Source organism: Delphinapterus leucas, chromosome 8, assembly GCF_059928025.1.
Source record: "Delphinapterus leucas isolate spDelLeu-1000000601 "Yukka" chromosome 8, BTC_Dleu_Yukka2, whole genome shotgun sequence".
NCBI lineage: Eukaryota > Metazoa > Chordata > Mammalia > Artiodactyla > Monodontidae > Delphinapterus > Delphinapterus leucas.
In genome coordinates this window covers 61459471-61727655 of record NC_143136.1, presented here as the reverse complement: position 1 = coordinate 61727655, position 268185 = coordinate 61459471, and the positions used below count along the sequence as shown (strand labels likewise).

Below are 268185 nucleotides of genomic sequence, written 5' to 3'. Positions count from 1 at the left end.
GGGCCGGTGCGAGGCTGGTGGTGGGGTAAAGTCAGCTGCTTTTTTTACTCTTTCAGCCTCATTTCTACTCCCTAGCTACTGTATTTTCCCATCTAGGGTCAGGTCTAGGGGGAGAAGGGGTCAAAGTAGCAAAGACACAATTTTAGGTAACTGTTAAATTGGCATCTGGCATCCGCGCCCCTGGTCTGAGATTTTCTTCTCATGGGATAATATTTTGAGGGGAATGGTTTATTTTTTTATTAAGATATAATTAAGGTACAGTAAGAGTCACTCTTTATAGTGTACTGTGTATAGTGTTCTGTGAGTCTTGACCAACCCATTCAGTCATGTACCCACCACAATACTTGGAAGAGTTCCATCACACCAATAAATCCCCCGTATCCTTTGTGTGTAGCACCTTCCCCAAGCCCCCGTTCTTGGCAACCTCTGATTTGTCTGTTTCTAGAGTTTTGCTTTTCCCATTTTGGTAATAGAATCATATAATATGTAACCTTTCGAGTCTATCTTCTTTCACTTAACACAGGGCATTTGGAATTTATCCATGTTGTCTGTATCATTTGTTTGTTCCTTTTATTACTGTGTAGTATTCCATTTGTATGAATGTACCAGTTTGTTTATCCATTCCCTCATAGAAGGAAATTTGGGTTGTTTGCAGTTTGGGGCAATTAAAATGAAGCCACTATGAACATTAGTGAACAGATTTTTGTGTGAATATAGGTTATCATTTAACTTGGGTAATTAACTAGGTATAAGATTGCTTGATCATATTGTAAGAGTATGTTTAACTTTATAAGAAACTAACTAGTTCTGAAGTGGCTGTACCATTTTGCATTCTCACTAGCAATGTACAAATCTTCCAGTTGCTCTGTATTTTTGCTGACATTTGGTATTGTCAATTTTTAAAAATTTTAGCCATTCTTTTTGTTGTTACAGCTTTATTGAAATATAATTCACTTGCCATGTAATTCATCCATTTGAAGTGTACAATTCCCTGGCTTGTAGACTATTCATATAGCTCTACAGCCATCACCACAATCAGTTTTAGAACATTTTAATCATCCCACAAAGAAACCTCATACCCATCAGCAAACACTTCTCATTCCCACACACACATCCTCTCCAGCCTTTGGAAGCCACTACTCTGCTTTCTGTCTATAGATTTGCCTATTCTAGACATGTCATATAAATGAAATCACACAATATGTGGTCTTTTGTAACCACATGTGACTTAGGATGTTTTCAAGGTTCATCCATGATATAGCATTTATCAGTACTTCATTCCTTTTATTGCTGAATAATATTCTATTGTATGGATATACGTTTTACTTATCCATTCATCAGTTAATGGACATTGGGGTTGTTTCCACTTTTTGACTATTATAAATAACACTACCTACTATGAATATTTGTATACAAGTTTTTGTATTGACATTTTGTTTTGTATTGTTTTTACTCTAATAGTGGTATCTTGCTGTGGTTTTAATTTGCTTTTTCATGGAGCACTTTTGAAGGATCCCATTGGAGCCCTCCCACCTCATCGCACATGAGACATCAAAGTCTCTCCTCCTGTGACCACTTAGGACTCAGACTGTCAGCTCTGGGCCCCTAGCAATATACCCTGTCCAGCCCTTATGTTGATACCCCTTCTCCAGGCAGTACTCCTGGGTGGAATCTCTTTTATTTAAAATCAATTATGCGGATTACATAAGGAGGGCTTTTAAAATATACGTGTACAGGATAAAGAATGATGATAACAGAATACTTGACTACCCACTGCTAAGCCAAAGAAATAGAGCATCATCAGTACCTTAAGAGCTCTCCACCCCCATCAGGAACTCTTCCGTAATTGGTTGCTCTCCTTTCCCCAAGAAATGATCACTATTCTGAATTCTGTGTTAAACACTCTCTTGTTTTTCTATATAGTTTTAACACACGTATATGAATCATTATGGTTTAGTTTTATTTGGTTTTGCACTCTGTATACATGGAATATTACAGAATATATACACTTCTGACTTTCAACATTATGATTTTGTAGGGCCAGAGCTAACCCATAAAGAGCCTTTGGACAGTTAAAAAAATTTTTAAAGGCACCGCTTCCTTCAGGGATAGGCATCCCTGTGCCAGTGTGTTCAGCTTGGCATGTGGAGCATGTAGTAGATTCTAGCACCTACTGAGCCCACTCCCACTTGCAGGCACAGCCTTATGTGACAGCCTCATGTTTTTGAGATTCATCTTTGATTATGCTGTAATGCATTCATTTTTATGGCTTTGATGCTATTCATTGGTATGAATATACTTAAGTTGGTTTATTCCTTCTATGAAGGTGGATATATAATTTTTTTCCCCAGTTTTTGCCTTTAGGGACAATGTTGCTATGAGCATTCTTCTTTCTTTTTTCTTTTGATTTTTTAGGTTTTTTAAAAAATTTATTGAAGTATAGTTGATTTACAATGTGTTAATTTCTACTGTATCGCAAAGTGATTCAGTTATACATATATATACATACTTTTTCTTATTTTTCATTATGGTTTATCACAGGATATTGAATATAGTTCCCTGTGCTAGACAGAAGGACCTTGTTATTTACCCATTCTATATGTAATAGTTTGCATCTGCTAACCCCAAACTCCCACTCCATCCCTCCCTCAACCCCCTTCCCCTTGGCAACCACAAGTCTGTTCTCTACGTCTGTGAGTCTGTTTCTGTTTCGGAGATAAGTTCATTTGTGTCATTCATATTTGAAGTTCATTCATATTTTAGATCCCACATATAAGTGATATCATATGGTGTTTGTCTGACTTTCTTTGCTTACTATGATAATCTCTAGGTCCATCCATGTTGCTGCAAATGGCATTATTTCATTCCTTTTTGTGGCTGAGTAGCATTCCATTGTATATATATACCACATCTTTATCCATTCATCTATCAGTGGACATTTAGGTTGTTTCCATGTCTTGGCTATTGTGAATAGTGCTGCTATGAACATTGGGGTGCATGTATCTTTTTGAATTATAGTTTCCTCCATATATATGCCCAGGAGTGGGATTGCAAGATCATATGGCAACTCTATTTTTAGTTTTTTGAGGACCCTCCATACTGTTTTCCACTATGAGCATTCTTTGCACTTGTTTCCTGGTGCTCATGTGCAAAATTTTTTCTAAGGTTTAATACTTAGAAGTGAAATTGCTGGGTCTTAGAGTACTTGTTGAACTGGACTGAGTAAAGCAGAGTGGTCAAACCAAGTTGCACATCAACCAGCAATGCACGTTTTCCATAACCTCACCATCACTTGGCCCCAAATTTTTGCCACTCTGGTGGGTACAAAAGAGTATCTCCTTGTGGTTTTAATTTGTCTTTCCCTGATTACAAATGAGATTGAGTATCTTTTCACATTTTACGAACCATTTGTTTTCTTTCTTCTTTGAAACGCCTAATTCATACCCTTTGTCCAATTTTAAACTTAGTTGTTTGCCTTTTTATAGTTTTTAGAAGTTCTCTGTATTTTCCAAGTACAAATTCCTTTTGAGTGTATGTTTGATAAATATCTTCTCCTAATTTGGGGCTTGACTTTACATTTAACTAATGGTCTTTTTTTGAAAATATAATTTCTTAAACTTAATGTAATAGAATTTATCAACATATTTCTTTACAGTTTTTGGTTTTTTGTGTGCCTTCTTTAAGAAATTCTTCCCTATCACAAAGTCATAAAGATATTCTCATATTCATATTGGCTTCTAAGTTTTATGGTTTTATACCTTTCACATGTAAGTCCTTAATCCACCTGGAACTGATGTTTGTGTTTGGTCCTTCTTCAAGAATGAAAGGGCTATTATTAGCCCTTTAGTCTTCCATATAAGTTTTAGAATTAACTCATCAAGTTCCACCAAAAGATCCTGTTGGAATTTTTATTGGAGTTTCACTGAATCTGTGAATCAATCTGAAGAATATTAACATTTTCAATATTGAATATCATAACCTTAAACAAGGTTTATATCTCCACTTAACTGGGTCATCTTTAACGTCTTTCAGTAAAGTTCCATAATGGACATGCACAGCTTTTGATAGACTTATTCCTATGTGCTTTATATTGTTGTTATTTTAAATGACATCTTTTTTAAATTAAATTTTCTAACTGATGGTTGCTGATAAATAGAAATGTAACTGCCTTCCTTCAGTAATGATTCTGTATCCTGAAAACTTGCTAAAACTCAAATAATTTCGGTTCTTCAGTGTTTTCCAAATAGAGAAATATACCGTCTATGGATAATGACAGCTTTGTTTATTCCTTTCTGATCCTTATACCTTTGTGTGTGTGTGTGTGTTTTGTTTTCTGTTTTCCTCTTTATTTTTATTATTTTTATTTATTTATTTATTTGATTTATTTATTTATTTTTGGCTGCGTTGGGTCTTCGTTGCTGCACGCGGGCGTTCTCTAGTTGAGGCAAGCAGGGGCTACTCTTCGTTACAGTGCAGGCTTCTCATTGCGGTGGCTTCTTTTGTTGTGGAGCACGGGCTCTAGGCCCACAGTCTTCAGTAGTTGTGGCACACGGGCTCAGTAGTTGTGGCGCACGGGCTTAGTTGCTCCGTGCTCCTTATACCTTTTTTTCCCCTTTTCCTTGATATACTGCACTGGCCAGGATAACCAGTATGATGAGGAAATGAAGTGTTGGTAGTAGGCATCTTGCCTTATTTCTGGTGTTAGAGGGAATGTTTTCACCAGACACCATGAAATTTTATGTTTCCTTTAGGGTTTGTTTTTTTTTTGTAGATACACTTTATTGAGTTAAAGAAGTTTCCTTTTATTCCTAGTTTGCTAAGAGTGTCTCTAATATATGAATGTTTAATTAATGTTGTATTATACATAAACAATTTAAGTTTTCCATGTCTTCTTGAGTCTGTTTTTGCAAGTTGCATTTTTCCAGGAATGTATACATATTTTGAAGTTTTCAGGTTATTATGAAGTTGTCCACAATGTCTTCTTTTTTTTTAATCTGTTGCATCTGTACTTATATTCTCCATTTTTCCCCTAATAGAGGTAATTTGTGTCTTCTTTCTTTTTTTATTGATTAACCTTAGCAGAAGTTTTTCAGTTTCATTAAGCTGTTCAGAAAATATTTGTCTTGGTCAATAGTCTCAATCATATGATTGCTTTTTACCTAATTAATTTCTGCTTCTATGTTTATTATTTCCTTCTAATTTTTTGAGGCTTATCTGCTATTCCTTTTTCTAACTTCTCAAGTTCTGTGCTTAGGTCATTAATTTTGAACGTATCTTCTTTTCTAATGGAAGCATCTAAGGATATATATTTCCCTACAAGCATTCCTTTAGCTGTATATTACAAGTTTTGACACACAATAATTTATTATCATTCAATTCTAAATATGATGTTTGTCTATTTTTCCTTGTAGTTTAATTTTTGCTCTTTATTGGGTATAAACAAGCTTATAATTGTCATATTTTTCTGGTGATCTAAAACTTTTATCATTATGTGGTGACCCACTTTTTTTTGCCTTCTTGTCTATTTTGTCTGACAGGCAAATATAATTTGCCTAATATATATTTTCTCTTCCTTGAACTATAATGTTTCTGTATCCTTATGCTTTAGGTGTGTCACATATAAATAACTGGATTTTATCATCTTTTCCATCTGACCATCTTTGTATTTTAACTGAAGAATTTCGTTTATTGTGATTACTGATATATTTGGATTTAATTCTACCATCTTATTTTGTGCTATCCATTTGTTCCACCTTTTCTGTTCTTTTTTTCCTTTTTTCTTGTAAAAGATCTGGATTAATTGAGGTTTGTTTTTTGTTTCTCTTGCTTTTCAGTTTCAGCTTATGAGGGTATAATTGCTGATAAATGATACTCTTTGTGTCTACCCTAAAGATATTAGCGTGAATACTTTACCATTTCAAAAGTTAATTTTACTCTCCTCATGAATCACAAAAGAACCTTAGAATTCTTTTGCTTTGATCATCCTCCTCCCAATATATACGCCGTTGTTATCCAGTATTTCAGGTATCTTTTTTAACCCTATAATTTATACATTATTAGTAGTTTTATTCAATTGATTATTGCTTAGATATACCCACATATTTACCACTCCCTTGTGCATGATTCCTTTTTACATCTCAGACCTTCCATTTGGGTCATTTTCTTTTTCCTTGATCTGCATGTGTTTGAACTTTTCTCTATTGAAGCTTATTAATAACCCCTCTCTGAGAATGGGCTCTCTAACATTGCTTCCTGGGCATCATTTGTGAGGCTGGTTTGAAAGCATAGTGATTCAGGCAATTTGCTGCCTTGAAGCTGGAAAAGGTAACTCTTAGATAAGGCAGACTTTGTTAAAGAGAAAATGTTCCAGTCACATCAAGGGGCCCTGCTTCTAAGCTTTATGAGGATCCTGTTATCTCTTACAGATAAAAGAAACTAGATACATGCATCAGATTTACCTGCAAGAATCTTAAAATCCTTTAATCGGACCAAATGATGTAAAGCAGTTTAATAAAGGGAATCTCACTTTATTTGGGGTTGAAGAATGGAATTTTTCATAATACAGGGTTGCTTTAATATTCCAGTAAAACCACTTCGAAACTCCATCTCCTGATTCCCTCAGTCTCCATAGTGGACATCTGTGTTTTATGCCTGCCCGACATCTATTCTCTTTTTTTCTGATCGTAACACTCTAATTTTCCTTTGAGAGGATATCCTTTCTTCATTCTTGCTCCATGTAATTGGAGGAATGAGCCCACCCTCTGATTCCAGAGCTGGTCATCTGACTCAAGTGTGGCCAATCAGGGTTTGCCATCCCCTGGGCTGCAGGGATGGACTCTTGACCCTGGACAGGCTGACAGGCGAGGTGATGAAGCCCTAGTCAATAAGGACTTAATGAGCAAAGCAACATGTGAGAAGCCTTAGCAATCTTGGCCTTGACACAACAGATGGAACAGAGGCCCCATCTTGAAAGCCTAGACTAGGTTTATCCAAGATTCTTTAATAATGGCTGAACTTGTCTGGAGGGCGGTATTAGTTTCCTATTGGTACTGTAACTAATTAACACAAATTTAGTGACTTAAAAAACAACATAAATTAATTTTTTTTACAGTTCTGAAGGTAGAGCTGCATTCTTTCTGGGGGCTCTAGGGGAAAAGCTGTTCCCTTGCCTTTTCTAGTTTCTAGAGGCTGTCTGAGTTCCTCGGCTCATGGCTCTACTTCACATCTCCATCTTTGACTCACCTGCCTCCCTCCTTCCATGATAAGGACCCTTGTGAATATATTGGGACCACTTAAAAAATCCAAGGGAATCTCCCTATTGCAAGATCCATAACTTAATCACACCTGTAAACTCCCTTTTACCGTGTAACACATTCATAGATTCCAGGGATAAGGATGTGAAGATTTTGGGGGGGGCCTATGGGTAAGATCCACCATGAGTTAAATGTGCACTGGGGCCAAGGTACCTCCTGACAAAATCCTCATCTGAGGAAAAGAGACAGCTAATGGTCCAAGGACAATAAGTTGGTGTGACGAGGAATCTGTTAAGTTCATCAGGGAATGTCTTACTGAGATTAGTTTTTCGGAGAGGGAGACCTTGCGTTATTCCTAAGAACTGATACCAGAAATCTGTGAAGAGGAGGTGGTAAGAAAAGAATTCATTTCACTACAAACTGAGAAATTTAGAACACAAGCTGGCATAGCTTTGGAGCCACATAGCAGAGTGGAACCCCCATGGGGGTGTTTGGGGACTAGAGTCCAGTGGCTCTGTGGGAAGGGCTATGCCTTCTGCCTGGACCTCAAGTTACTGGGTGAAGTTTGGCTAGAGCAAAGACTCCCATGACATGGCTTCAGAGTGGTTAACTTTTGAGGGTACTTTCCCCACTCATACGTACATTTCATAGGCCTCCGAGAAAAGGCTGAAAAAGGACAAAGGTATCCTGCTGCCAGGGCTCTGGATGCTTCTGCTCCGACACCAGGACAACCTGGCCATCATTGCGCTACTCAGGCCACTCCAGCGGGCGTGAACAAATGGCAGGAGGATGTGGCTTGGTGAGCTGTGTCAGAGTCCGCCTGTGTTGCTGGTCCTCGTAGCATGTGGAAGGGGGAGGGAAGCGGGTGTGAAGGATGGTTCTGTACTTTGTGGCAGGTTAACAGGTGGGATTTTTCTCTTTGCCCCAAAATTGGTACTTAGGATCCAACTGGAGAGATAAAAAGCCGTAAGTACTTCACATGCTAAACCACCGCCAGGTCGCTCACCTTGCCCAGAGCTTACTGGGAGGTAGTAGAACTGGCCCTTCTAACAGCAGCCGTAGCTGCTGACCAGCCCTCCAAGCCCACCACTTTTCCAGACAGGAGAGAAGGGATTTGTCAGGGTTGTGAGCTGAGACCCAACACCCCAGAGCAGCTGGAGCCTGGAGGTTGAAGGGCGGGTGGCCTCCCAGAGGAGATACAAGCCCTTCCCTGATGAGGTGAGGGCAGAAGGAAGAAGGACCAGCAGTTCGCGGCCCTGCCCCTCCCACTCAGGTCGGTGAGCCGCCAGCCTGTACGGATGGGGGAGTGGACAGCTTTGAAAAGCTGGACTGTCTTTTAATAATCAAGAGTGAAAAGTAAGTTATGGAATCTAAGCTATTGCCAAGGGATCCCCTACACAGTGAGAAAGAAAGTTTCAACATCTGGGGCTACAGATTGGAAGACGAATAGAACAGGTTCATATTTTACCCCCCCCAGAGTTAGGGTTATTAGAAATCTTTACAACCAATTTACAGTAATGGCAGAATAAGCACCAAGAATCTTATTTTCTCCTGATAGTAGGCAAGCTGCCCTCCCCTTTCCTAGAAGGAAAAATACAAAACACCTGGAGAGAAGGGACGAGAAGAAAGAGGAGTGAAAGGGGAGGTGGGGAGGGGAGCGGAGCGGAGAGGAGAGAAGAGAGAAAAGAAAAATAACACCTGTGGCTAAACTTAGTTGTGGGCCTTGGAGAAAATCAGGTGAAAGGAAGGAATGGAATGGGGTGAGGGTTACACGTTCTCAGCGGGCTCCAATTACAACCTAACAGCACACGAAACTCACTGGGCCGTCGTTTCGGACTTGATGAAAAGAACAGCCTTCTTGCCTTAACTTTAGTCTGGGCAGTCAGAGAAGCTGGAATCCTCCCGGGAGGGAGAAGTAGAAAGGTGCCTTGTTTTCATGTTATTTTTAGGGTTGGAGGTGGTGGCGGTGGCGATGGTGGTGGGTGGAAAAAAATAGAAAAGAAAAAGAAAAGCAGCAGAACACTTCCTTTGTGCTGTTTTAACAGAGAAGCTCTCCTTCTCTCCTCAGGCTCAATAGACGTCACCTAGTGGGCAAACGGCGGACTCACACCCAGCCGGCTTCCGTGGCCAGCCCAGGTTTGATTTCCTGTTTCCTTGCAGGCGCAGGGGTGTAAACGGTGTTTCAGCCTCTCAAAAGCTGCCCCTCACGTTGGGGTGGAGGCAGCAGATGATTCGGGCTGGCAGAGAGTGGCCCAGGAGAGCCAGAGAGCCCCGAGAGCTGGGGTAAACAAAGGGGACTCCGCGGCTGCCGGACTCAGGGCAGGAGCTGGGAACCAGAGAAGCTGCGGGCTGACGGGGGCCTTACACGTAGCTGTGGTCAGCGACAAGCTGAGGGTCTGGAATCTGGGGTGCCTGATGAGGCAGGTTGGAACTCATTGGTCCTCAAGACAGAGATCTGACATTTAGAAGGTCATTAGTATTCAAGGCAGTGGCACCGGCCAGCAGAAATACAGTATATTCATTCTAGCCAGGGACCATCAGTCCTCTGACCCATTCTGTATTTTATACCACTGCATGCACATTCTGGGCCTGGCCAAAACTTCTGGGGCCCATAGGAGTGTGGGTGTAAGGAATGTTTCAGCCGGTGTGAATTGAGGTGTTTTTTTCCTGAGGTATAGTTGACATATTAGTTTCAGGTGTACAACGTAATGATGCCGTATTTGGATATATTGTGAAATGATCACTGCAATAAGTTTAGTTAACATGCATCACCATATGTAGTTACAAAAAAAAGTTTTTTCTTGTGATGAGGACTTTTAAGACCTACTCTCTTAGCAACTTGCCAATAGGCAATACAGTAGTATTAACTATAGTTGCCATGTTGTACATTACATCCACATGACTTATTTATTTTAGAACTAGAAGTTTGTACATTTGACCCCCTTTCCCCATTTTTCCCACTCCCCAACCCCCAGCTCTGGCAACCCCCAATCTGTCCTCTGCATCTATGAGCTTAGGGATTTTTTTGTTTTTGTTTTTTAGACTCCACATATAAGTGAGATAATGTGGCATTTGTCTTTCTCTGACTTATCTCTGGCTGATTTCACTTAGCATAATGCCCTCATGTTGCATAATGTCCATCCTTGTTGCAAATGTAAAGATTTCCTTCCTTTTTATTGCTAAATAATAGTCATATATATATCACGTTTTCTTTATCCATTCATCCATCAATGGACGTGTAAGTTGCTTCCATGTCTTGACTGTTGTAATGCTGCAGTGAACATGGGGGAGTATTTATCTTTCTGAGTTAGTTTTCTTTTCTTCAGATAAGTACCCAGAAGTGGAATTGCTGGATCATATGGTAGTTGTATTTTTAAATTTTTGAGGAACCTCCATACTGCTCTCCACAGTGGCTGCACCTACTTACATTCGCACCAACAGTGCACAAATGTTCCCTTTTTGCCATATCCTCACCAACACTTGTTACTTCTTATCTTTTTGATGAAAGCTGTTCTCACAGGTATGAGGTGATATCTCATTGTGGTTTTGATTTGCATTTCCCTGACGAAGAGTGTTGTTGAGCGTCTTTTCATGTGTCTATTGGTCATCTGTGTATCTTCTTTGGAAAAATGTCTATTCAGATCTTCTGTCCATTTTTTAATCAAATTGCTTGCTTTTCTGCTGTTGAGTTGTACGCCTTCTTTATACTTCTTTGGATATTAATTCCCTATCAGATACACGATTTGCAAATATTTTCTCCCACTCAGTAGGGTGCTTTTTCATTTTGTTGATGGTTTCCTTTGCTGTGCAGAAGCTTTTTAGTTTGATATAGTCCCATTTGTTTATGTTTGCTTTTGTTGCCTTTGCTTTTGGTGTCAGATACGAAAAATCCTCATCAAGACCAATGTCAGAGAGCTTACCACCCATATTTTCATCCAGGAGTTTTATGGTTTCTTACATTATTTAATGTATTAGTATTTAATCCATTTTGAGTTAATTTTTGTGTATGGTGTAAGATAGTGGTCCAGTTTCATTTGAATTGAATTTATGACACTCACAATCAAAAAAATTCTGACTAATACACCTGCTCAGTCCTATTGCAGAAGATTTTGGAGAGTGCCAGTGGTCAGAAATAAAGTGGCAGTAAGGCAGTAAACATGACCTATACTTACCTGCCCACATCCCCTTCTTTGGGACTGTCCTGCCTAGACAATCTTGATGAAGGTATGGGCCTAAGCATGTTATTCCAACCCAGCACTTGGCCAGGGGCAGGTGCTTGACGCCAGGACAGTCTAGATAGTTTAGGTTATGCTACCTTAAGAAACAACACCCACGTTATTAGTGGCTTAAAAGAACATGGGACGGGAGAAGAATATAGGCTTATTTCCGGATCATACTCCCTGCCCATAACATGTCAGGTGGGGGTTCCTCTCCAGATTGTCCTCAATCCAGGAGAGGTTGAAGGGACAACCACCTACTGGAGCATTGCTGGTCACTACAAAACAAAAACCAAAAAAACAAAAACAAGAAAATGGCTGAGATAATACAAGGGGTTGAATTGTCAGACCAAACATGCAGGGATTATAGATCCTACCTGATACTAAAATGTATTAATAATTCAAAAGATATAGGGGTTCAAGATGGCAGAGTAGAAGGACATGCCCTCACTCCCTCTTGCGAGAGCACTGGAATTACAACTAACTGCTGAACAGTCATCAATAGGAAGACACTGGAACTCAACAAAAAAGATACCCCACGTCCAAAGACAAAGGAGAAGCCACAGTGAGATGGTAGGAGGGGCGCAATCACAATAAAATCAAATCCTGTAACTGCTGGGTGGGTGATTCACAATCTGGAGAACACTTATACCACAGAAGTCCACCCACTGGAGTGAAGGTTCTGAGCCCCACATCAGGCTTCCCAACCTGGGGGTCTGGCAAAGGGAGGAGGAATTCTTAGAGAATCAGACTTTGAAGGCTAGCGAGATTTGACTGTAGGACTTTGACAGGACTGGGGGAAACAGAGACTCCACTCTTGGAGGGCACACACAAAGTAGTGTGCACATTGGGACCCAGGGGGAAGGAGCAGTGACCCCATAGGAGACTGAACCAGGCCTACCTGCTAGTGTTGGAGGGTCTCCTGCAGAGGCAGTGGGTGGCTGTGACTCACCGTGGGGGCAAGGACACTGGCAGCAGAAGTTCTGGGAAGTACTCCCTGGCGTGAGCCTTCCCAGAGTCCGCTATTAGCCCCACCAAAGAGCTGGGTAGGATCCAGTGCTCTGTCGCCTCAGGCGAAACAATCAACAGGGAGGGAACCCAGCCCCACCCATCAGCAGACAAGCGGATTAAAGTCTTACTGAGCTCTGCCCATCAGAGCAACACCCAGCTCTACCCACCACCAGTCCCTCCCATCAGGAAGCTTACACAAGCCTCTTAGATAGCCTCATCCAGAGGGTAGACAACAGAAGCAAGAAGAACTACAATCCGGCAACCTGTGGAACAAAAATCACATTCACGGAAAGACAAGGTGAAAAGGCAGAGGGCAATGTACCAGATGAAGGAACAAGATAAAATGAAGTGGAGATAGGCAACCTTCCAGAAAAAGAATTCAGAATAATGATAGTGAAGATGATCCAGGACCTCGGAAAAGGAATGGAGGCAAAGATGGAGAAGATGCAAGAAATGTTATCAATGACCTAGAAGAATTAAAGAATGAACAACTAGAAGAATTAAAGAACAAACAAACAGATGAACAATACAATAACTGAAATGAAAAATACAGTAGAAGGAATCAATAGCAGAATAACTGAGGCAGAAGACCGGATAAGTGACCTGGAAGACAGAATGGTGGAATTCACCGCCACAGAACAGAATAAAGAAAAAAGAATGAAAAGAAATGAAGACAGCCTGAGAGACCTCTGGGGCAACATTAAACGCAACAGCATTTGTATTATAGGGCTCCCAGAAGGAGAAGAGGGAGAGAAAGGACCCAAGAAAATATTTGAAGAGATTATAGTTGAAAACTTCCCTAACATGGGAAAGGAAATAGCCACCAGGAAACGCAGAGAGTCCCAGGCAGGATAAACCCAAGGAGAAACACGCTGAGACACATGGTAATCAAATTGACAAAGTTAAAGACAAAGAAAAATTACTGAAAGCAACAAGGGAAAAATAACAAATAACATACAAGGGAACTCCCATAACATTAACAGCTGATTTCTCAGCAGAAACTCTACAAGCCAGAAGGGAGTGGCATGATATATTTAAAGTGATGAAAGGGAAGAACCTGCAACCAAGATGACTGTGGCTGGTAGGGATCTCATTCATATTCGATGGAGAAATCAAAAGCTTTACAGACAAGCAAAAGCTAAGAGAATTCAGCACCACCAAACCAGCTCTACAACAAATGCTAAAGGAACTTCTCTAAGTGGGAAACACAAGAAAAGAAAAGGACCTACAAAAACAAACCCAAAACAATTAAGAAAATGGTAATAGGAACATACATATCGATAATTACCTTAAATGTCAATGGATTAAATGCTCCAGCCAAAAGATACAGGATCACTGAATGGAAACAAAAACAAGACCCATATATATGCTGTCTACAAGAAACCCCCTTCAGACCTAGGGACACATACAGACTGAAAGGGAGGGGATGGAAAGAGATATTCCATGCAAATGGAAATCAAAAGAAAGCTGGAGTAGCAATACTCATATCAGATAAAATAGACTTTAAAGTAAAGAATGTTACAAGAGACAAGGAAGGGCACTACATAATGATCAAGGGATCAATCCAAGTAGAAGATATAATAATTATAAATATATATGCAGCCAACATAGGAGCACCTCAATCCATAAGGCAACTGCTAACAGCTATAAAACAGGAAATTGACAGTAACACAATAATAGTGGGGGACTTTAACACCTCACTTACACCAATGGACAGATCATCCAGACAGAAAATTAATATGGAAACACTAGCTTTAAATGACACAATAGACCAGATAGATTTAATTGATATTTATAGGACATTCCATCCAAAAACAGCAGATTATACTTTCTTCTCAAGTGCACACGGAACATTCTCCAGGATAGATCACATCAAATCAAGCCTCAGTAAATTTAAGAAAATTGAAATCATATCAAGCATCTTTTCCGACCACAGTGCTATGAGATTAGAAATCAATTACAGGGAAAAAACCGTAAAAAACACAAACACATGGAGGCTAAACAGTACGTTACTAAATAACCAAGAGATCACTGAAGAAATCAAAGAGGAAATCAAAAAATACCTAGAGACAAATGACAACGAAAACACAATGATCCAAAACCTATGGGATGTAGCAAAAGCAGTTCTAAGAGGGAAGTTTATAGCAATCCAGTCCTACCTCAAGAAACAAGAAAAATCTCAAATAAACAATCTAACCTTACACTTAAAGAAACTAGAGAAAGAACAAACAAAACCCAAAGTTAGTAGAAGAAAAGAAATCGTAAGATCAGAACAGAAATAAGTGAAAAAGAAATGAAGGAAACAAAAGCAAAGATCAATAAAACTAAAAGCTAGTTCTTTGAGAACATAAACAAAATTGATAAATCTTTAGCCAGACTCATCAAGAAAAAGAGGGAGAGGAATCAAATCAGTAAAATTAGAAATGAAAAAGGAGAAGTTACAACAGACACCACAGAAATACAAAGCATCCTAAGAGACTACTACAGGCAACTCCATGCCAATAAAATGGACAGCCTGGAAGAAATGGACAAATTCTTAGAAAGGTATAACCTTCCAAGACTGAACCAGGAAGAAACAGAAAATATGAACAGACCAATCACAAGTAATGAAATAGAAACTGTGATTAAAAGTCTTCCAACAGGGCTTCCCTGGTGGCACATTGGTTGAGAGTCCGCCTGCCGATGCAGGGAACATGGGTTTGTGCCCCGGTCCGGGAAGATCCCACATGCCACGGAGCGACTAGGCCCGTGAGACATGGCCACTGAGCCTGTGCGTCTGGAGCCTGTGCTCCGCGACGCGAGAGGCCACAGCAGTGAGAGGCCCGTGTACCGCAAACCATAATTCAAAAAGACACATGCACCCCAATGTTCATTGCAGCACTGTTTACAATAGCCAGGTCATGGGAGCAACCTAAATGCCCATCGACAGATGAATGGATAAAGAAGATGTGGTATATATATACAATGGAATATTACTCAGCCATAAATAGGAATGAAATTGGGTCATTTGTAGAGACGTGGATGGATCTAGAGACTGTCATACAGAGTGAAGTAAGTCAGAAAGAGAAAAACAAATATCGTATATTAACACATATGTGTGGAACCTAGAAAACTGGTACAGATGAACCAGTTTGCAGGGTAGAAATTGAGACACAGATGTAGAGAACAAACGTATGGACACCAAAGGGGGAAAGTGGCGGGGGGTGTGGTGGTGTGATGAACTGGGAGATTGGGATTGACATATACACACTAATATGTATAAAATAGGTAACTAATAAGAAGCTGCTGTATAAAAAATAAATAAAATAAAATTCTAAAATTCAAAAAGAAATAGATATAGGCAATTCCAAGATACAAGTGAACATGGAGAAATTTGGGACTGTCACTGCATTTCTCCCTTTCTTTCTGGATTAGAAAATATTCTTGTTTAGATTTAAAATCTAAATCTAGGTTTTAAGAAGGGCATCACTTGGAAAAAGGGAGGCTTTCAGCTAGGAAATATCTCCAGTTTATACTCTAGTCATGTCATAGCTGACTGAGAGTTTCCCAGTGGGCCATGCCCCGTGAATGCATAAATTCCAGATTTGTTGACCGTAAGCAACCAAGCAGACCAAGTCCCTCCTGCTAATAACATTCTATAGGTGAAGACTCTCCATTATCTGCCATCAGGAGGTGTGCTTAGCACATTTACAAGGAATAGTTTCTGTCTTTGAATCCCCCCCTACTACCTGTTGGTATCCCCAGGAGAAAGAGAATGGGTTGCAGGCCAGCTGCTAATCTTTTCCTTTCTGGTGATGAATCATGCTTTGACTCTTAAAAAGGTTTCCATCTGGATATTAAGCATATCAGTTCTATTCACATTTCATTGACCAAAGCAGGTCACATGGCCAAGCCTGGAATCAAGAGGGTGGGAAGTATAATCCTTCCTTAGGGAAGGAAACCAGGTATTGCTAAACAGTGATATAGTCTACCACAGGCAGCCAATCCATAGTCAGGAAGGGGGACCCTGATGTACAGATTTGCACTGTGGTAGGGTAACGCTAACTGCTGTAACAGATAAACCTCTCAATTTCACTTGCTTAACCCAAAGAATGCTTATTTCTCTTCCTTTTTCTTTTTAAATTTTATTGTTGATTACAATTTTGTGTTAATTATTTCTCTTACATATTACAATTCTATGTGATATTTGGCAGGCAGCTTTCTACATGGTAACTCAGGATACCAGTCTCCTCCCATTTAATTACCCTCTCCGGTGGCCTGAGTTCTCTTCTGTCTGGTTCACAAGGGAAGAAAGGATGCAGAAGTGAGAACAGGTGCTTCCTAAGAGCTTTGGTTCATAAGTGACACACACAGCTTCACTTACATGCAAGGTAGACTAGGAAACGTAGTCCAGACTGTACAGCTCCTTCCCAACCACAACTCTACACAGTGGAAAGGGAACAAAATCTCTGGTGGAAGCCAGTCACCTCTGCTGAAAGCATTAAAAGAGGGGACTAGACAGATCTATCTTTCTCTAAGAAATTCCAACTGGCGAACACTAAATAATTTCCTAATTTGTGATAGAGCTGTAGCTAAAGGAATGTATCAGTTGGGATTGGGTTGAGTTGTGAATGGCGGGGAGGGGGGTGGGTAAATAGCAACTTAAAAAAAAAAGTTTTTTTCTCATATGTAAAAGTCCCCAAATGAGCAGTCCAGGCTCTGCTCCATAAAGTCCTCGGGGATCCAGGCTCCTTCGATCTTGTTTTAGAAGGCATGGCCTCCATTCCCAAGGAATGGTTTCCTCCTGGTCCTCAATGACAATTTCCATGTCCAGCCAAAGTCTATAATCTAACTAATAAGAAGGAAGACAGGACAAAGAAGAGGGGAGAGGGCTCATACCTCCTGTCATTTTCCTTGCAAAGTTCCTGGAAGCTACCAGAGGACACTTCTGTTTATATTCCACTGGGCAGAGCATAGTTATATGGCCAAATCTAGGTGCAAAGAGAAGTCTTTATTCTGGTAGGCCAGAAGTTGACTGGTAGGAAGAGAACTACTCTTTTGTTTTACAAAAACAGCCTGATGGATGGAATTAGTTATGAACAAGTAGGCTCCTTGCAGATTAACCTAGATGGGAAAGAGTTAGTTAAAGAGAATTCAGTTGCTTTTCACAGTAAAATCAGAGAAAATTAGAATCTTCCTCTGTTGTGCAAAACAGCAAGATTGCAGGAATATAGGAGAGAAAGAGAACAGTCTTGGTAGAGGGTGGATCTGGGTACCATGGTGTATTGGTTTCCTAGGGCTGCCTTAACAAAGTACCATAAACTGAGTGGCTTAAACAACAGAAATTTATTGTCTCACAGCTCTAGAGGCTTGAAGTCCAAAATCAAGGCACTGGCAGTGTTGGTCCCTCCTGAGGGCTCTGAGGGAAGGATCCATTCCAGGCTTATCTCCTTAGCTTGTAGATGGTCATCTTCTGCCTGTGTCTCTTCTTATCATCTTCTCTCTATGTGCATCTGTCTCTGTGTCCAAATGTCCCCTTCTTATAAGCACCCAGACATATTGGATTAGGACCCACCCCAATGACCTCAACTTGATTTATTCTGTAAAGACATTATCTCCAAGTAAGGTTACATTCTGAGGTACTGGGGATTAGGACACCAACATGTCTTTTTTGGGGGGGGGACACAATTCAACATATAACAAATGGTAAGGAAAAGGATGGCTGGTGAGAAATTCTCTGGGGACGGATGACAAGGACCTTTAAGAATAGCAGTATTTAATATTCACTGTAATGTTCTGTGTATTTAGAATAAATATGTTCATTTAGATATAAATCCCCTCTGTTACCCCAAAATGTTAGTAAAAAGTCTGCTGCCTATGAACAGCATTCAGTTTAGGGGTGCTTTGGAGAATGGGATCCTCTGTCTGAGGAAGCGATCTCGCCAGCTTGTCCTCTTCTACACAAGGCAAGCCTGGAGAGTTAATGCCCTGGAAGCACCCCTTAGACACTTCCAGATAAGGTGTTAGTGAATAAATACCCCAACTTCCTTGCCCCCTGTTTGGGACAACTTTGAGCTTCCTTCCTTGTCATCTCCAGATGCCTCGGCGGCACCAACCCCCAATTGCCCACTTCCTTGCCCTCCTGACCTCATGCCCCTCACTGGTGTTTCCTGGAGTTGCCTCATAAGAAAACTACTTGTGATTGAACCTCAGTCTCGAGTTTGCTCAGATGATTCTAAAGCTAAACAATGACCGAAAATCTGAAAACTTAAACTGGAATTCAAGAGCTTTCTTACTTAGTAAGCTTAGGAAAAAGTCCTGATATTCTTTTTTTTCTAATTTTTTTTATTGAAGTATAGTTGATTTATAATATTGTGTTAATTTCTGCTGTACAGCAAAGTGATTCAGTTATACATATATATATTCTTTTTTATATTATTGATATTTTCCATTATGGTTTATCATTGGATACTGAATACACTTCTCTGTGCTATACAGTAGGACCTTGTTGTTTATCCATTCCATGTATAATCATTTGCATCTGCTAACCCCAACTTCTCACTCCACACCTTCCCCGACCCCCTCCCCGACCCCCTCCCCCTTGGCAACCACCAGTGTGTTCTCTATGTCTGTAAGGCTGTTTCTGTTTCAGAGATAAGTTCATTTGTGTCATATTTTAGATTCCACATATGAGTGATATCATATGGTATTTGTCTTTCTCCTTCTGACTTCACTTAGTATGATAATCTCTAGTTGCATCCACATTGCTGCAAATGGCATTATTTTGTTCTTTTTTATGGTTGAGTAGTATTCCATTGCATACAGGTACCACATCTTCTTTATGCATTCATCTGTCGATGGGCATTTAGGTTTTTTCCATGTCTTGGCTATTGTGAATAGTGCTGCTGTGAACATAGGGGTGCATGTATCTTTTTGAATTATGTTTTGTCTGGGTATATGCCCAGGAGTAGAATTGCTGGATCATATGGTAATTCTATTTTTAGTTTTCTGAGGAACCTCCACACTGTTTTCCATAGTGGCTGCACCAGCTTACATTCCCACCAACAGTGTAGGAGGGTTGCCTTTTCTCCACACCCTCTCCAGCATTTGTTCTTTGTTGACTTTTTAATGATGGCCATTCTGACCAGTGTGAGGTGGTATCTTATCATAGTCATTTCTCTAATAATTAGTGATGTTGAGCATCTTTTCATGTGCCTACTGGCCATCTATATGTCTTCTTTGGAGAAATGTCTATTAAGGCCTTCTGCCCATTTTTCGATTGGGTTGTTTGCTTTTTTGTTGTCCTAATATTCTTAATGAATGCCTATTGATGTCTTTGATAATCCCCTGCCCTGGAAAGTGATGCTGGATCAACATCTCTTGTTTCATTCATGAGCTTTCAGCATTAGATTTGAGAAGGTGGGAAACAACAAATAATTGTATTTTTATTTTGCTCTGTGCTAGTACCTTGAAACAGATGGTATCCATTCAAATGAAAATGAAGCTTAAAAGTGATTTTTATTAAAATTAACATTCGGTTTAAGCTTTGCTTTATTCATACCACAAATAACTATGTGAGTTCCCTGTAAATAGGTTGTATATATCACATAATTCATAATCATTTGTGCTCTACCAGTTACATTGAAATTATGACTGAAGTTACCACAGAACCTCAATAGTCATTACTATGTAATTTGCAGTTTTCCAGATTTGGGAGCTTTTTGGAAGCTGCAAGTAGCTAGCCAATTGTTTTTAGAGAGCACAGTAGTGAGTGTTATTACTGAGGAGTTGAATGAAGCTCCTTTTTATGCCCTGAAGATTACTTGATAATTATACTTGATGCTATCATTTTTTAAAAAAAGTAACCAACACATAAATAGACAGCAAACTAACTGTAATAATAGTCCACTAATGTGGGCCAATATTGTTGGCTGTGAAAATTAACACACTCTTCCATTGTTTTTTATTTCTCTAATGGCAACACCTGCCTATACAAGTACATTTACCTTTAGATGGATTGCCTTGACTCGTGAATGGCATTAGATGAACAATCAGTGGAATTAAAGGGAAGAGTTCTGAGATTGTGTTTATCGTGCGAAAGCACAAGAGGCCACAAAGATGACTCAAACTAAGTCAGCTCCCCTTACCTTACCCAAAACAAACCTGGCCCTGTCCTCCCTTCAAAGTTCCTTGACTATGGTGCCCACACCTACCACCACCGTTTCGTTTCAGCTATCTGACCCCAGACTAGAATGTATTACTACGGCCCACATCTCAGAAAATATTTTCTATAGATGAGGCCCATTAAAAGAGTTCTAACTTTTAAGTACTCAAAAACAATATTTCTTCTCTACTTTTTTCCCTTTTAAACTAGGCCGTAGTAGACTCTCCCCAGATATTTTTTATTTGCATATGTTTTTATTATGTATATATTTTTCCATTTTTTATTGAAGTATAGTTGATTTACAATGTTTCAGGTATACAGCAAAGTGATTCAGTTATACATATACACATATATATTCTTTTTCAGATTCTTTTCCATTATAGGTTATTACAAGATATTGAATATAATTCCCTGTGCTATACAGTAGGTTCCTGTTGTTTACCTGTTTTATCCCCAGACATTTTTTTATGCAAGGAAACACTTCTCATTCAAAACTGACCCCAGGCCAAAGTGTTAGGAATTTAAAGTTTGCTTTCAGTCCCATTAAACTCCTTTTCTGCCTTCTCCTCCTCTCAACTTTATACGTTCAATGCACATCTGAGCAAGGCTTGCTTTTATGGTAGTCTCCGGTGCCAGGCCCCGTGCTGCCTTTATTCGTGGTAATTGCTCTGTACATTTACCTCTAGGGAGTGAATAAAAGATTCTTTCCCCATCTAAAAGTACTTCAACCAGGGGGAGGTCACATGAAATTCTGAAATCTGATGTCAAGTTACCTTCCTGCAACTATTAATATGTGTGTAGCCTGTGAAACTGCCCACCATCCTAACTTCCCTGCTGAAAGAATAGAAGTCCCTGCCTGAAAACAGCCCAGTGACGACGTTGAGATTGAGTCTTTGGTGCCCTCATTTTCTGCAGCAGCTATTCCAAAATAAAAGCTCTTGCCTTTCACTGGTAGGTTGCCCTGGGAACCACTTTAATATGTCTATTAAGATCTTTGTTCATGTGCTGTCTGGCTGCTGGTATTGGCTCCCATTTCTAATTTTAATAAGACTTACACTAGCTAACTCACTGAAACAGTCCCCTTATATTTTTATTCAACTGATTAACTCCAACTGTTTTATGACTAAACCATTTTATTTAACAGTCTCCAAAAGTACCCCATAAAATGCTCATGAGTCCTTTCTAGGGGCCTTTTAAACGAGCAGGACCTACTACACTTTCAAAATTCTTGTGATCAAACTCATCTACTTCTAGAAGGCTCCAACTGATGGAACTACCGCCTGTAGAAAATCCGCTGGCTGTGTGGGATGAAATGACAGACTGACAAGATGGATAGAAAGGCTGCGGTTAGACACTGCTGGGATGCCGCCCACCTCTCCCTCTCTCAGGAATCCCCTTCCACAGAGCTGGGCACTGGCAGCCATGTTTATACTACAAGTCCCCACTGCCTGGTCACAGCTGCTTGGACCTGAGGGAAACTTTTAACCAAAGTCGGGCTAATCCAGTTCTCTGGCCCAGGAATTTGGAATTCAGACTGAGAACTTAGTTGGTCTGTGTATGTTTTGCAATCTCAGGAGCAGGGGCTGGGGGTGGGAGGTGCATGTTACATGCCACCCTGTGGACAGGGGAAGCAAGAAAGCCAATCTGAAGAGAAAGGAGAATGAAGTGAACAGGAGAGAACTAGAGATAAAGGTGCAGTGTTTTGAGAGCGTTCCAGCCCCTGGGCTCAGCCCTGGCTGACGCTCAGCTTCATTTCTGCCTTCCCTAGGGTTCCATGAGCTCCCCCTGCAGCCTTATAGCAAAGCCCTAAGTTCTGCTTCATCTGGTCTCTTATCATGGCCTAGGTGATGCTTTTAAAATACATCCACAAATTCTTTGACATTCATCCGTTCCCATGGTGAAGGATAAACTCTCTCCCCTGAAATGTGGGCTGCATTTAGTGACTCACTTCCAACAAAGAGAATGGGGTAGAATGGACAGTGTGTGACCTTCAAAACCAGGTTGTAAAGGGCATTGCCACCCACCTTGCTCTCTTGCGTCTTGCCCACTCTGGAAGACTCCAGTAGCTGTGTCTTGAGGGCACTCAAGCAGCCTATGGAGAGACTCAAGTTGAAAGGCACTGAGGCCCCCCAACCATCAACCAGCTCTTCTTGCCCGCGATGTAAGTGAGCCACTTTGGAAGCAGATCTTCTAGCCCCAGTCAAGCCTTGGCCAACACTTTGACTAAAAACTCATTAAATTCCTAGCCAGAGCCATCCAGCTAAGCTTCTCCCAAATCCTTCACCCATAGAAACCATAAGGGTAACAAGTGTTTATTGTTTTAAGCCACTAAGTTTGGGTAACTTGTATGCGGCAGACTTCAAGGTCCCACACTGTCTGGGCTCCCTTTCAAACCTCATTTCTGACCCCTGCTCTCCTTGCTTTTTATGCTGTAACTACATATTTTCCTCCTTGCAGCCTTCACCCTAATATTTCCATTACCTGAAGTCCTCTTCCCACAAATAGCACTTTCTCATCTTTTAGGTCTTAGCTTAAAAGACAGTGCTTCCCAGAGACCTTACCAAGACTTTACCCAAACTATCCTTCTACCCCATTCTCTCACAGTTTTCTGTTTTTTGTCTCCATAGATTTTTACTGTAACTTATATATTTATTTGATTTGGGGTTTTCTTATTGATATTTGTCTTCCCACTGTAAGTCCAGGGCCAAGCACACAGTAGACTGTCAGTAGTATTTGCGGAATAAATATTGTAAATGAAGTGGGTCCCATTAGCTATGACTAAGAAGTCCTCACTAATAGCCCAACAGATGAACACTGGGCCAGGGGACCCAGATTCTATTTCCTTGTTTTCAATAAACCAAATGCCCTTTTCAGGGTGTTTTTAGCTCTTCCAAGGTATCTGTAGGACAGGTCGATACTCACCTAATGAAGAGGGCCCCCAAGCCTAGGGGGTTAGCTGTAAGAGGCCAAACCGTTAAAAAGCCTTGGATGAGCTGGCTGGCCACTGACTGAGAATCAGCGCCAGCTCTGACAGCCCTCTGTCCTCCCACTGCTTCAGCGTACCTGGCTTTCCAGCCATTTTCAGAGCGGCAGGTCTGACCCTAATCCCAGAGTGCTGGAAAGATTTCATTGTCACTGCACCTGGTGTGGGGTTCCTGATGTCCTTTCTCTCTCCTCCCCCCTGGCCCTCAGCGCTAGAAGCTTTTCCCTCTCCTGCTGTCCTCCCTGGGTCCACAGGAGTGCGCTCTTCCCTCGTCCCTCTCATTCCAGCCTCCCCCTGCCGGGTCACACAGTGCCTCCCCAAAGGGCCTCACCCTCCACCGTGCTCTCAGACTCAGTGGTGCCAGTAGAACTGCCCCAGTAACTCCCATCTCAAGTCTCTAATTTACCTCTTAGAATATTTATAGCTTCAGTGACCCCCATCCCGAGGATCACCCACAGGTAAGGTGATTTTTCCTCACAACGAGCCAGGATACAAAGCAGGGCCTAAACCTGAGGAGGACACAGGTGACCTCCTGAAGAGTAGCCATTTCTTGGGCAAAACCCATGGCTTATGTGGCTGAATAGGTAGCCACAGCTATCCCTCATCTTCTCTCTGTCTGTACCCCTGCTCCCCTTTCCCAAGACCACTGGTCTTATCCTCCCTCTCTCACTCTTTCTCTCTGTGCATCTACTCTTCCTTTCTTTTTAGTCTCAACCAACTTCCTCTGTTGATTTATACAAAGCCCGCCCTGTACTTCGTTCCTACTTCATCCCACAGGTCACTGTAGATGAAGTGTACATCTGTATCCTCTGTATCCCTCTGTATCCTTCAGCTCTAATTTTCAAGACAGCTTGTGAGAATTCATATCATCTTTTCAGGCCAAGCTATGCCTATCCGAGGGCAGTGGCTAACCTCTGCACGGAGGCGTCAGAGGCCATCAGGGGCTGGCAGAAGGGTCCTCGGCAGACTGTGGGCAGGTACTCTCCCAGAAGGGTGCAGTGTGGGCAGGCCTCCTTAAATGCCACTGCTCCACCAAGACCTGCCTCTTAGGAGGGAAAGTGTGATTTGAGGGTCACCCAACAGCCTAAATACCTAGTCTATCAACCTTTGGAATTCAAGGAATTTTCTCCAGAAAAAATACTGATACTGGAGGATGTTACACAAGCACAGCTTACGGTCTTACAAAATGGGACTTTAGAGACCAGGAATAGCAAACTTACCTCGTGCCAACTCAGCAGCATTGTATTACAAAGAATTGTGCCCACATCATTCTGTGATGTTTAGGTGTGAGGATTTGCTGATATCTGCCTGAATGTATTGAGTCACTCAGCATCATTTCTTCGAGGAAACCACCCCTTGCCCAGTGTGCTGGACTGGAATGTCCCTTATGGTGCCCTGTCCCTTCCATCCTCAGTGGTGAGCACATGATCCAGGCTGAATCTGTTCTAACCTGGCCTCAGTGATTGGTACGGAGGTGGATATGGGACCCCCATAGGACCATTTAGTCTTTTCTCTGATAGATGTGTTTTGGTAAACTAACAAGCCCTGAGGCTGCCAGGTGCCCTCTTCCCCATGACGTGAGAAAGCCTGCAGGCAGGCTGAAGACAAGGAAAGTCCTGTAGAACACAGAGATGGAGAGAGAGAGAGGGAGGCAGAACCTTAATAATACAATTTGACCTACTGGATCCAACTGTGCCCAAAGAAGCCAATTCATTCCTTTTTTTCCCCCTTAAACTACAGTAGTCCCCCCTTATCTGCGGTTTTGCTTTCTGTGGTTTCAGTTACCTGTGGTCAACCTCGGTCTGAAAATATTAAATGGAAAATTCAGGAAATAATTCATAAGTTTTCAGTTGTGTGCCTTTCTGAGTAGCATGATGAAATCTTACACTGCCCTGCTCCGTCCTGCCTGGGGTGTGAATCCTCCCTTTGTCTAGTATATCCTGCCCTTTACTCACTTAGCCATCTCCCTTACCACTATGCTTGTATTCAAGTCACCCTTATTTTACTTGAGTAGTGATGCTAACATTTCGGATCTGCCAAAGAGATGCTACAAAGTGCTTCCTTTAAGTGAAAAGGTGCAAGTTCTCCACTTAATAAGAAAAATTACATGCTAAGGTTACTAAGATCTTAGGTAAAAATGAACCTTTATGAAATCATGAAGGAGAAAAAAAATTGTGAAGTTTTGCTGTCACACCTCAGATTGCAAAAGTTACGGCCACAGTGTGTGTGATAAGTGTTAAGATGAAAAAGCATTAAATTTATACAATAAGATATTTAGAGAGAGACCACATTCACATAACCTTTATTACAGTATGTTATAATTGTTCTATTTTTATATAGTTATTCATTTCTGTGCCTAATTTATAAATTAAACTTTATCATAGGTATGTGTATATAGGGAAAACTATAGTATATATAGGATTCAGTACTATCTGTGGTTTCAGGCATCCATTGGGGTTCTTGGAATGTGTCCCTCACAGATAAGCGGGGGGAGGGGGGGAACTACTGTAGTTTGAGCTGGATTTTCTGTCACATGCAACTAACAGAATTCGAACTAATAATCCCATTGATTTTACAGAGGAGACTGGGAGTCCAAGAGAGTAACTGATTTGCCTAAGACCACTCATCTAGTTAGTTATATGGCCAATCAGAAAGCAGGTTCTAAAAGACTGTGACATGAGCCATCTATCCTTCTGGGTCAGAGAAAAAAACCCTGTTGAAAGCTACCTGGATGCTGATTCTGTCACTAGCTCTCTCCTCCATTCCATGTCATTGGAAAATTTGATAAGCATCCTATAAATGTCTAAGCTACTATTAATATTCTTAAACAACACTAGATCCTAACCACAGAAACCTCCCCCCACTATGACAGTGACCCACTGACCAATCTTTTTTTTTTTTTCCTTTTTCGGTGTTAGAGCTCTTTCTTGATTCTTCTAGCAAACCTGACACCTACATAGTAATCCAGACACAAGATTTTCCACTGTATTTCTAACCTTTGGGTTTACAAACACTGAATTAAGTTTGTTTTGTTCTTTTCTGCTCCCTTAAAAAATGACATTTTTCCCACTTTTTAATGAAATTCTTTTATCCTATTTTTTTAACATCTTTATTGGAGTATAATTGCTTTACAATGGTGTGTTAGTTTCTGCTGTACAACAAAATGAATCAGCTATACATATACATATATCCCCATATCTCCTCCCTCTTGCGTCTCCCTCCCACCCTCCCTATCCCACCCCTCTAGGTGGTCACAAATCACCGAGCTGATCTCCCTGTGCTATGCGGCTGCTTCCCACTAGCTATCTACTTTACGTTTGGTAGTGTATATATGTCCGTGCCACTCTCTCACTTCATCCCAGCTTACCCTTCCCCCTCCGCATGTCCTCAACTCCATTCTGTACGTCTGCATCTTTATTCCTGTCCTGCCCCTACGTTCTTCATAACCATTTTTTTTTTAGATTCCATATATATGTGTTAGCATACAGTATTTGTTTTTCCCTTTCTGACTTACTTCACTCTGTATGACAGACCCTAGGTCCATCCACCTCACTACAAATAACTCAAATTTTGTTTCTTTTTATGGCTGAGTAATATTCCATTGTATATATGTGCCACATCTTCTTTATCCATTCATCTGTCAATGGACACTTAGATTGTTTCCATGTCCTGGCTATTGTAAATAGAGCTGCAGTGAACATTGTGGTACATGACTCTTTTTGAATTATGGTTTTCTCAGGGTATATGCCCAGGAGTGGGATTGCTGGGTCATATGGTGGTTCTATTTTTAGTTTTTTAAGGAACCTCCATACTGTTCTCCATAGTGGCTGTATCAATTTACATTCCCACCAACAGTGCAAGAGGGTTCCCTTTTCTCCACACCCTCTCCAACCAATCTTTTGATACAGCTGTTTAATTGCTTACTAACCTACGAATTGTACTATTGTACAGTCTACACCCTTGCTATTCAAAGTGTGGAGTCTGGACTTGGGCAACAACCTGGAGCCTGTGAAAATGCAGACTCTCAGGCCCTACTCCAGACCTTCAGAATCTGCATTTTAACAAGATCCTCAGGGGATTCACTGCACAATAAAGCTTGAGAAGCATGGATCTTCCTTACCTAAGGATCCTTACCTTAACACAAACACACATACACACTTTTGCCGTATGTCTTCTGAAATATAATGAACTTATACACACACACCGTTTATCTAAAAATCAGGCAACTCTGTTGCAATAAGGAATATAGTTAGTTTGGTGCATCTTTTTCTTGCTGAACCTGTACAAGTACATATGGGTCCCTGCTGTTAAACCATAATGTTAATAAAAAGAAATATTGCTGAGGCTTAATGCCAAAATGCCAGAACTACAGATTAGAGCACCTTCTTTTTTTTGACTTTTTGAAAATTGGGATCGTATTTGCCCATCTCAAGGCTTTCCAAAACCACTCCTACTATTCTTCCAACACATTCTTCACAGTTCCTTAAAGATGATCAATGGAGTTCAGTGATTTCATTAGCAAGTGTTTTCAATATTCTGGAACTCCTCTGAGTCAGGTCATTCAAGCTAATTTAGAGCATCGAGGTCAGTGGATTTCAACCCTGGCTGCACATAAGTGTCACCTGAGATAGCTTTAAAACGACCAGCACTTGGACCTCTCAACAGGCCAATTGAATCAGCATCGCAGGGTGGAGCCCCAGCAGGGCATTGCTTTTTTAAGCACCCCCAGGTAATTCTAATGTGCCACCAGGGTTAAAAGCAATTGAACAGAGTGGTTTCTTTTAATCTAGCGCCCAGGGCCCATGGAATCAGAATCTCTGTGGCTGAGGCACAGGCATCCATAGTTTTAAGCCCCCCAGGTAGCGCTCAGATACAGCCAGGACGGAGAACCACTGATGAGAAACTGTTGTCAATTTAAGCCAGGTATGCGTATTCTTCTGTAAATGCAGCCTAACCTAACCCAAACTAATGCAAGTAGGGCTCACCATTTGGATAAGTTCCCCAGACATCCTTGAGCCCTCCTAGCCCAAGGTCCCCTGGAAAGCAAGGAGAAACGATCAATTCAAGGAAAAAGTACAAAAGACCAGTTCAGGAAAAATATATAGCTGCCAGATCAACTCAGTAACTGAAGGTTTTATCGTTATTGAGCTGAAAATATTCCTCTAACCAGCGCAAAGATGTTAAGATGGCTCTTTGCCTGACCAGAGGACGATGATTTTAAATCTTACTGGATTTTTGGTCCAAGTCCCTGGAGGAAGCCTAAGGGGGCTGGGAGTAACAGGAAGGGGGAGGCTGGGTGGAGGGATGAGGGGAGGGTGCCCTGCCTAAGAGCCCCACCACATGTAGGCTAATTGCCCCCTATATAGGTGTAAAGATGCAGGGATCAATTCAAAGTGTCACCCAGATCCCAAAGCTGAATCAGTGAGGCCTCTCGATGTCACCTCAAGAACTAACCTTATGGCAGGGGCGGCACACATCAGTAAGAATCTCTACTTACTTTTTTCTTTTATTGATCTTAGCTGATCTGTTCATGTGATCCAACCTGCACTGAATGGAGGCTGGTCCATTTAGTCTCCTGGCTGAGGGGCTTGCTTAATTATTCTTGCCATCCACTTTATCACCTTTGAGCCTTCCTTATGAAAGATGTCATTGACACCTCAGAGAAAGGAGTTCTTTATAATATAGCATTTTTCGGGAGAGGATTTCATCTGCCAAGTGGGAAAATACAGCTTGTCAGGCAGACTGGCGGAGCATTTTTCATGCTCTGAGAGTTTTCTTTCAGCTGTTCAGCAGCCTGTGGTCTGGGTCATTTTCAAGATCTACTGAGAGCCAGTGAGTGGCTGTGCCTACAGACACACAAGCCCTCCTGGCAACACACGTGTGCTCGGGCCCCCTTCAGAGATACCATGTCGCTTTAGAAAGAGCAATGAGCTGCCACTGGGTTTAGATTCTGACTCTGCCCCTGTGTGGTTGTGATGTGTAGTAGAAATATGTATTGGTCTCTGCCCTGCCTCCCCCACCCCCACCCCCACCCCCACCCCGCAATGAGGCAGCTCTGGGTGGGCTCCTGGATGAGGGCTGGTTACCAGAAAGACCAAGCCCATGATTAGAAGCTTGGCATTATCAGCCCCACCTCCATTCTCTTGAGAAGAGAAAAGGGCTGAAAATGGAGTTAATGATTGATCATGCCTATGGGATGAGGCCACCATAAAATCCCCAAAGTATGGAGTTCGAAGGGCTTCCAAGTTGGCGAACACAACCACACAAGGAGGGTGACGTACTCCAACACCATGGGGATGGAAGCTCCTGTGTTCAGGACGCCCCCCCCCCCAGACTTTACCCTTATGTATCTCTTCATCTGGCTGTTCTACTGTATCCTTTATCATCTCCTTTAATAAGCTGGTAAATGTGTTTCCCTGAGTTCTATGAGCACCTCTAGCAAATTAATCGAACCTGAGGAGAGGGTTGTGAGAACCTCTGTTTTGTAGCCAAATTGGACAGAAGTTGTGAATGATCTGGGGACCTACTACTTGCAATTGATATCTGAAGTGGGGTGGGAGCAGGCTTGGGGGACCGCGCCCTTAACCTGTGGGATCTGATGCTAGTGTCAGAATTTAGTTAAGTTGTAGGATACCCAGCTGGTGTCACAGAGAATTGCCTGGTGTGGAGAAAAACTTCCACATATTTGGTGACCAGAAGTAAGGTATTCTGGGTGAGAGTAAAGAAGGACACAAGAGTAGAGGAGAGACATATTTTTTTGAGGCAGGAACCCTCTTTGTCTCCCTTTGCCTGGCAAAGTAATAAAGCTATCCTTTTCTACTTAAAAAAAAAAAAAAGTAGGGGAGAACTGGATTTTTCCCAGTTCCTAAGAGGGGAAAATTTGGTGGGTTTTTCCTTTTCAGCCTCTCACTCTGACTTGGCCTCTAGGTGACACTTTTGGGCAAGTCAGTTAATTTCCCAGGGCCTCGGTCCACTTATTTGTAAAATAAGAAAAAGTATTCTTTAAGAAAGCTTTCAGCTTTAAAATACTATAATTTTGTGGGTTTTCTTATTAGAAATAGAAAAATGAAAACATCTATATTTTTCACTACACATGAGCAGTTATTTTTTCTTACTCAAATAGCACACATATTTTGCCAGAAAGTAGAAATACATATTAGCAGAAAGATTAAACTGTAAATCTTCCATACTCTCACCACCCTTAATATTTTGTATATATCCTTCCAGACTTTTACCTAACCAAAACATGCTAGAAATCTTTCTGCAAAAATATGATTCCATCCAACCAACTGTTCTGTGGTCTGCTTTTTCACTGAGTACAATATATAAAACATCTTTCCATGTCAAAAAAATATATGTATTTATATGCTAAGGATTACATAGTATTCTAAGAATGTAGCAAAATTTATTTAACCAAATTCCCATTTTTGCTATTATAAATATTGTTGTATTGAACATCCATGGATATACACTTCATCTCACTTCTTTTTCCTTAGGAAAATTCCTAGAAGTGAAATTCCTGAATTTAACAGTAAACTTCTTTTAGGGATATTATACATAAAATTGTCCTTCAGTAAGTTGTATAAATTTACATTCCTCAAACATGATTTTGCATTTTCCCCATCCTCTCCCTCAATTGTTTTACTTTTTGTCTTTTTTTTTTTTTTTTTGCATTCTTTGATAACCAGTGGAATCTGTTCCCTCTGTTTATTTTTCTTGGAGATTTGTGTATTTTCCCCTAGAAAACTGTCTGTGTCCTATGTCCATTTTTCCATTGGGGCTGTCTCTGGACGCTCTTGTATAGGCATAGCTGCTGCCACCTTAAAAGTGACAGATGGATGAGACGTGACAGGTGAAGGGGTGAAGAGGGAGGGAGTCACCATGGAAGGTTTCTAGGGTACCTGGGGCTAATGGATAGGCCCATGTGCCCCCCACAGCCCCACCCTGTACCCCTAGCACCTGGGTGACCCACAGCAGAACAGAGGAGGAGATGCAGAGCTTAGGCTCCTGACGATGTGGGGGGAACTGAAGCAGCTCTCCAGGTGACTAATGGAACCTTGGCTGTCGTAGCAGGATCAGGGCACAGAAGGATCCAGAGCAGTCCAGGAGGCATCATTGAGAAAAAGTCACCAGAAGACAATGAGTGATGCCTTGGGCTTGCGGCATCTCCAAAATATGTAGCTGCATCGCTGATATCCACCACACATTTCTGCTTTGGTTATTTGATAAATATTTATTGAGTATTTACTATGAGCCAGGGACTGCACTTGCCAAAATAAATAAATACACAACAGAAATATTGTTATGTATATAACTATTTGGTTTTTGTTTCTTCAAAAAGATTTGATTTTCAGCATTCAGGAGACTAGGGCTATTTCATTTGAAATAGTTAGAAAACATAATCAGAACACTAAAGGGAATAGGATCTGAATGGATGGAAATGGACTCGTCTGATTGATACATTGTTTTTATAGAACCATGTGATTAGACAGGACCTGGAGATGACATGCCTTAAATGGTTTCCTTGGAGCGGGAAGAAGTGATATTACCTTATTCCCAGCCAACTCACCAGAGGGGAATATGCTTTCACAAAAGGCAAACTTATCAAGAGTTTGTGCTGGGTAGTGATGGAAATAGTACTAACAGTGGTAATGGAACATCTATCTGTTTTTACAGTGATGTATGTTACAACTTTTTAATGTGAAAATCTCCAGACTGCTGACATGAGAGAAATGGAAACTTCCGGATGTTCCCTGTGGCAGCTGTCTAGTAATTCACTACGACTGACTCAGATTTCAAAATCAGTAGAGTTCAGCCCCTCTTCCTTGCCTGCCCCCAAATATCTGGCACAATACAAAATCAATAATTCAGTTATGTGGATTATCTCCAAGGTATGAAGTAGTACAATAAGTAAGTCCCTCATTTTGTGTGTCTCTGTATTTGTAAGGCAAGTTTCACGTTTCACCCCAGGCATATCACTTGCCTGACCAGATTTTCCTTTCTGTGTGTTTTGTTCCATAGGACCAGCGGCTAAATACCACAGCTTGCAGGAGGTGGGAGGAGGTGGGTGGAGGTGGGAAGCAGATTTTGCAGTATCTGTAGCAATCTTCCAAATAAATAATAGCTATTCAGGAGCATAGACCTTTGTTTCATCAGTTCAGGAGAATTCATTCTCAGTAGGGAAAACTCATTTGCTGGTGGCAGTGATTCAAGCTGCTAACTTCACAGAGAATATTGCAGGAGCCAAATTCTTTCTCAGTTATGGAGGTCAGAGGTGAGGCAACCGTGCTTACAGGGCAAAGCTCTTTTATGGATTCCCTTAAAAGAGGCTTTCTGCTTTCTTCTTTACAGCTGATTAACACCCAATGGCCATTTCTTTAAAAAAGAAAAATTCAATTCCTCAGTTTAATTAACTTTCCTAATGCAGTATTCACCACAGCCTGCCAGAATTCAGATGATAACTTGAGAGACTTCATAATACTTGATTTCAGTTCAAGGTATATGGTTGCTGTAGTTCGCTAAATTCCAAATATTGTCTCAAGGCTGTGTGGTCAAGATTAGGCCTGGACTTAACTTGTGGCTGGCCCATGTGAGGACTCCTGAGTAGTGCATCCATTGTAGGTGATTTCTGGAGAGCCTGAAACTTTTTGTCTTGGTTTGACATTTTACCTTGACTTCATGGTCAAAGCTTTTTTTTTTTTAAATATTTATTTATTTGTTTGTTTGTATGGTGGGTCTTAGTTTTAGCACGTGGGATCTTCATTGCCATGTGCGGGATCTTTAGTTGCGGCATGTGGGGCCTTAGTTGCGGCATGCGGGATCTAGTTCCCTGACCAGAGATTGAACCCAGGCCCCCTGCATTGGGAGCTTGGAGCCTTAACCACTGGAAACCAGGGAAGTCCCCAAAGCTTTAAGATCAGTCTTCCAACCCTCTCCAACGCATTCGCTGCCAGCGTGGGTTTTGTTATTGTTCATTTTAAAACACTGTGGGGTACTTTTTTCTACCTCATTCTTTGAACTATCAATAAACAAATGTTTATTGAGAATCCAGGGAGCATGGTTTACTTTGTACATTTACTGAGTAGCTGTGTATTTAGACAATCATATGCATTTTTATTCTTTTAGTATAGCTCTTCAGTATTATATGGTAGAGGCAATAAAGTATAATGGTTAGGTGCATGAATGCAAAGTCGAATTGCCTGCGTTCAAATGTAGCTCTGACATTTCAAAGGTGTGTGATCCTGGGCAAGTTAATTGACGGCTCTGTGCCTCAGTTTCCTCATATGTAAAATAGGGATAATAACAGGATCTACCTTGGGGTTGTGAAGTAGTAAATTAGTTGATAAATGTAAAGCAGTTAGAACAGTGCTCTGGCTTATAGTATGTCTTCATAATGCTCACTCATAGTGGACATTTATTAAAGAATATCACTACTGAAAGATCATTATTTCATTGAGAAGGGAAATTGTAAATTGTCTACAACTAATTGTCCTGTCAACTATCATTCATCTATTACCTGTTTTGTGCAAGGTATGAAGCCGGAGGTGAATCCTACATAAATTCTACCCTCAAGTTGGCTGGGAATCTTGCATGTACATCACAATTGTGTAATGAGTTGCTGTGTGAAGAAGTCGCTCCCTCGCACCAGCTGGGCTATGACTGAGTCAGGACCCTGTACATCACACGATAATATGAAGTGTCACAGGGCTCTGATATCTAACTCATTATTTCCTTTAAGGCTGTCTAAATTACCTTACCTTTGTTGGTGATCTCTGCTCTTGGGGAAAAAAAGCCTGGGGCACAAGAAAAGAAACAATTCCTAGTGACCTTTTAAAAGGTGTTATTGTATGTCACTGATTCCAAGGCACACATTTTTTTCACCTTTTTCACCTCTGAAATTAGATGCAGCTAGAAAGCTTCGCCATTGCCTTCTCATGAGCAACCGTGATCAAAGGAGCTCGGCTGTCACTTCAGTTCAGTTAGGTACGTTGTCAGTACCATAAGACTTGAAATTGATCATTGTTAAGATGTCTTCAAAAAGATTACACTATGATTTAGATCAAAAGTTACTGTACAGGGACTTCCCTGGTGGTCTAGTGGTTAAGAATCTGTCTTCCAATGCAGCAGATGCGGGTTCGATCCCTGATCAGGGAACTAAGATGCCACGGGGCTACTAAGCCCACGCTCGGCAACTACTGAGCCTGCGCTCTAGAACCCACACGCCATAACTAGAGAGCCTGCGTGCCACAACAAAGATGTGACGGAGCCAAGTAAATAAATATATATATTTTTAAAGTTACTATACAAACGGGAAGGCACAGAAACAGAGTACTGCAGTATATGATAAAAAAAAAGAATTGTACCTAGTGAGAATAAAAGAGAGCTTTCACTGAATACAAAACAAAATTCTAAGTGCTAAGAAAGAATGGGCCATAGTTTAGTTAGCAGCATTCTCTGTTTCTTCATGATATATTATATAACGGTTCATTGTACAATTAAAAGCTTCTTAGATTTGATGAAATGTAGTACATTTCAAAGCCCTGGAAATAATTAGAAGCTCCTAAAATAGTTACCTTGAAAATTTCCCCAACATTCCAAATTTTCAATTTGGGACAGAACCGAAATTCCACCTATATTACTATTTAATTTTTAAACTCATCTCATTTTTTAAACCTGAATACATTATTTTGAAAAAAAATATTATTCTTATAAATATGAAGTGAAGGTTTTGATGTGCTAGTCAAATGGTTTAAATATGAATTACAATAAATCCATAAACATGAAAATGAAAAAGACACATTTGACTTTTTACCACCTAAAATCATCTTAAAATAGAATGCAGGATCCCTTGGGGGAAACCCCACATTTAGATGAGATTCCACCTGCTCAGATTCGTCACTTCCTCCCAGCCACTGAGCCATTGCCAGACTTCATTTGCATTTGTTTCCAAGAACTCCACACTGAAAAATCATGCCCAGTCTGAACTCACAGAGAGCGGCTGCCAATTTAGTGTTTGACTCCTCAGTACCCATAATTCCCATGTTTATTTTTGTTACCAAGGGACGGAAAGTCGATGCCCTACTTTGGGCCGTCAACTGTAATGACCGACTCTCTAAGGTTGCCTGAGACTTTGCCATGAATTGTTACCAACGTTTTGACACATTAATTTTGCTACTTTGGGGGAGGAGTCTGATTTTAGCCTAGGGATATCATTTTCAAGGTTGGTACTTGTTCTTCAACTAAGCCCAGTCATACATCTTCTTTGACTCAATAGAGCATCTCTTTCACATATGGGCAGAATTCTTGTATCTACAAGATGAGGAAATTCTATTTATCAGCAAGTGACACTTTCCCCACTTTGCACTTCCTACTAATTATGACTGTTAAGTTTTCAGCATCCTATCACAAAGAGCAGCTCATTAACTTTAATTATTTTTGAAATCCGTTGGCTCCAGTACAGTGAAGCTAGCAGGTGCCAGAGGGTTAGAGTTGCACAAATTAATTAACAAAGAATGAAAGATCTTATTAGCTGATGTTTTTTGCTATCTTCCTTTTTCTCATTTAACCAGTTTAGAGTGGATCTAAGACCCTTCAATCTGGAGTTAGATAAAAGTTAAGAACTGAATGTTCAAGACCCAAGAAACCCAAGTCTCAGGCCTCGGCCAGGAACAGAGTAGAGTACTTGGCTTGTCTTTTCACCATTTTCCAACTAGTGTATCACTATCTAGTCTGGATTTAGAAAATACACAGGTCAGTTGGGTTCAAATCACCTCTAGCTGGTGTTAATGTTTAGTTGATTCCAGATAGAAGTTAACCCTTGAAAGCATGACTGGAATCCCTCTGCATGGCAGCCTGTTAAAACTAGATTTCAGTGGCCCATGGAAGTCCTCTTCTCTGTGAAGATGTGGTACTTTGCTGTTATTCTTTAAACAGCAAACTAGTTAGAATCGATTGTGGTAGATTTCACTATTAAGTTCATGTCTGTTCTAATTTCTCTTTTTAAAAGTAATTTCCTGATGTGGCAAAGTAGTACTCTCCAACACTGCTAAAGGCAGTGTAAATTGGTACAATCTTCCTTTCTTTCTTTTTGTACAATCTTTCTTGAACGCAAGATAGCCAAAGGCATAAGATGCCATCAAATGCACATGCAACTTGACCAAGATTCCGACAAGTACTTTGTCCAAGGAAATAATAAGAAATGTGAGCAAAGACTTATCAACAAGGAAGTTCATCGCAGCATTAATTATAGAGTGAAATATATAAAGTGAAAGAACTATGTCACAGAACTATATAGTGTTGTTCTAACTTTTAAGATTTGTATACATTTGTAGCACTTATGAGGGGTAGAATTACCATATATTTAAATTTTCGTCTCCATATGTTTCTATATTTTTCAAACTTTCTACATTGAACAACTACCACTCTTGTAATCAGAAAAGAAACATTAAAGGCTTTAAAAAAGAAAGCAAACAACTCCTCGAGGCAGAGCACAATTATTGTAATTCAAAGCTTATCAAAGTCAAGTCCTTATTCTTCCTGAAAGTTCAGGAGGGAGGAAACTATGATTGGCCATGTTCTTGGCACTGTGCTAGGACATTTTGCATATTATCCCACTTAATCATCACGATAGTCTTGAAAGGTAGACACTGTTATCTTTATCCTTATGGGTGAGGATGCAAAGTCTGAGAGAACTTAAGTAGCTTAACTTAACTCAGTTGGCTCTCAGTTGGTTGAGAGCCAATAGCACAAGGGCACCATATTGTTTACATTTTAAAAACTTTGTATAGATAGTGTCATCCTATACATTTCCTTGCTTTTTTGTTTAACTTTATACTTTTGAGATCTAACTGACAGTCAGAATTCAGAGTCAGGTCTCATTCATATTCATTCATTGATGTATTCATATATATGTGTGTGTATATATATATGTATATATATATACACACACATATATATAAACACACATATGTAATTATGAGGATGGCTAAAATAGTTCTGGCATATGAAAAAATAGATAATCATATAACAAACATAGAGAATAATTTAAAATATCCATATATTCACTTCCCAGCTTAAGAAGTTAAATATTTTAGATACAGAAGATGATACCTATGTACTTATCCCTAATTCCATTCTGTTCTTTTCTATCCAGAGGGAACCATTATCCTGAACATGGACTTTATCATTCCCTTGCAAGTTATTGTTCCTTTGCTACATATGTGTATATCCATAAACTATACTGAATCAGTCACTGTCCAGTCAGGAAAACAGAAACTATGTAGTAGACACAAGGGAGGTTTAATACTGAGAATTGGTTATAGAAGTATAGAAAGGGCTGGAGATGTAAACGGAATGAGGAGGCTATGATCAGTTTCATCCACTTGCCCCTCCAGGTCAATTCCACACCTTTCTTTGAACTCAGAAAGCTGAGCTGTACAGACTGCCCCACTGGACTCTTAACCGGATTTCCAGTCAGTTTTGGACAGTGGAAAGTGCTGGCCAGAAGTAGAGGTAAAGAGGAAAATGAGATCAGAGTATCTACTTACCTGCCTTCTTCCCTGTTGGGGTGCTACAGGTTGGCACTGCCACTGCTAAAATAGCCACCGATACTACTGAAATGCTCATTTTCTGTCACCCCCTGCTATTGCTGCTGCCACGTGTGCTGGAAGCACTGCCAGGAATGGAAAGGAAAATGGCATCTCCCTTTCTTTGGTTTTGCCTGGCACTGGCAAAACCTAACTAGAAGCCAGGTGACAAGGGAACCTGCAACACGGAGTTCACAGGTTTCCAGCCCTTTGCAATACAGAAGGGTGCACAGAAAGGGCTGGAGTGGGGTTGAGAGCCAACAGCGCAAGTGCACAATATTGTTTACATTTTAAAAACTTTATGTAGAGAGTGTTATGCTATTCATATACTTGCTTTTTTTTTTTTTTTGGTACGAGGGCCTTTCACTGTTGTGGCTTCTCCCGTTGCGGAGCACAGGCTCTGGACGCGCAGGGTCAGCGGCTATGGCTCACGGGCCCAGCCGCTCCGCGGCATGTGGGATCTTCCCAGACCGGGACACGAACCCGTGACCCCTGCATCGGCAGGCGGACTCTCAACCACTGCGCCACCAGGGCAGCCCCCATATACTTGCTTTTTTGTTTAACCTTATACTTTTGAGATCTATCCATGTTGATATATGTGGCTCTAGTTTATTCATTTCAACTGCAATATTGCATTCAATAATGGTATTTCTGCAAGGGAACAAGTGAAGATAGAAACACGGCATTGTCCAAAACTCCTAATTTATCTCCCCCACTGTAATTTATTTCCCCTTTGGTAACCATAAATTTCTTTTCTATGTCTGTGAGTCTATTTCTGTTTTGTAAATAAGTTCATTTGTATCATTTTTTAGATTCCACATAGAAGTGATAACATATGATGTTTGTTTGATTTACTTCACTTAGTAAGATAATCTCTAGGTCCATCCATGTCGCTGCAAATGGCATTATTTTATTCTTTTTTATGGCTGAGTAGTATTCCATTGCATGTATATATACGACATCTTTTTTTTTAAGTTCTTTTTTCTTTTACATGTTTATTGGAGTATAATTGCTTTACAATGGTGTGCTAGTTTCTGCTTCATAACAAAGTGAATCAGTCACACACACACATATGTTCCCATATCCCTTCCCCCTCGCGTCTCCCTCCCTCCCACCCTCCCTATCCCACCCCTCTAGATGGTCACAAAGCACCAAGCTGATCTCCCTGTGCTATGCGGCTGCTTCCCACTAGCTATCTATTTTACGTTTGGTAGTGTATATATGTCCATGCCACTCTCTCACTGTGTCACAGCTTACCCTTCCCCCTCCCCATATCCTCAAGTCCATTCTCTAGTAGGTCTGTGTCTTCATTCCCGTCTTACCCCTAGGTTCTTCATGACATTTTTTTTCTTAGATTCCATATATATGTGTTAGCATATGGTATTTGTCTTTCTCTTTCTGACTTACTTCACTCTGTATGACAGATTCTAGGTCCATCCACCTCACTACAAATAACTCAATTTCATTTCTTTTTATGGCTGAGTAATATTCCATTGTATATATGTGCCACATCTTCTTTATCCATTCATCTGTTGATGGCCATTTAGGTTGCTTCCATGTTTTGGCTGTTGTAAATAGTGCTGCTGTGAACATTGGGGTGCATAGATCTTTTCAAATTAGAGTTTTCTCCAGATATATGCCCAGAAGTGTGATTGCTGGATCATATGGCAACTCTATTTTTAGTTTTTTAAGGAACATCCGTACTGTTCTCTATAGTGGCTGTACCAACTTACATTCCCACAAACAGTGTAGGAAGGTCCCCTTTTCTCCATACCCTCTCTAGCATTTATTATTTGTAGACTTTTTAATGATGGCCATTCTGACCGGTGTGAGGTGATACCTCATTGTAGTTTTGATTTGCATTTCTGTAATAATTAGTGATATTGAGCATCTTTTCATGAGCCTATTGGCCATCTGTATGTCTTCTTTGGAGAAATGTCTACTTAGGTCTTCTGCCTATTTTTTTGACTGGGTTGTTTGTTTTTTTGTTATTGAGTTGTATGAGCTGTTTGTATATTTTGGAAATTAAGCCCTTGTTGGTCACATCGTTTGCAAATATTTTCTCCCAGTCCATAGGTTGTCTTTTCATTTTGTTTATGGTTTCCTTTGCTGTGCAAAAGCTTTTAAGTTTAATTAGGTTTCATATGTTTGTTTTTGTTTTTATTTCCATTATTCTAGGAGACAGATCCAAAAAACATGTTGCTGTGATTTATGTCAAAGAGTGTTCTGCCTATGTTTTCCTCTAGGAGTTTTATAGAAAATAAAAATTATACATTGTCACAAACATCTAATTGGGAACTATGATATTGCTATTAAAATAGAAGTATGTTCATCACATATTAAATGAAAGGAAGAGGGAAAGCAAAATGCAAAATCTGGTGTATAATGTAACCCTTTTGTGTGTGAGAGAGAAGAAAAGAACAATGCATGTGTATGTACATAGGTTTGTATGAGTTTGTATTTGTCTAGAGAAAGAAATGGTACTGTACATACCCAAATCTTAACACTGGTTATCTCAGAGGGGTAGAGTTAGAGTATGAGAGTTAGTGAACTTTTTATTACTTTAATTATACACCTTTGTAGTATTTTTAAATGAGCATGTATCACTTTTATCATCTGGTAAAGTAAACAAAACGTTTCATCAGGTGGGAGGTAGTCAAGGGAGGCTTCCTATAGCGAGGCTGGAGCTCAGTTTAAAAGATGAGCAGTAGTTCACTGAAGATAGAAATAGTAAGAAGGGCTTTCTCAGCAGGAAACAGCAAAAGCAAAGGCAAGGAATATATTAGCATGAGAACTCATTGATTTTCTCTACCTGGACTGAACTTTCTCATTGAAAGAAATTTTCCTCCAGGATAGGGCTGGAGAAGCACTTTCTGGCTGACCAGCAGAGGCATACCCACAAAGAGAGAGTCTAGGCCAATGGTGGGGGTGGCCTAAGGAACATGGCATCCTTGGCTCATGCTGGAGGGGGTTGACTGAGGACATAAGCTCTCTGGGGGCATGGACCCTCCTGTCCCTGCTTGGACAACTCCATCCCTCAGAGTCTGCTTAATGGCTGTGTAAGGTGGCACTCAAAGTCAGAGGGAGACCCTTTGGGGTCCTCTGCCCTGAGGGTCCTTAACTCTTCCCCCTCCACCCATGCAAATGTCCACCATGCTAGTGCCACTCTCTTCTCTCCTCCTGGTCCCCACCCCTCCCCAATATTCTAATCCTTTGCCTATATTACACAGAGCAGTTCACCTTTCCCAAGCCCTTCCCCCAGTCTGCACATCCAAACCCATCCTGATTTGGGTTATCATTGAGACTTTTTCTTTCTTCTTTTTCTTTTTTTTTTTTTGCGGTACGCGGGCCTCTCACTGCGGTGGCCTCTCCCGTTGCGGAGCACAGGCTCCGGACGCGCAGGCTCAGCGGCCATGGCTCACGGGCCCAGCCGCTCCGTGGCATGTGGGATCTTCCTGGACCAGGGCACGAACCTGTGTCCCCTGCATTGGCAGGCGGACCCTCAACCACTGCGCCACCAGGGAAGCCCTGAGACTTTTTCTTTAGCATAAGCCAACCTCTTACAAAGACTCATTTGAAATTATATGTAGCAAAACATTTAGTTTGTTTTGAATCACAACTCTGGTTATTTTCTCTATGAAGAGTTTTCTGATTTTTTTCTATACACATTCCATCTTTTCACTCACTGTTGGCCTCTCAATATTTTTTAAAAATCATATATTTCATGGAAGAATTCTAATTTTCTAACAAAACAATGTCTCACTCAAGAAGTCCAACTGATATCTTATACAATACCCTCCTATGCAGTTAGATTCATATGAGATGGAGAAAAGTATGCCTGTAGCCAAGCCAACACTTTAATCAGGAATTGTAATCAATTTTCTTCCCTTATCCCCACTCCCTGGCAAGGACAAATCTGTTTTCTGACCCTGTAAAATCATCTTATCCAGAATGACATATAAATAGAATCTACAGCTTGTAGCCTTTTACATCTGGCTTCTTTCACTTAATGCTTTTGAGATTCAACCAGGTTGTATCAGTAGTTTGTTCCTTTTTATTTCTGAGTAATATTCCACTGTTTGGATGCACCACAATTTGTTTATCCATTCACCAGTTAATGAACATTGGGTTGCTTCCAGTCTTGATGATTATAAACAAAGCTTTTGTAAACATTTATATATAGGTTATTTTATACCCATTTTGTCTAGACATTTATCTTCTGTAATTATCTAGGACTGAGATCACTGTATCATAAGGTGTTTGTTTAACTTCAAACGAAACTGTCAAACTGTTCTCCAATGTGGCTGTACCACTTTACATTTCCACCAGCAATGTTTGAGCATTGCAGTTACTCCACATCCTTGCTAGTGCTTGGTATTGTTAGCTCTTTTTATTTTAGCTACTCTGATAAGTATGTAGTGGTATCTCATTGTGGTTTTAGTTTTCATTTCCATAAAGCTAATGATGTTAAGCATCTTCTCATATTCTCATTTGTCATCTGTACATTTGTGTGTGTGTGTGTGTGTGTGTGTGTAATATCTGTTCAAGCCTTTTGGTCTTTTAAAAAATTGGGTTGTTTTCTTATTACTGAGTTACTACAGTCCTTTATATATTGTGTGTATATTTATTAGGTATGTGTTTTGCAATATTTTCTTCCATTATGTGGCTTATCTTTTCTTTTTCTTATTAAGTGTCTTTGAAAAGCCAAAATTTTAAACTTCGATGAAGTGTTATGTACCATTTTTTTAACGGTTTACATTTTTTGTGTCCTATGTAAAAAATCTTTACTTATGTTTTCTTCTAGAAGTTTGAATTTTTAAAGTTTTGCACTTAGGTATATTATCTATTTTGAGTTAAGTTTGGCACATAATGTAAAGTATAGGTTGAGATTCTTTTTTCTTTCTTTTTTGGATGTCCAATATGGAAGTGCAATTGTTCCAGTACCATTTTGTGAAAAGACTATCCTTCCTCCATTGAATTTCCTGAGTACCTTTATCAAAAGTCAATTAACCTTATATGTAGGTCTCTCTATTCTATACCACTGATATGTGTGTCTATACTGAAGCCAACATCACTGTGACTTGATTGCCAAAGCTTTATAGTAAGTGCTTCATGGGCCCTTCCCTAGTCCCAAGGGTAAGTACCAATTTGTCTAAATCAAGTCTGGTATTTCTATTCTCTTTGTCAGAGTCTGGTTCAGGCGTGATACAACCTTGGCTGATAAAACATGTGTTCTGGATGGCTTCTAAGAAAGTGTTCCTTGGTCTTAAAAAAGATACAAAGCCAAAATATGTTCTCTTCTCATATGCTGTCACATGACAATGTAAGGTGTGGAGCTGCCACCACCGTCTTGTTTTCACGTGTGAAAAACTAAGAGAAGCAGAGAGAAGCTCACCTTCCCTGTGCCCTGACATCACTGAGACCATGTGTTAACCAACTCTGGAATTTCTCTGTCTCCAAACTTCTTATTATATGAAATAAAATTTCCTCAACTTATAAGCCACTTTTAGTTGGCTTATGTTACTTGCAACTGAAAGCATTCCAACACAGCCCACACTGAGGGCAACACAAAGGAGAAATACTTTACTGGAAACATTGTAAGAAACATGAGGACAGGATTAAGAAAAGCAAGAAAAATGAAACAGAGATGAACAATGATAAAGAGGATTCAAGAGAAAATTATAGATATAGAAAATAGCCAAGGAATATCTAAACACGTAGACATTTAATGTTCTAATAATGAGAACTAAAATATTAAATCTGAATGTATATTTGAATAGATAGGAAAAATTAAATATTACTGAAGGATACCAAATGAGCATTAACCAAATAGTCATTTCCACTCTATGATAGAAAGACTCAACATCATAAAGGTATAGATTAATTCTCTCTAATTGATCTACATATTTAACAAGATCCCAGTAAAAATACTAAGATTTTTTTTAACTAGGCAAATGAGTTTGTCTGCTTCAGGGGCCAGCAAACTATAGCCTATGGGCCAAGTCTAATGCATCCTGGTTTTGTAAATAAAGTTTTGTTGGAACACAGGCACATCCACTGACTTACTTATTGCTGATTGCTGCTTTCACTATACAATGGCAGAGATGACTAATCGCTATAGAGATGTAGTGGCTGCAAAGCCTAAAATATTTGCTCTCTGGCCTTCTATGGAAAAAGTTTGCCACTCCTTGATCTGGTTCATATGGAAAAATAAACAAGCAAGGATAGAAGGAAAATTCTGAAAAGAAAGAATAATAAAGTGACCACTCTACCAGCTATTGAAATATATTGGAAAACTATAGTAATTTATGCAATGTGACACTGGTTCATGAAAAGACAATGGGACAAAATAGAAAGATTATATACAAAATAGAATGAAATATATATTGGGAATTTAGTATTTGGTAAAGGTTGTATTTCAAGTTATATTTCTTCTGGGAAAATGTGAATAATGCACTAAATAGTTTTAAAACAACTGAGTAACTATGTGGGGAAAAATTAGGTTGGATCTGTTACTACTTTCATCAAAATAAATTACATCGAGTGATTCCAACAGGATACACATTGGTTGCCTCCAGGGAAAGGAACTTCCTGGGTGACTTGGCCACAGTTGTCAAAGGGAGACTTAGTTTTCACTGTTCATTCTTTTTATCTGTTGAATCTTGTTACAAATGAGCGTATTACCTATTCAAAAATTAATAAGTAAAAGTTATTTTTTTAAGTAATAAGATCTAAAAATATCACAAATGACACAGGGAAGTTGGAAAGCCCAAAGCCCTCACAATTTTGTATTTCTAAAAGAATAATTATTAATCTACCTAAAAAATTTACAATAATTCTTTTTTTTTTTTTTTTTTTTTTATGCGGGCCTCTCACTGTTGTGGCCTCTCCCGTTGCGGAGCACAGGCTCCGGATGCGCAGGCTCAGCGGCCATGGCTCACAGGCCCAGCCGCTCCGCGGCATGTGGGATCTTCGCGGACCGGGGCACGAACCCATGTCCCCTGCATCGGCAGGCGGACTCCCAACCACTACACCACCAGGGAAGCCCGACAATAATTCTTTAATATTATCAAATATCTAGTCAGTGTTCAAATTTCCCAGGTTGTCTTATAAATGCCTTTCCAGTTAGTTTGTTCAAATAAGGAGCCAAACAAGAGCCACGCATTGTGTTTTGTTTATATACCTCTTAAGTCTTTTTTTTTTTTTAATCTATAGGTTTTCCCTCCCCTATCTTTTTTTTTTTCCTTGCATTTTATTTGCTGAAGAAACTAGGTTGTTGTCCTGTAGTTGCCCACAGTCTGGAGTTTGCTTGCTTAACATGTTCCTCAGTGTGCTGTATTTACTGAAAATGTGTGGTTAGTTTTCAGAAGCTTGATCAGAGTGGAGGGTTTTTTTCTCACAATATCTTAGAAACATCAATGTAGCAATATTGCCAGTAACATGTTCTGACCAAAACCTAAATGTAGTCTCTGAACTTTTCTAAAATGTATTCTATGGGAATTCCCTGGCTGTCCAGTGGTTAGGACTCCATGCTTTCACTGACGAGGGCCCGGGTTCAATCCCTGGTCAGGGAACTAAGATCCCCACTAGCCACGTGGCCAAAAAAATAAAATAAAATGTATTCTTCAATAACAGGGCTTCTCCAGCTAGCTCTGAGGTTTTGAAAATGTTAATAGTGAGGTCCCTAGTTTAACTTCCCTATCCTGCTGCACACAGGACTATGAAACAGGACAAACCCTGCAGCTACCTTCAGTGTTCTCCTATGTAGCCCTGGGCTGAATTCTCCCTCCTCCAGCTTGGAAAGAGGGGTAAGCATGTAAACTCAGCTACAACCCTTTAGTTCCACTTCCATTCCAGGAAGAGGCAGCATGGTGTAGCTAAAGGGCATGAACTTTGAAATCGATAGGTCTGGATTTGAACTCTGATTTACCATTTACTAGCTGTGGAATCTTGGGCAAATCACTTAACTTCTCTGCATCCCAGTTTCTAAAAAAATGAAGTTACCACCTTTCATTAACAAAGTTATTTTGATGATTAAAGATAATGCTTATAAACTGTTAAGGGTGTAAGATATATACGGCTGTCATTCAATAAATGAGGGCTACTATTAGTGCTCTAATTGTTAGTGCTCTAATTATTAGTGCAATGGAAGGATTTCTGAACATATGGTCAAAGACTTTGGTACCACATCTGGTTCTGACACACCAGCTGCTTCAATTTAGGCAAGTTACTTAGCCTCTCTCTTCCTCCACCTGTATCCAGCCCAACTCATTCCCTCCATAAACAAATGAGTTTGTGGCCCCTGGTTACATCAGTAATATGTTACTGTTCCTAAAGTATCAATATTTGCAAATGACATTTTATATGTACTAAAGTAAGATCAAAGTTTTCCTGGAATAATATTACTCCCAGCCACTTAGATTTCAATACACTTTTTAAAAAAAGGACTTGAGAGGTGTGGCCAAGATGGAAGAGTAGGAAGACCCTGGGCTCACCTCCTCCCACAGGCACACCAAGATTACAACTGTTTACAGAGTGGCGATCTATGAGAATCACTTGAAGACCAGCAGGAAAGATTTTCTACCACTAAAGATATAAAGGAGAAACCATAATGAGACAGATAGGAGGGGCAGAGACACAGTATAGGTGAGACCCACACCCCCAGGTAGGCAACCCACAAACGGGAGGATAATCACAATTGCTGAGTTTCTCCCCAAAGAGTGAGGGGTCCAAGCCCCACATCAGACTACCCAGCCTGGGGGTCCTGCATTGGGAAGAGAAGCCCCCAGAATGTCTTGCTTTGGAGACCAGTGGGGCTTGAGTATGGGAGAGCCAGAGGCCTGTAGGAAACAGAGACTCCACTCTTAAAGGGCACATGAAAAACCTCACACACTCCAACTCCTAGCACAGAGGTGTTAATTTGAAAGGTGCCTGGGTCAGAACCATCTACTGATCTTGGAGGACCTCCAGAGAGGTAGGGGGCAACTGAGGCTCCCCTAGGAACAGAGATACTGGTGGCAGCCATTTGGGGAACTCATTCTACCATGAGGACACTGGTGCTGCAAGGCTATCATTCAGATTTGAGGAGAGATAAAGAGCTTTACAGACAAGCAAAAGCTGAAAGAGTTCAGCACTACTAAACCAGATTTACAAGAAATGTTAAAGGGACCTCTATAAGTGGAAAAGAAAAGGGTACTACTAGAAATATCAACATTACAAAAGCAAAAGTCTCATTGGTAAAGGCAAACATACAGTAAAGGCAGTAGATCAACCAACTATAAAGCAAGTAGGAAGGTTAAAGGCAAAAGAAGTAAATCATCTATATCCACAATAAGTAGTTAAAGAATACACAAAACAAAAAGATGTAAAATGTGATCTCAAAAACATTAAACATGGGGGGGAGGTGTAAAAACACACACCTATTAGAATATATACAGATAACATTTTATCCAAAAGCAGCAGAATACACATTCCTTTCAAGTCAACATGTAACATTCTGCTCGGTAGATCATGTGCTAGGCCACAAAACAAGGCTCAATAAATTTAAGGAGAATAAAGTTATATGAAGCATTTTTTCCAACCACAATGTTAGGGGACTAGAAATCAACTACAAGAGAAAAACAGCAAAAGACACAAACACCTGGAGGCTAGACAATATGCTACTAAACAACCAATGGGTCACTGAAGAAATCAGAGACAAATGAAAATGGAAACACAACAATCCAAAATCTATGGGACTCAGCAAAAACAGTTCTAAGAGGGAAGCTTATAGGGATAAAAGACTGTCTCAAGAAACAAGAAAAATCTCAAAACAACAATCCAACCTTACACCTAAGGGAACTAGAGAAAGAAGAACAAACAAACTCAAAGTTTGTAAAAGGAAAGAAATAATGAAGATCAGAGCAGAAATAAATGAAATAGAGACTAAAAAACAATAGGAAAGATCAGTGAAACTAAGAGTTGGTTCTCTGAAAAGATAAATAAAATTGATAAACCAGACTCATAAAAAAAAAGACCCAAATAAATAAAATAAAAAATGAAAGAGGAGAAGTTACAACCAACCCCACAGAAATAAAAAGACTCATAAAAGATTACTGTGAATAATTATATGCCAATAAAATAGACTACCTAAAAGAAATGAATAAATTCTTAGAAACATATAAGCCCCCAAGACTGAATCAGGAAGAAATAGAAAATATGAACAGGCCAATTACCACTTATGAAATTGAATTGGTAATTTTAAAAACTCCCAAAAAACAAAAGTCAAGGATCAGATGGCTTCACGGGTGAATTCTACAAAATATTTAAAGAAGAGTTAACATCTATCCTTCTCAAACTATTACAAAAAATTAAAAAGGAAGAAATGCTTTCAAACTCATTCTGTGAGGCCAGCACCAGCCTGATACCAAAATGAGACAAAGACACCACAAAAAAAGAAAATCAAAGGCCAGTATCACTGATAAACATAGATGAAAAAATTCTCAACAAAATATTAGCAAACCGAATTTAACAGTAAATTAAAAGGCTCCTATACCATAATCAAGTGGGATTTATCCCAGGGATGCAAGAATGGTTCAATATCCACAAATTAATGAACATGATAACAGCACATTAACAAATTCAAGAATAAATATCGTATGATCATCTCAATAGATGCAGAAAAAGCTTTTGATAAAATTCAACATCCGTTTATGATAAAAACTCTCCAGAAAGTGGGTTTGGAGGGAACATACTTCAACATAATAAAGGCCATATATGACAGACCTACAGCCAATATACCCAGCAGTGAAAAGCTGAAAGCATTTCCTCTAAGGTCAGGAACAAGACCAGGATGCCCATTCTTGCCACTTTTATTCACATAGTATTGGAAGTCCTAGCCACAGCAATCAGACAAAAAAATAAAAGGAATCTGAATTGGAAAGGAAGTAAAATTGTCACTGTTTGCAGACGACATGACACTATATATAGAAAATCCTAAAGACACCACCAAAAAAGTATTAGAACTAATAAGTGAAATCAGTAAAATTGCATGATACAAAATTAAACACAGAAATCTGTTGCATTTCTACACACCAACAATAAACTATCAGAAAGAGAAATTAAGAAACCAACCCCATTTACAATTGAATCAAAAAAAAAAAAAAAACCTAGGGTCTAACCAAGGTGAAAGACCTGTACTTGGAAAACTGTAAGACATTGATGAAAGAAACTGAAGATGACACAAACAAATGGAAAAAGATACTGTGCTTATGGATTGGAAAAATTAATATTGTTAAAACAAGCATACTACCCTAAGCAATCTGCAGATTTAATGCAATCCCTATCAAAATACCAAAGGCATTTTTCACAGGATTGGAACAAATAATTCAAAAATTTGTATAGAAACACAAAAGGCCCTGCATAGCCAAAAGAATCTGGAGGATTAATGAAACCCAGAATAGACACACAAAATTGCGTATCAGATGCTTCTTCTTCCAGAAAAATTTCATCTCATTTGACTTTTTTAAGTCTGTAGATACTTGCTTTTGCTGGGCTTCATTTTTCTGCTGCCTGTGATATTTCAAAATACCAACTTGCCTGCAGCAGATTCCAACTTCAGCTGAGACTGACTTGGACAATAATTTCCCATGTGTTCCCCTCCATCATGTTATATTAATTTATATTAGCTTTGGCAACATCGTTGGTTGTTCTTTTATTTATTCTATTCTCTTCCCTCTGAGCATATTTCCCAAGTAAAAGAGGAAAATGAGTGGCACCAGGAAAAACAGGAGCAATGGTTATCACATAGTCTCAATCCCAAATCAGGTGAGCCTTGCACCTCACCCCCCTACCAATTGCTGATAAAGAAGTAACACAGGTTTTGATGAGGCACAAATAGGAACAGCAGAGGTAACTTATTAACTGATCCTGAAAAAGAAAAGGTTTGGAAACTCTTCAATCACACACATTCAATTCAAATCAACAAACAATACTACCATGTTCCCAACTCTCAACGAGAAACTGGGAATATAAAGGTGGAAAATATGTTCCCCACCCGGAACGAATGGACTATAAATGGTGGAAGACAGGCCTGTGATGATGATGATGCTACCAGAAATGAAAGAATTAACTATTCCAGGAACTCAGAGTAAGGAGAGAGTCGTTCTGAATTTAAGGATAAATAAGTAACATTTGAGATAGGCCTTAAGGGATTAGTTAGAATTTTCTGAAGTAGAAAATGCAGGAAAGAGCATCCCAAGATGTATGGATGAGCTTGAATAAAATCAAGAAGGTAAGAAAGCAAATGGCTGAGACACATTATAGCTCTAAGGAAGGGCTGGAGTTGCTCATGGGCTACTTCAGGTCCACAGCCAGGGTTCTGCAAACCATGGCTCGTGTTAGACGTCTGGGAAACAAAAATTTTGACCACTCAACATAGCAACAGCTTATGACCCCACCATGAAGAGGATTATAATTGCCAAGCAGAACAAGAATATTATCATCAAACCTAGCTCTTACACGTATTCCTTTGTGTCAAATTCATTAATTTCCATCAAATTCATTAAATTAGCTGGCAGGCAGTCTGCTGGGTATTAGAAACACAGAGCTGACTCCACTGCATTCTCTGTCCTTGACGAGCCTAATAACTGGAGAATTCATTTATGTATGTACTAGGTCTCCTAAAAACCTTGTATTGGTTTATTGACAGCAAAAAAAGAAAAATGATTTTTTATTTTTAAATACTCTTTTATTGTTACAAAAGCAGTCCATGAGCATTTTAGAATGTAGAACCAGCAGAAACAAAACACCTCTGTCACCACCCAGGGATCACCACTGTAACCCTAACCACATCTTCATATACATACTATGTATTAACACATTTTATTTACAAAAACGTTTTCATATTGTTTACAGACATATCCTGTCTTATAACCTTTTTTTTTTAGCCAATACTTTCCACTTTTCCATGACAGTAAATGCTTTTCTTCAAACGCTCAGTATTCATATTTTCCCAATTGAGCTCAGAATGTCCTTTACAGCTAATATCTCCAAATCAGCCCCCAACTCAAGACCTTTCATTTCATCTCCTGGTTATGTCCTTCATATCTCTTTTAATCCAGTACAGACCCTTTTTTTTTTTTTTTTTTTCTGCGGTACGCGGGCCTCTCACTGTTGTGGCCTCTCCCGTTGCGGAGCACAGGCTCCGGACGCGCATGCTCAGCGGCCATGGCTCACTGGCCCAGCAGCTCCGCGGCATGTGGGATCTTCCCAGACCGGGGCACGAACCCGTGTCCCCTGCATCAGCAGGCGGACTCTCAACCACTGCACCACCAGGGAAGCCCAGACCCTTTCTTATTATTCTTACTTGATGAAAAGAACTGGCCAGCTGTTCTAAAGAACAGCCCATTTCTTTTATTTTTGTCTGGTTGTTTCCTTATGAAGTCATTTTACTTGTTCTTCACTCCTTTGTATTCCTGTAAACTGGAAGATCTAAATAAAGGTGTGAGAAGAGCAAGTTAAACATTTTGGTCTGGCATACTTCATGGGTGATAATAGTTACTTCACGTTGCTTCACATCAGAATACACATGTTCTGATATCTGGTTGATCCACCGTTAGTGATGGCCAAATTGACCCCTGGGCAATAACTGGGAATTTTGGAGGGAAGGGACCAAAGGAGCAACCGAGTAGGAAAAGTGTGAATACAACTTGGCTACCTAAAGGAAGTGGAATGGGGAACCCAGCAGCAGGCGGTGCAACGCCAAGGTCATCCAACTGTGTTTCCCACTAGGGCATCGCTCAGGTTGTGATAGACTGATCTTGTTCTCACAATTAGGGAAACAAAAAGAGAACTTTGGCGGGTCCTCCATAACTCTTTAGGATATTTTCCTTTATAAAACTGAGCTAAGCGGAGCGGACACGGTACTCCGCCCACGGAGAGCCACTACCACGATCCTCTGCGCAACCTGGGGACAAGACCTAGAGGTTCAGAAACCCAGAGATTAGGGAGCTCGCTGTGTTTGCATCCGCCCCTATTCTTTTCAGCAGGAGCCCCTTCCCGGCCTCTGGCCACCAGGGGGAGCTACAGTCAAGCGACCGTTCTTTCGGTAGAGCGGGAACGCGTCTAAATGAATCTTGTCAAGCCCAGGGACCCGTAGTAAGGTGTAGAGACTGGATGAACCGTATTTCAGCTCTCTCGCGAGCACGAATAGGCCTCTCCCCACCCTCCACTCCAGCCCTGCCTCCCGGGCTCAGACCCCTCCCGGTGGCTCGCGGCAGGTGGCGCTGTCTGCGGCGTCGCAGCGGCCCTGGCTGCCGCGGCGACGATCTCCCAGCGGGCAGTGCGGCCCGGCTCTCCTGAGGCTGCGAGTGCCACGTCCCAAGTGCTACGCGGAGGAGCGGAGAGGGCGGTGCGCGGGGGGGGCGGGGAGAAGCGCGGAGCCCGGCCTGGCCGCCCTGATCGCCCGCCGCCATGGGCTCCTCGCAGAGCGTCGAGATCCCAGGCGGGGGCACGGAAGGCTACCACGTCCTGCGGGTAAGGGCTTCGACGGCGGCCCGGGGGCGGTGGGCTGGAGGCGGGGCCCGGCCGCGGGGAGGCGGAGGCCCCGACGGGCTTCTTCCCGGGGCAGCCAGGCCTCTCCCGAAGGAGAGGCGACGGCGGGCGCTGCTTTGGCCGAGGCCGGCTCAGGAGGCCGCTCACAACCCGCCTCCCCGGAGCGCCCCGGGCCCGGGTGCGCCGCTCCGGGAGGACGGGCTGGGACCAGAAGAGGCAGCCGGCGACTTGGCCAGGAGCGGCCCAGGCGAGAGGGCAACCTTGACTCCTTTCCTCTTCACGGCCTTCTCTGCCCCCACCCCTTCATTCTTAGCTCCCAAAGTTAGGGAAGGCTCAGGCGCAGTCTGCAAAAGAGGTGATGGTGAAGGTAGCATTTGAGTTTTCCGAGAAAAGGAAGCCTGGAACCCGCAGACTAGAGGCGGTGGATGCGACGGCAGGTGTTGATTCTCCTCCGCGCTGTCCGGGTGTCCGAAAAGGCCAATTAAGCAAACAAAACGAAATGGCCTAGAAGTAGGTTTGACGGACTTAAATCTACTTGATTTTGACTGTGGTTTTCTCTCTCCTGTGTCGCTCCTGACCTTCCCAACCCTCCTCTTCCACATTTCCTGGCGGTGGGAACTTCCGTTCTCTTTTTTCTAAGGCTGCTCAGGGTGTGGTGGAGATTAAGGTTTAGATCCACAGTGTAAAAGAGGTAATGGAGAGGAACGTTTTTTTTTTAAAAAAAAAAAAATCCAGGTAAATAAAGGAAAGCAACTTCGGTCACCAGGATGCAGAGAAACATAGTATCTCGAAAGGTTTTAGCTAAGCCCCAGTTATGAACAGCCTGGGTTTTACGGAGCGTGTGGTCCTTTCCTCAAGGAACTGGGAGTCTTTAAAAGAGGCAGTGTTGGTTGTGTGTTGTGACACCTGCGTTGAGTGATAACATGATGGACTGTCAACAGAGTGGCCCCAATCTGTAGCACCATTTCAGGACATAATATAGTGTAAATAGATAGCTCCTCACAGGCAAGAGCATTTTCACTGAAAGTGGGAAAGTGCACTTCCTGGTGCTAGTCATCTTCTTCCTTAGGTCCCATGTTTTAGGTGAGACAGCATTCTTAGGGCCGTTATCAATCACCTTTCTGATCTTCAGGATGATCACGTCTAATTGTCTCTCCACTCTGCTAAAAATCCCTCTTGAAGCCATACACTTGGTGGGAAAGGATGATTTTCCCAGAAAATAAAGGGAATCTATAAATAAACCATAATACCTTCCTGTTCTCTTTAGCTAAACCAACCCCCAAGTGCCACACTGATAGGGGAAATGGAAGGAGAATTGTCAGATCCCAGATGTGAAGTTAAAGTTAGTGGCGGTACTTTCTCTATTCTCTGGTTAGATTCTGAGTGCTTTGCAGTATGTTATCCAGTATTACTAGCTGATCCTCACAGTTGCTGATTGTGGCCATGAATCCTTGGGGATTCGTGATATTTTTATAATTACGCGCTAGGTAAAGCACAGTATTAATGAGTGTTAAAAGTCTGTAAGAAAGGTGTACATATCAAAAGGATTCCAGTTCAGTGACTTCTGTTGACTTTTGTTAATGACTACGTTCGTCGTTAAACAAGTTGAAGTGTATTTCTGTACATAGGTGCACCTCCGAAAATCAGCACTCATACATATTCAGTAGTACAGATGCTGTTATTCTATAAATATGATTTTTAGAAGCACTAGGGGCAACCTTAGTTTCCAGTCTGCATCTGGAGCATAAATGTTGCAAAAGATGAAATAATTCTTTTTTCATTTGAATTTTATTAGAGGGAGCTTTAAAATAGTAATGATCATCTAGTTTAGGAGAATTTTTTAAAATGTTTCTGAGTTCCTAACCCACTCTGCCCTGATTCTGTAATTGGTTTCTTTATCTTTGTTTTTAGAGGGGAAAAGTACTCTGTTAAATCTCAACATACAAAAATTTTCTTTTCATTTGTTATTGCCTAAATTATGGTTGTATATTTCATCTCTGGATTACTGAGCTTGTAAACCTGAGTAAATATGGCAGGATAATCATGGAATAAAATCACCCATGTTTAACAAGTTTTAGAATGATTTAATTAGAAGTTAGTTTTCTTTAACAATTCCCTGGCCATTTCCTTGCTAGTGATAAAAACTTGTATGATTGTTTTGAAATACCAATTTATAGTGACACCCATATACACTGCTATTTTATTACTGTTATTTTTAAATTGTATTCCTACAATTCAGAGATTGACCTTTATGTTTCCTCTGTTATTTTTTCGTATCCATTGTTAGATTCTGCTTTAAAAAATATTTAGGGGACAACCTTGAAATGTTTCCAGATTTTATGCTATGAACAGTGTACTTACCTTTTTATCTATTATGTATTAATGCACATTTTCATTTTGTGATCATATTATATACCCAACTCCCCATACTCACCCTAGAAGTAACCAACATAGTTTATGTATCATAGTTTATGTATCCTTTCAAAAATGTTTTATGAGTGTAAAAGAATCCACCACCACCCCCAACCTTTCACTGTTTCTTTTTGTTTCCTTTTGTAACTGTTAGAATAACATGCTACATATGGTTAAACACCCTGGTCGTCTTTTTTGGCAGTGTCTTGTCTGTCTTTCCATAGCAGCGCACAGAGATTTGCCTCTTGCCTTCACCTAGCTCCATAGTAAGTCTTTTATACCATAGTTTGGTTAAGTACCACCTCCTGGTGTTAGACATTTAGTTTTTCTAGTCTTTTGCTGTTACAAATACATATCTACAACCTTAAATCCTACCTTTCGTTTTCACTTAAAATGTATTTTCCCATATTATTGAATTGTAATGTCTTTGGTCTTCATTTTAGTAAATTACTACATTGTTTTCTGATTATTGGCACGTGTTCATTAGAGAGCATTTGGATAAGTTCAGAAAGTATAACAAAAAACCTAAATTACCTGTAATCCTGCCATCTAAAGGTAAATACTGTTGAAGTATTTTTCCTCGTCTTTTTTTTCCCTGTGCCTACCATTGCCCTTTAGCCATGTTTCACAAAGATTTTGAGTAATATGATATAATCAAGTACAATATGGCCAAAAGTTATCATAGGATGTTGGCTTTACAACCTAAATATCCAACAAATGAGGAATTGTTAAATAAATCAAGGCCTAACTACAGATTGGAATTCTGTGCATTCAGTGAAAATTATGTTTCAAAACACTCTGTGGTCACAGGTATGCTTCTGTGTGTGTGCATGTACATTTGAGTGCCTAGGGAAATAAAATGGAAAGGTAATAAGCCAGGATATTAAAATGATTTTTGGTGGATGGTGACATTTTTATTCCTTTTAAATTTTAATATATTACCCCAAATTTTCACAGTGACTATGAAATATTTGTATATTTACAAAAAATATAGTTATAAAAATTATTTTTTGAAAGTGGACTCCTAGTGAAAGATTTTAAAATTTGTTCAGAAGCTTTCTTTTGCAAATAACATTATAGGGAATTCCCTGGCCGTCCAGTGGTTGGGATTCCTTGCTTCCTCTGCAGGGGGCACAGGTTGGATCCATGGTTGGGGAACTAGGATTCCACAAGCCGCAGGGCATGGCCAAAAAAAAAAAAGAAAAGAAAAGAAAAAGAACGTTGTATTTCTGATTCCCTTATGCATTGGGTCGGGTTCCGCATTCACCATGCATACCACTTTTATTCCCATTCTCTAATCCTAACATAAGGCAGGAGAAATGTTAGCCAGGACTTCTCAGTTTTGTTAGAAGTTACTACAGTTGCAGTATGTTGAATACAGAATTCTTGTCTCGATTTTCTATTAATTATCAAGTAAACCCAACAAGACCATTTTCAAAATTACGTTTTTGGAGTTGCCTCATGGATGCCCATTATAAGATGTTTCTAAATTAAAATATTCAAATTAATTCCACTCTACACTTAATATTCTTTGAAATGGAGGGTATCTGAGGACATTCTGGAACCAATGTTCACACCAGTATGGGGATATGGAAAATGTCATGTTCACTGTTCCTTATAATTTCCTCTGAGAGAGATTTTGAGATGATGGATGTTTTGAAGGAAAGGCCATTGAGATGAATTGTGTCTCCAGTGTAATAACAGGCTTTTATCTTCTGAGCCATTTGCTGCAGACTGGGCAGCATTAGGTACTCTCCTTAGAGGAGAAAGTGAGAGTAAGTGGAATTATTTCTGTAGAAAACAGAATACCTAGACCGTATCTACTATTATATAGATGTGCTCTTTTTCTTTTTTTTTAAGAGTTGCCTATACTTTTTAAAAAAATTAATTGATTAATTAGTTAATTTTATTTTTGGCTGTGTTTGGGTCTTTGCTGCTGCGCACAGGCTTTCTCTAGTTGCGGTGAGTGGGGACTACTGTTTGTTGCGGTGTGCGGGCTTCTCATTGCGGTGCTTCTCTTGTTGTGGAGCACAGGCTCTAAGCGTGTGGGCTTCAGTAGTTGTGGCACGTGGGCTCAGTAGTTGTGGCTCACGGGCTCTAGAGCACAGACTCAGTAGTTGTGGTGCACGGGCTTAGTTGCTCTGCGGCATGTGGGATCTTCCCAGACTAGGGCTCGAACCCATGTCCCCTGCATTGGCAGGTGGATTCTTAACCACTGTGCCACCAGGGAAGTCCCTAGATGTGCTCTTTTTTTAATGGAACCTAAGTAATCTACATGAAATCCTGCAAGATTTCAACTTGGTACTTGTTCTGAGAAAGTGAAATCCCATTATTTGATAGTCATAATTTTTTTTATTCTAACCCAGTGTTTCTCTAACTTTTTAAACTCATGCCCCCATTTGAAAAACATAAAAATCTCACTATTATCCCTTATCTTCTCGCTCATTCTGAAACAGTGGGTATAAAAAGAAAACAGTTGGGTTATTTGATGTTTTCCAAATATAAAGTTATAATTGAAAAAGCTTTATAAACACCATTTGAAGATTCTAACCTGCTCCCAAAATTGATCTCTTCTAATAAAAGGCTGTGAAATTGTTTAATACACATTCTTTGATATTGCTTTCAAATGTAGGAATCAGAATACTTCATTTTATTATGAATGAATGTTTTATTAATGCCATGAAATACAATGTTTGTGAACCTTAGGACACTTTTAGGAATTGTCAGTATAATTAGACATAAACTTTAACTGATATTAATAAGCCTCGAACAAATTAATAGTGTCATGTTGTTTGTATACCCTTATATATTTTTGTGATGAAGTGTGCTTTAATGTATGGATCTTCAGGATCCTCATTTGGGGAGACCTGCTCTTGGTGGGTAATTATGGTTTCTGTCTCTGGTCAGTAAGTAGTAGAGCGCACAGAACTGGCTTCAGTGCCTTTCTGGGTCAGATACTGACAGGGCTTTTTAATAATTCCCCTGAAATTTTCAGAAGAATTGAACTTAGAATAACCACTAATATCAGTACATTCATTTAATATTCTACCAAAAGGATTATATTGATTGATTTACTAATAAAAAAGCAGTTAACAATCTAAACTAGAAAATATCCATAAAGATTTGTTATGTGCTTTAGGATCTGACTGTAGATTGCCTTGGGAGTTGTGATTATCAAGTAAGATGACTTTTTTCCAAACAACATATGCAAAAACAGAGTAGTTACTTTGAGAGACTGTATAGGTCCTCTTGGCATCGCATATCAATTTACTACAGCATGAAGAGAATAATGCTGGGGTTTTTTGGGTTTTGCTTGTGTGTTTGTTTTTTAAGCATCATGTAAGCACATTATCCGTAGTAAGGAACCTTGTCATCTTGTGGACATGGATACATTGAGAGACTATCATAGTAGACCACTGGAGACCACCCTTGTGAATCACTAGATTCTAGTGTCACTCCATCACTTCATTGTCTTCCCTTGGGCAAACCTTTGAACTTCTTTGAGCTTCATTCTTTTTATCTGAAAAGTGGGGATAAGAGTAGTGCCTCCTCCACCTTTTGTTTTTGATTTTGTTTTTTTACTAAAAACCACATTAGATAGTATACATGAAAATATTTTGAAAAAAAATTGAGCACATTAAATTTCTTTATTAAAAAAATGCTGTCTACTTCATTGGTTATCCTGAGGATTAAATGGCATATTCCATGTAAAGCACTTAACATAGCATCTGGAATATGATAAAAACTCAATAAATGTTAGCTGTTACCTTTATTATTAGCATTTATGTTATTGTGTCACCTGTTGAGAACAACTATTATAGTGCCAATACTGCTTAAAATATACTTGTTGTAAACATTTTAATTAATATTTCCATTTAATTAGTCATTCAGCAGCTACTTTTTGTCCATGTACCTAACCCTGTACGTCACTGCTGTTTAAGTTTTGGATCAAATCTGACCCATTAATTTTATAAATGTCCCTGTTAATTTTTAAAAATCCTCATTTTTGAGGAAATTTTACATCTGTATTTTAAAAGATAAGTGAGTGCCAGTGTCCTTTTCATTGCTTTGCCACAGTGTTACTAAACACCTGAACTAAAATGACCTACAGTCTGTATAATTAAAAATGATCTTGTTGGGTTTGATCTACACTGTAAAATCTATAGATAGCTTAACAACAGACTTCTTTCATGGTGAGTCATTCAATCTTAGAGACTATCTAGTCAGCCTCCTCACTTTACAGCTAAGGAAAAGGAGCACAGAAAGATTATTGCCTGAGATCACACAGCAAGTTTTCTTTCCCTAAGAAACAAATACCCGAGTTGGTATTTGAAGAGTATAAAATGAGATGGCATGTTGTCAGAGTTTTAGTTTCTTTTGAAGCAGACCAGTTTCTTTCAGCATCATTTTTCTAACATGCAGATCTTTTCTAGGAAGCTATGATGTAGTGATGGGTTTTTATTTCATTTAATTAGCATTAGAATTTTATTTCAAATTTCTTCATATGTCACAAGTTACAGCATTGGGTCAGAATCAGGAGAACATGCTCTTTGATTTATTTTGATAAAACATGTGAAGAGAATGTTTTAACAGGTGAGCCTTGAACTCCTCCAGTCTAGCTTGGGGCTGTTACAGATAGTGCTGCTGTGAATGTTACATTGTGTATGCCTTTGGAGAACATATGTATTCCCATTCCTACTGGGTATACTAAATAGTGGAATATTTGCAATGATGTGTGTATTTTAGTATAGATATTGCCAAATAGCTTACTAACGTACATTCCCACTAGCAGCAATTAAGGTTTCTGATTGTTCCATATCCTCATAACACTTAGTATTTTCCCTTTTTCATCTTGGCCATTCTGATAGGTGTGTAGTGGTATCCCATTGTGGTTTTAATTTGCATTTCCTGATGACTGTTGAAGTCGACCACATTTTCATATTTATTGACCACTTCAGCATCCTCTTTTGTTTAGTGTCTGCTACAATCTTTTCTCCATTTCGTTGTCTGTCTTCTTTTTTAAACAGCTTTATTGAAATGTAATTTACATACCATTAAATTCAGTCTTTTAAAGTTTACAGTTCATTGGTTGTTTAGTATATTCACCGAGTTGTGCAGCCATCATCAGTATCTAATTCCAGGACCTTTTTATCACCCTAGAAATAAACTCCCTACCCATTAGCAGTTGCTCCCTTTTCCTCCTTCTCCCAGCCCCTGGTCACCACTAATCTACTTTCTATGGATTTGCCTATTCTGGACATTTCATATAAATGGAATCATACAATATATGGTCTTTGTGACTGGCTTCTTTCACTTAACGTAATGTTTTCAAGGTTCACTCATGTTGTAGCATATATCAATACTTAATTCCTTTTTATTGCCAAATAATATTCCATTCTATAAGTGTACCACATTTTGTTTATCCATTCATCAGTTGAAGGACATTTCCACTTTCCAGCAGCTATGAAATTTGTGTATAAGTTTTTACATGGACATGTTTTCATTTCTTCTGGTTATATACCTAGGAGTGGAATTGCTAGGTCATACAATAACTCTCTGTTTGACATTTTGAGGATCTGCAAAACTGTTTTCCACAGAGGCTGCACCATTTTAGTATGAGGGTTCCAGTTTCTCCACATCCTTGCCAATCCTTGTTGTTGTCTTTTTTACTTTAGCAGGTTTTGTGAATGTGAAGTGGTATCTCATTGTGGTTTCACTCTCCTTAATGATTTGCAGTAATTCTGAATTTGTTCTGAATACAGTTCCTTTGTTGGATATTATGTTGTATCATTTCACTCTCTTAATCGTGTCTTTTGATGAGCAGAAGTTCATAGTTTTAGTAAAGTTTATCAGTTTTTAAAAAATTTATGGTTAGCTTTTTGTGTTCAGTTTAAGAAGTCTTGGGACTTCCTGGCGGTCCAGTGGTTAAGGCTCTTCCAGTGCAGGAGGCACGGATTTGATCCCTGGTCAGGGAACTAAGATCCCATCCCGCATGCCATGCAGCGTGGCCAAAAAAAAGAAAAGTGTTCATACTTGATGATCTCAAAGATATTCTATGTTTTTCTCTAAAAGCTTTATTGTTTTACATTTGACCTTTAGATCTGACGTCCATATAGAATTGATTTTTGAGAGACAACATTTTTTAAAATGATTTATCTCCTCTTCCTAGCTGACTGACGTTCTGTGTCTTTTTCTCTTTTTTTGTTTAAGAGGTGAGAGATAATTAATACATGGTTAGAAAAATAATGTAGTGTCCAGGAATTAATTGGTTATAAAGTTTTGCCCTCAGGTGGTGATTGTGGAGTTAGGAAGAGGAGTTTAAGATTTGTAGGACTCCTATCATATGTCAGAGATTTCACTAGGCATTTTATGAACTTAAATTCATTCAGTCTCTACAATATTCTCGTAAAGTAGCTGGCATTTTCTCTTCCTTGCAGATGAGAAGACTGAGGCCCAGGAAGATAAACTTTCCCAAGCTCAAAAAGCTAATAAGTAGGCAAACCATGACTCAAAATCAAGTCAGTTTGGCTCTAAAATTCTATTATCTTTTCACTGTACATTTTTTTTTTTTTTGCGGTACACGGGCCTCTCACTGTTGTGGCCTCTCCCGTTGCGGAGCACAGGCTCCGGACGCGCAGGCTCAACGGCCATGGCTCACGGGCCCAGCCGCTCCGCGGCATGTGGGATCTTCCCAGACCGGGGCACGAACTTGTGTCCCCTGCATGGGCAGGGGGACTCTCAACCACTGCGCCACCAGGGAAGCCCCATGTAAAATCTTAATTATTAAACTTTCAAAGTTAATCTATTCATCTTAAATTGCTGTGATATTTGGCCCAATAATAAATTAAATAGCCCATGGAGCCGGGTATATATGTTTTTTCTTTTTTTAAATTAAGATGGTTTGAAGGAAACAGACGAATCAACAATCATGAGACCTCATAGGGAACAAAGTATTGAAGTGGTAATCTGATGCTTGAGAGATTAGGTGCCTAAGAGATTCTTGTCAGTGGGTAATACTGCCAGAGGAACTTACCTTTGTGGATGTTTAATTTGTGGTGTAGTAGAATTTATTTTCCATGCTATGAAATACAGGAAATTTTCTTTAAATGAATTAGGGTCAAAGAGAGCATTTTCTAGGGCTCCCTCTGCTGGCTTCCTAGTAGTAATTAAGATACCTAGATGCCAGAATTGTGCTGGTACTAATGATGTAAATAAATTTAGGAAAGAAATTAATTTCAGGGTCCATTAGAAACAGAGATATCGATGTTTCTAGCAAATGAAAGTAGAAAATAGAGAAAGGATTATTTACATTTATTTATTTATTTTAGAATCCAAATTTAGCTATTAAATCTTTTTAGAGTTATGGGGAAGAACAATTCTAATGGTATTGGAAACTTTCCATTTCAAACAAATAGTGGTAAAACTTGATACTTGGAGGGTGGCATGATAAGAATCAGTGTGTGGGATCACCTTCCTTGGTTGGTGGTGATATTACAAAAGTATTGCCTTTAGCCCTTTTTAACTAAAAGGTGAAGTGTTGGCAGCCTCAATGGAGAAGTCTGAAATTGATCAATGGACTAGTTGGTTTCTAGATAAAATGGTCATTTGGAAACATTTCCAGTCAGAGAATTAGATGATTAGATGTGGACCCCGTTAAATGAGAAGTTCCCTTCTGAGGGGGCTCCTAGGGTCTGTGCTAATTATTCTCTTTTCACACCTCAGGCATTTCGAACCTAATTGATAGGAACCTAATAGGCAGGCATCTTACACCTAGAGTATTATGACTTTTCTTGCCAGCTAGCTGTGACTTGACGTCTCTTTTCTTCTCATAATAGCTCCAGGCAGCCACCATTTTCCTTTCAGAGTTGCCATTTGAGGAGAAATCTATCTGCCATTTTGGAATATAAAATAGCCCCCATTTAAGAAAACTGAGTATAAAGAAAATAAACAGTATATACTGATTATTTTTATTAGCGAGCCAACACCTTTAAATAATAAGTCCCTTTGATATTTAACTCGTTTAATTTACAAAAATGATTTAATCCCACATTTGCAGGAAATTTTACATAAAACAAGGTCAAACAGTTTTAGCAAGTTAAACATTGAGCCATCTTTGTAATGGACAACTAACTATTCCTTACTGTGACAAATGAAGAAAATCTAGTGTTACTTCTTCAGAGGCAATGATAGTATAATTTGGCTTTAAATGAATAAAAGGTAACATTAATCCAAATAGTAATGAATGTATCATTAATCCAAGATCAAGTCTCATTAATCCAAGAAGTCTGGTATAAGAGGGACATATTCTGGGAACAATTTGGGTTCCATTTTGAAAGCATTAAAATGATTTGTTACTGTGTGAATAGCTACAGATTGATGTATGGATGGATGTGGATCTGTTACTTGCATTAGCCTCAGAATTGACTATTAGAACTGTTTAGACTATTATATAAGTTCAGCCTACAAATATCAGTGCAAACTCTTTTCATGGGATAGTTTCGACAGTATTTAGTAACATCAAGCAGAATAAAAATTCCTTAAAACGTTATGAAAATATTTTAGAGGAAATGCAAAATGTTCTGTATTAACTTTTTGCTCTTTTGTCATATTACTACCATAACTAGCTACCAATATTTATATTACTGCAAATTTAGGAAATTTAATAGTTTATTTTAATCCATTTCAAATTGGGGATGCTAAACATTTGAGTTGTTGAGAAACTAGGTAATCTTAATCTTCCGTGTAAAATCCTCTGTAAGTCTCGCTCCATTCTTTCCTTCCAGCCTTCTTACTGGACTAATAGTTATATACTTTTGAGTTTCACCTCTACCACTACCCAGCTGTAAGACCATAGGCAAGTTATAAGATGGTTTCTTCACCTGTAAAATAAAAGAATTCCACAAAATCCATGGTTTTAACACTTTATTTGGGTTGAGGAGAAACCCTTTGAGAATCTGAGGAAAGCCATGGATCTTTACACCCTGAAAACTGCTGATTCATACAAAATGTTGCATATAATTCATTTCTATCCCATACCACCCCGTTGGCTCTAGGTATACTATATTATGATCCTCATTTTTCAGGCTCCCCCTGGGTTTTTACTCATATTATGTCTTTAACTTTCAAATGTTTTTTCTCATCCCCTTATCCATCTGCACCTTTGAAAGTTCTACCCCCTTTTAAAGCACAATTCAAATGTCATTTTTTTTTTCTGTGAGACTTCTTCAGTCAGATTTAATCTTCCCCTTAGAACTTTGTACCTCCATTATAACCATTAACATCTTTGGGCTTGTATTACAGCTATTAGAGGTCTGTGTCCTCCATCTCTCCTTCTTCTTGCCTGTTCCTCAACAGATTATAAATGTCTTGATAACAGTGGCTATGTTCCTACATTAGTTTTGTAATTGAATAGTGCCTTGCTAGTAGTAGTCATGTAATAAGTAGAATAAATTAATTTGAATTTGCCACTCAGATTAACTGTCTGCTATGCCATGCGCTAAATGCTGGGAGGATTGTCCCCCACCCCCCAAAAAGCAGAAAGTGGTGTGAAATAGAACCATAGAGGAAAAACCTCATGTACGAGATAAATTTAAAGAATGAGTAGAATTTAGGGAGCTGCAGGGACATTATCTGGGAGATAAAGAGAAATAAGAGAACTAGTGGGTACCTGTATCAATGAAATTAATCTATTTTTACTGAAAAGTGATGGGTATTAAAATTTAGCTTTTGATACATAATTAAGCTTTGCATTTTTCATTTTTGGCATTTTTGTTTTTACAGGTACAAGAAAATTCCCCAGGACATAGAGCTGGACTGGAGCCATTCTTTGACTTTATTGTTTCTATTAATGGTTCGAGATTAGTAAGTTCAGCTTTTTATAGTTACGCCTATGGTATTTTGTAATCTTTTGAAAATGGAATTTTTCAGATTATCTGGGATGGATATTTATTCATTGGTTACAAACATTATTTAGAGTATGATACCAATAAAATAACCCTGTGTTAGTAAACATGAGAATGTCAAATACAGAATACTATACCTCACACTCCAGTGATAATCTTAGGAGAAGAAAATCACTGGAGACTTTTACTTTATATGTTAAATATTTAATTTTTTTAAGCAGAAAGATGTGGTTTTGTTGCTCTTTTGCTTTTTCAAAGATCTCAGACTTTTGTAGGTTATTGGCAAATGGATTAGTAAAGACTCATTCTCAAGTAACTTGTCAGTTTTCTTGTTGCTCAATTCCCTGATATATCAATAGAAATAATGTTACAAAACTATACAGAGATGTGTTCCAGAAGTGCACAATTAAGACCACTTTCTATGGGCTTCCCTGGTGGCGCAGTGGTTGAGAGTCTGCCTGCCGATGCAGGGGACACAGGTTCGTGCCCTGGTCTGGGAAGATCCCACATGCCGCGGAGCGGCTAGGCCTGTGAGCCATGGCCGCTGAGCCTGCGCGTCTGGAGCCTGTGCTCCACAGTGGGAGAGACCACAACAGTGAGAGGCCCGCGTACCGCAAAAACAACAACAACAACAAAAACCCACTTTTTATAAGTTGCTTTCAGTTTACATGTAGTAAAGTCCAATAGGAAGGAAACTATAATTTCAGTAAAGGAAATTCTTATGACAATGGCTGCTTCGTTGGTTTATTTTTTCACAACAGTCTTAAGTTTTTGTTCATTACTACCAACATCACCTACGTAATGGCCTTTATTCATTTATGTAATGAAATATTTAACATACTGTTTCCGTTTTCTTTTCCTGCCAGTTTGTAGTAAATAAAGTGTATATGTAGGAGTAGAGTCTAAAGTTAAACTTCAACTCTAGCAGATGTTTTAGATTTTTAAAATCAAAGTCATACCAACTCTGTTAGTAATATGTCTTCTTGTGGAGTATTTTGGTTTTTTATCATTGAAGCCCTGGATCATTTCAAATAATGTTGGCTTGCAAATTCTGTAATTCCATAGTCAGCTATGGAGTTGTTCCTAATGTTATTTGAACGCAAGTTCATGTGCCTGACGCACAGTGGGGCCAGACAGTACCGAAATGTCAGAGTCTGGAGCAGAGAAAGGTTTATTGCAGGGCCAAGCAAGGAGAATGAGTGGCTCATGTTCAGAAAAACCTGAACTCCCCGAAGGGTTTCAACAAAGCATTTTTAAAGGCAAGGGGAGGGGAGGGGTGTCCCACGGTATGTGATCAGCTCATGCACAATTCTCTGGTTAATGGTGATCAATCCTTAGCCACCAGTAGGTCTGGAGGCTACCTGCTCATGATCTTCAGGTAGTTAATTTCTTCCTTTTGGTGGTGGTTTTTAGTATTTGAAAAACTCAGGAAATATGCATGAGATACTATTATGTGGGTACTTCAGAGAGGCACTACAGCAGAGGATAGGGGGAAAGGCCTGTCCCAGGAAGGCCCCATAGGGTCCTGCTCTGTTACACTAACATAAGTTCTTAATTTCTTGACATTCTTTTACTTTGAGGAGTATTTGAATGTTAATGAAACCTCCACCTATTGAATGTTTTATTTATGTTAATAATATTATTCCAGTAGGGCCATGGGATGCTTAAGGTAAGATAATTAACATTAGATTCTTACTGTTAAGTAAATGTTTTTTATTAAGAAAAATTTCTATGTGTTTACAGAATAAAGACAATGATACTCTTAAGGATCTACTGAAAGCAAATGTTGAAAAGCCTGTAAAAATGCTTATCTACAGTAGTAAAACACTGGAGCTGCGAGAGACCTCAGTCACACCAAGTAACATGTGGGGTGGCCAGGGCTTGTTGGGAGTGAGCATTCGTTTCTGCAGCTTTGATGGGGCAAATGAAAACGTTTGGCATGTGTTGGTAGGTATCAACTGTGAATTGTTACTTGCAGTTTAAGAAACAGTATAGAAAGGTGTTTTAATAGTGGTTTTCTCCAATTTGGTGAGATTGTAGGGGTATTATTAGGCTATATTTAGTTTCTGAAAATCAGAATTGGTTGCTTTTAAAATATGGATTAGTGAAAAAGAAAAACAACTTGAGGAAGAGAAGCAAATATGATGCCTAAGAACTATTTTTCTTTTTTTCTTTTTTTTTTTTTTGCGGTACGCGGGCCTCTCACCTCTCCCGTTGTGGAACAGAGGCTCCAGATGCACAGGCTCAGCGGCCATGGCTCACGGGCCCAGCCGCTCCGCGGCATGTGGGATCTTCCCAGACCGGGGCATGAACCCGTGTCCCCTGCATCGGCAGGCAGACTCTCAACCACTGCGCCACCAGGGAAGCCCAAGAACTATTTTTTAATGATTTATCCATTAGGAGAAGGTATTTTAAAGCAAATAGCTACAGGAACTTCCCTGGTGGTCCAGTGGTTAAGACTCCGCATTCCCAATGCAGGGGGCCCGGGTTCGATCCCTGGTCAGGGAGCTAGATCCCACGTGCCGCAACTAAAGATCCCGCATGCCGCAACGAAAATCCCAATTGCTGCAACTAAGACCTGGCGCAGCCAAATAAATAAATAAATATTAAAAAATAAAATAAAGCAAATAGCTACAGAAATGTTTTAAATATTTGTTAAATATTGTGGGTTGTTTAATGCTTGGGAGATTAAATATATATATATCCTATAGTTTCTGATCTGACATCTCTAACAAGAAAAATATAGGGGGGGTTAAATTACTATAATTAAGGACTGAACTATACAATTTGGAAGATTATTTTATATGCAATAATTTGATGGGGGGGTTGTTTTTGTGTCATCCTAGGAAGTGGAATCAAATTCTCCTGCAGCACTGGCAGGCCTTAGACCTCATAGTGATTATATCATTGGAGCAGATATGGTCATGAATGAGGTAATTCGTTTGTTTATTAATACTAACAGTTATTTAACATTTTCTCATTAATGGTTAAATTCAGAAGTATATTTGCACACTTCACGTTTAAAGTTGAAATTTAGGTCTTTGCTGATCAAGATAGCTTACGCTCCAGGGTGTTAAACAGAAATCTGGGAGGTGTCTTACTAGGTACAGCTGTGAGGAAAAACATACACTGTGGCAATTGCACAGATTTTGTGTATGGTATATATTAGAAATCTCTTGTACCTTAAGATTAAATCGAATCCTCGTCTTGATTATTGATTTCGTTTTCTCTTCTCCTTTCTAAGGTAACAAAATTGGCTTAGCTGTATTAGCTGGATCCTTTTCCTTGTCTGTTAGCTAGTGGAAGTATATATTGCTAAATCACAAATGAGAGAAAAAATAAGGTGCCCAGAGAACCAGGTCTTAATAATGGATAGTAAGCAGAATATGTAGAATTTGGGTATAGAAGACTTTTACTAAAATTGCTGACTAGGTCTTACAGAACTGGACATGAGGCCTTGCATTGTGTAGATAGGTAATATATTGAATTAAACCTCGTTTGGAGTATTGGTTTTAAGAAATGATTTTTATGTCCAGCAGCAGGGCCCAGAATCTGGTTTTTGTGTATGTCGTTTTTTTCATTCTTGTTGTTTTAGGTGTGTTTTTTGTTTGTTTGTTTTAGGTTTTTGTTGTTTTAGATATTAGTCAGGTTCGAGACCTACTATTCTAAAGTTCAGTAACAAAAACATTTTTCTACTGTAATGCTTTTGCAGTCTGAAGATCTGTTCAGCCTTATTGAAACACATGAAGCAAAACCATTGAAACTTTATGTGTATAATACAGACACTGATAACTGTCGAGAAGTGATTATTACACCAAATTCTGCATGGGGTGGAGAAGGCAGGTAAGGTCATTTTTTAGACTAAGTTATGACTACTTAAATTTACCAGTCAGATGTGTTGTAAACATTGTTTTTATTTTGAAACAAGTTATTGGTTTATTGTAAGACTTCTCTTGAGAAAAGGAAAGAGCTGACCTAGAATATTGAATCCAATAATTCATATTTTTAAAGCACATATTTATTGAGCATGGTACACATACCCAGTCCTTTTCTTTCTGATCTAACAAACTTTTTTGTTTTGTTATTTTATTAAAATAGTTTTCAGTTTTATTTTATTTTCCCAAAATTCCCTCCTCAGCAGTGGGACAATACAGTATAACTTTCTGTAGCTGCTGGGGAAATTTCTTAGCACTTTGTGGAAACTGTTACCTTTTAGAAATGGACAGGCTGATTTTAACCAAAAGTTAGACAAAATTGCAACAACAATAAAAAGCAATTTAGAAAGAGGATCAAGCCAAGCAGAAAAGCAAACTTTATAAAATCAGTTTTCTGGGACTGTTCATCAAGTCAGTTCCCTAATTTCAAAAGGCCAGACCAAAGCAAAGCATGCTGACTTAACATGGTATCTTTAGGTCTTCTATCTACTGTTTAAATTGAAATTTTTCATTGTTTTGAAAGTTCTAAGAACCTTTTTTAATTTGAGGAATTGTTGAGTGTAAACCAGAATTATAGGAAAGCCTAGAGTTTGGAAACTTCTACCAGTGTTTTATAAAAGTTCCAGCACTTGCTGGGAAAAGGATGACTTAGCTGATGCAGACGGAGAAAGCCTGTTTGCTCACAGTACCTTTACCCACACTACCTGAGGTTCTACAGCTAAATGTATATTGCCACCAGAATGCTAACTTGTTGCAATTTGAGAAAATGAGATAGAAAATGTGGCCTGTCTGGGGGCCATACTTGACCAAGTTATCGTTGTCCTTTGTCCAGGTTTGTAAACACACAGAAAGATGATCTTCTTAAGGTATTCAAAGTTGATTTCATTTCAGAGGGACTGCCTCATATAAACTAAATTTGCAAAGAAGCTTCTGTCATCATTAGAGAGGCAAATTTTCAGTTTACAATAGAAAAATAACCCCTCTCCAGTTAGAATAATACTTAGATCCTATTACTACCACAAGATTGCTTGGTGAGCATGAAATCAAAGTCTTACGGAAGAGATTCTAGATGGTGAAGTTCAGCAGCAAATTACTAGTTCATTAATTTTTAATTATGCTGACTAAATACTGCTACATCCTTGTTCTTAGAGCCCTTCTTTTCTAGACTTTAGCAGTTATCCCTTTTCTATGGAAGACATTTTTCCTATTGACGTGGCTTAGTACCACTGATCAGCCGTTGCTTTAGACAGGCCCATACAGACCACTTTCCTGAGTCTGCCCCCATTTGGCATATGTGTGCCTCTGGTTTTCATTCCTTCCTCAGAGGCTGGCCACATTACTTTCATTACAGCACATTTTTCTTAGCTTCATTCTTGGGCTGTCTTTAAATTTATGGAGGTCTCCCTCTTGCCTCAAGTGCCTCCTCTACCACCACTTAGTTCTTTTGATTAATAAGCACCTTGTTTTTAAATGTAGCTACCTCTGAAAGGCTTGTATTTGATCAGTATAAATTATTTAATCTTTCTTTCTTCCTCTAAATCTATCTGAGATCCAGTTCAGCAAAATTTGCAGCTTGATGGTATAGGGAGGAAAAGTGAGAGAAGAGGGAACAAGTAATTTTTTAATATGAAGCATTGTTATGAAATCACATTTGGATAAGGAAGAGCCGAAGTTGGCCACTGCCTGCTCTCCCCGCTTTTGGTGGTAGTAGTACCCATGGAAATAACAGATGCCCTGGCAGGAGAGAGGCACAGTGATACCTGTGCACGTCCTACTCAGAAAGTGCAAGTAGTTTGGAAAATAAAGGCAATTGTGACGGAAACATAAGTTGGAACCTGATTGTGAAAAGCCTTAAATACCGTGGTCAGGAATTTGGATATACTTCGGGCAGTGTTAGTTCTATAATATTGTAACAGTGAGGGTTCTTTGGTTCCAAATAGTAGAAACCAGCCGCAGCAGACATGAATTTATAGCTACGGAGTCACTCATATAATCAAAGACTCAGAATGGGAAAGGACGGGACTCAGACACCCTTAGGGATTTAGAAAGGAAGAACTAATTGGCAATTTCGTCACTTTCTACTGAAGGGATAAAGCCATTTTGGTTTTTTCTGTCGCTTCCGAGATTTGCAGCCCTGGGCAAGAGAGGTAAATTGGCCTGGCTCTGGTCATGAGCCACTCCTTGTTTTGGGCAGGACAGGCCCCCTGATTGACAGTCCCACCCGTGCTGCACAGAACGGCAGAGGAGTAGTTCTCCAAAGGGAAGAAGGAAAAGGGAATGTTGGGAAGACAACAGACTCTGGAAAGAAGACAACAGACTATGGGAAGATCACTCTGGAAAGTGATTGTATCTTATTAGAATAATACCTCTGGTGTCATTGGGAGGATGAATTAGAAGGAATCTGGATTAATTTGGATTGATAATGTGTCAGGTTCTGAAATAGACCTATAGGTTGTGTAAATGACATCAACATGCAAAAGTGCTTGGAGCTCTTCAGTGGAAAGGCTATATGTCATTCATTGAGCAAATAATTATTTAGTGTCTGCCATATGCCAGGAACTGTTAAGGCAGTAAACATAACAAGGTCTCTGCCTTCAAGGACCTTACCATTTTATTGTGGGAGACAAAATAAACAAATAAATAGGCATTGTGTTGGATGGTGATAAATACTTGAAGAAAAATAAAGGAGAGTACGGTTAGTGTCTGTGGTGGAAAGAAGGGTGCTATTTAATAAAGGGTTGTCAGAAGAGACTTCTGATAAGATGACAGTATTTAAAAGAATGGAGATTTGTTTTTCTGTTTCAAAACCTCAAAAATGCAAGCTGTGATTGATAACAATAACTTTAAGAAAAAAATATCTTCATAGCCTAGGATGTGGCATTGGATATGGTTATTTGCATCGAATACCTACACGCCCATTTGAAGAAGGGAAGAAAATTTCTCTTCCAGGACAGATGACTGGTACACCTATTACTCCTCTTAAAGATGGATTTATGGAGGTAAGGTAACTTCCCACCCAGATGAGTAGATGTGTGGGGCGGTAGCACTTATTTGAGACTGGGCAGATGATGGGTTAAATATTGACATGTTGGATTTGAAGTTCCTATAGGATATCCAAATGAACATTTTCTGGTTCTAGGTTTCAGGAAAGAGGGCAAGGCTAGAGATACAGATTTGGGAATCAGCAGAGAGAGGGTAATTTAATCCAATGATCAAAATGAATAAAAATCATCAAGGGACTGGGCCTGGGTGGGTCAGAGGACCGAGGCCAGAATCTTGAACATCCCTAGTGTTTAAATGGATGGGCACAGAAAGGGCATTCAGCAAAGGAAGCTCAGGAGAAGGCCAAAGGGAGAGAACAGAGCTTCAGGAAAGGGGGCATAGGCAGCTATGTGAGGTAGAGAAGTCAGGTGAGAGAAGGAGTGAAAAAACATGTCCTGGGCTAGAGCAACTTAAGGCTTGATGGGATGCAGATACCAACTTACAGGAGATAAAGGGTGAGTGGTGAGTGATAAGGTGATGATAGCTGCTGCTTCCTATTTCAAGAAACTTGACTGGGAAAGCAAAGAGAGCTAGGGGTGTGGGAAGTATTACAGGATCAAAGTGAGGCTTTTTAAGGAATAAGAGGTATTTGTGCAGGCTTATAGGCTTTTAAAATGTTTCCTGTGCAGGCCTTACAGGACAGTTAACTCTTATGCATGACTAAATAAAAACCAAACATTCAAAAAGAAAATGCTACAGTTGTAAAGAAAGGGCTGCTGCCACTGTCATTTTATGGTGCATGGTTGGGCCATCCCCAATTCTAGAGGAAGTGAAGGGGAGCTATGGGGAAGTGTAACCTCTCCTCACCCCCATCCACCATTGGCTCATAACCAGAACCAGTGTTGTTGTATGTTCAGACTCCTGCTATCATATCTGCTGCCTCAATCAGTGCTCTCTGCCCCAGATGAGGCGCTATGGGCAGTCTGAGAAGACCAGAGGGTGAAATGGCAGCTAGGGAGAAGGGCCAGAATACAAGTTATGTTGGAATGTGCCAGAGGGCACTGGAGCTGGCATAAGTTGGAGGATTCAGAGGTGAAATCACCCATCCACCCATCTGTAAAGTCCATATAGATTCATTCCCACCCCCACCCCATGCTCCCAGAAGGTAGAGATCTGGCTGCTACATTCATTCATTGATGAGAAAAGGTAAGGAGGACTCATGAGGTTAGACATCTTAAGAAATTTTTAAGGAATCTATCATGGTATTAAGACTTCAGCTGACTTCTTCCATGAGCAGTGAAAATTAAAAACACAAAACTGGCTGAGAATTCAAAGAAGAAGAAAGCAGTGGTGCTTTAAGGGTTGAGTATAATCTTTTTTGGCTGGCTAGGAAGGAGGAGAGAGAATCTCCTCCTGGTGTCGAAGTGGCTATAACAGTGTGTATGATGGGCTAGATGCCATGGGTTAAAAGACTGGAAGTGACAGGAGGGGGAGATGTTTACAGTGCGTGGTCCTTGGCACGTATGAAAATTAGGAAGGAGTGTCTGAAAGCCAAAGTGCCAGGTGAAAACTTTTGACAGTTAATACATGATCGAAAAAGGTATCTGTAGGACCGGTGAGAGCCAATATTTATATTTTCTTTTAAGTAAATTTGAGTAATTTTCCTTTTTTCTTTCTTTTTTTTTGGAAGGTCCAGCTGTCCTCAGTTAATCCCCCGTCTTTGTCGTCACCAGGAACTACAGAAATTGAACAGAGTCTGTCTGGACTTTCTATTAGCTCAACTCCACCAGCTGTCAGTAATGTTCTCAGTACAGGTGTGCAGAAAAATAGATTCTGTTTTCAGTCTACTTTGTTTTACACGATACTGTTTTCTGTCCCAAGCTGTAGAATTTTAAAAGTTGATGCCAGTGTACTTTGAAAACTGTAAATGTGCTCTGCATTGACAGGCCCTGTCTGAAAGCTGGTACTGAATCATCACAGGCATTTGAACCTCTTTTCAGACAATTTTACATCTTGGGCTTATCTTGTTGTAGAGTCAGGATTCTACCTTTAATTTCTGTTTAATAGCCCTATTTACTCAACAAATGTTTGCATATCCCCTAAGTAGTAGACACTGGGGATACAAAAGTGAGCAGTTTACCATTCCTTTCCTAGGGACTCAGTCTTGCTCAGGGGACATACGCCTATCTCCTCTTTTTCTGTACTCCTTGTTCTACCTAATATACTCTTTTTTTGTTTGTTTTGGTTTTTTTCAACAGCTTTCTGGAGATGTAATTCACATAGCATTCAATTTACCCATTTAAAATATACAATTTAGTGGGTTTTGCAACCATCACCTCAATCACTTTAGAACATTTCATTACCCGCCAAAAACACCCTGTACCCCGTCACTCCCTGTTTTCCCCCAATCCCACAGGCCTAGGCAATTACTAATCTACTTTCTCTTTCTAATCTAGACATTTCATATAATATGTGTGGTCTTCTGTGACCTTCCTCTCTGGCTTCTTTCCCTTAGAATAGTGTTATCCAGGTTCATTCATGTCATAGTATATATTAATATTTCATCTTTTTTATGGCTAAATAATGTTCCATTGCATGGATATGCCACATTTTGTTTATCCATTCATCAGTTGAGGGACATTTGGATTGTTTCTACTTTTTGGCTATTATGAATAATGCTGCTGTGAACATTTGTGTACAAGTTTTTGCATGGACATATGTTTTCATTTTTCTTGGTTATATACCCAGAAATTAGAATTGCTTGGTCACATGATACAGTTCTAAACTTCGTATGTTGATAGAGTTTATTTTTCCCTTTCCTTTCCTTTATTTATTTATTTATTTATTTATTTTTAACATCTTTATTAGAGTATAATTGCTTTACAAGTGGTGTGTTAGTTTCTGTTTTATAACAAAGTGAATCAGCTATACATATACATACATCCCCGTATCTCCCCCGTCTTGCGTCTCCCTCCCACCCTCCCTATCCCACCCCTCTAGGTGGTCACAAAGCACCGAGCTGATCTCCCTGTGCTATGCGGCTGCTTCCCACTAGCTGTCTGTTTTACATTTGGTAGTGTATATATGTCCATGCCACTCTCTCACTTTGCCCCGTGTCCTCAAGTCCATTCTCTACATCTGCATCTTTATTCCTGTCCTGCCCCCAGGTTCTTCAGAACCATTTTTTTTTTTATTCCATCTATATGTGTTAGCATACAGTATTTGTTTTTCTCTTTCTGACTTATTTCACTCTGTATGACAGATTCTAGGTCCATCCACCTCACTACAGATAACTCAATTTCGTTTCTTTTTATGGCTGAGTAATATTCCATTGTATATATGTGCCACATCTTCTTTATCCATTCATCTGTCAGTGGACACTTAGGTTGCTTCCATGTCCTGGCTATTGTAAATAGTGCTGCAATGCACATTGTGGTACATGACTCTTTCTGAATTATCCTTTCCTTTTTTTAAATCTCCTGTTTCCTGGTTTTCTTTCTTTATACCAAGAGTATATTATATACTCAACTAATGTTGAATAAGTGGATGAAATACTGTGACATGGTTTAGTTTTATTTCATTAATAGCCTTTTATTCTTGAGCTCTTTTTTAAATATTTATATCCCAAATTTGATCATATTCCACTTTGTTCTCGAATGGATTTAAAACAGCCCATCAAGATGCAGTTAAGGTCAACAGTATGATCCCTGGAGCTTGTCCCCTAGGTTCAAATCTCAGATCTTTTCAGAGCCTTTGTTTTATTTCCCAAAGATATGTATGAAATTTAAATTTTTTACAATTAAAAACTTGAAACATATTCAAAATTAGCTGACTATTAATAAAGATTCATTTGCGTAACAAGTAGAACAACCAGCCCCCACCGCCCAGCATCGCCAGTTATCAGTATGATAACGTAGCTCCCTACCCCCTGCTCTTTGCTGGGTTTTTTTCCCAGCTTTATTGAGGTATAATTTGCATACCATAAAATTAACTCACTGCAAGTATAGAATTCATGATTTTTAGTAAATTTATGGAGTTGTGCAATCATCACCACAGTCCAGTTTTAGAGTATTTCTTGGATGACATTAAATATTAATGTCATCAGTATCAAGTCATGGATACATTTGGAAGAGATTTTAAAGTTTATTTCATTCAAGCAGTGTTTGAGTTCTTTTTATGATATTAAGATTTTTTTCTTACATCCCATCAGATGTAAGAAATGGTTTTTTAGTTTATTCCTGGATAGACTTCCCAAGACAGCAATCCAATCTGTGTCTGATAACTGTCACCTGGCTTTACAGTGAGTGTTCCAGTGCAAAGTGTTCTGGCTTTAGGAGATAGCTGACATCTCTCTTCAAGTTCCAGTTTCTTTTGAGAGGCATTTTAAATCTTCCCTAATTACATTACAGTTATACTTATATTGTCATATATGCACATGCACTGAGATCCCTGGTCTTATTACACTGTAGAGAAATGGTTTCTTGAGTATTAAAAGACAGAGACATAAATAAAGCAGAAATTGCTCAAAGGAGACTGAAAGAAATCAGTATTTTCACTTAGAGTAAATAAATTTAAAAACACTCAGATGTTCTAGCATTATAACATGTGAGAACCCACTTTTTGTTAGGCATTTATTTTTCTGTCTTTGCTTTAATTATATTGCTGCAAAGTAGCCCAAACAGTAACTGTAGAAACATTAAAGTATGTGCTTTAAAAAAACACCTCTGTGGATTTGAAAATTTTGGATTAAGAAATTTTCAGAAAATGAATATATCATTTTGAAATGACATTAATCGATGTGATCCTCTCACACTTCCTGTCTCCCTTTCTTTTTCTGCCCCTTATCAGAATGTAAATTTCCAGAAGGTAGTGATTTCTATTTTCTTTATGCAAAGTTCCTCAGTGCCTAGAACAATGTCTGACATATAGTAGGTGCCCCCCCCACCCAAACTTTAAAGACTGAACACACCAACCAACCGTCCAGCCCCTTTGAGAATCTGATAAAACAAAGAACCCTCTCCTATTTTTTCATGGCTCCAATTTCTGCAAAAAAGTAAACACATGACTAACTAAATTTTAAAAGCTATCTGAAAATGGTTGCTTCATACTTTCAGGCACAATTCATTCTTGCTACCATATTTAAGCAGATCTCTGTAAGACAAAATCTAGAATCCATGTGCAGTATTACTATTGTTTGGACATCAGCGAAACCTCCCACATGAGTAGGTGGTAAACATTAATAGGTAACCTTCATTAGGTGGTATCGTAAGAGTTACTTGAATGTAAAGAACATGACCACTTCAAGCTAACAGCAGTAAAAGTGGGAATGTACTAGACTTCAAAGGAGTGTCACAGAACCTAAGGTCAAAAGGAAATGAAGATTCAGGAAGCCAGGTCATTCTCCCCATCTCTGGAGGTCCACATGCTCTTCTGTCTCTTTCAGGCCATCTACATCATTCTCTTTCACAGACCAGAATTCACTGTTTCATGGGGCATATAGCCCCCCAGCAGCCCCAGGTGTACGTGGCCTTTTAGGTCAGGAGCCCAATAGAGACTGATTAGGATCCTTGTATCCCATTTCCAAATTTCCAAAACAGTTTTCTAATCCAGCCCCGCTTAGGTCAGGAGTAAAACTCTTACCCGGTTTTACTTAGCTGCAGAGGGCTTGCAGAGCCCCCCGCCCTCTTGGCTCACGGTCTGCTAACAGCCATTGCGAAGGGCCGAGGGCAGAGCAGGTGGCTGAGCTGTGGCAGTGATGCAGCTAGAGACCAACTGACTAAAGTCACACTGAGTGAAGACCTGACCATGGCAGGAGGGAAGGGACGGAAGACTGTCTGAGATAGTCTGCTCACTCCTTATCAACTGAAATTTTTTAAAGGTTGTGCATTTATTTTAGGTGTACCAACAGTACCATTATTGCCACCACAAGTAAACCAGTCCCTCACTTCTGTGCCGCCAATGAACCCAGCTACTACATTACCAGGTAAGTAGCAGGAGACATATATGTAATAACAATAGCTTTACTGATATTTTGCATCTTAGAAAACAATGAAAAAAATTTCTACCTATGCGGTGACTATTTATGTCTTTTACTCTCATTCTGTCTCTGCTGTAACTTTGTGTTAGGTGAGACCAAGTGGCAATGAACTGCTGTCACCAGCTAGTCAGCTGCTGAGCCTTGGGCTCCTTAACCCCAGCCAACCATCCTCCCTGCCCCCAGTGCAGCCTGAGGCAGGAATAAGGAGTATATAGACTGTCCGTCCTTCAGCACAGGGCTTCTGGTTGTTGTTTAGTGAATAAGACACTGTGTCCTGGAGGAGAGCACTCCTTACTTGAGTCTTCAGTAGCTCTAATGTTAGGTTAGATTTTTGTTTATTTCACTTACTGTTCCCAGTGAAGACCAAGTCCCTTTATCCAGCAGATAACGATCAGATATTATTTCAGTGATCAAATATACTTGCATTGTGAGAGCCTTTAATTGTATGGCTAAAGATGTCATTACACAGACATATTAAGCCATTAACCAAATGTGTGCACACAGCAAGTTTGGTAAAATGTTAACATTTGAGAAGTTAGAGTGAAAGATATACATGGGGATTCTTCATATAAATTAGCAACTGTAAGTCTGAAATTAAAAAGGAAAAAAAAAAGCCTGAGAGACTGTAAACCTCAACCATCAAAGAAAATCAGTTCCATATTTGCTGAGATAAATCAGCCCCTTCTCCAAGACATAGGGCAGCATCATTCTTGCTTTTGGGTTCAGAAGTGTGTGTTTGTTTTAACCCTTACCCACTTAGCCTTCTAATCACTTAGGTATAGAAGGATGCCTCACTTGGGAGAGATTTTGTTATTGTTACTGTTGTTATGATATAAAACTGCCACACGGTAAGTGGACTTCTGGTATTCTCACTTTGAAGTGGGTAGTATTTTTTTCAATATGCAAGGATTGGATGGTTTATCTTTTGTTCTCTGCCTTCTTTTCAGGTCTGATGCCTTTACCAGCAGGACTACCAAACCTCCCTGCCCTCCCCAATCTCAACCTCCCTGCCCCGCACGTCGTGCCAGGTGTCAGCTTACCGGAACTCATGAACCCGGGTATGTTGCCCATCTTGCCTTCCTAGGACTCTGTCTAATAAAAAGCTTTATCCAGGAAAGGCAGTCCTCTATTTCAGTCTTTTCCTGGCAAGGGCAGATCAGTTTAACAAATTGCAGCTGCTTCAAATAAAAATCAATCTTTTTTATTTAAAAAGCTTGAAAAAGAAGAGGAGGAGGAATGTCTTTGTGCTGCTCCCCTGCCTGGCTGCCTCTCCTCCCCCTTTCTCCTCTCCTGCACCTGACAGCTCAAGCACCACAAAGGCCAGCTGTAGAAATAAAGAGCAGTGGCGTGGCCTTGCTGGGCTGAGTTGGATGGGAGGTGTGCGCAGTTCACTCAGTGGGGGCAGATGAACTCCCTGTGATTCTCCTCATGTTTTGGGCAGCTGCCACCTGGGGAGTAGTGACACCTGTTTTGTGTGGCTGAGGCTAGCTGGGCTTGCTACTTGATAAATATTCTTCGTTATTAACAAACTTTTTATAACAAAAACTGTGAGAGATTTTAGCTACAAATAGTTAAGTTCACAGATACTCAGAGCGTTTACACTCATATTCTGTGCACTGATGAAAATGAAGCAGCAGAATGTCCCCACAGGTCTGCTCCTCTGGTTAATGATTGCCCGGATTATCTTTAGCTTTGAGATGGCCACAAGTCAGGTCTGACTTTTAATTGCTAATCTCGGGAATTGGGCCCATCAGTGATGTCAACGAGTGATCTTATTACACCGTGGCATTGTCACATTTCTGACGGCCCCTGTGGTCACGCTCATCATCTACATGTATTCGTTACCCGTCCTCGTTAACCCATTTGCTTTGTGGTGCAATGGGTTAGAAACAAATGAAGTCAGTAAGTTCAAACTAATGTTTACTGTCTCAGTGCTCCCTTTGTCTTTTCTTTTGTGCCCTGTATTCTTGGCTTCTGGCTCTGCCCTTTCCCCAGATTGACAGACTCTAAGAGTATTAAGGGTTTCACCAGTCCCCAGGTTTCCCCAAACCTGTTTTACAACCTGCTTTTCCTTTGTTTCTTAAAGAATTAATACTCTTTCCCTTCATCTGCATTTTAAAATCATTACAGTAAACCCGCCAAGTGTACTATAAATAGTTATACTATAAATATAGTTATAAAGGCTGAGTACTTCTGGTGAGGCTAATGCCAGGGACTACACAGCAGGCCCTTCCCTTGCGAAACCTTCACAGGAGGCCTGGCCCCTGTGTCTCCTCTTCCTCCTGTCTGTCCAGAGGGCAGCTTAAAGCCACCTGCAGCTTGCCCCCGAGAGTGGAGTCCTCCTGCTGGGCACTCGGTGTAGCTGCATCGCAGGCTGGGTGGGCTCCTGTCCATCCTGGCTGGGAGAATCATTTCCTCCTTGAGCGCTGGGCTGAGTCACGTGAGGGAACCTTTCCTCCTGGCCAGCTGGTCCTGCAGTGAATATTTAACTCTGTCCTGGCCTCCAACTGAGGATAATCAGAAGTTGTGATTTGTATTGTCTCTCCTCAGCTTCTGTTTCCTTAACGAATGCAAATTAATAGCCGTGTGATGCTGACTGCTGCTCTTCTAGTGCTGGGAGGATGTGTGATCTATGCCATTTTTGTCCTAGGTTTGCCACCTCTTCCTTCCCTGCCTCCCCAAAACTTACCTGGCATTGCACCTCTCCCCATGCCATCCGAGTTCCTCCCGTCATTTCCTTTGGTTCCAGAGGTCTCTTCCACGGCAGGCTCCACAGAGCTGCTGTCCTCTCTCCCACCCACCGGCAGCCCACCCTCCGACCCTGTCCCGACCACTGCAAGGGCAGATGCTGCGTCCACACTCACCGTGGGTGTGACGCCCCCCACTCCCAAGGCCCCGGCCACTGTTGAGGACAGAGTCGGCGAATCCATCCCAGCCAGCAAGAAGCCTGTCTCTGCGGTTACGGATGCAAATGCCTCTGAGTCACCTTAGCTTTGGACCGGCCTTCGGAATTGGCGTGGTGTGCTTATTTCACCACAGGAGTGTGTCTGGAAATGCAAACTATCGTTAATTTCATACTAGTTTGTACCGTATCTGTAAGCATCTTGTAAATAATTCTGAGGGGAAAACTAAGCAAGAGGACGTGGGTTTGTATCCTGCCAAGTGGGGGTGGGGCTCATGGGCCGGGGAGGGAAATGTCAGGAAGTGCTTGTATTTTAAAACAACCAAAAAGAATTGTAAGGGTGGCTTGCTGCCAGGTTTCCACTGCCATTCTTGAGGGCGTGCGTCCTTGGGAAAGGTGGCGACAGGGTGGTCCTCCTGCTGCCCCTTCTGTAAGAAAATGAAATACTTCACGCCTAATACCCACATGCGGCATTTCTTGTATTTTGTAAATCATTTGCGAGAATGCAGAGCACCTCAGTAAACCGTGAAAGGAAAGGATATTTTACTTTTTGGTCTCTGTGAGTCACATCTCTATTAAGGTTTACATGAAAATTCCAATGAAAGATGTTGTTAAAGTTACACTATGTGCACTATTAATTGAACATCTTTTTATTCAGCCTATACACAGGTCTTTGTTTTGAGCTCTCAAAAGTACTCAGACAACATTTTGTAACTGCTGCCGTTGTTATACGTCCACCAAAAAATGGCATTTAAAAAGAAATAAAGATGATGTTCCACAGTTTTAAACCAGAAGGTGGCACTTTGTAGCTACTTATAATATTATAGCTATACTGGGAAGCATAGATACAGCAATAAATTACGGTAGTTTTGCTTTTCTTCTTGTGGTACATTTAAATTACAACTCCTGATTGCCATGGTGCATTCGTTCCTCTCCAGTGCATCACACTGCGTTCATGTAATTTTTCATGTCTGATGTTTGCTGTCTCCTGAATTTTCTAAGAGATGGTAAGTTATGTGGAATTGATTTATTGAATGAAATTAAATGCATATTATATCTCTTTTTTAAATAAGATGAAAGATTGATCGGTTATTGACTTGGCACTAGCGTGAATGTTGCCAGGGGAGCAGCGTGTGGAACTGGTCTGTGATCACTAGCTGGGAACTAGAGTTATCAGCGCCCACCCAGTGCCAGCCAGTTTTCAGGATAAGTCCATTTCTGGAGCCAGGTTCATACTTAAAGCTAAATGATAAAAGAAGGCTCCACCTCTAATCATAGCTCCTTCTGTTTGCATTATAAATATTTCTAGAATATTTCTCGCAGTTAACAATCCTGTTTTTTGAAATGGAGCTTATAACAGGTAAGGAAAATATTCACAAGCATACTTAAATGTTACAACTTTTTACTTTCCAGGATAGGAAAAGTTGAGCAAGTTGTTATTACTTTCTAAAAGATGTTCGTATTTTTTTAAAGTGTTAAGGAGGTACTTCATGGAAAGCAAGTAAGTAATTTTTAAGCTTTAAAGACAGTTTCTTTAACAGTAGTTTTTCCAGCGCAGTGATTCTTAACTCTTGTGAGGTCACAGTTCGCATCTGAGGATGACAGCAGCCCTGATATCTTCCCAGTAAAATGTCTATAAGCATATAAAAAATACTAAGCTCTGGGGAGAGAGAGGGATTCTTAGTACTCACTTGGAAGATGGGCACAGACTTGGCCTAGACTGGCTCATTGGATCTTGCTGAGGTGGAAAACACTTTAGATATTCTCTGCTTCCTTCAGAAAAACCAGTTTCGGTGTTTATAGAGAGTAGCATATCCTGTACCAGGGGCCAGAAACACGGATGTAAAAGATAGTGTCCCTACCAGTGGACCACTCACTGTGGCCTTGTAGAGGGACAGCTCGGGTGGTCAGTGCTCAGGGCACTCGAGGATAGCGCTCTAACCATGGAGATGTGCCCCGCAGTGAGGATGGCAGTCAGAATTAGCTTCGAACCCCTGGGTCACTCAGTGTGCCTACGTTCATGTGAGAGGCATGAGGCAGTGACAGGGAGGGCGCTGGTCTGAATAGGCCCAGTTATCAGAACAATTCTCAAAATAACAGTGGTTTAAACAAGCAAGTTTATTTTCTCTCCCGTGTTCAGAGTTGGAGGTGGTCTGGCTGAGGCAGGACCAGCCCTTGGCAATGTCAGAGACCACAGCTCCTGCCTTGTAGTTCTGCCTGGTGTGGTTTCCATTGCCAAGGCCGTCACATGGGCCCAGATGGCAGCCAGAGGCCCTGCCATGCCCTCCTCGTTCCAGCCAGAAGAGAAGGGCCAGCCCCCCTCTTTGGGGGACATTTCAGGGAAGTTTCACGCAGCACCTTGGCTTACATTCTTCTGGCCAGTGTGAAGTTATATGGCCACTTCTAGCTGAACGGGAGGCTGAGGAATGAAGCCTACGCTGTCATGTACTGAGGAGGAAGAAGAGTGACTAGTGAGGCACCGTGAGCAGCCCCCACCGAGCCCTCACGTGGCCCCCGCACAGCACCTCCGTTTGCCCAAGATTCGATGGAGCCAGAGGAGGCAGCTTGGCCAGGGTGCTGGGGTGGGAGCAGGGAGATTTCTGAGAGATGACATTTGACATGAAGAATTATTTAGGCAAAGGAGGGGCAGAGACCATTCGAGGGTAGAGGAATGGTGAGGAGTAGAGCGCACAGGGCCAGATCTTGAGTGCCGGGCTGGGGAGTTGGGACTTTGTCTTAAAAACAGGAGCCACTGGAGGATATCCGTGCGGACAAGCTCATCTGCATTTGAGGAAGTCTGTCTAGCAGTGGAAGCTGGAGGGGCAGTCAGCCCTGAAAAGAGCGGAAAGGAGGGAGGAGCTTCAGAGCAGACGGAGGAGACTCGGGAGGCAGCTGTCACCTGAAGGCCACTTTGCTAGCTGATAGTCTGTGAGGATGATTTTGTCTTTACACTTTGTGTTCCTGTTTTATGCTTAGTCCCATACTAAACGCGCTTACCTTAGAACAGCTGGCTTTAGCTCAATTCCTGAAAATTGAAAAAGAAAGTGAATTGAAAAAGACCTTCCCCGTTTGTGAGGCAGCAACTAATGTTCAGGAATGGCTCGGCCGGGGCCTGTGGGTGACGGCCTCCCCTTTAATTATCTGACCACCCAGCAAGGGGGGTCAAATTAGAACCACTTCTATGAGAATATGGATTCCTGGGTTCCTGAGTTCTGGAAAGCTTTTCAGAGAATGAGAGACACTAAACACATTTGTCTCCTTCATTATACCTGCCCCTCCCCAGGTCCAGTTAGTAGAGGCCCTGCACCGCCTCCTGGGTGATAATTGAGACAGGCTGGTCTATAACTTGAAGTAATAAGGCAACAGAAAGTCCATTGTCTGTGGACACTTTCACCACTTAGCAAAGTGCACACGTTAGAGAAGGGATCCTTTTATCAGTGATACTGTTTGTAGTAGATCTAGGAAGAACAGTTTCCGGTCTTGCTAACCAACACGTTCCTTTGTCAGCTTCTTACATGTGAGCCAATTTGATTAACTACAAGAATGGGGAAATAACACCAGAACCACAGGCCAGCGGAAGGGCAGGTGAAACCACTCCCAGGCTGGCATCACTTTGGGAGCTGGAGAGGGACAGAGACAGAGAGAATGCACTGTTCACAGGGATGCGGCCAGTGGCAGAGGCACCCACAAGCTCCAGGGCTGGGGACAGAGTTCACTGTCTGTTAAAGAGCAGCTGAGGACTGACCAGTGCAGGGAAAGCAGCCTCTCCAGGGGGTTACACGAGCACCGTGCCCTCTGGTCACTCTTCGCCAGTTCAAACAAAATGGGGAAACACACTCCATCTGCTGGTAGACGTGGGCTCAGGGACTTTGTGTTATTAGAGTTAAGGTTGCACCATATTTCCTGGCACTAGATAGAAACAGGCCTCGACTCGTGGGGTAGATACTGAAGGGAGGAGCTGAGCCAGCCCTGTGCAAAGCCCTTTGTAGGACAGTCTACCCAGTGAACAAGAGGTAGCTTCCTCCAGACTGGTTCCTTTGAGCCACGCTGTATATTTTTAAATGTGAATTAATTGCCAACATTTTAAAATCAGAAAATTTCACATAAATCCAGATTTCTGGTTTCTCTTACCCCACATCTGGCAACACTAGTTCCTCAGCCCCACAAGGAAATAAACGCCCCCTTGAGCCTACACCCGCCAGTTTGCCACCTGGCCCACTGGTTTCTTCCACCTGCCCGGTCCACAGGCGTCTGAAGTTTTATCCTGGTAGGGATGAGTGGGAAGCCTGGGCTTCAAAAAGTTGGAGAGTCCAGAGCCTAGGGGATCCAGGATCAGAAAACAAGATCTTTCATGGACATTATTTTGGATCCATGAATCATGGTGAAATGGGTGCTAAGGTTGACAAAATTGGAAGCAGTCAAACTATAAACCTGGGGGAGAAATGGGTGTCTGGACAATGACAGGGACAGTGACAGGAATTTGGGTCTCCCCAGCCTCTTCTGGAAGCCAAGTCTGGGACCAAAAACCCATTAGTTATTTACCTTAACAACCAAATCTCTTGAAATATATCATCAGTTCTCTTTTTTTTTTTTTTTTTTTTTTGCGGTACGCGGGCCTCTCACTGCTGTGGCCCCTCCCGTTGCGGAGCACAGGCTCCGGACGCGCAGGCTCAGCGGCCATGGCTCACGGGCACAGCCGCTCCGCGGCATGTGGGATCTTCCCGGACCGGGGCACGAACCCGTGTCCCCGGCATCGGCAGGCGGACTCTCAACCACTGCGCCACCAGGGAAGCCCCATCAGTTCTCTTTTTTAGGGATCAAGGAGTAGGTAATGAGAGGTCCTGCCTGAATTCCCGAGTGGCTTCCTTGCCCTGTGCTCTATGGCCTCGAATCCTGGTGAGAGGCAAGCCGCTTACAATTGCCCAGCTCTGGCCAGGCTGGCCCAGTTTGAGACTGGAACTAGTAAGTCGGCCTGAGGTTGGGAGGGGGGGCGGTGAGGAAAACATCGCCGAGGAACACTCTCATTAGGGTGCCTGGGGTGGGGTTATGGGAACTTCTCATACACTTGTACATGAACATAATTTTTAAAGACATATTTGAATTACTCTTCAGTCAACAAAAACAATAGGGTTATTTTCACGTAGGAGAGAAATGGGAGACTTACAGAGCCAGGACTGCCTAGCCTGGAGGGGAGGTGCTGGCCTTCGGCAGCAGCATTTAAAAGCTCGCCACTAAGAAATCCCTAGCACTGGCCCTAGATTAGAATTATCAGACATCTGCCTTAATAGACCTGCACTGTAATGATCTGTGACATTGTGTTTGTAAATCAGTTTGGCCAGAAATGTCCCTGTGTGGTTCAGATAGCTCTGCTGAGCACAGAGACATGATGGCAAGAGTTCACATTGTTTCTAGGAATTGTTCTGGCGTTTAGATCTCCGGAAATGATGCCAGCTGTCAGGTATATGAAGTATTCGCAGTTCTAACACTGTTTCATTTGAGAGCAGCAGCTGAAAAACCTGTGTGCTTTGGGGCGATGGGGAACATAAATGTGAGAGCAAACGCCATCTGTCTTGTTAGGGAGCTGAATAAAAGCAAGAAGAAGCAGGCTCCTATTGCCTGAGTCGGGGGGCTCAGAGCTCATTGTGATTTTAATAAAGCATTTACCCTCCTTCGTCTCTCCCAAGTTTTTGTTTTTCTTTTTCTGGTATGACCAGAAATAAAAAGGGTATGAAACGTCAGAGACAGTGAAATCTATTTTTCCAAATTCAGATCTCTACTAGGCAAATGCTATCACGTGAGATGAGAACCCCACCCACTGGGGACTTGCAGGAGGGGACAGGTGAGGGGTGACTATGGCCATGGAAGGAGGCAGGAGAGAGAGAGAAAGAAGAGGGGCCCCTGGGCAGGCACAGGTTCTAGACTTGATCCCATGGACTGGTGTTGCCCGTTGTCCATGGAGGAAATTTTTGTTTTCTAATTTTATTACCTATATATTTATTTTAACATATATTGGAAAAATAGATCTGCTTCATAAGATGAGGCTAAAAGTAGCCTCCTTTATAAATAAACTTTAGTGAAAAAGGAATCAATTTAAAGAGAAGCACTGAGTTGACAACAGGTTCCAAGCGGCGAGTTGGGCACGTTTTTCTACTAATTCTCCCCGGCATCCCAGCAGGTGGTACTGCTCTCTCCATTTACCAGAGAAGAAACCTCCAGTTCACACAGCGGGAAACTTTGGGGTAGGAGCTGACTCCTGGTAGGTCTGTCTGCTCCCAAGCCTCAGTTCTGTCCCCACACGCCGGGTTGGTCGCAGAGCCCAACACTGACTTCTGCCCAGGGACTTCTGTTGTCTCCAAGGCCACGTGGAACGGGAGCCCGGCCCGCAGTGTGCGCCTCGGCCACCAGGTGGCGCCGCAAGCCCGGAAAAGCCGCGCCCCGTCCGAGGCCGCGGGGTCTCCGGGCCGGCCTCGCAGGGCCCCTGGGCGGGGCTGGGGCGTCGCGGGAGCGGCCCCAAGGGTGTAGGCACTTTTTTGTTCTTTGGAAAAGGGCTCGGGGACTTAGTCCCGTACTTCCCTTCCACCGCAGACGAGTTCAGCTGCGTGGCGTTGCAGAAAAGCACGGGTGCACTCACCAAAAGGAGTCCTCTTTCAACATAATTTTAGAGTAAATAGATCAACCTGAGGAAAGTTAAGATAAAAATGAAAAGCCCTACGGGTGTCTGTGAACCCCTCAGATACTTCAAGAAAAACGTCAGAAGTCTGAGGGCCCGGTGGGGGAGGCGCGGGGTCTTGCTCCCCACCATTCCCAGCCCCCAACCTCCCTCACCCTCGGCCCCCAGCCCCAGGCTCCCCACTGAGGTTACGGCCTGTCTGTGATGGGTGCACCTCTCACAGCCCACCAACCCTCCGAAGGCAGAAGGGCTCGAGGCCCCGCTCATCCTCCGCGCGTCTCCGCGGGGCACACACTCCCGACTCACAGGCCCGGGCGCACCTACTGGGGCAGCTGGATTTGGGCCCAGGTGATCTGAATCCACAGGCTTCCCCCCCCCCCCCCCCCACGCTGCTGTTAATGAGCAATTTAGTATCCACTGTGATAAGTGTAAGGCACGAGGAGCCCGGGAGCGGGATGATTTCCACGGGAGGAGGTCTGAGGACGCTTCCGGGGGAGGAGACGTCAGGGCTTTGCAGGACGGAGAGAGGCTTTCAGGCAAAGTAGAACCGCATGGTCTGCGGAGGCAACAGCGTCCGCAGTGACACGAAGGTACGTGGCACACAGTGTGTTCTGGAACCGCACATTGCTCTGGGGGGCTGGAAAGCGAAGGGCGACCTCTGGAGTAGCAGCAGTTGCAGCTGGGGGTTGGAGGGGAGCCTTGGGTGCCAGGGAGCTCAGACTGTACCTTAATGGGGAGTTGATAGAAGCTTTTTTGTTTTGTTTTTGCAAGGGAGTAAAGAGTTTGCCCTTTACAAAGATCAGAGGTTTGAAAATCTTCCCTTTTAGCAAGCCTTTTTTTTTTTCGGTACCCGGGCCTCTCACCGTTGTGGCCTCTCCCGTTGCGGAGCACAGGCTCCGGATGCGCAGGCTTAGCAGCCATGGCTCACGGGCCTAGCCGCTCCGCAGCATGTGGGATCTTTCCAGACTGGGACACGAACCCGTATCCCCTGCATTGGCAGGCGGACTCTCAACCACTGCGCCACCAGGGAAGCCCTTAACAAGCTTTTTTTAAATGAAGTAGGTGGAACATAGACTTAAAAACCAAAAATTAAGGTGGAACTGCTGGCAGCTTCCCTCTAAGCAGGAGGGGAAAGCGTGGGAGGCATCCCTGAGGAACTGGCCTCAGTCAGACCAGAGCTGCCCTGCGGGGGGAAGAACTCATTCCCATCCCCAGCGCCCTGCTCTCGGTGTGGCTGGGGAGCCCCTTCACTTTCTCCTGGTCTGTAGAGGTCTGGGAAGAGCCAGAAACCCAGTGGGGTGAGGCCTCTTGCTCTTCTGCAGCCCCTCTCCAGGCAAGGCAACCCTTTACACCTGGGTGCAGAAAAGAAACCGACGAACCCGTGCTTTCTCAGCCCTGCGGGATTAAAAACATTACCGATGTACATGGCTCAGGGAGAGAGCTTGGGAGGCCTTGGAGATCTTCTCCCTCAATTTCTCATGTTACAGATGAAGAGAGTGAAATCCAGAGAGGTAAAATGACTCTCCTTTGGGCTCACAACTATAGGGCTGGTCGAGCTGGGGCTGGTACCCAGGTGGAAATAGGAACCATTCATTTGTTCTTTCAGCCTGACTGCAACCTGTGCGGTTGGGGGGATGGGATGGGTGGGTAGCTCCCAGCCTCGTGGGAAACACACAGATACGGAGGCAGCTGGAGAGCTAGGGTAGAGGTAAGCTCGAGGTCCTGTGCCGGCGCCTAGGGGATGGTCTTAGCGCACGCCAGAGCTAACAGTACCCTCATTTTTATCAGAATTTAAAATGCCAGTGATTTTGTCAACAGTGAGACAGTGCAGTCATCAGGATTCTTAGCTGAGATAAGAACCCCATTTGAAGCAGCCTAGTCAGTCGGTGGCCATTTAACCGCGGGCTCCTGGAGGAGCTTCAGCAGCTGGAGGGGAGCCACGCGTCTGGGCTGCAGCTCTCTCTGGGCACTGGCGTCTTTCTGCCCCTGCAGACTGGTGGACAAGTGCATGCGGAGGGGATGACTCAGGTTGGAAAGTGCTGCAATGTGACATTTGAGGAGGGGAGGCCGCCCCTAGGGTTGCACCTTCTGTTGTCGTGCGTTGGTGGCAGGGACAGTGTCCAGTTTAACCGTCTCTGCAACACCTAGCACCTCGCTGGCTCACAGCAGGCACCTGACTTCTGCTGAATGAGCGGCCATCAGGATGTGTCCTCATCTAACTTGGAGTCTAGCCATGGGACCCAGATGAGGGTGAGTCCGTGCGGTGAAGGTTAGAGTAGGACCGGCAGAGAGGGCGCCCACCCCACCTGAACTTCCCCAGGCCTGGGACCCTCAACAGGGATGTGAGGGCGGAGAGGCATGCCTTCCTGGAGGAAGTACAGAATGCGGCGGGAGGGAGACCACAATCGTCCTTCCGCCAAGGGGCGACAGTTGTCAGTGGGGACGAGAGGGGGATCTGGTGGTGTGCTGTACATGTGACCTAGGGTGACAAGAGGGTGAGGGCTGCACACAACTGCTCTAACACCCAGGTCACAGACTCTGTATTCTCTCATTCCCCATCTAATTGGGGTGGGGGAGGGGCGTGGGTTGGTTTGTTTTTGTTTTAGGACTGGGGGCTTAGCTCTTTGCTGAAGAGGAAACAGGAAGTTGTGGGAAGGAATTGAATCTAAAGAGAGTCTGATGGGATTCTCGCTCTCAAAAGATGATATTCAGAGATTTATTCTTATAATAGGTTGGGAGAATTCATAGAACTTTATTTATTTATGGCTGCATTGGGTCTTCGTTGCTGCGCGCTGGCTTCCTCTAGTTGCGGCGAGCGGGGGCTACTCCTGGTTGCAGTGTGCGGGCTTCTCATTGCGGTGGCTTCTCGTTGCAGAGCATGGGCTCTAGGCACACGGGCTTCAATAGTTGTGGCACACGGGCTCAGTCGTTGCGGCTCACGGGCACTAGAGCGCAGGCTCAGTAGTTGTGGCCCACGGGCTTAGTTGGCCCGCGCCATGTGGGATCTTCCCGGACCAGGGCTCGAACCCATGTCGCCTGCATTGACAGGCGGATTCTTAACCCCTGCGCCACCAGGGAAGTCCCCATAAAACTTCTTAACTGAGAAAAAATTAAAACCTCGAAATATCTGAACATGTGAGATACTAGCAGCTCTTTGTTATCTTAAGAGAATGGAGTGGTGTCTGGAGAGAACTGCATTATATAAAATATTGGCAAAAGTATCAATAACATAATCTTGGGGGGATTTAAGTTCATACATGTAATAAAAATGACTCAAATTATTAGAGTACCTTTTTGGAGAATTACCAAGGAAAGATTTTTAGCTTAAGTGATTTCCAGTTTTTCACAGCTAACATTTGTCCAAAAGTTTCTCTTTTGAAGAGTCAAGGGGAATGGATAGCGTTAAAATATATCTATGAGCTGCTTCAGATTAGAATTCCCTAAATATCCGGAGTATTGCCAGCTATTATTGCCAGTATTCTCAGTTTTCAGCCCAGGGTATGCTTTGGCACTTTTGATAGTTTGGGGGGTGTGACTATGTCATGTTATTTCATTTCTGAAGTGAGGAGTTGTTACAGTGAAATGATCTTAGTTATTTTATGCTAGAGTACCACAGACGTTCGACTTTTCTATGTACCTCTTTTTATTTTTTTCAGTAGCACTTATCACATTATTGTCTTACCGCAATATAATTTCACTTTTTTGTGTGTGATTCTCTAACTGTTGTCTGTTTCCTCTATTGGATTCTATGTTCCAGAAGGACACTTTTCTGCTTTCTTCTGTATCATCAGACTCCAGAGTGTCTGACATAGAATACATGCTCTGTAAATTCTTGTTGGATGAATTGGAAGGATCTTTGAGGAATGTTAGATTAGGCTAGATAAGAACCCATTTTACAGCATCCCTGAGTGCATTATTTTCTAAATGCTCAAAGAGCATTTGTAAAGGATGGGATTCTCACTTAGCAGTTTATATCATTTAAAAGATATAAGCTGCTAAATCCCTCCCATTTTGAAAATCCTTCCTTGATTTACTTGAATTTATTCATAACTGAAACCACTTAGATATGTTGACTTGTCTGATTTTCCAAGCAACTTTTTTTCCTTGAAGAAAATAATATATGACACTTTACCTTTATTTGAAGATGAAGAGATTGGGGTGAAGTAATATTTCTTGAGATATAATTGACATATAACAATATATTAGTTACAAATGTACAATATAATGATTCCATATTTGTACATATTGCAAAGTGATCACCACTATGTCTTGTTAACATCTGACAACATACAGCATTAGAAATTTTTTTTCTTGTGATGAGAACTTTTAAGATGTACTCTCAGCAACTTTCAAATATACAATAGTATTAAGTATAGTCATCATGCTGTATGTCACATTCCCTTGACTTATTTATTTTATAACTGGAATATGTACCTTTTGACCCCCTTCACACATTTCATTCACCCCTTACCCATCAACCACCAGTCCTCTATCTATGAACATTTTTTTTTGTTCATTTGTTTAGATTCCACACATAAACGAAGTCATATGGTATTTGTCTTTCCCTGTCCGACTTATTTCACTTCCCATAATTCCCTCAAGGTCCATCCACTTTGTTGCAAATGGCAAGATTTTATTCTTTTTAATGGCTGCATAATATTCCATTATATGTATATTTATCCCATTTTCTTTATCGTTTCATTCTATCAGTGGACACTTAGGTTGCTTCCATGTCTTGGGTATTGTAAATAATGCTGCAATAAACATGGAGGTGCAAATCTCTTCAAGTTAGTGCTTTCATTTTCTTCAGATAAATATCCAGAAGCAGAATTGCTGGATCATAATGGTAGAATAATTTTTAAAATGTTTATCTATTTCTTTATTTATTTGGCTGCGTCAGGTCTTCATTGCAGCATGCAGGATCTTTTTTTTTTTTTTTTTTTTCTAGGTGTTTTATTCTTTTTTTTTTTAACATCTTTATTGGGGTATATTTGCTTTACAGTGGTGAGTTAGTTTCTGCTTTATAACAAAGTGAATCAGTTATACATATACATATGTTCCCATATGTCTTCCCTCTTGCGTCTCCCTCCCTCCAACCCTCCCTATCCCACCCCTCCAGGCTGTCACAAAGCACCGAGCCAATATCCCTGTGCCATGCGGCTGCTTCCCACTAGCTGCACACAGGATCTTTAGTTGCAGCATTTGAACTCTTAGTTGTGGCATGAATGTGGGATCTAGTTACAAAACCAGGGATGGAACCTGGGGCCCCTGCATTGGGAACATGGAGTCTTAGCCACTGGACCACCAGGGAAGTCCTAGAATAATTTTTAACTTTTGGAGGAACCTCCATACTGTTTTCCATAATGGCTGCACCAATTTACAATCCCACCAACAGTGCATGAGGGTTCCCTTTTCTCTGCATCTCAGCAACACATTTATTGTCTTTTTGATAATAGCCACTCTACAGGTATGAGGTGATCTTACAGTTTTGATTTGCATTTCCCTGATGATTAGTGATGTTGATCACCTTTTCATGTACCTGTTGGCCATCTGAATGTCTTCCTTGGAGAAAAGTCTACTCAGATCTTTTGTCCATTTTTTTAAACTGGATTGTTTAGTTTTTTGCTATTGAGTTTTATGAGTTCTTTATATATTTTGGATATTAACCCCTTATCATACATATGACATTTGCAAATATTTTTCCCACTTGGTAGGTTTTTTCATTTTGTTCATGGTTTCCTTTGCTGTGCAGAAGCTTTTTTTTTTTTTTTGCGGTATGCGGGCCTCTCACTGTTGTGGCCTCTCCCGTTGCGGAGCACAGGCTCAGCAGCCACGGCTCATGGGCCTAGCCACTCCGCAGCATGTGGGATCTTCCCAGACCAGGGCACGAACCCGTGTCCCCTGCATCGGCAGGCAGACTCTCAACCACTGCACCACCAGGGAAGCCCCAGAAGCTTTTTTATTTGATGTAGTCCCACTTGTTTACTTTCGCTTTTGTTGCCTTTGCTTTTGTTGTCAAATACAAAAATGTCCTCACCAAGACCTATGTCAAGGAGCTTACCACCTGTTCTTCTAGGAGTTTTATGATTTTAAGCCTTAAGTTCAAGACTGTCATCCATTTTGAGTTACTTTTTGTGTATGAGATAAGATAGTGGTCCAGTTTCATTCTCGTGTATGTGGCTGTCTAGTTTTTGCAACACCGCTTATTGAAGAGACCGCCCTTTCCCCATTGTATATTCTTGGCTCCTTGTCATAAATTAATTGACCATATATGCATGGGTTTATTTCTGAGCTCTCTATTCTGTTCCATTGATCTATATTTGTGTTTGTTTTGATTACTATAGCTTTGAAATATAGTTTGAAGTCACAGAGTATGAGGACTTAAACTTTGTTCTTCTTTCTCAAGGTGGCTTTTGCTATTTGGGTCTTTTGTGTTTCCATATGAATTTTAGGATTTTTTGCTCTATTTTTGTGAAAAAAATGCCATCGGAATTTTGATAGGGATTGCATTGAATCTGTAGCTTGTTTTGACTAGTATGGACATTTTAGCACTATTCTTCCAATCCATGAACATGGAATATCTTTCCATTTATTTGTGCCTTCTTCAGTTTCTTTCATCAGTGTCTTATAGTTTTCAGTGTACATGTCTTTCATCTCTCTGCTTAAAGTTATTCCTAGGTATTTTATTCTTTCTGATGCAATTGTAAATTGGATTGTTTTCTTAATTTCTCTTTGTGATAGTTATTACTGAATAGAAACACAGTAGATTTTTGTGTATTGTTTCAGAATCCTGAAAGTTTATTTAATTGGTGATTAGTTTTAAGAGTTTTGTGTGTGTGTGGAGACTTTGGGGTTTCTATATATCATGTCATCTGCAAATAGTGGCATTTTTACTTCTTCCTTGTGAATTTAGATGCCTTTTATTTATTTTTCTTGCCTAAATGCTCTGGCTAGGCTTTCCAACATTATATTGAATAAAAGTTGTGAGAGTGGGCATCCTTCTCTTGTTCCTGATTTTGGAGGAAGAGCTTTCAGGTTTTCACTGTTGAGTATGATGTTAGCTGTGAGCTTGTCATATATGGCCTTTATTACGTTGACATATGTTCCTTCAAGGCCACTTTGTTGAGATTTTTTGGATCATAAATGGAAATTAAATTTTTGTCAAATGTTTTTTCTCTATCTATTGAGATCATAAGATTTTTAAATTTAATTTTTATTTTATATTATAGTTGATTTGAAATAGTGTGTTAGTTTCAGGTGTATGGCAAAGTAATTCAGTTATATATATCCATTCTTTTTCAGATTCTTTTCCCATATAGATTATTACAGAATATTGAGTAGAGTTCCTTATGCTATACAGTAGGTCCTTATTGATTATCTATTTTATATAGAGTAGTGTGTATATGTTAATCCCAAACTCCTGATTTACCCCTCCCCTTCCTTTCCCCTTTGGTAACCATAAGTTTGTTTTTGAAGTCTGTGAGTCTGTTTCTGTTTTGTAACTAAGTTCGTTTGTATCTTTTTTTAGATTACACATATAAGTGATATCATATATTTGTCTTTCTCTGACTTACTTCACTTAGTATGATAACCTCAAGGTACATCCACGTTGCTGCAAATGATGTTATTTCATCATTTTTAATGGATGAGTAATATTCCATTGTATATATGCACCACATCTTTCTTATCCATTCTGCTGTCAAGGGACATTTAGGTTGCTTCCACGTCTTGGCTATTGTAAATAATGCTGCAATGAACATTGGGGTGCATGTATCTTTTTGAATTATGGTTTTCTCCAAATATATGCTCAGGAGTGGGATTGCTGGATCATATGGTAGTTCTGTATTTAGTTTTTTTGTTTTGTTTGTTTGTTTTGCAGTACACGGACCTCTCACTCTTGTGGGCTCTCCCGTTGCGGAGCACAGGCTAGAGATGCACAGGCTCAGGGGCCATGGCTCATGGGCCCAGCCGCTCCACGGCATGTGGGATCTTCCCAGACCGGGGCACGAACCCGTGTCCCCTGCATCGGCAGGCGGACTCTCAACCACTGTGCCACCAGGGAAGCCCTGCAAAAGCTTTTAAGTTTAATTATGTCCCATTTGTGTGTTTTTGTTTTTATTTTCATTACTCTAGGAGGTGGACCCAAAAAGATATTTGCGATTTATGTCAAAGAGTGTTCTGCCTGTGTTTTCCTCTAAGAGTTTTATAGTACCCAGTCTTATATTTAGGTCTTTAATGCATTTTGAGTTTATTTTGGGGTATGGTGTTAGAGAATGTTCTAGTTTCATTCTTGTACATGTAGCTGTCCAGTTTTCCGAGCACCACTTATTGAAGAGACTGTCTTTTCTCCGCTGTATATTCTTGCCTCCTTTGTTGTAGATTAACTGACCATAGGTGTGTGGGTTTATTTCTGGTCTTTCTATCCTGTTCCATTGATCTATATTTCTGTTTTTGTGCCAGTATCATACTGTTTTGACTACTGTAGAGTTGTAGCATAGTCTGAAGTCAGGGAGCCTGATTCCTCCAGCTCCGTTTTTCTTTCTCAAGATTGCTTTGGCTATTTGGGGTCTTTTGTGTTTCCATACAAATTTAAAATTTGTTGTTCTACTTCTGTGAAAAATGCCATTGGTAGTTTAATAGAGATTGCATTGGGTAATATAGTCATTTTGACAATATTGATTCTTTCAATCTAAGAACATGGTATATCTTTCCATCTGTTTGTGTCATCTTCAAATTCTTTCATCAGTGTCTTATAGTTTTCATAGTACAAGTCTTTTGCCTCCTTAGATAGGTTTATTCCTAGGTATTTTATTCTTTTTGATTCAATGGTAAATGGATTGTTTGCCTAATTTCTCTTTCTGATCTTTCATTGTTAGTGTATAGAAAGGCAACTGATTTTGATGTATTAATTTTATATCCTGCAACCTCATCAAATTCATGATGAGCTCTAGTAGTTTTCTGGTAGCATCTTTAGGATTTTCTATATATAGTATCATGTCATCTGCAAATAGTGACAGTTTTACTTCTTTTCCAGTTTGGATTCCTTTTATTTCTTTTTCTTTGACTGCTGTGGCTAGGACTTCCAAGACTATGTTGAATAAAAGTGATGAGAGTGGACATCCTTGTCTTGTTCCTGATCTTGGAGGAAATGCTTTCAGCTTTTCATCATTGAGTGTGATGTTAGCTATGGCTTTGTCATATATGGCCTTTATTATGTTGAGGTAGGTTCTCTCTATTCCCACTTTCTGGAGAGTTTTTATCATAAATTGGTGTTAAATCTCGTCAAAAGCTTTTTCTACATCTACTGAGATGATCATATAGTTTTTATTCTTCAATTTGTTTTGTTTTTGTTTTTGGCCATGCCACCACACAGCTTACAGGATTTTAGTTCCCTATCCAGGGATTGAACCCAGCTCATGGCAGTGAAAGCCCAGAATCCTGACCACTAGGCCACCAGGGAACTCCCCTCTTCAATTTGTTAATGTGGCCTATCACACTGATTGACTTGTAGATATTGAAACATCCTTGCATCCCTGGCATAAACCCCACTTGATCATGGTGTATGATCCTTTTAATGTGCTGTTGGATTCAGTTTGCTAGTATTTTGTCGAGGATTTTTGCGTCTTTGTTCATCAGTGATATTGGCCTGTAATTTTCCTTTTTTGTGATATTTTTGCCTGGTTTTGGTATCAGGGTGATGGTGGACTCGTAGAATGAGTTTGGGAGTGTTCCATCCTCTGCAATTTTTTTTGGAAGAGTTTGAGAAAGATAGGTGTTATTTCTTCTCTAAATGTTTGCTAGAATTCAGCTGTGAAGCTATCTGGTCCTGGACTTCTTTTGTTGGAAGATTTTTAATCAGTTTCAATGTCATTGCTTGTGATTGGTCTGTTCATATTTTCTATTTCTTCCTGGTTCAGTCTTGGAAGGTTGTACTTTTCTAAGAATTTGTCCATTTCTTCCAGGTTGTCCATTTTAGTGGCATAGAGTTGCTTGTAGTAGTCGCTCATGATCCTCTGTATTTCTGTGATGTCAGTTGTTACTTCTCCTTTTTCATTTCTAATTTTATTGATTTGAGTCCTCTCCCTCTTTTTCTTGATGAGTCTGGCTAAAGGTTTATCAATTTTGTTTATCTTCTCAAAGAACCAGCTTTTAGTTTTATTGGTCTTTGCTACTGTTTTCTTTGTTTCATTTATTTCTGCTCTGATCTTTATGATTTCTTTCCTTCTACTAACTTGGGGGTTCTTTTTTTTGTTCTTTCTCTGGTAAGGTTAGATTGTTTATTTGAGATTTTTCTTATTTCTTGAGGTAGGATTGTATTGCTATAAACTTCCCTTTTAGAATTGCTTTTGCTGCATCCTATAGGTTTTGGGTCATCTTGTTTTCATTATATTTGTGTCTAGGTATTTTTTGATTTCCTCTTTGATTTCTTCAGTGATCTCTTGGTTATTTAGTAGCCTATTGTTTAGCTTCCATGTGTTTGTATTTTTTACAGTTTTTTTTTTCCTGTAATTGATTTCTAATCTCATAGCATTGTGGTCGGAAAAGATGCTTGATATGATTTTAATTTTCTTAAATTTACCAAGGCTTTATTTGTGACCCAAGATGTGATCTGTCCTGGAGAATGTTTTGTGAGCATTTGAGAAGAAACTGTATTCTGCCACTTTCGTGAGGAGTGTCCTATAAATATTAATTAAATCTATTTGGTCTGTTGTGCCATTTAAAGCTTGTGTTTCCTTATTTATTTTTTGTCTGGATAATCTGTCCATTGGTGTAAGTGGGGTGTTAAAGTCCCCCACTATTTTTTTTTTAATATTAAGACATAGCTTCATCTCTCCACTTCATTATTCATTTATTTTTGGCTGCGTTGGGTCTTCATTGCTGCACGTGGGCTTTCTCTAGTTGCGGCTAGCGGGAGCCACTCCTCATTGCAGTGTGTGGGCTTCTCACTGTGGTGGCTTCTCGTGTAGTGGAACACAGGCTCTAGGCGCACGGGCTTCAGCAGTTGTGGCACGTGGGCTCAGTAGTTGTGGTTTGTGGGCTCTAGAGTTCAGGCTCAGCAGCTGTAGTGCATGGGCTTAGTTGCTCCGTGGCGTGTAGGATCCTCCCAGACCAGGGCTTGAAACTGTGTCCCCTGCATTGGCAGGCGGACCTCCAACCACTGTGCCACCAGGGAACTCCCCCCACTATTATTGTGCTACTGTCTGTTTCCCCTTTTATGTTAGCATTTGCCTTATGTATTAAGGTTCTCCTGTGTCGGATTCATAAGTATTTACGATTGTTATATCTTCTTCTTGGATTGATCCCTTGATCATTATGTAATGTCCTTCCTTGTCTCTTATAATAGTCTTTATTTTAAAGTCTATCTTGTCTGATATGACTGTTGCTACTCCAGCTTTCTTCTGATTTTCATTTGCATGGAATATCTTTTTCCATCCCCTCACTTTCAGTCTGTATGTGTCCCTAGATCTGAAGTGGTCTCTTGTAGACAATATATATATAGGTCTTGTTTTTGTATCCATTCAGCCAGTCTATGTCTTTTGGTTGAAGCATTTAATCCATTTACATTTAAGGTAATTATATATGTTCTTATTGCCTTTTTGTTAATTGTTTTGGATTTGTTTTTGTAGGTCTTTTTTCTTCCCTTCCTCTTTTGTTCTCTTGTGATTTGATGACTACATTTAGTGTTGTGTTTGGATTGCTTTTTCTTTTTTGCATGTCTATCTATTGTAGATTTTTGGTTTGTGGTTACTATGAGGTTTTGATATAGCAGTCTGTATATATACAAGTTTGTTTTAAGTTGCTGGTCTCTTAATTTCAAATGCATTTCCAGTATCCTGCCTTTGTACTCTCCTCTTCTCACGATTGCTTGTTTTAATATCATATTTGTTTGTGGAAGAGTCCTACCTTTACTGTATGTTTGCCTTTACTGGTGAGCTTTCCCATTCATAATTTTCTTGTTTCTAGTTGTGTCTGTTTCTTTTCCATCTAGAGAAGTTCCTATAGCATTTGTTGTGAAACTGGTTTGGTGGTGCTGAATTCTTTTAGCTTTTGCTTGTCTGTAAAGCTTTTTATTTCTCCATTGAATCTGAATGAGAGCCTTGGTGGTAGAGTGTTCTTGGTTGTCGGTTTTTGCCTTTCATCACTTTACATATATCATGCCACTCCCTTCTAGCCTGCAGTGTTTCTGCTGAAAAATCAGCAGATAACCTTATGCGGATTCCCTTGTATGTTATTTGTTGCTTTTCCCTTGTTGCTTTTAATATTTTCTCTTTGTCTTTAATTTTTGTCAGCTTGATTATTATGTGTCTCAGTGTGTTCCTTCTTGGGTTTATCCTGCATGGGACTTTCTGCACTTCCTGGACTCAAGTGAGTGTTTCCTTTCTCATGTTAGGGATGTTTTGGGCTATTATCTCTTCAAATAATTTCTCAGGCCTTTTCTCTTCTCCTTCTGGGACTCCTATAATATGAATGTTGGTGCATTTAATGTTGTCCCAGAGGTCTCTTAGACTGTCCTCATTTCTTTTCATCCTTTTTTCTTTATTCTGTTCCCTGGCAGTGATTTCCACCAGTCTTTCTTCCAGCTCACTTATTCGTTCTGTCTCATTTATTCTGCTATTGATTCATTCTAGTGTATTTTTCATTTCAGTTATTGTATTGTTTATTTCTGTTTGTTCCTTAAAACTTCTAGCTCTTTATTAAACATTTCTTGGATTCTCTAGGTCTGTGCCTCCATTCTTTTTTGACGATCTTGGATCATCTTTACTGTCGTTACTCTGAATTCTTTTTCAGGTAGATTGCCTGTCTCCGCTTCACTTAGTTGTGCTTCTGGGGTTTTATCTTGTTCCTTCATCTGGAACATATATCATTCTGTTTAACTTTCTGTGTTTGTGGTCTCCATTCCTCAGCCTGCAGGATAGTAATTCTTCTTGGTTCTGGTGTCTGCCCCCAGGTGTGTGAGGTTGGTCTAGGGGCTTGTGTAGGCCTCCTGGTGGAAGGGACTGGTGCCTGCCCACTGGTGGCTAAAGCTGGGTCTTATCCCTCTGGTGGGCAGGGCCATGTCAAGGAGTGTGTTTATAGGTGGATTTTGGCTCAGGGTGACTTTAGGCAGCCTGTCTGCTGATGGGCATTGGCTGTGTTCCCACCCTGGGATGCTGAGGCATCCCAGCACTGGAGCCTGCAGGCTGTTGGGTAGGGTCGGGTGTTGGTGCCAAAATGGCAACCCCCGGGAGAGCTTATGCTGATGGGTATTCCCTGGGGTGTCTGCTAGTGTCCTTGTCCCTACAGTGAGCCACAGCCAGCCCCTGCCTCCCCGGGAGACCCTCCACACCTCTCAGGGAGGTGTGGCCCCAGCTCCTATGGAGTGACTGCTTTGCCCTGGGTCCCAGTGCACATAAAAACTTGTGTGCACTCTCCAGGAGTGGAGTATCTGTTTCCCCCAGCCTTGTGGAGCTCTGGCACTCAAGCCCCACTGGCCTTCAAAACCAGCTCTGGGGGCTCCTCCTCCCAATGCCAGACCCGCCAGGCTGGGGAGCCTGCTATGGGGCTTAGAACTCTCATTCCTATGGGAGATCCTCTGCAATATAATTACTTTCCAGTTTGTGGGTTGCCCACCTGGCAGGTGTGGAATTGGATTAGATCATGACAGCACCCCTCCTATCACCTTGTTGTGGCTTCTTCTTTGTCTTTGGGTGTAGAATGTCTTTTTTTTTTTTTTTGGTAGATTCAAGTCTTTTTTTGTTGATGGTTCTTCAGCAGTTAGTTGTGATTCTGGTGTTTTTGTGAGAGGAGGTGAGCTCAAGTACTTCTACTCTGCCATCTTGTCTCCAGCTCCTGAATCACTGCAGAAATATTCTGGAAATGAAGCATGCTAATCTCCTAAGCCCATTTAGAAATACCTTTGATCATAAGATTTTTATTCACTTTGTTAATGCAGCGTATTATATTGAATTGCAGATGATTTACTCCTTCCATTCCTGGAGTAAATCCCACTTATTCAGTCACGGTGCATGGTTTTTTTTAATGCATTGTTGAATTAGGTAGGCTAATATTTTGTTGAGGATTTTCACATTTATGTACATTAGGGATATTTCCTTGTAATTATCTTTTCTGGTGTCATCCTTGTCTGGTTTTGGTGTCGGGGTCATGTTAGCCTTGTAAAATGAGTTTGGAAGTGTTCTCTCCTTTTCTGTCTATTTTTTTGGATGAGCTTAAGAAGAATTGGTGTGTATTGTTTAATGTTTGGTAGAATTCAGCAGTAAAGCCATCTGTTCCTGGACTTTTGTTTGTTGGGAGGGTTTTTTTGTTTGTTTGTTTTGTTTTTTTGGCGGTACGCTGGCCTCTCACTGCTGTGGCCTCTCCCGCTGCAGAGCACAGGCTCTGGATGCACAGGCTCAGCGGCCATGGCTCACAGGCCCAGCCGCTCTGCGGCATGTGGGATCCTCCCGGACCGGGGCACGAACACGTGTCCCCTGAATCGGCAGGCGGACTCTCAACCACTGCGCCACCAGGGAAGCCCACGTTGGGAGGTTTTTGATTACCGATTCAATCTCCTTATTAGTAATTGGTGTGTTCAGATTTTCTGTTTCTTCACAAATCAGTCTTGGTAGGTTGTATGTTACTAGGAATTTATCCTTTAGGTTGTCAAATTTGTTGATGTATAATTATTCATAGCAGTCTCTATGATCCTTTGTATTTCTTTGGTATCAGTTGTAACATCTTTTTCATTTCTGATTTTGAGTCCTCTTTTTTGTTGGTTAGTCTAGCTAAAGTTTTGTCAATTTTTGTTTATCTTTTCAAAGAACCAGCTTAGTTTCATGTTTTCTATTGTTTTTTTAAGCCCCTGTTTTATTTCTGCTGATTTCATAATTTCCTTTCTTCTAACTTTGGGTTTTGTTTGTTCTTCTTTTGCTTGAAGTGTAAAGTAAGATTGTGATTTGAAATTTTTCTTGTTTCTTAAGATAGGCATTTATCACTATGAACCTCTCTTAGAACAGCTTTTGATGCATCTCTTAAGTTTTGCTATGTTGCATTTCCATTTTCGTTTGTCTCAAGGTATTTTAAAATTTATTTTGAGTTATTCTTTGACTCATTGGTTGTTCAGTAGTATGTTGTTTAATCTCCACATACTTGTGAATTTTCCAGTTTTCTTCTTGTAATTGGTTTCTAGTTTCAAGCCATTGTGGATGGAAAAGATTCTTGATATGATTTCAATCTGACATTTATTAAGACTTGTTTTGTGGCCTAACATATGATCTATCCTGGAGAATGTTGCATGTGCAACTTGAGAAGAATGTGTATTTAGCTGCTTTTGGATAGAATGTTCTATATACAGTTGACTCTTGAACAACATGGGTTTGAGTTGTGTGGGGGCACTTATACATAGATTTTTTTTCAATAAATATATGAAAATATATGTGTAGAACATTGTGCACAAGACTTGTATTGAAGTGGATAGTCTATCCTTACATAGACATAAGGTGAGTGATATTTAATATGAAACTAATAATGTGTTAGTTTTCTTACTGTTTTATAACTTTGCTTTCAAAGAATTATATTACCATACAGTATGCCTCTCTCTCGTAATTAGAGAAAACTGAGTATCAATCTATCTTCACAGATACATTTTTTTTTAAATGTGTAACAGTGTTTCCAATACTATATTATGAGTACGACTGATACTTTGTGCCATAAAATTTTCAGTGATTCATTCATTAGTGTGTAGGCTAGGATACTGTGATGTATTCCTATGGATTACACAAGACTACCATAAAACAATCATATTACTGCTTCTTCATTATCAATGCATGAATTGTTATACCTGTAAATAAATATGAATTTTTTCATTTTTGATGTCTAGTGTTAATAATACATATATCTGCAGTGTTTTGTATAAGACAATATTTTACTGACAGATGATTCATCTTGTAAACAATGTAAACTTACGGTATCAACAAGTACAGTACTGTAAATGTATTTTCTCTTCCTTATCATTTTCTTAACATTTCTTTTCTCTAGCTTTATTTTAGGAATACAGTATATAATACATATAGCATACAAAATGTGTTGATCGATTGTGTTATCAGCAAGGTTTCTGGCCAATACTAGGCTATTAGTTTTGGAGGAGTCAAAAGTTATACATGAATTTGACTGCATGGGGGGTTGCTGCCCCAACCCATGTTGTTCAAGTCTGTTAAGTCCATCTGGCCCACTGTGTCATTTAAGGCTGATGTTTCCTTATTTTCTGTCTGGATGATGTATCCATTCACGAAGGTGAATATTAAAGTCCCCCACTGTTATTGTATTACTATTTCTCCCTTTACATCTGTTAATATTTGCTTTATATACTTATATGCTTCTGTTAGGTGTAGAAATATTTGCAAATGTTATATCCTGTTTATGAATTGATCCCTTTATCATTATATAATGCCCTTCTTTATCTCTTATGACTTTCTTTGTCTCAAAGTCTATTTTGTCTGATACAAGTATAGCTACTCCAGCTTTTGGTTTCCATTTGCATGAATATCTATTTTCATCCCTTCACTTTCAGTCTGTGTGTGTCCTTACATCTGCATGGGTCTTGCCTTTTTACCTATTCAGCCACTCTTATCTTTTGATTGGAGAATTTAGTCCATATACATTTAAAGTAAGTATTGATAGGTATGTACTTATTGCCATTTTGTTAATTGTTTCCTGTTTTGTAGTTCCTTTGTTCCTTTCTTCTTGTTCTCTTCATTTATGCTTTTTCTGTAGTGGTGTGCTTAAATTCTTTCATCTTTTGTGTATCTACTGTAGATTTTTGCTTTGTGGTTACTATCAGGGAAAAAGTTTTTTACTAATAACTATGTGTGGATATATTCCATACCTCTGGGAAGGAAGCTCACAGGAATAAAATTCTAAAACATTCCTACTGATGAAGTCTAACTTGTCAAAAAGAAACATTAATTTTTTTTCATCAGTCCAGCAACCACCATGATGATATTTAATACTCATGGTGGCTTGAACAGAAACAATCTTGAGATCCAAATAGCATTTCTAAAGTGAAGAAAAAATAGTTCTGGAAACAGAGACCAGTTAGGTCTCCAACCCAAAATAGTCATGTGCCTTGGATGTGCACGTCATTAGTTGTGTAAACTTCCGAAATAGCTGCATGTGCTGGAGTGAAGGGAGTCATTTATGGAGTCTACCTTACGTCACTGATGACAGGCAGGGCTCATACTAAGCAATTATGCAGATATGAGTTAAAATACAGAAACATCTCCACATTGATTGATAAATGGCTGCTGCTTGGAGTCTCCCGAGTTCCTACCCCAACTGGTCCCATCCCTTCCTCAGAGTGTCCCACAATTACTCTTGACCCTCTCTTCTGCACTATGGCCAGCATTTGTTCTGACTGGTCAGAGCTCATGCCATATTAGTTGGAGGAACTTCTGAACCCACTTTTAGTGCTAGGTGCCTGAAAGGCAGATACTATTTTTTTTTTTCAGTCAATAGTCTTTATTAACATGCAAGTATCATGTGCCACAAGAAATACAGTTTTTCCTAATCTTTCAGTTCTATTTCAATATTTTGAACTTCAGGTAACTTCTGGACCTAACATATAAAGTAACCTACTAAAATGGATCAAAGTTAAACTGTATTCTAGCTATCACCTTGACCTTTAAGATCACCACTTAGGTTTATAATCGGCATTATTTGTCACCAAGTAGCAGAATTTTTTTTTTTTTCGGTACGCGGGCCTCTCACTGTTGTGGCCTCTCCCGTTGCGGAGCTCAAGCTCCAGACGCGCAGGCTCACTGGCCATGGCTCACGGGCCTAGCCTTTCCGTGGCATGTGGGATCCTCCCGGACCAGGACACGAACCTGTGTCCCCTGCATCGGCAGGCAGACTCTCAACCACTGCGCCACCAGGGAAGCCCTGAATTTTTTTAAAATTTTGTTTATTTATTTATTATTTATGGCTGTGTTGGGTCTTCGTTTCTGTGCGAGGGCTTTCTCTAGTTGCGGCAAGCGGGGGCCACTCTTCCATCACAGTGCGCGGGCCTCTCACTATCGCGGCCTCTCTTGTTGCGGAGCACAGGTTCCAGACGCGCAGGCTCAGTAATTGTGGCTCACGGGCCCAGTTGCTCTGCGGCATGTGGGATCTTCCCAGACCAGGGCTCGAACCCATGTCCCCTGCATTGGCAGGCAGATTCTCAACGACTGCGCCACCAGGGAAGTCCCCAGAATATAAATCTTGTACTTGATAATTCTATACTAAAATATGTAACAGTATGTCTTAAGATGTTACTAAAATATATGCAATTAACATTTATATTTAATTGCTTTCAATAACAATGTTAGGTCTTCTAAGAGGAAAAATTACTTTTATCTATCTTGGTTGTTTATGGATTTTGCAGGTTCCAGAAAAACTGGTCCATACTGAACCAGTCTTAGAGAAGTAAGCTGAAGACTTAAATTTATAGACCCTATAATAACAGCTTTGTTTTACTACTAAGATAGAGACAATAATAACCCCAACTCTAGTGCTTCTTTTTCCACGACTAGGCAGAGACGCTCTATTATAGTTCTTCAAAATTTTTTTTGTCTTAGCGTAAAAGCTGAATGACCTGTTTTATAAGTTTGAGTTCAGAAGACCCACATTATGGATACCATGTCTAGTGGGACATACGTTAATAGAAGATAATTAATATACTATATCAAAGTGCATTACTAGATTTGTACTGCATCGCTCCACGTTTTTCATATTTTATAACATTTCAGTTGATTGGAGGAAGACTGGAATTGTCAGAAGTCTTGCTCTTAGGATCTAGATGAAGTTCACAGTGAGTCTTTTAAAACATATTTAAATAATGAGAAGTGTAATCACAAGGGACTGTGTAAGAATGAATATTGCAAAGGAGACATTATAGTCAATGGATTGGCCAAAATGCAAAATGCACATGAAACTAAAGTCATGTAGTTTACTTGTTGACCATGTGGCTACAGTTAAAAAAGTCTCTGCTCCAAAAGCTGTACCTAGTAATCTTCCAAAATTGATTTTAAATAAAGTTCTTAAATTGTAGCAATAAACAAAAAGACAAGATACACTTAAACAATACTGCAGTTTATCAAAAGACACATAAGAAATTTCAACTCTCTTGTCTTTGACAGTTATAAAAATCAATATTTTGGCTAAGTTATAAATTTGTTTATAATGCAATTATATGCAGTTGCATAAGTCTAGTAATGCTAATGACAGCTATTAAGATCAGGATAGGTTTTTAAAACAACACTAAAAACACGTAGCCCCATTATTTACCTGTAGAACGTGTTGAATTTATGCCTAAATTTCAGCATTTACTATATCACCACTGTTCTAATTTAAAAAATCACATCCAAAGGATAAGGCAAAAACACCTATGAACTGGCATATTTATTTCTCAGTTTGTAAAAATGTCCTTAATTTGTTGATGTAGCAAACAAATTTCAACTCTGATTGCTATGCAAAAGAACAGAAGGTAATCTGCTTTGCAACGAACTTTAAAGTTCAATTGCACACAGGCAACATGCTATATACGAAAAAACTACTAACTACAGGTATTAAATACTGAAAAAAGTTAACAGTTTATTATAATTTATTTTATTTAACAAATCTAGGAAGTTTGCAGCCATCAGCCGTTCCAGTGCAATTTCAGGTGCAATTGGAAATTCAGGAATCTCCATGGAGCTGTTAGTGTAGCGAACCTTGTAGGTAAAATACATGCATACTTTTGATAGCACATGTGAAGGGATCTCGCTAAAATTGACTTCATTAGTTTCGTTCTCAGCAAACTGACCTGGGCCACTCAACATGCCTTTTTTGTCCTGATGTTAGCGCATGTTCTCTTTCTATAATAAATTCATGACCATCCGAAGATATCAATTTGACATACATGGCATCAGAGCAGAGCCCTCACAGCCACCATAGGTTTTCACTTCTCCATCCATTATGTTCTTACGAAATTCTACTTTGCGTCCACAGGAACTTTAGTAGCTTCTCTGCAGCCCTGCAGCCACTGTACCGCGTCCCCGCGCACTGCCACAGTCCCTACACCAGCACCCCCCCACACACACCCACCCAGCTGCCTGCCCGCAAGTACTATTAATATATACACTTTACAGATGTGGAAGGTAAGCCGAGAGAGGTTAGTCAGTGACTTCTCTAAGGTCATCCAATTATTAAATAGCAAAGCCAGGTGCAAAGTCAAGTCAGACTTCAAAACCCAGACTTTCCCCACTTTTCACTCTTCTGAATACCTCCTTAAAAGGAAGTTATGAATTTGGTCATTAGCAGACATAAAGAGGTGAAATAGGATTGATATGAATGACATAAACCAGCCATACTCATTCTTTAGATCAGGTAATTTTAGTAAGTTTGTCCCATCCTAGAAAAAAATCCTCATCCTCTGACCATATCAATGGTATTTAAACCAAATATACCATATACTCCACCAAGAACAGTGGGGTGCTGGTCAAGCACGTATACTGCTTAGCTTAGGTGTTTGGTTACGGGAACAGCCTAAGCTCTTCAGATGAAAATGGAACACATATTTATAGAAAAATTTAATTACAAACAGACTTTTAAAAATCAAAGTGAGAGTCACTTGATAAAGTCAGGATTACTCATTTGTGATCTTGGCACTGGAGCACCACACATGGGTAATTCCATTAGATTTATAAGACTTTCTCAAGTTTTTGACTTAATAGAGTCAGTTTTCCAGATTTATTAGAGACCAACCAGTACCATTGCAGGGAGAGTAAGAATATACCTTCTATGCTCATGAAAGTGGGCTGAGGAGGAGAAAGGTGAACTAACTGATCCCTGCAAGTTAAGCAGAACCTAATCTGATCGTTGACTTAAATTAAAAATGCAATGAAAAACAAGTGTGAGAACAGGCAAGGTCTGTGACCCACTCTCTGCCTTGCCTAGAATGAATCTGGACAGAAGCCCTTCTCTGACATCACAGCCAGCCATCAAGGCACAGCTCAGATGGCACTCCTGATCTAACAGTTGAAGAATTCTTTATATTTGCTCTTTTATGGTGACAGTTACGTTTCTGTTCATTTTTGTCATTTTGAAGAATCATGATAATTTAACACGGTAAACAAGTTTTATAATAAAGAGGCAAGCGAAATGTTAGCATGGTTAAGAACCTGGCTCTAGGACTCCAAAAGCCAGGCTTTAGTTCTGATGTCATTTATTAGTTATGTGGTCTTACCAAGTTATTTTTCTCCAACTGTTTCCCCCTCTGTGAAAAAACTGGGATAATACCACCTATCCTACATCAAATGGTTGCTACTATCAAGGAAAACCCTAGGATGTACGGTAGAATTTCCTCTGATGAAGTAGCCTACATGGTTAGGGTATGATCCTTTGGGTAATTACAGTTGAGACAGAGTTACTTTTTCTTGTTGCTGCACCCCACCACCTTCCCTTTTCAGGTAATCTAATCATCATTTGAAATGAATAAAGTATTGTAAAACTTTCTTAAAGGAAAATTTATCACAGGAAGCAAAGTAGACTGCATCTTATATGTAGGATAAAAGCAATAGAACAATTTTTGAGTCTTAAAAAAGAATAGGGCTTCCCTGGTGGCGCAGTGGTTGGGAGTCCGCCTGCCGATGCAGGGGACACGGGTTCGTGCTCCGGTCCGGGAGGATCCCACGTGCCGCGGAGCGGCTGGGCCCGTGAGCCATGGCCGCTGAGCCTGCGCGTCCGGAGCCTGTGCTCCGCAACGGGAGAGGCCACAACAATGAGAGGCCCCTGTACCGCAAAAAAAAAAAAAAAAAAAAAAATAGCAGCTTTATATACGTGGTATTACAATGTGCTGGGTTTTATGTATGTGAGCTCATTTACTCCTTGCAACCACTCTGTATGGTCGCACTGTTATCTTCATTTTCAGATGAGGAACCTGAAACACAGGTAGGAAATGGCAGTCAACATTTAAGCCCAAAGAATCTGGTTCGAAGATATGAATTCTTAACCAGTATTATTATTACTGCCTTTTTAAAAACAGTCATAGGTATGTAGGTAACCTACATCTCTAGTATTTTAAATGAGTGAGGATTTCCAGGTGAAAACTATGCGTTTTGATCCTAATGAAAGATGACTCTTCTAAGTTCTCCTCTGGCTCTATGCAATCGTTTTGAATTTAGTTTATATACATTTACTCAAATCTTTCCCATTCAAAAATCCAAGAATTCCCAGGGAGAAAAATCCTCAAAAACAGAAAAAAAAGGAGGGAAATGAAAGCAGGGGAAGGTAAATGGAGATGTGTATGTTGTAATTCAGATCACCAGATAAGTTATAGAAATTCTAAAACTGTTACAGAATTCCTGAAATCCAAGAACTAGAATTCTAACAATTTTATTTAAAAACTAGGTGCTAAAACACTTTTTGAAACAGATTAAGCTTGGGAGGAAAATGATCAGATAACATGTCAAAATTTAAAGTGGGATTAGAGTAAGACGTGCCAATGTGATTTTAAAGGACTAAGAGTAAGGCTGTCTTTTTCACACAAATCAAACGGTAATGTAAATTCTAAGAGTAAACTCACAATCTAATAGGACTGGACCGTCTGCACTACCACTGCAAAACACAGCTAATAACGTCTGATGGTAATCAGCATTATTGCATTTAATAAGCAACGATCAACAGCAAAACACAATATACTCTTTAAATTTGTTTCACTGAAATTCTACCATTTTGGTTTCATGTAATGAGGTATTTGTAGAAGTATCTGTTCACATTTTATGTACTATTTAAATTGAAAATTATTTTTAAGGAGCAGGGGATGGCAGCAAGTAAAAAATAGACTTGAAACTTTATTTCTGAAAAACAACCAGATATCTACCCAACTCCAGACTTAATAAATTAGGGTGGTTTCTACACTTACTTCCTCTCAACATGCATGCACTAAAGCTAATTCATACCAAACAAAGATTTCAAATTCTATGCAAAAAACTGTACATTTACCTTGCAGTGCTTAAAGGGAGAAGACCTTGGCTACTGTCTTAGGCATATAGGAAATACTTTAATTCTGAGGACAGAATTCAGGAGACCAAAAAATAATGTAAGCTTCAAGATGTTAGAGCCAAAGATTACCAGAGTGACTGAAACTACTTAGTGACAAATCCCAGTTTCCCAGGTGAAGGTAGCAGTACTCACTCTGGCTCAATTAGAGCTATCTTGTACTTGCTGAGATATGGGCATACTACCCCAAATCTGTATCATTTCTTTGGAAAAACTTGAGGAGGAATAGATGGTCTCTAAACTCATTTACTGCCTATACATCTTGGACTCTAGACAGATGATTACCTAAGCCCAGGGAAGCACTTTTATTTTATGGCTTGTTTTCCTCCTTTTCCGCATTTTGACAATAGCAGTCACTTTCATTCATTTGAGAAGAGTGTGGTCAAGACCAGTGATCTAGGTCTGTACCACGTCTTCAATCTCATGTTAGATGTACACACCCACTTAAATATCTCACCAAAATTTTAAACAAACTGATTATTTTCTTTTAATTCAGGACTTCAAATAACTGTTACTATATGAACATAGTGTTTTAGGATTCAGAAAGATGAAAACTCACTCAAACGAAATTGAAAAATTGGCCGACAGTACCTAAAGCACTCAATTGATGCTACATTCCATTACCACATCAATATTTTTTTTAATAGGATTTCTATCTTCATCTACAGAGGAACAGGTATAGCCCTTAAACCATTCCCGATATGGCTAAGTGTTACTTACCCAGGATTAGCTTTGATAATGGTTATTAGGTATACTTTAACAGCTTGAAACGCTTCATACTTATCCTGAAGTATACTTCAAGAATTTATTCAGTTAATTCTTAAGGAGCCAAGTCAGTCAATGTCCTAAATCTTGAAAGCTCCCTTCAAATGTAACTTCATAGTCTTTAAATTTTAACTGTCATTGTTTATTACTGTTTTGGCTACATTCTCTACAATTTCAGCAGCATCTTAAAGAGACAATGTGTCTATGTACAATGAAAGAACAAAGAGCCATGGTTTAACTGTACAATATTAAGGGGAATCTGTGGTAAGCATAGCCTCCTTTTTCGGCAACATGGACAATTCACATGTAAGTATCAGCATTATGAATGTGATGATAAGGAAGTTTCTTAGAGGAGTGACATACAGCATCCTGAAAAATAATGGTTTCTACCATACAAGGCAGTTAGAAAATGTTCACATTTTAACAAATCTGTACAAACCACAAGAAACTCGTTTAAGGGACCATCATCCCACCTTGCTGATAAGAACTTTCTAGAAATGTAGGATTACCATGAACAATTTATAAATCTAGTATATATGTGCTCCACAGCCCTAGAAACCAAGAAACTGATTTCGAGAGCTCTTTATGTCCAACACGGATCATTTTTACATGCCTTGATTGTTAATAAATGCCTGCTTTTAATAATCTCTCTATAATGTACAGTCAACTTGCACCTTTAAGGAGGTCATTTGATTTTTTTAGCAAAGAAGCAACATCATTTAGCAGCAATTAAAGCGCCTTCAAGAAGACTTAAAAAAAATACAATATCCAATTAGAAAAGGCATTTTTTAAACATTTGTACAAGAATAAGCTGCTGAAACTCGGTAATTGAAATACGACATCTGTACACAATTTACAATAGAGCTAGAAGGGAATTTATCATTATCCTGCATAGAACTGGTCTGCATTTGGTTACGTATTGTCACTTGTTTGAATGAACAAGGCCTGGTAACAAAAGAAAAACACCTGTTAACAATTCTAACATGTTGAGAACACTGGAGATACTATAATTTAGGGACTTCAGCTGATTTCAAAACAAGCAGCTCACTTTGTCAAAGGTGTAATGTATCTAGGAATAGTTCTCCCTTTAACATGACCAGTGAAAAAAGCGGACATGTGATTTCGAGGTACAACTTGGTAAAAGCCAGAATAGGCAAATGACAAAAGTCTAATAACTTTGTCCAAAGAGTCTAACTCTCACATTCTATTACTATAAAACACAACTGTCACTGTCATTCAGTTCTTACTTTGGTTGCAGCAGATAAACTGCTGAATGCTGAAGAATGTATCCAGGCACTAGATAGTTCCTGTGTTAGAAATATGTCTCATATTTTTTTCCATGTGTTTTTAAATAATGAAAAACCACCCTTCATATTAGAACTCTCTAGTAACAACCAAATGTATTTAAGTATTATAAACGTTATTTACAGTGTTCCCCTTCTTTTATCTTAACATGGTATTCCTGTTTCTGTGCAACAGGCAGTCACCCTTCACTGCTCAAGATTACAGTCAGAAGTGTACATTTATTCACTGCCCATGATCCACTCTCATACAAACGATGCTATGAAGAACTTCTGTTCACAAACAGTTCTCAACCATATCCTGTGTAAAAAAGAAAACAACAAAAACACTCAAAAGCTCTCAAACTCAAGTATGCATCTGGAAGCAATTCAAAGACATCATGCCAATTTTGGAGGAAAGTCAGTAAGTAATTATGCTTGAAGAAGGGGGTGTAGGGGATGCTGTCAGTCCAACCATGTGTAAGTTTCCTGAAGAATTGGATCTTCTCATGTGTGGGAGAAGATAGGGGTCATTTGCCAGTTGGTGCACATCAAACCTATCTTCTTTTCGGTATGCCAAACAGCGTCTTATAAAGGCCTTAAAAAAAAAAAAGTCATCAATTAAAATCTTTTCCTCTTCTAAATATCAATCAACTAAATACTACAGATGATGGACACATTTAAGACAATAAATAGATTTTACTTCACTGGGGATTCAAATTTTTTAAGAAATTGTAGCAATAGGGCTTCCCTGGCGGTGCAGTGGTTAAGAATCTGCCTGCCAATGCAGGGGACACGGGTTCGAGCCCTGGTCCGGGAAGATCCCACATTCCGCGGAGCAACTAAGCCCATGCGCCACAACTGCTGAGCCTGTACTCTAGAGCCTGAGAGCCACAACTACTGAGCCTGCGCTCTAGAGCCTGTGCTCCACAATGAAGAGTAGCCCCCATTTGCCACCACTAGAGAAAGCCCACGTGCAGCGACAAAGACCCAACGCAGCCAAAAATAAATAAGTAAAATAAATTTAAAAACAATTGTAGCAGTAAAATTATCACTCCAAATTCAACTGTCAACTCACAGCCTCCTAGTAGTTCACTTTACAATCTAAATACTATTACTACCATTTAAACTTATTGCTGGAAAGCTGCATTTTTTTTCCTTAATTTTTATTGAGATTAAAATATACATAACATAAAAATTAGCATTTTAACCCTTGAGTGTACAATTCAGGGACATTAAGTGCATTCACATTGCTATACAACATCACCACTATACATCCGCAGAGCTTTTTCATCATCTAAAACTGAAATTCTGCACCCATTGAACAGTATCTCCCCATTGCTCCTTCCTCCAGCCCTTGGTAACCACTTGTGTTCCTTTATGATCTGGCTATTCTAGGTACCTTGTATGAGTGGAATCATACAATATTTATTTGTCCTTTTGTGTCTTTCACTTAGCATGATGTTTGAGTCATTCATGTTGTAGCATGCATCAGAATTTCATTTTTTTTTTTTTGCAGTATGTGGGCCTCTCACAGTTGTGGCCTCTCCCGTTGCGGAGCACAGGCTCCGGACGGGCAGGCTCAGCGGCCATGGCTCACGGGCCTCATTCCTTTTTAAGGCTGAATAATATTCCACTGCATGTACATACTACATTTTGTTTACCCATTTATCTCTTGGTTGACATTTGGATTGTTTCTACCTTTTAACTACTGTGAGTACTGCTGCTATGAATGTTGGTATACAAATATCTGAGTCCTTGCTTCCACTTTTTTTGGTATCTACCTAGAAGTAGAAATGCTGGATCATATGGTAATTAAAAAAAAAAACTGACATATTAGTTTCAGATATACAACATAATGATTCAACATTTGTATTGTGAAAAGATCACCACAATTGTCTAGTTAACATCTGTTACCATACGTAGTTACAAAATTGTTTTTCTTGTGATGAGAACTTTTAAGATCTACTCTTAGCGACTTTCAAATATGCAATATAGTATTATTAACTATAATCCCCAGGCTGTACACTACATCCCCATGACTTATATAACTGGAAGTTTGTACCTTTTGGCCCCCTTCACCCATTTCGCCCACCCCTCACCCACCCACCTCTCTTCTCTGTATCTGTGAGCTTGGTTTTTTTTCTGTTTGTTGTTTTTTAAGATTCTACATATAATGGCATATGTAGAATCTTATATATGACATATAATGACAAGACATGACATATAATGGCAAGATTTCCTTTTGTTTAATGTCTGAACAGTATTCCATTTTATATATGTATATATACACACACACACCACATTTTCTTTATCCATTCATCCCACGATGGACACCTAAGGTTGCTTCCATGTCTTGGGCATTGTAAATAATGCTGCAATGATCATGGGGATGCACATATCATTTTGAGTTCATGTTTTTGTTTTCTTCAAATACGCAAAAGTAGAACTGCTGGATCATATGGTAGTTCTATTTTTAATTTTCCAAAGAACCTCCACATTGTTTTCCATATTGGCTGCACCAATCCACAATCCCACCAATAGTGCACACGGGTTCCCTTGTCTCCACATCCTTGCCAACATTCATTTCTTGTCTTTTTGATAATAGCTATTCTACAGGTATGAGGTGATATCTCACTGTGGTTTTGACTTGGATTTCCCTGATTATGAGTGATGTTGAGCATCTTTTCATGCACCTGTTGGCCATATGTAGGTCCTCCTTGGGAAAAAACCTATACAGATCCTCTGTTTTTAATCGGACTGTTTGATTTCTTTATATATTTTGGATATTAATCCCTTATCAGGTATGATTTCCAAATACTTTTCCCATTTGGTAAGCATTTTGTTCATGGTTTCCTTTGCTGTGCAGATTTTTCATTTGATGCAGTCCCACTTGTTTACTTTTACTTCGTTGCCTTTGCTTTTGTTGTCAAATACAAAAATTCCTCACCAAGACCTATGTCAAGGAGCTTACCACCTATGTTTTCTTTTAGGAGTTTTATGATCTTAAGTTCAAGACTGTCATCCATTTTGAGTTACTTTTTGTGTATGGCATAAGATAGTGGTCCAGTTTCATCCTTGTTTATGTGGCTGTCCAGTTTTCCCAACACCATTTATTGAAGAGACCACCCTTTCCCCATTGTATATTCTTGGCTTCTTTGTCATAAATTGACCATACATGTGTGGGTTTATTCAGGGCTCTCAATTATGTTCCATTGATCTGTGTATTTTTATGCCAATACCGTATGGTTGTTTTTTTTTTTTAAAGAATCAATTTTATTTATTTATTTATTTTTGGTTGTGTTGGGTCTTTGTTGCTGCATGCGGGCTTTCTCTAGTTGTGGCGAGCAGGGGCTACTCTTCATTGTGGTGTGCGGTCTTCTCATTGTGGTGGCTTCTCTTGTTGTGGAGCACAGGCTCTAGGCATGCAGGCTTCACTAGTTATGGCTCGTGGGCTCTAGAGCACAGGCTCAGTAGTTGTGGCACACAGGCTTAGTTGTTCCACAGCATACCGTACTGTTTGTTTTGAATACTATAGCTTTGAAATGTAGTTTGAAATCATGGAGCATGAGGCCTTCAGCTTTGTTCTCAAGATGGCTTTGACTATTTGGGTCTTTCGTGTTTCTATATGAATTTTAGGACTGTTTGCTCTATTTCTGTGAAAAATACTGTTGGAATTTTGATAGGGATTGCACTGAACCTGTAGATTGCTTTTAGTAGTATGGACATTTTAACATTAATTCTTCCAATCCATGAACATGGAATATGTTTCCATTTACTTGTGCCGCCTTCAATTTCTTTCATCAACGTCTTACAGTTTTATTCTTTCTGATGCGACTGTAAATGGGATTGTTTTGTTTTCTCTTTGGCTGCACCCCAACCAGGGATCGAACCTGGGCCCCAGCAGTGAAAGCGCCAAGTCCTAACCACTGGACTACCAGGGAAGTCCCTGGGATTGTGTTAATTTCTCTTTCTGCTCTTTTATTATTAGTATATAGAAACACATAAAAATTTGTTGCATTGATTTCATATCCCACAACTTTACTGAATTTGTTGATTAGTTCTTTTTTGGTGGTGTCTTAAGGGTTTTTATATATAAAATGATGTTATCTGCAAATAGTGACAGTTTTACTTCTTCCTTTCTGATTTGTATGCCTTTTGCTTCTTTTTCTTGCCTAACTGTTCTGGCTAGGACTTCCAACACAGGCTCACCTTGTTCTACTGTACTTTGCAAATACTGCGTTTTTTTTTTTTTTTACAAATTGAATGTTTGTGGCAACCCCACATTGAGCAAATCTATCAGCACCATTTTTCCAACAGCTCACTTTGTGTCTCTGTGTCACATCTGGTAATTCTAGCAATATTTCAAACTTTCCATTATATTTGTTATGTCACTATTATATTTGTTATGGTGATCAGTGATTTCTGCTACTATTGTAACTGTTTGGGGGAGGTCATGAACTGCACCCATGTAAGACTGCAAACTTAATTGCTGAAATGACAACAAAGGATTTAGAATATTACATAAAGTTAGTTCATAAAGCAGTGGCAGGGTTTAAGAGGACTGACTCCAATTTTGAAAGCTTTTTACCCACAGTAGAACTTTCAAACAGCACTGCATGCTACAGAGAAATGGTTCATGAAAGGAAGAGACCAAGAAATTGCCTCAGCAGCCAACCACCCTGCTCAGTCAGCAACCGTCAACAGCAAGGCAAGACCCTCCACAAGCAAAAAGACTACTGGCTGAAGGCTCAGAGGATGGTTAACAGTTTTTAGCAAGCAAGTATTTTTAATTAAGGTATGTACATTATTTTTTTAAGACATAATGCTACTGCACACTTAACAGACTACATTATAATGTAAACATAACTTTTATATGCACCGGGAAACCAAAAACTATGTGTGACTTCTTTATTGCAATATTCGCCTTATTTGCAGTGGTACAGAACCGAACCCACAATATCTCTGAGGTATGCCTGTAACTGTGTTGAATGTGGAATACTGCATTTCTCCCTACAAAATTCTGGAGTCTTCTTTTTCTGGAATTTCTCTTCTGTAAAACACTCCTTTCACCCTCATTCCACTTTACTGTCAATTTAGTTTGGCCAAAGGGTATGATGCCATTTTTGCCCTAGTGTTTTCTTCCTATTGAGCATAGAGTGTACAGCACAAAGTGAATATATCTATGTAACTGGCAAACAGATCAAGAAAAAGAACTTTATCAGAACTCCTAAGACTCTTCATGCCCCCAATCCATTGGGGTAACAGCTATCCTGACTTTTAAACACCATAATTGAGTTCTGCTTGTTTTAAACTTTATGTAAATGTAATCGCAGATTATGTTCTCCTTTGCCTGGCTTCTTAAAAGAATCACAGACCATATTTGGGTCCTTAAAAACTATCACAACCAAAGGCCTAAAGCAACTCTTCTCCAGAGCAAATCACCAGCCCCTACTGGACAGCTTTTCCTGTGGCTGCAATCTTTACTTCACAAAGCTTATTTTCATAAACTTAGTACCTTTGCTTCACTGCTTACAACCGGTTTTACAGGGAACTGGACATCTGTGGCTTTTAATATTGTATTTTCTTGAAGAATGTCTTGTTGAGATTGATTGTGACCAAATGGCTTTAAAAAAAAAAAAATACAATGTTGAGAAATTTATCTCACAAAATATTTAAACAAACAGATATTATCAGAGAATCCCCAAGATACAAATGATTTAAAATCTTACTCTCAGTTACTTGCAAGCTGGGATGCATTCTCATAGAAACAAGGTTATAACTGATAGCAGGCTGAGGAAGAGCATCTGATCAATCCTTAGCATAGCCAAAACATTGTGCATAAGCAACAGAAAATAATACCATTGCCATATAAGTAATTAAGATAAAAATAAAAACAAAAAAATTTTTAATTTTATTCTGAATGTTTAAAATTTAAGTTTAATTAGAGAAGAGATGGAGAAGTAGTGGAATAATTAGAGAAGAGATGGAGAAGTAGTGGAAACATCCGTGAAAAGTCCAAAGAGTGAAATACCTTGAGTATGACACACTAACTTAAATGAATCAGCTCTGGGTTTGGTCCTAACATGCAGTGAGTTCCCAGACAAGTCCCTGAATCTCTCTTTTCACACTGATGGAGGGACTGAATGGGATAAGGATACCTATGGTAGCTTACAGTTCTGACTTCAATGTAAAGAGAGGTTTGGGAAAAATTAGTACTAAGTTTGATGGAGTTTCCCTGAGGAAGCACAGGAGGAAACATGCTCAGGCCAAGCTGTGTGTGTGGAGTGGGAATGGGGTAGAGGAGGTGAGGAAGTGGAGAGAATGGAGGATCATGAACAGTTTTGACTCCTTTATTCCTAGCAATAGAAAAACGTTAGCACTGTTAACAGATTAGTTACTTCTTCTTCTTAAAAGAAAAAAAGGCAAAGAGCAGGCCAAAGAAGCTGTTGTGACATTAAAATAATTCTGATCCACGGAAATTTTAGGAAGTGATAATATATTTAAGATCATGTAAAAAATCAAATGGAGTAACTATGGTTCAGGCATCCAAAATGGAGCTGGGTGGCCATTGTGGATGTGGTTTCAGACCCATTCCTGCATCAGAGAAAACCTGAACTCTCTGAACTGTATCAAACTAAAGGAAACCACTAGATGTTTTCAAAACCGTATCTATCTGCTAGCAATCGCCAGCTGCAACCTTGTACTTTCAAAGTTCCCCCCCCCAACTATGTCATCATTTCAAACCCCAATCTTTGCTTAACAAGCACCCTTACTTCTCGCCAGCTCCAATCCTAATTCTTGACAATTTGTGTAAGCTTGCAGTTTTTTGCCTATAAGCACCCTCCTCCGCTTTTGTAGTCCAGCGGAACACAATTCAAGTGCTTTCATGTATTTCTGCTTCCCAGTCTGCTCCTAACCCCAAATAAACGGTTATTTTGGGTTTTTTTGTTGTTGCCTCAACCAGGTCTGCATTCTTGGAATTCTTGACTAAATTGACTTCAAGTTAATGAAACTTTAAAAGGGGAAAATTCAACTTATCTCCATATAGCTGAATCTGTTATACTTCAACTTACTTTTCTACCATAAAGACACTGAAAGAAGATGACTCCGACTGACCACACATCAACCTTGTTGGAAATCTTCGGTGGTTCCTTTCCAACTACAAAACACTCAGGAGGTAAATACCTAGGTTTTGGGGGGAGGAAAAAAGGAAAGGATATTAACAATTTATAATTTAAAACCTTCTAAATGTAAAATCTTACACTCATTTTATCCATACAAAAACCTTAGGTGATTTTCACTGATTAAAGTCCTAACTTTTAAGGCATTTGTATCCCTGTATCATTTGACTTTAGAGCCAAAACAAACGACTTTGTGGTTAAAGTGTGTAATATACAGTTGACCCTTTTCCAACACGGGTTCAAACTGCACGGGTCCACTTATATGAGGATTTTTTTCGATAGTAAATACTGCAGCACTACACAATCCCTGACTGGTTGAATTTCGGGCATGTGGAGGAACCACGTATATGAAGGGCAACTGCAAGCTATACTCAGATTTTTGACTGTGCAGAGGATCGGTGCCCCTGCACTGTTCAAGGGTCAACTTATATACATTTCTGTAGTGTATGATCTACAGAAATGATAAATTATCATTAGAAATTACAATGTTCTAAGTATCTACTAATAGAAGAAATCCTCTCCTATCCCCCCTTCACCAATCTTCAAACTATAGGAAGTCCTCTTCCTAAAATACACATCTGATCAGCCAGTTCTTTTGTTTAAAGAACCTCAACCTCACTCACTGCCCAGGCAAGACCTTGTATCTCTTGCTTGTAACACGAGACCTGTCCTAATCTAGCAGCAACTTAAATTTCCAAAATCTCTTCTCCTGACCCCCAGCCCCTCAAACTGGTTAGGCAAAGCCGATTCACTTGGTTCCCTACACTGTGCTTCCCCGCAATGGTTCTGAATATGACCACCTCTTATGCCTTCCTTAACTACTCCAGTTCACACAGTGACCACCCTTTCTTCTTCAAGACCCGCCCAACTTTCACAAGCCTTCTCTGCTTCCCTCCAGGCAGATGTTACCTCCATTACAGCGTTGATTCATTGTACAGTTTCAAACAGTAGCAGCATCAGAAATATATGGAGCATTCAAAAATACTCTTTTTATTTATAAATTTATAATTTTAGATAAAGAAAAGGTAAAAATAGATTGTAAAATTTATTTAAAAGGTAAAAATACATATAAGTAAAAATAAATTTTTACTTTTAACCTTAGGTTATAAGTATTGATAAAAAGCTCCATCAGGATGCAAGCATCTCACACTTCAAAAATTTAGATAAACTACAAAGTCCTGAAAAGGAATAATACAGCTAAATGGGAAGCTACTCTTTTTAGTTTTATACTCACTATGCTAAAATCGTTTAAATTTCAGCAGAACATTCACAGATGACCAATAACTTATTTGTGATGTAAATCCTTTCCTACCCTCCAAATCAAGTAAAAAGCCAGATTTGTTTTATGAATAAAAGCGTATATTTTCTGTAGGTTTATGTGTGTGTAACTGAAACAAGAATGACTCTTAAACACTGTGCTATATACCGTCTCTCAAGGTAAAAGGGTATATAAGCAAGGAGAGGAAGTGTAGGAATAGATACCAAAGCTACTCGGGGAAAACGACAGCAGGATTTAGTGGATGCTTGCATTTGAAACCCAAGAGGAAGGGAGAAACAAAACTCGTTTTCTTCTAAGCGATACTGACAAATAATTTAAGCTTCTGGGGATGATGTGTAAAAGCACTACATACCTATATTCTAAAAGTTTGTATATGAATAAAAAACTAACCATTTTGGGGAAAGCTGTTTCTACAAGAAGTATATAATTCCAGGTTCCTAACATGGAAATGCCATGCCTGTATCTTCTTCCTGCACAGCACCCTAAAACATAAGCTTCCCTGTCTCATGCCCATCTGTCAGGGGGAAATTTCCTTGCCCTGCCCTGCACTAGGGAAGCCAGAGTGAGAGGGAAACAGTATGGTGGGAGTCTCTGCAGAGGAAGGATGATTACTTAGAACATGGTTTTCAAGCTGTCTGCCACAGAACACAGGGTTCTACCAAGAAGCCTTATTTTTGTTGGTTTTATTAGGATTCTAAGATTTTCTGGTGAAAAAAGGAGCCTTGTTGCTAAAAGAAAGAAGTCTAAAGACTACTGACTGAGGGTACTGACTTTTAAGGAGTTACTAGTTTGAATGATAGACTTTTAAAGAATATATATTGAAAGAAAATTATGATACATTATCTTATATTCCTAAAAAATGCCACAAGCATAATTTGAAACTCTAAACTGGCTTTAAATGAATACATGGAACATGACTAATCCTTACTCTGAAAAGTAAAGTCCATACCAACCTGTGGCATTTTATAGAATTGGTTATTATTGCCCAGGCTATGTGAAGATTGTTCTGAAGACTCCAAAGTCACATTTATGTTTGTAGTCACCATCCTGCTCAGTGAAGCTGGGTACTTAGCTCCCTTCCATTTAAGATTTCACTCTTTTTGCTAAACTAATTTATTCTGAAAACTAAATTAGTTTTGAAATTTTATAGTCTATGTTCTCCACTTTGGCAAATTTGATACTAAGTTTGAAAATTCACACTGAAGTAAGTTTTGTCAACACATAGGTAACTCTGAAGGGAATGACATTCATTTAGACCCGTGTCAGTGAATCTATGGTTCTATCTAGATTTATATCTGTATGTATGAAGTTATTAAAAAGATTTTTGAGCGTTAAGGCCAAAGACCAAGATTGCACCAAATTTCTCTTTCATTCATTATCAACAAAACATCCATCTTAAACAAAAACTGTAACCACAAAACCTCTACAGAGAGGGCTTAATGCTTATTAGTTATTGCTTTTAATAGCTAAGATATTATATTAAGTATCATTACTCATGATAAACATCACTCCAACATTATAGAACAAGATTCACAAATTCTCCATGTTAGGACTTTCTGGCTGGTAGGGAACTAGCTGGTAGTCACTTGCTGATGCCAAGTTTTTCTTCCTCCGGTTTGCTGACAGTTACAGTTAAGACCAGGTGAGAAAACAGGACTGGTGATAGTAGTCTCTCAACTCAGAGACTTCGTATCAGTGCTCTCATCACACCACAGTAATCTCAAAGGTATGCGAGAATAAACTCTCATTAAAAAGACTGGGCACTAATCTAGGTAATTTTGGTGTTTTTAATAATACACTTACCAGTAAGTGCCTGCCCCTTGGGAAGTTAGATCCATTCCATCTACACCATAGCTGTCATCATCCATAATCTTGGACAGACCAAAATCAGTAATTTTAATTTCTCCGCATGCTGTTCCATCTACCAGAAGGATGTTTCCTAAGAACAAAGTATAAAGTTCTTTTAATGAAACATAAATGAAAAACATTATCTTTACTACTAAAGCTGGACTTTTGGGAAATAATACACTTAACATACATATGTAAAATTTTTACTCAATTAAGATATACATTTAAAATATAGTTTTAAAATGCAGTGATATAAATTTTAAAAACACTTCAGCTACTACCACTAGTATTCCACTGACTTTTAAAAACTAAACCAAAAAGCATATTTTCGGATAACCTAGCAAGTATGACTTGTAAAAATTACACTCTTTAAAACTTATTTAGACAAAAATTTTATTAATTACCTGGTTTAAGATCATAATGTATAATAGGGGGTTTGATTTCATTGAGATATCTTAGTGCATTTACAATCTGCATTACAATAGACCTAGCTTCTTTCTCTGACATTAATTTATGTTGCTTCAGATAGAAATCCAAGTCATTGCCTTCACAGTATTCTAACACTGTACAAAACCTACAATGGAGAAGAGAAAAAGAATCAGACATAAAATATTATCCAATAACTCAGAATCACAATGGACAATGAAGAGTATTTCTATTATCACTATGGAATAGGGGAAGCAAAAGCCAACATGTCTTCTTTTCTTAAAAAATAAATGCTTTTATATTCACTTACGTATCTGTATCCAAGGAGAAATAATCATAGAGTTTAACTATTCTGGGGTGATCCAGCTCTTTGTGTATTCTATACTCTCTGCAGGCATGTCTATGAGAAAGAGAATATATTAATTCCCCATGACAATTAAATATATTTTCAAAATTGATAAAAATCGTAAGGAATTAATACTTACTTGTGGTAGTTTTCCTTCTTCTCATCCCTCCAGCTTTTATTAAGCTGATGGATCTTCACAGCAGCATATCTTTGTTCATAAAGGTCAAAAGCCTAGGATTCAAGGAATAGAAGAGTTTGGACCAAAGACCAACTGAACAGTGAAGAGATTTTTTTTTTTTGAGTGATAATTTTTGCAATAATATGGAATGAGAATACACATTACGATTTTTGGTAGTCATCTCTGCTAAGGTTATATATAGTTCAGTGGCACATTTATTATCAGAAACAAGATACAAATTCCATGGTGCTAAATCAGAGAAAACCTTAATGTGAATTTTCACGGTCAAGTTTTATAAGTGCCAATATATTGAATCAAGATAAAACAATAAAGCCCTCTGGGTTTTGTTTTGTTTTGTTTTTGGCTGCGTTGGGTCTTTGTTGCTGTGCATGGCCTTTCTCTAGTTGCGGCAAGTGGGGTCTACTCTTTGTTGCGGTGCGCGGGCTTCTCTTGTTGCAGAGCACGGGCTCTAGATGCGAGGACTTCAGTAGTTGTAGCACACGGGCTCAGAAGTTGTGGCACACGGGCTTCAGTAGTTGTGGTGCACGGGCTTCAGTAGTTGTGGTGCATGGGCTTAGTAGTTGTGGTGCATGGGCTTAGTTGCTCCGCGGCACGTGGTATCTTCCCGGACCAGGGATCAAACACGTGTCCCTTGCACTGGCAGGTGTATTCTTAACCACTGCACCACCAGGGAAGTCCCAAGCTATCTGTTTTTAATATAGACGTTCTTCTCTATACTGGTAGTAGCAGTAAGTGGCCAGGAAAACAGGCGGCTGTAATACTTTTTTGGTGGGTTCCTGTATCCTTTCCTAGCAACTCCACCTTTTCTTCCCCCCCTTATTTGAAAATTAACAAGTTCCTAACAATTTCCCAACTGTTTTAAAAAAATTCTGAACTTTTATTATGAAACTGTTTAAACATAACCATAACCATTAACCATATGTAATTATCATACCTAACTCTATCAGTAATATTTCCTTAATCTGGGCTCAAAAAAGGTTATATACTTGTTTGTTCAAATGACCAGACTATTTCTTAAATAAAGAATGATCAATATTTTAAGGCTTCAGGTTACTTATAAATGTTTTTTAAAAACAATGAATATCATTAAAGAGGAATTTAATAATTTAGGTTCAACTGTGACTTTTACACAAAAGCGCTCCCTTAAAACACTAAAAGCTTACATATTTATTAGGAAGAAGGTTCCTAGTTCCCACTGCCTCTATCAATTTAACCTTAAAATAAGCAGTAGGGGTAAACTGCTTGTCACGAAATTATAAAAGCATGAGATCAGAAATAATATAGGATGCAGTAATTAAGAATATTCACTTTGGAGCCAGATGAACTTATTAGCTGCATGACTTTGTGCTTAATACCCTCTCTAATAGCCTCAGTCTCATGAAGTTTGGGTTGTTGACTCAATGGGGTGAAACATATAAAGTGTTCAGAATAATATATGATTCATAATAAATATCCAATAAACATTAGCTCATTATACTATTAAAAGTTAAGTTTTAAGAAATATAATAGAAAAGAATAAAAGAAGTTCATGTGAGAGAAAGCAAAAAAGCTTTTATAAAACTCAAAGGCAATCATAGTAAAAGAAAATAGGAGAAAATAAAATTCTAAGTACTAATAAAGTTATCATCCATGTATAATGATTATAATAACTGTATATGACACATCTTTCTCCCAAGATTAGGAGAGTAAAGTATACCTTCCCATAAAGCTAAGATGGTAATCACTGAGCAACTGATTCAATGCCTTCCACCTTGGTATAGAGAAGAGTCAATTTTTTGACTTACAGTCAGCTACTTTGTTTACCAAGCGACCTGGCAACAATGAAAGGACCTGAAGGGGTCGGAGGGGCTGTCATTAGTATTTAAATCAGTAATGAGGGTTCAAGTCATTAGGGACCCACAATCTGCATTTTCTAATTTCTACAGAAGCCTTTTCTTCCAAAAGAAAAGTCCCTTTTAGACCCTATCTATGGGGCTAAAAACAATGGAAATAATATTGGGCAGTGGCAGAAGACTGTCATGAAAGCTATCAGTAGGCTCAGAAGCCGGGCAACTTCTAGGTGGAGCTAGTGCTAGCTAACTATACTTTTGGTGATTTTTAGATCCACAATGAGCAACATTATGACCTTCTTTTCTACCTTGTGGCCTGACTAAGACTACTCAACCATTAAGTGCCTGAGGATGAACTACCATTAGAATCAGAGAAACAGGAATTGGAAGAGAGCTCACAGATCACTCTTGATGGGTGACACTTAATGCTCATCCAAGTTAACAAAACAAAAAATAGTTCATGGTTGAACCAAGATCAGAAATGAAGTTCTCTGAATCCAAATCCCATAATTTGCCCCAGAGTCAGAACTGGATACAGGTTGTCTCGTTGAACAGAGAGGATTTCTAATAACAATCTAATGAGCTTACATTTTCTCAGCAACAAAGTTCTTTGTGATTTTTCTGTGATAGTTCGTTTAATCACTATAATGATCCTATGATGTAGGTACTGTAAGCATTCCCAGGTGAAGACAGGCAGAGGATGGTAAGCAATAAGCCCAAGTTTATACAGCAGTCAGAATTAGCCAGGATTCAAACCCAGCCTGTCTGGCTTCAGAACCCAAGGTCTTAATCGCTGACTATACCAATACATAATGAAGCACCAAGTGTTACAAGGAGCTAATCAAAGGCAGACTAACAGGGAAGCCTTCTATAGGAATTGAAGTTTAAGGTGAAGCTATGACCTTCATATGACTTTATGCTAAGAGCAAATGGGAAGCCACTGGGGCTTATAAGCAGGGGAGTGAGATGATCAGACTGCATTTTATAACAAGGCCACTCTAGCTGCAGCATACACAAATGAACTGGAGAAACTCAGTGCCCAGAAAAAAGGTGATCAGCTAGGCAATGCAACAAGAGACAATGAGGCCCTGCGCTAAGAGAGAGGGAGAAGGGTCACTGCTGGATTTAGGAGAGCTTAATGACATTAATAATGACAGATACCAGGGACTGGTTATGTTGGGGGAAGGGAGTTAAGGGCAAGGTGAATTGAAGGATGGCTTTTATGTTTTTCACTTGAGGGACTGGGCAGATAAATGGCAGTGCTGTGTATTAAAGTAGGGAGCAGTGTTAAAAAGGGGGGGGCGCGTTGGGAGAAGAGATAACTTCTATTTCAGATGTGAGTTTGCAGTGCTTATGAAGCATCCACATGAGGTGAACAGATTAAGTCATATAAACCAGCAGGTACAGGGCTCAGAAGGAAAGTGTGGGGTAGATAGCTATGTATCTATACATCTGTATCTGAAATCAAATAGGTGATAACTTAGTGAATGGGAGGGGGATATATTTGAAAGGAGAACAAGAATGATGAGACCTTAGGAACTTCAATATTTAAAGGTTGGGCAGAAAGATAACATAAAGTGGGAAAAAAGTAAGGTATAAAGCATTAAACATATGAGTAAATATTTCTACATTTATAAATACACATTTGAGAAACACTGGCCTTAAAATAGGTAGAAATTAGGGTAAATTCAGGACATGTAAGACTTGTGACACATGTTTAAATTAAGGGATACAACCTTTCCATAAATGTACTATATTAAATGGCTACCTGCCTATCTTGATTCTAATGGTTGTTATTACTTGTATCAGACTGGCTAGTGATAACCAGGTACCAAATATCAGAGGGACTGCAAAGGCACAAGGATAGTTTTTAGACTCTTGAGATAAGACAGTGTAAGCCACCACAGACTCTTTTTTGTAATGAGAGGACATAAAAACAGTCAAAAAATCATAAAATCAATAAAAAGACATGTACTTCTTAACCACATATTCCTATATCTTTGTCGTATTAGTATGAAGAACAGGAAAAAAATGTACATTACCTTATACACTTCACTAAAGCCACCTCTACCAAGCAGATGGAGTAATAAATATCTTTCATTTAACGTTGGGTGATCTTTGAACCTTAAGGGTGGGGAAAAAAACACTCAGGCACATGAAAACACCCACAAAAAGGTTTCGTCCACAACAAAGTTAGCTCTTATTCTACTCCCAGCTACTTCTTTTTCAGCTACTCTTCTGCTAATTTTGAATTCCATTCCATACTTCTTTTCCTTCTCTAACTGCATGACTATCACCCATCTTAACGCTCTGGTGTTCACAAAGCTTAACATTTATAGCCAAATATTCAGGTTCAATGACCAGTTATGGCACTGTGATAAAGACCTACCGACTACGGTATTACTAAGAGCTTTATGAAATCCCGTATCTATTCAGCAGGAATTACTTCCCTTGGAAAAATATACTTTTATTTTGGGAGTTACGGTTAATCAAGTTTTATAATATTGACATATGATTAAAAATAATTATATTTATAAACTGGCTTTCATCCATGGTGAAATTGTACAGCCTTTGCCTTTTATAAATAAAAATTTAATTCCCAATCAAAAAAGAAATCCTTTAAAAAAAACCACCACAGACAATACTGCTATTACTATTTAAAGCTTATTGCACCTGCTATACATTAAGCACTCACCTGTATTATCTCATTTGGTTCTTAACCAACCCTTTGAAGTAGGCCCTGCTACTACCTCTATTTTACAGATGAGGGCACTACTGCACAGAAAGGTTAAGTAACTTGTCCAAGGTCAACAGCTAATACATGGCAGGGGTTAGCAGAAAAATGTGGTTCCAAAATGTACACTCTTGATATTTAAGGAAAAAAAAAAAAAATCAACGATAGCTTTATAATTCCAGATGCAAACACATGATATTTTATTCAATAGCAACACAGCTTTGATAATTTAAGCTTTTCCTGAGAACTTATAAATAAAAGAGATTTCTGTTAGTTTTAAAGCAAAATGTAGGGAATTCCCTGGTGGTCCAGTGGTTAGGACTTGGCGCTTTCACTGCCATGACCCAGGTTCAATCCCTGGCCGGGGAACTAAAATGCCGCAAGCCACACAGCCAAAAGAAGAAAAAAAGAAAGAAAAGAAAAATGTAAAGCTGTAACAATTTATTTAATTTCCAACAAGTGGATTAAGTAATATCCACAAACAAGTTTGGACATAATTTTCAGAAGAGCCAATTTTAAATTAGTTTTGTCTTATCTGCGTTATCAGAATTTTCATCTGGTACAATTAAGGATATTACATAACTATATTATTTCATTGACATTATACATTGGAATGACTGTGTTCATACAGAGATGATCATAAATAGGCCTTCTTTTAAGCAAGATATTTGTATTTCACGGCAGAAATAGGCCACTTCCAATTCTGACACTTGTATTAGGTCATGAAGATTTAAATTACATAAGTCTTAAAGTGTAAAAAGACATCCTTCCTGTCCTCTACATTGACTAAATCCAATTAATTCCTTGCTTAATTTCTATCTTCTTCATAAAGTTCCCACCAGTCCACATATATTTTCTATTCTTTGAATTCCTTTAGCGTTTAATGTCATTTTGATAATTAGGGATTAAGGACAGAGACTATAACTTAAACTACTTTTCTATTTCTTCTCCAGTTTTTACATAATGCTGGATACATGGCTTACTGAAATCCTTTGGTTGAAATAATTTTTTCCTCACTACAATAATATTAACTTTGGTATTTAGTTAACAAGTATTTATTCTGTGCCTACCATATGCCAGGCACTGATCTAGGTTCTGGGGATATAGCAAGAACAAAACTAAGTCCCTGCTCTCATGTAGCTTACATTCGAGTGAAAGGAAACAGATAAAATAACTGAAAAAAAAAAAATTTGTAATTCCAAATAGTGATAAATGCTAAGAACAAATAAAGTAAGGCAAGGATACTGAGATAGGGGATGGAGTGAGCCAAGGACTGCTATTTTAGACAGGGTGGCTTCTCTAATGACCACGGGGAGTGAAATAAGGAGTAAGCCACTCAGATATTTAGAGGAGGAACATTTCAGGAAGAGGAAATGGTGAGCACAAGAGCCTTGAGGGAACAAGTCAGACATGTTTGAGGGGGCCAGTGTGTCTACGACATGTAAGTGAGGGGACGATGAGAGAGATGGGGTGGTGAGGTGGCCAGAGACCAGATCAAACGAGGCCTTCTGAGCCATGGGAAGGACTTGAGGTCTATGGTGAGAAGCCCCCCAACAAGGAAATACTCTGTTTATTATCTCCAAGGGGAGAAAAAACTTTTATTATGTAAAACTGTGAAATACAAATAATGACTTACTGTGAATTATCTTCATTATTTATTCTTTTGAGCTCTCGAATGTGAAGATTTCTGACTCTTTCCAAACGTTCAAGTTCTGCCTGAATTTCTGCCTCTTCCTGAAAATGAAGAGAGGGGACTATAACAAGCTCAATTTATTTGTGATATAAAAAAGATATTTTTACTCATGCACCAATTTTTTACAGTGATGGGAAGAATAGTGTATTATAAAGTTCCACTGAGTTAAAAGACCAAAGTGCTCTTTTCAATGCCTGAAAGATAGAAAGAGATAAGGCAAAAGCCTATTTCAAGAAACCATCCTCCACATGAAAATCTTTATACCTAACGAGATGCTGACTTTTATTCTGTACCACAAGAAATCTATTTTTATAATGTCTAAACTGAAAATGACTGCAAGGTAGTCTGAAACTGACTTATAACACAAAATGAGCTGAAAGTTTTATTTCTGGTACATCCAAATTTTAATTTACGAGGGAATAATTTACTAGTACAAAACAAATGAAAAGAAAATATTTCACAACAGTTAAAAGAGGAAGAAAGGTAGGAGACAGAACTACTGATTATTCTGAGACCTTACAACATTTGGAATACACACACACACACACACACACACACACAGTCTGACCACTCACTTTGGATAAATCCCACTACAATTTTAAAGAGAAATCCCACTACAATTTTAAAGAGACTCTTAAAACAAAAATTTTACGAATAGCTGTGGCAGATCCTTAGTTATCAGAGCAGACCTAGGCAAATCCTAAAGAAATTTAACATTCATTTAATCTAAACATTTTGATAAATATTTTTCATGTCTCAAAATATATAATTTTTAGAACATTTAAAAAAATTAGACACCAAAACAAATAAAATCACCCATTACACACATACCTCTTGATTTGTCAATATAAATTTAAGTACTACTTAACAAACAAGAACATACCAAATTTCAGTGAAAAGTTCTATGAATGCCCAATTTTATAATATTTTTGAATAACTATTTATTAAGTAAACAAATCCAGATTGCCTTGGCCTAAATGTGTACCACTACCGTTATAAATCTATACCACATGGAACAGAGGTTATTTAAATATTTGTTTTTCATTAGCACTGTCTCTTAATGATTTATCTTCTGATATATTTTTTTAAATCCTTTTTCTCAAAAAATTAATAGTTCTGAAATTTACTTTGAAAATATAAATATTATTTCATCGTAAAGCAGATAATAGAGATATAAAGTCTATTACACCTGTATCTAAGGCTTAAAGTGAAAGGAATATTCTAAGTATCATAAAGAAAAACAAAAAACAAACGTTCACAGATTAAAAAACTAAATCTAAGTATGTTGTTCATATTCCACCTGACCTTAAGATTATTTCAGTTATTTTAAAATGAAACAACCACTACTTGTTGCAGAGATATTTAATGTAAATTAGGCATTAGATGATACATAGAAACCTTCAAAATAAAATTTAAGTAAAAAAAGAAAGAATAATAAATAAATTTAAGTGAAGATGAACTTTTCTAAAATTTTGGGGAGAGTTTTCTAAAATAGATACACTAAATTCTCTGAAATGTCCTCATTTAATGTAGCTTCAGTTACAAATATTTCTAATTTTAATGAAAAAAGGTAAGATAATGTCCCAGGGGATTAAATAACTGAAGATTCATTATAAGGAGAGGAAACAGATTAAAAAGCTTTGAAACAATAAAGTCAAACCACAGTTCAGTTGTCTCCATTTAGTTATATAAAGTAGATAAGAAACTGGCCATATAGCTGTGCCCATGAGTATGAAAAAATTCAAATTCATTTATGCCACAGAACACAGAAAGTGGTAACTTTCTTTCTTCAGATTACTAATGTTTGCTGCCTTAAAACCTGCCATTAATTTCTTATACATGTAGGAAGCTACTAAACACTTAGTAAGTTGGTATAATTTTAAATAATCTGATAAAACAGTGAAATGCCTATTAGAATACCAGCAAAAATACTTGTTTCAGCTTTCATTTGAAAAATGTGGTATGGGGATACTATTTTAAAAATGAATTTACAGATATTAAATTTTATTAACTCATAAATACATAATTATGAGATTCAACTAGATTGTTGACACATAATTACATTTGTTTTATAATTTTTGGTAATCTTCAGATGTTTATACAATGGCAGTAATCAATATCATAATATACTTACTAAAGAAAATAAAATGTATGTCTGTGCCAGCTAAGCAAGCTTTTTACCCTCTATAAAACATGTCAAGTATGCCCCATAAGATCTTACAATACAAAAGCACAGGCAAGCTTCATTCAGTTTGAATTGTAAAGTTTACAGGAAGAAACAAAATGTCAGGAGCACTAGTTTAAAAGAAAAGCTGGATCCTAGGTATTTAAGAGGCATGTCAAGGGAAGGAACTATAACAAAGTCATATGCAAATAGACATAAATATCCTCCATAGTCCTCAGTGAAATATATCTACATCTTCCATATTGTAATTTAATATTTATTCCACAATATCCTGGACCTTAAAGTGACACAACTCTAGAGGAAAGATAATTCAATAACTCTAAGTAACTTCTCTCAAATCCCACTGAGAAAAAGTATACATGCTATTATGGATTGAAGGTTTGTGTTCCTCCCAAATTTTGTATGTCTAAGCCCTAAACCCCAATGTGATAGTATCTGGAGAAGGGGACTCTGTGAGGTAATTAGAGCTAGCTTAGGTCCCGAGAGTGGAGCCCTCAGAATGGGATTAGTGGCTTTTTGAGGAGGAAGAGAAAGAGATCTCTCCTTCCAACCCCACCATCTCTTTGTGGGAGCACAGAGAAAAAAATCATGTGAAGGCTTGAGAAGACGGCCATCTACAGACCAGGAAGAGAGCCCCATCAGAAACTAAACCCTGCTGGACCTTGATCTTAGACTTCCAGCCTCTAAAACTGTGAGAAATAAGTTTCTCTTGTTTAAGCTGTCCAGTCTATGGTATTTTGTTATGGCAGCCTGAACAGATTAATACACACACTTTGAGGCAAACACTAGGCAATACTGCTTAGTATCCTCTCCTTACAGAAAGGGGCAAGGCCCAGTTTTGGTCTAGCCCCAAGGTACAACAGTCTAGAATATGGTAGTCTTAGCAACTAAACTTATCTTTACTGCAGATCATTTCCAAAGATCTATATACTGTAGGCCACGCTCTCTCGCTTGAGACTGACATTAGCCTCTGGGCCATCCTCAGAATGAATTGTTTTCAGAGGGTTCGGGAGAAGCAAGGCAGACCTGGGCTCAAAACTGATCTGAAATCATTATGGAATGGAATCCTGTAACGCATGGCAAAGGTAGTCCAAATTATTAAAATAAAAAAGAGAGGCAATCCAGACAGCTAGATCATGCTTAGTAAGAACACCAAGTTTCAATTCTCAAGTCATCCACCAGCTAAGCAATTAACGCAGAGAAGGTCTAAGAAGAAACAAACAGCATCTCTGGAAGGGAACTGGTCTCTGTAGACAATTATGGTGTTGAAGGGACATGAGTAAGAAAAGATCCCATTAAAGAGAGAGGTAGGTTTGGTAATCACATACAATAAAAGGACATGGCTCTTTTGCATTTAAACAAAAAGATATAGCAATGGACCTTAACAGTACACACTACAGCTATTTTAACAGTGTTTTAAAATAAGATCTAATATTCTGAATTACTTAAATATATTAAAATACCCAGGTTAGACAAGTATACAACAGATCTCAATATTGCCTCATCATTTAAGTAACCTGCAAAACATACCACCTTCTAAAATTTTTAACTTTTAAAAATTTATATGGAAGGTAAAACCAGTTTGTCCCTCACCAGATATTTAGCATAGAAATGCTTTCTATTTGTAATCAAAGTCCTTTCTGGCAACTTAGTATCCTCTTGGCTTAACATTCTAAGCTAAAATTACGTTACAGAAACAGTAGAATCTCTGTAAAATGTCAGATTAAAACTGCTAGGCAGATTTGGGGTATTTTTGAGCATTTCCTTTAATGGCAATTTTGTTTTTTAAGTGGGGGTGTGTAGGCATTAAACTATAAAGCTTAAAGAGTTATAAAATGCATTTTCACATGTAAAACTAATGGATTTCCTGAAAAAATTAAACATCCTAGTTTAAACTTCTTTAGCAAATCTTTAATGTATGTTACATGTCAGCCCCACAAAAAAACCCTCAATTTCGAAGAGCAGCCTTTCTATAAAGCCAAGATAAGACAGAAAGTATTTTCTGATATATCGTTCTCAGCTTGCCTATAATCCATGAGGGTTGGCAGAAGAATTCTGTGTGGTATATTATGAAGATGGTGAAAGCAGAGAAAAGCTTATCACTTACAATAATATATTCAACAGCACCATAACAGCATTAGTCCATCTGGGAAAACTAGTTCAGGATGAGGTTTCAACAAGTTTAACACCAAATTCATTTAGTAGTATGAACAATACGAATCCCTCAAAAGTTAGTATCTCCAGGTCCTCAAATTAAGTTTTAATTTCATTAAATATTTATAATGTCATTCTAAAAGTTTATCACCAGGAGAGTGAAATGTGAAATGAACAAAAGGCACTATTAAAGGCTAACAGAAAGAGCAGTGCAGAAAAAAAGAATTAAGAAAATTTTTACCGATTTACTTCAAATTTATCCTTATTAAATGTCCTCAAATTTTTCTCCATTATATTCTTTAATATATCTTAAATATGGATATGAGAGACATGAGCCATTGGAAATATGAACAAAAAAAACACGTTCAATGTATAGAGATGGGTTTTGAAACTACTGCCCATAATCCTATTTATGCTTGAGTATGGTTGTATAGATTGAGGACTAGGGTAGGAGGAGGAGAAGGGACAAATATTATGAAATTCCTAGGGAGGTTTTCTTTCCTAACTATATATATATGCTCCCTCCATGCCCATCCTCAATCACTGAGCTGGATATTACTGAGGGGAGCATACTGCATCAAACATACCTCAGGTGTGTTTAACTGACTTAATTACTTTAGAACCTTAATGTTTTCCTCTCTCTGCACTTCATTTCCTTCTTTGGGGGGTGGGGGGTCGTTAATCTCTCTTCAAATGCATAAATATATACATCAAAACCCTTAAATGGGAGTAAGTGTTAAAATGGACCGGTTTTAATTCTGTCAGTTCCCCCATTCTGTTTAAACAAACCCAACCCTACCTTCTCAGCAGCAAATATATGTAACAGTTCAACTCTCTGGCAAACTTTAAATATTTAGTACACTTCCTGAAAAAGAAATCACAGGTACTGTATTCGGGGGATGAAATTCCTTGATGTTAAAAACACTAGCCAAGGTGCTGACACCAAGCCTTAGCACATACAGGTACAATGCCTTACTACTATACTTTCCTCCAGCTTTCTGCCTCCTTTTAACCTTTTTTCAGGACTTTGGTGGATTCCATATTTTTTTTAAGTATGAAAAGATTTAACTTTCTACACAATAATGAGAAGAACCTAACCTTCTAGACTCTCTCTGTACATATGCATAAAAACGGCATGGAGTTACAGTTCTTGGCCAGTGGCCAAGCAATTGTTCTCTCTTTTTTGTGAAACAGTGATCTCTACACTGAACTTACAAACCTGAATAAATTAAACCCTGCTCTAACCAATGGTTAACTTGACTTCTAAGATCCTTTCCAAAATTAAAAAAATTCCATTGCCTATATAACAACTGGATTAATATCAAACACTACAGAAGTAAAACACATTTTACTGCTAAATTTTCACTTTGGTAAGTGAACAATCATCTACTACCAAGTAAAGATGTATAATTATAAATGGTGGGGAAAAAGCCAGGAATATGTTTGTAGGTTTACAATGAGAGTAGGAAGTAGAGTATACACTGGGAGCTTTCCTATCTACAGCTAGTTCCATGTTCTCTCAGCACAGGCAGCTTTCATAGATGGTACTCATTTTTAAATGGAAGCAGTACTAAGCACAAAATGTCAAGTTTAGAATTCCAACACTCTTCTTGGCACTTTTCTTGCCCACACATGCCAAGAAGTCAGGAACCTCATAATATTCTTCATGGGCTTAATGGTGACTTTTTCTAGTATAATGCATTTTCACTAGATTTCCACTGAAAACTACTTCCTACACAAGTAGCATCTTGTGTTATGCTCTAGAGAAACATAATGTACAATGTGGTTGGCTCTGAGAGAAAAATTTCTTGAATATAAAGGTGCACACACAGTTTTAGAGATTAAGCCCTCTAGCATTAATTATTTTCATACTTTTATTCGAAACTAAAGTGACGAGATGCCACATATGCAAACTTATTCTTTGTGGTCATACTAAGGATTTGAAAAATCAGATGACAGTGGTATTCTAGAAAGAAAGACCAAAGGAGATATCAAACTTCAAGAATATTTGGGGGTTAATTCACCTAAAACCAATGCCCTGTATCCTCCACTGTTCAAAAGGCTTGCAGACAATCCACTGTCTTCCATTTCAACTAGTTGCATGGTCCACTGTGAAGGAGTGAGAAAAGAGCTGTGTGCTTGTTCTTGACCTGTAAAGATTTCATCATGGAAGATTAATACTGATGCTGCGGCTGCCTGTTACTGGTTGTTTCTCTTTGCAGGTGCCAAAATCGGTCAGAGAACAGGATTTCAGTGGCAGAGTTGTTGCTATACTGTTATCTCTTCAGAACGGAGGCACAAGGAGAGATGAATGCCACATCGCAAGGAGCAAAGGAGAGAGAGAGAAAGAAATGGTGTCAGGTGGCATGTTGGATGCGATTTTTGTTTTAGTAGAGATTGAGATGACTGTAATTGTTTAGCTGATTCCTTCGGTCTGCAAAGATACACTTGTGTTGGTGCTGATGGTTCTTGACTAATCCTGTTTCAATTACAAGTTGGTTATGTTTTTCCAATAAAAATTTCTGACACTTATATTCAGGGCTTCTCTCTCTCTCTCTCTCTCTCACACACACACACCCCAAAACACGTACATTAAAGCCAATCCCTACAATACTATCTAATATTCCATATTGAGATGTCAAATCTTCTATATGCATTCTCTCCAACTAATCAAATATTTAAAATCCAGAAGACAAAAAAATTCGAAGACTAGAAAATAAGGAGCAACACCTCCACATGTTGTTCACATCACAAACTTGAATAATAGCGGTGGCATGACATAGTTATTGGTCCCAATAACTTTCAAAATTCTTACTTCCTCTTTATTTTGGCATATTATGATTGGTAACTTGTATCTTTTAAATGATAATATGACTACGGAGATAATCTATTACAAGGAAAATGGTTTTTCAGGGATTTTTTAAGAAGTTGTTTGTGTTAGTTTAGTAACAATTCTTGGAAAGCACACCCACGTAGTTTTCTTCAATTCCAGAATAAAGATCTGAACTATACAAACAACAACCTAGCAGAACTCCTCAAATCACAAAGATAAATGACTTTCCCATAACTAGAATGTATCAAAGACTGGTATCAAAACAGGATCAACCATAAAAGCTAACTGGTATGTGGTTTATTAGTTTCCTTAAATCCAGAGACTCCACATGTGGCACAGGCGCAATGGGATTTTAAATGGGATTTAGTTGCTCTGCCTCAAAGGCACAGCTTTTTGAAGACAGGAAATTATTCCCATTGCAACTACAAGCTTTTAATGAGTGATAATTAAGGAAGTTTGTGCATAATTACTAGTAGCAAAAAAGTTATTTTTTAATAAGTTTTAGGAATAATTTGTACAGTCTCCATATACTTTAATATATAGTTCTTTTCTGTTCTATTCAATTAAATCTTTAGCTCTATAAAAGGTAAAATTATACTAGAGTGTATTCACACATTTTAACCAAGAAAAAGTGCTTTCCCTGTTGACCTTTAAAAATAAACTTAGAATGAAAAACAATGAAGCAGCTAATAATAAAGAAATATTCTAGTTGATAGAACAGTCACTAACAGGATACCCAAGGAAAGTAATATATAAGAGAAAGAAAGAAGTATGTGTGTGTGGAAAACTTAACTGCTCTCCTTTATCTGCAATGAAAATGAAACAGCATGTTTCTGGGGAGAAAAAAAAAGAGCAAACATTCACACTACTCTAAGAAACATGCAGAGAAAGCTACAAGTGAATTAATTCTTCTGAATACAAAAGGATCAACTTGCTATTTATCTACAACTAGAGGACTGTAGGAATAAAGCGTAAGGGTACTGCCACTGAAATAGGAGAAAAAAAGAAAGAAATAGCAGTGAGAAAAGGTTCAAGTTTCACTTTGCCAGTTACTAGCTGTATTAATTTAGACAAAACAAACAGAGAAGATCCTGGCATTCAAATTTAACATTAATGTTCACTTTAGAATGGTTAAAACTTCAAAGTGAATAAAATGTAATATTATGTAATTCTCCTGAAATGGGAATTTGAATCATGCCTGATTTAGGCAGTGTGGAAATAAAGTGAATTTTGGTGAATGAGTGAGCAATAATTTCACAAACTGATTAATAACTAAAACAATAAATATTAAATAATCCTTGCTATATTAAAAAAAGATGATGCTGCATAATAACTTTCCTAATTTCAAAAGAAAATAAGCTCTTAAGTAAGTTTACATTTACTATTTGGTGGTTACCAGAAATATGTATTTATTTTAGCCATGGACTTACTGCTCAACTCTCATTTGTTACTCTATCACACTAACAGATTCATTGGATTTGGATTTATTATGTTTCTAACCCTACAGAATAGTATAGAATATGAACTGAATTTTATGATTTATTCAATGGTAAATATACTTTCTCATATTTCAGCTTCTCTATTCAATTATTATGATTATCTTTATGAAACACAATGCACATCATAAATTATTTATCTCAAGAAAAAGTAGATAGGCCTTCTAGTCTCCTATGTCCAAATGGTATGGGTTTTGTCAATGATGGACATTTTTTCCTTTGGTGTCAACAAATTTAATCTAATAATTCCATTTAACTTCAAGAGTTTTTATTAAAGGGAGACTAAGAGTCACCTTTGCTAATGCAGGAGTATGCTGGGCTTCATATCTAAACCCTAAGCTGATGTAGGTCACATGATTAATTCCTATGCAGGTTACATGAACACCAAATACAGATCAGATCCAGCCTATGGCAGAAGCTATATAGTTACATGTCAGGGCATAGTTCATGTTGGCTTAAGATAGAGGTGATAACATCTTTTCTTTTAACTCAAGCTTGCTCTCTATGTGTTAAAAGTGTCCAATCTACCTGTGTTTTAGAAAACAAAATGACCTATTTTTAATGCCCTACTTTCCAACTGTGCTTTAGAATGCCAAATAACTTATTTTTAACACATGTAACTGAATGATTAATATTTTTAAATTGTATGACTCAAAAATTAATACCCAGTGGTAAGCAGACAACTGCTATTTATTTGTGCTCTAAGGTGACACTACTTACTCAATTTTGTTCTCTGCGTGTACTACTAGCCACTTTCTTCATAATGCATTCATTCTCCTCACCCAAAATAGTCTTTTAGAAGAAAATGTGAGAATTCAAGACATGATAGTATATTTCAGCATTATTTCATCCACTCTCCCAAAATATTCCATGACGGAGATCAAAGAAAAGTAATGTTGTAAATTGGTTAAGAAGAAAAAGTTAGAAATCTAAAACTGCTCAGTAAATTTGATAAAAGCTGAAAAAAAAAAATAGGAAAAAGATTATGGAGGGGACAATTATTAGAAAGAATGAGTAAATACAAAAAATGGAGAAGTCAAACACTGGGAAAGAAGATAATATGGAGGTTAGAAGAAAAGGTGTAGTAATCTACAACAGCTTACAACTGTTTATGTAATATCTAGACATTTAAGTATATGTACCTCACTTACAAAATAGAAGTGTTTCAGAGAAATGAAATATTTTCAATGTACCAGGAAAGCTTTAAAATCAACCAACCATCCACCAACCAAAAATAAAAACAAACCCTCCTCTGAATCCTTTTAAGTGTTTTTGTAATACAAATAGCTGATTCCTAATTTAACTGCTTTACAATTTCAGATTTTATAATAAGTTTTCATAAAATAAAACATGTAAAATCTCATCATTAGAAAGAGTAACTTGAAATTTACTATTATATGTGAAAACAATAACCCTCCAGTTAATTATATTCTTTAGTATCCCATTATCATGACAGGCTGGTTAGAAAATAATTGATAAATCTTTATATGGGACATCAAACACAGGTCTCTATGAATTTATTATCAAAATAGCTTAAGTGGGCAGACAAATACTTGTACTAATTATGAACTACAAAATCCTCTCTTCCCTTCCGTAGTCCCATTACAACTCCATCGGATACAAAACAGACTGAAGTTGCCTACTTACACCAAAGAGCAAGAGAAATGTCAATAATTACAATAGAATACAAAAACAAAACAGAGCAGAATAAATCATTTTAGAATTTACTGTTCAAGTAGTTTAGGTTGAAACTTTTCTGAGCAGGGGAATAGACAGCTATGACATAGTAAAGAACACTAACACAAATTACACACATATATATATGTGTATATACATATACACACATAACATATGTACACAAAATATAATTTTTTTCTTTTCCCTGTAGTTAAATGGCAGGGATCTAAAGCATGGTGATAACATTCCAAAAACAAAAACATCTATAGTGAGATGGTAGCTGCTGCAAGAATGGGCTTCTCTGACCTACCTTACCCTACCCCAGGGAGATGACTTCATAGACACTATCTTCAATTAGTTCACTAACTCAGGTTTACCTATTATTCAGCCTATTAAAGAAACGTAAGTAATGTGACAAGCAGAAAGCAGAATTAAAAAATTGGATCAAAGGCAAAGAATTTTATATCTGTCGGTAACTTCATTTTGAGGGGGAAAATCTACTCTATTATTTCTTTAAGTGGTTTGAACTAAAAAACAATGAACTGATTACAATTTCAGAGTTTACAAATAAGTACAAAGCTACACATTATAAAAATTTACTAATAACATATAACAATGTTTTTCTAAATTATATCACTTCATATTATTACTGATGATCAGGTTCTTCTAAATTTGCCAATGTACATATTTTAATTGAAACATTTAATTGAGCATTCAATACCTTCAAAGTTAAGCCAAAGAAACATGTTTGTTATTAATTTATACTTATTTCAATTTATTATGAAATGGACACAAACAATATGGAATCTTACATTTCATCTTAAATATGAAGCATTTTTTAACAAAAAGATAACATCTAACAGAGTAATTGTAAGAACCTGGAGGTCTGGCCAGGAATCATTCCTCCATTACAGGGACATAGTATCATCAGCATCTCAAATGTCTGTAAGTTGCCACAAGGTAAAGGAATGTTATTTTAATATATTCAACATAAAAATGCAACTTTAATGCCCCTCTTTTTTGGTCCAAAGTTTTTAATTTAAGTGCTTTCTCTCTTAAGTTTTGACTTCTTCAATACGAAACTTATAACACAACTTTCCACAACCTCTGGTAAACTAAAAATCCAACATATGCTTCACATACCTTTTTGAGATGTCCTAGTCTAAGTTTGAAAATTTCTTCCTGTTCATGATATTCTGCCAAAGTCAACCTGTCAAAACGGAATTGTAATTCTAGATATTAAGATTAACACTTATTATTTCTTATTAACAACCAACAAAAAATAAGATAAAACTAATCAAATGGAAATACTAAAATGTTGACAACTTTCAGCCCAAAATACATAAGCCAAAAAGCATTCCTCAGAATACATCTTATTGAAGGTATTCTTCAGAATACATCTAATACTTACAGATGGAACAATTGACTGATTCATAAATTCAACAACTATTTAATGAGTGCCACGAATCAAGTGATATTCTAGAATTTAGATCTTAAGGATACAATGAAAAGGACAGTTTCTCCTTACACTCTGGTTTGAACTTACACTCCATAGTGGGGGTAAGAAAGCAGAAGAGAAACAATTTAGTCCAGAAACAAAATAATCCCAAATAACAGTAAGTGTTATGAAGAAAATTAGAAAGGGTGGTGTGATAATGACTGTATTACACTAACTTGCACTGAGTTTTAGGGAGGTAATCTTGATCTAAATATCAAAAAGGACCTAGGGGAGTATGTTCTAGACATAGGCTAAAGCAAGTACAAAGACACTAAGATGGAAACAGGTTGATATATGAGGAGAGGAAAAAATGCAAGTATCAGAACATAGTCAAAGATGCTGTCAGCAAAAGACGTAAAGCAGGGGGGCAGCTTCTGTATGGGCTTTTAGGCCAAGCAAAGAATTTCATTTCACCTTAAGAGTACTGGGAAATCACTACAAAGGGAATCAGTCCAATTTGGGCGCTGGTTTAAAAAAAGAAAGAAAGAAACTAAGACATTTTTCCCTTCTCTGCTTCCATGTGCTAGTGAATAACTGAGATATAGGGATGCTAAAACTATAGTCAAACCATCCAATTATTAATAAATATAAACAGACATAAGACTTGAAAGTACTTTATGGTTGTTTTATTAATAATTTCAAATATTCCTATATAAATTTGAAAAATAATTGCAGCTAACCCTTGAACAACAAGGGTTTGAACCATGCAGGTCCACTTATACTAAGATTTTTAAAAATAAATACATATTACAGTACTACATGATCTGTAGCTGGCTGAATCTGTGGATGCGGAACTGCAGACACAGAGGCCAGCTGTAAAGTTATGCGCTCAATTTTCAACTGTGGGAGGGGTGGAGCCCCAACCCTCATGTTGTTCAGGGTTCAACTGTAGTTTAATGTATGTAGAACCATAACAAGACATATACATATTATAACATTTCCTAAGAAAAAATGATTCTGTATCATTAAAGTGAAAGGAAGAGAAAAAAAAACCACTCAACAACAAAACAACTTCCATTTCATACACCAATATTGAAAAAATTGCTTTTATCTATCACATTCAAGCCCTTGTTTGTTTACTTATGTGTTCTGGGTGTATTTGGTTAAGCTCCTAACCCAGGTATGACTTATTTACGCTTGGTGCAGGTCCCTCAGCAACATTCAGTATAAACGCTATTTCCCTTTAGCTAGATGCTAATTAAATTTACTAATTCTCAAGAAAGGGTATTCAAATGAAACAATAAAAAACCTCCAAGAAATTCAGTTAGCATTCCATTAGAAATATCTTAAGAGTGAAGAAGTAAACACTTAAAATTAAATCTCTCTACCCAGTCTTAGGTTAACACAATCACTGGATTTTATTATACTGAATATAGCTGTATAGTTGCAGCGGCTGCGTAAATTCAGAGAACTAAATGTTGCATTGTGAATGTGAAACATTCATGCAGATGGAATGAAAGAAGAAGGGGGTAAGGTGATATTTTTTAAAAATGAGGTTTGGAAACTAAAATTGATAATATCTCAACTAGCCCAGTAAAGTAAAGCCATAGGAATTTTGGCAAATAGCTTCTGGATTGGCATATATGCCACCAATGGAAATCACCTGTATAAGAATATCATAACTTCCTATTCTTAAAATATGGTTTTAGGCCCACTGGTAGAACATAGGATGGGCTCAGAACTAATTTTTTAAAAATATGTAAATATTCTGTTTGTTTCTATGCAGGAATAAAATACAATTCTATACTTTGGTTTTTACTGAGTTAAAGTATAGCTAAATTTAGTATTCATAAATTAAAATTCATATGACTAATTTAGTTTCCTAAAATTTTTGATACTGTATTCTACTAAGAAGTTTGGCTACCATGCAAAACTGTACAGCTACTACACACACAGATGGCTGGGAATTTCTGCAATTTGGAGGGAAGATATTTTGTTGTCTTGAGTTGGTAGTAGTTTTCAATAGCTACTTTTCTTCTGAGTTAATAATAAATCAATGTCAATTAACTCCATGATAACTTAGTTTGTTGAATACTGTTTGGTTAATCTTGTAGTATATAATGTAATGCATATTTGTTATTTACTAGTTCCAGTTGTTAGTATGTTTGTACTGTGGTTCAAATATAAATAGTCCACATCCCTATAGCTAAAGCAAATGCACACAAATACTTCATTGAGTTCAAAAGCTTTGACCTCAGAGCATTATTTTATAGGTCTAATCCTAATATGAAACATACAATTCTCACTAAAGGTTAACGGTAACTTTCAGCAGCAGCAGCAGCAGCAGAAGAACTTTGCTATTTCCTTACTGCATTTTGATTATTACTACTATAAAACTTCAAATAAACAGCAAAGAAAAAAAATGTATATATATGTTAATTTCTCTCTGCTTGGTTTTAAAGCATCAATAAGCAGATTTCATAGACAGTATTAAATACTGTCTATTTAAGTACTGTCTAAATACTATTAAATTAAATATTAAATACTATTGACTTTCTTGGGCAGTGACTCTTACCATTTTGCGATCATGGATATCTAAAAATAACCTAGGGACTTCCCTGGTGGTGCAGTGGTTAAGAATCCACCTGCCAATGCAGGGGACACAGGTTCCATCTCTGGTCTGGGAAGATCCCGCATGCTGCAGAGCAACTAAGCCCGTTCGCCACAACTACTAAGCCTGTGCTCTAGAGCCCCCAAGCCACAACTACTGAGCCCGCGTGCCACAACTACTGAAGCCCGCATGCCTAGAGCCCATACTCCGCAACAAAAGAAGCCACCACAATGAGAAGCCTGCGCACTGAAACAGAGAGTACCCTCTGCTCGCCGCAACTAGAGAAAGCCCGCGCGCAGCAATGAAGACCCAACCCAGCCCAATAAATAAATAAACAAAATTATAAAAAAAAAAATCAGATGTGTTTGTATACACCAGCAATTGAACAATCTAAAAAAGATATTAAGAATACAATTCAATTTATAATAGAATCCAAAAGAATAAAATACGTAGGAATAAATTTAACTCAGGAAGTGACCTGCACACTAAAAACTACAAAATATTGCTAAAGAAATGAAAGCATACTAACTAAATGAAAGGACTTCTGTGTTCATGAATTAGAAGACCTACTATTGTTAAGAGGGCAATCCTCCCCAAAGTGATCCACAGACCCAATGTAATCCTGATCAAAATACACATCACCCATTTTACTAAAATGGGAAAGCTGATTCTTAAATTCATATGGAAATACAAGGGTCCTCAAACAGACAAAACAATATTGAAAAAGAAAAAGTTAAAGGACTTACACTTCCTATTTCAAAAATTAAAACAAAGTTATATTCATCAGGGCTTCCCTGGTGGCACAATGGTTGAGAGTCCGCCTGCCGATGCAGGGGACAGGGGTTCGTGCCCCGGTCTGGGAAGATCACACATGCCGCGGAACGGCTAGGCCCATGAGCCATGGCCGCTGAGCCTGCGCGTCCGGAGCAGCCCGCATGCCGGAAAAAAAAAAAAAAAGTTATATTCATCAAAAGAGTGTGGTACTGCCATAAGGATAGACACATACTGTATGATTCTTTTTAATGAAGTATCCAGAAGAGGCAAACAGACATAGAGAAAACAAACATAGAGAAAGCAGATTATTTGTTACCAGGAGGATGTAGGGAGGGAGGCATGGGGAGTGATTAATTAATGCACATTAGGTGTTCTGGGTGAATAAAGTGTTTTGAAACTAAAGGGAGGTTGTGGTTGCATAACACTGTGAACGCACCAAATGCCACTGAACTGTATGTGCTTTTTTTTTTTAAATAAATAAATTTATTTATTTATTTATTTTTTGGCTGTGTTGGGTCTTCGCTGCTGTGTGCGGGCTTTCTCTAGTTTCGGCAAGCAGGGTTACTCTTCATTGCGATGCGCGGGCTTCTCAATACGGCGGCTTCTCTTGTTGCAGAGCACAGGCTCTAGGGCACGTGGACTTCAGTAGTTGTGGCACGCGGGCTCAGTAGTTGTGGCATGCAGGCTCTAGAGTGCAGGCTCAATATTTGTGGTGCACGGGCTTAGCTGCTCTGCGGTATGCGGGATCTTCCCGGACTAGGGCTTGAACCCGGGTCCCCGGTATTGGCAGGCGGATTCTTAACCACTGCACCACCAGGGAAGTCCCTGTATATGCTTTTAAGTGGCTACTTGTATGTTATGCAAATTTCACCTCAAAATTTTTTTTTTTTTTAAGTATCACTGGGGAAAAGAAACGGGGGTGTGTGGGAAGGATGAAACTAGTCTGCTTCTGAAGAGCCCAATGTTCACAATAGAATAAAAACTGAATTGAGAACTAACGACTTACACCAAGTGCCAGTGTGGTGTGTAGAGTAATGGCCCCATAAAGATGTCCACATCCTAATCCTTGGACATGTGAGTACGCTAAGTTACACAACAAAGGAGAATTAAAGTAGCAGATGGAATTAAAGTTGCTAATTAGCTGACTTTAAAATAGGGATTTAGGGACTTCCCTGGTGGTCCAGTGGTTAAGACTTCACCTTCCAATACAGGGGGTGCAGGTTCAATCCCTGGTCGGGGAGCTAAGATCCCACATGCCTCGTGGCCAAAAAGCCAAAACATAAAACAGAAGCAACATTGTAACAAATTCAAATAAAGACTTTAAAAATGGTCCACATCAAAAAAATCTTTAAATAAATAAATGAAATAGGGATTTATTCTGGATTACCCTTTGGGGATGTAATTACAAGAGGCCTTAAGTGCAGAGACAAGGGCAGACATCTCAGAATCACAGTGACATAACATGAGAAAGACTTGACTTGCTACTGCTGGCTTGCAGATGGAAGGGGATCACGAACCAAGCAATATGGGCAGGGCCTCTAGAAGCTGCAAGCAGCAAGAAGATGCATTCTCTTCTAGAGTAACACAGCCCTGACAACACCCTGACTTTAGCCCAGGGAGACCCATTTTGGATTTGTGATCTCCAAAACTGTAAGATAATAAATTAGTGTTGTTTGAACTCACTGAATTTGTGGTAATTTGTTACAGCAGCAGTAGGAAACTACTACAGATCTTGGTACCTGGAAATGGGATGTTCCGATAATAAACACCTAAAAATATGGAAGTGGCTTTGGAATTGGGAAGTGGACAAGAGGCTAGGAGAATTTTGAGGGGCATGATTTAAAAATAACCTTAGACTGCCTTGAACGGACTACTAGCAGAAATACGAATGTTAACAACTCTGCCAAGTGAGGATGCAAGGAATTCCACGAGGAGCATAGTACGGAAAACACAAACAGCCTTAGAGAACACCTAAATTGTCATGAATGGACCGTCAGTAGATAGTAGAGGTGCCACTGGAAGGAAATGAGAAACATGTTCTGAAAACTGGAGGAATCCTTGTTATTATGAAAGAAAGCTTAGCAAAACTGTATCCTATAGTTATGCAGAAAGCCAAACATGTAAGAAATGAACTTAGGAAATTTCCAAATAGAGTGTTGAAGGTGTGGACTGGTTTCTTCTCACTGTTTATATTAAAATGTAAGATGAAAGAGGTAAATCAAAGGGAAGAAATGTTCAACCAAAAAACCCCCCAGGATTTAATGTTTTAAGAAATTCTCATCTTATTCAGAGTACAAAATACACCAAAATTGAGATTCATGGTCAAAGCTGCTCTTAAAAAGAAGGATGTCTGGACAACTCCAGAGAAGTCAGAGTATTCATCACATAAACAGTCTTTAAAAAGATGAAGTGGGTGACTCATAGATCCTCTTAGCCTTCTCTGCAGAAGCCAAAAATAGCGATGAAATTTTCTAGAAAAGAATCATAGAGGATCCTCTTGTCTAATGGAGTGAATCCTTGTGTCATACATGAAAGATCCACAAGATTCTTGGGAACTTTATACCAGCAGAAACACTACCAGCTTGGATTTTAAGGGACAGAGAGTACAAAATGAAAGGCTGCCAAACACTCAAAACTCTACAAACAAGAAACTGGTTGAAAAAGCTACTCAGCAACAAATACATGTTAACCTTCATGAAAAAGAAATCTTCATGAAAAACACTCAAGAGGACAGAAACTTGCAGAGCCACATGCTACAGAAAAATTATTACCAGAACTTGAAACCAGAGTTTGCCGGGATGGATTTCAAAACTGCTTGGGATCAGTGACACCTTTAATATTTTTCTGTTTGAACGGAAAATGTCTCTAACTCTTAACCTATGCCTGTCTCCATCACTGTATTTTGGGAAGAGTTAACTTGTTTCTTGAGGTTCACAGATTAAGAGGAATTGTTCTCAGCGTGGATTATACACAGTCTCACTCATAACTGATTTAGATAATGAGATTTATAATGTTTAAATTAATGAGATTTAGATAAGATTTTTAGATGTGGAATGAAGGCTGTAATGAGGTTGAGACTTTGCAGATAGGGCAAATGGATTTTGCATGTGGGAAAGATGTGCATCTTGGGTCAGAGGGCAGATTGTATAGGTAGAATAATGACTTTCCAAAAATGCCACATCCTAATCCTCGGGACTTGTGAATATGTTTAAAGGCCAAGGATGAAATGGGATTAATATTGCTAATTAGCTGACCTTAAAATAAGGTGACTATCGTGGATAATACAGCTATGAGTACACAGTGTAAAGAAAAAAAATTTTTATCTGAAGGAAGCTGGGAGAAGGCACAGAAGAGGTAACATCTGAGCCTGGTTAAACAGGAGCAGCAGAAAGAAGCCAGGAGGAAGAAAGAGGGCACACAGGGGCATGGTGACCCAGAAGCACAGCATGTAGACGTGCAAGCAAAAAGAAAAGCCAATGTATACTGTAGATTAAAGAACTTATCTTCTAGTGTTTGCTGAGAGTTTAAAGACAGATCAATGCTGAATTTTATATATTTTGGCATCTATTAAGATGATCATATAATCTTTTTATGTAGAAAATTACATTGATTTTTCTTATATTAAACCAACCTAGCATACCTGAAACAAATCAAACTTGGACTTGATAAATTATCATTTTTATATATTATCTGTTGGGTTGCTAATATTTTATTTAATATTTTTGCATTTACTTTTTAAAAAAATTTATTTATTATAAAATTTATTTATTTTTGGCTGCATTGGGTCTTCGCTGCTGCACGCAGGCTTTCTCCAGTTGCAACGAGCAGGGGCTACTCTCCGTTGTGGTGCACGGGCTCCTCACTGCAGTGGCTTCTCTTGTCGTGGGGCACAGGCTCTAGGCACATGGGCTTCAGCAGTTGTGGCTCACGGGCTCAGCAGTTGTGGCTCGTGGCCTCTAGAGCTTAGGCTCAGTAGTTGTGGTGCACGAGCTTAGTTGCTCCACAGCATGTGGGATCTTCCCGGACCAGGGATCGAATCCGTGTCCCCTGCACTGGCAGGTGGATTCTTAACCACTGCGCCACCAGGGAAGTCCTGCATTTACTTTTATAAGCGATATTAGACTACAACTTTCCTTCCTTGTACAGTCTTTCTTGAATTTTGAGAAGACTGTGCTGGCCTACATAAAATAAGTTGGAAGTGTTTCTGCCTTAGCTGCTCTTCAAAAGTTTTTAAAAGATTAGCACTATTTCTTCCTTAAATGGTTGGTAGAATTCATAGATGAAGTCCTCTGTACCTGGAGTTTTCTATGATCAAAGATTTTAATTACAGGTTAGATTTCTTTAACAGTTACAGAACTATTTGTTTCTTCAAGTGTCAATTTTGTTAAGTTGTATCTTTCTAGAAATTTATCCATTTCACAAAAATTTTAAATTTAAGTCATTTACAATATTTTGTTTTCCTTTAAAATACCTGTAGGCTCTGTAGCAACATTCCTTTTTTCATTCCTGATAATGGTTGTCTTTTCTCTCTTTCTTGTTTCCAATTTTATTAGTCCCCCTCACCCACAAAAAAACCCCACACACCTTTTTTGGATTGGTTGATTCTCTATATTGTATGTTTGTTTCCTGTATCAAAATTTCTGCTCTTTTCTTTCTTCTCCTCTTTCTTTAATTCTGCTCATCTTCTGACTTACTGAAATAGATGTTCAGTTTATAAAGTCTTAGTCTTTCTTCTTTTCCTATATACATACATAAGGCTATAAATTTCCCTCTAGATATTGTTTCAGATTTATCTCACAAATTTTTGCTGTGTAGCACTTTCACTATCATTCATCTAAAAATATCTTCTCATTTCCACTGAGACTTTTGCACTATCTTTTTTGTTTCTGATTTCTAGTTTAATTCCACCGTGGTCAGAGAACATATTCCATACGATTCCAATCCTTTAAGTTTCACCCATGAGTTCTACCGAACATTTAAGGAAGAAACAATGTCAGTCTTACATAAACTCTTTCAATCCTTTGAAATTTGCTGAGGCCTGCTTTATGACCCAACATGGTCAATTTTTATAAAAGTCCACATTTAAAAAGAAGATACATTTTGCAAATGTTAGGAGGTTACATATTCATTAGGTCAAGTCTGTCAATCCCACTGAATTTTTCTATACCCACACTATATGTTCTGTTTTATATTGTTTTATTTTTATCTACTTGTTCTATTACTAAGACATGTGTGTGTTGAAATCTCCCATTATAATCTGTGGATCTGTCCATATCTCCTAAAAGTACTGTCAATTTTTTATCTGTCTTGAGGGTATGTTACTATGCACACAAATTTAGAATTATTGTATGTTCCTAGTGATTTTAAACTTTTATAGTTATGAAACAATCACCTTATTTCCTGTAATTTTTTTTGCTTTAAATTTTACTTACTGTGTCTGATATAATACAGCTTTCTTTCAGTTGATATTTGCCTAGAATGCTTTCTTTCTTAACTTTTATTTCTAATATATTTTTTCCCCCTTTGGCTGCTTTTGAGAATTTCTCTTTGCCTTGATTTTCTGAAATTTCATTATCATGTGTCTGGGTGAGTATTTCTTTATATTCATCCTACTTGGAATTCTCTGGCCTTCATGAATCTATAGACTGATCTTGCTCATCTGTTTTAAAATATGCTCAGTTATCTAATCTCTAAACACTGCTTTTGCTCCATTCAAGATTGTCTTTCTACAGAGTCAGCTGACTTGTCAATAGTAATAATTTAAGTCAGTAAAATAATATCTTCAAATAACTACCAACCTAAAATTCTAAAACCAGTAAAGGTACTTCCCTGGTGGTCCAGTTGGTAAGATGCTGCACTCCCAATGTAGGGGCCCCGGGTTCAATCCCTGGTCAGGGAACTAGATCCTGCATGCATGCCGCAACTACAGAGTTTGCATGCCACAGCTGAGAGTCTGCATGCCTCAATTAAGAGTCTGCATGTCACAACTAAGAGTCCCCATGCTGCAACTAAAGATCCCGCATGCCCCAACTAAGACCCGGTGCAGCCAAAATAAATGAATTTTTAAAAATAAATAAATAAATAAAACCAGTAAAAATATTTCAAGAATGAAGGCAAAATAGTTATTTTCAGACCAACAAAAACTGAAAGACATCATTACCAACAGACCCACACTAAAAGGAAATTTCTAAAGGGTATTCTTAGGCAAAAAGATCTTACTTGAGGTAAAATCAGAGATGTAGGATAAATGAAGAACAAAACAGTGATAAATACATAGGTAAAGTTTAGATGAACACTGACTATACAAGACAATGTCTTTAGGTAGGGGTGTGTGTGTATATATATGTATGTATATAAACACAACATACTTCTAATACAGAAAAAGAATCAAATAAACAAAAACTAAGCAATCCAAGAAAAGGTAAGAAAAAAGGAAAAAAGGACAGAGACTAGGCAGGATAAATAGAAAGCATGAGAAGAAAGATGAGATTTAAGCCCTATATAAATAAGTAAATACATGAAATTAAAATGGATTAAATTCACCAATGAAAGATTTTTTCAAACAGGATTTTTTTTTTTTTGCGGTACACTGGCCTCTCACTGTTGTGGCCTCTCCCGTTGCAGAGCACAGGCTCCGGACGCACAGGCTCAGCGGCCATGGCTCATGGGCCCAGCCGCTCCACGGCACGTGGGATCTTCCCGGACCGGGGCACGAACCCGTGTCCCCTGCATCAGCAGGCGGACTCTCAACCACTGCGCCACCAGGGAAGCCCCAGACTGGATTTTTAAAACATCAATTACACATTTGTAAAAACCCAGAGAATATACAACACCAAAAGTGAATCCCAATGTACACTACAGTTTGGGTGTCAATGTTGTGTCAATGTAGGGTCATCAATGGTAACACATGTACCACTCTGGTGCAGGATATGTTGATCGCAGGAGAGGTTGTGCACGTGTGGGGACAGCAGGTATATGGAAACCATACTTTCTGCTCAATTTCGTTGTAAACTAAAACTGCTCTAAAAATACATCTTATTACTTAAAAAAAGTCAGTTATGTTAATTACCAGAAACAAGCAATCAATCAAATAACAACTTCATGCTATATAAAATATAATCTTGAGTTAAAATTTAAGCTTTAAATGAGAAAAGAGTGACCTCTAAAACTTCACTCATATAAAATATAAGGTAAAATATTGTTTACTTTGCAATCATCCTCCGTGAAACACAAAATATACAGATAAAATCAAAACAATTTAAAACATTTAACATGAAGTCAAAATCTTGATTAACATGTATTAATAATATACAATTCAAGCAAGGATCATTTAGACATTATCCACAGCTAATACTAGCTGTGCAAACTATTTACTCTGAATAGTAAGTCTTTGTGACTAAAATGAGAAATTACTACCTAAAAATCTTGACTGAATCTTGCTAGTAGTTAAAAATTAGTTAAGAGCCAGGAACCATGCAAGTACTTTATAAGCATCACCTCATATCATCCTTTCAACATTATGATGTAGGTACTTTCACAAGGAAATGGAGGCTCTAAGAAGTAAAACAGCTTACCAAAAAAACAACCTGGAAGAGTCAGGGCTGGATTCCGTATCTGTCTGACTACAGAGCTTAAAATGCTAACCACTACACAGTAGTGACTTTATTTTCTATATTAATTTCTTGATAGAAAAATAATGAAAAATTCATGATCTCTATTCTAATAACTATGCTAGATGTTCTGCACAAACAGGGATTCAAAAGAATTTTTCAGAAGACAGTTGCAAAGTATGGCTGCTAAAATCAAATTAATATATATGAATCAAAGTGCTTCTGTGGCTTTTTTCCCTATTTAAATCTATATTTGTATAAGGATGCAATCTAACTGCCATGTAGTATTACTTCATTTGCCACTCCAGGAACAGACAGCAGTGTAAGTTCGAAGTCAACATATGCAATAAAATGGGATGGCAATGAGACAAGTCTACGACTAATAAACTATAGTTAGGGCTGTTAGCACCCTAGAAGACAAGTCGGAAGCAAAATACCTGTGGCAAACTAGACAAAATGGCCTTCGGATAAGGAGAAAATGAAATTCAATCAAATGCTTATGTACTGTAATTTAGTATTTACTGACCACTTTCCATATGCCAGGAACTGGATTAGATATTGGGAGTATAGAGATAAAATAGTGAGATAAATGTTACAATATTGACAGGCATGTACAAAAGGCACCTAACTTGAGGGGAAATGGGAAAGAAACTGGGAAGGAAAAAGGTCACAGAGGATTTCCTATGGGAATTGGCACTGGAGGCAAGACTTTAATGATAAATGGAAAGTGAGACAGGTAAAGAAAGGCAAGGAACAAGATGTACAAAAGCACAGAAACAAGAAAGCATAGTCCATTTAGATAGAGACCTGAGTTTAATATAGGATGCATAGGGCAGACATTGGAGAATGAGAGAAAAAAGAAGGCCTATAAAGGGTTTTCATGAGAGTGAATTTTATCTTGAAGGCCAGTGAAGGAGGTTAAACATGAAAATGACATGATGAGATATGTAACAAACAGTAATTTAAGTTTAAAAAAAAAAAAGAGAGATGCGGGCCTATAGTAAGATAGTGGTAATGAAGACTGACAGATACAAAAATGTTATGGAAATAGACACAGAGAACAAGGGAAAGGCAAACATCTAAGATGTTTCTAGTGTCATTAACTGAGTGAATGATGATGCTGTGACTGAATACACAGAGGGCACTATGGCAATACCTCAAAGTGCTAATTAACTCCTATCCTTCAAGGATCAAGGAAAAGCTCTCAAGAGGAGGAAATATCTAGTATGGGATTTTAAAGATGAGCAGAAATTAAGACAATGGGTTCGAGTTTAAAACTTGGTGGTGTACATATATACACTAATATGTCTAAAATAGATAGCTAATAAAAACCTGTTGTAAAAAAACCCAAAACAAACAAACTAAGTGGTGAGTGGGAGGCACACTGGTCAATGCCAAAAGATGAGGCTGGAGAGGTCAGAAGCTGCCAAGTCAGAAGTGCTTTTTGGATGATATCACTCAAGCAATGGAGAGCTATGTTAGGTTTACAAGGAAGAAAAAGAAAGGACCATATTTTTATTTTGGAAAAAGAGATTCTGACTACAAGTTGAAAATGGATTCAAGGCCTAGACCAAAGCTGAAAGGTGATGGGGTGGGTAGGGGTGGGGAGAGAGAACCCAAGTAAGAGGCGGCAGGGGACGCATTTGAGCTCTAGAAGATTGGGTGTCTACAGGGGTGGAGTTAAGCTAACACACACTTTCTCCTGTATATTGCTCATCTACCCATCTACGCTTTTTAAAGCAACAAATTTACTAATTTATGAAAAGTAAATCGTTTGTTGTCATTTTTTAATATCAAGAGCCAAAGGGTTTAATTCCAACTTACAACAACCCCTCCAAAAATTAGGAAAGGCTTAAGGAAGTACGTTTTAGACGTCAAAATATAAGATCATCATCACCTGTTTATTAATGGAAAATAAAATGAAAATGGATTAAGAAAAATAAATGGAATCTTGATCAAAAAGCTATGAGTGACAACCAGAATTCTGGCATGTGGAACTGCAAGGATGGTGGTACCATGTACTAATTGAAAAAACACGGGAGGTGGCAAGGGGTGTGCATGTGTGTGTGCGTGCGTGTGTGTGTGTGTGTGGTGTCTGTGTGGAGAGAGAGAGAAAAAGGGGGTGTCGGGGGGACTGAAATGGGAACGATAAAGATAAACACAGTTTTTATTTTGTGTGTTTAGTAAATACAGTTTTGAACAGGCTGCATTAAAGGCTCTCGTGAGGCATTTAAGTACCAATATCAACTAAGCAAGGATATGACATTCAAGATTGAGATACAGACATTTGATGATACTCAAGAGAGAAAAGTGGGCTGGAGACAGAAGTTTGGATGTCAGCAGGATATACATGCTAACTGAAACCCTAGGAGTAGCTAATACTCAAGGAGAATACATAGAGTAAGAAGTAAGATGGCCTAGGACAGATTCTTAAAATCCTACATTTTACAAATTGGTAAGGTAAATGATGTCCGAAGAAGAGACTGAGAAGATGTAGCCAGATGAGTAAAAATGAAAGTTAGGAGAACAGGTTATTTCAAAAACTAAGGCAAGAAAGAGCCTTTTGGGAAAAAGTCAACAATATCCAATGCTGCCAAGTTAAAGACTCAAATGTCTATGGTATTTAGCATGAAGGAAATAATCTTTAAAAGAACAATTTCAGTTAAGAAAGGAGCAATTTGGAAAGTGAGGCAGAAGAGACTGCAAGCACAGGCAAGTCTTTCAAGAAAACCTAGTTATAAAGATGACAGAATATGGAGAGTGGAGGGATTTAAACTGAGGGAGAATTTTTTTGTTTTGTTTTGTTTTCTGAAAGGAAGGAACCAGTAGAGAGCAAAAGGTTGAAGATGTAAAATAAAGGAGGTATCAATAGAAGAGGTCCCTGATGTAGCAGGGGATGGGCTTCAAAGCATAGATGAAACATTATTTCTCAACAAAGGAGAAACATATTAAATATAAAACGGAGGGTGTGTGTATGTGTTTTCTACTCACATAAACTTATATGAGGGCTTATAGAACAGAAAAATTATATAAATTAGGTTGAATCTATACACTGAAATTCTAACAATGCTGTTTTCTGTGGGACGGGATCAAGGTCTGTACTGTTCCATTATGTTCTTTCATATTTTCTGAATTTCCTATGATAAACACATAATTTCTTTAAATGTCTTTGACTTTTGAATTATAAAAAGTAATTCATCATTAGAGCAGAAAACCTAGAAAACAAAGAGAAGCAGAAAGGGGAAAAACAATACCTATAACCTCTGAATGAGCTGCTTTCATAGGTTGAGATTACTTAACATTCTCAGAAAAAGGAACACTAATAGGAATGTTGAATTGGAATAATCAATACTGATAACTGACTCTATCATTCAGACATGGAAGAAAAAGTGGATTCCAGCCTCTTCTTAGCTACCTAAATCTTCATTTTAAAAGAGGATTAGTAAATCTCCACTTAGGTAGAATTCAGATTGGGGGCTTATTATTATTTTAGAAGTAAATTTTTTCAAATACTGCCTTCCTTCCTGGCCATAATGATTTTTACTACTTACTTAAAAATAACATCCATTACTAACATTCATGCTCACTGGCAACAATTTAAAAAAAGGAAAATTAAAAATGCAGGCTTACAGTTGTGGTAAATTTGGTCTAACAAAGGGATCATTTTCTGCTCCATTGACTGCTTTGTTTTTCCTTTGTTTTGGTTCAGAATTGGTAGAGGGTGCCTGAGAATTATTAGCTGTGGGAGGTTTGCGTTTGGCTAGAAGTTTCCTTTGCCTTTCAATATCTTCCCTTTGCTGATTCACCCATTCTTGTTGCCTGCATAAAAATAAACGTAAAAGAAAATTAACCTTCCATTACTTTTCACAGTTAAAACATGAAAATACATTAGTTAAACATGAAAAATCATATAATATAAATTTGTAACCTTATGGTCCCACCCTTGTGAACCAACACTTTCGCACTGTCCACGTCTCATCTGAAACATTCATTTCTGAATAAGGTCTTCCCTAAACCCCCTGAACTAGAAAAAGATGTGTTGCCACATATAATTTCATAGTACCTTGTAGCTCCCCACCTCCTCCTTTCTAACAAATATTCCTACAGACACTTGATCAGAATTTGTCTGGTTAGACTAAATCACTCCATGAGAATAGAGACCACAACTACTTTATACCCTAGTGCCCAGCACAGTGACTGGCACATACTAGGCATTCAATAAATATTTGTTGAATAAAATAAATGAGCTATTAAAAAATAAAAAGGAACAGAGTTAAAGAGGTTTTATACATGCATCTCATTACTTACTGTTTAAAGAAAAACTTACAAAAGACAAATGTGAATTTAATAGTGTTATTTTCTAAATGTATCTCTGTCAAATTTTGGGAATGGGTAGGTGATATTTTGAAATGAAACAAAAATTGACCTCAGAAATTTAGGAAGAAAGAAAGAATTTTGACACTTTAAAGAGAAAATAGCAAGAAAAATTTACATGGCTTTGAAAAATGGGCAATTAATATAAGTAAAAATATTACTGCTTCCAACTGAAGCTTTTAAAAACCATCCCATCATACAACATCTTAAGCTTGTTCTAATATAATTATGTTCTCTCTTAGGTCACCTCACCACACTAGGAAAAAATTTAAGACTCTACATTGTGGTGATACTCAGATTTAGAACAAGTCAAATATTTCAATTCCTTGCTCCCCCGCCCCATTCAAACCAGAACTAGAGAACTTCTACGCTGCTGCTGAAGAATTGGTTTTACATTCATTTCCTTGTCCTATGGTTTCCTTGTCCTATGGTTCTAGCCAGGTAGTAGCAGAACATGGTAGGAGGGAAAGAATCAAGAATCACCTAGGTAAAAGAGTAAAACGGTGGAGAAAAATCTCAAGAATAGCAAAGTTAGAATAAGACTTTAATCCAGTTTTCTCCTTGAAGTGGTTATAAATAATTTCAATTTATTTAAAAATTAATTTTAAAGCTAGTTTCAGGTACAATCAAGATGTTATTAATGAAAATAAACAGCAATAACCTACTGAAATAATGAAAGGAAAGAATTACTGGAATGGATATATATCTAATCCCTGATTATTCAGTAATGACCTAATTTTAGAGATTATTAATATAATACTACTGGGCTTCCCTGGTGGCGCAGTGGTTGAGAGTCCGCCTGCCAATGCAGGGGACACGGGTTTGTGCCCCGGTCCGGGAAGATCCCACATGCCGCGGAGCGGCTGGGCCCGTGAGCCATGGCCGCTGAGCCTGCGCGTCCAGAGCGTGTTCTCCGCAACGGGAGAGGCCACAACAGGGACAGGCCCGCGTACCGCAAAAAAAAAAAAAAAAAAAAAAAAAAAAAATATATATATATATATATATATAAAAATTACTAATTTTTATTTATTTCTCTTCTCATCCTCCAACTACTTCGGGTTATATCACAGATATATAGCTTGATATATACTGATAAATATCAACTGCTTGATATAAAATATGTATATGTAACAACATACAGTATGCCCTCAGTAGATGATTATTAGTAATAAGAAATGCAAGTAATTTTTTAAAAACTAGATTACTGCTTTATTATAAAAGGATACAACTCAGAAATAGCCAGATGGAAGAGATGCATAGGGCAAGGTATGGGGAAAAGACATGGAGTTTCCATGCTCTCTCTGAGCCTGATACCCTCCCCAAATCTCTACATGTTCACCAACCCAGAAGCTCCAATTTTACTCTTTCTTTGACAGCTCAATGGAGAAATTTTAACAACCGCCAGAGTTTATATTTTAAATTCATATTATTAGTTTATATTTAAGGTTATATTATATAAACTTCTCTTTTATTCATTACCAGGATAACTGTAGATCTGGGTTTAGTAGCTCAGAAAAACACTCGAAAATTATAAGTTCTATCTCAACTGTATTTTCCTACTCTCCATTTCTACTGTTAATATTTTAGCTCAAGCCTTATCACCTTTCATTTGGATGCTTCTCCATCTGAACTGTCAACAATCTATGTTCTTTCCAATATTATTCCCACATCACCACCAGCTCCCTTTCTAAAACTCAAATCTGACCCCACACACCACACATAACACTGTAAGAGCTCCCTATTATCCACAGAATTAAAACCCAAACTTCCTACCATCATAAAGACACTGTCTTTCATTATAGTATACCTCACACCCAGCACAGTTGTGTTGAACAGAAGCTGGATAAATCAACTGAGACAGAGACCATTCTGGAGATAGAGAGAAGACCATTCTGTGCTTAAGTCCTGGGAACCAGTGTTTGAAACAGCAGTGTTTAGGTGATATTATGTGAAATAAAGCTTTGCCTCCATTTTCCATTTAACTGGACTGACTCTGGGAAAGCTGATTTAGATGGTGGCACCACTCTTGCTTTAAAGGTTATTAAAAGTTTTCCAGCTAAAAAAAACCCCAAAAGGAGGAGCATAGATCCCGGCTCAACACATAAACAGTCAACCTACCCTTAGCTACAACCATCTGAACTCAAGAAAACATGGCAACAACGATTTCTCCATTTTAAAGTTTACCTCAGAAGTGCTAAAGCCACATGCTCAGTTCAACTGACTTATGAGTTACTATGTCTGAGGCTGCAGAGAAAATGTTCGTGTCTTTTCCATAGGAATAGAGAGCAGGCAAGTGCTGAAGTAAGGACTGGGGAATGGGGGTCGGGGGCGGGGGGGAGAACTAAGCAGAAAAATCCCAAGATATACAGATATAAATCTTCCAATGAAAGTTCAAACTTTTAACAGTTTCCCTCCCAACTAACCTATAAAAAGCTAGGTCAGTTTATGTTCTGGAAAAGTCATATTTAGAATAATACATCATACTGTACAGAAGAATGCTAACTAATCAAGAAGTCTGCTAAAGCTAAAATTGTAATGCCTGTTCTATGTTCCTTTCAAATGTATTAAATTCTGATTTCAAAGAGTAGTAAGGAGTAGATGTAGAACATAATTCCAAATCTATAATCTCTGAAAGTAATGAAAACCCAAAGGAATACTAAATTTTTTAAAATGTAAGAGTGACTAACTTTACAAGATTCTGAAATGCGAAACCATCTGTCCATTGTTCAGTAAATGAAGCACCATGTCTAACGGTCGTGAAATGCCCAAGGCGTAATCTGTCTTGCATACTCTTCTCTCTGCTTGACAGTTTTTCTTGTGTACTCTGAAAAAAGGAGGAAAAATCATCATTCAATTTTATTAATTTAAATTTTAAAAGCATACAAGGTAGAAGGGGCTAGTGAAAGGAGAGGGAAAATTTATTGAACTTTTAACTTACCTTTTCGATAAGTAGTTTCTTGCTCATTGATATGCACTTATTTAATCGTTCTTTGTATTTTTCAAGTAATTTTTGTTGTTCATCTATCTGCCGTCTGAGATCACAATTAGCCTACAACATAAGTAGATGATGAAAAAGGTCTACAATTTGTGTATATGAGACATTTAAGAATATTTATACATCTTGAACAAATTTCATAAAGGGATTAATAAGATTAAGTATTTGAATATGATTCTAAAAATTTTGTTAAAACATCTACTTACCATGGGAATAATACTGTTATATGCTGCTTAACTGTGTAGTGGAAAAGTACGTGGAATTTGTATCCATACTCCATGGGTTCAAATCCACACTCTAGGATATATAATCTGGGCTAAGTCAAACAAGTTATCTGAACCTTAGCTCAGTTTTCTTATTTCTAAAACAGAGCAACACCATTCTATCTCATTTAATTAAAAATAACTGAAATATAGTAATACAAAGCGTCTAACACTTAAAAATGAATGTGAGTTCTCTTCCATCTTTTGTAACTAATAAAACTTTTTTCTCCATTAAACTTGTGCAAGACACTGCAGACGCCCATCCAACAGCTAACATATTCTCACCATCTTTCTTGGCCATATGAATACAAATTTTGTTAACTTTGTAGGCAGCCATACGCTCAGGCAAGGGTCTTCTCTCTAAACTCAGAAGATGAGTCTGATTAGTCTAGTACAGTCAGTCACCAGGGAACAACCTGGAGAGCTTGTTGGAACACAGATTACTGGAACCCATTCCCAGTTTCTGAATTAGTAGCTCTAGGGTAGGCACTAAAAGTTTATTTCTAATAAGTTCCCTAGTAATGTTGATGCTTCTGGTCTGGGGATCATTCCTTAAAAACCATAGGTCTAGGCCAATCATGGTGGAAGCCAAAAGACAGCGACATAATACATCAAAAATGCTGGGAGAAAATACTGCTGCCAATCTAAAAGTATGTATCTAATAAAATTGTTTTCCAAGGAAAAGGGTAAAATAAAGATACTTTCAGAGGAACACAAATGGAATTTAGCATCAGACCCTTATCATTAGGTGCAATTCAAACAGAACCCCAACAAATTGTTTACGTGTGTGAAAACTGAAAAACTGGCTCTAACACTTCTCTAAGACAGCAAAGGGCCAAAAATAACCAAAAAGGAGATGATACTTGTTCAACCACACATCAAGGTTTAATATAAACCTAGAGTCATTATAATCACCCAAATCTCTCCTTCTTCCGTAGTAATGGAAAACCAACATTTTATTATGGATTGATATATGTCTAGCTAAAAGACTGTATTTCCCTGCTTCCCTTGCAGAAGTTGTTCAGTGGAATACCCAAGAAGGCTGCACACAGAATTGTTGCATTTTTTATTTCCTTCCTCTTCCTGTTTTCTGCTTAAAAACACAGATATCATAACTGTGCCTCTAATAAATATTTTGTACCTTGATATGATCTTCAAGATGAAGGCCATGTACTAACAGTGAAAGAGCAGAAAAACTGAAGGAGCCAAGATCCTATATGACACTGTGAAGCCATCACACCTGGGCTGCCCCCTTCTGCTCTTCTCTCAAAAAATAATATTGTGTCTCATTTAAAGTACTGCTGTTTATAGAAACCTGTCCGGACACCTACGGCCTGAGCAGCTCAGTTGTTTCTGCTTGATAGCAAGGCTCTGCCTGGCCGGAAATAAAGCACGGCCAGTTAAATGGCATTTCCACAAAACCTACTACCTTCCATTTAAAGGCCCGTGACCCCTTATGCTTTGTCCAGGGGGATAACAGCCCAACCACACATTGCTGTCTGGACAGATGAACAGGCTCCAGGCCCTCCTCAGTCACATCTGGGATGAATGGTCAGTGTGGCAGTAGCAGCTGCAATTGCAGTGCCCCACCCAGTCTCCCTCACTAGCCCAGGGGCCAGGGAAAGACTGCGCCTCCACCCTTCTCCTCACAGAGGTGAGCAGCATGCAGAGGAAAGGAAAGCCTATCTCGGGTGTGTTAGTGAGGGGCACTGTGTTCCATGGGTTATCCCAGCGCCATTTCCTCCTGGGCCTGCTATGGAAGGGCCCACCTCCATCCCCAACTGGATTTGGTTTTGGGCAGGTGACTCAGTGGGCAGGAGACTCTGTACCCTCATGCTCTGACTTGGAGCCCCCCCTTCTGTTCTACTCTCAAAAAATAATACTGTATATCATTTAAAGTACTGTTGTTTATGTTCTCTGTTACTAACAGCCAAAGACAACTGCTAAATGATAAAAAGATGCTGTTGTACCAGTATAGGAATACACAAACAGAATATGGAACTTAACACAGAACACAGAAATAGATCCACTTGTATATGAAAACGAGATTGCATGATGGGGCTGGCAGTAAAAAGTGGACTTTTAATTGTGGTCTGGACAACTGGTTCTCTACATGGAAAGAAATTAAAATGAAACCTTACTTCACGCTATACCCAAAAATAAATCCCAGGAGAACTTGTACTGAAAAAGCAGACTATAAAACTTTTAAAAGAAAATATAGAAGAACATCTTTATGATATTAGGGATAAAAACAACAAATTATTTTGGTATACTTTTGATAATAATTTGGTACAAACTATACATAAAAAGATATGTTTAATCATATAAATTTTAAATGATCTAATCATCAAAAGACAGTACAAAGAAAATAAAAAGATAATTCACACACTGGGAGAAAAATCAACATATATGGCCAACAAAAAACTGATACCAATTTAAAAAACAACAGGAACCCATTAAGAAAAATGAGCAAAAGAAATGATCATTTACTTCATGGAAGAAATACAAATAGTTAATAAATATTTTTAAAGATGCTCAAAAAATAAAGTGAATGCATGATAACAAATACCTTGTTACACCCATTAAATTGAACCCCCAAATTAAATATGATTATAATGAACCTTGGCATGGATAACAAGCAGTAAGATTATTTCTTGCTCATTGTTGGTGGAATGGAAACTGATCCAACAACCTTGGGAAAAATTTGCTATTATAAAGTAGAGTTTAAGATATGCATGCCCTATACTCTGGCCATGTCTCTCCTAAGCATATACCATAGAGAAATTCTTCCACATGTGCCACAGAGATATGTATAAGAACATTCTTAGCAGAACTGTTCATACTAGCAAAAAGTAGAAATAAAATGTCCACCTAGAGCAGAAAAGATAAATTATAATATATTCATATAATGCCTTACTATATAGCAGTGAAATGAACAAACTATTACATGACAAACCCACATATAATGTTCAGTGAAAGCAAGCAGGGCAAAATGGTACAAACAGTGTAATTTTGTAATTTATATAAAGTTCAAAAATAAAGTGAAATAATATGTTGTTAAGAATGTATAAGATATATGTAATATAACTATAAAGAAACATAAGGCATAATAAATAAATAAATAAATACAAAATTTAGAATAGTGGTTAATGGTAAAGGGATATGAGAGAGTGAATGGGATGGGACCAGGAAAGGCACACAGGATGTTTCAAAGGTATCAGTAATTATATGATCATGGATGACGGTTTCATTGAGTTTCTATACCAACAGTTCTCAGTGTTGGCTAAATTAGCCGTTAAAACTACCAATGCCCAAGCCCTACGTCATATCAATTTAATCAGAAACCCTCAGGGTGGAGTTTAAGCATCAGTACTTTTTATAAAGTGTCTTCCACACTTTCCATCCAGTGATTCTAATGAGCAGCTAGGGGTGAGAACCACTGCTTTACCCCTTACTCACCTATTAGGCATACTTTTTGATGTGTCTTTTTATAAAGTTTCCATTAAAAATCTCACAAAATTGCAGTAGTTACTTCCTCTAGTATAGTGTCAAATGGCAGTCAGGTTTATAAGAAAATCAATTAACTTTAAAACTACCACGGGGGCTTCCCTGGTGGCGCAGTGGTTGAGAGTCCGCCTGCCGATGCAGGGGACACGGGTTCGTGCCCCGGTCCAGGAAGATCCCACATGCCGCGGAGCGGCTGGGCCCGTGAGCCATGGCCGCTGAGCCTGTACTCCGCAACGGGAGAGGCCACAACAGTGAGAGGCCCGCGTAGCGCAAAAAAAAACAAAACAACAACAACAACAACAAAAAACTACCATGAAATGGATATCTGTCTTAGGATAGTTGATCAAGTAAAAATAAATTTTATAAACTTCTATTTCTCCAACTGTTTCTCAATTCACATTTAAAGAGCTAATAAATAGTTTTTATCGTTTAATAGTTGATACTTTCAATTATGTACTTACACTAAAAGCAAAGGCTTATATTTTTTTTCCAGTAAGAGGTTTTTTTTTACAATGTAAGTATTTTCTCACCAGTTTTTCTACTGCCAAATAATTTACTCAAATTTTTCCCCTCCATGACTTCTTACTTACCCTGAGCAAGTCATCTATACGACCTTCCTTTTTTTCCAGGTCCTGGTTTTTATTACTTTCTAATGCTGCTAACTTCAGCATTGTAAGGTCAGTCTAAACGAAAGAAAGCTATTTTATTACTCCATTTTATATATATATCACTGCATGCAAACATAAAATTCGATTTTACTCTGATTCTAAAGAGCAAAGAAAGTATTGGAGTTTGTGTGTGTATGTAAAGAGTATCACAAAAAGTCTTACTGCAGTTTTACGTTTTAATATCTTCAGAAGCATAAGTGCTATAAACTTAAAAAAAAAATTTTAAGGTTAATTATTTAAATTTTTAGAATATTGATATGTTCTTCATTAAAATTCAATATAACCACTGCTTTGTGCTATCAACTCTAGCTGACTTTTGAACATGGCAAAAACTTTCACAAGCTGTTTGCTGACTGAAAGCAATGTACTTATAAATCCTGGCCTAAAGATCATCCAAAGAAAGAAGTTTTGATGCACGCACAACAGTTTGGACATGGCCAGAAAGAAGAAGTATAATGGCAATAAACTGCACAACTAAAGTGGCAAGCAAGAAGATCTACTTTTTCAATCCTTAATCTCAGTCATCCAAAAACTGTCACATGTATGAAATTAAAATGAAAACCTTAGTACTCAAAATTCATAAAACTAAATAACTGTAAAAGATATCTGATTAATTTTCAAATGATTTTTAAATGTGTAGCATATATGAATATACAAAAATACAGACACATGGAACAAAATGCTTTAATGTCCACTTATAACAAATATAACACTTTCATGAAGGTATTGATTATATGTACTTGGATGTTAAGTTCAAAAAGAATCAGTAAACAGAATTGACACGTTATGGTTGTTCTGTTTATTTAATTTACTTAAAATATATATTTAACCAGTATGTAACAAAGGACAAGCTGATAGTAAATTGGGTGTTTGAACTTCTCACCCCCTACAAACTGTTTTTTTTGTTTAGCAATTAGCTTTCTTGATACAGAATTTTACTTTATGACCATGTCTAAAACAAAGAGAAGACATCTTAATTGTGTGTACAAAGTTGGTCACCGGCTTCTCAGAAGTCATACGAAGAAATTTTAATTACCATTTACCTGAGTAATTTTAAAGGATAACTGCTTTGGTTGTACAATAGGGTGGTCCCCAAAAACTAATGCAGTAGGAGAAGGGCTATTCGGTCGAACCTTAAAAAAATATATTAAAAATTTTATATTAGCAAGAAAAAAAATAGGCTTTTGCTTAGCAACAACTAAACATTTCTTAAGTTTTTATCAGGATAATAATTCAAAACATAATTGGGGACTTCCCTGGTGGCACAGTGGTTAAGAATCCGTCTGCCAATGCAGGGGACACGGGTTCAAGCCCTGGTCCGGGAAGATCCCACATGCCGCAGAGCAACTAAGCCTGTGCGCCACAACTACTGAGCCTGCGAGCCACAGCTACTGAGCCCACGTGCCACAGCTACTGAAGCCCGCGCACCTAGAGCTCGTGCTCCGCAACAAGAGAAGCCACCGCAATGAGAAGCCTGCGCACTACAACAAAGAGTAGCCCTTGCTCACCGCAACTAGAGAAAGCCCACGCACAGCAACGAAGACCTAACGCAGCCAAAAATAAATAAATAAATTTATTTTTTAAAAATCAAGAATTAAAAAAAACATAATTGAACTTTAAAAATTTTTAATCACCATTTATTCAATAAGCATTCATTAAGTACCTCCCTCTTAAAAAGCCCAATAAAAGAGACAACCAGCCATATATGCCGTGCCCTCAAGGAACTTAACAATCTGGTGCCATAAAAGCAAATTAAATGCTTTCAATCTGTTAACTAAAACAAGGCCAAATATATTATTTTAAAACAAAAATATTAAACAGATTATAATGGTTCAAAAAGTAAAACTGTAAAGACCTTAATACAGAACTCTTTTAGGAGTGGGTACAATAATGCATGCCCATATGTAGTATAATATCAATTAACTGATAAGTTTCATGGTTTATCTAGTCACTGGTTTTAAAATACATTCACCAAAAGCAAAAGATTACATCATGTACCAATGCTATCACTACAACTCAAAGTTATTGTTGAGTCTTATGCTTTACTTAGTATATGGCAATATGATGTGCCCCAAGGTACAAAATGAATAAGACATTAAGAAGTATATGTCTACAGACAGAACTAGAAAGGGGCACTGGAAGTAAAAACAGAGTACTTGAGTAAATAAGAGATACTCTGATTTTTTAAAATTGTAAATTCATCTTTAAATTACTGAAAGCCAACATTGTTTTTCTGGTTATACAATGAACTGTCACATAATGAAAGTAAAAAAAATAGAATAAAATCTAATATGTAGAAAAATGCATATAAAAGAACTAGGTCTTAAAAATGTTAGAAACAAACCAAAAAGCTGTAAGACAATTTTCAGGTCCAAGATCCTTCTCCTATGCCAAACTACATTATCTGAGGCTGATGGCTCCCTACTCTTTATTTCAGGATTCCCAGAAAGGAATTAATTATGCTACCATTTTAGTGGTTAAGAAATTTAATTGTTAAGATTCCTGCCAGGGATCAAACCTGGGTCCCGGCAGTGAAAGTGCCAAGTCCTAACCACTGGACAGCCAGGGAATTCCTGGTCCCATCATTCTTTTATAGAAACATTACTTCTTTGGGGAACAAATTCCCCCAAAGCGAAGAACACATCTTATAATTAATTCAGGAAATCTTTAACTTTAGAATCTTACTTTCAGAAATAAAATTCTAATAGCATCAAATCATTAAAAAGAATTCAACTCATCTCACAGAATGATTTTTTTAAAGATAAACGCTAATATATGTAAAAGGTCTCAATAAAGACAAATTATAAAAGTTATCATTCAGTACACAAAAACTCTGAGACACAAAGACTACATACGTAAAAACTTACAGATGAGGAAGGAGTGGAATGTGAATGTGAATTCTGAGGAGAACGGATTGCAGGAGGTATGCCTCTTACTGGACTTGAGCCATTTCCACCTTGGTACTGAGGGAAAAAGGAAACATCACTATTTATTAACACAGGTTTAGACAAATATGATTTTAGATATGGCATTATGAATTAATTTAAATATATCTTATTATTATTTTTGTGGCAGACTCAAAGACAAATTCCCCCAAAGCAAAGAACAAGTCTTATTTTTCCTTCAAATTTTAGCACAGTTCCCTTATGTTTGTTAAACCAGTATGATCCCTAATCCCAAGAAACTTTAACATGTTCACATGTAGATGTTAGTGAACATAATCAACTATCTTAAAACAGAGCTGTCAGTCCCAAGATCTATTAAGTATCTAAATGTTCACAGCACTATAAAGAACTATACAAACTAAGTCCCTTCTTTTTAACAGCACAAAGTTCAATAAAAATCAATCCTTTCTTACATGCATAACATGCATTATAGTGCATGACTTAACTGCATACGAAGAGAAGCCAACCTAATCTGTTCCATAGCTTTCTCAAGTCTCATGCTTCTGAACCAAGAATGGAAGGAGAAAACAATTTGCTGCTAATGGCTTCATCTCAGGGTATATGTATGAACAGCAGAGATGGGGACTTCCTAGTGTGTTCATTAAACAGCTTCCTGCAACCTAGGAGCTTTGTCTAAATTTCTTATCTATTGTGCCTAGCGTAACACTTAGCACACAGTAGGCATCCAAGACACCTGAGATTTGTTTATTTGATCCTACTTTGGCAAAGATTTTTAATGATATTAACACTAAGGGACTGACATCAACTAAAGAGCATTAGGTGTATCTTATAGTCTGCAACAGTTTTAGCTTAGACACTGTAAACTCAAGAAAGAAAAATAATGGAGGATAAAAAATATATATATTTTTTAAACACAGCCCTTCTCCTAATCACCAAATTCTGCTCTCTCTCAAGGAAATATAAATATTTTTCAACTGAGTAGATCACGTTTGTTTTAATAATCACATTAATATTTCATAATGAAAACTGGTAGGCAGAAGTCTTTCTGTGTAGAAGAAAGGAAACATTCCAGACTAAGAATTTAAATTTACCACTGTTTATTATTTTCAGGGACTCTTAGATTCACATCTCTATCATTATTTAATCTCCATCCACAGGGCTCAACTGTTGCTGTGGTACTGACATCAGAAAGAATTCTAGAGGCTGGGAGACTTAAAGCTACTCTTTGCTCTTCCATTTAGAATTTGCCTTTACGTAGGCTACTTTATATCTCTGGCTCTCAGTTTCCTCATCTGTAAAATAGGAATACTAATAACACCTGCTTTGACTATCTCCTGGATATAAGCAAATACAGGAGAAAGTACTTTGAAAATTATGATGTGCCATACCAAAGTAAAAGTAAAGTTTAATATTCCTAAGAAGTCAGGACATCACATAGTACTGAAGTTCTGCTCTAATTAAGCAGATAATCAAAAGTTGACTTTGTGCTTCAAACAAATTATTTCAGCCCACAGCAAAATTATATTAAGAACTGAAGATATTTCTCAATGAACTTACTTCAAAATAGTCGCTAATTTTGTGGCCACGTCCCCCAATACTTTTTCCTAAAATACAGAAGTGAAAAATTTTATAGATTTAAAGTCAGTCATGACTATCTACCACATACTATATCAGAAAGAGAATGTGCCAAACTTAATTTCCCTAATACACACAAAAATAATCTATTTAATAAAAAGAATATATTTTAGTTGGGTAGTGATGGGCATCAAAAGAATATTAAGAGCCCTCAGAGGGTCAGATGCCGACTTCAGAATTCCAAAAGTCAAATGATATTTCAATAGATACATGTCAATTTTTAAAAGTCCTGATTATGGGAGAATCAAATAAATAAATCATATTAAAAGATCTCTGCTTTTAAAACTACGCTATTCAGATTGCTTAATGGCTAATAATTTCATAAAAACATGTCAATTAATTAAAAAAAGACAAGTGGCAGCTGTATAATTGACAAACCAATTTATACCTGTAAATAATGATAAAAAAGCTTGGTCAACACAAACCATAACAAACTGACAATAACATGCTTTAATATGAATGCTATTTTGTAAAATGTTTTGATTTTCTAAAAAGTATTTCCAAATTAATAGGATTTTTAAAAAACTAAACTAGATTTTAAATATTGTCCTTATATGACCATACTGATAGTGATCCAAATTATTACAGATCACAGTTCTTTAATTAAAAGTTTTGCTCTAAAATGGACTTTTCCCAAAAAAAAAAAAAAAGACAAATAACAAAGAAACAAAATGGACTTTTCATTAGTTTTATAAATCTTGAAGTAAGAAGTTGCTAAGAAATATGGCGTTTTGGATGGGAGGCATCCATCCTTCACTGGAATTACACTGAATAATTTCTTCAAGCTACAAAAGAAAAACTTATGATAGCATGGAGTCAAAAGCTTTGGATGATATATAAACATATACATTTATCAATTCAATACTGACTTATATACATTCATTCACTTATTTTATTCAACAAATATTTCTTGAGTGGTTACTATGTGCCAGGCATTACTGAGATAAACAAACAATAGATTTAAAAGTTCAACAACCTCAAATTCCTTCTTGGAACAAGGTAGGGGGAAATTTTTTTTAAACTAATAAGTAATCAGGACTATAAATACTACCTAGAAATTTTGAACACTAGTTTTGTACAGATTTATTCAGAGGTCAGGGAGCACTATAACAGTTTTATACCAAAGAACTTCCCTTCTGCCTGTAACAACTTTCCTGCAGATTGTGAAGAGGTGCTATTTTTTAATGAAGACAGAGACATTTTTTGGTTGCCTACCCAGAAACTATTTCCCGAATTTTTTTTCCCTAATTGAATCCAAGTTTTATTCTGTTAACATTCCCTCCCCTACATAGCACGTGTAACTTCAGGAGAGGCTGACTCCTATCTGGCCTCTGTTCCTAGTTCCCCTTCCTTCCTTCGGATTAGAAATGCAATTTTTTTCAGGTATCATGCCTTTTCCACACAACCTGTACTTCTAAATGGAACTTTACCCCATTTTCATTCAGAGATGGGCCTGATTTTTTTAAAAATATTTATTTATTTGGTTGCATCGGGCCTTAGTTGCAGCAGGCAGACTACTTAGTTGTGGCATGCAAACTCTTGTTGCGGCATGCATGTGGGACTTAGTTCCTTGACCAGGGATCGAACCCGGGCCCCCTGCATTGCGAGCATGGAGTCTTAACCACTGCGCCCCCAGGGAAGTCCCGAGATGGGCCTGATTTTAAGGGCAATAATACCTCTCTTGGACATAACTGGTTTTGGAATGGACACATGACCCTATTCTGGCCAAGAAGATGACAGGAGAGGTTTGCTATGGACTTAAAGAAGCCTACATCAAAGAAACAAGGAAAAAAGAAAAACACAGGAAACCAGCCTCTCTCTAAAGCAAATACAAGTGTGGAAGATGAAATGAGGAAATGCAATTAAAACTGGCCACAGTCCTAAAACCATAAGAGAAAAGCAGACAATTCTGTGGATGGCAGACCACAAAAAAAAGATGTGGCTTCTTAAAGACACAGGTTGGATCAACCTACCCAGAAGTCCCAGACTATTTTGGGACCTGCTTTTAAAAGTGAGTTTTAAAATCTAAAGTTAAATCTATCATAACTAGTATAACTAAATAAATCCAAGCCCACTAACCACAACTTGGGGAAACTACACTAAGATCAAAAAAGACCTCAGGGCAGATTGAAATACAAAGTACCACAAACTTAGAAAAAGGTGCTAGAGTGACTCAACTCCCTCCTTCCACAAAGATAGCTGCTGCAAATATATTTCTTGATGCCAGTGCCACATGTAAACACTAGTAAGCCATGGGTTCATGGCTCTAGATTTTGTGGCTCCAAAGCATGTAATATATGTATAAAATCATCATTACATATGATTTAAGAGCCCAATTTATTGTATTTAATTTTGAGAAGCCAAATTAAGTGACAATACTATTTTGTCCATTATAAGAAGTTGTGTAGTCTAATGAAAGTAATTTTCTTATAGTTCATAATACAAAATGTAAGTATGAAAGAAAGGATGAAGAACAGGTATGGAAAGAAAAAGATGGTGCTTTAATGAAGTACTTCAATCATTTTTATATAGTCTTTTTTTTTTTAAATAAAAGGGATGAGTAAGTTTGGGTACTTGTCTAAAAGTAAGATATAAAGTTCTTATTCAAAAACGAGAAGCCATTTCAATACCATAATTCATATAAAGAGAGAAAACAGAAAGGTGATAAAGGCAATGCTTGTCAGGTTTGGACATGACATTTTTCTTTCTAATTCTCAAATTAAAAAAATAAGGGAAATGTCAAAAGCCTGAAAACAGTAACCATAAACTACCTGTGGTACAAAAAGATTCCAATTTCATATAATTATTATTTCTTATGCAAAGTACATTCCTAAACTATTAATGCAGAAATTACATGGTATCTATAGAAATCACAAAAACACACTACTTTTTAAAAAAATTATTAATTGATTAAAAACCAGAATAATTAATCATAAATGCCTCTTCGGCTCTTAAGGAAGATTTTGCTTCACTTACCCTGACTACTTTCATTCTGATTTTCTGCTTTTCTCTTTCTTCCTCTGGATGATTCCGATTGTTTCTTCTCTGGTGTCTACAGAAAGCAAGTTAACAGAACTTTAAATTATAGTTTTAACAGGCAAAATTTTACAATCACTATAAATGTCATTTTTATTTTCGAGGTAAAAAATTTTGCTCAACAGCGTTCATGCAATGTAAACATGTAATTATTACATACAATTTATTTAAAAGATAAAATTTCCTGTTGTGTAAATTTTTTTTTTTTTTTTTTTTTTTGTGGTACGTGGGCCTCTCACTGTTGTGGCATCTCCCGTTGCGGAGTACAGGCTCCGGACGCGCAGGCTCAGCGGCCATGGCTCATGGGCCCAGCCGCTCCGCGGCATGTGGGATCTTCCCGGACCGGGGCACGAACCCGTGTCCCCTGCATCGGCAGGTGGATTCTCAACCACTGCGCCACCAGGGAAGCCCCCTATTGTGTAAATTTTTAAAATTTGAAGTGTAGGAGACCTGGTACGCAGTACCTGAAATTTACATTTACAGAATTTGACTTGAGGTGGATGAGAAATTTGAGAGTAATCAGCCTTTAAAAGATGCCCTTCAAATTCTTAACTGGATAGGGAAAAAAAAAAAAAAAAACCCACAAAATAACAACAAAACACCATATGTTTTCCCATTAGTTTTCTACTATTCATATATATTCTATAGGAGTAAAATAAACTTGGGCTAGAAAAAAAGAGCAGAACACAAACCTTAATATATACAATCCCTACTATAAAGAACCATTCACCTAAATGCCTAAAAATTATTATCCAACAACAATCAAAGCAAATTCATAGATTATATCCTAAATCAGGTGTCTGCAAACTATAGCCAGATGGCCAAATCTGGCTGGCCACCTGTTTTTGCAGGGCCCATAATCTAAGCATAAATTTTACATTTTTAAATGTTTGAAAAATATAACCAAACAAGAATATTTCATGATATGAAAACTATAAGAAATTCAAATTTCAGTGTCCATAAATTTGGTTCTATTGGAACAGAGTCACACTCATTCATTTATGTACTGTCTGTAGTTCCTTTCACACTACAGCAGCAGAGTTGAGCAGCTGTAACAGAAACTGCATGGCCCATAAAGCCTAAATACCTGGCCGTTTACAAAAAAAAAGTTTGCAGAGCCCTGTCCTACATGATGGCTTGTTCTTAAATTACAGGTTTGCTCTTTTAACTGATAGGAAGTATTTCCATCAGGCTAAAACAAGTAATTTTTGTGCAGTCTGACAGAATGTTGTGCTTAGTGAAAAATTAAAACCAAATGTGCACAAGGCAATGGCACAGGGCCCTCAAATTCTAGAAGCTTGGCAAGTTTGTCTGGTGACAGAACAAAGGATATCTGAATGAATGAAACATCAAGGCAACTTAAAATAAATCTCTAAAGGCAACGTAGTCCTCCAACAAGGAAGGGACTTAATCCGTATTTTGATGTCTCTTGTAAGTAGTTCTGTGATTAAATAGTATGAATGACAATAAACAACCTAACTCATACTGAGCATCTATGGTTCCCCAAGGTATTATCTGGGGAATTTTAAGTTCTCTCACTGACATTCTGCCAACAAGATAACAGATTCAGAGAGGTTTAAGTGAATGTTACTAAACTCTGAATTCTTTAAAGACAGAAGTTATATTTTCTCCCCACCTCCTCCTCCCACCTCCATACCTAGCATGATAAATAACAAATTTTAAATAACTTACTCAAGGTAACTAGGATTCAAATCAAATTCAATTCTGTGTATTTCCAAGGCCTAAATGTTTTTTTCCCTTCTATGTGTTATGATTATATATCCTACATCAAGAAGTAACTGAATGAATCAACCATACAAAAATACTTCAAATTTTCATTAAGTTCATAAATAAAATTCATTATGTCCAATAAACTGCCTATATGTTTTCACATCGTAAACCAGAGATCTTAAAGAAATCCACTCTAACTAGCAATCTACTCAGGACACAGACTGACATACTGCAATTTAAGGTAAATAGTTCATTAGTTTAGTTTCATACTCAAAATTACCAAACTCAGACTTCAGTGGTAGCCAATCTGTTATTCTTCTTGGAATAAAAGTATCACCAAATTAAAAATTCTAAGTTAACAGTTTTATAAAGAACCCTATAATCTATCTTAAAACAAATGACGGGACTTCCCTGGTGGCGCACTGGTTAGGAATCCGCCTGCCAATGCAGGGGACCCGGGTTCGGTCCCTGGTCCGGGAAGATCCCACATGCCGCGGAGCAACTAAGCCCGTGCACAACTACTGAGCCTGTGCTCTAAAGCTCGCAAGCCACAACTACTGAAGCCCACGTGCCCTAGAGCCCACATGCCGCCAACTACGGAGCCCGCGCACCTAGAGCCTGTGCTCCACAACAAGAGAAGACCACCGAAATGAGAAGCCCGGGCACCGCAATGAGGAGTAGCCCCCACTCGCTGCAACTAGAGAAAGCCCATGAGCAGCAACAAAGACCCAACGCAACCAAAAATAAATAACATTTTTTTAATTAAAAAAATAATAAAACAAAGGAGAACTCCCAAATAATAATTTATTCATATCCTTCCCAAATTAATCTACGTAAAAAATATAATTTAAGGTCAAGGAAATATGGTTTTTCAGAACAGTTTTAATGGTATACTAATTTTTAAGCATGGCACAATCCTTTTGGATTTCCATCTTAAATCCTGACTAGCTTCTTTGAACAAGCAAAACAAAAAACTAAACAGAATAATAAAATTCTGAAAGCTACATTGGAAACAACATTTTCTATCTAGAAAACTAAAGAATATATAATGTTGTAAATGGTTCCATACCATTTTCTAAAGTATATTCCAAGGAACACTGGATCAGGGATAGATTGAGAGGCTACATTTTAAAATGGAAGGTATAGTAGGGTGGTTCAACCGGGGGTGAATAAAGTTAGATTTATTTATTTACAAAGCTTCTAAGAACCATTAAAATACTAGCACTCACTGGCTATCTCCAAAAGGGGGATGGGATGCAAAGATATCAGTATATGTGGCAATTCTCAAACTTATTTGGGATAATGTTCATTAAATACTTTACTGGATATAGACTTCAAGATATTTAAGGTCTTTTTTATTTTCATTTTTTTAAGACATATACGGTAACTTAGTAAAAACTTTTTCTCCAAGGCAAAATTTCCCTAAATTTAAAATTTTCTGGAATGGGGACGTGAGACAGTCTTTTGGGGGAAATGTCATTTTGTTTAGAACAAACTAACAAACCCCCCAAATGCATAATGATTACAATGAAGAAAAAACGGCAACAGGCTTCCCTCTTTTAAACCAGAGAAGAATTTGAGGAAGGAAGATGAAGAGTAAAAGGAAGATGAAGGAAAAAAAAGATGACAGGACTAAAATTAATTTTAAGACTGTAATCTGGGCTTCCCTGGTGGCGCAGTGGTTGAGAGTCCGCCTGCCGGTGCAGGGGACACGGGTTCGTGCCGCGGTCTGGGAAGATCCCACATGCCGCGGAGCGGCTAGGCCCGTGAGCCACGGCCACTGGACCTGCGCGTCCGGAGCCTGTGCTCCGCAACGGGAGAGGCCACAACAGTGAGAGGCCCGAGTACCCCCCGCACCCCCCCCAAAAAAAGACTGTAATCTGGGCTTCCCTGGTATCGCAGTGGTTGAGAGTCCGCCTGCCGATGCAGGGGACATGGGTTCGTGCCCCGGTTGGGGAAGACCCCACATGCCGCGGAGTGGCTGCGCCTGTGAGCCATGGCCGCTGAGCCTGAGCGTCTGGAGCCTGTTGCTCCGCAACGGGAGAGGCCACAACAGTGAAAGGCCCGCGTGCCGCAAAAACAAAAACAAAAAAAAACGACTGTAATCTAACACTAATACGAGTAAGAAGTTGGAAATAGCTAATAAAAAACTGAAAAGTTGAACAAAGCAAAAGATGAGAAAGGGAAACCTAGATATACCTGATTTGCCTATAAAGTAAATGTAGGCATTATAAACACACCATTTTGCCTTCCCATGAATTTTAACCTTTTTTCACCCGCATCCTACCTAGTATGACTACCTCGTGCTGACCTTTGACTTCATTCTCATCTCATAGATTATTTTAGGGCTGTTCTGTCAGCCTCAATGGACCATAATTTCCTCAGAAGAAAGTACCATGAGTCTCTGAAAAAACACAGACTAAGAATCCAACTCTGGGTCCACTATTTACTATAATTTTCAGTATGTTACTTAACCCAAGACTCAATTTTCTCATCAATTTTAAAGGTGATAATATGGCCTAAAAGGATTGTGGGGATTAAATGAGAAACATACCAGAAACATAAGTAGTATAGCATCTAGAACAGTGTATAGTCTATATCAGTAAGCTATTCTTATCTGAATGGCTATCCTTCTATTACTCCAAATAATCCGCGCACTTTCATGTTTCAAAACTTCAATCTCGTGTCACTTGTTAAATAATTAGCAGCTTCTGCCCTAACAGTTTACAAATAACTTGTAGGGTTTGCAAAATAAGCAATATTTCAACTCTGATCTCAACCATAAGCCACAGAACTTATAGTCTAGGCCCTAAGTATTACATCACTAACCCTAAGACAAATGTACTTTAAACAGTTTTTTTGGTTTTGAATTTAAATAATCTGAGCAACACCTATATTAAACAAAACAAAAACTCTCAATGAAGCCTAATGCTGCCAATTCTCCTAAGACATCCTTTGTGTATGGACTTATTTGGGGATTTAAAAGCTTCAGGATTTAGGGTAGGCAGAAACTCATCAAATATTTAACCTCTAAAATGGCTCATCACTGAGAAGAAAAAGTTCAGAATACTATCTGTGACTTTCAAATTGTACTCCAGAGACACCTTAGGGGAGAGAAGGTTGTGTCTCCAAAGTTACTAAAGGGAAGGAAGGAGCAGGTGGCTGAGCTAAGGCTCTAGCCACCAGAGACACATCCTATCCCACCTCTACCCTATCCCTGGGAACACAGCATGTCTTATTTTAATATTGAGGTTCTATATCAGATTTCTTCAAAGAAAGAGCTTGATGGCTTCAAAAATGTTTGAAAAACCACTGATCCTGACCAATCGATTTCCTAGAAAATCTAAGGGACATCAACCAGGCCGCTATTGTATTTCTGTAAAGTGTAAAACTTGGACATATTGAGCATTTTATATACAACATTTTCAAGCTTGTTACTGCTCTCACTAATGCTGTCACTCTTTCCTCTATATTTTCTCAATTACTGTACTATAACTGCCCACAATAGGGAAGGATTATTATGGAAGGCAAAATAATATGACTTGGCTTTAAAGTAAAGATGGAAAGACTACAGTATTACAAAAAGTTAAAGAATTCCGACATACAGGGGAACAGTGATTAGGAGAAAATGATGGAAGAAGAAATTGGTATTCTTTAAATCAATTCAGCTTTATAAATGCTAGTTTGTAATCATACCAAAACCTGAATGATTACTCTGATATTTAAATGTTCCAAGATATTAGTGTGAATTTATACAGCATTTTACAGAGTTGGAAGGAAGTTCAAAAAACAAAGACAAATCTAAAGGACTCAAGAGGTGATAGTGATATACCTAATGTTCCAATTTCATTTGGAATTTAAGTCAGTGATTATTAAACAAGGTTTTCATACCTAATCATGTGGCCTGTTGGTTTATCTTGCAATAAAAATAAATCTGCCTTTCATCAATGCAAATAAGACCAAATATAAGGAAATAAGAACCTTAATGCTGTCACAGAATGAGGGAGAAAGCAATATGGATTGTTCCATGAAAACAGATAACCACCTCTACAAGCCTCCAACTAGAGATATTTTAAATTACTGGCATAAATGCATTATAGAAAATTATAACAGTATGTGAAAAGATATTATGACATCAACAAAAGAGGAGTGGATATTAAAATTTATTATTCACCTCTACCTTAGGTAGAGTCCATCAGCCCCAACTGAACAGAACAAAAAGAAAAGTGAGATAGCATCACCTGTAACAAAATTACTACTTAAAGTTAAGAGACACCGATATATTTAATTTCTTTCCATTGAAGGAGAAAATACTTTAAAGTAGAAAGAAAAGTTACTCTAATATTAAATAATACCTGTTACAAAATATTCAATATTCAAACTTGTCAGAATGAATTTTTTTCTGATTGACTCATTTAGCTAAAGACTGGTTTGAAAAACACTACTCATTGGCTATTTCAATGATTCATATAGTTACTCAGGTCTCAAATTCAAGGTCACTATACTTTGAACAAATGGCACATAAACCTTTTTGCCCGCAGCTGGTAATAACCATGTTTTATTCACATTTCTAGGCAAAACTTAAAATGTGGGAGAAATCTTTGTTATTTACTGAACTAAAAAGGGAAATCTGGAGCCTTATAAAAATAATCAACATAAAATAGATGTTCTAGTCAAGAATATCAAAGACACAAGATACTATTTCTTCCAACATTTTGCCATAAACATTAGGTTAGAATAATGCACTATAAGAAAACTGAAATTCTGTAGTGAAAACTTCCTTGCTGCTTTGTACCCAATTTACATTTAGATAAAACATATCTTTATAAAATATGTATATCCTAATTCCAGGATGATTTTGAGCTGGCATGACCTGAAATTCAGTCTTTCTCTGCCCAAGAGTCAAACTTTAATACCAACTATTATCTGTAAATGTTTGCTTGAATCTTTGACACCTAAAAGATCTATTATTTTGCTGATTTCAATATAAAAAGCATAAAAAGTTCATGTACGCAACATTTTGGGATCCTATCACCAAATAAGAGCATTTCCTTGCTGTTCAAAGTAAACCCAATCAACATATCCGCAATTTTGAGTGTAGCCTATTTTCTCCTGTATTGCCTTATCATTTAATAATACGTAATATCAAAGATGGTAGAGAGCCAAAGAGACGAAATCAGATAACCCTCAACTAAAATGCACGCTGCCTTACCGGTAACTAAAAGTGTGCCAGCTCACAGCATTTTTAAAAGCCTGAAGGATTTTTACTCCCTCCACAAACATACAGCATCCATAACCACATCAGTAACTAAAAGAAATATAATACTTAATCTTATTTTCAATTTTTAAAAACTACCTTACTTGCCATCCTCACAGCTGTACTTCTTAGGTTCCTATTACCTGGACCCATTTTAATTTACACTCACATATGCTTAAAAGGAGCATACTAAATCTTCGATATTGATAAAGCGCAGTTTTGTTTGCCATTTTCTTATCATTTACATAGCATAACTATTTCTTTGCATTTTCCCTTCTCTGGCTTTCGCTTTGACTTAAGGCTTTATCTGTTAAATAGTATAAACCATAAAATTAGAATAAAGCTGGACTTCCTCCTCTGTTCATATGATCTGACAAGCAGTTTTCAAATCATACAATCAGAATAAAACAGCCATAAAGAGCAAATGCTGTGGAGGGTGGGGGAAAGCAAATTTTCAAGACAACTTAGTCTGGAAATGTTGGCATTTTGAAGAGTACCTGTAATAGTAAAATTGAGAACGTGATTTCACAGCTTTTCTCCCATTGTGACACTCATGATGAAGTAACATATCCTGTATAGTATCCCTAAAGACACTGGCTGAACATGAATCCCTAGATCCTTATACAATTATGTCTTTGGAATAGGCACTTTTTTGTGTGTGTGTGTGGTACGCGGGCCTCTCACTGATGTGGCCTCTCCCGTTGCGGAGCACAGGCTCCGGATGCGCAGGCTCAGCGGCCATGGCTCACGGGCCCAGTCGCTCCGCGGCACGTGGGATCCTCCCGGACCGGGGCCCGAACCCGCGTACCCTGCATCGGCAGGCGGACTCCCAACCACTGCACCACCAGGGAAGCCCGGAATAGACACTTTTAAGTGTAAATGCTGTGCCGGAGATTATGCACATTTAAAAATTTAAAGATATTTCCAAATTGTACTGTGAAAGGTGATATTAAATCTTTACTCACACTAAAACTGTATGAGGGGCTTCCTTGGTGGCGCAGTGGTTAACAATCCGCCTGCCACTACAGGGGACCCGGGTTGGAGCCCTGGTCCGGGAAGATCCCACATGCCACGGAGCAACTAAGCCCGTGCACCACAACTACTGAGCCTGCGCTCTAGAGCCCGCGTGCTGCAACTACTGAAGCCCGTGGGCCTACAGCCCATGCTCCGCAACAAGAGAAGCCACCACAGTGAGAAGCCCGCACAGCACAATGAAGCGTAGACCCTGCTCACCACAACTAGAGAAAACCCCGCGCACAGCAACAAAGACCCAACGCAGCCAAAAATAAAATAAGTTAAATAAATAAATTTAAAAAACAAACATTCATTTTATAGCAGTATACCATATATACTGAATAAATATTTGTTAATCAATAAATATTATTTTTAAAAAAAACTGTATGAGAATGCCCCAAAATCCTTTAAGATGTTTACCTGACGTGTTTTTTTTAAAAATAGTGGGATTTCATTGTTACAGTTTTCTCTAGAGCAATACTGCATTATAACCAGAAAAAAAGGGTTGATTTTATTTTTTAAAGGAAATTGGTCTATCATTTATCTATTAGCACTGATTCTCAATGTTGACTATACTTCATAATCACAAAGCTGTTATTTAAAGCTCATGCTGGCATCCCCATTCCAAATGGAAACATCTCTGGAGGGAGACCAAAGGAATCCATATTTTTTAAAAGCTCCAAAAGTAATGCTGAGATATCATCAGGATTAGCAATATAGCCAATCTAATATATAATAATATAGCATGTATTTCCTGCACATTCCACTTTAGAGAATCCCTAAAATTAGTAAGTTATTCTATATATAACCTTCCATTAAGAACTGCAGACCAAAATTGTGACATATAACAGAAAATTCATTAGGATAGGAGAAGTCCAGTGCATTGTCATGATTACTCAGTTATTTTAGAAAATGAGAATTAATCTTAAAGAAAATTAGTAAAATACTCACTATGTTCTGCTGATATAAAAATACACCTAATATTTTTAAAACTCTACTGTAGTACAAGCATACCTCATTTTATTGAGCTTTGCTTTATTGCGCTTCATAGATACTGCATTCTTTTACAAATTGAAGGTCTGTGGCAACCTTGATCTAGCAAGTCTTTTGGCACCATTTTTCCAGTAGCATTTGCTTACTTCCTCTCTCTGTATCACATTTTAGTGATTCTTGCAATATTTCAAACTTCTTCGTTATTATATTTATCATGGTGATCTGTGATCCATGATCTTTGATGTTACTATTTTAATTGTGTTGCAGTGCCACAAACTGTGACCATATGACAGTGATCTTAATCAATAAACGTTGTGTGTGTTCTGAATGCTCCACTGACCAGCCATTCTCGCCCTCTCCTCGGGCCTCCCTATTCCCTGAGATACCACAATATTGAAATTAGGCCAACTAAAACTCTACAATGGCCTCTAAGTGTTCAAGTGAAAGGAAGAGTTGCACATCTCTCACTTTTAATCAAAAGCTAGAAATGGGGCTTCCCTGGTGGCGCGGTGGTTGGGAGTCCGCCTGCCGATGCAGGGGACGCGGGTTCGTGCCCCGGTCTGGGAGGATGCCACATGGGAAAGTCCTGGGAGGACTTTCATAGCTAGAGAAGTCAATGCCTGGCTTCAATGCTTCAAAGGATAGGTCGACTCACTTCTTAGGGGCTTAAGCAGTTGGTGAATTGAAGTTGAAGCCAATGTTCATCTACCATTCTGAAAATCCTAGGGCCCTTAAGAATTATCTTAAATCTACTCTGCCTGTGCTCTATAAATGGACAACAAAACCTGGATGACAGCACATCTGTTTACAACATAGTTTATTGAATATTTTAAGGCTACTGTTGAGTCCACTGCTCAGAAAAGAGATTCCTTTCAAAATATTACTGGTCATTGACAATGCACCTGGTCACCCAAGAGCTCTGATGGAGATGTACAAGATTAATGTTGTTTTCATGCCTGCTAACACAACATCCATTCTACAGCCCATAGGTCAACGAGTAACTCTGACTTAAAAGTTTTATTATTTAAGAAATATATTTCATAAGGCTATAGCTGCCATAGTAATTCCTTTGATATAATTCCTTTGATAGATCTGGGCAAAGTAAACTGAAAACCTGGCAAGGATTCACCATTTTAGATGCCATTAAGAACATCTGTGATCCACGGGAAGAGGTCAAAATATCAATATTAACAGGAATGCGGAAGAAGTCAATTCCAACCCTCATGGACAACTTTGAGACTTTAGTGGAGGAAGTAACTGCAGGTGTGGTGGAAATAGCAAGAAACTAAAATTAGAAGTGGAGCCTGAAGATGTGACTGAATTGGGGCAATCTCATGATAAAACTTTAATGGATGAGTTGCTTCTTATGGATGAGCAAAGAAAGTGGTTTCTTTAGATGGAATCTACTCCTGGTGAAGATGCTGTGAAGATTGTTGAAATGACAACAAAAGATTTAGAATATTACATAAACTTAGTTTATAAAACAGCAGCAGGGACTGAGAGGACTGACTCCACTTTTGAAGGAAGTTCTACCATGGGGAAATGCTACCAAACAGTGTTGATGCTACAGAGAAGTTGTTGGTGAAAGGAAGAGTCAATGTGCAGACATCACTGTTGTTTTATTTTTAAAACGGCCACAGCCTCCCTAATCTTCAGCAACCACCACCCTGATCAGTCAGCAGCCATCAACACTGAAGCAAGACCCTCCACCAGCAAAAAGATAACAACTTGCTGAAGCTCAGAAGATGGTTAGCATTATTTTCAGCAATATAATATTTTTAAATTAAAGTAGGTACATTGTTTTTTCAGATATAATGCTACTGCACACTTAGACTACAGTATAGTGTAAACATAATGTTTATATGCACCGTGAAACCAAAAAATTCATGTGACTTGCTTTATTTCAATATTCGCTTTATTATGGTGGCATGGAATTAAACCTGCAATATCTCTAAGGTACACCTGTATAAGATATTGAAACCAAATTGTTCAGTAATGTCAACTTGTGCTGAATGTACTTGTCTAAAAGCATATTTATCAGAAAAAAAATCTGTGAAGTGCTGCCAGTCCAGGCATATCTTGGATTGGCAAACTATAAACCATCTTAAATCTAAATATTTCCAAAAAAGAATACCACTTTTTTCAAAAGACTAACTAGGGTCATTTATCTAACTAATAAGTTAAATACTACACTAGTTATACAGAAAGAGTATAGAACAATAGTTGAGAACATCACTTTGAAATAAGACAGACACTTTAAAATTAGAACTTTGACTATTAACTTACTATCTGTGGGCAAATTAACCTCTCTGGGCTTCTGTTTTCATAGCCAGAGATGTGAAACTTATAGAGCTGTAATCTAGCTCCACAGGTAACATGCTACAACTTTATTTTCCCTCCTTCATTAATGGGGTGGTTCCCAACTAGAGGAGATCTGCCTCTACCCCCCGAGGATATACGGCAATATCTGGAGACATTTTTGGTTGCCACAACTTAGGGGTGGGGAGATGGGCTACAGATATCTAATGCATCATGTAGAGATGCTGCTAACCATCCTACATTACACATGACAACTCCCTCCCCACCCCGAGAATTATCTGGCCCCAGATGTCAATAATGTTAAGGTTGAGAAAGCTTGCTTTGATGAATACATAAGAATCACATGTAGCTGACACAAAAACTGCCTTATACTACAACTAAAGTACATTATTAAATTTATTTATTCAACAAATATTTACTGAGCATCTACTACTATTAAGTGCTATACCAGGGTCCACTTCATTCTTAAAATGACATGGCATGTTCCTCTTCGAATCTTGTTTACAACAGTCAGCTTAGAACTTTCTTGCTCTAATAACCACCCACCCACACTAAATGTACTTTTAAAAAGGGAAACATTTAACAGCTGTTTGTCTCCTTTCTTATTAAATGGCCTACAGAATCAATATTTCAAGATTTATTGATCTATGAGAAATCAAAAATTATCTAGACAGAGTATTATCAGAGTTTCCAAGAAGGGAGCTAAGTGCTTTGATTTTGAAAAGGTGATTCTGACACACATAGTCCTCCACCTTTATGGAAACAGGGGCACAGAGTCAGCCAGTATCAGGCCATTTGATTTACAGTATTTTTCCTTCCAGGAGACTAAGGATGTATATATTCAACCAGGATAGACCTACTTCCTTTGCTGTGGACTCTGTCACATAACACATTTTAGAGTTAGACACTCCATAACTCTAGCTGAATACACTTCCTGTAAGAGCTCGACCTTTAGGGACTTCCTCTGCCCTTCACTGCAGGGGGCTCAGGTTCCATCAACAACAACAACAACAAAAAAAGAGTGTGTCCTTTAATGTTTAGTGGCAGAATTAAATAGTTTTCTCTTTTTAAATAAAATGAAAATTTACAAAGTAATTCCAGGTATTTCACAGGAACTATAATTTCTAGGTTTGATTATTAGTCTTAACAGAGAGAGAAAAAAACAAACTTATTTCCTTACTGAGAAAATGTCTTTATTGCTGTTACAAAATCTTACTAACCTCACCTAATAATACAGTAAGAAGAAATCAGTGAGAAAATACTGCCAAAATGAAGATAAGTAAAGGAGAAGACAGAGGAACCAATCAAACAGAACACCACAAAGGGCATTTACCAGGCTAAAACATTTCAGAAAATAATGTAGGTTACAGGACACAAAGAATATTCCTTAAAATTGATGAGGGCATTAAACTAGGTATCTAACAATCTTTAGAAGCTGAACAGATTTAAACAATAAAGTAAAAAACAAGGTAATTCATTTAGGGGGAAATAGGCATAAAAATGTTAACTTTCAGCCACACTTAACTATACATCACTAAATTCATTTTGCAAGTTTTCTTTCTTATTGGGTGCTCAGACTAAGACATTAAAGACAAGATTTGTCCAGGTTATAAGACATATATACATATATATAAAAAATATATATTTTTTTACATATATATATTTTACATATATATATATATATATAACTTAAATGAATTTTAAAAAATCCATCTGAAATTTTAGGCTGGTATTATCTCTATTTTCAAATAAAATCATAACTTCCAATCAATCTAAGGTAACTAACTGTTTCTTGAGGAAACATTTCAGCTAAACACTATTTAGAAGGTAAAAAGGAAATATAAAAAAGTAGAGATGGGGATGTATATAAAAACTAGGTGAAAACTGGAAATGCTCATTTCTTAATCCAGCCAATTCACTAACATCAGAGCCATCCCATTTAATCAATTATATATGTCTATATATAATTTTAAATATCAAAAAAGATTTTTTAAATTAAAAAACTATTGAAGAACTATATAAATAACATGACTTGTTCTAAAAATGAAAATAATGCCCCCCCCCAAGCTAGGTCTAAGGTAGTTTTAGTTCTAATTCCCTAGTATTCTTAATTTCTACTTCCTCCAAAATATGAAAATAAGAACTCACACATAATGTGGCCTTTAAAAATTATTTTTTAAAAAGAACAAAACAAAGCATTAATTAACTCCATAACTTCAATTCAAATAAGGAGGGGAAAAATCTGATTTAAATACCAAGACTACTTCTAGAAACTAAATTCAAATGAGAAAGTTAATTAGATCTTCTTTCATAAAATGGGCTTCATTAATCAACGTTACAGGTAAATTAAGACAATCAAGGCACTGTATCCATATTATATTCCTCTTTCATTACAATCATTACAATTCTGAAAGTGCATCTAAGTTTAAATGTCTAGATGCAACAACTGTCCCAGCTTCTGTATATCTATAAATTAAAATCCTTAATCTTAAATAGCTCAAAAATCCCCAAAGGCACTTGGATCAAAAATAAACAGTAGGGACTTCTCTGGTGGCACAGTGGTTAAGAATCCACCTGCCAATGCAGGGGACACGGGTTCGATCCCTGGTCGGGGAAGATCCCACATGTCGCGGAGCAACTAAGCCCGTGTGCCACAACTACTGAGCCTGTGCTCTAGAGCCCGCGAGCCACAACTACTGAAGCCCGTGCACCTAGAGTCTGTGCTCCAAAACAAGAGAAGCCACCGCAATGAGAGGCCCACGCACCTAAAAGAAAAGTAGTCCCCACTCACCGCAACTAGAGAAAACCCGCGCGCAGCAACGAAGACCCAACGCAGCCAAAAAAAAAAAAAAAAAAAAAAAGTTTAGTTTAGTTTCTCCTCTCTCTTCAGCACTTTGCTTGTCCTTATCCCATCACAGGTCTGCTATAATCCTTTCCCTAGCACATAATAGGTCAAGTCTGTTAGACTCTGGATACTGCCTCCTTTTCTTCACAGTCAAGATTCTTCCAAGAGTAGTCAATATATGCTCACTTTCCAAGTGCTCCTTAATCAACTAATATCTGGCATCTTGCTCCCATTAGTCTACTAAAAGTAAGCCTAAGTGACAAACTCTTAGTCACTTTTTAGTCATTATCTTAATTGACTTCGATAACATTTAATTCTACTCATTATTCTCCTCCTCTTCTTTCTCATCTTTTATCCACCTCCTTACCTGCTACTACTCTTTCTCTAGCACACACGTCTCGCCTGCTCACATTTCCTAGCATTACACACACTATCAGGATGAGTTCATCTGCAAAAGCAGTTTTTAAACTTCTGGGTCTCAAAACCCGTCTACAAACTCTTAAAAACTGTTGAGTTCCCCAAAGAGCCTTTCTTATGTGGGATATAACTACTGTTACTTACCATTTTGGGATTTAAAACTAAAAAAATTTTAGAACACCAGAATACACAATCCATAAATCATCAGAATAATGATATCATCACATGTCTTACAGCCTTTGGAAATTTTCACTGTAAACTCATGGAGAAATGAAAGTTAAAAAGCCAGGGCTTCCCTGGTGGAGCAGTGGTTGAGAGTCTGCCTCCCGATGCAGGGGACACAGGTTCGTGCCCCAGTCTGGGAGGATCCCACATGCTGTGGAGCGGCTGGGCCCGTGAGCCATGGCCGCTGAGCCTGCGTGTCTGGGGCCTGTGCTCTGCAACGGGAGAGGCCACAACAGTGAGAGGCCCGCGTACAGGAAAAAAAAAAAAAAAAAAGCCAAATATATCTTAGCATTACTGTAAAAGGGCAAATAATGTCTTAGCACTGTTTGTATGCCAAAACCCACTAAGTCTTCATCTTTAGCCTGACCTCCTTCCTGAGCTCCAGACAGCTCCTCTGCCTTGGTCATTTCATAGGTATTCAAACTCAGTGCTGTCCAGAATTTAATTCATTACCTTCTATGCTAACCTATTCATCTTCTTTCTGTGTTGTCTATCTCACTCAAAACCACTACCATTCACCTAAAGCTAGCTACCTTTAAATAATCCTAGGCTCCTCCCTTTCCTTCTTTACCCTCATTCAGTCTTCAAACCCTACTGCTTCTACTTTTTTTTTTTTTTTCCCTTGCGGTCCGCGGGCCTCTCACTGCTGTGGCCTCTCCTGCTGCAGAGCACAGGCTCCAGATGCGCAGGCTCAGTGGCCATGGCTCACGGGCCCAGCCGCTCCGCGGCATGCGGGATCCCCCCAGACCGGGGCACGAACCCGCGTCCCCCGCATTGGCAGGTGGACTCCCAACCACTGCACCACCAGGGAAGCCCTACTGCTTCTACTTTTAAAATCTAGTGGAATCTGAGAGCTTGTCAGAAATGCAAACACTCACTCCAGACCTGTAAGAATCCTTGGTAATTCACTTGCGTATTAAAGTTTGAGAAGCATGGGCCTGAGTGGTGATAGCATCAATAGTTACAAAATCCAAAGAAGGCAGAGCCCAAAAAGCAAACTTGAGAACACTGTAATTAGAACCCCCACTTGAAGTTTTTCTTCCTGTTAAACCTTGGAGTTTTGTAAAGGCAGCAGCACTCCTTAACTAAATGGTCTTTCCAACTTAGGTATCACCTCCCTCCCATCCTATCCTATACATTGCCCCCTGAGGGAGCCTTCTTCATCTCTACTTGTTTTGTTTCCTCTCCTTTCATCTCCTAGAAAGAAGTCCAAATCCCTTACTATGAAATACAAGAGCATTCAAACCCTGACCCCTGCCTATCTTTCACCATTCTTACATATCTTCTCTATACCAGAAGTTTACAAACCAGATGAATCACCCAGGCAGCTTGGTTTTTTCTTTTTTAAGCTCCTCAGGTGAGCTAAAAGGCAGTTAGGATTGAGAACCACTGCCTTACATCTTGAACAAAACTATGTGCCATGCTTCCATGGAAAAGCAAAAGCACATCTTAGTGCCTCTGCCTGCTTTCTTCTCATACTTTGCCCTTGTCCTCTGGGATGAATCCATAGGCTTTCTTAACAACTTAACTATCACCTGTTCTATTTTTTTTTAAGATAAAGAGATTAGTTTTTTTTTTTAAATTAATTAATTAACTTATTTATTTTGGCTGTGTTGGGTCTTTGTTGCCGTGCACAGGCTTTCTCTAGTTGTGGCAAGCAGGGGCTACTCTTCGTTGCAATGTGCGGGCTTCTCATTGCGGTGGCTTCCCTTGTTGCAGAGCATGGGCTCTAGGCATGCGGGTTTCAGTAGCTGTGGTGTGTGGGCTCACTAGTTGCAGCACGCAGGCTCTAGGGTGTGTGGGCTTCAGTAGTTGTGGCATGCGGGCTCTAGCGCGCAGGCTCAGTAGTTGTGGTGCACGGGATTAGTTACTCTGCGGCATGTGGGATCTTCCCAGACCAGGGTTTGAACCCATGTCCCCTGCATTGGCAGGTGGATTCTTAACCACTGCACCACCCGGGAAGTCCCTATCATCTGTTCTTTGAGGGAAGACCTCTCTTTCTCTTCCTTCCCTACCTCTCGCCTGCAGGCAGATGGAATTAGGGGTTTCTTGCTCTTTGCTCCTATAGTACCTTGTGCTTACATCTATTATAGCATAGCTCACACTGTTTATGAAACAGTTTATCCTACTAGACACTGATCTCATGTGAAAGCAGGAATTGTATCCTATTCATCTTTATATACTCCGTGCTTGGGCACAGAGGCTAGAAGATAATAGATATGTAACAAATGCTTACTGAAAAATTTTGGAGCCCGTTGAATAAACCTACAGCAATGTAAAATAAAGCAAAACAAGACCAACACCTTCCTATCTACTAGACGATTTCATTATAAAAAAAAAACAAACCCTTTCTGTTTAACAATTCTACATTTAGAAATAAAAGGCAAGTTTAATTCATATATAAACTGCAGTGAAAATTTTCAGTTGAAGTAGATTTAATCAACCCAACAGTGAATATCAGATGCTTTTCACTTTTAATAGTAAAAGGACAGATGAAAACAAGAGGGTTCTGAGTGTCTGAAAACAGTATTAAGAAGAGGATAGAAAGCAGGGGGTTATTAGTAGGTTAACATCTTCATAAATACTAAGAGGAAGTCACAGATAATGTCCAATTGATGAATCAAAAAAGATATGCATATTATTTATATTAAAATGTGGAAATAAATACCAGGAAGAAAAGCTAAGAGAATGGAGAGCAAGATGGGGTAAGGGTGAGTGGTAGAGAACTACTATTAAAAAATAATAATAAACCTTTCAGCACTATTTGTCCATAAAAACAAAAACTGTTATTTTTAAAAATGTGATGGTTCAGGGGATGGATTACCAAAAGAATAAAATGACATCAGCAGACAACGAAATACTACATAAACTTTACTATTAGGTGTACTGGGGAAAAAAAGAAGTACTTCTATCCTGCAGCTGTTTACTGCCAACAACTTTATTCATGACTTATAGGAATATCTATATCGAGATGTATATGAAATTTCACCCCAAGGGAGTCCATTAAGGCATCTAGTACAGAAATAAAACCTGGGTACCATTTTCCAGACAAATCACTTCTTAAATGGAAAGACAGACAACCCCCCAAATTTCCTTCTTCAAATTTTAAGGAAAACATATAATCCATAGTCATTTCCAAAATATTATGCCACTTAACTTAACCATTATTTTGCAGAAATTCCAGATACAGAACACAAAACAGCAAAAGCCAAAAAATTTTAAGATTTTTCTATTGTGTCCCCAAATATCAAAATTTCTACACAAATAAAGCTAAGTACATCCAATGGCGAACCAAATTGTATTTTAGTGCAAATACCATTATGGTCTTTAAAAAAAAATGGTTTTTAACCTAAGAACATAGCCAAAAGTGAGCCTTAGAATTCTTTTAAGGGAAGTGGTATTTTCTTACAAACTGATTCTTTTGGAAGAATTCAAATATTGCATCTACCAACTCATACTGGGAATACAGATACCTATAAAGAACACAGAAATATATAACCATTACATGTGGTCTAACTTTTACTATGTTTTCCTATTAAAAAAATCCATCAGAAACACTAGATTTGGTGAACAGAAAAGAGAAATATCTAAAATTATTTTATTGCCCTTCATAACATAAAAGCCTACGAAAAGAGGAGGCATGTGAAATTACTATATAGACCCAAATCCGTGGAAGTATCAAGAAATGTTCCAAAATCCAGGAAATATAAAGTGAAAACATTCTTGATATAGTTTTTGAAAAAAATGTACTTTGACAAGATCTAAACCTACAATTTTTAAGGACTTAATGTGTGTTAATTTGATAAAAACTAAACTGTGATAATCTGGTGCTACAGGGGCTACTAACGCTTACCTCAAGGGAACCTACTGCAGATAAAGTCCCGTCACTTGCACAGTCCTTTCAGCTGCCTGCCAGTTGTCTCTGTGGAAGGGAAAGCCTGATGAGTGAGAGCCCTATGCCACACTCCTTTGGAGTGTCAGGGTGCCTGCACAGAACTCCACAAAACTGTCTACCTAGAGATTCCTAGATGCTTTCAATAACACAGGGCTTAAAAAGATGCCACCTTTGATATTCCCCTTCCACTGAATACCAAAACCAAATGCCTAAGAGTTACTGGGTGCTAATGACCTATGGTATTATTATCATGGTGATATATCTATACTAACCCAAGCAGAAAAAAGACCAAAATGGATCAAGCAGAAGTTAACATTGACAGGGAAAACACACACACACACACACACACACACACACACACACACACACACAAATGTTGAAAAGTAAGTGACAGAACTCCATAATCTGAGAAGAGGAAATATTACAGACTGTATCTGCAAAAAGTGAAGTTGCAGCATCAACAAATGAATGCTACTACCCAAAGAACCTCCTGTCTAAACATTTTTTAAAATGCCATCAAGAATATCATGCTCAACGTGAACTATACCATGGATCCAAATACCTACTTATAAAATTCCATATATTTTCTTAGTGGGGAGAGTAACTGGGTGGGGGAGGAGGGGATTTTTCAGATATTTTAAAATATGTAAAGTGAAAACCAACAGCATGAAATCCCACAAGAAATTTCAAAAAGAGAAAAAAAATGTGTTTCTGTATCTCAGAAAGTAAACAAACCTTTACTCAGGACCAAACTAAGAGGGAAGTAGAACAAGAAATAATAGAAAACTGCAAAATACAACGTATTGCAAAACCACGTTCATCTCTTAGAATTATGAACGGCTAGTAACTTAAGAATATCTGTCAATACCATTAATGTACAAGTTCACCTACATAACCAAAGAAACTATATTTTCTTTCTAATGTCCAATACAGTCTTCGGTTTGAATGCTCTGCTTCATAAAACAGAATAAAATGCTCCTACAAAAAACTTAACAAGGATTAACCTTTAGCACAAGTATTAAAGAAGGAAAAAAATTAATTAAAAACAACAACAGTGATTCCAACTTTTACTTATTAATAGCTCCATATTTAAAATGAAGTTACTTACCTCTGATTCTTTGTCACTCAAAGATCCCAAGCTTCCAAAACTGTGATTAGAGCTTTCATTATTTGTTGAGGCCTGTTGAAAATTTTTAAAAAGGTAAAAATTAGGAGTAATTTTAAATGGAACATTTTACAAAGTAAATGATGTCTTTATAATTAAAAATAAAATATGATTCCTTTAAATAGGGAAGACAAATGAAGTAAAAATAAGAAACGCCAACTTCTTAACACTATACTTGGAAAGTTTTATCAAATCAATAAAGTTCTGCTGTGTTTCAGGAACTGACTTGTGTTAGCTGACTTTTTAGAATATCAAATTCAGAAGCAAAGGAAGTGACATGTTGTTAGGATAAAAAGATCCCTAAAATTACTACCCAATGTATAAAAACTAATGCCTCCTTTAACTGAAAGTATTATTTGTGTTCCTTAATTTTCATCACAATCTTATGAAATTCCATCATATCTCACCCACACCCCTTTTGCCTCTTCATATTAACAAACTGGTCAATCTCTGGTTTCTGTTTGTTTGGGTTTAGCCTTTTAAAAAAATCTTTTACTAACTTGACCATTTTAACTGTGTCACTCAAAGAGTGTTTAAATTTCCTTTACAATATTTTTTGACCGGTGACAGTAATGAACTATCACTATGGCGGATAACATTTTGTTTCCAATATGTTTCTATGATGGTTATTACTTTGTCGACTTTTTTGGACCATCAGTACATTAGATCAATGTCTTCCAGGAATGTTTAGACCAGGCAGACTATAGCATATATGCCAAAGATGACATATGAGTGAACTTCATGTACAAGCAGGCCAGGTGGTGCCCGTTTCCCTTCAATTTGTCAGAGTAGCTGCTAATACTACCATTACAAGGTTGCAAGTTAGCCTATAATTACCCTTAGACTGACTAATTTCCAAACTGATGACTGATATGATACATTGCATATATGTCCAGTGCTATGCTGGACACTGTAAAGGCTATTTTCAACACAAAATAGCATTTGAACTAAGATTCAAGCACTAGAGGAATTATAATCCAATTAGGGCAAGATTATCAAACTTGAAAAAGAGAACACCATAAACAGCAATTAATAAGTGATAAATTATAAAGATTCGAGGACAATGGAGGCAGTGGCAACGTTTCTGAGCATCCCTAAATCCCCAAACCCACATACAACATTTACAACAAAATTGGGTGACAAGGAAATCTACATAAATCTCCCTAAAACAGCAAGTGGGAACAAATCACCAACAACCATAGAACCTGCATGGTATGAGAAGCAGCAGAAGAAAACAGAGTGTCTGACACATCTGAGAACAGAGACTCCCAAAACAGCTATAACTGGGTTTCTGCATTTTCCTGAAGTCTGAAGTTGGGGCAGTTAGCCTCTATGAACTCTTAAAACTGATCCTTCACTAACAGTGTCACAATGAGGATAAGCTACTGAGCATGGAATCAAAACTGAGCACATTAGGTACAATGAAGATTAAGGAATGAGAATAGTGGGGAAGAGAACAAAGCCTTAGACATCATAGAAAGCAATGCCACACTTTTTTTTTTTTGCGGTACGCGGGCCTCTCACTGTCGTGGCCTCTCCCGTTGTGGAGCACAGGCTCCAGACGCGCAGGCCCAGCGGCCATGGCTCACGGGCCCAGCTGCTCCGTGGCATGTGGGATCTTCCCGGACCGGGGCAGGAACCCGTGTCCCCTGCATCGGCAGGTGGACTCTCAACCACTGCGCCACCAGGGAAGCCCCAAATGCCACACTTTTGAAGAGTTCCCAAAAACAACAGTAGAGGGGGCTCTGTAAGAAATGCCATCCTAAACCATAAAAAAGTAAGCAACAGAAAATGATGTAGGCCAATCCTATGAAATTATAGGGAAAAAAAAAAAAGATACAGAATTACATCCTGATAATAAAAGCATACCAGAAACATATGCCCACGAAATAGGTGAAAATTATAACTACTTCAAAATGAGATAAAAGTCATTACAAAAATGACTCAAGACGTGCAAGAACAACATAAATCAGATTTCAAAAAACTCAGAAATAAGGTAACAGAACTCAGGAAAGCATTAGAAATTGAAAAAATTTTTTTCAGAAATGAAGATTAGGGGCTTCCCTGGTGGCACAGTGGTTGGGAGTCTGCCTGCCGATGCAGGGGACATGGGTTCGTGCCCCTGTCCGGAAAGATCCCACATGCCGCGGAGTGGCTGGGCCCGTGAACCATGGCCGCTGAGCCTGCGCGTCTGGAGCCTGTGCTCCGCAACGGGAGAGGCCCGCGTACCGCAAAAAAAAAATAAAAAATAAAAAATAGAAATGAAGATTAAGCCTGAATGAACACAAGAGAAAATACATACAACAGATAATGCTTTAAGAGAATGAGAAGGTAAAATGGAGGAACAGTTTCAAAACCAAAAGAAATGAAGAGATTAAAAGGATGAGAGAAAGCAACAACTTAATGAAGTAACAAGGATCCAACATTCAGATAACAGAAGTCTTTAAAGAGCACTACCATAAGAGAATAAATAGTAAAGACTATAATTCAAGAAAACTTTCTTGAAAAAAACAAAACCTGAAACTACTGACCGAAGCACTGTGTACACTTAAGAATTCAGCCCAGAAGGCCAACATCTAACTTTTCAAAGGCAACACTTTATTTATGCCAGAAGAAAACAGAGTAACATATTTCAGATATTCAAGAAAGAAAATCTGAATTAAGTGTCTTATATTTGGTAAAATTGATTTTTATCACATGGAAGACACAGATAAACTTAACGTAAGGCCAAAAATTGGGAAACACTGGCTCCCATGAGCCCTTCCGAAAGAATCTAGAGAATAAGCTTTAGACAACCAAAATGAATAGTTTCAACCTAACAATTTACGGCAAGCAATATTATTATTTACTTGTTGATAAAGACTAAATGAGAAGTACAAGGAAGAGAGTATAAAATTTAATGGCTAAATGCATGCAAAGTTGTTCACACAATTTTTTAAAAAACTGTGCTATGGAAATTCATGGAAAGCTCAAGCAAAAAATGTTTTAACTATTTTCCATAATCTCTTTGGTCATTGTGATAGTACACATTGTTGAGACTGCTGTGTGTGTAAGATATAGAAAGGAGTAAATAAATAATTATGTGATATTCTAATTCTATCATCTGCTTTATGTCCTTCAGAACCACAATTCTTGGTATAGAAGAAAGAAGATACAGATGTAAATAAAAACCTTATAGTTCTGAATTGAACTGGAAATATTAATATAAATACATGAGATTTTTACTTTTTAAAACAAACAAATCCTGCCATGAGTAATAACAGAATACCTCTTATCACACCAACATTCCCTCAGACAACAATAAATTCTGGAAAAAAATATAAATAACAACTACCTGAAGGCACGTGAGCAGCCAAAAATAGGCAGAATCTGGTTAGGAGACAATATTTGGAAGGAGGAAGTAGAACTGGATGGGTTTCCTGTTTTTACAGCTTTTGCCTGAGGGAAAACCCCTAGATTGAGCTGCACAGAGCAGTTGAAATGTGAATCAAAAGATGCAGTCTTACTGGCTTGAAAAGCAGAGTTTGGAGCTACCAAAGCAGCTGAAAAGTAAGAAGGCACATACTGGAAAATAAAGAACCACAAAGAGAGAGAACCACAAAGAACTCTACCCATGTCTCTGACTGGTCACTGTTCTATGCAAGAGTGGATCAGACTCTAAGCAGTCCAGGTAAGACTAAAATGACTTAGAGACATCAGCTGCCATCCTCTGTGGGGAGACATAGTTTAGATTTCAGTTCAGCCAAGTTAATTGCTTGCTAATACAAATAATAACCAAAATATTAACACTCTCCAGAAAAATACACTAAACCCCAGAGTCACTATAATGTATCATTCACAGTATGCAGTATATAACAGAAAATTTCTAAGCGTATGAAGAAACAAGAAAATGTTACCCATACTCAAGAGAAAAGACAATCAATAGAGACCAACCACAAGGTAACCCAGGTATTGGAATTAACAGACAAAGATCTTAAAGCAGCTACCTGCAAGTATGTTCAAGACACCAAGGGAAAATAAACTTATAAATAAAGGAAAAAATTGTAAATTTCAGCAGAGAAATAAAAATATAAAAAAGAGCCAAATGCAAATAGCAAAACTGAAAAATTCACTTTCTAAAATAAAATATTCACCGTATGGGCTTAACAGCAGAATGGAGAAAGTACTGAAGATAGATCAAAAAATTATTCCAACTAAAAAATAGAAAAATACTGAAAAGCAGTTGTCTGTTGGACACTATTAAGTAGTCTAACATAAATGAATTTGGAGTCATAGAAGGAGAGAAAAAGGAGAAAGAAAAAAAAATTGAAAAAGCAATAGGAAGAAAATTCTAAACACTGGTGAAAGACATAAATTTACAGATTGAAGTAGCTCACTGATGTCCCCAAACAGGATAAGTACAAAGATGATCATACCTAGGTACATCATAGTCAAACTGCTGAAAACCAAAGATTAAAAAAAAACACCTTACCTCATACATGTTAGAGTGGCTATTATCAAAAAGACAAGAAATAAGAAGTGTTGGCAAGGATGTGGAGACAAGGGAACCCTCCTACACTGCTGGTGGGAATGTACTGGGTTGGCCGAAAAGTGCCTTCGGTTTTTAAGTAAAAATAAGACACATTTTTCATTTTCACCAAGAACTTTATTGAAAAACGTATTCACCCTTTTGTTCCACTACCTTCCGCCATTTTTCAGGCAACTTCATAATTTCACCTTCCCAAAATTTTTTATCTTTTTGAGCAAAGAACTGTTCCAGGTGCCTTTTACAGTCTTCCAGGGAACCGGAATTTTTTCCATTAAGAGAATTTTGTAAAGACTGAAGTAAATGGAAATCCAAAGGTGCAATGTTTGGTGAATATGGAGGATGAATCAGAACTTCCTAGCCAAGCTCTAACAGTTTTTGCCTGGTCATCAAAGAAACATGTGGTCTTGCATCATCCTGATGGAAGATTATACGTTTTCTGTTGACTAATTCTGGACGCTTTTCGTTGAGTGCTGCTTTTAGTTGGTCTAATTGGAAGCAGTACTTGTTGGAAATAATCATTTGGTTTTCCAGAAGGAGCTCATCACAGAGGACTCCCTTCCAATCCCACCATATACACAACATCACCTTCTCTGGATAAAGACTGGCCTTTGGTGTGGATGGTGGTGGTTCATTTCACTTGCCCCACAATCTCTTCCTTCCGTTCCACATTACCGCACAGTATCCACTTTTCATTGCCCGTCACAATTTGTTTTTAAAATGGAACATTTTCATTATGTTTAAGTAGAGACTTGCATGCGGAAATACAGTCAAGAAGGTGTTTTTCGCTTAACTTATATGGAACCCAAACATCAAAGCAATTAACATAACCAACCTGGTGCAAATGATTTTCAACGCTTGATTTGGATATTTTGAGTATGTCGGCTATCTCCTGCATGGTATAACGCTGATTGTTCTCAATTAATGTCTCGATTTGATCACTATCAACTTCAACTGGTCTACCCAACCATGGAGCATCATCCAGCAAGAAATCTCCAGCACAAAACTTCGCAAACCATTTTTGACATGTTCGATCAGTCACAGCACCTTCTCCATACACTGCAGAAATCTTTTTTTGTGTTTCAGTTGCATTTTTACCTTTCTTGAAACAATAAAGCATAATAGGCCGAAAATGTTTTTCTTCCATCTTCAGTACTAAAATGGCTACACAAAAATTCACCAATTTTGGTAAGCCTTTTTTTTAAATGCATGCTGATATGACAGCTGTCACATATAATCTAACAAAATTGTTTGGAATGAAGTTAAAGACAACTAACTGCTACTAGAACCATCTTATGGAGAAAAATGAATGAAACTTTTGGCCAATGCAATAAACTGGTGCAGCCACTATAGAAAACAGTGTGGAGTTTCCTCAAAAAATTAAAAATGGAACTACCATATGATCCAGCATTTCCATTTCCAAGTATTTATCTGAAGAAAACAAAAAGAGTAACTAAAAACGATATCCGCAACCATAAACAAGACCAAAAGACAACCTTCAGAATGGGAGAAAATATTTGCAAATGAAGCAACTGAGAAAGGATTAATCTCCAAAATTTACAAGCAGCTCATGCAGCTCAATTAAAAAAAACAAACAACCCAATCCAAAAATGGGCAGAAGACCTAAACAGACATTTCTCCAAAGAAGATATACAGATTGCCAACGAACACATGAAAGAATGCTCAACATCATTAATCATTAGAGAAATGCAAATCAAAATTACAATGAGATATCATCTCACGCCAGTCAGAATGGCCATCATTAAAAAATCTAGAAACAATAAATGCTCGAGAGGGTGTGGAGAAAAGAGAACAGTCTTGCACTGTTGGTGGGAATGTAAATTGATACAGCCACTATGGAGAACAGTATGGAGGTTCCTTAAAAAACTACAAATAGAACTACCATACGACCCAGCAATCCCACTACTGGGCATATACCCTGAGAAAACCATAATTCAAAAAGAGTCATGTACCAAAATGTTCATTGCAGCTCTATTTACAATAGCCAGGATATGGAAGCAACCTAAGTGTCCATCAACAGATGAATGGATAAAGAAGATGTGGCACATATATACAATGGAATATTACCCAGCCATAAAAAGAAACGAAATTGAGTTATTTGTAGTGAGGTGGATGGACCTAGAGTCTGTCATACAGAGTGAAGTAAGTCAGAAAGAGAAAAACAGATACCGTACGCTAACACATATATATGGAATCTAAGAAAAAAAAAAAAAGGTCATGAAGAACCTAGGGGCAAGACGGGAATAAAGACACAGACCTACTAGAGAATGGACTTGAGGATATGGGGAGGGGGAAGGGTAAGCTGTGACAAAGTGAGAGGGTGTCGTGGACATATATACACTACCAAACGTAAAATAGATAGCTAATGGGAAGCAGCCGCATAGCACAGGGAGATCAGCACAGGGAGTGACCACCTAGAGGGATGGGAAAGGGAGGGTGGGAGGGAGGGAGATGCAAGAGGGAAGAGATATGGGAACATATGTATATGTGTAACTGATTCACTTTGTTATAAAGCAGAAACCAACACATCATTGTAAAGCAATTATACTCCAGTAAAGATGTTAAAAAAGAAAAAAAAACAATGGGAAAAAATGATATCTGCACCCCAATGTTCACTGCAGCATTATTTACAATAGCCAAGACATGGAAGCAACCTAAGTGTCCATCAATTGATGAATGGATAAAGAAAATGTGGTGTGTGTGTGTGTGTGTGTGTGTATATATATATATATATATATATGAATACTATTCAGCCATTAAAAAAGGGAAACCTTGCCATTTTCGATGACATGGATGGTCCTAGAGGACATTATGCTAAGTGAAATAAGTCAAAGAAAGACAAATACCTTCTGATCTCACTTATTTGTGGAATCTTCAAAAACAACAAACAGAAAAAACCCCAAGCTCACGGATACAGAGAAGAGACTGGTGGCTGCCAGCAGAGGGGGGGTTGGGGGGGTGGGTAGAGGGGAGAAATGGATAAAAGGGGTCAACAGGCACAAACTTCCAGTTATAAAATAAATAAGTCTTGAGGATGTAACAGCATGGCAACGATAGTTAATAATACTGTATTTGCATATTTGGAAATTGCTGAGAGAGTAAACTTTAAAACTCATCACAAGGAAAAAAACTGTAACCAAGTATGGATGTTAACTAGGCTGCGGTAATCACTTTGCAACATATACAAATATGGAATCATTATGCTATACACATGTAATCTAATCTTACATGTAATCTAATCTTACATGTAACTCACCTATACCTCATTTAAAAATTTATGATTTTTTTAAAAAAGAAAAGAATCTTGAAAGCAGCCAGAGAAAGATAACATACTACATTCATGAGAACAAAAAAGGATATGACTGATGGCTAGCTTGTCATAATAGATATTGGAGGTCAGATTTCATCTCTGGAAAAGGTGAGCCAGAAGAACTCTGGATTGAGACACATAAGGCACAGCTGAGGAAAGAGAAGACATTAAGTGCATGTCTACACACTAAATGAAGAGACTCAGCACCTTCCTGTGCTAAATTCTGGAAAGTCAGCAGCCAAACGTAAACTCTACAGGCTGGAGAGTACAGAATTTCTCTCTAGGAAAATAAACCATCTGAAGAGACAAGATTTACAGACACCAAGAATCAAAAATCTCTCAGAAAAATGACCCAGCCAAGTCATCCTACTGTAATAAGTCCTGCCTACTCAAACAATACTTCCAATAAGTGTTTCAGTGCCTGAAGCATAGAAATGCAAAGCCCAATATCACCAAATGTCTGAAAAATATAAACAAATATTTTTTAAAAACCCATAAGAAAAAGACAATCCAGGGAACAGGAAAAAAATTCACATAGAACTATTACTAATATCCTAGTGACAGCCAACTACGAAAATGAAACATTTCAAAAACAACCCAAGGGGACTTTTCCTTCTGGTCCAGTGGCTAAGACTCCACACTTCCACTGCTGGTTGGGGAACAAAGATCCTGCATGCTGTGCAGGGCAGCCAAAAAATAAATAAATAAGTAACATTTTTTGTAATTAAAAAAAAAGAACCACCCCCCTCCCCCAAAAAAACAACCACCTGGAAATTAAAAATATGATAGCTGAAACACACAGGAAAAAAAAAAAAAGGATGAATTCAAAGATAAAGTTGAAGAAATCTTCCCAGAAAGAGACCAAAAAACCTCAAAAAAAGAAAACTAGAGAATCAGTCCAAGAGGTACTGCTCCAAATGAGAGTTCCAGAAAAAAAAGAAAGAGAAAATTAATCAGCTAAAATTATCAAAGAAATAATTCAAGACTTTTCAAGAAGTGAGAGAGTAGCATTGACATATATACACTACCAAATGTAAAAAAGATAGCTAGTGGGAAGCAGCTGCATTGCACAGGGAGATCAGCTCGGTGCTCTGAGACCACCTAGAGGGTTGGGATGGAGATGCAAGAGGGAGGGGATATGGGGATATAGGTATACATATAGCTGATTCACTTTATTATACAGCAGAAACTAACACAACATTGTAAAGCAATTATACTCCAATAAAGATGTTAAAAAAAAAAAGGAACTGGAAAACATTAGTTTTTGGATTGGAAGGACACACTTTTGAACCAAGCACACTGGTTCAATGAAGATCCATACCAAGGCACATTATAACAAACAAATTGAAATGCCAAGGATTTGAAGCTTCTAAAGAAGACTAAACAGGAATACCTACAAAGGATCAGGAATGAGAATGGCACTGGAGTGCTCAGGAGTAACACTGGAAGCTAGAAAGCAATGGAACAATGCCTTCAAAATTCTGTTAAAATGATTTCCAGGGCTTCCCTGGTGGCGCAGTGGTTGGGAATCCGCCTGCCAATGCAGGGGACACAGGTTCGTGCCCCAGTCCGGGAAGATCCCACATGCCGCGGAGCAGCGGGGCCCGTGAGCCACGGCTGCTGAGCTTGCGCGTCCAGAGCCTGTGCTCCGCAACGAGAGAGGCTACAACAGTAAGAGGCCCGCGTACCGCAAAAAAAAAAAAAAAAAAAAAAAAAGGATTTCCAACCTAGAATTCTACACCCAAACTAACAATCAAGTGGGAAGAGGAGAATATGCAAGGTCTCAAAAATCTGACTACCCATTTACCTTTTCTCAGGAAGTGACTAGAGAATCTGCTCCACCAAAGCAAAAGAATAAACCAAGAAAGAGGAAAATATGGCATACAAGAAACAGGAGCTCAAACATGGGACAGACACAAAAGGAATTTCCATGATGATAAAGAAGAGGGATTCCAGGATGACAGGCACCCAGAAGAAACAGAGAGTAACGAGCCTAGGTAAGAATGGAAGAATGGAAGATTTCAGGGGCATGTCTACAGAAATATAAGAATAAAATAAATAAATTTATATTTGAAAATGAGAGGTTTACACACCTCTGCTGGAGATTATATGGATGCTTACACTGAACACTAACAAACTAAAGAAATAAATCAACTCTAGGAAAAACAAAAAGTTGTAAAAAAGAAGAAACGTAATCATGGAATCTCACAGCTGTGAATAAAATTTAGTCATAACATAAACAATGAAATAATGACCTAACCCAAAACTAAAATATTTCTAAATCAGGATAGGGTCAGGGAAGTTTGAGTATTTCTACAGGGGTAGAGGGTTGGATCATTTAAGAGTTAACGCCTCATCTTCTATAACAGGAAGTCAATAAATATCTAAAACTGAAAAAAAAAAAAAAAGACAAAGAACTATAATAGTCTTACTTAGAAATACAGACATAAATAAAACAAAACATATATAGTATAATAAATAAAAAGCTACAGGTGAGAAGGACTGCCTCTATGAAGAATAAGTGTAGGGTTGAAAGAATGGGGCATGCTTCTACTAATTTTCATTATAGGCTTGGTAGGACAAGTTGACTTTTAAAACTCTGACCATGGATTGTATGTCTTTTCCTTCTTGATCTGTAGGAATTCTTTACATATCCTTGGTATGAATCCTCTATGACTTGGCCTTTCACTCATACATTGGTATCATCTGAACACAGTTCCATTTATCAAATGGTTTCCTTTATGGCTAGAGCCTTTTGTGACCTATTTATGAAATCTGTCATTGTTCTTATTAAAGCTTTATTATTTTTCACATTTAGATCTACAGTCACTTGGAATTGATTTTTCTATCATGGCAAGAAATGAAGGTCGAGTTGTTGTTTTTTCCCCATGTGGATATCCAATTGATCCAGCATCATCTATTATAAAAGACGACCCTTTCCACACCACACTGCTGTGTCACCTTTGTCATATATCAAGTTACTATATATGAACGGCTCTGCTGCTGAAGTCTATTCTGTTCCGCTGGTCTATTTTTCTTTCCTGTGTCAATATCACAGTGATGTAATTCTACTCCTTGGTACATAACTAAGAGAACTGAAAACATATGTCTACACAAAAACTTGTATCAGAGTGTTCACAGCAGCATTATTCATGTCAAAAATGGAAACAACCCAAATGTCCACCAATTGATGGATATACAAAATGTGACACACATCAATACAATGAAACATTCAGTTATAAAAAGAAATGAAGTATTAATACATACAACATTCATGAACCTTGAAAATATTATGCCAGGTGAAAAAAGCCAGACACAAAATGCTATGTACTATTATTCCATTTATATGAAATGTTCAGAAGAGAAAAATCCATAGAGACAGAAAGTAGACTAGTGGTTGCCAGGGGATGAAGTGTAGGGTAGGAAAGCAGGGGAATGAGGAGCTGCTGTGAATGTTTATAAGATTTCTTTTTGGGGTGATAAAAATATTCTGGACTTAGTGGTGATGGCTGCACAGCTTTGTGATATACCAGAAACCACTGAAAAGTACACCTTAAAAGGGTCAATTTTATGGTATGTGAATTATATCTCAATACAAAAAGTTTCAAGTTATTGAGGAAAAGGGAGCACAGTTGGGGGGGAGTGTGACAAAATATAGTACATAATCATTTATACATTCAGACATACAGTATGTGCACATGCAAGCACACACAGACTTTTGAAGCCTTCAAAGCGAGAATAGCTGTTTTTTTTTGCAGACATTCATGAGACATTTTTTAAAATATAAAAGCAACACAGGCACATAGAAAAAATTTCATTACAGAAATATAAATATTTCCCTCCTGCATTAGTCCTACTATTCAGAGGCAACAATTTTTTTTAATTTAACTTAATTAATTAATTTCTTATTTTTGGCTGCGTTGGGTCTTCATTGCTGTGCACGGGCTTTCTCTAGTTGCGGCGAGTGGGGGCTACTCTTCCTTGCAGCGCGTGGGCTTCTCATTGTGGTGGCTTCTCTTTGTTGTGGAGCACAGGCTCTAGGCGCATGGGCTTCAGTAGTTGTGGCACTCAGGCTCAGTAGTTGTGGTCAGGCTCTAGAGCACTCAGGCTCAGTAGCTGTGGTGCATGGGCTTAGCTGCTCTGCAGCATGTGGGATCCTCCCAAACCAGGGCTCGAACCCATGTCCCTTGTGTTGGCAGGTGGATTCTTAACCACTGCGCCACCAGGGAAAGTCCAAGAGGCAACAACTTTTTTAAAAAATTGTTTTTAATTAAAATTTTCAATAGGTAATGCAAACAAACTACTTCAGTTCATTTCTTATCATCTTTCTAAGGCTGTATGTCTACACTAACAAATTAAATATACGTTCATTGATTCCTCCCTTCTTACTCAAAAGGTAACGTTATGCAGACCGTCCCACATCGCTTTCTTTTCTCTTTATGTTGGAAAAATTCCAAATCAATACATAGCTTCTTCATTCCCCTTTTCCTTTGCTACTTCCTTTCTTTCAAACAGGTGCAGAGTATTCCACTGGATGTACTACATTTCAATAATTCTTTATTGACCTTTCCATAAAAGATGAAGAATTTAGCTCACTGGCATCACAACTTCCCCTTCTTCCTGATATGTTTTTATTTTCAAATCTTCAGTTACTTTCACTTCAAATAATAAACAAACTTTTTTCTTTAAATTTAAACTGTGTATGACTCCTTAATATGTAAAATAAATCTTTACATTTCCTCCTTCTCCCAACATGTTAGCTACACTATAACTTTACAGCAGTACAATTTATAACATTTACCTTTACCTCCTATCTGTATTCCTGCAACAGAGCCACAAACTCATGCCACAAGGATCTGTGGCAAGTAAAATTAACAGGTGAAGTAGGCTTGGGATAAGAAAAAAAAGTGGCATATGATAGAATAACAATTCTTTCTCTTCCAATTTTTGTTATCAGCTATGAACACTGAATTAGCAAATGGTGAATCCTTGATGTTAAGGGAAATACAGGATTAGGTTCCTGCAAGCTTCTCGTCACAAGTTCATCAACCGATCAACACATAACATTGTTTTGTTTTTTGTTTTTCTATATATATATATATCTTGGCTGTGCTGGGTCTCCATTGTGGGCTTCTCTCTAGTTGCGGCATGCGGGCTGTCTAGTTGTGGCACACAGGCTTAGTTGCCACGCAGCATGTGGGATCTTAGTTTCCTGACCAGGGATCAAACCCACGTCCCCTGCATTGGAAGGCAGATTCTCAGCCACTGGACCACCAAGAAAGTCCCCATAACATTGTTTTATATAAAAGTGTGTTTCTGTTTAAAGACCCCTTGTTTAATATGTACTGTCAACTCATTCACATTGAATTCATGGCCAACAACACTGTAACTCATGCCTGAATGAAGCTAATCTAACAAGCATATTTTCCCCCTAAGGCACATCACAGTCTTCTTGTGCTTAGAACCCTAGATAACACTTGACTACTACCCTGAGGGGCTATTTTAAACAGTAGAACTACCAACAAAAAGCACAAAAATGTGAAAAACATGGCATTAAGTAAACTGAGAAAAGAATACTTGTTTACAGTAGGCAGTGTCACTTTATTCAGCCTCAGGCGACTCAAATTTTTCACCACTCTGCATATGCACAGGCCTGTGAATGACCAGCAAAAGCAATGTAAGTATTGGTTTTGAAGTTACAAATAAGTTGAATAAAGAGTATTGATTGTGTGTATCTATCAAATCAAGCTTATAATCATATTGTGCAAATCCTGTATAGCCTTGCTCTTTTATATATGTTTGAACAGTCAAAATCCAGAAGAATTATATTAAAATCCCTCAATATAGCTGTATTTTAATAAATTTACCATGTATTTTTAGAACTGTTTGCTATATAAAAGTTTATAACTGTCATATCTTTTTTATGGATGCTTAGTCCTTAAAAAGTATCTACCTTTGTTTCATTCAGGCTTTTGGTTTTGAAGACTGTTTCATTTGATACTCATTCATGCATTCAAAAATAATTATTGAGGGCCTTAGTATTGTTGTAGATGCGAGGGATATAGCAGAGAGAAAAAAAAAAACACTTAGGTCCAAGTGCTCATGAAGTTTACGTTACAAGAAGGGAAACAGACAATAAACAAACATATAAATATTTAGTAATATAAAAGGAACCAATAAGTACTTTAAAAAAACTAAGTAGAGAAAGGGGAGTGGTATAGGTATCATACCTATACATAGAGCAGTCAAAGAATGCCACTGTAAAGAGGTGACATTTGAGCAGAAGCTTGAATACAGTGAGAGAGAAGTGTGTTTGAGGCAAATGGCAAATAAACCAGTGTGAGTGCAGTAGTGGGACAGTTATTAGTTGAATAGGGTAGTCTAGAACTAGATCAGACGGTCTACTTAGAGCATTGAACTTTATTTTAAATGTGATGGGAAGTCTTTGGAAGGGTCTGAAGTTGGGGAGAAACTGATCTCAAATTTGTATTTAATTCTACTTTCTTTTACTTTATGATTATCGGAACTATTTTCTTTCCAGTTACTTCCAATCTTTGTCATTTTGGGGGGATGTTTCCTGTCAACAGCCTAAAGATGGATTCTCATTTATTATCATAATATATACTTGGCTTTATTTCTTCCATATTATATAATCGCAGGTAAAAATAGAATATTTTTGTTCGCTCTTACTCTCTTCCTCACTTTTATTAGACTAAATTTCTTTTTGTTCCTCCTCCTATACCCTATCACAGTAAAAGTTCTATGTACAGTGTCTCTGTTGCTTGTGCTTATTACTTTCCTACTTTTAGCAAACATATAACCCTATTCTTCTCTATAGACAAATTAATGAATTATTCTGTAGTCCTAGATGATTTTCTTACCTTTCTCCGCTGTTCCTCTTCTCCCAGAGCATGATCACTATCAGAAATATGATCCTTCAAATGCTTTTATTTCCACATTACAAACTCCCGGTGTCACTATTATTAAAATCTGCCCCTATTAATACTGCATTGCACAGGCACATTATCACCATCAATTTAAATAAAAACACTGTAAGAGTCATTGCTCACCACTACATTACATTCTGTAAGCTTTACCGTTATTTATTTATTTATAGCTGTGTTGGGTCATCGGTGCTGTGCACGGGCCTACACTTGTTTTTAAATTTAAATGAATATTTTTAAAATACAAGCTTACCCCCCAAAGAACAGTAAAACCAACATTAATTCAAGATCATCATCCAACATACAGTCCACACTCAAATTTCCCCTGTTGTCTCAAAAATGTCATTTAAAACTGTTTTTCTCCCAATCCAGGGGCAAATTATAACCCACGGATTCACACATTGCATTTGGCTACTAAGTCTCTTTCGTCTCATCCAACCTAGAACAGTCCCTCTGCTTCCCTTTGTTCTTCATGGCACTGAATACTTTTAAAGAGTCCAGGCCAGCAGGATGTCCCAGGAGTATTTCCTCATGATTAAATTCAAATCAAACATTTCCAGCATGAAAACTACAGGTGATGAGTGTTCTTCCTATTGCATCACCCTCAGGATACATATAATGTCAGGCTCTCTGTGACACTGCCAATGCAAAGCTTGACCTTATCTATTATGGTGGTAACCAACAAATCTCTCCTTTTTAAAGGCATATTTTCTCTTTTATAATTAATAACTAATCTATAGAGTGAAACTTTGAGACCTTGTAAAACACTGTTCTCCAAAACATTTTACTAAATGGTTTTAGCATCCATTGATGATCCTTACCTTAATCAATAATTATACTAGGAAATACTGTGTTGATTTTCTGATTCTATATTCCTTCTACATTAGGTAACATTCTTCTAAGAGACTGCCACATAACAATAAGCATACCTAGCTTGGTTCCTAAGTACCATTCCCCAATAAAATGAAGCAGGGCTCTTTGAAAAGGTCTGTTCACATTCAGCACAGAGACCACAGTGAGAGATGGTAGAGATGTGTATGTATACATAAGCATAAAATTGGCAAAAATATTTATCTTTCTTAAATCTAGATAGAGTATACTAGTATTCTTTGTAAAATATTTTCAATTTTTCTAAAGGTACAGTATTTTTTTCAAAGTAAAATGTTGTTTAAAAAACAAACAAAAGGGCTTCCCTGGTGGCGCAGTGGTTGAGAGTCCGCCTGCCGATGCAGGGGACATGGGTTCGTGCTCCAGTCTGGGAAGATCCCACATGCCGCGGAGCGGCTGGGCCCGTGAGCCATGGCCGCTGAGCCTGCGCGTCCGGAGCCTGTGCTCCGCAACGGGAGAGGCCACAACAGTGAGAGGCCCGCGTACCACAAAAAAACAAAACAAAACAAAACAAACAAACAAACAAAAACCAGGGGTAGGAGGGGAGACCCTGCAGGAATGCATAAATATCAGTTTGAGAGAACAGAAATTTAAAAATGGGTATAGAGTGTCATCATAAAACCAAAACTAGAATATGTAACTTTAAAACATCAGGAAAAACTCCATTTGTCCAATGGAAAGCAACGAGTAGAAGGGAATAAAAGTCAAGTACGATTAGAAGATATCAGCCAATAGATGGCAGAACCAAGTCAGAAAATAAAAATAATTGTAAGTATAATGGACTAAACCCACCATTTAAGAGATAAAAATGCTCATATTCCATCAAAAAAGTTGACATATTGTCTACAAGAAAAACACTTAAAAACAATAAAAATTAAAGAATAGAAAAACATATACCTAACATGAACCAAAAGAAAGTTGAGGATAGTATTCTTAAAATTTGAAAAAAACAAGTATTTAAAAAAATTATATAGTCATGAAACGAAAAGAAGATATATGCATGTAAAAATATAGCCTCAAAATACATCAAGCAAAAACTGATAAACTACAAGCTGAAATGCATAAAGCTGAAATTTATACATCAATAATCACAGTTATATACACTTAGGAGCTATTAGATATGAAATGTTTATAAAACAGGGCACATTTCAGGATTGATGCCATATGAACTATATTTTGAAAATGTAATGCAATAACTTATAAGTCTGTAACAAAAGAATAGCTCAAAATAACTAATAATCTAAGAGGAAGGAATATACAAATGTTTATAGTAGCTTTATCTGTAATTCTTAAAATATTGAAAGTAACCTAAATGTTCCTTATCTAGAAGAAATGGATTAAAAAGAACTGTGGTATACTTTTACACACTACTATATAAAAAACAGATAATCAACAAGGACCTACTGTATAGCACAGGAAACTGTACTCAATATCTTATAACAACATATAATAGAAAAGAATCTAAAAAAGATTATACATATATATGTATGTATAACTGAATCTGCTGTACATCTGAAACACAACATTGTAAGTCAACTATATTTCAGTAAAAATTTTTTTTAAAATTGTATATTTTATACAATAGGATATTATTAAATAATGAAAAGTAACTATTGGTAACATTACAACAACATGAATGAATCTCAAAGAAATGCATTAAGCTAACTTATAAAAAGTCAGACTCAAAAGGCTACATATTTACAATACTTACCCCATTTATATGACATGCTTGCAAAGGCAAAACGATAAAAACAGAAAACAGATCAGTGGTTGCCAGAGGCAACCTAAAGGGGTAGAGTGCAAAAGGACACCGGGGAGTATTTTGGGCACTATTTTATATCTTAATTGTGGTGGGAGTTACACAATTGTATACATTCACAAAACTTATAGCAGAACTATATGATAAAAAGGGGTGAATTTTACCCTATGTAAATTACACATAACTTAATAAAAACCATGGGGGGGGGCTCTCATAACCAAACACTTAAAATCTATACATTTTATCGTATGTTAATTCTGTCTTTATATAAATAAATAAATAATCTGATTCATTCAACTCAATAGCTGGAAGAACAGCCATGAAGCAAATCCAAAGTAACAAGTAAATTATGATGATAGAAATCAATGGGGTAAAAAAAGTGAAATAGATTAAAACCAATATCTGTTTCTTTGATTAGTCAGAGCTCTGGCAAGAATGAACAGAAAAGGAGAACTGAAAGAATAAACGGAAATGAAATAACAAAGGAGATTTTTTAAAGTGTTATAACCATACACTAATAAGTTTGAAAAGCTTAATTGAAATAGATTAATAAACTAAGTAATATTAAAGAAATTTAAATGGTAGTGAAAGACCTTCCTTGCAAAAAACCCCAGGCCAAGACAGTTTTACAGGTAAATGTCTACTCATCTTCCCATGAACATTTTGTACCACATACAGGATGTTGAAAAAACTGAAAATAGTGAAAGAAGCAGCAGTTCATTTTATGGGGCTAGCTAGTGTGACACTGTTTTATAAAACAGACAAGGTAGAGTGATGAAAATGTTCTGTACCTTAAAAGGAACATGGATTACTACGAGTGTACACATTTGTCAAAACTCACTAAATTATTACTCTTCAGGTCTGTGCATCTATTTCTCTTATAAGCATATATGTAAAAATCCTAACTAAAATAGTTAATCATGTATTAAATCCAAAAGTATTTTTTAGTATTTATTTATCTTTATTATTTTGGCTGCGTCGGGACATCGTTGCAGTGCATGGGCTTCTCTCTAGTTGTGGCGTGAGGGTTTTCTCTCTCTAGTTGTGGTGTGCATGCTCCAGAGCGCATGGGCTCTGTAGTTTGTGGCATGCAGGCTCTCTCATTGAGGCGCGTGAGCTCAGTAGTTGTGGCGCGCAGACTTATTTGTCCCACAGCATGTGGGATCTTAGTTCCCCAACCAGAGATCAAATCTGCGTCCCCTACACTGGAAGGCAGATTCTCTACCACTGGACCACCAGGGAAGTACCCTAATAAAGTATTTTTTAAAATAGTGTTATCAGGGACTTCCCTGGTGGCACAGTGGTTAAGAATCTGCCTGCCAATGCAGGGGACGTGGGTTCGAGCCCTGGTCCAGGAAGATCCCACATGCCGCAGAGCAACTAAGCCCACGCACCACAACTACTGAGCCTGTGCTCTAGAGCCCACGAGCCACAACTACTGAGCCCACATGCCACAACTACTGAAGCCTGCACGCCTGGAGCCCATGCTCCACAACAAGAGAAGCCACCACAGTGAAAAGCCCGCACGCTGCAATGAAGAGTAGCCCCTGCTCGCCACAACTAGAGAAAAGCCCATGTGCAGCAACAAAGACCCAACACAGCCAAAAATGAATAAATAAAATAGTGTATCATAACCAAGTAGGGTTTATCACAGCAATGCAAACTTCACCTTGTTTTAAAATTTGTTATACTTATTATTTTTAAAACAAACAGAAACTTCTTAACTAACCAGTAACAGAAAAGTTCTTCTGTAATTTGGTCATGGTTATATACACAAAACCTGTAACAAACACAACACTTAATGGAGAAACTTTAGATGATTCCTTCTCAACAAGACATAGTACCGAAGCTCATGACCAATATAAAAAAAAAAAAAATCGGGGGAAGATAACTATTTGTCTTAGAGAAACCTAGAGAATCAACAGAGTAGTACAACCAGTAAGAGACAAAAAGCAAGACTGCTACATACAAGACCAGCCTATAAAAATTTTTAAAAACTCTAGGTCGGCAATAGCCAACTAGAAAATATAATAGAAAATACTTCAGCCACAAAAACTTTAAAGTATCAAGGAATAAGCCCCCAAAATTCATAAAAACTAGCCAAGAATTCTTAAGACCTCTACAGAGAGAACTGAACAAATGGAAAGACATTTCATGTACTTGGATGGGACAACCTAATCTTACAGATTTCAGTACTCCCAAAATTAATCTATAAATTCAATGCATTCAGAATAAAAATTCCATTTGAATCTTTTAAGGAAAAAGATACAAATAAGTTATTATAGAAGAATAATCCCCAAATGCTAACAAGCAAATAAAGAGATGCTCAAATTTTATATGAGGGAATAAAGATCCATAAATAATTAGGTCAACCTTACAAAAGAAGATTAAAGGAGAGACTTGCTCTACCATATAAAGAAGACATACCAAAATACAACTGTATTCTTTTTTATGTGATACTGGCACAAGAACACAGAGAGACCACCAGAACATTAGAGAAATCTCAGACACAGATTGGTATATACACATGGCAACTTAATATATGATACAGGTGCCAGCACAAGTCAGTGGGAAAATATGGATAATTTAAGAAGCATTGTGGAGAAAACTGGTTTACTACATGGAGAAAAATAAAACTCGATCTCTATCAATACTATGTAAAAGATAAGCCCTCGGACTAAAGAGTAAATATAAAAGTAAAACTGTACAATTAATAAAAGGAGCTGTAGAATATCTTTGTGCCTCAGGGGTGGGGAAGAAGTATTTAACTTTTAGAATACCATCAGAGTCCACTGGACCCAATTTTAGTTTTTTAGCTTCTTTTTCAAGTAATTCTGTTTATAATAATTAATATTTCAGGACTTTTATTCTTTCTTAGAGATAATCCATAGAATAAAACTAAGATTTATTTTTAATAGAATAAAACACATTCTAGCTTGCAATTAATTACCAGATGTCCACTGGCCTTTCATCAATCTACAATACATTATGGGATCTTACTGATCTTACTTTTCCTATATTTTGTTATTACACCATCCTAGGAACTCATCATTACTTATCACTGGTCATCAATTATTCCCAACTATGCTAATACAAAGAAAAACCACTAAAATAAAAAGAAAATGGAAGAATGATGGTATGATAGGCAAAATATTGGCCTCCCGGTGATGTCCATGCCCTAAACAGCAGAATCTGTGAATGTTATTTTACATGGCAAAAGGGACTTGCAGATGTGATTAAGGATAAGAAATTTGAGTTGGGGAAATTATACCAGGTTATCCAAATTGGGGTGGGCCCAATCTAATCACATGAGTACTTAAAATAGGCTATGGTCCAAAACATGTGACTGCCAAAGAACCGTAAGAGAGATACAACATCGCTGCCTTTGAAGATGAAGGAAACAAACCACCATCCAAGGAATGAAGGCAGCCTCTCAAAGCTGGAAAAGGCAAGGCAAAAAGATTCTTCCCTAGCGCCCCCAGAAAGGAATGCAGCCTTGCAGACACCTTGATTTTAGCCCAATGAGAGCGGTGTCAGACTTCTGATGCTACAGAACCGTAAGATAATAAACCTGTACTGTTTTGAGCAACTTAGTGATAATTTATTATAGTAGAAATAGGAAAACAACACAGATTTAATGACCTAAAAGGACGATGCAATAGTCAAATAAATTATGATCTTTTAGTTGTCTTCTTGCCTTGCCCAAAGTACCACATCATATTTCAAAAATGTATAAATGACTAAGAAACCATCTTTGGAGTCTGATTTTAGCTTTCATTGACTCCAGCTGAGAATTAAGAAATTTTCATTTTCCACTTAAGATAATCAAGAGAAGAAAATGACAGAAAACAATTTATAATCATTAGACACATCAGAAAATAAATACAAAGAGATAACAGCACCTAAAACTGATGATGGTGACACTGACTATATAAATGAAATCTGAGTCTTCAAATGACAGTATCCTAGATGAATTTTCTCAAATTCAAGAATCAATGAATTGGACAATATATTTCTAAGGGGAAAAAAAAAGGGAAACATGGTATTCTCATCAGTTAAGTCGTTCGACTGAAGGACTTCACCATACAATATTCTGCAACAAGAACTTGGACCATTTCATTATGCTCAAAGGACACATAACAATATCCTTCATCTTTTATGATGTTTGTGCACCAAGATTTACTTGATACAAGTGATTTTTCAGTATGTTTAAATTCAAATTAAAATTTCTAATAAAGTTGTTTTTCATTATAGTTTTATTCTTATTGTTGTAAATTAGTAAAATAACAAAATATAAACATAGCAAAAAGGTCTATTTGACCCAGATGGTTAATGGTGACGACTGTTTTTCTTAGGTACAGACCATAAAGCAAAAAAATTGGTGAGTCTGAATACAACAAAATTAAATACTTCTGTACAATGATGGATACCATGAACAAAGTTAACAGACACGACAAAATGGCAAAAGTTATTTGCACTGTATGTAATCAACATGGAATAAATATGTAGAATGTACAAGGAACATGGGAAAATCAGTTTGAAAAAGAAAGTAATTCTGACAGAAAAATAGGCAAAGAACTGGAACAATTTATAAGACTCCCAAAAAGCTAACAAGCATTGAAGAAATGCTCAAAATAATTGGTGGTACAAGTAAGACAAAGATACATTATTTTGTATCAACTGGACTATCAAAATTGAGGAATCTGGATGATGCCAAGTGTTTCTGGGATATGGAGATATAGAAACAGCTGTATAAAACTAATCTGCTAAGAGTGCAGGTTAGTTTTATTAGTTTTATACAACTGTTCTGAATAGCAATCTTGCGCTGTTTATTCAATTTAAATCTATACATACCCTATGCCTTATCAATTCTGCTCTTGGGAATATATTCTAAACAAATGCTCACAAAGTTCCATAAGGGAACAATTACAAGAAATTCACTGCAGTGTGAGGTAGTGGGGAGTTGGAGACAACCTGAAGGCCCAACACTGGAAGGCCCAACAGATACACTATTAATTTTATGCAGCAGTGAGCAGCAGTGGATTAGTGTACAGATAGGAACACACAATAGAAACATGGGTGATGAGGCAAGGAAGAAGCAAAAACAAAGGACAGAAGAGGTAAAAATTATGTAAATGGGAGAAAGGCAGTACAATCTACCAAGCTCCTTTTTACCTCTGAAACCTATAACCTATTATGCTATATTATAACATAATGCCCCAAAATGTATTATGCTATACTAGAAATCAGGTATAAAAACACTGGATTTTTTTCTACACATTATAAAAATCATAGTAAGTATAATCTGCTGTTAAGTATGTATGTAGGGATCCTTTACAAAATATATTTTATATCATTTAATACAAGGAAAAAATGTCAAATAAAGATTACAATTTTACTCACTTTAGCTCCAACACTGCAACTGCCCGTGCTCCCAGTGCTCCCACTTGCAACTCCTGTAAATCTAGCTTCCAATAATTCTTGCCTTCTTGGATCCAGACTATGAAGCTCATCCATTGCACCTATTAAGATAAAAAAAAAAAAAGTATATGCACATACATATATATGTATTTATATACACACATCACAAAATATGTGTATGTAATTAGTTCAGATGTAAATATAAACTTAGTGAATTCTAAAAACAAATGAAAGTAAGGACTTAAAGATTTTTATAATGTCCACACTTATTTATCAAAATAATCTATGGTGATGGTGGATTTCCAATACTTTTTTTTTTTTTGCGGTACGCGGGCCTCTCACTGTTGTGGCCTCTCCCGTTGCGGAGCACAGGCTCCGGACGTGCAGGCTCAGCGGCCACAGCTCACGGGCGCAGCCGCTCCGCGGCATGTGGGATCTTCCCGGACCGGGGCACGAACCCATGTCCCCTGCATCGGCAGGCGGACTCTCAACCACTGCGCCACCAGGGAAGCCCCTCCAATACTTTTGACTGCAATCTACATTAAGACATATATTTTCACCCAAATCAGTACACACATACATACATATATTAAAAGTTCCACAAATACTTCTTACAGTATGCAGTACACGCCAATATTTTCTAGTCTATTCTAGTCCATTAAAAAGGAAAAACACTGATTGTGAGCTATTAAACTGATTTCATGAGCCATTAATGGACCCAGGTCCATAGCCTGAAAAATACCACTCCTCATAATGCAATCTCCCTATTCTAAGCTGATACAGAATTTTGGCACTAAGTGGTATTATTACTTATTTTGCTTATATATACTTTATCTAACTAATTTTAAACTGGGAAGATTCTTATTACTGTCACATCCCCAAAACTTTTTGTACAGTTGATAGTTTTCAGTTTCTATCAGACAGACAGAAAACACACACATATATCAAGCAGATAACTGAGGTAACATCTATTATTAAACAATAACCCTGAAGATTAAGGGGGAAAAATGAGTGCCCTCCCGTAACCGCTACTATGCAAACTAAAGCACCACAAATTCTAGTTAAAGTTCAATTAAACTCTTAAAAATTATTTTATCCATGTCTGCTAATTCTCTACTGATAAAACCTTAGAACTGACATAAATAATTGGTTCTAAAAGGGAGTAGGGAGGATATTATCAGAATTCAGAATCACATGGGGAGCATTTATAAATTACACTAGACCACTTCCATGTACCCTGACATTCCTCTCCTAAAGGTTAAGAGCTATTCCTATAGATCTTACCCTTTTAAGTTCCCTTCATTACCTTCCATCTTCATCTGGATAGAGGACTACATGGATAATGGCCTCCTTCCATGTTTATTAGCATTCCTGTACCTGCACATATCTTCCCTGGCCATTCCTCATTCTTCCATCTTAGACAAAAAGGTAGCTACCTTCAAAAAACTAAAGCCTTCGGTTCTTGCTTTTGATCCCATTCCTTCTTGATATTCAAGGAATCTTGCATTTGCATGTAACCCCCCCTCTCTCTTGCATCTTGTCCCTCCCTGCCTCCTGCCTTGCTTATATGTCTTTAAAAAGGAAAAAACAAAAACAAAAAAACTTTTGCTTGAATTTCATGCTATTAATATTATCATTTAATCCTTTCCTTGAACTAGTGATTTATAGCCCTATCCTCCTTAGGTCCCTGAAATTTGGTTACTATTATAAGTATACTCCTGACAATGTACTTTCAAGTATCACCAGGACTTCCAATTTTTTTCTGATTCTGCTATTACATCAGAAACAGTCATTGTCAGATGATACATAGATAGATAAGAAGAGCATTTGCTCCAAGGCTCTGATTTTTTTTCCATTTTCTTCCTAATGTTTGACAAGCAGAAGTGTCTAATTTTGGTGAAGTGAAAATCATCTAATTTTTCTATTCACAGTTATTATTTATCTATTCTTTCCAAGAAAACTTTGCATGTCCCAAAGTAAAAAACACAGTGGATTTAACCAAGATGGCAGAGTAGAAGGACGTGCTCTGTGAGAACACCAGAATCACAACTAGCTGCTGGACAGTCATCGACAGGAAGACACTGGAGCTCACCAAAAATATACCCCACATCCAAAGACAAAGGAGAAGCCACAATGAGACGGTAGGAGGGGCGCAATCACAGTAAAATCAAATCCCATAACTGCTGGGTGGGTGACTCACAAACTGGAGAACACTTATACCACAGAAGTCCACCTCCTGGAGCGAAGGTTCTGAGCGCCACGTCAGGCTTCCCAACCTGGGGGTCTGGCAATGGGAGGAGGAATTCCTAAAGAATCAGACTTTGAAGGCTAGTGAGAATTGATTGCAGGACTTCAACAGGACTGGGGGAAACAGAGACTCCACTCTTGGGGGACACACACAAAGTAGTGTGCATATCAGGACCCAGGGGAAAGAGCAGTGATCCCTGGGGAGACTGAACCAGACCTACCTGCCAGTGTTGGAGGGTCTCCTGCAGAGGTGGGCGGATGGCTGTTTCACCGTGGGGACAAGGACACTGGCAGCAGAAGTTCTCGGAATTACTCGTTGGCGTGAGCCCTCCCACAGTCTGTCATTAGCCCCACCAAAGAGCCCAGGTAGCCTCCAGTGTTGGGTTGCCTCAGGCCAAACAACCAACAGGGAGGGAACCCAGCCCCACCCATCAGCAGTCAAGCGGATTAAAGTTTTACTGAGCTCTGCCAACCAGAGCAACAGCCAGCTCTACCCACCACCAGTCCCTCCCATCAAGCCTCTTAGATAGCCTCATCCACCAGAGGGCAGACAGTAGAAGAAGAACTACAATCCTGCAGCCTGTGGAACAAAAACCACATTCACAAAAAGATAGAAAAGATGAAAAGACAGAGGGCTATGTACCAGATGAAGGAACAAGATAAAACCCCAGAAAAACAACTAAATGAAGTGGAGACAGGCAACCCTCCAGAAAACGAATTCAGAATGATAGCGAAGATGATCCACAACCTTGGAAAAAGAATGGAGGCAAAGATCAAGGAGGTGCAAGAAATGTTTAACAAAGACCTAGAAGAATTAAAGAACAAGCAAACAGAGATAAACATTACAATAACTGAAATGAAAACTACACTAGAAGGAATCAATATCAGAATAACTGAGGCAGAAGAATGGATAAGTGACCTGGAAGACAGTATGGTGGAATTCACTGCTGCAGAATAGACTAAAGAAAAAAGAATGAAAAGAAATGAAGACAGCCTAAGAGACCTCTGAGTCAACATTAAACTCAACAACATTCGCGTTATAGGGGTCCCAGAGGAGAAGAGAGAGAGAAAAGACCAGGGAAAATATTTGAAGAGATTATACTCGAAAACTTCCCTAACATGGGAAAGGAAATAGCCACCCAAGTCCAGAAAATGCAGCGAGTCCCATACGGGATAAACCCAGGAGAAACACGCCAAGACACATAGTAATCAAACTGGCAAAAATGAAAGACAAAGAAAAATTACTGAAAGCAGCAAGGGAAAAATAACAAATAACACACAAGGGAACTCCCACAAGGTTAACAGCTGATTTCTCAGCAGAACCTCTACAAGCCAGAAGGGAGTGGCATGATATACTTAAAGTGATGAAAGGGAAGAACCTACAACCAAGATTACTCTACCCTGCAAGGATCTCATTCAGATTCAATGGAGAAATAAGAAGCTTTACAGACAAGCAAAACCTAAGAGAATTCAGCACCACCAAACCAGCTCTACAACAAATGCTAAAGGAACTTCTCTAAGTGGGAAACACAAGAGAAGAAAAGGACCTACAAAAAAGAACCCAAGGGCTTCCATGGTGGCACAGTGGTTGAGAGTCCGCCTGCCGATGCAGGAGACACGGGTTTGTGCCCTGGTCCGAAAAGATCCCACGTGCCCTGGTCCGGGAAGATCCCACATGCCGCGGAGTGGCTGGGCCCGTGAGCCATGGCCGCTAAGCCTGTGCATCCAGAGCCTGTGCTCCACAACGGGAGAGGCCACAACAGTGAGAGGCCCGCATATCGTAAAAAAAGAAAGCAAAAAAAACACGAACCCAAAACAATAAAGAAAATGGTCATAGGAACATACAGATCGATAATTACCTTAAATGTGAATGGATTAAATGCTCCAACCAAAAGACACAGGCTTGCTGAATGGATACAAAAACAAGACCCATATATATGCTGTCTACAAGAGACCCACTTCAAACCTAGGGACACACAGACTGAAAGTGAGGGGATGGAAAAAGATATTCCATGCAAATGGAAAACAAAAGAAAGCTGGAGTAGCAATACTTGTATCAGATAAAATAGACGTTAAATTAAAGAATGTTACAAGAGACAAGGAAGGACACTACATAATGATCAAGGGATCAATCCAAGAAAAAGATATAACAATTATAAATATATATGCACCCAACATAGGAGGACCTCAATATATAAGGCAACTGCTAACAGCTATAAAAGAGTAAATCGACAGTAACACAATAATAGTGGGAGACTTTAACACCTCACTTACACCAATGGACAGATCATCCAAAATGAAAATAAATAAGGAAACACAAACTTTAAATGACACAAGAGACCAAATAGATTTAATTGATATTTATAGGACATTCCATCCAAAAACAGATTACACTTTCTTCTCAATTGCACATGGAACATTCTCAAGGATAGATCACATCTTGGGTCACAAATCAAGCCTCAGTAAATTTAAGAAAACTGAAATCGTATCAAGCATCTTTTCTGACCACAACGCTATGAGATTAGAAATGAATTACAGGGAAAAAAACGTAAAAAAAACAAACACATGGAGGCTAAACAATACGTTACTAAATAACCAAGAGGTCACTGAAGAAATCAAAGAGGCAATCAAAAAATACCTAGAGACAAATGACAATGAAAACACGACGATCCAAAACCTATGGGATGCAGCAAAAGCAGTTCTAAGAGGGAAGTTTATAGCTGTACAAGCCTACCTCAAGAAACAAGAAAAATCTCAAGTAAACAATCTAACCTTACACCTAAAGGAACTAGAGAAAGAAGAATAAACAAAACCCAAGGATAGCAGAAGGAAAGAAATCATAAAGATCAGAGCAGAAATAAATGAAATAGAAACAAAGAAAACAGCAAAGATCAATAAAACTAAAAGCTGGTTCTTTGAGAAGATAAACAAAATTGATAAACCATTAGCCAGACTCATCAAGAAAAAGAGGGAGAGGACTCAAATCAATAGAATTAGAAATGAAAAAGGAGAAGTTACAACAGACACTGCAGAAATATAAAGCATCCTAAGAGACTACTACAAGCAACTCTATGCCAATAAAATGGACAACCTGGAAGAAATGGACAAATTCTTAGAACAGTATAACCTTCCAAGACTGAACCAGGAAGAAACACAAAATATGAACAGACCAATCAAAAGTAATGAAATTGAAACTGTGATTAAAAATCTTCCAACAGGGCTTCCCTGGTGGTGCAGTGGTTGACAGTCCGCCTCCCGATGCAGGGGACACGGGTTCGTGCCCCGGTCCGGGAAGATCCCACATGCCGTGGAGCGGCTAGGCCTGTGAGCCATGGCAGCTGAGCCTGCACATCCGGAGCCTGTGCTCCATAACGGGAGAGGCCACAACAGTGAGAGGCCCGTGTACCGCAAAAAAAAAAAGAAATCTTCCAACAAACAGAAGTCCAGGACCCAGACAGCTTCACAGGTGAATTCTATCAAACATTTAGAGATGAGCTAACACCCATCCTTCTCAAACTCTTCCAAAAAATTGCAGAGGAAGGAACACTCCCAAACTCATGCTATGAGGCCACCATCACCCTGATACCAAAGCCAGACAAACATACTACAAAAAAAGAAAACTACAGACCAATATCCCTGATGAATATAGATGCAAAAATCCTCAACAAAATACTAGCAAAAAGAATCCAACAACACATTAAAAGGATCATACACCATGATCAAGTGGGATTTATCCCAGGGATGCCAGGATTCTTCAATATATGCAAATCAATCAATGTGATACACCATATTAACAAATTGAAGAAGAAAAACCATATGATCATCTCAACAGACGCAGAAAAAGCTTTTGACAAAATTCAACACCCATTTATGATAAAAACTCTCCAGAAAGTGGGTACAGAGAGAACCTACCTCAACATACTAAAGGGCATATATGACAAACCCACAGCAAACATCATTCTCAATGGTGAAAAATTAAAAGCATGTCCTCTAAGATCAGGAACGAGATAAGGATGTCCACTCTCACCACTATTATTCAACATAGTTTTAGAAGTCCTAGTCACGGCAATCAGAGAAGAAAAATAAATAAAAGGAATGCAAATTGGAAAAGAAGAAGTAAAATTGTCACTGTTTGCAGATGACATGATACTATACATAGAGAATCCTAAAAATGCCACCAGAAAACTACTAGAGGTAATCAATGAATTTGGTAAAGTTGCAGGACACAAAATTAATGCACAAAAATCTCTTGCATTCCTATACACTAATAATGAAAGATCTGAAAGAGAAATTAAGGAAACAGTGCCATTTACCATTGCAACAAAAAGAATAAAATACCTAGGAACAAACCTACCTAGGGAGACAAAAGACCTGTATGCAGAAAACTATAAGACACTGATGAAAGAAATTAAAGATGATACCAACAGGGCTTCCCTGGTGGTGCAGTGGTTGAGAGTCCGCCTGCTGGTGCAGGGGAGGCGGGTTCGTGCCCCAGTCTGAGAAGATCCCACATGCCGCGGAGCGGCTGTGCCCGTGAGCCATGGCTGCTGAGCCTGCGCATCTGGAGCCTGTGCTCCACAATGGGAGAGGGCACAACAGTGAGAGTCCCGTGTACAGCAAAAAAAAAAAAAAAAAAAAAGATGAAACCAACAGATGGAGAGATATACCATGTTCTTGGATTGGAAGAATATTGTGAAAATGACTATACTACCCAAAGCAATCTATAGATTCAATGCAATCCCTATCAAATTACCAATGGTATTTTTTACGGAACTAGAACAAATCATCTTAAAATTTGTATGCAGACACAAAAGACCGCGAATAGCCAAAGCAGGCTTGAGGGAGAAAAATGGAGCTGGAGGAATCAGACTCCCTAACTTCAGACTGTACTACAAAGCTACAGTAATCAAGACAATATGGTACTGGCACAAAAACAGAAACATAGATCAATGGAACAAGATAGAAAGCCCAGAGATATACCCACGCACCTGTGGTCAACTAATCTATGACAAAGGAGGCAAAGATATACAATGGAGAAAAGACAGTCTCTTCAATAAGTGGTGCTGGGAAAAACTGGACAGCTACATGTAAAAGAATGAAATTAGTACACTGCCTAACACCATACACAAAAACAAACTCAAAATGGATTAGAGACCTAAATGTAAGACTGGACACTATAAAACTCTTAGAGGAAAACATAGGAAGAACACTCTTTGACATAAATCATAGCAAGATCTTTTTTGATCCACCTCCTCGAGTAATGGAAATAAAAACAAAAATAAACAAATGGGACCTAATGAAACTTAAAAGCTTTTGCACAGCAAAGGAAACCGTAAACAAGACAAAAAGACAACCCTCAGAATGGGAGAAAATATTTGCAAATAAATCAACAAAGGATTAATCTCCAAAATACATAAACAGCTCATGCAGCTCAATATTAAAGAAACAAACAACCCAATCCAAAACTGGGTAGAAGACCTAAATAAACGTTTCTCCAAAGAAGACATACAGATAGCCAAAAAGCACATGAAAAGCTGTTCAACATCACTAATTATAAGGGAAATGCAAATCAAAACTAACATGAGGTATCACCTCACACCAGTTAGAATGAGCATCATCAGAAAATCTACAAACGCTGGAGAGGGTGTGGAGAAAAGGGAACCCTCTTGCACTGTTGGTGGGAATGTAAATTGTTACAGTCACTATGGAGAACAGTATGGAGGTTCCTTAAAAAACGAAAAATAGGGCTTCCCTGCTGGTGCAGTGGTTCAGAGTCCACCTGCCAATGCAGGGGACATGGGTTCCTGCCCCAGTCCGGGAAGATCCCACATGCCACAGAGCAGCTTGGCCTGTGAGCCATGGCCGCTGAGCCTGTGCATCTGGAGCCTGTGCTCTGCAGCAGGAGAGGCCACAGCAGTGAGAGGCCCGCACACAGGAAAAAAAAAAAAACGAAAAATAGAATTACCATATGATCCAGCAATCCCACTACTGGGCATATACCCAGAGAAAACCATAATCCAAAAAGACACATGCACCCCAATGTTCACTGCAGCACTATTCACAATAGCCAGGTCAGGGAAGCAACCTAAATGCCCATCGACAGACAAATGGATAAAGAAGATGTGGTACATATATACAATGGAATATTACTCAGCCATAAAAAGGAATGAAATTGGGTCATTTGTTGAGACGTGGATGGATCTAGAGACTGGCATACAGAGTGAAGTAAGTCAGAAAGAGAGAAACAAATATCGTATATTAACGCATGTATGTGGAACCTAGAAAAGTAGTACAGATGAACCGGTTTGCAGGGTAGAAGTTGAGACACAGATGTAGAGAACAAACGTATGGACACCAAGGGGGGAAAACCGCAGTGGGATGGGGATGGTGGTGTGCCGAACTGGGCGACTGGGATTGACATGTATACACTGATGTGTATAAAATTGATGACTAATAAGAACCTGCAGTATAAAACAAACAAACACAAAAACAATACTAAACTTTCTTTGGGTTATTTGTATGGAAATATGTTAATATAATGTTTCAGACATTACATGAAATTTCTAAAACTCTTATATGTTCTGGTATAATGTTATAAATCATAATTCTAGTTATTACTTTAAAATGTATATCTCAGAAATAACTAAAAAAAAAACCCATAGTAATCTTTGTAAGTTTTATGTTTTTCTGCTTAGGTCCATGATTTATCCTAAATTAATATTTGCATACGGTATGAGGGCAAGGATTTTTTGCCATGTGGTTTTCCTGTTTTATTAAGCACCATTCATTGAAAAACAAAAACAGCAAAATTCTGCATCCACCAATAAATAGCCTTGGTGGCTTTGTCAAAAGTCAAAACATATATATATGGTCTAGTATAAAGACAGACATATAAACCAATGGGATAAAATAGAGAGCCCAGAAATAAGAGCACCAAGACCATTCTATGTGGAAAAAAGCTTTTTCAACAAATGGTATTTGAAAAACTGGATATCCACATGCAAAAATGTTAAGTTGAACCCTTACCTTAACACCGAATACAAAAATTAACTCAAAATGGATCAAATAATTAAACATAAAGACCTAAAGCTGATATCCTTAATATCATTAATCATTAGGGAAATGCACATTAAAACCACAATGAGATACCACTTCACACCCATTAGGATGGCTATTATCAAAAAACAGACAATAACAAGTGTTAGCAAGGATGTCGAGAAGTTTGAACCCTTGTGTGTTGGTGGTGGGAATGTAAACTGCTGCAGTCACTGTGGAAAACAGTATGGCAGTTCCTCGGAAAATTAAACATAGAGTTACTACATTATCCAGAAAGTTCCATCTCTGAGTGTATGTGTGTATGTGGGTGTGCTTCACCCACAAAGGAAGTGAAATCAAAGACTCAAATAGATATTTGTACATCCATGTTGATAGCATTATTCCCAATAGCCAAAAGGAAAGAGCACCCTAAGTGTCCACCAATGAATGAATGGATGAATAAATTAAATGTAGTATATACATAAAATGGAATACCATTCAGCATTAAAAATGAATGAAATTTTAACTAGAACGTAGATGAACTTTGAAGACATTATGCTAAGTGAAATATGCAAGACACAGAAGGACAAATACTGTATGAACCCTTGTGTGTTGGTGGTGGAAATGTAAACTGGTGCTGTCACTGTGGAAAATAGCATGGCTATTATACTAGAGTCCTAGAGTAGTCAAATTCAGAGAGACAGAAAGTAGAATCATGGATGCCAAGGGCTGAGGGACATGGTGGAATAGGGAGTTAGTGTTTAATGGGTACAGAGATTTGCTTGGGAAGATAAAGTTCTGGAGATATGGTGGTGATGGCAGTAGGACAGTCAGAATGTACTTAATGCCACTGAACCATACATCTAAAAATGGTTAAAATGGTAAATTTTATTTATGTATATTTTACCACAATTCTTAAAAAATAATTTTTAAAAAAGAAAATGATAAATTTAATCAAAAATTTGAATTTGCTAGTTCAAAAAACAAGGTTATAAAAATGAAAAGGCAAGCAAGAGACTGAGAGAAAATGTTTACAAAACATGTATATGCTATATATACCATGTCCACTCTTTGGCTTGGAAACTGGTTGCTGGCCCAATAGAATTTAGCAGGAAAGATGAGGACATTAGTCCCTACTTTGACTTGCACCAGCTAACAATGTGGTATTTTGTTTCCCATTGTTTTTGTTTCTTAGATGTATAGCTTTTTCTCCTCCATGAGGTCCTAGAGGAAGTTGTACATTCAAGGGAAAACAAAACAATTAGCTTCTAACTGAAAACCCTTACTAGGGTTCCCAACTCCACTGTGGTCCTTAACACCTTCTAAGAAGTTTTCGTGATATTTTAAAGAGTCAGTATATCCAAAAGACCCTGGTATAACTCCTGGCACATAACAGATGCTTAACAAATATTAGCATACCTGTCTAAAAATCTACCTAACCTTGAATACTAGAGCCTTGCTTCTCAAAATGCAGTCCACTGACAGCAGCATCTGTTATCACCTCAGATGCTTATAAGAAAAGCAAAATCTTGGGTTCCACTCCAGACCTACCAAATCAGAATCCACATTTTAACAAGAGCCTCAGAAAATTATGTACATTCAAGTTTGAGAAGCACTGCTATAGAACAGAGGACACCACAAACTTTGGAAAGAGCCTAATCATAAATATTTTAGTCTCTGTAGGCCACTGGGCATAATCATGTAGATGTTTATGTAACAAGAGAGAAAAGCTTCCCACAAACTTTTTGTTGACAAAATTTAATGATGTAATGGGACTTCCCTGGTGGCGCAGTGGTTAAGAACCCGCCTGCCAATACAGGGGACACAGGTTCGATCCCTGTTCCGGGAAGATCCCACATACCGCGGAGCAACTAAGCCCGTGCGCCACAACTACTGAGCCTGTGCTCTAGAGCCCATGAGCCACAACTACTGAGCCCGTGTGCCTAGAGCCCATGCTCCACAAGAGAAGCCACCACAATGAGAAGCCCGCGCATCGCAACAAAGAGTAGCCCCCACTCGCCCCAACTAGAGAAAGCCCGTGCACAGCAACTAAGACCCAATGCAGCCAAAAATAAAATTAATTAATTAAAAAAAAAAAAGAAATGGCAGTGACCTGCCCAAAAGCCATTCTATGTTAAAAAAAAAATTATAAAAGACACTATAAAGACCATACCATCCTTAAAGAATACCCCATCTCAAAATACAACCACCTGTCTCCTAATTATGCTACTATTCTTACTGCACTGCTCCCCAAAATCTATTGTAAACCCAAAACTTCACATAAAACATATAACAAGAGATGTCACTACTCCAATTAGAGATCAATCACATCCTATTTTAAGAAGAACAATTTTAGGAAAACAACATAAATAAAACCACAATTTGACCCATTAGAGCAGTCTGTCACGGCCCCTTCTAATAACTTTTTTTTCCTCTCTCTCTCCTTCTCTTTCACACACACACACTCACAAACTCACTCAATAAATGTTAATTATTATGCAAGTATGGCCTCCCAAGGTGGTCAGTCTAAAAAAGGACACATGTATTTGGACATATTAGCAGCTCTGGTTGGTCAACATTACTTTATAGTTACAGCACCTTTTTTATGACAATGAATCAATTTTTCATTATTTCATTTTTAAAGTACCTTAAGTCTTCATCTTCCTTAGCAGAGAATCAAAACAAAATAAAAATATCTAGAAAGCATGTTTTCAAAAGGTTAAAACCAGAATACCAGTTACCAAAAAGAAATGAGTTTGTTCAATAAGACCTTTCTAATATTAGATTCAACTGCTACTCAGCCATTACTTCATTTTTTTTAGATTTAAAACTTCCTTTACTCTGAAAATATTTTAATTCATTCCAGGTTTTAATTGTTACTTTTCATATTACATATGATAAGCTGATTTATACAGAACAGTAAAGTCTTTCTTCAATTAATACTTTTCACATTATGCCTGACAAGGCAGAGATTAAAAACAGAAATACCATAATAAAGTTAGAAATTATTTCAACAAGATAAAATATTCCATTTAAATCATTCCTTTTCATTAGTTTTTAAAATGCACTTGAAAGTATAGGAAACTAAAAGAATTCAACAAGTTTACACTGTTTAACACTCCAGAATTACCTGTGACTCGTCTTTAAACACCCACTCTAACATGGTTAATAAATAGAACATACCTATGTTCATATACAGTATTTTGTATACTTAGTGGATATACTTATTATTTTTGTTGACTACATTGCATTTCATCATTTATTCCACTGTCTGAGCTCCTATTTAAAACCAAATATTCTAATTTTTTGGCAGTTAAATGAACATGTTAAATGACCTATCACAAGAGCAGTCCAAATTCCAATTTCTAAAATACTACCTAAAACAATGCATTATAATAAACAAGGATAAAATATTCTAAATGTTTATACATTTCTTAATATACCTCCTCCCCCAGGAATCCAATAAAAATACCACCCACGTTTTTTATAATTATTTAAAATATTAACATTTGGACATTTAATTCACTTAAAATTTAACTGTACATATCTAGGATTTTTTCCAAAGGGAAATATCATACAATTTCTCACAAATTTAACCTTTCCCTACTGATCTGAAATACATCTCTAGTCATGTGTCACATTCTGATATAAACATAGGTGTGTTTCTATATTTAATTCTGTTTCACTAAACTATTTCTGAACCATATATATCTCCATTCTATCTAACTACACATACAAATATTTATGTATTGTACACATACACATAAATATTTCACCTAGAATGACTGAAAAGAGTATGTATAAAAAGCCAAGTTTCTGAATCTATTCTACTGATACACATTCAGTTACATAAGCCTGTGGTAAAGAGAAAACAGGTCTGATCTAGAATCACTCCCAGTCAGATTAATACCTCACCTTATCTTTAAGATAAGTCATTTTAAACACTTTAATTATAACCCTTCCAGCAAAGGATTCAGACAACCTGAGACCGAATTTTCATATAACGATATGCAGCTTGCCCCAGAGGTGAGGCACAAAGTTCTCGTTTATGCTTCTCTATACTGTCATAACCTTGGAGCATGAGAATAATTTAATTTCAATTTTATTCTTATAAATAAAAAATGTCTTGACAGCTACTTTTTCTTTCATCAAAAATAAAACACACATACAGATAGATAAGTTGTGTCAATATGGCCAAGTTCCTTAACCTCTCCATGTTTCAGCTTCCTTATGTATAAAATGGAGATAATAAAAGTATATACCTTATAGTTGTTAGAGTAAAATAAGTTAATATGAAGAGTTCTCAACTATATCTGTCACTTAGTAGTCAATAAATGTGAACATATATGTATGCTAAAATGCAAGTGCTCAATAAACATTGGCATGTATAATGTATATAATATAAGCTCTCTTCCAGCTTTCTCCCTGAAGCTAGAAGTTCCTGGTAGGTAGAATAGCATATACTTCAACGCCTCATTTCTTTAATGTATTAATAACATGACTAACTCCTCTTCCTCTAGCTTATAATAATTTACCTTAAAAAGCAATCATACACATATACACACATACATATATACATATATGTATCACACATACATATATGTATGTATACATACATATATATCTTAATAATAGGCTATTTTTCTATTTTAACATATAGTTCTCATTTTAAAGATAAGGAAATTGAGACACTGAGAGGTTATGTCACACTGCCTTTTGTTAAACTTATATCCACTCAGCTAAGCACCCCTGTCCCAAAGGAATGGTCCAAAAGAAGGGTGTAAGGGTGTGTGTGGGTGTGTGTGTGAAAGACAAAGAGTGCCTGCCAAGAGAGCACGTGACTGCACACCACACGAGCGCCTGCCGAGAGAGCACATGACTGCACACGTAAGAAGGAATGTTCTCCAGGAAAGCTCCAAAACAGGATTTTGGTAAAACCTCCTCACTACTAGGAAGTCAGCTGGTATCCTGTCACTAACCAAAGTGCTAATTACTTAAGAATCTTTTCTAGTTTCATGCCTTTTCTCATTACTAATACAAAACATACATGTATTATAACAATAATAAACAATACAAAAATAGAAAAGTGAAAAGTCCGAATACTTCCCTGTCTCCCAAAATCCCACTCCTCACAGGTAACCACTTAACATGCCTTAAAAAGCACAGCGATGATTTACTGCCCACAGTACTCCTTCTTGGTCTATTCTTCTATCCCAATAGTGCAGGGTAAAAGAAGGGCTACAGAAATTTTAGAGTTCATTTGCAACAGGGAAGGAAATCTCTGACCAGGAAGTAAGTTGCATGTACTACATGTAAGAAGTCCAACTTGAGCACTATCTACCTATTAAAATACTACCTAAAACAATGCATTATAATAAACAAGGATAAAATATTCTAAATGTTTATACAGTGATTTCAATGTAAGTATCATTTCACCAACACTGGCTCTATCATGGCTTCAACAAGACTCCTGAAATGAATTTCTTCGGACATTTATTGTAGCAATATAACTTTAGGGCTAAGGTGGGCTCTGCTGCAAGACTGAGTTCAAATCCCAGCTCTGCCACTTAAAGACCTCCTCATCCATAAATTTCTGGTAATAACAAAGTCTAGCTCACAGGATTGTTAGGTGAATTAAATGAGGTAATACTTGTAAGCCCTTAGCGGGTTCCTGGAATATACAGCCTCATTAATTTTTGCTTACTCTTACTAAGTGCCAGAAAAATAAGCAACTTACCCAAAATTGCATACCAAACAAGTGATGTGAGGAGAGAAAGCAACAAAAAATTATCAGGAGACAGGAGAGCAAGCCAATTTACTCACTTACTTTTCAGTTTCTCTAGCCTAAGCCTTCATATAAAGAAGAAATATATATTTCTTTCAATTAATAGATCTACAAAATTTCCAGCAAAACAGACTACTCTGTTTAGGAACCCTACCTGCTCTAAGTGCATAAACATGTTCAACACAAATTAGACTGCTCGATGAAAATAAAAATAATCTTTAACCATCACTCCTAACTCTGAATTGATGTAAAACTCCAGAGTGCCAAAGTTTAGGATCCAGATACATAAATTAGCACATAAGCCCACTGAGATCATAACGTTCCTCTAGAAAGACATATTTCCCAATGAGCAAATACCCAAAAAACAAAAAAAGTTTAATTTTAGTAATAACTTCTATTACCTGCAACCTTAACAGAAACACCAACCTGTAACTTGAGATAAATACATAACACAAACTAAGTAAACCAATTTGAACAAAGGATGAAATATAATTTTTAACAGGTTCAACTGTATGAAGTTACAGGTATTCAACCCTTTTTAATCTATAAAATAGGTTCAGATGGTTCAACCCAATACTCAATGGCCTATGGTATAATCAATCCCCTAGTGCCTTTACAAATGATTATGACTGCCATTTTTTACGGTGTTCAGTGATTCAAAGAAATTGTGGGTCACATCATTCTCATACATCTTTATTAGTGTTTAAATCTCAAAACTGCCAAAACAGAGTGACAGATGCAAAGTCTTACTAAGCGCATAGCTTATAAGGCTGGCCCTCAAATTTTAACCATAGTCTCTAGCAAACCTATACAATCATTTAAAAAGTCTGACTTGGGGCTTCCCTGGTGGCGCAGTGGTTGAGAGTCCGCCTGCCGATGCAGGGGACACGGGTTCGTGCCCCGGTCTGGGAGGATCCCACATGCCGTGGAGCGGCTGGGCCCGTGAGCCATGGCCGCTGGGCCTGCGCGTCTGGAGTGTGTGCTCCTCAACGGGAGAGGCCACAACTGTGAGAGGCCCGCGTACCACCAAAAAAAAAAAAAAAAAAAAGTCTGACTTATATACAAAGTTTTCTTTCAATTATAGAAATTTTCCAACATTTCTTTCCCAATGCCAATTTATTTGCCTTATGTAAAAAGGGACATGTATTTTTATAAAATTGTGACGATAAGGAAGCAATTTGAAGTCTTTTCCTTTTTTACCCTTGGTCATGAACCCAAAATTGCCAACAGTACAGAAAAATGCAAAAAACTAGAACCTAAAATAATCCCACCCATTGTCTACTACCCAAAGATAACTAAAGTTAACATTTAGGTTTATTTTCTTCCAGTCTTTTTTCTGTATACTTTTTACTCAGCAATTAAGATTTCACTTTATAGTAGCTCCCGGCATTCAAAGATGTTTCCACATTTCTAATTTCAACCATCTGCAAAAGACTCTGAAAGTTGATGACATAAAAACTGCTGAAGTGATGCTATATGAGAGAAACTTATAACACAACCTCCATCCATCCAATTCTCAGTTCGGGTTTGTTTTTCCTTGTCTGTAGTCATATATCCAGAAACTCTCACAGTTACTCCAACCCCCCACGAAAAACATTTTTTTGGGAAAAATGTTTCCCCCAAATAAACTCAATTAATAATATTAATGATAAAAATGACAGCAGCAGTTATTTGCCATAAAAAGCAAGCTTCAGGGGACTTCTCTGGTGGTCCAGTGGGTAAGACTCTGGGCTCCCAATGCAGGGGGCCCGGGTTCAATCCCTGGTCAGGGAACTAGATCCCGCGTGCATGCCTCAACTAAGAGTCCACATGCTGCAACAGCATGAATGAATGAATGAATGAATGAATATTAAAAAAACAAGCTTCAGATAAATTACAAACTTATGTATTTATATAATACATTCACTGCATGTTAATGTCCTAATAATATAATGCAGTGTACATGTTTAATAAAGTTTATTTAAATTTCTTTACAAATAACTCCAACTTTTGTGTTAAAGTTGATGAGTATTGAAGCTGTGCGATGGGTACATTAGGGTTCACTGCAATATGCACTCTACTTCAATAAATTGAATTTTTCCCCATAATAAAAAGTTAACTTCTTACATTTTCCCACATTTTTGTGAGGAAATTTGTGTTTTAAGGGCATTTGCCAATTTCAGAACTAGAAAGTTGTCTGGCATCCATTACTACTGTCAAGATCCTACACTACTTACTGCTTTCTACCCTCTGTTCTTCCAATTATACAAAAGCAATTTTCCACATTATGTTTTCATGAACATTATTTTCATGGCTACCTAACATTCCATTAAATGGATATACATTAATATGTTTAATTATTCCCCTACCATTGGGGATTCAAGTGGTTTCTAATTTCTTGCTATTAAAAACAGTGCTGCAGCAAAACTGTCCTACCTAAAATGCTTTATTTGAATGTAGGGTTATTTCCTTAAAACAATGACTCCCAAAGCATGATAAGAAAGACGATTATAAATATTTACTATCCCTCCCCAGACTCACTTCAGCAATCTCCATCCAGAGTCATTAGGTAACTGTGCAGGAAAGGGTTAACATAGTAGACCTGAGGACGCTATCTTTAGAAAGGCCTCCCAGCAAAGAAATCCCCACCTTTCCCTAAAGATAAGGTGGCTTACAGTGCCTAGGTTATACAAACAATGTAGTATAACTAGGAAGAAGATGCCCCAGTAGAAACCTTGAGTGCAGAGTCTCTAGTGGACTTCCCTGGACACACACATTGCACACAAGTTGCTGAAATTTCACTGCTGGGGGAAGTGTGTGCACTCCCTGTGCCCCCTCTTGTGAGGGAGAGAACATAAGGAAGCCTAAATATGGATCCCTCCAGGCTCTCCCTACGCTTTTTTCCCTTATGATCCGGCTGTTCATCTTTACTATGTCACCATAATACATCTCAACCATGAATACAACTATATGCTGAGCCCACTAGTCTTTATAGCAAAACTGACACAGTATCTGAAGCCCACAGACCACTCTAAGATACCATGTTCAGAGCTCTAGGCAAGAACTGGTGATTACCCTGCTTTCTGAGGTTATGGAGAACCCCCTATGTAAGTTAATTTTACATACCTCCTTCCCATGCCGAGACAGGTGAATGCTTCTTAGTTTTGAAACTCCCTGGCAGACACAGTCATTCTGAGTCTGCAACTGTATCAATGAGCTGGCTTATCTCCTCCTCTCACAAGAATGTAAGCCCCAAAAGAACAGGAATTTGGGGGTTGGGGGCGGTTTATTTGTTCACTGAAATATCCAAGTGCCTAAAAGAATGCCCAACACATAGAAGACTCTCAATAAGTATTTGTTTAACGAATAAATGGATATTCTCGGGTATCCTAACCCCAAATTCTCAAAATGAAGAAACCTACTAAGGGCTTCCCTGGTGGCGCAGTGGTTGAGAGTCCACCTGCCGATGCAGGGTACACGGGTTCGTGCCCTGGTCCAGGAAGACATGCCGTGGAGCGGCTAGGCCCGTGAGCCATGGCCGCTGAGCCTGCACGTCCAGAGCCTATGCTCCACGACGAGAGAGGCCACACAGTGAGAGGCCCGCTTACCGTAAAAAAAAAAAACCTACTAGGGGCTTCCCTGGTGGCGCAGTGGTTAAGAATCCGCCTGCCAATGCAGGGGACACAGGTTCGAGCCCTGGTCCAGGAAGATCCCACATGCCACGGAGCAACCAAGCCCGTGCACCACAACTACTGAGCCTGCGCTCTAGAGCCCGTGAGCCACAACTACTGGAGCCTGCATGCCTAGAGCCCGAGCTCTACAACAAGAGAAGCCACCTCAATGAGAAGCCTGCACACTGCAACAAAGAATAGCTCCCACTCTCAGCAACTAGAGAAAGCCCGTGCTCTGCAATGAAGACCCAACGCAGCCACAAATAAATAAATAGAATAGAATAGAATATATGCTACTTACAAGAGACTTACAACTTGTATGAACAAAAGTTGAAAGTAAAAGAATGCAGAAAGCTATACCGTGTAAACACTTAGCATCTGAAAGCTAGTGTTATCTGTCTTAAGGCTAAAGTACATTCTAAGGCAAAATGCTTTGCTAGAGGGACATATCATGATAATAAAAGGCTTGATTCAGTAGGCAGACACAAAAATTCTTAATAGGTAAGCACCTATAACATATTTGAAATATATAAGGCAAAAAGGACAGAAATTATACAGAGAAACAGACAAATCTGTAATTGTTTTTGGACATTTTAACAAATCTTCCTCTGAATAAGAGCAAATAAACGAAAAAAGTAATGATAACAATTTAAAAAAGAAACACACTTGATATAACTGATATACCTATTACACCACATCTAACAACTGTACCCAACAAAAAAATTTTTTTTGTTCTATACAACGAATATTTACCAAGACAGACCATATGCTGGGTCATAAAGCAAGTCTCAAATTTTAAAGCTGAAATTTTATATCTTTAGTTCTTATTATGGTACAGCTAAGTTAGAAATTAGTAACAAAAAGCCATTTAGAAATACCTTATGTTTAAAAATTAAGCAGTATACTTCTGAATAATCTATAGCCCGATGAAAAGACTTATGAACTGGTAAGATGGGTCAAGAAAAGAGACAAGACACAGACAGTGACTATGTGGAATTAAAAAGAGGACACCACTACAGACCCTAGATATAGAAAGTTCACAAGGGAATATTTACAATTTTATGCAGACACATTTGAGATTTTAGATAAAATGGAGAGATTCCTAGAAGATACAATTTACCAAAACTGATATGAAAATTAAAACTCTAAAGGGTATTGTGACATTATAGAAATTGAAGCCATTACTTAAAACTTCACAGAGAAAACTCCAGGACTAGAAAGCTTCTACCAAGTATTTAAAGATGCTGGACTTCCCTGGTGGTGCAGTGGTTAAGAATCCGCCTGCCAATGCAGGGGACACATGTTCACGCCCTGGTCCGGGAGGATCCCACATGCCGCGGAGCAACTATGAGCTCCCATGTGCCACAACTACTGAGCCCGTGTGCCACAATTACTAAAGCCCGCACGCCTAGAGCCCGAGCTCCACAATGGGAGAGGCCACCACAGTGAGAGGCCTGCATGCTGTGGCGAAGAGTGGCCCCCGCTAGCCATGGCTAGGGAGGGTCCGTGCACAGCAACAAAGACATAACGCGGCCAAATAAATAAATAAATAAAATAAAAAACAGATGCTGTAACACCCTTCTTACATAAACTCTTTGAGAAAAACAGTAAAAGAAAAAGTATTTCCCAACTCATTTTTATGAAGTCAATGTTACCTTGATAAAAAACCTAAACTTTTTAGAAATGAAGATTAAGCCTGAATGAACCGAAGAGAAAATACATACAACAGATAACGCTTTAAGAGAACAAGAGGGTAAAAAGGAGGAACAGTTCTGAAATCAAAACAAATGAAGAGATTAAAAGGATGAGAGAAAGTAACCACTTAATGACATAGCAAGGATCCAACATTCAGAAAACAGAAGTCTTTAAAATGCACTACCATAAGAGAATAAACAGTAAAAACTGTAATTCAAGAAAACTTTCTTGAAAATTAAAAAAAAAAATTGAAACTACTGACTGAAGGAGTACCATGTATACTTAAGAATTCAGCCCAGTAGGCCAACAACTAATTCTTCAAAGGCAACACTTTATGCTAGAAGAAAACAGAATAACATATTTCAGATATTCAAGACAAGAAAATATAAAGTGTCTTATATTCAGTGAAACTGATTTTTAGCACATGGAAGACACAGATAAACTGTTATCAAAATGCCAAAAATTGGGAAATACTGCTCCCATGAGTCCTCCCAAAAGAATCTAGAGAATAAGTTTGCGAGAAAGTTAAGTTATAGACCTATCTCATTCATGAACATAGGTGTAAAAATACTAAACAAAAGATCAGCGAAGTAATTTGTATAAAAAGAATTATAGCTCACAGATATACAGACTGCCAACAAACACATGAAAGAATGCTCAACATCATTAATCACTAGAGAAATACAAATCAAAACTACAATGAGATATCATCTCACACCAGTCAGAATGGCCATCATCAAAAAATCTAGAAACAATAAATGCTGGAGAGGGTGTGGAGAAAAGGGAACACTCTTGCACTGCTGGTGGGAATGTGAATTGGTTCAGCCACTATGGAGAACAGTATGGAGGTTCCTTAAAAAACTACAAATAGAATTACCATACGACCCAGCAATCCCACTACTGGGCATATACCCTGAGAAAACCAAAATTCAAAAAGAGTCATGTACCAAAATGTTCACTGCAGCTCTATTTACAATAGCCCGGAGATGGAAACAACCTAAGTGCCCATCATCAGATGAATGGATAAAGAAGATGTGGCACATATATACAATGGAATATTACTCAGCCATAAAAAGAAATGAAATTGAGCTATTTGTAATGAGGTGGATAGACCTAGAGTCTGTCATACTGAGTGAAGTAAGTCAGAAAGAGAAAGACAAATACCGTATGCTAACAAATATATATGGAATTTAAGAAAAAAAAAAAAGGTCACGAAGAACCTAGGGGTAAGACAGGAATAAAGACACAGACCTACTGGAGAACGGACTTGAGGATATGGGGAGGGGGAAGGGTGAGCTGTGACAAAGCAAGAGAGAGGCATGGACATATATACACTAACAAATGTAAGGTAGATAGCTAGTGGAGAAGCAGCCGCATAGCACAGGGAGGTGCTTTGTGACCGCCTGGAGGGGTGGGATAGGGAGGGTGGGAGGGAGGGAGACGCAGGAGGGAAGAGATATGGGAACATATGTATATGTATAACTGATTCGCTTTGTTATAAAGCAGAAACTGACACACCACTGTAAAGCAATTATACCCCAATAAAGATGTTAAAAAAAAAATTATAGCTCACAATTAAATTGGGTTTAGTCCAGGAATACAAGGTTGGTTTAATACTTAAAGAGCAATAAAATAATTTATCACATTAAAAAAAAAACCTGGAAAAAAGTTAAATGATTGTTCAAATAGATGCAGAAAAAGCATCTGATAAAATTCAACAGCCATTTGTGATTTGAACAAAACAACAAAAAAATTAGTAACTAGTAACAGGAATTTCCTTGACCTGAGAAAGGATAGACCCAAAAGAGCCATATAATAAATTGTAAAATACTGAAAAATTCTCCCCCCACTTCTAAAATTAGTAACAACACAAGGATTCCCACTATAACCAATTTATTCAATACTGTACTAGAGGTCACAGTCACTATAATAAGGCTGGAAAAACAAATTAAGTATAAGGATTGGAAAAGATAAAATGAAATTATCATTTATAGGTCGTATGTTTATAGAAGATGAATCTAGCTGAGATAAATTATCAGAATTATAAGCAAGGTTGCTGGTTACCAAGTCGATATGCAAAAATTAACTGGATTTCTACATATCAGCAATAGAAAATAATAAAAGTTAAAAAGAGATCCTATTTACAATAACATCAAAAAGTAAAAATAAAACATCTAAAAGTGCAACAGTAATTATGCAAGTTTATTACAGAGAAAATTATAAAACATTATTAAAATGATGAAGGGAATACACTATATACATGAATTATAACACTCATTATTATAAAGATATGATTAATAGATTCAGTGTAATCTCAATGAAACCCCCAACAGATTGATGTGTTTATTTGTTTGGTTTTTGAAATTAGCCAAAAATAGTCAAGGCAATGTTGAAGAAAATCAATAAAGTGTATATTAATTCCCTATTGCTGTCCTAATAACAAGTTACTACAAACTTAGCAGCTTAAAACACCCATTTATTATCTCCAGTTTCTATGGGTCAGAAATCTTGGTGCAGCATGGCTCAGCTGGTTCTCTGCTTAGAGTCTCACAAGGATAAAATCAAGGTATCAGCCAGGCTGTGTTCCTGTCTAGACACTCTAGGAGAGAATACATTTCCAGGTTCATTTAGGATGTTGGCAACACTAAGTTCCAAGCAGCTGCAGGACAGAGGTCCCCATTTCCTTGCTGTCCATCAAGCGGGGTTTAGTCTAGCTTTTAGAGGCTCCCTACATTCCCTGGCTCATGGTCCCCCTCCAAAGGCAGTAACAGCAGGTCAAGTTCTTTTCATTGCTTCTGAGTCAAATCCCTCTGACCTCTCCTTCTGCCCCTTTCCTCTTCTGCTTCCTTCTTCTGCCTTCTTCTCTTCTGGCTTTTCTATTTTTAAGGGCTTGTGTGATTATATGGGACCCACCAAAATAATCTCACTATTTTAAGGTCTGTTGACTAGTAACTTTAATTACATCTGCAAAATCACTTCACAGCACTTCCTAGGTTAGTATTCAACTGAACAATTTGGACAGAAATGTTGGGAAAACATCTTTAGAACTCCACCTATCAAAAAACAGGGAAGTTTGATTTACTGGATATCAACCTAATTATGAATCTAAAGTAATTAAGAAAATATGATACCAGCACAAAAACAGACAAACATAATACAGAATATAGAGCCTAGAAACTGACCTGTTTCTGGGCACAGACACTTGGTTTACAAAAAAGGGTAGCACTGCAAAACAGTGGGAAAGAACAATTCTTTTCAGTAATTTGTGCTGGGACATCAGGACACTCACAGGGAAATGAAACCTACTCCCATCTCACACCACACAGAAAAAAATCAACTTCAGAAGGATTACAGATCTAAATATGAAAAGCATAATAACAACAAAGCTTCTGAAAGATAATACCGGAGAGTGGGACTTTAGGAATAGTGGCATGAGGAGCTCGGTGGACCACTTCTCCAGTAAAACAACGATTTAACTAGTGAAAAAAAAATTTTTTAAACAACCAACCATTTAATGTCTCTGAAAATTGTCCTAAGGGCACACAGCAAATGGAAAAACATTTATTCAAGAAAACATACTAAACAGAGGTGAGAACAGCAAGTATCCATGACATATGGGCCATAAGCCACTCCCAATTACACCCCTCCACTCAGGGTGACAGAAGTTCTACACCAGACAGGTGCTACAGGAGATCCCACACTCCAGCCTAGGACTAAAATTTCACCCCAGTAGGGGAAGGCTGCTGGCATCTCTCAACTGTTGCACCCCCCAGCTCCATGTTGCAGAAACTCCATGCCAGGGAGTCCTGGATGAAAAGAACAGGGGTCCCTCCATCCAACCATCCCCCACGTATAAGGCAGAAAAGCTCTTCTCCAGGTGGAGTAGGCCAAAAACACTAGGTCCCAATTCCTCACTCATAAGGCAGAAGTTCTTTACCAGGAGGGGCAAGATGAAAGTTGGATTTACTCTCCTTGCCCAGCACACTACTCCTAGAGTGGGTGTCACTTCAAGAGAAGTGATCTCCTTGCCTCTGACCCTAATTTCACTGAGGCAAGGCAGAGGTTCTTCCCAGGGGAAAAGGTAGACCATTAGGAACAGAAAGCTCTGTCCACCCCACCTGACAGAATGACTTTACTAGGACAGACTGGGCGGAACCTCATTTCTAAGGGCAATGTCCAAAACTATGGAGATCCTGGAGGTGAATAACTAAAAGGAAGCAGGTAGTTCCACAACAGTAGTAGCAACAAGCAAAGCTACAAACCAGCTAGAAGTTTAACAGAGAGAACGAGGCAAAGAAAAAGGCAGTAAGATTCCTCAAGGTAAGCAGCACAAGTCTCAAAGGCTGGCAACACTTCGCTTCTGCAGAGACCTGACTTTAATGCAATCAATCTATGGAGCAATTTATGCCCTGGGATGTCGGCGAAAACAACAGAGCAATAAGCTAGCAGTCAGTGGAGGCTGACAGCTGGCGGTGACAGCAATAGAGGCAGACCAGCCAAAAGCTTAATGGGGAGATCAGGAAAAGAGGCAAAGAAAACAAGGCCAAAACCAATCAGCTCTGGTGGTCAGGGAGACTGCACATGACTTTGAGAGGGCCCAGATGTTGGATTCATCAGACAGAGTTTAAAGCAGCTATTATAAATATGTTCAAAGAACTAAAGGAAATCATGTTTCAATAATTACAGGAAGGTATTATTACAATGTCTCATCAAGCGAGAATATCAATGAAAAATAGGAATTACACAAAATAATCAAATGAGAAAATATGAATACTAGTAAAGAGCATAACTGCATATTTCTTCTCCTTTCTTCCCTTAATTTAAAAAGCAATTACACATACAACATGTATATAACTGTATTGTTGGGTCTATAACATAGAAAACAAAATATATTTGACAGTAACAGCACAAAGGAGACATATGGAAACAAACTTTATTGGAGTAAGGATATAACATCATATGGTATAAATCAAATCTACATGAGGTAACATCGACATATATACACTACAAATGTAAAATAGATAGCTAGTGGGAAGCAGTTGCATAGCACAGGGAGATCAGCTCAGTGCTTTATGACCACCTAGAGGGGTGCGATAGGGAGGGTGGGAGGGAGGCACAAGAGGAAGAGGATATGGGGATATATGTATACATATAGCTGATTCACTTTGTTATACAGCAGAAACTAACACAACATTGTAAAGCAATTATACTCCAATAAAGATTAAAAAAAAATCCTACATGAGGAAATGAAGAGAACCAGGAATAATACATAAGGTCAGTACAAAAACGATAAAGGGGTTTTCCTTTCTCATCTCAGTTTATTTAAAAAAGACTATAAATCATATAAAATATTTATAACAATTTATTCTGGGGTAACATATAGCAACATATATAACGAGGATGGAGTAGAGCTATATAAAGAATAAAGTTTCTATATACTGCTTAAATTAAGTTAGTGTAAATCTGAAGCAGATTTTGATAAGATGTATAACGTAAACTTAGAGCCATCACTAAGAAAATAACTCAAAAAAAAATTAAAAATAACAAAAGCAATTAAAATGTTACAATAGAATATACTCAATGCAGAAGAAAACAGTAACGTAGGTACAGAAGGATAAAAAGACATGAGACACAGAGAAAACAAAATGCAGGGCCTTCCTGGTGGCACAGTGGATGAGAGTCCACCTGCCAATGCAGGGAGACGGGTTCGTGCCCCGGCTCGGGAAGATCCCACATGCCGCGGAGTGGCTGGGCCCATGAACCATGGCTTGGGAAGATCCCACATGCCGCGGAGCAGCTGGGCCCGTGAGCCATGGCCGCTCAGCCTGCGTGTCCGGAGCCTGTGCTCCACAACGGGACAGGCCACAACAGTGAGGGGCCCGTGTACCGCAAAAAAAAAAAAAAAAAAAATGCAAAATGGCAGACATAAATCCAACCATAACAAACACATTGAATGTGAACGGACTAAGCAATATAATCAAGAGGCAGAGACTGTGGGAATCGATTAAAAAAGAACAAGATCAAATTAAATACTGTCCACAAAAGACACACTTTAGATCCAAAGACACAAATGGGATAAAAATAAATGGATGGAAAAAGACCCTGCAAACAGCAACCACAGAAGAACTGAAGTGGATATACTAATATCAGCTTCTAAAATAATTTTAGAGATGAAGAGAAACATTTTATAACAAAGGGTCAATCCATCAGTAAGACATTAAAATTATAAACATATGTGTACCTTATAACAGACCTTCAAAATACTTGAAACAAAGCTGACAGAAACAAAGAGAGAAAAAGGCAATTCAAAACTAGCTGGAAGATTTCAATACTCCATTTTCAATAGCAAATAGAACTAAGCAGAAAAACAAAAAGGAAATAGAAAACAAACCCAATAAACCAACCAGACCTAAAAAACATCTAGAGAATACTACATTTGACAACAGAATACATGTTCTTCTAAGGCACACATGGAACACTCTCCAAGAGAAACCATATGCTAGGCCACAAAACAAGAATCAACAAATTTAAAATAAGTGAAAGCACACAAAGTATGTTCTCTGACCACAATGGAATTAAATTAGAAATCGATTACAGAAGAAAATTTGGGAAATTCACAAATATGTGGAAATTAACATACTCCTAAATTACCAATAAGTCAAAGGAAGAAAACAAAAGGAAAATTAGAAAATGCTTGAAATGAATAAAAACAAAAACACAACATATCAGAACCTACGGGATGGAACTTGCACAAACGCCTTAGATAGCCTCATCCCCCAGAGGGCAGACAGCAGAAGCAAAAAGAACTACAATTCTGCAGCCTGTGGAACAAAAACCACACTCACAGAAAGACAGACAAGACGAAAAGGCAGAGGGCTATGTACCAGATGAAGGAACAAGATAAAACCCCAGAAAAACAACTAAATGAAGTGGAGATAGGCAATCTTCCAGAAAAAGTATTCAGAATAATGATAGTGAAGATGATCCAGGACGTCAGAAAAAGAATGGAGGCGAAGATTGAGAAGATGCAAGAAATGTTTCACAAAGATCTAGAAGAATTAAAGAACAAACAGACAGAGATAAACAATACAATAAATGAAATGAAAAATACACAAGGAATCAACACCAGAATAACGGAGGCAGAAAAACGGATAAATGACCTGGAAGACAGAATGGTGGAATTCACTGCTGCGGAACAGAAGAAAAAAGAATAAAAAGAAATGAAGACAGCCTAAGAGACCTCTGGGGCAACATTAAACGCAACAACATTCGCATTATAGGGGTCCCAGAAGGAGAAGAGAGAGAGAAAGGACCCAAGAAAATATATGAAGAGATTATACTCGAAAACTTCCCTAACATAGGAAAGGAAATAGCCACCCAAGTCCAGGAAGCGGAGCGAGTCCCATACAGGATAAACCCAAAGAGAATCACGCCGAGACACAAAGTAATCAAATTGGCAAAAATGAAAGACAAAGAAAAATTACTGAAAGCAACAACGGAAAAACAACAAATAACATACAAGGGAACACCCATAAGGTTAACAGCTGATTTCTCAGTAGAAACTCTACAAGCCAGAAGGGAGTGGCATGATATACTTAAAGTGATGAAAGGGAAAAAACTACAACCAAGATTACTCTACCCAGCAAGGATCTCATTCAGATTTGACGGAGAAATCGAAAGCTTTACAGACAAGCAAAACCTAAGAGAATTCAGCACCACCAAACCAGCTCTACAACAAATTCTAAAGGAACTTCTCTAAGTGGGAAACACAAGATAAGAAAAGGACCTACAAAAACGAACCGAAAACAATAAAGAAAATGGTCATAGGAACATACATATCAATAATTACCTTAAATGTGAATAGATTAAATGCTCCAACCAAAAGACACATATGCTGTCTACAAGAGACCCACTTCAGACCTAAGGACACACAGAGACTGAAAGTGAGGGGATGGAAAAAGATATTCCATGCAAATGGAAATCAAAAGAAAGATGGAATAGCAATACTCATATCAAACAGACTTTAAAATAAAGAATGTCAGAAGAGACAAGGAAGGACATTACATAATGATCAAGGGATCAATCCACGAAGAAGATATAAAAATTATAAATATACATGCATCCAACATAGGAGCACCTCAATACATAAGGCAACTGCTAACAGCTATAAAAGAGGAAATTGACAGTAACACAATAATAGTGGGGGACTTTAACACCTCACTTACGCCAATGGACAGATCATCCAAAATGAAAATTAATAAGAAAACACAAGCTTTAAATGACACAAGAGACCATAGAGACTTAATTGATATGTATAGGACATTCCATGCAAAAACAGCAGATTACACTTTCTTCTCAAGTACGCATGGAACATTCTCCAGGATAGATCACATCTTCGCAAGGTCACAAATCAAGCCTCAGTAAATTTAAGAAAACTGAAATCATATCAAGCATCTTTTCTGACCAAAACGCTAAGATGAGAAATCAATTACAGGGAAAAAAATGTAAAAAACACAAACACATGGAGGCTAAACAATACGTTACTAAATAACCAAGAGATCACTGAAGAAATCAGAGGAAATCAAAAAATACCTAGAAACACATCACAATGAAAACACGACGATCCAAAACCTATGGGATGCAGCAAAAGCAGTTTTAAGAGGGAAGTTTATAGCTATAAAAACCTACCTCAAGAAACAAGAAAAATCCGAAATAAATAAATTTAACCTTACAGCTAAAGGAACTAGAGAAAGAAGAACAAACAAAACCCAAGGATAGCAGAAGGAAAGAAATCATAAAGATCAGAGCAGAAATAAATGAAATAGAAGCAAAGAAAACAGCAAAGATCTATAAAACTAAAAGCTGGTTCTCTGAGAAGATAAAATTGATAAACCATTAGCCAGACTCATCAAGAAAAAGAGGGAGAGGACTCAAATCAATAAAATTAGAAATGAAAAAGGAGAAGTTACAACAGACACCACAGAAATGCAAAGCATCCTAAGAGACTACTACAAGCAACTCTATGCCAATAAAATGGACAACCTGGAAGAAATGGACAAATTCTTAGAAAGGTATAACTTTCCAACACAGAACCAGGAAGAAACAGAAAATATGAACAGACCAATCACAAGTAATGAAATTGAAACTGTGATTAAAAATCTTCCAACAGGGCTTCCCTGGTGGCGCAGTAGTTGAGAGTCCGCCTGCCGATGCAGGGGACACGGGTTCATGCCCGGGTCTGGGAAGAACCCACATGCCGCGGAGCAGCTGGGCCCGTGAGTCATGGCCGCTGAGCCTGCGCGTCTGGAGCCTGTGCTCCGCAACGGGAGAGGCCACAACAATGAGAGGCCCGCGTACAGAAAAAAAAAAACAAAAAACCTTCCAACAAACAGAAGTCCACGACCAGATGGCTTCACAGGTAGGTGAATTCTATCAAACATATAGAGAAGAGCTAACACCCATCCTTCTCAAACTCCTCCGAAAAACTGCAGAGGAAGGAACACTCCCAAACTCATTCTATGAGGCCACCATCACCCTGATACCAAAACCAGACAAACATAGTACAAAAAAAGAAAATTACAGACCAATACCACTGATGAATATAGATGCAAAAATCCTCAACAAAATACTAGCAAACAGAATCCAACAACATATTAAAAAGATCATACACCATGATCAAGTGGGATTTATTCCAGGGATGCAAGAATTCTTCAATATATGCAAATCAATCAATGTGATACACCACATTAACCAACTGAAAAATAAAAAACATATGATCATCTTAAAAGATGCAGAAAAAGCTTTTAACAAAATTCAACACCCATTTATGATAAAAACACTCCAGAAAGTGGGTACAGAGAGAACCTACCTCAACATAATAAAGGCCACATATGACAAACCCCCAGCAAACATCATTCTCAATGGTGAAAAACTGAAAGCATTTCCTCTAAGATCAGGAACAAGACAAGGATGTCCACTCTCACCACTATTATTCAACATAGTTTTGGAAGTCCTAGTCACGGCAATCAGAGAAGAAAAAGAAACAAAAGGAATCCAAATCGGAAAAGAAGAAGTAAAACTGTCACTGTCTGCAAATGACATACTATACATAGAAAATCCTGAAGATGCCACCAGAAAACTACTGGAGCTAATCAATGAATTTGGTAAAGCTTCAAGAGACAAAATTAATGCAGAAATCTCTTGCATTCCTATATACTAATGATGAAAAATCTGAAAGAGAAATTAGGGAAACACTCCCATTTACCACTGCAACAAAAAAGAATAAAATACCTAGGAATAAACCTACCTAGGGAGACAAAAGACCTGTATCCAGAAAACTATAACACACTGATGAAAGAAGTTAAAGATGATATCAACAGATGGAGAGATATATCATGTTCTTGGACTGGAAGAATCAATATTGTGAAAATGACTATACTACCCAAAGCAATCTATAGATTCAATGCAATCCCTATCAATTATCAATGGCATTTTTTACAAAACTAGAACAAAAAATCTTAAAATCTGTATGGAGACACAAAAGACCCCGAATAGCCAAAGCAGGCTTGAGGGAAAAAAATGGAGCTGGAGGAATCAGACTCCCTGACTTCAGACTATACTACAAAGCTACAGTAATCAAGACAATATGGTACAGGCACAAAAACAGAAATATAGATCAATAGAACAAGATAGAAAGCCCAGAGATAAACCCATGCACCTATGGTCAACTAATCTATGACAAAGGAGGCAAGGATATACAATGGAGAAAAGGCAGTCTCTTCAATAAGTGGTGCTGGGAAAACTGGACAACTACATGTAAAAGAATGAAATTAGAACACTCCCTAACACCATACACAAAAATAAACTCAAAATGGATTAGAGACCTAAATGTAAGCCCGGACACTATAAAACTCTTAGAGGAAAACATAGGAAGAACACTCTTTGACATAAATCACAGCAAGATCTTTTTTGATCAACCTCCTAGAGTAATGGAAATAAAAACAAAAATAAACAAATGGGACCTAATGAAACTTAAAAGCTTTTGCACAGCAAAGGAAACCATAAACAAGACGAAAAGACAACCCTCAGAATGGGAGAAAATATTTGCAAATGAATCAATGGACATAGGATTAATCTCCAAAATACATAAACAGCTCATGCAGCTCAATATTAAAGAAACAAACAACCCAATCAAAAAATGGGCAGAAGACCTAAATAGACATTTCTCCAAAGAAGACATACAGATGGCCAAGAAACCCGTGAAAAGCCACTCAACATCATTAATTATTAGAGAAATGCAAATCAAAACTACAATGAGGTATCACCTCACACCAGTTAGAATGGGCATCATCAGAAAATCTACAAACAACAAATGCTGGAGAGGGTGTGGAGAAAAGGGAATCCTATTGCACTGTTGGTGGGAGTGAAAATTGATACAGCCACTATGGAGAACTGTATGGAGGGTTCTTAAAAAACTAAAAATAGAATTACGGTATGACCCAGCAATCCCACTACTTGGCATATACCCAGAGAAAACCATAATTCAAAAAGACACATGCACCCCAATGTTCACTGCAGCACTATATACAATAGCCAGGTCATGGAAACAACCTAAATGCCCATCGACAGATGAATGGATAAAGAAGATGTGGTACATATATACAATGGAATATCACTCAGCCATAAAAAGGAACAAAATTGGGTCATTTGTAGAGACGTGGATGAATCTAGAGACTGTCATACAGAGTGAATTAAGTCAGAAAGGGAATAACAAATATCGTATATTAACGCATATATGTGGAACCTAGAAAAATGGTACAGATGAACCGGTTTGCAGGGCAGAAATTGAGACACAGATGTAGAGAATAAACGTATGGACACCAAGGGGGGGAAGCGGTGGGGGGTGGCGGTGGTGGTGTGATGAATTGGGCGATTGGGATTGACATGTATACACTGATGTGTATAAAATGGATGACTAATAAGAACCTGCTGTATAATAAAATTTTAAAATTCAAAAAAAAGATTTGTAAATGTTGTTAATTTAGTTATTAACCTTTGCAAATTTTTATATTGCGTGTTTTACAACTTGTGTAATATATCAGCATATACTGTAACATTTTACAAAAAAGAAAAAGAACTTACATGGTGAATTAATTGAGTGCTTACAGGGAAATTTACAGTTGTAAATGCCTATATTAAAAAAGAGAAAACATAGGAAAACATTTTTCATGTATTGAGATACTTCTTAAATACCATAATGGAGTGGGGGAACAGGCCACAGAACTGGGGAAGGGTGTTAATAAAAAAAAAAAAGTACTTATCCAAAATACGAAAAGAATCCAAAATACAAAAAGAATTTCTTCAATTAATTTTTTATTTTTGTAAAGAGAAACAACACAAAGGAAAACTGATCAAACGATCTGAACAGGTACTTCACAAGATATATCCAAAAGTCAATAAACTTATGAAAAAATGGTAAACCTCTGAACTCATCAGGGAAATGACAATTAAAACCACAAATAACACCTCATATCCACCAGAATATCAAAAATAAATAATTTTAACAATTCCAGCTGTCGGTGAGGGTGTAGAGCAATGGGAACTCTCATATACTGTTCATGGGAATGTAAATTGTTACAACCACTTTGGGAAACTGGCAGTATCTACTAAAGGCAAACACACACATAGCCTATAACCCAGTAAATTTACTGTTAGGTATATACTCAACAGAAATTAATAGTACATGAAGAAACAGGTATAAATATGTTCATACAGCATTATTAGTCATAATAGAGAAGTGGAAACAACCCAAACATCTATCAACAGATTGCATAAATAAACTGTGGTATACACATACAAGTAATAATATAGAGCAATGAAAGTGAACAACAGTTACAGGAATTAACATGGATGAAACTCTAAAACATACATGAAACAAAAGCAGCTAGAAAAAGTATATATACTGTATGAGTCCGTTTATATAAAATTCAAAACAGGCATAATTAAGTCAGAATAGTGATTGCTTTGGAGGGAAGGGAGAAGGTAGTGAATGGCTGATGAATGCAGGAAGAGAGCTCTGAAATGCTGCCTATGTTCTATTTCTTAACTGAGTGGTCGTTACCTACATCGATTTATAGTAATTCACTGAGCATTATTTATCGTGTGCATTTTCTGTATGTATTAATATTGTGATACAATAATGAAAGGTAAAGCACCATATAACATTAAAAAATAAAATCAACTGAATCACAGTAAAATTAGAGTACTTGAACTTTAGAGAGTAATAATTTTTTAAAGACTGGGCTTTTGATATAAATATTAAGTTCAATCTCACTAGCAATCAAGACATACCAACTGAAACAAAATGATAACATTTAATAGTTAAACTGGAGGAAAACTGTCTAATTCCCTTCTCTAGGGAATACTCTGTTCATACCTATTGACAGAAATACGATTTCCTTCCTTCCCACTTTTCCTTTTTAAAAAACTTTCCTTCACAGCACTGGAGAGGGCTGCTCTATGATCCACAGGAGAATAGTGCTACTGTGGTTCCTGAATTTCCAGTTTCTAGTTCAGTCCCCTTGAGACCTAAATGGGTTCTAAGAGACACTCAGCCCTATATCCTTCTAATAATAAATTTGTTTTGCTGAAGTTTTTTTCTAGCAACCAAATGACCAATGAATATAACACCTTGATATAGGATAGGCTACAACCACATTACATAATAATTCTGTTTATATCAGAAGTTGAAATTGGCATCACAAATTGTTTTATCTGACCCACAAAGTGTTTTTTTTTTTTAAGTATAAATTACATGTTATGAATTGTAGTCTTCCTCACTAGACTCTGCCCAAGCTCCTAGGAGACAAGGACTATATCTTACATACCTTTGTTTACCCAGTGCTATGCTCCAGGTCCAAAAATACTTGCTGAATGAATAAACAAACTATGCCAATAAGGTTTCTATAAAACTCTAAAGCTCTGACAATTGATTCACTTCTGAGAAGCAATAACAGATTTTAAAATCCTGGTTATCCCATAGGGAAAACAATAGTGACAATACACATTAAATGACATTAAAAAATTCATGCCCTTTTGCCCAATAAAGCAAATCCTTAAAATGTAAAATAAAGAAATAAATCAAAGGAAGAAAAATTGTATGTATAATAAATACCACAATATTATATAGTGAAAAGAAATGAGACTAACAATTATGATTATCACTTGAAATCTGCCTCTGTCATACACAACCCTGCTAGGATTCTTCAACAAGCCAGGGAGACAATCTATGTATGTCAAGTGTACTCTGGTCATAAGGATCTTAATCCAGATGGTACTTGTTCCCTATTCTTGACATTGAAACAAAGAAGAAAAAATTTTTAATTCTAAAGCATCCTTGTATCTAAATATAATAGTAACAGTTAACACATACTGACTTGTTAACACGCCACAAATTTCTCATTTAATTCTCACAACCTTATGAAATAGTTACTATCTCTTATCTCATCCTACAATCAAGAAAACCTAGGAATTCACTGGCAGTCCAGTGGTTAAGACTCCACGCTTCCACTGCAGGGGGCACAGATTTGATTCCTGGTCGGGGAACCAAGATCCCAAAAGGCGCATGGCCAAAAAAAAAAAAAGCATTTAAAAAAAAAAAAGAAAGAAAGAAAATCTACAGATGCATGGAGAGGTTAAGTAACTTACTACAGTAAGTGGCAAAACCTAAACTGATATCCGGATCTAACAAATACGTGCTTGTAACTACTTCTACATAATAATGCTTCTAACATAAGGTACCAATATCTAAGTATAAAAAACTAAGTATAATGCTGTCAACTAGGTCAGAGAAGTAGGAGACACTGATAGGAAAGAGAAGTAGGGGGCCAAGAGCTTGCCGAGGACTGCCATTCATTAGCCTTTTGGGTTTGTTGTTTGAAACTATAAAATGAAAAATTTTTAAATAGTGAGAGAAATGCCCGGAGAAAATATAATAAAGCATTTGATAAATTGGATTAGATACATGTTCAGTATGAAGATCGCAACCCTTTGGTTAACTGCAAGGCACTGTGTTAATAATATTTAAGCCCAGTAATTCCTAGGATGAGGTGAACCCCGCCTGGTTCAAAAATACATGCCTATCTCACGCATTGCTGCTATATGAGTGGAACACAATTCTTCAAATAATAATTTGGCAATAGTTATCAAAAGCCTTTAATTGTTTTATACTTTTTGCCCTGATAATTCCATCACTGGGAATCCTCTTCGGGGGGTGGGGGGAGCTTTTACTCACAGATATTATATCAATATCTATTGTAGCCAAAAAGTAAAAGTAAAAAGAAAAGAAATAACCTAAATAACTAACTATGGTAGTTAAGATGTTTTTGTTCACCATGATCCATTCCTCAGGAAAACTACCATTCACCTAATTTGTGTGACCTTCAGTGGTCCGTCAATCATGGCTTTCTGTGGATTCCCCAACTCACTCTACCTACAGCCATAGTGGCTACCTTGCTGTACATCTCCCAGGTACCAGTGACTGGTTAAGGAACTGACAATCATAATACATCAGCATCAACCCAGAAGTGACATGTGGACATTAGGAAAAAGTTTTGTCTGTCAAGTGTGGTTGCTAAGCCAAAGGTATGTGACTGGGCTCCAGAAGCAAGAGGCTAGAAGAACCCAGAAATGGAGTCAAGAGGCTCAGTGACATTATTTGAGATGTTGGATCTAAGCTGTTTCCAAAGCCATTCCATCCTCCTCCACACATATAATTCCCAGTTATGTGAACCAGTAAATTCCTTTTTTAACTTACCAAAGCTTGTGTTAAGTTTTTATCACAGGTAAGCAAAAGAATCATGACTAACGCACTACCAAAAGAAGAATGGTTAACTAAGTAAATTAGAGTACATCCATTCAGTATCCCTGTGGTTAAAATTCAGTGGAATAACGCTAACAGAATAGTATAACAGTTAAGAGCATGCACTCAGGAGCCTAGTCTGAATCCTGACTCTGCTACATATTCTCTATGTGTCCTTGGGTTAGTTAGTTAACCTCTCTGTGGCTCAATTTCCTCATCTGTAAAATAGGGATACAATAGTACCTACTTCATGACTGTTAGAAGTAAATGAGTTACTATTTACAAAGTGCCTAGAACAAGTCCTATCATTAATAAGTATATGTATCTTTTAAATAAATGAGATAAGCAAAAATATATATACAAAGTTAACTAAACCATGTAACTTCACTGATGTTTTTTAAAATCTGTGCACAGAAAAAGGAAAAACTATGTTTTTAAAAAAGCAAAAATACCCTATTTGTCAAAAAAAAAAAAAAAAAAGAAACATGCCTCAGGTCTCATGAAAGACAGGATGAATCTGATCGGCCTCATACAAATCCCCTTGACCTTCTCCAGAGGCACCATATTCACCATCAGACAAGAAGCACATACATAGTGTCAAGTGTGGAATTCTGAAATCACAATGTATGACATTAAACACAATACCAGCAAATACCAGGTTAAAGTTTAATTTAAACCTAGAAGTCATTTCTCCAACTAAACTAGTTTCCAGGGAAAGGTACAAATTTATGAGCAGAACGAACTCTTAATAATCCATATAAATGAAGGAGAACAAATATTATGTCAGCCCCCAAAACCACTCATATTTGGCTTTGCACTGCATCTTTGTAGCATACAAGCACTTTAACTTAAATAGAGGTATAACCTGTCTTCGTGAAATTCACAAAATTTCAAACCTAATAGCGAAGCCACATTGAGAAGATTTAAGTTTCACAACCTACCACCTATTTCAGATCTGCATCTTTCTACATCATGCTTTGAATTCCTATCAACCCTTTCAAATTCTTTCTCTCATTAGATACACTAAATAATACATGTTACCAAGGGATCTGTTTTGTATGCAATAAGGTAATTAAAGCTTTAAGTGTTTTAAAAAATACTTCTTATAAGATGAATCAGATTAAGCTTCAAGCTTCCTTTCCCTGCCATATTGAATACTAATAAAACTCAAACATCTGCCACTAAAGCATCTCAATTTTGTTCAGAGCCTCATGCACCAGGTTAAAACCCTCCACAATAAGTGGACTATTCCTATATGGACAGTCAAAAATTCTCCATTCAAATTCTAATGTTTATTTGTTATTGATGTGGTGAGCTTATGAGGTCAAAATATTAAGATAAATGGCATCCCAATTTAATTATTAAATATGAAAGTAAGATTTTTCATTAGTATACCTCTAACATTTTCCATGAAACGTAAGATCTGTACAAATTGGTTTTGGATTTTTCTTCTTTTTAATCTTATCTCCACATACATACAAAACTCATGCAAAAAAATAATAATGACAAAGTTTACCAGTAAACTGAATGAGCCTAAAAGACTGATTGATTAGTAAATTAAAATATCTTAAGGAAAAACTAAGAAATTACCCAAAACTAAATTTCCATATCTTAGGCAATATATCCCAGTGGTTAAAATGCAGACTTGATTCAAATCTCAGCCCTAACATTTACTACTCTGTGTCATACTGGGCAAGTTTCTTTACTTCTCTGTGCTTTGGTTCCTCATCTGTAAAATGAGAATGATAATTGTATATACCTCACAGAGTTACGAGAATTAAATGAATTAACATGTGCAAACAATAAACTTTAGCTATTATTGTTACCCATTATCACTCTCTAAAATATAACTTGCCTATGAATTACTAAAATGAGTATCTCCCTGGGTCTGAAATACGTGCATATTAAGTATATAATCACTCCGTTTAAAAAAAAAAAGCTTTAACAGATCTTCAACAAAACTTTTTGTTAGGTGCCACCTCTATAGAGCAGCAGTCCCCAACCTTCTGGCACCAGGGACCAGTTTTGTGGAAGACAATTTTTCCACGGACAGGGGTGGGGAATGGTTCAGGAGGTAATGCAAGCGACGGGGAGCAGCAGATGAAGCTTTGCTCACTCGACGTCACTCACTTCCTGCTATGCAGCCCGGTCCCTAGCAGGTCCCTAACAGGCTGCAGACCACAGCTGTAGCGGTCTCCCGGGGTTTGGGGACCCCTGCTCCAGAGGACATCCTACTACGCACTGAGAATATGGAAATGAACAAAACATAGTCTCTGAATTCAAGACCTTTCTGTCTAGTACACAAAAAAATAAAACTATAATAAAAGGTAGTATGACAAAGGTGCTATGAAATAGACAATCCTATATGACACTAAGGAGCAGAGGAATCTAACTCGGGGGGAAACACCCCAGAAATAATTTCTGAGAAACAATCACCTAGTTACTTCACTTCAGGGCACCACATTATTATTTATGTAATTTACACAGCTTTTAATATATTCATAACAGTATTTTAGAATATAGATCATTAAAAAGACAAGATCACCTAGCATACTACTGCTTACCATGCTCATAAATAAACTTAAAAATCTTTTGGTAATAATGAAGATGAGTATCTTCTCTTAACAAATTATAACATAACCTTGAAAAGGTCACATTGCTTCTTCAAGAAACATTTTTCTCACCAATAAATGAAAGCTACAAACTTTCCTCCAGTAAATTATAATTAGTGCTAATGTCAAACGAATAATATTTTTGAGCTGTTAGAGAACTCTGAAGGCTTCGAATTCAACTCCCTCATTTTACAGATGAAAAGGAGCCACAAAGTATAATGGAGAAAGCACTAAGCTGAAAGTCAAAAAACTGAATCTTGGTCCCACCTCTCCTACAGTAAAAGCCTGGGCAAATTATCTAAGTTTCCTCATCTGTAAAATGAGAGGTTTGGATTCATTTGCTTCCAAGGTCCCTTTCAGCTCTGTAATTCTCATTTTATGAAACTGAAGCAGAGAGATAGGCAACTTGCCCAAAGTCACCCAGTTAGTTAATGGCAAAATTGGGACTACACCTGGATTCCAATTATCAATGCACTTTCTCTTCTCTACCATACTACTTCTCCTACTTCACCATTCCTCTAAATTATTCTAAGATTTCTGGAAATTATTAAAGAGCATGAAGGAGTTTATTAAACTAAATGACTTAATCCTATGGCTCTTCTATAGAAAATGAGCTTTAAGTCTAAATGCAAGAAATACATGAAGTCTCAAGCTGTGTCACTTACTACACTTAAGTTGACCCCAAGAAAGTTACAGGAGTTTAACCTTGACTTCCCAGCACCTAAAATCTAACCTTTCAATACACCTCACAGAAGACATTATGTTCCATATTAAATTAAAATATGAACTGCTATAGGTAATGATAGCCATTACATGCATAATTCTCTCAATAAGATGAGAATTTAAATTCTTCACTTTATGTTCTGGTTTTATTTAATATGCATTTTTAAATTCAAGAGAGATCAATTTAAATGCTTTGCCTTCATGCATCCTTTTTTCAGACTCTCTAGCTTTAAAACCATTAGATTAAACACATTACTTCTGAAATCACATACACAATTACAAATGAAGGACTATACAGACTGCTGACAGTTTCTCTTTCTGAACTGAAAATCAGCCCCCCACAGCATTCTAAAATTCTGTGCCCAAGTATATGACAACTCTACTAAACTGTATCGTAAGCAGCATCTGATTCCCTAAAATGTCTTCAGAGCTTATTATATTTCACAGGGAATTCATCAGGATTTCAAGACTGACAGTGTTGATTCCAGAAAATACAGAAAAATCCTCAGAGGAAAAGCACAATAAAAATGCAAAAGAGTAATAAAGTCAATGATAGTTTCATGCTACTGACTTAAGAGAATATTCAAAAACATTCATGGATATGTAAGTACAGTTTAACTATATTTACGAATTTTCAAAGGATCACAGAATGTTTGCAATTTTTAACTGGATGGGACCTTAAGTCACTTAATCTAATAGCACACAAAATAAGAATCTACAGAATTTATCTCTAGCTCCCCCAAAAAAGTCTCCGTAGTTTGCTTTAGATTCTTTAAAGCAGTTCTTTCATTGCTGGCCAAGTCTAGTAGTTATACAGTTTTTACATTCTTGTCAATAAATTATACTGAATTCATTCTGCGCCTTCCTAACTTTCACCTGCTGGTCCATCTTCTATAACAGCATAATGAACACATTCTCTCTTCAATTTATGTGATTGAAATGCCTGAAAACAGCTGTACTTTTTCCCACCCTTTAGTGTCTTCTTTAGTCTAAATGTATGGTCCACAGATTTCTTGTGGGTCCTGAAGACACTTCCGGGATAAAATGTACTTCCACATCACAAGTACCTTTAAAAAAACTGCCACTTGTCGAATTTTGGTGTAATATCAAAGAATAACTTCCAAAAAGACTATTAAAACAATTCTTTTGGGTTTCCCTGGTGGCGCAGTGGTTGAGGGTCCGCCTGCCGATGCAGGGGACACGGGTTCGTGCCCCGGTCCGGGAAGATCCCACATGCCGCGGAGCGGCTGGGGCCGTGAGCCATGGCCGTTGAGCCTGCGCGTCCGGAGCCTGTGCTCCGCAACGGGAGAGGCCACAGCAGTGAGAGGCCAACGTACCGCAAAAAAAAAATTAATTCTTTTGCAACTACATATCTGTGTGAAGTTGGATTCTCTTCATATGCCTCAATCAAAATATATCTTAACAGACTGAAAGAAGAAAATCCAGCTGTCTTCTAGTAAGCCAGAAATTAAAGTGATTTGTAAAAATATAAAACAATGCCACCAGCCTCACTGAAGCGTGTTTTTGTTTTAATTTTTGGCTGCATTGGGTCTTCGTTGCTGTGCGCGGGCTTTCTCTAGTTGCGGTGCGTGGGCTTATCATTGAGTGCAGGTTCAATGCAGGCTCTCATTGAGTGCAGGCTCAGTAGTTGTGGCGCACGGGCTTAGTTGCTCTGCATTATGTGGGATCTTCCCGGATCAGGGATCAAACCGGTGTACCCTGAATTGGCAGGCGGATTCTTAACCACTGTGCTACCAGGGAAGTCCCCTCACTAAAGTTGTTGTTTTAGACTATCTTCATTTTAAAATTTGTTAACATGTAATCAGATTGTTATTTTTAGATAAATATTTTTGAAGTTATTTCATTTCAAATATAGTAAATATCAATAGACATAACCCACATAAACCAAATCTCTTCCTCAATAATTTTTAAGGGAGTAAAGGGGTCCTGAGACCAAAAAGGCTAAAGCACAGCCTATTTCTCAGGGGCAGATTCACAGACTTCTATCTTGGATTTCCCTCTCTCCTCTAATATGTACATATGCCTCTGTAAGGGAGGCACCTACCACATATCTATATATTCATGAGCTAGAATCCTTAAACATACAACCCTGTCTTGCTCCAGCAGGTGACTTCAAGAAATTAAAGGGCCATCTGGTACATTTAACTGTTAACATCTCCCTACAGGTATTACTCAATCATCTGGAGTCAAATACTTTAACTCTTCTGTCTAAAGGATGCAATCTGTAAATATGGAAACAGAGAGCAAGTTTATTTAAACTGCAATATTATCTTTTTGACCAAACTACTTTCATTATTTATATAAAAGTAAAGCAAATTATTCATATCTGGCAAGATGAAACAGAAAAGCCAAGTCTTTTGTATAAGCATTTATTTGACTCTTAGCAGTAACCCATTCAAAAGTACCTATGTATTGATATGCAAAAAAAACACCTGCTCATCTAGCCAGTACACACACCAGGTTCCTCGGCCTCGGCCAACAAACCTGACCTTATTTGAAAATTTAATTTCTTAACTTCCCACATCCTTATTCACAGATTAGAAGATAAGGTGGGATAGAGAATTTAGCCACAGGTTTAAAAGACCCAATGTGAAATCTAGAGCTACACTGCTGAGCACCTCTCAGAGAATTTTAAGATTGATAAAGGAAAAGCTTTGGCACTCCGAGGGAAGAAAGAAGTCTATACTATATCATATAAATTCCTAAATCTTATGAGTTAGGCTTATAGATACTTATGGAACAACTTTGAAAATAGCCCATTTTCAAAGTAAAGTTTGCTTAAAAGGAGTTCTTCACATATGTAACTTTATATATGTACATATACATATGTGTGTATCTCTTTTAAGTTTAAAAATTTCTATTATATATTACATTTAATTGGCTCCATTTTTCAAGAAACAAAGTTTAGGGCTTCCCTGGTGGCGCAGTGGTTGAGGGTCCGCCTGCCGATGCAGGGGACACGGGTTCGTGCCCCGGTCCGGGAGGATCCCACATGCCGCGGAGCGGCTGGGCCCGTGAGCCATAGCTGCTGAGCCTGCGCGTCCGGAGCCTGTGCTCCGCGACAGGAGAGGCCTCAGCAGTGAGAGGCCCGAGTACTGCAAAAAAAAAAAAAAAAAAAAAAAAGAAAGAAAGAAACAAAGTTTATTCTCTCCTTGATACATACACTCAAGTTCCATTAATAGTAATGGTGCTTACTATCAGTCACCAGCAATCAAAGCTCTCAATTTACATCACTTTACACAACATACTAATGTTACTTGGAAAAGATGCAAAGCACTTGTTAAAATTAAAACTGGGATCACACTCAAAAGAAAATGTTTCCATCTTGATACCTAGGGCTTCATATATGCAATTCCTATTAGCGTTTGTGAAATCTGAAACTATAGCTTCAAGATGAATATATATAATCCTAGAGAGAATTAACAGTTTTAACTTACTTCCTGGTTGGTCAAAAAAAGCAATGTACCACTGTCACCATACAGGTACTTGGGTGTGAAGTATAACTTCCACAAAAGCATGTCCTGTTATTTCATTAGTAAATAGAGACACACTATTCTGGTTACATAAAAATCCAAACTGCTGGACAAAATTTCTGGTTATTTGGAGGGTCAAGCTAAATTATTCCAACCCCTGAAAAACTGCAGAATAGTATGAAAATTTTTTTAACTAGAGTTGAAGTAACCTCAGAAACTCACAATCTAGATTTTTCAGCCCCCAAATTATTAATTACAGATGTTAGATGAGCAATTCGACACTATGCCCTCAGTATCTAGCACAGTGCTTAGCTCACAGAAATGGCTCAGCAAATATTTAAGAAATGAATGAAAAAAAGATATAGCCTTAAAAGAGAGTCTTTCCCAAGACCATCATTTACTATCACTCATTACACTATCATTAAGCATCTTAATGAAAGTACAGACAAAAGTAAAAGCATGCTAAAAGCACCAACTGCTCTGTTTACAAAATAGATTTTAAAACATTCATTTACAAATTTTCAAATGCAAAAAGAAAAATCTCCAGGTGTACTAAATTTGAGTGAGTCAATAAATAAACTTTTATCTTCTAATAATCAGAACTCAGGGTTGGGGGTGAGATGGAAAGGGGAAATGTCATGTCAATGTATTCAACATGCTTAATGGATGCCATAAATCAAACCTTCCCCTGTATTTTCCAGAGCAAATTCATACCAATCTTTGAGCCTATTGTCACTTTCACACATGCTCACAGGAACAAAATGACAAAGAATGCTGTGCCTGAACCACTGGATTCAGGGCACAAACCACTTGATTAACAAATGTCAAGGCTCTGAGTCATAAATATTGACAGATATTTTCAAGATAAATTAATCCCACCGACTCATGCATAAATCAAAGCTCCTGGTATCTTTAAAGGATTCACTAGACTACTGGACTTCCAGACGTTTTTTCTGAAAATGTGGCTACAATCTCCCTGTGTGACACAACCGGCTGTGAACAACCCATTTACCAATTGCTGATGAATACCGCTAAACGTTTTCCAGACAAAAGAGCGTTAAACGTGATTCTACGCACATTTATTCTTCCCCCATAATTCTCCCAAATTTCATTTTATGTCGTATACTTAAAGTTAAATACAGCAAGTTGAAATTTTAGTCAAAAGCACTCCGATGTCTTACTAGCTGTGTAACTGCTACATCTGGTGGCAGCACACTTGCATGCAAGAAGCCAGAAAACTTAGAAAACAATTGTAACCGATCTGGTGCGTGTTTGCAGTAACCTTTACGCAGATATTTCCCACAAAACCCACGACCCTGTCAAAGAACCGTAGCCTACTTGCAGTAGAGAGAGAACGCACAAACACGCAGGAGATGATGGCGAAGCAAAGTTGCAACCATCTGGAGGGATGGTTTTAAAAGCCTGCCCACGAATCAGTCTGTCGTTTAAACTGCTCTAGGGGGCCAGGCAAGGGATCAAAGTCGGCTTTGATAATTTCAGAGGCTCCCCGCAAAGGGCAGAGTCCCTGCAAACGAGAGGCATCCTCCAGGTCCTGGGCAGCAAAGCTCGCAGAGCGGGGACCGCCTCTAGGGGAGGAGTGCGCGAGGGAAGGGGAGGGGGCTCGAGGATGAATGCTTCACCAAGAGGGAAAATCCACCAGAGACCCGAGGCCAGGAGGTTAAGAGTACTGAGTGTACTAGCAAATGGAGCAGAAAGGGGCTCGCGTCCGGGGTCAGGCTTCCCATCCCAGCAGGACTGGCTCTTAAGAAGCCCAGGCGAGTCTGTGCGCCGCGCCTCGCTCCGGCCCCTCCAGCGCGCACCCCCTCGTCGGTCTTCTCAGCCACCCGCGAACCACCACCCACACACGGAGCACTACCTCCCCGGAGCCGGGAGGCCTCGAGTCCACCTCGCCCCCTCCCCCACCCCGGGGTCGGAGGAAGGAGACGCGGGGGCGCGGGGACCGCGGCGCAGGAGGGGAGGCCCGCGAGCGGGCGCGGGCGCGACGGCGCTTACCTTCCCTGGGCCTCCCGGATGGCGGCGTGTGATTCAGCAGGGACCTGGCCGCCGTCGCCGAGCCCGGGGTTGGAGACGTGGAGAGCTGGGACCAAGATGGCGGCCCCTCCAAACTTCCACTGCTACTTTGGACACTCATCAAGCTACTTTCTGGGAACCCGACTCCCCCCCTGCGACGGCAGCGGCGGCAACGGCAACGGCACCGGCACCCGCCTCCGTCATGGCGGGGGCCGCGCTGAGGGCGAGCGAGAGAGCGAGGGCAGGGAGGGGAGATTCAAGGGGATGGGGGAGGAAACCGAGAAGGGGGGAGGTGGGGAGGGTAGAGGTGAGGGGAGGAGAGGGGACGGGGAGGAGGAAAAGGGGGAGAAGTGAGGGAGCCGGCGGGCGCGCCGGGAAAGAGGCAGAGGGAAGGAGCGCGGCGGCAGAGGTGTCGAGGGGGCGCCCGCTGGGGCCGGGGTCGGAGAGCGGGCGGAGCGCGGGCTGCGCCGGCAGAGAAGACTTCCGCGGGCGGAACCTGCCGGCACCTCTGCAGTGCGTCGGCCCCCGGCGTCGCCCGGGTGGCGGCGGCGGCGGCGGCGGCGGCGGCGGCGGCGGGTGGTGGGTGGCGGCTGAGGCGGCGGGGTAACCTCTGCATCAGTTACAGGCGGCGGCGGCGTCACGCGCCGCCTGTGCAAACACTATCGCGAGGCTCCTGCGCCTCCGGTAGCAGCGGCGGCGGCGGCGGCGGCCGCGGGAGCAGGCTTGGGGGAGGGACTGCCAGGGGTTGGGGGCGGGGGCGGGGGGGGCTGGGGAGGGAACGAGCGCGCGAGGGAGGAGACGCGGGCGCCGGGCGCTGCTGGCTCACCAGCGGATAGCAGCGCTGCTCGGGAGCCCGGCCGATCGACTGGCGTGCGCGGGGGTGGCCTTCCCGAGCCGGCCGGAGGGAGGCGCATCCCGCACGCGCCCCCGCCGCGCAGCACTGGCTCCCGCGCCCGATCCGCTGCCACCTGACTCCCCTTCTCTCTCGCGGAAGCGCGCCTGGCTTCCGACCCACACCCAGCCTGGAGAGAAATGCTTCTGCTCTCGCTGGGCTGTCGTTTCTCAGGAGTTCGATGTGCTCATTTCTCAAAATGGAACTGAAAAGTTGAGAGTCGCGTCTTTCTTGCCCCTCTGTACTGTGCAAAAAAACCGGTGTGCCTCTCCCCGTCTACAGAATGGGAGTGATTATCGAATAAAAGAGCTAAGAAAATAAGTTGGGGGGGGATGTAAATAAAACTTTATGAATGTTTTCCAAAAAAGAAAATCTTTACCGGTGTTCTGCGCTGTATGTGTGGTCTAGCAGTTCTTTGTTTTAAAACAGTAGGTGGGAAATCTAAGAAAATTTTGATCACCGTATTCACATATTTAGGGAAACTATCCAGGGTTCATCTTGTAGAAGAGGGCATGGTTTCTAGAAAGTTCCAGGGCCGCTGCTGACCCCTGACTACAAAATCCTAAAGCAAATTGCAGCATTTGCTGAAATTTATAGGTACAGTGTAACTTTCTACACACCCACACACGGGCAGACACATCAGGGATTGGGCATCTTGTACATAAAGGAGCTGTCTAATAGTTCAGGAAAAATACAAGGCGATTGCTCTCTTTAAAAAACCAAATTGAATAGAACACTAAAAAGATTATGATATACAGCAGTTGTACTGGCACGAGGAAATGGCATGCAGGGGGACAAAAATGTCATTTCTATTTCTTATTTTTATGACTGCATTTCTCATAGTAATGTTTTGTTCAGATAAACTATCATACTAGAATAGAACCTTGGTTGTCAGTTATCTCCAGAGGTAATTTTAGTTTTCTTATGCTTCAGATTCTTCAGTGAGCTTTTAGTAACGTTCTGCCTTTCAAACTTAAGAGGGACATCTCACAAATTAAACAATTTTATTATTTTTTTAAATTAATTATCTATTTAGGCTGCTCCGGGTCTTAGTTGCTGCACGCGGGATCTTCACTGCAGCACGCGGCTCTTAGTTGTGGCATGCATGCAGGATCTAGTTCCCTGACCAGGGATGGAAGCCGGGGCCCTTTGCATTGGGAACACAGAAGTGTTACCCACTGGACCACCAGGGAAGTCCCCTAAATAATTTTAGTGAGATATAATAAACACATATTTAAACTGTACAACTTGATAAGTTTTGATGTGTATACAACCCTGAAACCATTTATAAAATCAAGATAGTGAATATGTCCATCAGCCTCCAAAATTTCCTCTACCCCTTTGTGGTTCCTCTTCCCCTACACCCCCATTCCCAAGTAACCACAGATATGCTTTCTGTCACTTAGATTAGCTTGCATTTTCCAGAACTTTAGATAAATGGAATCGTACGGTTTGTACACTTTTGTCTGGCTTCTTTTACTCAACATAATTATTTTGAGATTCATCTACATTGTTGCATTTATCAGTAGTTCATTTCTTTTTATTGCTGAGTATTCCATTGTGTGACTATACCACACTTTGTTTATCCATTCACCTGTTGATGGACATTTGCATTGTTTCCACTTTTTGGCTATTATGAATAATGCTAGTATGAACATTTGTGTACAAGTCTTTGTGTGGACATATGCCTTCCTTTCTCTTGGATACATATCTAGAACCTTACCATTAGATTTTTATACCAAAGCACATTAACCCTAAGGCAAAACAAGAATTCCTATATGATAGGTAATAGGCAACTGTATGCCCTCTCAGTATTTTAAAAGAGTAAGCTTAGTCAGCTGATTGTGGTGAAAAGAGCACAGGACAGGAAGGAAGTCGAGAGGCCTGGGTACTAGTCTCAGCAGGTAACAATCCTTCTCTATTCAATTTCCTCATCTATGAAAAAGAGGTTAGAGTCACTAGGTGATCTCTAAAGCTCCTACCAATTCCAAGACTTTATATGGAGCTCAGCTCCTCTCGAGAGTAGTAAACAAAACCCAACCAAAGAGATATGATAGTAGGTTATCTTCTTCCCAACCCTCCCCAGAGCCTCAGGTTACCTTTACACCAACCCCGGTTACATTTTATGCAGACTGACTCCTTTTATTTTAAATGGTAACTAGAGGATCACAGCAAATAACATAATCTAATTACTTTCGATTTATTTTTGTTACAAGTGCTGCCTTGGAAAGACAATTAAATGATTGATTCCTGCTTTCTTGTAGCTTATAAAGATAGTCAACACTGACTTATAAAGAGGCTACTGCCAGCAATAGGGAGCTACTTAAATAAACCGTGGCTTAGCCTGAAAATGGAATGTTATGCCATCACTTAAAATGATGTCTTTGAAGAATACTGAAAAGGATGATAAAATTTTCATGTATATTGTAAGAGAAAACATGGGTTTGATCCCGATTTGTTTGTAAGTATGCAAAACAAATGACTGCAAGGTTGCACCCCAAAAAGTGCATGGCTAGCCTTGGGCTGTAAGATTGCATAATCTTTTCTACTTTCTGCTTTGCCAAATGTTGTACAATGAATCATGTATTTCTTAAGTTATTTAAGCATAAAAAGGGCCTGGGGCTTCCCTGGTGGCACAGTGGTTGAGAGTCCGCCTGCCGATGCAGGGGACACGGGTTCCTGCCCCGGTCCGGGAAGATCCCACATGCCGTGGAGTGGCTGGGCCCATGAGCCATGGTCGCTGAGCCTGCGCATCCGGAGCCTGTGCTCCGCAACAGGAGAGGCCACGACAGTAAGAGGCCCGCGTACCGCAAAAAAAAAAAAAAAAAAAAAAAAAAGGGGGAGATCTAAGCCCTGATCTATAGGCTAGTCATAATTTACAACTATGTTTATTAGACTCTTTTCTATTTATATACCATAGTAAAAAATATTTACAAAGCATCCAATATTATAGATATAATAAATTATTTTTATACCTCTTAACATTTGATTCCTTCTAAATTTGAAGAAACAATTAATGCTTAAGTCCCTTTCCCCCAAACCCGTCAGAAATGAGCCCAGAGACTGGATGAAATGTCCTTTCTTAGTGCTCCCCCATACATGGGGCTGCTGGAGCCAGTTCATACCACCCAGAGAGCGATTGTACAAGTCTCTCCCTCAACTCAGAGTTCAATGATGTCACATTGGTAGCTTGAAACTGGTCATGGTAAGAGTATTTACAACACCAAAGTCAGCAAAATCTACAAATCAAGGCTTCCTCACCAGCACACCACTGCTCCCACAGTACATAGATCATTGCCTTATTATCCTCCATTTCCCTGCCTTGGCTAAAAGCCTAGGGAGGGCAAGGACCTTGTCTGTCATGTTTACAGTTATAGTCCCAACATCTAGCACCTGCTTGGCATACAGCTGGTGCTGATACATATTTGTTGAGCCAATCAATTACCCACAGAGCTGGTTAGCAAGCACCTGAGCCCCCTGAGCTAATCTGCTTGTAAACAACTCTGTTGGCCATGCTAGCAGAGGAAGAAAAGGCCAAATACTCCCCCACCCCCTCACACTTTCACTTCATTGGCCAATGTTTGTGATTTGATAAAGTTCACTGACCTTGTTAGGGTTGCCAGATGAAATATAAATTTTGCAAGGGCCATACTGATACTAAAAAGTTATTTGTTGTTTATGTAAAATTCAAATGTAACTGAGCATCCTGTATTTTTATTTGCTACATCTGGCAACCCTAGCCCTTTTGAACTAAGTAAAACATAGTTAATGATGTATTACCTAGTAAAGTTGAAGATACTATTACCTGGCAATTCCATTCCAAATAATATATCTTAGAGTAATTCTTGTTCATGTGCACCAGGAGAAAGAACAAGCATGTCCGTAGCACTACTGTTAATAGCTGCCGAAAACTGGAAACCACCCAAATGTCCAACAACAAGAAAATAGATAAATAGAGTTATGTATATTCACACAATAGGATACTATACAACAATTAAAATGCTCACAGGCGTAATGCTGATTTATAAGAACAAGTTAAAGAAGGATGAAGGCAGTTTGATTCATTTATAAAACATTCAAAACTAAATAATATAGTGTTCAGGAATATACATGTGGCAAAACCAGAAAGAAAAATGAATAAGAAGCCAAAATCAGAGTAGGTACTTCCATCAGGGAAAAGGGGGGAATGTGATCATGGAGGACCCACAGGGGCTTCAAAAGCGTCAATAAATGCACTACTGTTAAGTTTGGTGAGAGTGTGGAGGTATGTTTGCCTTACTCTTTTTCTTTAAACTATATATATTTATAATGTGTATATATATATATATATATATATCAGATCTGCTCTAATATGTGTGAAATATTACATTACAAATGTTTAGGAAATGGAGTGTGCTGGCCCTTTTTATTAGAGTGAACTGAAATGCCCAACCTGTCTCCTCTTGCCTGAACTCACCCCCAGATTTGATTTCCTTCTTTGTCTGAATGTATGCACACAGATCGGAGCTCTCAAGATACCTGCCCTACCATCATGACATGTCACCTTAGTAGTCCTCTTTTTGGTAGATGCTTGGACAGATGACTCCATTGCATAGGATTATGAAGAATTCTCATTTCACTGAGTGTGTTCTACCTGCCCTGCACAATTCACAAAGCCACTGCTTGAAGATTATGGTTTCCAAATCCCTGCAGAGATAGTTTCAGGGTTTTGTGCATAATAGGCTAGGTTACACTTCCTCTGCTCTCTCTAGCAGTGGAAGTGGTTTCCTTCTGGTTTGTCAACTCATTGGGGGAGGGGGGCTTGATCTATACATAACAAAAGCTGGAATTATTAGATTCTCAAAACAGATTCATTTCAGCTTAGGTTAAAAATTATAATCAGCTTCAAAACAATATTACCTCCCCCAAAGAGCACTAGAGGCTGTTCTCCAAGGGCATGAGTATTATGAAATGTTTACAAAAACAAAGTGCAACAAGCAAGCAGTGCTCATAGCAGATTTTAAATCAACAATGTACCCCTTAACAAAGCAGTCTACTTAGAAAAGTGATTAAGAAAACATATAAAACCAGTTGTAATCTAGTGTTCCACTTCACTCATCCTAAGTCTTACTGATTAAACTAAAATATAAATTCATCACTTCAGAGGGAAGAACAAAGATTCCCAAAACCTTACTTACACTGGACATTGTTTCTGCAGTCCGAATCTTTTTGTAGGCAAAAAAACTGATGTTCCTTTTCATAAACATTAATATCAAATATACTTGATTTTTGACAATATCTTTCCAACTGTATGGTTTCAAGACTTTCAAAATCACTTAATGCAAACAAAAACAAAAACAAAAACAAAAAAGCAAACAAAATCACTTAATGTGTGACTTCCCTGGTGGTGCAGTGGTTAAGAATCCGCCTGCCAATGCAGGGAAAACGGGTTCAAGCCCTGGTCCGGGAAGATCCCACATGCCACAGAGCAAACTACACCTGTGCACCACAACTACTGAAGCCCACGCACCTAGAGCCCATGCTCCGCAACAAGAGAAGCCACCGCAATCAGAAGCCCACGCGCGGCAATGAAGAGTAGACCCCGTTCACCAAAACTAGAGAAAGCCCGCGCACAGCAACAAAGACCCAACGCAGCCAAAAATAAATAAATTTTTTAAAAAAAGACCCATCATAGCCAAAAAGTTAATTAATTTTTAAAAATCACTTAATGCTTTCCTAGCAAATAAAAAATGCTAAATCTTTCTTAGATACACGAAAAAATAATGTGAGATATATATAACCTCATACATATTTAGAAACTTTGAAACAATATAAAAACATCAAATATTGATGAGAATTTCTCCCCCTTCCCCCCCAAAAGTCAAAAAGTCACCATGAAGCAAGAGAGGGGTTTCAGAAATGCAAATAGTATTCTGTTCCAGGTGCTGGTTAGAAGTGAGTGTCTAGTTTGTGAAACTGTACACTTACAGTAAAAAGTTAGAAAAACTTTTTTAGAAAAAATAACCTGGCATTTGTGATTCTAAGTATTTGCACACGTGCATGCACACACACGCATGCAGGCATACACTCTAAAGAGAAATTTCTTGTTTAATGAGAAAATAAAAAGGAGTATTTTTTTAAAAAGGAAAATGTTGTTAATATGAGGGGAAATGAATGGCAGTTTCTTATGGAAAGAAAATGTCTTGAAATCAATAAACACACGATGAAATTTCCAAAACTGCCACCATGAAAACTTCCTCAAGTAAATATTTATTACTTAGCTATTGCTCACTTTGAGCACTTAATAAAGTTGTTTGGGAATGGTTTATAACTTGTATATCCATTGGTTTTGAAAACTGTTACAGACTGATAAGCATTGGTTTCAGGAATTATTTGTTGAGCACCTATTGGGGATAAAGCAATTTGCCAGCTGCTGTGGAAGTGCAGAGTGAGTCACACATGTAGCTTAGAGGTAATGATCAAAGAATAGTCCAGCAAATGACTACTATCCAAAGTAGAAAATGATGCATTTTCTAGAAAAATGGGAGAATTTGGAGGCAGGAAAGATTACATTTGAGGCTTCCTAAATGAGGAGCAATTTCAGCTGGGCCTTGAAGTGCATCAAAGTGATCTAAATTATTATTTCCTTTTCAAGATTCAAAATTTATCCATCAGAGTCTGGATCTATTCCATACACCAACTTAAGTCTCTATTCTATTTTTTTATTATATTTTCAGTTTCAGATAGTCTTGAGCACCTAGTTAGATCTTTGCTTATTTCCTGTTTTTCCCCTGTTTAGAAGCCTCAAAACACTTTTCCAATCCCTCCTAGAACTGCATCTTTCAATTTACCATAGGCTTCTCCTTGCTCTATGAGTTGGGAGAGGACATGGACACTAGGATCAAAAAGTAATTTTCCTGGCTGGTTCACTTTGTTGTGCAGCGGAAACTAGCGCACCATTGTGGAGCAATTATACTCTAATAAAGATGTTTAAAAAAATATGGACAGTTCCAAAAATATAGAGTAAAACAGAAGAGAAAGCAGAAAAAAAAAGTAATTTTCCTCACTGAAACTAAGTCACCTGCTATGCAACATG

General features: G+C 38.4%; 2 protein-coding genes, 1 non-coding gene and 1 pseudogene across 8 annotated transcripts; 2 read left to right on the top strand and 2 right to left on the bottom strand.

Moving 5' to 3' along the window:
- The first annotated feature begins 52572 nt into the window (after positions 1–52572).
- On the top strand, positions 52573–86565 carry GORASP2 (golgi reassembly stacking protein 2). Of its 3 annotated transcripts, none has more exons than XM_022570020.2 (10): positions 52573–52706; positions 64917–64997; positions 66782–66985; positions 67885–67971; positions 68751–68881; positions 71840–71972; positions 73646–73769; positions 77852–77938; positions 78940–79050; positions 80643–86565. In XM_022570020.2, exons 1-10 carry the CDS (start codon positions 52644–52646, stop codon positions 80981–80983), a joined length of 1362 nt encoding a protein of 453 aa, XP_022425728.1. In that variant the 5' UTR covers positions 52573–52643; the 3' UTR covers positions 80984–86565. The 3 variants fall into 3 exon arrangements, with proteins under 3 accessions (XP_022425728.1, XP_089772815.1, XP_089772814.1); XM_089916689.1 differs by lacking the exon at positions 52573–52706 and adding an exon at positions 52793–53224 and having other exon boundaries at positions 64909–64997; XM_089916688.1 differs by lacking the exon at positions 52573–52706 and adding an exon at positions 55291–55402.
- An 18398-nt stretch (positions 86566–104963) lies between these two features.
- Positions 104964–111364, bottom strand: LOC111172958 (elongin-C pseudogene; annotated as a pseudogene).
- Positions 111365–111996: 632 nt separating this feature from the next.
- Positions 111997–260339, bottom strand: TLK1 (tousled like kinase 1). Of its 4 annotated transcripts, none has more exons than XM_089916685.1 (22): positions 260201–260339; positions 215070–215188; positions 192163–192234; positions 172299–172374; positions 169245–169291; positions 167649–167744; positions 166290–166325; positions 165825–165914; positions 164704–164796; positions 160287–160397; positions 160036–160172; positions 156605–156793; positions 141685–141751; positions 130140–130237; positions 127812–127893; positions 123881–123972; positions 123706–123795; positions 123374–123543; positions 122925–123081; positions 119735–119846; positions 118177–118284; positions 111997–113256 (listed from the first exon to the last, which is right to left on the bottom strand). In XM_089916685.1, the coding sequence occupies exons 1-22, from the start codon at positions 260337–260339 to the stop codon at positions 113080–113082; spliced, it is 2358 nt and encodes a 785-aa protein (XP_089772811.1). In that variant the 3' UTR covers positions 111997–113079. The 4 variants fall into 4 exon arrangements, with proteins under 4 accessions (XP_089772811.1, XP_022425731.1, XP_089772812.1 ...); XM_022570023.3 differs by having other exon boundaries at positions 122925–123060; XM_089916686.1 differs by lacking the exon at positions 166290–166325.
- TRNAE-UUC (transfer RNA glutamic acid (anticodon UUC)) lies at positions 128801–128872 on the top strand. Its single transcript has one exon. It is a non-coding gene; the product is annotated as a tRNA-Glu (tRNA).
- Positions 260340–268185: the final 7846 nt, after the last annotated feature.

Excerpts from the sequence above, each read along its gene's own strand:
- GORASP2 (XM_089916689.1), top strand. The coding sequence starts at position 53,083 with ATGGTGAAGGTAGCATTTGAGTTTTCCGAGAAAAGGAAGCCTGGAACC. Across the intron at positions 53,225-64,908 it reads ATTAAGCAAACAAAACGAAA|TTTTACAGGTACAAGAAAAT; the intron begins TGGCCTAGAAGT and ends TGGCATTTTTGT. Across the intron at positions 79,051-80,642 it reads ACCGGAACTCATGAACCCGG|GTTTGCCACCTCTTCCTTCC; the intron begins GTATGTTGCCCA and ends TTTTTGTCCTAG.
- TLK1 (XM_089916685.1), bottom strand. The coding sequence starts at position 260,339 with ATGAGTGTCCAAAGTAGCAGTGGAAGTTTGGAGGGGCCGCCATCTTGG. Across the intron at positions 123,973-127,811 it reads GCTTTAGTGAAGTGTATAAG|GCTTTTGACCTTTATGAACA; the intron begins GTAATGTACATT and ends CTTGAATCCTAG. Across the intron at positions 123,544-123,705 it reads TTCTCCTTGGATACAGATAC|GTTTTGTACAGTGTTAGAAT; the intron begins GTAAGTGAATAT and ends TCTCCATTGTAG.